The sequence below is a fragment of the Chionomys nivalis genome, chromosome 20 (assembly GCF_950005125.1).
Source record: "Chionomys nivalis chromosome 20, mChiNiv1.1, whole genome shotgun sequence".
Lineage (NCBI taxonomy): Eukaryota > Metazoa > Chordata > Mammalia > Rodentia > Cricetidae > Chionomys > Chionomys nivalis.
The window spans coordinates 35652296-35879698 of record NC_080105.1 but is presented as its reverse complement, the minus strand read 5'-3'; the positions used below and the strand labels follow the sequence as shown (position 1 = coordinate 35879698).

The window sequence follows — 227403 nt, the reverse complement described above, 5'->3', positions numbered from 1 at the left end:
ATCAAAAGGCAATAAGAAGTGATCTGTCTCACTGGGCAGGGCCTGAGCATATTATGAGACCTAAAAGCCCGCCTCCACAGTGACACACGTCCTCCAATAAGACCACACCTACTCCAACAAGGCCACACCTCCTAGTAGTGTCTCTTCACTTTGGGGACCATTTTCTTTCAGATCACCACAGCTGGATTCAAATTCCCTGACTCAAGCAGTTCTCTGACCTCAGCCTCCTGAGTTCTTGACATTAGGTGTGTGTCGCCACACCTGATCCCACTTCTGCTATCAGTAAGTAAACAGTTTTTTGGAGTGCAGTGCTTGTGTTCCCAAAGAATGTAAAGCTATGAATTGTGTACTATTCAGTAGATAAAATAAAAATCATAAGTAATAAAAGTATTTTTTCTTTTATGGACAGCAGTTTTACTTTCTTAGTAGCTTATAAAATAATGGCTTATTCTCCCATGTTATATTCTGTGAAATATCATCTTTGTAATCAATTGTCTTTATATTATAATAAATATTTTGACATCTTAAAATAAGAACATACCTATAATTGTAACATTATGTATGTAAATATGCAATGCATGTAGGACATAAAAAAGCTTACTATGAAATTCGTCTTGCAAGGAAAATTTTGTCCACTTTGTGAAAGACAAGAGGGACACATACTAATGAGAAATGGGGTACCTGGAAAAGGGACCTGAATAGGAAAAGATTTTTTAAAAAAAATTGGGACTAAAAGGAAAAGTAATTTTAAGCACATGCACATAAAGGTAAAATATGATATGTATTTTCGCGTGAGCTTCAGATGGCAAAGATGGTTTTGAAGAATGTGGTGCTCATGAGTATGTGGGGCAGTTTGGTGCCCTTTTCCAGTGCTGCTGAAGTTTTCTAAAGGAAGCAAAATTGTACCCCAAACTTTACCTCTGGACCACAGTGTCCCAGTGAATACACTTAAGTTTATAATTTTCTGTGTCTGCAAGTCTGTGGTCCCATTGACATGCATATCACAGAACAATAGGAAGTTCATTTATGGCGTTGACATGACACGATCTGCAAGATGCGTGCTATGCTTCTGTTGTGTTGAGCACACATTCTCATGACACAGCCGTGTGTTGCAGTGGTATTCATATGTCAGCCTGTGGGTCACTACCCTTGGGGGTTGAATGACCCTTTCACAGCGGTCACCCACGACCATCTGAAAACACAGATATTTACATTACGATTCCTGATAGCAGCAAAGTTGCAGTTATGAAGTAGCAATGAAAATAATTTTATGGTCAGGGGTCACCACAACATGAAGAACTGTATTAAGAGGTCACAGCGTTAGGAAGGTTGAGAACCGCTGGATTATATATATATTTTTTTAAAGCCAAAGAGCTATAAACTCTCATTCTTAGTCAAAATTAGTAACTATCTCCATTTCAGTTTACTAAAAATTTTATGTCCCTTATTTCCCTGTGACTAAGTCATTCAAGATTGAGTTCTAAAGCTGTGTGTACTGCTAATGAATTTGAGCACTTCTGGCAACGTGTAAGCCTTTATTATTCTGGAAATCCCCTCAGACAGGTTCCATCTCACTGGCCCACCTGGAGGGTGACCCACTCACCTGGTGCCAGAGCTGTTGCTCTGGGACCTCATCTCCAGGCCATGCTCTGCTTGCAGTCCCTGAGGAAAGTCGCATAGTAAGGAAATTTTTGTAGTTGCATGCCTTGAAAACACCTTTATTCCAGCTTCAAGTGTGGGCATCGTCTATCCAGAGATACCAGTCTAGAATGGCGTACCTCATCTCTCCCTCCGAATTGTAAAAGTATTGCCCCATTGGGTTCCAGCTTTCAGTGTTATTCTCAAGATGCCTGTCCTGTTTTCCTTCCCCCTTGGAAACTACAATCTTTGCTAATCCCGCTTCGTGTAGGCTCTCCTTGCTTTATCTGCTATCGGTGCTGGGCACAGCAGTGTTTCAGCTGTGAACTCACAGCACCAGCTTTGAACTGGATTTTCTGAAGTATTTTGAGAATGTCCTCTTCTCTCATCTTCTCTGCCTGTTTTTTCCTGAAATACCTGTTATTCAGACACCACACCTTCTGTCCTCACTCTGTCATCTTCTCCTCCCTACTAGCTGTCTGTCTCCTTGTGGTATCTTGTTGTCTTTATCCATTCTTTAATTCTACCATTTAAGTTCTATTTTTTGTCTTCTGTCTATGTTTCATATAGTACATTACTTATTTCTAATTGTCTAATTTTAATTTCTTTGACTTTTTCTCCTACTTTTGTTGCCTCTTTTTTGTGCATTTGTGTGTTAGGCCTCTCATATTACAGGTTTTTGATCTGTATCTAATAGATCTTTGCTGTATGCTTTTATTTTACAACACATTGGAATCTATGTGTGAATAGGATGAGGTTTAACGGATGGGTTTGCCTTTCTGTTCTTCTGGCCAGCCTGGGTGCCTATGATGCCCTTTATCATCAACACTGACAGGTCTTTTCTCTGGCTAGGAGTCTGCCAGCTATTTCAAAGCTTCACTTTGATTTTGTTAGAACTGAATACAAAAAAATAAAAAGAGAGAGAGAGATCTCGAACCCTGCTTTATTCCTCGGAGCTTTCCCATCTGTGTACATAATCCTTTGGAGGCTCTGAGGGGCTTTCTTCTGCTGTATGTTAGGGAGGAGAAGGAAGGAAAAGGCAGGGAGGACCCTGAAATCTAAATGGTTCCTAAACAGCATTTCGGCCAACCATGTATTATAATGCAAGCTTTGGTGATACCAAGATTCTTCACTTCAAGCTTCGGGGAACGGAACTGTGGGAATCTGCTCTCTCAGAGTTTGCTGCTATTATAATAGTGGCATTCTTTTTTATCTAATAGTCACTGTCCGTTCCTGAAATTAAAATTTAAAAAAAAAATCCTTTCCCTGTATTACCATTTCTAGTTTTCTTGTCCATGACAAGAAAACATTACTTTTAAAAAATCAGTTTTTATTCTTTTATTTTAGTATCATTTCAAGGAATGGCAGAAATGTGTGTCCAAAATGACATAGACAATTTAAACTCCATGTTCTGAATATATCTGGAAATATACATAAGAAACTTAAAATTGGTTGTCTTTGAAGATTTGAATTTTTGTTTTGTTTTTATAATTATTGAGCTACTGCTGAACTATTTTTGAATTTTCTTTTTTTTTTGTTGTTGTTGTTGTTGTTTTTCAAAACAGGGTTTCTCTGTAGCTTTGGAGCCTGTCCTGGAACTAGCTCTGTAGACCAGGCTGGTCTCGAGCTCACAGAGATCCGCCTGCCTCTGCCTCCTGAGTGCTGGGATTAAAGGCCTGTGCCACCACCCAGCTTCTATTTTTTAATATTTTTAACATGACTACATTTACTTTTTAAAGATTTATTATTTTTTATTGGGTATGTTTGATTGTTTACCTATATGTATGTATGTCACCACATGTGTGTCTGGTGCCCTGGAAGTCCAAGAACTGGTCAGGTTCCATGAACTGGAGGTCCACTTAGTTGTGCGTCTCCACGTGGATGTTGAGAGCCAAACCCGGGTCCTCTGCAAGAGCACCAACGGCTCGGAAACACTGAGCTCTACCGCTCCAGCCCCGTGTTTACTTCACGGGGAGTGAAGGTTTATTTTATGTGTGAGTATGCCTGAATGTGTGGGAGTACCCACAGGTTCCAGGAAAGGGTAGCCGATCCCCTAAAGCTGGAGCTACGGGTAGTTGTGAGCCATCCTACATGACCCTCGGCCCTCTGGGAGAGAGTCCATGAGCTCGCTCACATGGATACATCGAGACAAACATCGTCTTCAAAGCGTAGCATCTCAACTTGATGAATAGTTTTAATCACAGTTATCACAAGACACTAAACTTACCAGTGACTGTACTTCAGGATGGCACTTCTCTAAGACTGTCGCCAGACGGGCAGCCTGAAGCCGGCACGTAGAGGAAGCGGGTGGCTTAAAGGTAAACAGATTAATAGGAGAGCAGGTCTTAGAGCAGGTAAGATGAGAGTTGGGGTAGAGTGGGAGACAATGAAACTAGCCACTCGGTGCTGTATATCACTCTAGGTGTACTATGCCAGGTAAAAGTTCAAGCTGAAAACCGAAAAATAAATGCCATGAAATCTATACTTTTTTATGTCATTGCTCTTTGGTGCTGAGAAGTTCTCAAGAAAGCAGGTATCTTATGTACCGTTTGTGCCGTAATATTTAATTACAGCGAGTGTACAGAAGATTAGCTGTCTCAAAGATCCTTTTGAAATCAGATTGCACATCAAAACTGCATTGTGCCTGCTAAGCAAGTAAAATTAAGAAAGAGGAGAAGGTGATGTCAGGACTTATTGCAAAAGGAACAAATGAAAGAATAGGACTTGCTGGTTGTTCAGCCCATTAAAGCATAGCCAAGTGTCAGCCCCCATTTGTCACGCGTGTGTTTCTAAAATTTACAGCAGCTCAGTCCACGCAACGTGTTCAGCTTGTATTTGGACTGAAAAATAAGCTAGGAAACAAATGCTAAATAGGTTATGCTAACAACTCAGTTTCCGCTTCTGATACTCACTCTGCCAAGCAGAAAATGAACACATGTGGTTTTGCTCCCAGATACATGCAGTTCCAGAAGCGAAGCTGAGTTCCTCTCCATAGTATTTGGACTCCAAATGCATCATATGTTCTAATAGTTATAGTACACAGGGATATTTTCTCCATAAAAAAAGAAAAATTTTAAAAGTCTTGAGAGGTGAGCTTCAGGAAGTCACTGGTGGGAACCGGATAGCTCAAAACTCAACTTGCTCTGAGCAAGCAGGAACCAGAATGTACAGAAGAGGGGCCTCAGCCCAAGCAATGCCATTCAGTGGCAGTTGGAACTTGAAAAGTAGTGAGCCTGCCATCTGGGGAGGGGGGACAGTTTGCTTAAACCCACAGTTTTCTACTAATTGTATGGCTATAATGTGCTTGAAATAGCAAGAGATTTTTTCGTTGAGTTAGAAACCTTAAGGGATCCTGAGATAAGTATGAACAAGCATGTGTGTGTCTCATGCACAAACACAAGTGACTGAGCAAAAAAAAAAGAATCTTAGGAGTTTCTTATAGATTACAGATGCAATATATGCATGTACGTATGTTTGTGCATGTACGTGTGTGTGGGGGGGGCATGCTTGCCCATGTGTGATTGTTGTAGAGGCCATAGGTCAAAGTCAGATGTCTTCCTCCATCACCCCGTATGTACCCTGCACAGTGTGTCGCATTCCACACGACAGTAAATGTTCCTTTATTTCCTACAACAGAATGCTCACTGCCTTCTCAAAATGAGACACAAGGCCCAATAAAATGCATCACAATCTCTATATTAATTGTCCCTCAAAATCCATCATATTTTCAATAATTTTGGTCTGGGGAAGCTGGTGTCTTCTCTGTAGGCTTGCAGAGCTCACAAAACCTGATGGTTCAACCAAAGGCAGTCTTTTGGGGAGGATTCCCTCCCACTCAGAGACCAGCCTTTATGTTCTTTTCCAGAGTTCAAATGACTGGATGTGGCTAACCCATTCAGCAACTAATGCTTTACCCAGACCACTGATTTTAATGCGAATCTCATTGAAAAATACCCTCACAGAAACATCCAGAATAATGCTTAAGCAAACATCTGGCCACCAAATGTCATAAAGTGACACAACATTAAGTATCAGAATACCTTTATAATTGTATCCCATCATCTCAATTATTTATTCTGCTCTCATAGCACGGTTTGTGACTGTCACCACCCAAGACAGACTGCCTTCTCATAGAATCTGTAGTAGATCATAGATACTTACTAGGAAAGGGAATTTTGTTATTGACTTTTCAGCCTGACTGTTGCTGGTAGGTGGCAGAGAAATTTATATGCTCAGACATTCAACCAAACTCATGGTCATTCTGAATTTTTTTTTTTTTGGCTGATCCCCCCTCAGTTTTGTGACACTATAAGCAAATGATCTCTGTGAATGACATATCAGTTCCTTCACACTGCGCCTGCACAGGTTGGCTTCATGCAGTGTGACTCATGCTGTTGTACAAAGCTGCATCAAAAGACCAATAACACATGTCACTTTTATTTTCTGTGGCCACCCTCCTGGAATTCTTAATTATGGGTGTGTATGTATAACTGCATGTGGGTACATACATGTGGTTTGTAGGTATCTGTGGAAGCCAGGGGGCATCCGATCCTTTAGAGGTCCTTTGGAAGAGCAACAGGTGCTGAGTCATTGCTCCTGCCCTCCAAAATGCTTATTAAGTTGATTCTGGGTTTTGTCTGATTCTGTGTTGTCTTTGTCCGTGGGAGAAAAGAGCTCATGAAGTGGCTAACAGCCCCTTCTCCCTGCCCTTCTCACTTCCTCTGCTTCTGTATAAAATTGGTCCTTTGCCATCCTCTGCCTTGCCTGACCTGACCCTACCCTTTCCAGGCAATTTATGCCACCCTAAAGCCCCTAGCAGTGCCCTAGTACAGGAGCAGGTTGGGAAGAAATTGGGCATCTAGACTAAGCAAAGTCTTGAAATGGAGCCTGTTGAGGTCATCATGCCCTTCATTGCCGGCGCCATGTTGTATTAGCTGGTACCCAGAAAAAGACCAAACTGGTAAAGGTGAACCGTCTTCATCCCTAATCAATGTAGTTGGAACCTTGTAGCATGAAGCTTGCGGTACCCTCGAAGGTTGGGAAAATAAAGAAGATAAGGTTTGGGATCACAAGAACTTGAACAAGCTTTGTCTTTTGCCAAGCAAGCATGTTAAGAAATAGAGTATTTTATCTAGAATTTGTAAGGAGAGAACAGGACAGAATCAGTGGAAAGCTGATGAGGCAATGTTGTCAAAGAGAGCATAGGGCACCTCTGACACAGTTGCCCTGATAACCATAGCCCAGGGGTAAGAGTCGCGTTCCCAGAAACCACAAACTTAAGTCCTTTGAGGGCTTGGCCGCAGCCCCAGACTGGACCTTGCCAAGTCTGCCCCAGGGCAAAAACACAGAATTAATATTCCCTTTGTCCTTTCACTGGGGACTCTGAGAAAGCCTCGGCTTGGCCTGGCTCCCAAAAGGCACCAGAGGAAAACTGAAGGCAGCCTGTCCTAAGAAGAGGTACGAACAAGCTATGTCACGGGATAGGGTCCCAGCACATACATTCTATGTCATGGGATAGGGTCCCAGCACCTGTGATGACGTTTGCCTTGACAGTATCCTGTGTCAAGGGACTGTTTCCTCAGATAGTCACACACTGGTTAAACCCTCTCCTCTCAGCCTTCATGGGCCTGGCACATGTATGTGTTCTGAGCAATTGGATGCAATATCTGACACTGTGTCATGAGATATGAGTTATGTGATTTCAGTGAATCTACACAGCAGTTAAATATTCTGAAATGTTTCTAAAGTGACATTTTACAATATAATCAGTAAAAGTCATACTAATTATTTAACCTTTTTAAAAAATGAGGGTCTTTCTAGATAGCAATGAGTGACTGAGAACTTAGCATATAGATCAGGCTAGACTTCAACTTGTAACAATCCTCCTGCCTCAGGCTCCCAAGTATACTACCATGCCTGGCTACAATTACTTTACATTTTACAAATTTTATTGACATAGACTTTTAAATAGTGAGTCAAGAACATTAAACGTTGAGAGAAACATAGAAGGGAAAGTTTTATATAGTAATTTCATAACCACACTTTTTCCTTTCTTTTGTTTATTTTTTAATTGGTTCTACATTTTCATTTTGCTCTGTTCTCTCAAATTCATCTGCTTCTTTCCTGAGGTAAAGAATTTTAATGGTCTTTGTCTTCTGTGAAAAAAGAGGCTTCCTTGATTATGGGTGAGAGCTACACTTACCTGTTAGAGGAAAAAAATATTTGGGATTCACTTAAAAAATAAACTGGTTTAGGCCCACTGGCAGTGGTATGTTGTAGGAATTCATTCATCAAATAGCCTTTTAGATACCAGTCCATTAGGGCGTGGTCTGAGGAACTATAGGTACAGACAGGACGTCCCTCTTTTTCCTTTCACTTGGTTAGTGGTCAAAGTTTGCTTTGCAACCCCAGCACCCAGAGAGCAAAGGAACCCAGCGGCTGCTAGTGTGAGCGACCCCCAATAAACATTTGTTATTCTTTACTGCGGACTCTTATGGACTTCCTTTAAGTATGCAACAGTGATAGGCTCTTCTCTAGGCTCCGTGACCTCACCAAGTCATGGATGGTTGGCAAGGCTTACAGGGCCAGGCATAAATTCCCTTACTGAGAGGGTCTTATGTCCACTTAGATAACTGCTGGGTACCCCTAAAATATAAGTGCCATTATTATACCTTGGAGATGTCTTGTCGGGCTAGTATTGAAGTTCATGGGCTTTACAGTTAGGCAATACTATTGGTTGCTTTTCTCCCTTGGCAGCTTGCACAGCAGCCTCAGATACTAAGAAAACACTCCTCAGTGATGCTTTCGGATCAGTTCCAGCTTGATTCCGCAAAGTCCTACATCCAAAGTGTGTGATGTCTTCAACCACAGAGTCTTACCTTCACCTTCTGAGAGGCAACCAAAGGCTACAGCAATAACTTATAATTTGTTATCGTTTTTTTTGTTCTTTTTGGGTCTCTTGTACTGCCCTGAAAATAACTCAAAAGGAGATTCCCCATGTCTGGCATTAGGTTTTTTAATGAATCTTGGGGTCGGGGGGCTTTATCACCCTAAATGGCATGTTTACTCAAGCTATATACCTATATGTATGTATGCATATATATACATTTATAAAAACTATCTATGTATCTCTAAGTAAATATAAAATAATGTGATTACAGATGCCCAACATCAATGGATACGTCTACAGCTCAGACCCTATACCTAAGGCTCAGAGGACAGAGGGGGTGAAAGATTTTAAGAGTCAGAAACCATGGGCATTGCTGGAAAATGGTGATTTCTATACAGCACGGGAAAGCTGCAACTTATAAATGTCAGACATGCAATCACTTAAGCAAGATTTTCACAGTGACAACATCCATTGCCATGCCAACATGGATTAGGGCTCACGGGCTCTGCCCGACATGAAGAGCTAGAGGCAATTATTAATGGTTGCTAAGAGAGGACGAATCAGTCTTTTACAGGTTGAGCCCTGGGTAGAGCATCCAATCACGGCACTCTACCCTAGATGCAGATGCATACATGCAACACTAAAGGGACTAAGCAGGTAATGTGTGTGTGTGTCTCTCTCTGTCACTGTCTCTCTGTCTCTCTCTCTCTCTCTCTCTCTCTCACACACACACACACATACACCAATATTATGTAACAGTGAGAATTAAAGAAGAAGAGAGAGATCATGAATTTGGAGGTAAACAGAAGTAATGTAAATAAAGTATGCATCGTAGGAAATTCTGAAAACAAAAAAATTAAAATTAAAGATAATTTTTGTGTGAGTGGGAGTCTGAAGATATTTTGGAATTACTAAGAAGGAGATAAAGGAGAGGTTCATATTTTAGGCTTTTCAGACGTAGATATTGTATTTTTTGCAAGATGTAAATGTACAACTAGTAAATAATAGCTAGTTGGTGCGATTTTCTTTGCATGAGATACAGAGTATGAAAAGAAGCTTTCAGAAAATATCTCTCAACTGACAGCAGAACTGGGGGCTGTCGGCAAAAGACGGTATGCGATGAGCTGGGATAAAGCATAGGAGGAAGTGATGAGTGACAGCCTGGGAGAAAGGGGAAAAGAAGAGAAAACTGCAGGGACTAACGGATAATGGTGACAATTAGGCTGTATCCACATCATCATCTTCAAGTACAGTGAAAGAAATGTTCATTAGTGGTGGTGGCGATTCCCACAGCCCACGCCGCGCAGAGGAAGCACTGCCAGAGAGGAGCTCCACTCCAGATGAATCTGGAGCTAATTAACACTTCAAGAAAATTGAAGCTTCCTGCTACCGATTTGTCATTAAGATGATTCATGAAAATTTTGAATTAGGTTCCCGGTATTTTTTTTTAAAATGAATTTGGGTTTGTACCTTTCAACTAAACGAATGAGTCAGTATATCATTTAGACAGGTGTAAGTTTGCATAATTATACAGTTAAGTGATCCTGGGAGAGAACCGAGAAAGTAGGGCAAGTCTAAACTCCAACAGAAGTCGCTATTTCAAAGGAGGATTATTAGAACACACACTAATGAGTCTACTTTTGGCCCAGCCATCAAGAGCATGGTGAGTAAACATGGGTTTTCCGTGTCACTGTGCCTCTGTCACTGACCACCTCGGTAGGACTGAGACCCAATTCAAAGGTGAGGTAAGTGCCTGCCCAGCATGCCCAAGACCTGGGAGTTTGAGTCTCAGCATCAGAAAAGTAAAACCCCAAAATAAAGACAGGAATCACCATTGTAACCCAAACCCCGATATTTCAGCTCTAGTACCACAAGGAACCAATTGTTCCCTTAGTGAAGCAAGGTTCTCACAGTTTGCAGCCTTGTTTTTTTCACGTGCAGAGGTGATGGTAGCAGCCGTGCTCAAGATGCTGTGAGCAGGGCATGAGAAATTCCCGTAAGACAGCAACTTAGCACAGGCTAAACACTTCATAAATGTTGTTCATGATTCTGCAGTAAGACAGTTAACTTATCTATAACCAGTGCTAACTTGACCTTGAGGATTACAAGAAGATAAACAAGTCATGAGTTATTATAAATACAAAGTAGCACTCATTGTTGACATCGGATCGAATCAGTGAAAAGAAATGAACGATTTCATTGGCAAATATTGCTGCAACACTGTTCCTTGAAGAGGAAATGGTGAATTTTAATGGATTAGCCATTTTTATTTATTGGAGTCTCTTGACTTTTAGACCCTTGGGTTTATTGACGTTTTATGCTGTGCTTGTAAAATATGTAGTCCATGTATGCAGGGCTATTTCTATTTCTGTCTACTAGTTTTTCTTGTTCCTAAAAACAGAAATGAAGTATGCCTATGACAAAAAAAAAAAAGAAAAAGAAACAAGGAGAGAATGAGTTGTCTCCTGTCAGCTCTTTTCCATGAAATCCCTAAGATTTCAAATTATACAGTCACATCATTTGCATTTTCCCACTCTTTGTTTAAAAAAAGAAATTAAGTAATTAAGTCAAAAACTAAATTAAATCCTTTTTATGGGATAAAATTGATGTTACTATTCAAAGCTAACTTAAAATAATCAATGTTTGATCAATGGAAAACATAGAATATATTTGTATATATATCATGTATTTTTAATTTGGTTCAGACCCCTCATTAATGCTCCCACACTTACTTTGTAAATTTAATCTCAGAGTTTTCCTTTCAGAAGCAGAAATAAGGTTTTGTTCTTTCTGAAAACCACTATTTGGTTCTGTGCTTAAAAAGTAAATGGATTTAATGTAAGACAGAAAGGAAGGAAAGAGAGAAGGAGGGAGGGAGGAGAAAGGAAGGAAGAAATCAAGCCTTAAGGGCAAATACTATTTTACCCTGACTTTAAAACTCCTTCACACATTATAAACCTCATCTGTGTTCGACAATATAATTATAAATGCAGTTATTATTCTTGAGATTTTTATAGTAAAAACCATGTTCTAACTCAGGTGTTCCAGCTTTAAGGAGGCAATTTTTCTTCTATGACATTAAATACTGATATTTGCTAACACTGTATATATATAATATTATATATGTATTATAAACATAAGATTCTCAATGTATACGTATATACTATTATGGTAAATATTTTATATGCATATTATCAATATCCTCAACAATCTAATTGAGGCATAGATAGATTGGATATTATATTCCTTGTATTTGGAGTTTAAGGTAATCAAATAATTCCCCAAAGGTCATATATGAGTAAATATAAAACCAATACTCAGCCACACAGTAATGCTACACGCCTTTAGTCCCAGCACTCAAGAGGCAGAGGCAGGCAGATCTCTGTGAGTTTGAGACCAGCCTGATCTACAGAGTGAGTTCCAGGACAGCCAGGGCTGTTAAAACAAATTTGTCCCCAAGTTTGCCTACCTCCCAAGGCAGGCTCTTCATACTTGTGAGAGATTGCTATTATGGTGCAAGAACGTGGCAAAGTGAGTTGGAGTGAAGAGGCCCTGCTAAGAGGTCATGCTTGTGTGGGAAGTTGAGACAGCTGAGCCAGACCTCTGGCGCTGGGTTAGATTTGGTAGAGTCCTAGGAAAGATAAGGTACTAAGGCAGAAAACTCGGTTGCACGGAGCAGACAGCTAAATCGGTAAAGTGCTTACTTTGCAAGCATGGGGAGTTGACTTCAGTCCCCAGAACCTATATTTAAAAAGCTAGGCTGTAATCCTGCCATCAAGAAGGCGGAGAGGAGGATCCCTCCGGCTGGCTACCCAGACAGGTCTAGCCAAGTCAGTGGGCCACAGGTTCACTGAGAGGCCTCGTCTCAAAATAATACATTAAATAGCAACTGAGGAAGATACCAGTGATGACCTTGGCTTGCACATGTGTGCATGCGCCTGTGCCAGGGTTAAAAAAATGCCAAAGTAATGTCTGCATAATTTGTCATCCAAATGAAGTTACTTCTGAAAGTGAAAAGGGACACTTAAGATTATATCAGGATAATAACATAAATGAGAAGTATCCAGGGTCAACTAGAACATGGCCACCTTCCCCATGTTTCTTTCTTGCTAGTATTTGTTTTTATTCAATTTGTTTTTCTTTTTTTTCTTTTCTCTCCTTCATTTCCCTGTGTCTCTGGCTGGCTATATTCTAAGTATCCATCATTTGCTGATTGTTTTGAGTTGGGAACTTTGCTCAGTGCCTCATATTTGAAACCAATGCTATAAAGTACCAGGTCCTCTGCCACAGCAGCATCCTCTAAAGCTTTAAAAACTACCCCAGAAGGCAGTGGAAAACAAGCATCTCCCACAGGGTCTCAGTCAGGATCGGTTTAGCTTAGCTCATGAGATTGAACTCAGCGGTTTCTGAAAAACAGGCCCCAAACTACTTACTCAGTGAGCTATATAGGCTCCTGACATGGCTTCCAAGCTCTCAGGAATCCATCACTGAGACACAGAGAAGAAAGTCACAGTGGCTTTCCTTAGTCCAAAATTACATTCATTCCAGTTTACTCTGATAAACAGAGGTGAGACACTGACGGCTGCAGTAAATGTGTCAAATGCCTGTGCCTAAATCCTGGCCCCAGAGCCTAATGGTGGAGCCCTAAGGATGGTCAAGACCTTTTAGAAGGAAGCCAAAGAAAGCTTACTTGTCCTTTACACCCTCGGAGAACATAGCCAAAAGATGCCTTCTAGAACCAGAAAGCAGCCAACACTAGGCATCACATCACTGGCATCTGGGTTCTTGCTTAGATGTTTTTTTTTTCTTTGTTTTGTTTTGAGACAAAGTCTTGCTACAGGGCTCAGAGTAGCCTCCAGTTCCGTCTCTTGTCCTTGGCCTTTGCAGTGCTAGGAGTACAGGTGTGTGCACCATGCCTGATTAGCTTCTATAAATGAAGACTGCCAAAGAATCTGTGTGCATACGTTGTCCCTCAACTCTAACAAAATAAGCAAAAGAGACCAAATGGAAGCAAAGTTAATTTGCTAATTCTTGAAATACTGAGTTTTTCTGAATTTACTGCTGTACAGTTGTTGTGTTTTATTTCACAATGTAAAATCCTGTTGCTGGCTGGGCGGTGGTGGCGCACTCCTTTAATCCCAGCACTTGGGAGGCAGAGGCAGGTGAATCTCTGTGAGTTCGAGACCAGCCTGATCTACAAGAGCTAGTTCCAGGACAGGGTCCAAAGCCACAGAGAAACCCTGTCTCGAAAAACCAAAAAAAAAAAAAAAAAAAAAGACTAAAATCCTGTTGTTAATTCTTTTTCATTTTGAAATAAATAAAGATAATACAGCTTCAGTAGAAATCTAAATAAGGATTCAGTGGAAATCTATATATTTTTGTGTAGCAAAACATAGGCTGTGTAGATTTACAAACAGGCTCGGTGTGTTATATTAATAATGAAAGAATCACAAAAGAGATGGCACAATTAGAACTGACAATTGAGAAGAACTTAATTAACAAAAGCAAGCAAAGTGTGGACAAGTGGATTAGTGTGGTGGTAATGATATTTAATATTGATTGTCCAGTTGACAGGTTCAAGAATTACCTATGAGACCAACATCTAGGCACGTCTGTGAGGGGGTTTATAGATTGCCTTGAAGAGGAAAATCACACACTAAATGCGAGCAATACTGTTCCATGGACTGGGTCCCTGTCAGAATAGAAAGGAGAAGGTGAACTGAGCACGGCATTCATCTTTCTTTGCTTCCTGGCAGTGGATGGACTGTGAGCAGCAGTCATGCCTCCCCCACCATGATAGACTGGGACCCTACAATCAGAAACCAAAACGAGTCCTTCCCCCATTAAGTTTCTCTTTTCAGCTATATTATCACAACATCAAGAAAAGTGATATGGAGCCCGAGAGATGGCTCAGCGGTTAAGAGCACTGATTGCTCATGCAAAGGACCCGGGTTCAGTTCCAAACACCCACATGGTGGCTCACAGCTGTCTGTAACTCCTGTTCCAGGGGATTTGTGTTCTCTTCTGATCTCCACGAGCACCAAGGAGACATACAAGCAGGCAAAGTGTTCATACAATAAAAATAGATGACTTTTTAAAAAATATATTGAAAAGAAAAATAATACAGCAATTGACCTTTGTGCAAAGAGAGGCGGTGGTCGTTATCTCCCATGAGCTGTGGCTTTGTGTCAAGCTAACAGAGACAGAAGCAACACCGCTGAGTTATCTTTGGCCTTCTAACCTTCCTCCTAATGAGTATGCCAACTAGAATCCAGAATGCAAAGAAGTCCATTGACATGAATTGGAGATGACCTTCCTATAAACCAGGCCACAGAGTAGATCTGGAAGAGCAAATAGACGGACCCAACATGGAGAATTATTCAAGTGAGCTGGAGATCACTCCGCTTTGATGAAAAGATTCCAGAGCTATTGCATATAATTCACACCTTTGTACTCAGAATGGGCACCAGCAAGTTCTTAGAAATACATGTTGGCACCAAAATGTTCATAGAAATATGTCCAGATTTTGCATGAGTTATGGACAGTTTTATTTTCAGACACAACATGTCTATGTTTTAGGTCAAAGCAATTCAAAATGATTCTGAATCTTGGATATGCGTATTTTATATCAAGTTTTAGCTACATTTAGAAGTATACAAATAGGACATTTTTTAATGATAGATGCACACGTGACCATCCCTAAGTGACATAAACTGGGATGTTTCCTTTGCTGTACTGTTCCCTTCCCTACACCAAACCCCCGTTAGTCAATTTCCTCACAGCAATGGTTGGAGGGAAATCAAACTCTAATGCTGCTACTTTGGTTTATTTTAAATATCTAGGCTGAAATACAATGTTGCATTCTCTTCAATATCTCTGGAAACAGATTTTATGTTCTTCTAAAATGAGAACATCCCATTATATAATTGACACATTTTTTTCTATATGAAGGAACATTATGGTAAAAAAAAAATAATCGGACACACCACTGTCTACTTAAGATGGAACTTCTGTGGCATTCTTTAGTCTACCATTCGTTATCTTGAAGTTAATACTATCTTCCAAACCCTCCAAACCTTCCATCCCCACCCCAGCTGCTATAGGGTAAGTTTGTTTGTCATAAAACCTAAGAAAGTTTCAACCATTTAAATGTGTGCCAGGCATTGTGAGTGACCCCTGGTGCTCAGCCAGGTCCAAGAAGAAAAGTAATTATCTTACTGAAAATGCTACAGAATCTTGGCCCTCAGCTTTTCTCTTTTCTCCCTCTCTTCTTCTTTTCCTTCCTTCATTTTGTGTGTGTGTATTATACACATGTGTATACATGTGTATGTGTGTGTATGTGGGGGGGGCACGCTTGCTCATGTGTGATTGTTGTAGAGGCCATAGGTCAAAGTCAGATGTCTTCCTCCATCACCCCTCACCTTATTTTTGGAGCCTGGGTCTTCACTGAACCTTTACTATGCTATTGAACTTGAAAGAAAACCAAGGAGAATGAAAACTTACCCAAACATATATTTTGTTCAATTCATAAAATCCCAAATCTCTAAACATTTGAGTTCAACAGCTGTCCTGCATATTGGAAAAAGCCTTGAACCCATGTTCTCTCATATTCCATACACAAATGGTTTTGATTGTCCACTGGCAATGTAGTATTTTAGCATGACCTGTTATCAAAAAGTGGATGGAATATAAACAAACAGAAAGGCTCCATCAGTCAGTAAAATAATACAATGATACTCAGAATATAGAGTGTCGAAGTAATAGTTGTAAACAATTATAGAATCAAGAACTCCCAGCTGTAGGATGTAATTTACACCGGATAAGTTCTTGCTGGTGGGAGACTTCCTCACAACCATATATTTTTAACTACTAATCCAAGCATGCTTTTTTTGGTTAAATGTCATCATTGAATATTTATTCTTTAACTGGCCTTTTCAAAAGTTGGGGTGACGATGATAGAAGAGAAACTTCTGCTTTGTTTTTTTTCCAATTCCACAATTGTAAGCCGTATTAGGAGCTTTGTCGTCAAATTCCATCTAGGTCCTTGACAACACTTGGAAACAGCCACTCAACTAAAACATTATTTTCAAAGATAATAGAGGTAAATGTGGTTATTTTTCTTTTCTTTCCTTTTCTTTTTCCAGAAGAAATGTTCTTGAAGCGGAGTCCATTGGGTTTACACAGATCACTGGGTGTGACTTAGCAGTCCACAGCCTTCCACATCTGCCATAAAGAAACCTTGGTGTCACTAATCCAGCCTGCAACTCCACAGAGCCACTGAACTAAACCAGTATTTTTTCCGATGTTTCAGTGGCGACCTCACCAAGCAGCTAAACAGAAAGAATTCTGATGTCCCTGAATGAATGCAGATCATCCTGTGCCCCAAGGCTCCCCCTAGCCAAATTCTTCCAGCACTGTTGTGTAGAATCAAAACCCAATGTTTGCCTTTAAGAGTTTGTCTAGCTAGTTGATTCTTAGAAATTTCTTGAACACTTTGAAAGTAATCATGTGTACACAAGTTTGTTCACGACTATGTTATCTCAAGGATAATTCAGCTGGTCTTCAGTCTTCAGACTCATGTTCAGGTAAAAGACAGTCTCTAGTATGATAAACCTAAAAAATCAACTCTCTGTTACTCTGAATGTTTTGTTTCTGGATGACAGTAGAGTTAAGATTAGATGCAGGGGAGGGGTCCTTTCCTTTCTTACATGTATAAGTATTAATCTGGTCTGGTGAATATTCAGAGAAGATAAAAATGTCAAGCTCTGTCCAACTCTATTGCCTGCGGTGATGAAATTGTCTTACACCTGCGCTACCAAGAGAACTGCTGGCCACGTGAGGCCAGTGAGCATTGCGAGATGGCTTCCCCAGTCAAGGAACTGAGAGTTTTATCTTTTTTGAACTTAGGTTTTCATTTTATTTGAATAAGTACGTATGGCTGATGACTGCTTAGTGGGTAGCACAGATTTAAAGACTGTAACGTGATAGACTTGGTTCCTGTATTTCCTGTATCTCTCTTTCTCAGAGCACCTCAGCCTCTCGGCTGAATGGATCTGAAGCAGCCTGCAACCACAGTATATGTTATACACACCTTCATCTTCTACTGCTGTATGCAGAAGTCTTTTTTACCTGCATGTCCTACCCCCCCACACACACACACCTCGAAACAATTGTGCCTAGCAACCTCAGAACCCATTTTCAACACTGATCTGCATTGACTGTGCCCTTCAAATGAACTTCTTGCAAGAATGTACTAGTTACTATCTTATGTCTATGTATAATGGGCGATGCATAGAATTAAAATCAAATGCATTACAGGAAGGGACAGGTACATAGGAAAAGATGATATATAACCTAATCTGTCAAAATGGAGAACTACCCAAACTATGGCCTTTAGTAACCAGCCCTTCCTTTATTTACATTATATAAAAAGACTGCAGCCCAGGGCCAGGGCTCTTCACTCATATGGCTCCTTGTCAATGTTAAAAGTGTATCCCTATTTAAAAGATCTTTTAAACATATGTATTATATGTGAGGGGTTGTTCACACACCTGTGCATATCTTACAGTGTGTGTGTGTGGTGTGTAGGGCAGAGGACAACTTGAGGGAATCAGTTCCCTGCTTCTCCCATGTAGGTTCTGAGAACTGAACTTGGGTTTTCAGGTTTGTAGGCAAATGTTGTTACTCATTGAGCCATCTTACCAATCCTGTGTGCCACTTTAATCTGTCCTTTGCTTCGCGTGGGTTAATGTCATCTGGCTACATTTGCAAAACGATGTAAGCCTTTGTTTTCAGTTCTTTGGATTAAAAAGCCAAGAACCTAGAAAATATCCAGCCCAGATCTCAATTCTGGCAACAAATCCTTTAATAAATGCAATGCAGAATGAAGCTATAACTCTTACAGACCTGTAAACATAAATAAAATCGAATTGGTCACACACACAAACACACACACACAAATGTTTTCCTAGATATTTAGGTACCCTGCAGAATCAACCAGAAGACTGGATAGTCCATCTTGACTTGGAACAGAAGAAGCTGATACATGGCCAAGATGCTGGCACCAAAAAAAGTCTGCCTCGAATACTACTGCCATCCTTGGCATCATTGGGATATACTTGCTACCACACTGCAGGGTTCTGTTGCCTTGGTCAGTTTGCTGGCCTTTGAATGGTCACTCACAGATGGCAAATGCTTCCATGGAACTGTGCCATTGTCCCCCTGCCTTTAAAAGAAAGCAATTCTATTTTCTTTCATATTTGGAGTCTAAATTTGCATACACACGTATATGCATGCACATGCAGTTATGACAAAGGGGGGGTCTATCCGGGGGGGTAAATGGATCATAAATAGCGATGAGAAGGTGGGAAGCAAATGCGTGTGTGCACAAAGTATGGTATGTGTGTTGGGAAGATGCCATAGTGAAACTCACTATTTTGAACTCCAACTACTAAATTAACTTGAGAAATTAAATTATTTTTAAACTATCCATGCCAGAGATGCTGACCTGTGAAGGGGGACATTTGCCCACCTTTGGGGTAAACAAGCGAGCTCTACCCTTTTCCCATGACAGGTAAGAGAGAGGATCAGTTTAGTCAAGATTAATTATTTAAAATGAAAAATTCTTATTTTCAGATATTAGTCTTACTTCACATTACTCGAAGTGGAAGCAGAATTCTGGTGACTTCCTGTATTAAAAGATTATTTTTGCCTTTTTAATTTCTACTTAATGTTAATATTTTTATTCATTAGTCACTAAATTATAATGTGAAATTTTATAATTATAAGCTGTTATAATTATATGTAATTGATCATTAAGTCATAATTTATAATTGCTACGGTGAAGTTAATGTTTCGTGCTATTTAATCTATGAAGAAAAATGCCAAAGAGCAACACTTAGGATGCTCCTGCCATCTAGTGGTCAGACACATTAGCAAGTGCACAGACATTCTAGAGAGCTTGGTAGAGGATTGACCCATTTGCCCCCATTTAGTTTTCTCAGCGTTTTCACCCAATCAGCCACACCGCGAAGCATCCTTAGTCCTTGGAAGTGGTCTTCTATTCTCTGCAATCAATTCCAGAACAACTGAAAACCCAACCTTGGAAAGCCAAGGCGTTTTTCTGCATCCGCATCTAAGCATTGTTCCCATTCCTGTGTCCCCTACAACAAGATCCTTCTCTAAGACACTTTCCTTTTCCACGTGTCCAGGAACATCATGTTTGATGCATGCATCTTCTCTCTCACAATGAATATCTCTGTTCTCTTCCATCTATGGTCTCTTCTCACAACAAATATCTCTGCCACCGTCTTAGTTAGGCTTAGAATGTCTGTGATGAAACACCATGACCGAAAGCAAACTGGGGAGGAAAAGGCTTATTTATTTTGCTTACACGTCATCACTGACGGAAGTCAGGATGGGATCTCTAGCAGGGAAGGATCCTGGAAACAGGAGCTGATGAGCAGGTCATGGAGGAGTGCTGCTTACTGAATTGCTTTTCATGACTTGCTCAACTTGTTTTCTTCTAGAACTCAGGACCAGCAGCCCAGGGATGGCACCACCTACAATGGACTGGGCCCTCCCCCCATCAGTCACTAATTAAGACAATGTCCTCCAGGCTTGCCTACAGCCTGATCTTATGGAGGCATTTTTTTTTTTTTTTTTTTTTTTTTTTGGTTTTTCGAGACAGGGTTTCTCTGTGGTTTTGGAGCCTGTCCTGGAATTAGCTCTTGTAGACCAGTCTGGTCTCGAACTCACAGAGATCCGCCTGCCTCTGCCTCCCGAGTGCTGGGATTAAAGGCGAGCGCCACCACCGCCCGGCTTGGAGGCATTTTCTTAATTAAAGTTCCCTCCTCTCAGATAACTCTAGCTTGTGTCAAGTTGACATAATACCAGTCAACACAACTACTTATAAACAGCCACATAGCCTGGGACTCACCAATATCACACATTGCTGCTTCAGCTGCCCGCTCTCCAAACTAACATGCTTCATTTAAGAAAACAATAAACGGTAGTCTTTAAGCACCAGAAAAGTCATCAATAAATGAAAATAGACTACATCCCAGCTTCATTCCTTTTGATCATCACAGGAGTTGGGACTTGTTAAGTCCCATAACTTATAGATAACTATATAATCAAAAGTTATTTTTTACACATCTGAGAATCATAAAATTCAGAATAATACTTAAAAGATAATCTCCTACTGTAATGTTTATCTCCAAGAATATTTTCAAGAGGAAGTGATAACTATCAAGCAAGGGATCAGATTAAGCCAATAAAGGTGGGTGCATTGACTGAGCAGTGAGATTAGGCCATCGCGAGCATCAGTGAGGTTTGGTACTCTCTAGAGACACCAGGGTCTGTGGTTTCTGGGCTTGGCTGAAGTGTTGGTTTCTTGATACTTACTATTCGAGAGATTCGGTGAACATTTCAGTCTGGATCTGAGAGCAGAAGCAAGATTTGGAGTCTTAACGACAAGATGGGGTTGAGGTTTGGAGACTGAAGGGGGACTGGGATTCAGAGGTGATGATAAGCAAAAATTTTTAATAGAACCAAGGTCTGATTACAGGAATTCTGCAATTGAAAAAGAGAATGTCTTTAAAGTGTGTCAATTTCAGAAGCTTCAGAGTGGATGGAAGTACCAAGAGAGGCCTCGCTGGGATGGGGTCATGGCCATTTGAACCAGGGCGGACAGGCTCTTGATCCTTCTCACCTCCTGCCTGACTTAATTCACCCACATCTTGTAATTCTTTTTTTAAAGCTAACTAAAAATTAGAGTGGAAACTTACATACCTCTGTGAAGAGTAAGTTTCGGATACATTGTGTATAGGCTTCGAACTACTTCCCCATCCAAAGTGGGAATCAAAGGCTGTCTGGGCCTGAGAATAAAGGTTATCCTTCCAGCCCCATGAAAGCCTGGTGTCTAGCCCTAGCTACTCACCAAAGAGCTTGCATTTGTGCATGCGTGTTTATGCCTGTCAAATTAGAGGCCAGTCAGAGATGAATTCTGTCATTGTGCGGCTTCAGACATGAGTCTCCCTGTCTTCCTGCGATAGACATTTTCTGAGAGAGCAGTGAGCACCCACCAACTCTGTTAACAGTAGCAAAGGGTTGGAAGTACTTCGCAAATACAGATGTGAACACTGCATGTCCACAACCAGACCCTAAAAGATGATTGAAGATGGTACAGGTGTTACCGGATCTCTGAAGACACACAATGGTACTTTCTCCAGGGCTTCCAGGGGTGGGGTTGACCTCTTTTGAGTCTACAGTAATGTCCACTAACAGTCACCAGCCCCTAGCTCATCTTCATGGCATTATCTCAGTTCTGATATGGGAACTGCAATTCCTCTTGTTAGCCTCATTGTTCCATTTATTGGAGGCTGGTGGAACCCTACTAAACCCAGGACCTCAAACACACTAGGCATGCGCTCACTGTCCAAGGGAGCTATACCCTTAACTCTCTTACTCTATTCTGATTGACAATATAAAGTCGATTTCTATGGGAGGCGCTAAGGATAACAGTGTTTTCATTCTAGTCCACCCTACGGAATACCCCAAAAGAATCAAAACACTAACGGAAAATAAAGTGACTCACTGGGATAGAACATTTCAATGACTCAAAGTCCCACAGAAGCCTGGCTAGTATTCTCTATGCACTTTTGAATGCCCGTGAGATGAGATTTTGTCTGTATATTAATACAGCAGCAGTTTCGTGGAGATTGGCTATTTATTTTATATTATAATTAAAATGTTTACTTGTATTATATTTATTTATGTAGATTACATTTAATTTATATTATAAATAACAAATAGTTGTTATTTAACCCAGTCTCAGGAAGAAAAACAAGTCGCTTCTCATAGCAGTCCCGCAAATCAGGGCCAAGCCAGGCTTCATTTGGGATGAATTTCTATACTTCGGTATTCTTATCACCATTATGAAGTAATTGTATTCAATGTGGTTGTGTGGTATAAACATAGAGTATTCACTAACGTTATCTGGTGCCTCTTACACAAACTAATCATGTATAGAATAGGCGGGGCCCTCTCGGAAATATATATCTTTTTTCCATTCGCTAACAGTGAATAGTGGGATGTTTGTTTGAACAACTAATAGGATCCCTTCCAGTGGTTTTGGCAACTACTTTAAAATCTTCCTCTACGCTAAATTTAGAATTGCCACCATAAAACAATACATCGTCAAGCTGGATGGGAGGAGAAAGAGGGCAGAGAAAGAGTCACCTACTCTTGGGAGGGGTAGCGGTAAACTTACTCTTACAGTCACTAAATAATTTAACCCCAAAACAGAGAATCTTCTCCCAGCAAGGAACCGTCATGCCTAACTCTAGTCTGTACATTCACAATGCAGAATGCTCACTGCTCACTCCTGGCTCACTTTCTGGCTCCTTTCTGCCAGAAGGCAGCCTCTGGCAACTCCCTTTGGTGGTGTTCTGGGCACCTAGGTAGGCGTCCTTATGCCCAAACACCATTATTTCGCTGGTCTGTTCTGGAAACCGGCCGCCCTTTGGCCTCTCTCTGACAGTTTACCCGCACCGACAAGTTGTAGTGAGAATTTTCCAGACAGGACGCCTGGGCTTTGAGGACTTAGTGGCTCAAGTCCTTCCTGGGCCTGGCAGGTGAGGAGTGGGATTGCAGCTAGCCGGAGTCCCGGGGCTGCTCGTCCCCCAACCCTCGCACGCGCGCCTCTGCACAACTGTCCCCTCTGATCCGGGTCTGCGCCCTGGGAGTGGCTTGCGGCTGGGGAGGGTGACCCAAAGCGAGTGTCGCTTCTCTTAGCAATCCCACGATCCACGGCCAAGCGCAGGAGCTGGAGGGCCAAGGTGGGCACCGGGTCGCCACCTCGAGCGCACCTACGGTGGCCCGCGGCGAAGGAGCAAGAGTGGCCAAGCGCCTGGGGCACAGCGGGAGTCCGAACCCAGACCCCCCGCACCAGCCTGAGGGCGCAGCCCGCCGCGCAGTGGGAGGTGGCGAGGCGGGGACCGGGCGGGGACCAGGAGGGGGCGGAGCGGAGCTTCCCGCCTCCTTGTCGCCTTCATCCTCCCCCTCGGAGCCGCCGCCTCGGCCGAGCTGAGCAGCGGGAGTCCGAGGCGCCCGCTCGCAGCCGCGGGATGGGGAGCTAGCGCCACGGCGGCCGCAGTGGCCGCAGCGCAGCCGGCCGCCGCCCCCGGGCCTGTCCCGCCGGGTGATCCGGGAGCCCCAAGCCCGGCCCCGAGCCAGGCCCGCGGGCGGCGGCGGCGGAGGAGCTGGGCAGGTGTGTGTGGCTGGAAGATGGCGCCCTCGGGCCCGGGCGGTGTGCGGCGGCGGTGCCGGCGGGTGCTCTACTGGATCCCGGTGGTTTTCATCAGCCTGCTGCTGGGCTGGTCCTACTACGCCTACGCTATCCAGCTGTGCATAGGTGAGTGGGTGGCCGCGTCCCGAGCCCCGCACACAGCCCCCCGCCGTCCCGGGACTGTTGTCCCGCTCCGCGATTGCTTCCTCTTTGCGCATCCTCCAGGCTCCCCGGTACCCTGGGCGCTGTCCACTACCAGCATGTCTGCGGTGTCCGTCCCCCAGTCCCTCCACACACACAGCGGAGGTCAGCCAGCTCCTCAAAACCTCTTTTCACTCTGTTACTGCCCTGGCCTCCTCTGGCAGCTTTTGGGTTATCAGGTCACCTCCACCCCAGGACGCACGGCCCTAGGCACCCCTGCTGTCTTTCGCTCACCACCGGCACCCCAGCCACACCCCCTCGATGGGCAGGACAGAGAGCTCAGTGGTCTCCGCTTGTCTGCAACCTCAGCGAAGAGCTGAGGCCAGGGAAGCTGCTCTGAAGGCCAGAGGGTTGGTAGCTGGGCCAAGAATCAGAGCTGCGCCAGACCCACGCGGGGAAATGTTGGCCTTAGACTCAGGTGGCAGAGCTAGAATCTTTTCTGACGGCCGCAGCTCTACTTAAAAAAAAAAAATCGTGACAGTGCTCACTAGCGTTGTAACTGCCTTTTTGCTTTGAGGGTTGATAATTAGTTTCTAAGCCAAAAAAAAAAAAAAGGCGGAAGGGGTGAGCTACTAGAAAGTATTTTTTCGAAGACGTATGAGAACTACAGTACTGTAATTTAGATACTGGAGTAATAGACAGTAGAGCGGAGAACCCATCATCTGAGGTTCTTACAGAGAGCCAAGTGGCCCCTTTCCAAGATAAGGCTTCTGAATTGGTGGGTGGGGCACTCTCAACGCTGAAGATTTTTTTAGGTTGAGTATGCATAAGCAGGGAATACAGTTATGATGCCGAATGTAAACTTTCTGCCTTCGGAGGTTTCGTAAAAGCCTGGCGTATGTTATCAGCAAGACACGGTCCAACAGGGGATGACTTTTCTGCCAGTGTCTTGTGAATGTTTTGTCTGCTGTTTACCCACTGAACTTACTGTATGTTTGCTCTAACCCAGTACGAGCCTGGAGTGGAACCAGAAGGAGTGATTAGGGTCTGAAGCCATCATGTCTCCCAATGTTGGTCCTCTGAGAAATAGTGTCAAAATGAAACACCAGAATGATTTTGACATAATTTTCAAGATAATTGAGACTATCTTCCTATTTCATATCGTCTTGAAATTTGCTGCTATCACTCTCTTGGCTGGGTTCAGAAAGAACCTTTTAAGCCCAAATTAAGTGAATTTGTGATGATTTTTTTAATAAAAAAGATTGGTAAATATGACACAATGCATATAAAATGTAATATTTAATCATGTAGAATGTATAGGAAGAATGTTAAAGATATTATAGTTTCTGTATTAACAGTTAATCTGTAAATCATTTGTTTATTGTTATTCAGTGTGTATGATACATAGCTATTGGGAAACTTTGTTGTATTTCATTCCTCTACTTCTGAGAAAGAGTTAACAGTGTCATTTGTAGCAAAAGAAGAATGCCCTCGAAGGCCTTCAGTACCAGAACCGCCTGGTTGTTGGTTATTAGCACATTAAGCTAAGAAGCTTAGTCTGCCGTAAAGGCTCATTCATGTCCATGAAGAGGACGCATTTGTAGGCACAGTGTTTCTTCCATCACAGGTACCAGAGGCTCCGTAGGTAGTTTTATTTTATAGAGTAAGACGGTTGATCCATGATGATCAAGGAACCTATTATATCTGAACCATGTTGTTCGTGTGTGTGTGTGTGTGTGTGTGTGTGTGTGTGTGTGTGTGTGTGTGATTTCACCCACCCATTCTGGTGGGTATGGAAGCCAGAAATCAGTATCAAGTGTCTTCCTCAATTAGCCTCCAATTTCCCTTTTGAGACAGGGTTTCCCACTGAAACTGTAGCTCACCTTTCCCACCAGACTGGCAGGTTAGCAAGCCCCCAGGCTCAACCTGTCTCCCCCTCCCAGAACTGGGATTGCAGGCAGGTATCCATCCAGCTTTTCTGTGGGTTTGAGGGGGTCTGAACTTGGGAGCTTTGGCTTGTACAGCAAGCACTTTACCCATTGAGACAGCTCCCCAGCCCCTCGGCCATCTTTTTATTTTTTTCATAATTTCAAGATACGGTATCTGTGAAATCTGTGTCACCCTTTCTGTAAGTGACAATTTGACTGAGAAGGACAAATAAGGTGCCAATGACCTCTTATTGATATTTACCTGATAAAGTGTCCCACCACTCCTTGTCGCTGCTTACCTGTGGTGACCTACATGCTTCCCACGGCAAAAAGCCATCAGAAAATGGACTAACACAAAGAAATAAATGGTGCAGAAGTATACCCCCCAAGGTGCTAGAAAATAGTTCTAAATCTTTCGATTGTTGCAAAAACAAAGGACAGGGATGTTGTAAAAAGTCTAGATCCTAAATGCCAGAAGGCAAAATTCAAGACGAAGGTGAGTTTTATATTGGAGACCATGGCAGTTGGTCAGTGTTCAAGACGAAGGTGAGTTTTATATTGGAGACCGTGGCAGTTGGTCAGTGGTCGTCTCCAAAAGCCTTGCATTGCCTAACCACGGTTGGCTGAGAAGTTGAGGTTAACTGTAGGCACAGGGAGAGATGGCAACCAATGTGGTCGATGCGCCCAGCCAGCTATTACTGCTTTTCACAAAGAAAAACGAGAGTGCCGGCCCCCACCCGACTCTCACATTAATCACAAGTCTTCCTGCCCTGCCCTCTGGGGATTTTTCCCCCTCTTGGAAATTGTTATTTACAGTCATTTTCCTCAAATATCTCCTCTGAATATTGGCCAGGGTTGGGACTAAAGGATGGTGTCAGGGACTGAAAAGTGAAGTAGCAAACAGGCAGAATTAAGCAAGTGGGGTGATTTACCCTGGTCCTCCTTCCACATCTGCTGTCAGCCAGTGATGACCCTGAATATAAATTACTCTATGCCCTTTGCTGAATGAACCACCACTTAGGAGTAGTGCTTATCCTGGTATCCTTGGAAACTGAGGATAATGATTCTCATTACAGTTACTTTCTATATTTAACAGTGTGCATGGATGTGGCTCTCTAGGCACTTCCTCAGTGAGCATAATTTTTGCTTGGTGTTTGTATTTTACAAAAATAACTCATCGCTTTTGGAATGTGTGTATATCAGAAATACGTGGGATAGAGGTATTGTGTAAGTGTCAAGTATTTCGGGTAAAATGCTTCAATTCTGCCAATAAAAGGTCAAATAGGGCTTTTATACTGGTGATCATCTAGAATATGTTTATATGGTTTGCTAGTTAGTAAAACCCTTTCATCATATTCCGCCCCCATGCTTTCCTTTCTCTCACTTTCCTGCCCCTCATCAATCTGCTTCTCTCTTCCTTCCGCCCTTAACCCCATCCCTGGTTTCTGTTTTGTCTTATCCATCATCAATCCACTCAAATATTAACCATCTTGTTCTTGATATGCTAATACACATTCCAAGGGTTAAGAAGTATAAGGGATTGTACTGAGGATGCAGACTTAGAGGAGTAAGCATGTCTGCAGCCTTGGATTTGGTTTGAGGATATGCTGGACCCGGCGTGTTTTGAAGAATCACGATGACGATTAGTACGGAAACATTGCTTGTTGGAGGAGGCAATTAAACTTTTTCCTCTCGAGTGCTAACATTTCAAATGGATTTGCATGTTTTTAAACCTTTTGTCTTGTTATAATTCCAAATTTACTAAAAGCTCCTAAGATGAACACATACCTTTGGTAAATCAGTTTGGTCTCTTGTTTGTCTTGAACATGTCGCTGCTGTGGTTTCTCTCTAGGTAAGTGACACTGTTACCAACAGTACGGGCCTGGGCCAGGTTTTGTCTGGGTTTGGGGGGCTTTTGAATGAATTGAAAGCCCACACAGATCGCAAAGGCGTGTGCAAAATTTTATTCCAAGTGGAGTGTTCTGCAAGACAGCAAGCAGGCAGTATGAATGGAGATGCTGAAGGACCGTGGTTCTTTCCTGGGCTCTTTTCTATGAAGTAGAATGAAAGGAGGCTCTAGTTACAAAGGAGCACAATTTGGATGATTCTCTATTTCAACTGATTAATTAGGTTAAATAATCATTTTTTTTCTACTGCACGTGACCTTCCCATCACTGACTTTTCATACAACTGACTAAGTTGTATTTCTGCCCCTTTTATGCATAGGCAGAAAATTATAAACAGGATGTATTCTCTAAAGAGAACATAGTCTTGCTTTATTATTTATTTACCCCAAACCAGTTCTGCCTGAATTGGTCCTTCCAATCTTCTACTGGGTCAAAACGGGAGGGTGATTGAACAGAGTATGTCTTAACTGGAGAATTCTTAAGAGGAAGAAAAACTTACTCCATTTTGGGAGTGTACTATGCATGCAGCTTGATGTTGCATACACACTGCTAAGTTTCACACCAACAGCTTGAGGTTCTCACACTGTCCCAGGACAAATGGGGTCCCAGGTTTCTATACTACTTCCTGTGTTTTCCTGGCTATCTACCAATTAGTGTTAGATTTTATTTAAGTCGTTTCAAACAGTCAAGGCAGTCCCCAAATCTTAGAGGTAGTGTAGGCCAACCCTGTCCTCATTGTACAGGGGGAATTGAATGCTGCAGATCCTAAAAGTTATCTGGGCTTCCTGAAGTTCCCAGTGGAGATGTCACCTGTGGATTTTACCAATCTGATCCGGTGTCCCAACCTCTCCCTTCCCACCAAACGGCTCACCAAATGTCTTATCTCTTTGCAGTTGCTTACCAAGTCTGGAACATTCATGCTGCTGTTTTATGAGTTACCAGAATTCTGGGAGTCACCCTCGGCACAAGGCTTTCAGAGTCTTAGAAGACGTTATAAGAAAAAATGCTCTGTCTTTCCAAGCCGCGTGTTCTCTGTGGCAATTTCTCAGCTCCGCTATTGTAGTGACAAAATAGTCACAGACAATGACTGTTAAAACCTTATTATAAAAGCACAATCAGAAGGCCAGATACCTGACCTTTTGAGTATGTTAGACGCTAGACCATTAGAATGTACTGGGGCTGAGGGAGTCACTCAGCTGGTAACGTATTTGCTGTGCATGCATGGAGACATGAGTTTGACCCCCCACATCCATGTAAAAAGCTGGATGTGGTAGCACAGTGGTAATCTCAGTGCTGGGGAAATAGAGACAGGTGGTTCTCAGGAGGTCGTTGGCTAGCCTGCCTAGCCTAATTGGTGAACTCTAGGCCCTCAAGAGAGACCCTGCCTCAAAAACAAAGTAAAGAGCTAGGGAGGAGTGACTTCTGAATTTATTCTTTAGGCTCCATACACTAGCACACACGTGCACACACACACACTCATACACACACCCTTCAGCAATGATTGCAACCTTTTATATTTCATAGCATTAATGAAGATGCTTAAGAATTTGAAGACACCAAGTACGGTGGTACATACCTATCATCCCATCACTAAAGAGACAGAGACAGGAGAGCTGTGGGTTTGAGGCCAGCCTGGGATAGCCAGTTAACTCTCTAAACAAATAAGTACATGAATAAAACCAAATGAAAGCAAAATTGAGTGATATATCGGAATCAGTTTAAGAATATGCTGCCTTGCTTTCTGTTCCTTTAGAAACAAGCAAATATCCCCAACGATAAACTGTCTCAGCCCTCATTTTAGATTCTGTAAGTTCTGGTCTTTCATGAACCCAGGACCACTCCAGTCTCAAAAACAGAGACAGTATGGGCTCAGAATGACCTTCCAAAATGAAAATAGTTTGAGCCATGCAAAAAAAATTAAATTTATCCTTGTCATTGATAAACTTTCACTTTATAAACCATTTAGGGCACCACGTTGTCTGTGTTTTAAGATCAGAGAGACAGCTTAGTGATGCAGTTGCTGCTCTCCTGAAGTATGAGAACAGTTTAGAATGGAGTGGAGGACACATCTGTGGGAAACTGACACATAGGAAGCGTTTGATGCCGCTGTACTTTAAAATTCTTCATGTTAAAACAATACAAGGAGTTCTTTCTTGATATTGTTAAATATTTTGAAAGTTAAAATCTTAACAAGTCTTAATCCAAAAGTTTAAAATAGCTTTCAGATTCTGGATCAGCGCCACCATCTAAGTTTACTCTACATGGTTCTAGGCAGAGTAAGAAAGAGAAAGAAAACTACTGGCTTTGTCCTTGGCTCCATCAATGCATCCGAGTACTTCCGATTGGCAGGATAATGAGGTTAATCTTTCGCTAGAAATAGCACAAATAGGACAGTTGACATTCGTAACATTTAGAGGTGACCTGTAAGTGTTAAGTGAATCTAACACTTAACTAATCTATCTGTGGTTTTTATTTGACTTCCTGTTGTCTGATACAAGGACATCCAGCTAAAAAAGGCAAATAAACGTGAGAAGATGCTCCAGCCATCAGAACTCAACTTTAATTAAGTTGTAGAATGGTTTGCTTTTATACTCTCCTTGGGATTGGCATCCACATCATAACATTTTCACATTTTCACAAGTGTTGACCCATTGCCGGTTCCCTAAATGGAGGTAATCCTCTCTGGGGAAAGTTTGCGTATGCGTATACATGTACGTGTGTACATGCATGCATGTGTGTGTATGTCCACACACCCCAGATGAGCATGAAAAGATTAGTGTAGAGTCACCTCTGTCCAAAGCTGAGGGAGATTCAGCCACTGAACCCTGGTTACCTGTCAAGTGTTTTCCTCCTCAGAGATGATTCGCAGAACTTAATGGAGGTATTTTCTAAAAGCCAAGATGTGGACGATACTCAGATAGCCCTCTTTAACATGAGGAAGGGTGCTGCCTTTCTCTTGCCAGTCCCACAGCCAGGTGTTAGGGCGACGGAAATGGGACACTGCGCTGCCAGGAGGTTGTGAATGGATCATTGAGCCCACATGAAAGGGCAGCCAATAAAGGAGATGAGAAGCTGAATGAGAGCTCATCAGTCAGAATGCCTCCTCATTAGGAGGCTGACTACATCTGCATATCTCACAGCCAGATTATGCCCAGATGTTTTTGCTCCTGCTATGCTCTGCATGGTGGTTCTAGCTTCCTTGTTGCTAACAACAGGCATGGACCACTTTTACACCAACCTCATTTTGTCTGTGAAACTGAGCAGGGAGTTTAATGAATATCATTCATTGAACCTACAGAAAGACTGAAGAAGAATGCATCTTAGCAAATTCACAGAAGCCAAGAGAAGCTGGCTGAAGCAGAGTTGACAATATGCCAGAGGAATGTTCTTCGGAAGGAGTCACTGCCTTGGCAGCCAGCTCTCACACACTGGAGATGCCACTGTGCCCAGGACACACTTATAGTGAAGATGGTCTCAATGTTAAAGGCCTAAGCACAAATAGCAACAGCTGAGATTGCTGTTGGGCATTTTGATTTCCTCATTGTTTTGTTTTATTTTTTTGAGATAAGGTTTCTCTGTGTAACAGTCCTGGCTGTCCTGGAGCTCACTAGGTAGACCAGACTGACCTCGAACTCACTGAGATCTGCCTGCCTCTGCCTCCCTCCCAAGTGTTAGGATTAAAGGCATGAACCACCAACATTTAGTGGTGGGCATTTGATTTTTTTCTTTTACTTTTGTACTGAAATGTGGCACCACTAAGACACAAACAAATTTTAAAAGCAGATGGAATTGTTCAGATAAATTGTGTGTGCTATGTGTTAGGATGAGTTCTCAAAGAAATGTTTGTTATTGTTTTTTGTTTGTTTTATTTTATGGAAATCTTGCGATTTTTCTTCTCTGAAGGATAGATTGAGGGCTGGGGATGTGCTTAATGGTAGAGTATTTGCCTAGCTTATGCAAAGCCGAATTCAGTCCCCCCAACCCCACCCCCACAAAGAGACAGAGCGATAGACAGAGAGAGACACACACACAGATAGAGAACTATAAGTTACATTTTATAATTCTACTAACTCCATGTGTTTTGACGGTTGTATCACTTCTCCCAGCCTTCTGCTCTTTAGAAAGTGGTGAGCTCAGGGTCTCCCGAGATTGCAGCACAAGGTCCATGGTGACTGTAGAAATAACTGTCTTCCTTATCACACCCCACTGCTTTAATTTCTTAGGAGGCACATGATAACGGCAAACCAGCTACGATTCTTGACAATTCCCCTTTCAGGATTACAACCACATTTCTGACAGTTATGTGCCCTTTCTTGACTTTTCATCTAATGGTAACTCTTAAATTGAATTTAAAGTACTAGTTCTTATAAGTGCGACAAAAATCCAGGTTCAATTTTAACTGATTACTTGAAACTTTTCACACACATATACAGTATACCTTGATCCCATACATCCCCCACCCTGTCTCCCACTTCAGCCCCCAGCCAGGAGTCTCCTCTTCACATCTCCCTTCCAACGTCCATTTTTGCCTGAGAGACACTCTAGAGCAAGAATCGGCACGGGCTGCACTCGTCCTCCCTTCTCCGCACACTGGAAGGAAGTTCATTTTAGATATTCTGTTGATTACACTTAAGGATGCAAACCAAGTGTCTGTGGACATGGCTGGGCTGTGTTCCTTGCTCGTGTCCTGAGATGCTTTTCCATGAGGACTGCACAGTTGATGACCTGTTAATGACCACTATGTCCTTCTTTAGTCACCAAGAGAAGCAGGATGCCCTCAGGAAGTCTGTCAATAAAAGAACCCTAACCCACAGGCAAAAGCCCCTTGGTACAGGCCTTTTGAAACAAAATATTGAAGCACAAAATGGCTTTGAATCGGTTTTAAGTCTCCCGGATCATATCTGAATGAAGACTTCATGTAGGTCCAAGAAACTTTTATCTGTTGTGATTCAGGAAACCTTAGAAAATGAACATGTTTTCTGTTTTATTCTCCTGTGTGCAGCTAAAATTACATTTTTGTTTCTTGTGCATTTTGTAAAGAAGAAAAAAGTGGGTTTTCATTGCATTTGCCGTGTGTTTTGGGAATGACATGACTTAAAACCCAGACTGTGGACAAGTAGTTTAGCTCTGTGGTAGTACATGTGCTTTGCATGTCTGAGTCCTGGGGTTTTCCCCAACACTAAAACAAATGAAAACGTCCAGAGTGGATTGTGTCCCAAATCCCCTGGATTATGTCCCTAATTCCTTCCGGAAACCCATGGGTTATCTCAGTCTCCAAGACGTGGGTAGCCTCGTCTGCAGAGGGGCTTTTCACAGGGTTTTCAGAGATGGTATGCCAATGCTGTCTGTAAAGCACATAGAATTCATGTCTGCGGTACGTGAGTGGGAGAGGCAGCCTGCTGAAAACAGTTGGCTGAGCTGTAATGAGAGAAGCCTGATATCAATAATAGAGGAGAAAAAAAAACAATTTCACTTATGAGTCTCCAACTGATAGTCACAAGCTTGCTCTGAATTACAGGGCTAATGTGTGATCCGCTTTATCACTAAGTGGCAACCCCATGTGACAGGCATTAGGAAGAGAGGCTGTCAGGGATTTATGTACTTAACCCTGACTGCTAATTAGCCAGGCCTTCTCCCGGGAGGCCAGGGAACAAAAACCCATGAAGGGCAGAGACCAGAGGGACTTAATCAACGCTTTCATTATAACACGTTCTTCATGAAATACAATTAGTTTCAGAAATAAGTACATTTTCAAAACTAAGATACACAGAACCTTATGTTAGTCAGGGGAGGGAAAATGGTATCGACCCCACTACAGGTTCTCAGAAATTTATCCATTAATAAGCATCTTCAAAATCCAAGGACTGAATGCATTTCAAGCATCCATAAATTTTGAACAGTTTTAATATGTCCATTCAGAAAATACCTATTGATTGGTCTTTGTCTGACTTAGGGTCTATTGCTGTCGTAAAACATGATGACCAAACACAGCTCGGAGAGGAAAAGCTTTATTCCAATGTATACTTCCTGTGAACTGTCCATCACTGGTGGAAGTGAAGGGAGGGAGCTGGAGGCAGGAAAGGAAGCAGAGGGAACAGAGGAGTGTGCTTGCTGGCTTACTCCACTGGCTTTCTCAGCCACTACCTGCACAGGGATGGGGCCACCCACAGAGATCTTGGCCATTAACCATCAACCATTAATCAAGACCATACCTCCGCAGACTTGCATAAGGCCAACATAATGAAGGCATTCTCCTCTTCCTAGATATATCTAGGTTCATGTTAAACTGACAAACACTGAGCTCCCACTTCAGTTGGGGAGAGACAGCAATTGAATGATTATGGAATCTGTTAGAGCCTCATAGTGTCCTGACAAAACGTGAAAAGAAGGGCAGGAAGGATCGGATTCTGGCCATATCAGCATCCAGTAATCCCACCACCCGGGATTACAGTCAGGAAGATTGTAAGTTCAAGGCCAGGCTAGGCAATTTAGCAAGAGCCTATCCCAAACAACAGCAACAACACCCCCACAGTCCCTCACCCAAAATACTTAAACAACCACACAAATCAAGAATGTCAAGAACGTGAGGAGGAAAATCATTTCAGATGAGATGGAAGGGCAAGAGAGGGACTAAGGCCAGAAGATACGCATGTCAGGCAGAGGGAAAGATCTGAACAATGTTTCAAAGCAGGGTTGTTTGATTCTTAATATCCGGAAAAGAGACACAAAGGAACTTCATGGCAGTGGCCAGTCTGTCCCACAACTGCATAGTGGTGGTCCCCAATCCTGTGAGAAAAGCTAACACACAGTAATCCTTAGTCTATTAGCCTTCTGGAATGAATAAATTCATGGTGGGTACCCTCTGAGCTTGTTTAATTGAGCCTAGTGAGGAAGTAGACATTTAAAGCATAGAGTCCTTCATGAGATGATTAGCTTTTTATTATTTGACTATTTGTGTTCATAAACAAACTCACACTATTATTTATTCACACATATTTATACACTTATATTTTTAGGGTAGCAAATAGATAATCTTTTCCTTCTGCACTTTGAATATAATTATGTATAATAAAGAATTAGGTGAATCAGTTGTAGATGTGATTTGAGAATTCAAAGGACAGTACAATATAATAATAGCATTTAGTATAATAATAACTACAATTCAGATAGGGTAAATTATTTGAACCAATAGATCTATAAAAGTAATCACTAAAAAAAATAAATAAACTGAAATGGTTTTGTAGGAAGCACACTGGCTAAGCCAGCATTGTCCAGACACCCCCACGTTCATTTTGTAGTTCTCAGACAACTACATCTTCCCTTAAAAGTACTGAAATGGTTACTTGATTTAGATTTTGAGAATGACTTTTGAAAATATGTTGCAATTCCTCCCTCTCCTTGCCCCAACTCTTTGTAAGAATGTGCTGAACATAATTTGTTTCCTATTGACTGGAAAAGGTCATGGGGCGGGGAGAGGGAAAGGGGAGCCGCTTTGCCTGGGCATTGTTTTGGTCTCAGACCTTGAGAACCCAGGCAGATTCTTGAATGAGCCTCTTCACCAGTAGAGATGCCGGGCTGTGTTTTTCTGTTTATCACTCTGGGATTATTTCCCAGGGTAAGAGAGAAAACTGCAGTTAACATTAAATATGAACTTACTTTGTGGTTGCAAATAGACTCTGGAAGAGGCGGGTTTTGTTTTTACTGTGGTTAAGTATAAAGAACATAAAAATCCACTATATCAACCATTTGTGTTCTCTAAGTGTACAGTTCAGTGATATTCAGTACATTCGAATTTTTGTACCCATAACCATCATCCATCTCTAGAATAAACTCCCAAGTTGAATTTCTGCACCTATTAAACAATAATAGCCCCACCCTTCCCAGTCACCATTTAACTTTCCGGCTTCAATCTGACCATTCTAGGTGCTTCTTCTGAGGGGAAACACATGCTGTTTGACTTTCTGTTCCTGGCTTACTTCATCAGTGTGATGTCTTCATAGCTCGTTCATATTGGGGCATGTGGCAGAATTTCATTTTTAAAGACTGGATAATACGCCATTATGTGTAATTAACCCATTCTGTTTGTTAGTAGGCTAAGTTGTTTCTGCCTGTTTTAGCTATTATGAGTAATACTGCCTTCAACAGTGCGTACAAACACCTATTTGGATCCTTGGTTTAAGTTCCTTTGGGCTACCTAGGAATAGAATTCCTGAATAATATAGTCACTCGCTGCTGCTTTTTTGAGGGTCACTGTATGGTTTTCCAAAGAAAGTAATTTTAGTGGAAAATTATTTCAGAGGTGCTTATATTAGGTGTGCAAATGTAAAAGTCTCTAGGGGTGTTCATGAAAGGTGTCAGCATTTTCTTCTCTTGCCGCTTTATAGTTCATCAGCAAGTTCCTGGGCAGGGAATTGTGAACAGACACACCTCAACTACAAGGAAGCCTTCAGGACTGGGTGTGTGCCCTCACGAGAATGCTGGCCACCAGGTTTGAGGCAGAAAACTAAATTGCTGCCGGCTTACTGTGACAGTGGGTAAATATGAGTTGGTGGAGAAAAGTGTGGGCATCAGTGTGCTTTGAATTAATACTGTGGACGTCAATTATGACCTAGAGCCTGATCCACAGTTCAAGGACTGAACAGAATTCATGAATGAACAACAAACTTTCTGTATGCTTGCAGACGGAAGATCTGGGAACAGTTCTAGAAACCCAAAGTGAAGATATATTCCAGCAGGAAAAGTGAGATAGGCCCTCACAATGAGCAGCAGAAGAAAGTCAGTTCACATATTGCTGACTGCAACGAAATGAAGCAATTTCATAGCTTCCCATTTATATTAAGGAATCTATTCAGTTCATCATCTACGAGTTGTCTGGATGATGCAAGACCCGCTCTGGCTTCAAATGAATGTTCGTTGTTTACAGCAGTCCCTGCCAGGTAGATTGTGCTATGCTGTGGGACATGATTCGTAGAGGAAGGGATCTATCTGCTATAACTAAGAAGGGACAGACATTGTGTAGTGAAAGCTGGAACAAAAGAAAGATCATATAATGCAAGCTCCCCCCCCCACACACACACACAAGAAGGATGTGTAAGGACCACGTGACAGGGGTTTCCAAAGGCAATCACTATTCCTAGTGATCCCGAACTGACCATCAAGCTAGACTTCAACCAGATTCCCTCGAGGTTCTGCAGAAGCTGTGACTCAGTGACCACAGTGAGCCAGCGCTATACCTGTGGCAGTTCTGAGGGTGCCATGGTTGGCTCACACATCACTGTATCTCTTCAAGTGCAGCCTTGTAAATTCTGCTCCAGTGAGAACCGTGAACACAGCAGTTAGTATTCTAGCCTTGCATAGTTCCTTTCTCTGGGGTGCTGTGAAGTGCCGCCTCGTGTCAAAGAGCTTTTACGGACCTAGAAATATTGATGTAATTTTAAAGTAGGTTGTGTGCTTTCTTTGGTCATAAGATAAATGCTCTGCTTTTATTATAGTTTTAGGGAGTTGTGTGTTTCTTTAGAGAAGCATTGTTTGATCCTCTTAATGTATAAAATGCTGATGTTTGGTAGTGAGAAAGAAAAATAATATCTCTGTTCTCTGTGATAATTGTCGCCATACCAGATAATGAAAAATTGATGGGATGACATTAAGAAAATATATGACAAAAATTGTTTCTACCTGTTTATATATATTTCAAACGTGATAAAATCATTAAAATACAAGTAGCTTGTTAACAACATAAATGTGTGGTGGTTTAAATGAGAATGGACCCCACAGGCTCATAGATTTAACTACTTGGTCCCCAGTTGGTGGAACTGTTTAAGGAGGATTAGGGGCTGTGTCCTTGTTGGAGGAGTGTGGCCTTGTTGGAGGGGAGTGGCTTTGTTAGAGGGGTGTGGCTTTGTTGGAGAGGTGTGGCCTTGTTGGAGGGGTGTGGCCTTGTTGGAGGGGTGTGGCCTTGTTGGAGGGGGTGTGGCTTTGTTGGAGGAGGTTCATCACTGAGGGCTTTGAGGTTCCAAAAGCCCAGAGCCATTCCCAGTTGGTCTCTCTGCCTTGTGCATGTGTATAGGGATCTAAGCTCTCAGCTCCTGCTCAGCCCCATGCTTGATGGCCTGCTGCCACGCTCCCCACCATGGTGGTCACAGACTCACCCTCTGAAACTGTAACCCCCCCATAAACTCTTTTTTTCTATGAGTTGCCTGGATCATGGTATTTTCTGACAGCAAGAGAAAAGTAGCCAAGGCAACATCTACATGTAAACATGGATAAGAAGATGATGAGAAGTTACACTAGGCAACGCCAGTAGCATGGTGCTTCTTGTTATAAAGTTAGGTTCTAATGAAGGAAGCATCCTAGGCTATAGATTCCTCCCGACCTTCCCTTTGACGGTGAACAGTTCATCACAATGGGAACTAGTTAGACCTGGCAAGAGTCCAGAATCCACCACAGTCCATGGTTCAAAGAAATTTCTCATGGCCTCTCTGGTTTTTGCTTAAAGAAAAGCATTTGAAACTGAGAAGGAAGAGGGTTGGAACTGAAAAGGTTCCATGATTGTTTGAACTTGAAGTTGAGTTGTAGCTGCGTGTAGAAAATGGAGGGCCCCACCGGGGTGTAGAAAATGGAGGGCCCCACCGGGGTGTAAAAAATGGAGGGCCCCACTGGGGTATGCAGGATGAATAAGTTGCAGTCTCACCAAAGTCTGCCCAGCTTGCTGACACTGGGAATCTTTTTTTTGTACATATTACATCATTTCCTCACTGGGTTGGGTGTGCACACACATGTATGTGCGTGCGTCATCGTGTGTGGGTGTAGCTCACAGGTCAACTTTGGAGAGTTGCCCTTCCACGATGTGGGTCCAAGGGATCAAACTCAAGTGCTCAGCTCCTGATGCAAGTGCTTTCATGTACTAAGCCATCTTGCTGGCCCCTAATCTTGTCTGTTCTGAGATACAGATTACTGGATTCCACTGAGTAGAATGATCACTAACATCAAGGGACTAGGCCAGCGACCAGATTTCCCCATTTATCTCCACTGCTCATCAGCCAGTAATTGGGATTCATCTTTTTCTTTGCTAATCAAAAAGTGGCTGTGAACCATAAGATAGTCTTTGCTTTCCTCTCCGAACAGAGAAACGAAAAGACATAACCATTCTTAACAATTTAAGTACAGTCAAGAAATGTGTTTTTAGCGTTAATTTCGATCTTAATACCATCTGTGGAATGGAGCTATGTAAATATTTAGAGCAATCAAATGACTATCAAATTGCTGAAGCCCGCACGGTAAATCTGTCATGAGCAGTAGCATGGGTGACCTGGAGAACATTATGCTGAGAGTGATCAGCCAGTCACAGAAGGACTAATATTTATTCCACTGATTCTAGGGATGCGAAATAGTCAAACAGAGAAATGGGGAGCACAATGTTTAGTAGTTTCCAGAAACTGGAAGAAGAGGGGAATACCGTACTGCACTCGGCGGGAGTGAAGCTCCTCAGGCATACTGGATGCCTGGGCTCTAGGAATCTGTTGTCTGTTATCGCGCGTGTATTTAACACTGATGATTGTGCCATTAAAATGTTTAAAGGAGGCAGATCTCAAGCTGAGTCACTGCTATGATAAAATGTGGAGAAGTTTTCCTACCTTTGGGGCAGGGAAGAAACAGTTATTACATATTTTCCCAAATGTAAGAACTGGGAATTCTAAGTCAGGGTGGCCTCCTGCTCTGTACCCCTTATTAGCAGCTATCCAAGCAAGGATGAACCCCCAGAGTGTCCCAGGTGATATTACTCTTCCTCGGCATTGGTAGACTGAAAGTTAGGACGCCCCTGGTTTTTGTGTTTTGTCACCACTGACCAAACCAGCCTTTCCTTAACAAAACAGCTTATTCAGTTTTGAAGTGAGAAACTGGGAAGCGTAAATTCAAGCTTTACTCTTAAATATGGCCACTGGAGTATTTTAACTGGGGCCAAAGTTCATAGGTCTGTTCCTAGATACTTTAAGTAGGCTGTAAGAGGAGGGGTGGTAGAGGATTTTTTTTTTAACACTTTGCTTTCCCATGCCTCCTTCAGAAGTACCCACAGCAGCATGGATATCAAACGTTGACAGACTAGTTGAACAAAGGTCACTGAAGTTGGAAGCAATCAAAGAAGGGATCTACCCAGGACTGGGAAGCCTAGCAGGGTGCATGGTTAGGAGGCAACAGATGTCACAGGTCCTGGGAGGCCACGTGGCATTCTTGAGAGATTGTTTTTTGGTCAGATGGACCCATTGTTAGATCTCAATACCTTATCTTATAATTTGAATGACATTAAGAGTTATCCTATCTCTGGGAGAGAGACTCAGATTTTGAAACTAATATGTGGCCCGCCTCAGTGAGCTGAGCATTTAAAGATTTTAGCCCAGATTTTCTGCATATAGTAACCATTCAGCAAAAGTTCCTTATCCAGCCCTCTCTCCCTCTCACTAACCGAGATTCCATCTTGCCTCCATCCAGCCTTTGTTCTGCTCAAACCAACCTCAGATTTTGAAGGATATTATAAGCAATAATGTTTCCATTCAAGAGTCTTAGGTTATCATTTCAAACTGGAGGCCATCAAAATGTGACTGTATTCGGAGATACTGTCTTTTATTCAAGATTTGTTTATTTATTTTATGTATATAGTTACTCTGTCTGCGTGTTTGAAGGATGCCAGAAGATGGCATCAGATCTCACTATAGATGGTTGGGAGGCATCATGCTGTTTTGGGGAATTGAACTGAGGACCTCTGGAAGAGCGGCTGGTGCTTTTAACGACTGCTATTTCTCCAGCCTGGAGATATCATCTTTAAAGAGATTGAATTAAGCTAAAATGAGGTCACTGGAGTAGGGTCTAAACCATTATTGTGCTGTCCATATAAGAGAAGAAATTTGTGCCCAGCAGTAGTTGCATACGCCTTTAATCCCAGCCCTTAGGAGGCAGAGGCAGACAGATCTCTGAGAGCCTGAGGCCAGCCTGGTCTCCAGAGTGAGTTCCAGGACAGCAGGGCTACACAGGAAAGTTCTGTCTTGAAAAACAAACAAGCAAACAAACAAGGAGAGAGAGAGAGAGAGAGACAGACAGACAGACAGACAGACAGACAGACAGAAACAGAGAGAGACAGAGAGACAGAGAGACAGAGAGAGAGGAAATTTGAAAGCAGCGTGTAACAGAGAGAAGACATTGTGAAGACAGAGAGAGATGGTGGCCATTGTAACCCAAAGAGAGAGGCTTTAGTGGCCACCAACCTTGTCCACATGTTACTTTTGATTTTCTTTCCTCCTTTGTTTAAGGACCCCATTGTTTGCTACTTTGTGAGGACATCTCTGATAAAGGAATGGAGTGTGATTGTTGCAGATGAGGAAAGGAGGGTTAGGGTAAGAAATATGGGACAGCTCACCATGCTGAACATGTTGGCATCGTCCCATGACCTCAGCTACTCCGGGAAATGATTGAGAGGGCGGACACAGCGGGGCAGCACAGTGGGACATTCTCAGAAAAGCCCATCCAATCCCAGCTTAGCTTGTTCTGTATCGTTGCCCAAGGTGGAGTGTGATGTGATACATTTTCTTTTCAATTTCACCTAATCCTGGGGGCATGGTTTGGATAATTGCTAAAAGTCTTCTTGTAAAACACTAAACAAACAAACAAACACAAAAACGACATCATAATGACAGCTAAAGACAGGAAGGAAGCCCAAGTAGTGGGGGTAAACAGAAACTAGACCTGGACTCCGAACCCCTAACCTTGCAGTCCGATGGGGTCTAAGGTGCCATGGAGCACTTGGTTTCACTCTCCGTACACAGGGACAGTTTAGTAACTATGGTGATAATGTGTTGCTCCCTCTCTGCTTCTCTTCCTGCATCCCATCCATGCCAATAAAGGGCTGTGATTCCTGTAACACAATTAGCCAGGGGAGGGTTTTAAGTCCTGGAGGCATAACAGAAGAGTGGAAGTCTCTAGAGAAAGACAGATCATTGAAGGACATGGACCAGGAAGAAATTCTACTTATTTCAGACAAAGTTAGACAAATGCACTTTGAATATAGCCCACAGTGGTTGCTGTCGCATATGTCTTCATTGTTCCCAGAAGTATAAATAGAAAACATTTTAATGTAATAATAGAAGTGCTGTTATCCCTACCCCCAAACAAATTATATTTGTCTTATATGAGGAGAATGTAGGTATACTTGCCTTTGTTTCACAATAAAAACAAAAAGAGTTTGTGTTCATTAAGTTAAAGTGTTAGATCCAAAATAAACCTTCTCGCTTTCAGGAAGCATTCTCACAAGTATCATGCTAAGTGCCCCATCAAGGCTAAAGTGTGGTTTTGTCTCATTACCTGTGTTAAGGATCAGTACCATTTTGTCATTATTCAGTTTATTGTGTAAGTATCTGTAAGCCAATGCCCTCGTCTGGCCTCCACAGTTCTGCATGCGCATACACACATGCGCACGCACACACACACACACACACACACACACAAGAAAAAGTAAAATAAAAACTTTAATGAATTAAATAGTTGAGCGTATTTATAATACATCTTCCAGAGGTAACTATTCAGTTTTAATATGGCTTTTGAGTTTTAATGCAATAGTATTTAATTGTATTATTAACGTCACAAAGCACAGCCCAGCTGTGTACTGTGTCCTTAACTTCTATGCCATCTCTCCAGGCATACTGCTTAATTCTTATGTTGCTATAAGTAACCAAATTATACTCCTTTACCACTCATATTTTCAAAAATTAATTTATATTTCTCATATATTTTAGTTGCCTAATGCATATTATTAGAAAAGTATCCAAAGTCAAGGAGTGGCTTTTCTTAAATAGCTATTAAAATTAGCTATGGTTGAGCCGGGCGGTGGTGGCGCACGCCTTTAATCCCAGCACTCGGGAGGCAGAGGCAGGCGGATCTCTGTGAGTTTGAGGCCAGCCTGGTCTACAAGAGCTAGTTCCAGGACAGGAACCAAAAGCTATGGAGAAACCCTGTGTCGAAAATCCAAAAAAAAAAAAAAAATTAGCTATGGTTGAAAATAACTTATTTTACATATCCTTACACAGTGAGAAAAGACATTTTAAAATTTGATAGCTCTGACATTAATCAATATTTTCAAGATGAGGCACTAATTTAATAATTGGGAAAATACGCTGGAAAAGGCATTCATTTCTTTCATAAAAATAAATCAGTGTGTTCCTGATATGTGTGAGTAAGCTTTGTCTCTAGGTTGGGTACTGGTGTTTAACCAGTGGTGTAAGTTATGTCCCTAGGTTGAGTATGGTGTTTAACCAGTGGTGTGAGTTTGTTATGTCCCTAGTTTAGGTATTGGTGTTTAACCAGTGGTATGAGTTTGTTATGTCCCTAGTTTGGGTACTGGTGTTTAATCAGTGGTGTTTTCCCTTTGAAGCTGGTTATTCACAACTTTACTTGTAACATAAGGAAGACACGTATGAGATCACTTCTCAGAGCTTACTAAAGGGTCTCAATAAACAAATAATAAATAGGCCATTGACCATAAGAAAGTCACTATTCACTAAGAATAGATAAAGGAAATGCATGCTTATATTTTTATAATACTAATCCTCACCTGTAATAAGGGAAACCAGTACTAAAACACATTTTTGCTTTGTTTCCTCGTTTTTGGTGCTAGAGATTGAACCAGGACCTGTATACGCTAGTCACCTGCTCTATGTAGCAGTGAGCTGCCTCTAAGACACGGTTTCAGTACGCTGCCCAGACTAGCCTTGAACTGTCTAGCCTCCTGCCTCAGCCTCCTTTCTGCCGAGAGACCCAGTTTTAAGACAATAGTCGTCTTTCCTTTGACCTTTGATGTTGATTAAATTTAAAAAGATTCATGACTGTAAGAAATTTGATAGCTTTATAATATTAATGTAATTAAAAACGGCCTTTGGGGGCTGTTACATCTCATTGTATAAATGTCAGCAAATCTGCTGTAAGTGTGGCTTACATATAATTTGTTTGATTATAAAAGAGTATTTGTAGATTTTGAAGTACACTTTTTGTGAAGTAGAAGTCATGGATGGCAAAAAAAAATAGCTTTTAAAAAGATATAACTAAAACTCTGTCTGTGAAGCTAACAAATAATGTAATTAGTGATATTAGATTATCCATTTAATAGACTGCTGTTCCAGGACGGAGAGATTATCGGCTCACACAAGCTGTGCTTATTTTGCTGAATGTCTCTTTGTTTTACCATTTCCCGTTCTGAGCAGGGCAGTCACGTGTTAGCAAGTAGAACTCTTTATGACCCCAGTACCTCTGGAACGGTCATTAAGGTCACTCAGAGGTAGACTCAAACGTGGATCCAAATTGCTTTTGCGTGGCCTTGGTTTAGTTCCAAACGAGAACAGGAAAGGGTTACAATCAGTTTGGAGTCCTTGGGAAGGAGGGCAGGGAAGTAGGGGCCTAGGGAAAATGCCTGGCTTCCTGTGCTGATTAGACACAAAGAACAGTCTGGCCTTGCATCTTTCCTATGCTGTCAGACAAACTCCTCAGGGAGTCTAAGAAGATCAACAGCTGACTAGACTCTCATCTGTAAACAAACTCACATGGCAGGTTCGAGAACCTAGGAAGCTTGTTTCCATGCATGTGTGCATGTATGTACATGGGGTATGTGCATGAAATTTTAAATTCTTAGAGTCATTCAGTAATGTGGCAGGCTGTTCCCTAAAGCTGTGGGCTCTGCGGCTCTAAAAATACTTGGGAAAGTGGTGGGTCAGATCAGATACTCCTAAAACTCTGTCACATGATCCCAAGATTGCAGCATGTCTTAGGCAGTGACATTTCATTCTGGAGTAAGGAAAACTGAGTGGAAAAAAACAAAAAGATAAATAAGAAAAAATACATCCTTCTCTTGGTACAACTGAGAAATACCCGAACTCCAGAAGACATTATTACTAACATAGGAAAATCACATGAATAGCAAAATAGATTCAACCAGGGGTAAGCATGACTGACTGTGGCTGCCAGCCCCACCTCTCTACCCTCCATCAAAGCTGAACAAATATTTAAAGAATGTTGGTTTGAAGGGAAGCCAAGTTATCAGTCCATTTTAATGTCTTTTTTTGTCTTCAGGGCCTTCGGTTTACATGAACGTCACATAACCTATGACCTTTTTTTCTATTTCTAGTGTCCATGGAGAACATTGGTGAACAAGGTAAAATATTATGATGGTTGCAGAGATAATATCTTAAGAATAGTTTTAAAAACAAATTGTATTCATTATATTTGGTTGAGCTTAAAATTATTCCTTGACAATATGGTAATATGATAGAGTTAATGGCATATCATTTTTTAATTTCTCAAACTAAATTCTCTCACAAATACTGTGTAATGGCCATAATTGTTTCGAAGATCCTTAATGCTCCAAGATCCAAGGATATGAACGACCTCCTGTGCCAGCTTGAACTACTTCATAACTAAGCTTTCTACCTGCAGAGCTTATGAAATCTTGTCTCTGCTTGTGTTATGCTGATTTAAGTTCCATATTAAATAATCCAAATTGTAAATAAATCCACGGGTATAAATATCATAATTCTTTAGGAAAAATTGAAAATTTCTAGTGAAAATTTAAAACATAAAACATGTCATATTCTGCTTATTTATTTGTTTAGTTTTTGTAGAGGCCTGGTGCCATCTAGAAAAGAAGTCTACCACTGCTATGCAAGCCCAGCCCTCAGACATGTCTATATTCTGATATGGCACATTTTTCTGCAATTGTTTACTTCAGAACTGCACTGATGTATTATTCAGATGGAATTGTTTTCAGTAGGATGAAATTATGATTTTAAATTTGTGTAGTACTTCAAGCCTTTAAAAGAACATACAAAGTGTGTTTATATTATCAAACAAATATACTCAGGATGCTTTTCCTAACAGTTGTCCTGTGTACTAAATCAAGCATTAGAACCCCCACAGGCAGAAATCACTTCCTCCAGATGGTCCCTGTTTACATGTTGTCGTTATAACCAGGAGAGCCACCAGTGTCAACCAGAGCTAAGCAAACGGGCAAGCGGCTTCTCAGATGGGAACTGCTTTCTCTGCCTCTCAGTAAGCGAAGTTCATGAAGCCTGGAAGTCTGAACATTTGGTTAATGTTGGGTTTACTCTCATATAACTGCCCCACTTCTACAGCTTAGAAAAAATCTGATTAGCCAATTTGCAAAACGATGGGCCTATGGAGTGATGGTGAGGTTCTAGCCAGTGGATATAGATGTGATGATACATTTAAAGATGTTAAAAAATCTTGACTTCGGGTATTTATAATACTGTTTATAGTATGTCATTGCTAACTTAAATACCGTGATTGGAGTAAAATTTCGCATATTACAGTGATGATTATGCTTCTCTCGTTGTAGTTGTGTGCCTCATGGCTTATCATCTACTCTTTGCAATGTTTGTCTGGTCATACTGGAAAACCATTTTTACACTGCCCATGAATCCTTCAAAAGAAGTAAGTTAAAGCAATAGTAAAGTTATCTTGAAGATAGCAATCAGTAATGCTGACTTCTGAAAATGAATTGCCTTCTTTTCATCAGTTGTTACAAACTATTGAATATGGTGATATTTTTGGGTTTTAAAAAATCTGTATATGAATAAATAAACACTTGGGATTTTCACTAAGTACTTACTTTTGCATATGGTAGAGTTATTCAATCAAATCTTTTATGCATTCTTTTCTATGTTAGAGTGTGTGTCCAGATAGATCAATAAGAGATAGGTGAGACAGACAGACAGATAGATAGATAGATAGATAGATAGATAGATAGATAGATACATACATACATACATACATACATACATACATACATACATACAAGTTATTGTAATTCCATACTAATTATTATACTAAATACATATTAGTTGTCTGGCAATCACCAGGAATAGCAACAATTAATTGCTTAACTCATTTTCTCTGTATTCAACAAATCTGTAGCGTAGCTAGTCCACAACTTTTACACACACAGACTCCTTCTTTCTTACTGTTCTGTCTGTTTTGATTCCATGGACCACTACTTGGCTGAAGATGTAGCTCTAATTCCAGACATTATGAATACATCATAGCCGCAGGCCATAGACAGTAGGACAGAGGTGCCCTTTCCCTCAGTGACATTTTCTTCAAGGTATTGATTCCATTTCCACTTGCATTTAGATGACTTCATTATGGCACATCTCACATGGACGTCTGGGAATGTCATTCTCAATGATCACGTCAGCCACTGAAAACAGGAGTGGTTATTGGGAGAATACTAGCAATCTTTATTTGTTTTTAAATATTTATTCATTTATTTATTAATTATACAGTATTCTGTCTGCATGTATGCCTGAAGGCCAGAAGAGGGCACCAGACCTCATTACAGATGGTTGTGAGCCACCATGTGGTTGCTGGGAATTGAACTCAGGACCTTTGGAAGAGCAGGCAATGCTCTTAACCACTGAGCCATCTCTCCAGTCCACTAGCAATCTTTAATACAGAGGCTTTTAAGTAGTAGCATATGACTAAATTAAAATTGCATTTTTGAATATATCATGCTGTTCATTTCTGGGTCTCTCGTTTGGGTAAGAGCAAGGGATGGTATCTTCCACGCCCTTTGCTCTTGGCATTTGCTGCAGTATGTTTGTTGAATTTAAATAAACATTGTTGTTCATAGCATATTTTTAGTAGGCCAAGTTATATAGAAGCCACAGCACTGTAAATTGTTCCCTAAAGCAATCAGTTTGACTTGAACCTGTGACCATAAGAGGCCAATGCTTTCAGCCTGGAAAATGTGTTAAAACCAACCCACGTGTTTGCACAGAAATAATGGTATGTGTAGACTGTAGTGCTTCGTGGACCATCTTTTCTTTGTCTTTCGACTTCTTTCTCCTTTTCTATGTATTTTTCCTCCCTCATATAGTGTTTACTTCTTGCTCATAATCTCTCCCACATGTCTTGGCCTTTGTGTAGGTCTGAAAAAAAAATGCTGGCTTCTATCAGTCGGGTGAGTGATGTCATCCAGTCAGGTGGATACCAACCACCTCTCCCTTGATAACTCTCGCATCTTTTCCCAGTTCTGATTTCTTCTGAGAGCTTAAATGTATGTGTCGCTCTGCCAGACCTTCCGCTTTGAGTAGGCCAGTGACACTTCATATACAGAGAGCACTCCTCTGTCATTCCCTAAACCGTAGCATATCTGTTTCTTAAATGTAAGCGTCGTGCAGGCCTGGAGCCTGGGGTCTGTCTGTCTATGTCTCTATCTCTGTCTCTCACTCTTTCTATTTCTTCTTCACTCTTTCTGTCTCTGCATGTCTCTCTCTCTCTCTGTCTCTACCTCTGTGTGTGTGTCTTTGTTTTTTGTCTCTCTCTCTCTGTCTGTGACTCTCTCTTTCTTTGTGTCTCCTCAATTTCTCCCTACCCCCTACTTCTCTTACTTTATCCCTCCCTCTTACCATCTCAATCATCTCCATCATCAGACATGCTATACATCTTACTTACTTACACCCCCTTCCCAGAACACTGCAAAAATTTATCTTCCACCTTGAAGCTAGAGTGTTCCATCTAAAGAGAAATTTAACATTTTAGTCCTCTGCATGTGTCTGTTCTGTGACTGTATATACTCCCACATGGTAAAGTCTGGTCTCCCTTGCCTGGCAACAATAATCCTTGTCTGGGTCTCTGACTTCCTGTGTTATGTTCTTGTAACTCTTAACTCATGCAGCTTTCTGAATGTACCATTTCAGTATTTTTTTCTATAATATTATTTCCATTTTCTCATTTAAAAAAATTATTGTTTGTATTTGTACCAGCAACAATTATCTCTCTTGAAATTCTCAGGCATGGGATTATCCCAAAGTTCAATTTCTGGACCTCTTTTTCTATATATCTGCATTGGTGATCCTATTTAATTTTATAATTTCATATAGTCTGCCATTGGTATAACTCTCGTTAATACATTAGCCCAGACCTCTCTCCAGAACATCAGACACATCTAAAACTATCTCTCTGACATCTGACAAAAATTTCAAATTCAGCATATCTGAAAACATTTGGATCTCCTACTCACTTTTCTAATTATATTTTTAAAGCGGTTCCATTTCACAAATGGCAGTTACATCTTCCATTAAGCTTTAGAGTTATCCTTGACTCTTCTTCCTCCTCCATCCCAGACACAGTTAGTATCTTCAGGCTATAACTTTAGCAGATGCCTTCATTGTGAGCTCATGCCCTCTCCTGCTGCCACTCTGAGCCAAGAGGGTATAATCTCTCATTTACATATTTGCAGTATCACGTGGAGGGTTTCTCTAACTACACCATATAAAACAGCAACCCTCCTAGGACAAGTGTAGAAATGAATCACAATGAATTTAAAACTGGATGGGACTTTGCTGGGTAATTGTTATACACAAAACCGTGTGTGTGTGTGTGTGTGTGTGTTCATGTGTGCAGTTACCCTCAGAGGCCAGAAGAGGGTGTCATGAACTGGAGTTGGAGGTGCTTCTGAGCCAGTTGGCATGGGTGCTAAGAACAGAAAGTGCTCTTAACCACTGAGCCATCCCTCCAGCCCATATTGCTAATTTTCACGGCAGCATAATATCCCCCTTGAACTATGTAATGACTGATGTAAAGATACCCCAATTTTAAATTTAAATTATATGGCTGACCCCAGTCACATATTATATATGGTACAGATATTAGTGTGTATGTATGTAGAATTTTACCTATATTTTAAATTATTCCTTAATAAAAAATTTTTGGATGTAGAATTACTAGATCAAGGAAATTTCAGTTGCTTATCAAATTGCTACCCAGAAGGGACTGAAGTAATTTTCAATACTACCAATTATATCAGACTCTTGGCATTTTTATGAAAACTCTGTTAGCAACTTAGTGGACAAACTGATGTGTGTATGTGTGTGTGTGTGTGTGTGTGTGTGTGTGTGTTACACAAACTCTAATTGGTATTAGTAATAAGAAACCTAGAGTCAGATATAGGGGTTAATGCTGAAGATCAGAGTAGAGCGACCAGTCACTAAAGAGACCTCTGACCTGTACTGAATCTTCCTACTGAAGGGGCAATCCTGTCTCTATGAATACTCAGACTGCATACTCAGACTGCGTCCTCAGACTGCCTCAGACTGCTGCCTCAGAATGCAATGAGCTACCGTCTCCTCCTGCCTTAGATTCCTTTTTCCATTCTGCCATATCACTCCTGTCTGCACAGCTGTAGCATGAATTCTAGTTGATCTTAATAATAAAAACCAGGAGTCGGATATTAGGGGGTGAAAGCTGAGAGGTCAGAGAGGCAGAGTGACCAGCCACTAAGAGTTCTTATTTCTACCAATGTTCAGGCCCAAGGGGCAATCCAGCCTCAGACTGCCTCTTCAGACGGACGGTGTCAGACTGCACTGAGCCCCTGTCTCCTCCTGCCTTATATTCCTCGCTCTGCCCAGCTGTATTATGCCTGTCTCCACCTGCCTGGTGCTGGGATTAAAGGCATGTGATCCCAAGTGCTGGGAGTACCTTTGTGTGATCTCTTTTTCTCTTTAGACTGGCTCAATTTTGTGTAGCCTGGGATGGCTTTGAACTAACAAATATCCATCTGCCTCTATCTCGAGAGTCTTGGGAATAAAGTGGGTGCCACCACTGCCTGGCCTTCAGTGGCTTAGCTCTGCACTCTGATCTTCAGGCAAGCTTTATTATTTAAAACACAAATAAAATATCACCACATGTGCGTGTGTATCCCCTACATCAAACAGAACCAACAGACAGGAAAATGTATTTATGTGAGTTTTTAAGATGTAAATAATGATTTTTCTCTTTGTATTTATGGTTAAAATTGAACCCAATTTCAATCTGGAAATGACAGATGACCTCGGATCTTGGTTCCTAATACACTTACCACTAGGAAGAAGGCAGGCATCTTGGAGAAAAGATTTCTTTTAGGACTATGCAGGAATAATGAAGATCAGCCAAGGGCATCTTCTAGTGCCAGAAAACAAGGAAGTGCTCAGACAAAATACATGTGTCAGAGGAACACAAGGGCCAGTGAAAGAAATCCAAGTAGAAAAGTCAAATGATTTGAACATCAAAAGTCTCTGAGACCACTTAAATAAATGAGTAAAATGATAAATAAATAATAGAACAGAAGCATGATAGAAGACTTCTAGATAATTTCTGTAAATACTTCACCTTTTAGGGGTGGAGGCCTAAATCCCCATACCCTATATATGAACACGTTCTCTCCAAAGAGTACAGGGTAGGGAGAAGTACCGAGGAACTAGACACTAGAAACCCCTGATGGAAAGCTCCCTCGTGCTGGAGAGATGGTGGAATGGGGAGAAGCACTTGTTCTTCAAGAGGACCTGGGTTTAGTTTCCAGCACCCATCTGGCAACTTGCAAGCAACCATAACTCCAGTTCCATGGGGCTATGGTGCTATTCTCCAACCTCTGAGAGCACAGACAGACACATGCTACATGTGCGTGCCTGCAGGGGAAACACCCATCCACACAAACTAAACCTTAAACAAACAAACACAAATTTGTACCCTCCCTTAAATGTGATTGAGGCCAGCTTGATAGGTCCATCGATGCCAATATCAGTTTTCCGCCTAACAATCTATAACCCTCAGTTTTATCAGGAGACAGATATCAGAAACGTTGCAATTAAATGGCCCTCCACACAACACCAGTACTACTCACAACTGCATCGGAGTAAGAAGGAACAAGAAAAGGAAAACATGAACGATAAAGGAAAATCTGAGACACCCCCAAAGCTAAAACGAACCTGAGGGCATATGGTGATTGAAAATACTTTAGGATTTCCATAATCCCATTTTATGCAGATGTATGGAGTAGAAATACCAGAGTAGAAAAAGATATTCCAAAACAGAAAATCTGACTATTTATGCTGAACTTTATGTTAGGCACTTTAGTCAATAGTGTATCAATATTATTTTTATTAAAGTGCTAAAAGTGCCATGCTACTGTAAGATAGTAATATGGGAAACTTTGTGATGGGCTATATAGGAATGTTAGAAATTTTACAGTACTTTTTTTTTCTCAATTTGTTAAGTAAATCTACTGTATTCTTTAAAAACAAGATAAAATTAGTCTAACAGAAGCAAAACCAGGATTATGAAGAACTGTGACATCTGGAGGTTGGAGAATAGATCAGGAGTTATCAGCTCTGCTTTCCAAGTTGCTCAGTACCTTCAGATACATACAGATAGCATCTTCTAATCTGTGGACTGGCAGGACTTTGCATACCATAATGTTCTGGAAGAGGAAGTGTTGGAAGGGAGAATCATGTAGCTCTACCCTATTCCAAGGTAGAAACCTATTTTTGAACTCTATATTATGTAAGTAAGATTATGCATTTGATTTCTTGGAGCTGGTCCAGGATGTTCTGATTAATTTATTAATTTGAACATTAAATATGCTAGGGTCTTCCATATTCAACACACTCTAGAAGTTACCCATGAGGCGAAAAAGACCCAGAAACTCGGTGAAAGGCGTAAAATGTTGAAGATATCAATGTATATGACAGTTCTTAAAAGTCATTTAATAAGCCAGTTCACTGGCAATTTATAGCACCTGGTTTTAAATCAGTTTTAGAAATGGCAATAAGAAGAGCTAGGGAAATGGCTCAGATGAGGATGCTTGCTTGGGATGTAAGCATGAGGCCCTGAGTTCGAATATGAAGCATCTAAGTAGAAAGCCAGGTGTGGCTTTTATATTAATGGGCCTGCAAGTTTTGGATTAAGTCTAGCAAAAGATCACGCACACAAGAATATTATGCCAATGTAAAAGTTATCTACACTTGAAAGCTGAAGTTTGGTTTTGTTCTGTTTTTAGTTTATTTCTGGGAGGGCAAAGGCTTAGGCTAAGTGTCATGATCAAATTTTTATTGAATAATCTGTCATGACATAAATGACATTTGTGTCACCTTAATTTCTTTTTTAGAGACAGCAACTCTCTGGGTAGCCAAGGCTGATCTTGAACTCACAATCCTCCTGCCTCAGCCTCTTGAGTGCTACGATTACAGGGTTACAGAGCCATGCCCAACTCTGGGTTGTTTTTTTGTTAAGTATTTATTCTGTGAGAGTTTCATTCACAGTTCCTCTTGGAATACAGCTCAAAATTGAATCGAACTTCCCTTTCATATATGTTGGCCTAGGTTCAATCCCTGGTACTGACAAATAAAGTATAGATAATGTACAATTTAAAGAATAATCAAACGAAAATGCCCAAACATCCAGCCGATACATAGAATAGTCTTAAGTTTCCTATCTGCTATACACTTCACAGTTGCATGCCCCTGTACTTCCCAAGAAGAAACAACTGTTCTGTATTTTGTTTTAATTATTCCCCTTCTTTATAATTTTAACACATATGACTGCCCTTATTGGTAAGATAGATGCTGCTTAGCTTCTTGAAACTTTGTAGAGAATGTGTTCTCTAAGATAATTTGTGGTTGCTGTTTGCAGCAAGATACCAAGATAAGGTCCTTCTTTGATCAGTCATTGTAGTTCATGGTGAAGCACCAGGAGTGGGTTTAGATGTGTCTTGTCCTGATTCATTTACCCACTACCCTTTGATAGGTGTTGGATTGAGCACTGTGGCTGATCTGGCACACACCTTCTGAATCTATTTATAGGAATTCATACAGTACCAACTTTGGGACTTTTGTATGTATGTGTGATTATCTTATAGGAGCCAAAACTTATTTTTGTTTTTCTCAAATAAATATGGTCAATTGGTTGAGTCAAGATGTCAATATGAGCAACAAATGAATACTTAGATATTTAAGTACCAAATGAGATCCTCTGTGACAGTTATGCCTAAGTTCAAAAATGAGAATGTATATCTAATTGTTTTTCTTCTAATTCTGTTCCTGATTGTATCCAAGTGAAAAAAAAGTCTTGCATTTTTACTGTGCCATCTTATCAATTATATAACTAATATTTTGACAGAATTATTCATTTTATAAACTATTTCCTGCAGTCTGTTCCATTTAAGCTTAAAAAACATTTATGGAAATAGGTATAATTACTATTATTATCATCATATCCTTTTTCAATATTCATAAAGTAGTTATTTGAGAGGTTAAGAGACATGATTGGGAAACTCTATCAGCCTCTCTGAATATACTATATACTATTAATATTTTATAAGTACCTTTGAGTGTAATAGAGCAGACAAACGGGTTGTCATTCCTTTGGAAAATACTGATTAAAATTTAAATTTATTCCTCAGTTCCATCTCTCTTATGCAGAGAAAGAACTGCTGGAGAGAGAGCCAAGAGGAGAAGCCCATCAGGAAGTTCTGAGGCGAGCAGCCAAAGACCTTCCCATCTATACCCGGACCATGTCCGGAGGTAAGTGTTGGTAATGAGGAACAGCCCGCAAATGAGGAGTAATGGCTGTTGGAAAGCATACTCATATTCATAAGCCGTCAAGGGCTCGTTGGAGAGTGCTGTGCTCTTTCTTGGGTTGCTATTAAGTCTTCCTATTCAGTTCCATACAACAGAACAGAAACATGAGTCACACGGTGGCAGCGAGAGCTCAGAACTGACTCTGATTCCGTCCCTCCTACTTTGTCGTGACTTGGTGATGATGTAAGGACCGCTGAAGTCTTTATCTGTAGTAGAAAAAAATTGCTTTTAACGTTTTAATTATAAACCTTCCTATTTGTGTTTAAGGAAGCAGTGTCTACAATGGATGTAAAGCTAATAATTTTGCAAGTGTTTTTTTTAAATAAGACTAAAGTAGTAATTGTGTGAATTATGTAAAACATAATTAAGGTACTGCTATCTTTTTTATTTTAGATTTTATTTGCTCTTCTTTCATACAATATATCCTGACTGTAGCTACCCCTCCCTCCCTCTTCCCAGTTCCCCCATCCCCTTTCCTCTAGATCAACGCCTCCACCCGCTTCTTCCCCAGAGAAGAGCAGACCTCCCAGCGACATCAACAGAACACTGTACAACAAAATACAATAAGACCAGGCACACACCCTTATGTCAAGGGTGGGCAAGGCAGTCCAGTAGGAGGAAAATGCTCCCAAGAGCATTTAAAAGAGTCAAAGACACCCCCACTCCCACTATCAGGAGTTCCCCCAAACCAACAGTCATAATATATATATTATACACACACATAATATATATATATACACACACACTGAGGACCCATCACAGACCCATGCAAGCTCTGGATTGCTGCTCTGGTCTCTGTGAGGCCCCAGGAGCCTTGCTTAGTTGATTACCCAGCTGTGCTCACTCAGGGTTCACAGCCCCTTTGGCTTCCACAATTCATACTTCTCCTCTTCAGAGGGTTCCCCAAACTCTGAAGGGAGGGACTGATGTTGAGACCTCCAACCTGGGCTCTCTCTTTGCCTGAGGTTTGGCTGTGGATCTCTATCTGCTCCCATCAGTTGCTGGAGGAAACCTCTCTGATGATGACTGAACTAGGCATCAATTTGAGTATAGCAGAGTATCATCAGGAGTCATTTCATTGACTTATTTTTTTCTTTGCCAGTCATGTTTGGTTCTATGGAAACTGTGATATAAATAACTTAAATTAATAGGAAGCCTACTTCACTTACGTTTTAAAGTAATTTAACATCTAATTAAGTCACTGTCTTAAAAAACCAACAGGATACGGTGACTCACACCCTTAATTCCAGCTCTCTGGAGTCAGAGGCAGGCAGATCTTTGAGTTCAAAGCTAGCCTGGTCTACAAAGTGAGTTCTAGGATAGTCAGAGCTGTTACACAGAGAAATCCTGTCTCAGAAAAAAAAAAAAAACCCACCACCACCAACAACAACAGGAAAAAAACCAAAACAACAACAAAAAAAACCTACATGAACTATAGGTAATTACTGCCAAGACTTAACCCAGATATATTTTGTGGCTTTAAACTTCTGCTTACCATTATGGCCCATTAGCCCATTTGTCTGTTGAGTGCTTAAAATATGGCTAGACCAAGGTGAGAATTCTTAAATATAAGATACACAAATGCTTTAAAAAAATTTAGCATGCAAGAAATATAAAATGCCTCATTAATATTCCTATATAATTTTCATTTGCTTTGAGCTCACATTAGAATCGTATTAAATCTACTTCCAACACATTTTTCACTGTTTGCTGCAATCTAGCGCATCCTGTGAGGTGTGTGTAGAGAAACAGCCTCTCAAATTCAGCCATTCAGATAGATTATGCTCTCTGTACTATTGAAGAAAAGGTGCCATGGATATGTGCAAGAACCAAAATCCTGTATTGAAATGATTCTTATAGTACTTCCTTCTAACCTTGTATCAGAATCAACAGAGATGTGAGGCCTTTTCCAATTGATGGAACCTCCGTGGTGTGTTTGCACATTCTAGACGACATCTCTGTGCTGTGTTCCAGCTCAGTTATGCACAGCAATACATTGATTTAGCCGAGGAAGACTTTCTGTTGACCAGCAGAAATGAGCACACCTTTCCCCTTGAGAGCCATACTGTAACTTCTGATGACGGAGAACTAACTCCTAGAGAGATTTTCCAAGAGGTCTTTTGTTCTTGGACAGTCTCTCCAGGGAAGCCTGTCTCTAGGCAAGTGTTTGCATTCTCTGCCGTTAAACTGGGTTGAATATCATTTTTTAAGTCAAATTTAAATTCAGTATCCTTTTTAGAGTTTAAATCCTGAGTGAAGATAAAAAGTCATTTAGCTGTATTTTCTAATTTTCTTAGCTGTTAAGACTGAGACTAAGTGAACTTTCTGTTCCTAGCAATCCGGTATTGTGACAGATGCCAACTTATAAAACCTGACCGCTGCCATCACTGTTCTGTCTGTGATAAGTAAGGAAACCTTTGCTTCTCAAACGTCTACGTGCTTGGGGTTGTATTTTCAGTATTGCATTACTGCTTTCCTGATTATCACTACAGCTCATGGTCGTGCTGTTTAGGGCTTTGGATACACGAGTGGAGTTAGTCATTGCGTTAACTGCAGTGTAGCTTATGGCTGCAATTAATGCCGTTTCCCCCAGGCTCATGGTGACGTAACAGGCACATTTTTAGTAAGTCTTACGTGGCAAGCTCAACTTTAGCAAATGTTACTTCCGTGGGTGTTTTCCATCTTTAGAGAGACACCTTGATTGACTTCACAGACTTAGAAGTTGTTGTCTACTTAATATGTGACAGACAACAGAAAGACGTGTCCTAAAGATTGATACTAAAGAGCAAATTTTATATAAAGTTTGTGTAAATCCACGAATATTTTCCACATTGTAATGCAAAGTAGTCTCGTACCAATAACAGTCTTTAAAAAGAAATTGTATCTTAAGGAATGTACATTTTGGTGTTTCATTATTCTGTTACAACTAGAATCAGCTATAGTATCTGTTTTAGGTGAGAATGTCTGCTCTTACTGGTTTTTATTTTTAAACAAATAGTTTTGTAATATTTTACATATCACAACTGTTGGAAATGTTTTCGATTTTCTTTTTATAATGGACATCATAAGGTGTCGTATTTTATTTTTTGGATATTTTTAGATGTATTTTGAAGATGGATCATCATTGTCCATGGTGAGTATGAACTTGAAACAAGTTTGAATCAATTATTAACTTTAACTTAGCATAAACTGAATCACTTTTTACAAACCTTTACATTAGTCAGTCACCTAGTCCTAGAGGCACTTCCAGATTTAGTTCTAGTATTTACTTAACTTCAAGGAGTCTTCAATTGACAGCATTTCCATTAAGTAATTTTAAAACAAGTGCATTAATAACCTGAAAATTAATTTTACATGTTTTCCAGTACAAAGAGTATTCTTTTATGCACATATAAACACAGGTGCACTAAAATGCTTTCCAGAAATGTAAATATTTATACATTAATTATATTTATTACATTAATTAATAATTCCTCCATATATGTTTATAATAAACTTTTTAAATTTAATTTTTATTGAGTGCTACATTTTTCCCCGCCTCTCCTTTCCCTTCTACCCTCCTCCAAGGTCCCCATGCTCCCGATTCACTCAGGAGATCTTGTCTATTTCTACTTCCCATGTAGATTATATCTATGTATGTCTCTCTTAGTGTCCTCATTGTGGTCTAAGTTCTCTGGGATTGTGATTTGTGGGCTGATTTTCTTTGCTTTATGTTTTAAAACCACCTATGAGTGAGTACATGTGATAATTGTCTTTCTGGGTCTAGGTTACCTCACTCAAAATGATGTTTTCGAGCTTGTTTACTCACCCTGCCCAGGGTCTCCCAGTCTACCACCCCGAGTTATCCACTCTACCTCTTGAAAACAGCACAAGCAAGCAAAGGCAATATCCTGTGTTCTTTGAAGAGAGATCACATTAGAGGAAACCCGTACAGACTGTTTCCAATATTCTTTCTCGCCATTATTCCATCCCGGTGCCGTAAAAACCAATCTCAGAGATCTGTTCGCATCCTCACAGGGCCCTCCGAAGCCGCAGACATAACCGTTAACACGTAATATGTGATTTCACTTATTTACGAATTGCTTCTCATGAACAACACCTTTAAGTTCAAAATTACTAAATCTCCTGTTGTTTCCTTTACATTATGCTCTTTGAGGTACAGAATCATAGTTCATGACAGTACAGCTTTTTTAAAAAAAAATAGAAAAAATAGTAAAGAGTTCCGTTTCTTTATCAAGGTCAGTGGAAGAGGGGGTCAGGGAAGGAGACAAAGAAGGGCTCAAGAGGGGCCAAGAGCAGGACTGAGAAGAAGCGGTAGGCTCGTCATTCCACCTAACTGCCAGTTAACTCCAACACCTGTAGCTGCCGCTTTAGCCACGGAGGATCACGGAGTCACGTCCTGTTTTATGGGAAATAGGAAAATTGAGAAAGTGACTACAAAATAAAATGTACTCTGCTTTGTGTCGTCGATATTGTTGTGAGTCCACTCTCCCCCACCCATCCTATAATGATTTTAGAAAAGGATTCATGAATTTCCATATTTGGAACCATAGAGTGTAGGGCTGGATTTCAAAAATTACTGAGCACGCATTTTCCAGTAAAGAAGATGAAATTCTAATAGGCTACTTCATATACATATATATTTATATATATTATAATTATCAAGTGAGTGCTAAACTCTGTCTATCTAGCTCCCACTCCTTTTCTTAATTATTCCATTTAATACACTTTGATAATTTATTTGCCTCCATGATGGTATGCAATGAGGAGGGTCAAAGAGACCTGATCCAATTTGGGAAAACCTAAGAGACTAACTTATTTAATCCCAGTTGGAAATGGAATCGAGAGATACCTTAGTGAGTTCTCCAAATTTCCTTGTCTTTGTTGGGTCTGTCACAACGTCTCTGTCTTTAGGTGGGTGTTCTTTATGTGATTCATTGTATATGAGGCAGAGTGACATTAATTGTAATTTATTAAATCAATATTAAATATCATATGTTGATTATTTAAGCACAAAAATTCCTTTTAAATGTATTAGGAAGTGTAAAGCTCCTTATAAATCAAATGCTAATTAACTTTAATTGAACATAAACCAAAAACCATGCTATGCTTAAGTATATTTATCCCTAGACTGGATCTGTAACTCACTCAGACTTTTGCTTTGTTGGCAGGGTGAACAATTGCGTTGGATTTTCAAATTACAAATTCTTTCTCCTTTTCCTGGCGTATTCTCTGCTGTACTGCCTTTTCATTGCTGCTACAGATTTACAGTATTTTATCAGGTTTTGGACAGTAAGTCATGACTTTAGTGCCTTTCCTATACATAAATGTTCCACAGTGAGTTATTTCAGACCCTGACTTCCTAGGGTTAGTCTATGAACCGTCAGTCCTCATGATTTGCTTTCTGTGTTTGTGCACCCATCAGCTTCCCAGCCAATGTGCTCAGAGCTTTCTCGGTAGTCTCTAGACACATACAGATCTGCACAGTGCACATAGATATTGCTATTATATAAACAAGGCAGCGCTATGCCCTTTCCATCTCAGGGTCCAGTAAACAAGTTCTGGTCTCCCATGGTCTGTTTGCCTCCGTGCTTTTTTGTCTGTTTCTTATTTGTTTGCTTTGTTTTGTTTAACTTTTTGTTGATTTTGCAGTATAAAATGATCTTTAAACATCCTGATGAAACCTACTGTTTCTCAATGAGACTGATGTGTCTTGTGGAAAAAAAAAACATGCTTCATCCAGGCATTAATTATAGAACAAATAAGGGGCATTCGGGCAAAACCCCACATCTAATAAGGTTGTGAATTGGTCAGTGGCTGCCGAAGGCTTTATGAGAAGAGAAAATCAACCCCGTGTTTCCTCTAGATCCAGTTCTCATGGATCCATTGTTCAAGGCGATCTCGTGAACCATAACTACAGCGATAATGAGAACTGGCTACTTAAGCAGACTTTTTTCTCAGTATTTAAAAATTAAAGTGTTTCCTCCTTGGGTGCTAAGTGTCTTTAAAACTGTTATGTGGGCAATGTTCTGTATTTTTATTGCACATTCCATTAATAATCTTTAGGTAGTTCTTTTTATATATACTATATGTTCTAAAGCAAGACAAAACAAAACTATGGAGTGTACACGCTATCCAGAAATATTCCTGGCAAACACGAAATAATAGTTAAAAAGCATTTTACTCCTTGCCAGGATTTCTTTCACATAGAATTTTATTTGATTTTCATTAAATTATCTTTCATTATGGCAAGAATTTTTGAATTGCTAGGTAATTTATATGAGATTGAAACCAAATGTCATACGAAAGAGCTCCTGAATGCTCGCTGTGTGCTAGTCTTGTTGTTAGGAAGCAGAAAGACACATGTGGGTTCATCGCTTTCAAAGATACCTCCATTTCCATTTAACGACTAATCCCCGCTGAATGTCTTCCAGACTGTAATCTCAATGCTCTCCATCCCCATGGGTGGTTATCATTCCAAACCTCAAATATATCTAAACAAGAAAGACCAGAGTTCCTGTTCTTCAGGCTTTTACTGTCCAAAGCTGCCAGTTAAGGTCTTGTCTCTTCCATCAAGGGCGAGTGGGTAGGGAAGTGAAACACTGTGTTCATGTCAGAATGGGAGCCCCTGGCATCTCCAGTGCCTCTCTGAATGCCAGGCCCCCAGGCCTTCACTCTCAACCAGCCCATCTCTCTTGGATGTGCAGTGAGGGGCAAACAGGTTTTGCCGTGTTGGCTGCTTTCAGCCGGTGATTGAAATCGTTGTTTCAGACAGGTGTTGCAAATGTTATCATTTCTGTGATGCTATGAACAGAGCCTGAAGCATTATTTTCGGACATTAGGTTGATGCTGCTGTTTATAGCAATCTAAAGTATCAAAGAGACTAGGAACTAAATGTGCCAACTAGCCCTCATTTTTCTGGCATTATAATTAAAATCATTTAAACGTTTGTGAATATGAGGTATGCTAATACCACGTTCAGGCAGTAAATTTAAAACTCCATTTTATAGTTTCTTTTTAACTTATTTCCTACTGGTATAGTTTCTGCTGTCATGTTTGTTTGTTGTTTGTTTCTAGGATTTGATTTGGTTATGCGAGACAAAACAAATATTCCAACTTTAATCTTTTCTAAATATATATTCATACTTTAGAAAGCATTTAATTTAATATGAATTGATATTTACCTTTGATATTCACATTTGAATATGATATTTACTTTTCTCCTTAAATTTTAGTATGAAACTGTGTGTTGTCATTTTCCATTTCTAAGTTATTTTAAAAAAACAACCATACTAACTGATTCATAAATGTAGAGGAATATGCATTCATTCCTTTGACAAACGTTTTGTTTTCTGCCTTTCCTTGTAGAATGGTCTGCCTGATACTCAAGCCAAGTTCCATATTATGTTTTTATTCTTTGCTGCAGCTATGTTTTCTGTCAGCTTGTCTTCTCTGTTTGGTTATCATTGTTGGCTAGTCAGCAAAAATAAATCTACGTTAGGTGAGTATCCAATCACTATAGCAAAGAGAACGTTAAATACACATGCCATCATTCACTAAAAGTTGTCATATGAATAAATGTCATCAACCTGTCTTGAAATAGTCAAATAAAATCTTTCTTATTTCCCACATGTTTTGTAATGTCATATAGACACCAGTCCATTCTTTGCATGTATTAATTGACTATGCATGGTTTGAAAACAGTATTCATATCAAGTGGAGAGCAAAGGAAAGCAATTTCTTGAGGGGCACAAAGGCAAAAATTAAACATAATAATAACTATAAAATCAGAAGGATTTTGAAGGACACAAACAGGTCATGAAGTAATGGCTGGAGATGGTGGAAGGGAAGCCATTTTGAATGAGCTGTCAGGGACTGTCTCACCACACTAAGAAATACACACTCTGAAAAGTTAACCATAGAAAGATCCAGAACATTGTAGGCACAGACCAGAGTCTGTTCAAAAGCTCTACAGAGAAGAAGTGATGAGTAGTGTTCATTTTGTTAAACAAGATCTAGAATCATCAGGAAGATGGACCTCTGAACACGCCTATGGGGCTGGGGGAGATGATCTCGGTTACCTTCACGGAGGTGGGAAGACCCACCTACTGTGGGTGACAACATTCCCTGGCTGGGCTCCTGAACTGTATCAATGGAGAAAGGGACTGAGAAACTGCATGCGTTCATTGTTCTCTCCTCTCTCCTGCCAGTGCAACTTCCTGCCTTGAGGGTCAGTAGCCAGGGGCTGTGAGCCAAACAAGCTCTTTTTCCTTTAAATTGCTTTCATCAAAATATTTATCACAGTGCCAGGAAGAGAAGCTAAGACCCAAGGGATATAGCCACGCTCAGAGGGAAAGATGCAACTGCAGATGTTCATATTAAAAATGAATAAGGGTTTTAACCAATAACTGTGCAGTGTGATGAGCCAGAGGAGAGCCCAAAGCAAGCAGAAGGAAGGACCTAATGAGTGTGGGAGCTCATAGAAAGGAAGTTAAAGGAGAATAAATAAAACAGATAACTTATTTTTAATATAACAAATTTAACAAGGCTTATATGAGAAGAAAAAGTAAAAGAGTTATTACCAAAATTAGAAGTGACAGTAGCGTTATGACTGACTTCCCAGAGGTGAAGGGTTTTGAGAGGACTGTGAAATGCTGCCCATTGGCACAATGGGTGACCTAGGTATGATGGGAAATGATCAGAAACGAAGCACCAACCTGCCTGAGAAATAGCAAGGCTACATAGGGAAGCCCTTGTCTAATAAGGAAAGGCTTTTCGTTTTTGTTGTTGTTGATTGTGTTGCTTTTGGGGGCGGGGTGTCTTAAATCTGAACATCCTAGAGCGACAAAGGCCAAAGCTCTCATAACTTCCCGTTTCCCTTAGTATCTGACCCTGCCAGTTAGATTTTTGTCTCCAAAATGATGGACAAAATCTTTATGCTTTTGCCGGGAAGTGGTGGCACAGGCCTTTAATCCCAGCACTCAGCAGGCAGAGGCAGGAGGATCTTTGTGAGTTCGAGGCTAGCCTGGTCTACAAGAACAAGTTCCAGGACAGGCTCCAAAGCTACAGAGAAACCCTGTCTCGAAAAACAAAAACAAGCAAACAAACAAAAACAGAATCTTTATGGTTCTAAATGTGTTTCTATCCTAAAATGGAGATTTTAGAATTTGCTTTGCCCTGTCTCGAAAAACCAAAAAAAAAAAAAAAAAAAAAAAAAAAAAAAAAAAAAAAAAAAAAAAAAGAATTTGCTTTGCGGGGTTACCTAAGAGGAAACCGTGGAGCTGTAAAGAGATCGCTGATGACCTCACTACAGCCCCACATCTATATTCACTTGCTGTGGGACTGTGGGCAACTCTAAGGCCTTTTTGGACCACAGCTTTGATACACAAAAGGAGCATAGCTAGACATGACTGTTTGGGGATTAGAGTTGTGTTTGGACAAGCTGGCTACAAAGTACATTTTTGGGTCAACTGGAAAAATTATGATGAGTTTTTTTGTTTTGTTTTTTTTTTTTGGTTTTTTTTTTTTGGTTTTTTTTTTTTTTTTTTTGGTTTTTCGAGACAGGGTTTCTCTGTGGTTTTGGAGCCTGTCCTGGAACTAGCTCTGTAGACCAGGCTGGTCTCGAACTCACAGAGATCCGCCTGCCTCTGCCTCCCAAGTGCTGGGATTAAAGGCGTGCGCCACCACCGCCCGGCCTGTTTCGTTTTTTTGAAACAAAGTTTCTCTGTAGCTTTGGAGCCTGTTCTGGAACTAGCTCTTGTAGACCAAGCTGGCCTTGCACTCACAAATATCCGCCTGCCTCTGCCTTCCAGGGCTGGGATTAAAGGCCTGTGCCACCACCGTCCGGCTGAGATAAAAATTTTAATGATGTCTTTTTTTTTTTTTTTGACCAGAAGATCTAGAAGGTGGGGTATGTCAGTGGGGGGGGGGTGGGGACCACCCTCTCTATAAAGTTGTCCTCTGACCCCCGTATGCACACCATGGCTCATGTGTTCCCACCATGCCCACCTACACTCACACTAATGATAGGTAAAGCAAAGATCTGGGAGGTGTCGATTTTAATTTCTTGGCTCATTTGAATTTTCTAATTTTCTCTAGTTCACATGTTTTCTTATAAAAGTGAAAAATAAAATAGACCTATTCATTTCTCAATATTTTAAAACTGAATTGACAACCAGGTTGTCTATACGTAGACCTATGTGTAAGTCCATGAGGACTCTCAGGAGGCTACCGTCACTTCACTCGTTCCAGGGTTTGGGGTCGCTAGCGTATACATTCTGTACTCAGGGTACTGCTTCTCTGTTTCTTTTAGAGGCATTCAGAAATCCAGTATTTAGACATGGAACGGATAAGAATGGATTCAGCTTGGGTTTCAGTAAAAACATGCGACAAGTTTTCGGCGATGAGAAGAAGTACTGGCTGCTACCAATATTTTCAAGGTACTTTTTCTGAAAACTTTGTAGGTGAACTAACGAAAGTAAGCAAACAATGATGACCTTGAGTTAAACCTGTTGCTTTTCTGCGCAAATCAGCAATTCGCGGTTGCGAGTGGAAAGCCATTAGCTCACTGACCCACATCTTCTTACTGTCTTCTCACTGTTTTTCAATTACAGTCAAGGTGATGGCTGTTCTTTTCCAACTTGCCTTGTTAACCAGGATCCTGAACAACCGTCCACTCCCGCAGGACTAAATTCGACAGCGAAAAAGTAATGCTAATTTTTTTTTCTGTTTCATTTGCAAGTGATGTATTCTGTTGTATTTTTTGGTTATGTGTTTCTTGGAGGAGAAGATGTCAGAGACAATGGCCTCCACCTGCTGGGATGGAGGAAGACAGTGGCAACGTAGAGAGGATACATAGTTTCAATTACATTCTTAGAATTCTGTTTATAATGGCTGGAGTAAGGAAACAGGCTGGCTAGAGAGATGGCTCGGCAATTAAGAGCACTGACTGCTATTCTAGAGGTCCTGTCAATTCCCAGCACCCACATAAAGACTCACGTCATCTATAACTGTCATCTCATCACGTCATCTATAACTGTCATCTCATGAGATCCAATGCCCTCTGTGTGTAGATATACACGCAGACATAATACTCACATACATAAAATACAAAATAAATAAGGCTCTTTTAAAGAGAAAGCAAGAATTAATTCTCTAGTTGAATGAAATATATTACCATTTTTGTCTGTGAGCATAGCATTTAATGGCTGAGCTATCTCGCCAACCCAAAACATATTATGATTTTTGAAAGGTAGGATTTAAAAAATACTGTAAGTCAAAAATAGTTCCCCTCTGCTCCAGCTAGATGTCAAGGTAGGATTCCTGTATCCAACCTTGATATCTCTCCTCCACTGTAATGTTTATAAAGGTTAAAGAAAATTCCTTCAATTGGGCCTTTGGAGATCAAAAGGCCCTCCGGGCATTCATTTGATACAGAAGGATACAACTGTGTACCTTGTATCCTTCTGGCTTTGAAAGGTCTCTAAATCCTGCCCCAGTCACTGTGCCTGTGCAAGGGGTTTGAAAATTCACTGTATGCAGGCCTTTGCTGCAGCTTTAAATTTGTTTGAATTCTAGTCTATCGAATATTTGAGGATTGGAACATTAAGACAGAAGTTTAATTCTGGCTTTCTACTAACTGGATAAAGGCAAAAGTACAAAACCATTAAAGTTGCTATATGAGATTTTCTTTTTTTTTTTCTTTTTTTCTTTCTTTTTTCTTTTTTTTTTTTTTTTTGGTTTTTCGAGACAAGGTTTCTCTGTGGTTTTGGAGCCTGTCCTAGAACTAGCTCTGTAGACCAGGCTGGTCTCAAACTCACAGAGATCCGCCTGCCTCTGCCTCCCAAGTGCTGGGATTAAAGGCGTGCGCCACCACCGCCCGGCCTTATTTTTTTTTTTAAAGAAACAAGGCTATATCCTCTTTTTTTGTGGGGGGGGGAGAAGGATGCATATGCCTTACTGTGAAAATTTTAAGAGATTTATTTCTTTCATTTGTGTGCATGGTGTTCTGTCGGCATGTGTGTGTGTGCGCATCACATGCTGCCTTGTACCCCCAAGTCCCAAAAGGAAGTCAGATCCCCTGGAATTGGAGTCACAGACAGTTGTGAGCCACCTTGTGCATGCTGGGAACTGAATTCAGGTCCACTGCAAAAGCAGAAAGTGTTTTTGAGTTCTGAGTCATCTCTCCAACTCCCTATATAAATTTCCCACATGAAGAATTACTTTTTATATATTTATTTGAGTAGCAACATGCTCTAATTTTAAAGGAAAGTTGCTAACAAAAGTATAAGCATGATATTATTTAAAAAATTTTTAGAGGTTTTTTTCCATTGCTATAACTTCAGATGCAAATGGCCACTTAACCTGCAAATATTTCTTGATTACAGTGCTTTTTCCTATGAATTTTGGAGTGTTTCCAGAATTATTTTCAAGGCTGTGACCCTGGCAAACATTCCAAAATCACATTAAGTTTTTAAGAAGTATTTGTCTCTCGGTCTTTGGTGTGAGCTGTGTGCAGGCCAAACTTTACCCATTAGTGAGAAGGTAGTTCTGCTACATCTCACTGAGACACCAGTCATTTCCTGGGTCAAATTTTAAGCAGTTTTGGCTTGAAATTTATATAGGGTTAAACGTTATTGGATTTTCCTATACATCAATGTAAAATAACCGAGTTCTAATAAATTATTGAGAATATGTTTTTAAAGTTTTGCAAAATTTAATAGTAGATTACTTTGATATTATTGACCCCTGGAAAGTGGTTTTTAAGAATCAGGAGGTTTTAGATGCAGCATTTTTCTCTATCTTCTAGCTACTATAAGGTTGGGAGGGGAAATCTTACTTTTGACATATTTACTCAGCTAAGTGAACTTGAAGTTATGTGTCCTCAACATCCATTTCTTATCTTTCATTTAAATGTTGAGGTTCAATTTGGGCAACTAAGGGGGAATCTTGAGTTTAAGATCAGCTTGGGCTATAAAGAAAGTTCAGGACTAGACTGACTTTTGCTGCTTCAAAATCAAAAGCCAGAGATACAGTTCAGTGGTAGCACTTAGGTCTATTGTGTATGTACAAGGTCCTAGGTTTGATTCTTTTCACTGCAGAAATAATATATATTTAAATTTTTTCTATAATTTTTCTATATTTTTCCTAAATATTTCCCATAATTTTCCATAAGGTTTTCTTACCACTTGCAGTTACATGTGTACACACACATACTCACACACACACACACATATCCTTACCACTTCATGGCTGTTCTTAAGCTAGCACACTATTGATTGTCCCATAATGATTTCAAGAGGTTTCTTTCTATCTGGTCTTCCCAGGCCATCTTTCTCCCTTTGGATTGTGTCTTGCTCTAGTTCTCCAATGGTCTATTATGTATATCAAAACTAATGGATGTGCTTGCCTGGCCTACGAGACTGCCCTTGAAACCTCTTTGATGTCATTCCTCCTTACTTTCTCATCATTACCAATCCCTAGACACACTGTAGCTTTTTCTCTTAACTCTACCAAGCACACTTTGTATTTAATGCTTTGGGGCCTGCCAGCTCCCCTCTGCTCAAGAGCTACTGCCTTGAGAACCACTGCCTGGGGGTGTGGTAAGGGCGTCAGTTAGGGTATCATGTTACTATATAACTGATGATGACCTTAAACTCCTGATCCTCTTGGCTTCATTTCTCCACTGCTAGAATTATAGGTGTCTGTTACCTATCACTGTACGTGAGAGACCATGTTTAGTAACATTTGGACAACACAATTTTATTGCAAAGGGAAGCGCAGAAAGTCACTGAGTTTATTATCGCCTGATTATGTGTATATTATGCTTCCATATTTAATGATGACGTTTCCATGTGTATGAAGTCTTCATTCTTTGATATAAGAGACAGATAATTATCTTAGTTATGGTTTTCTATTACTGCGAGGTAACACCATGACCGAAGAGCAAGTTGGGGAGGAAAGTGTTTATTTGGTTTAAACTTCCGTATTTCCCTTAATTACTGAAAAAAATCAGGACAGGAACTTAAACAGGGCAGGATCCTGGAGGCAGGAGCTAATGCAGAGGCCTTGAAGGAGCTGTTCACTGGCTTGCTTTTCCTAGCTTCACCCCACCCTCTTATAGAACCCAGGACCAGCAGCCTAGGGATGGCCCTCTCCCATCGATTACTAAATGAAAAAATGACTTACAAAAAAAAAAATGACTTACAGTTGGATCTCTAGGAGGTATTTCCTCAACTGAGGTTCCTTCCTCTTGATGACTCTAACTTGTGTTAAGTTGATGGACAAAACCAGCCAGTACAATAAGACATCGCATACTAATTCACTGCTGGTTGAGATTTCATTACTGCTAATATGATTATAACAAATGACAAAGATCTACTCTTATAACAATATTTATTATTGTTATAATAATATATATAGTATATTGCATGTTATATATACTGTATACATTATATATACGGTGTATGTAATGTGAGCCATATATATGTGTATATATTGTATATATAGCTGTATAGTTATATATATATATGTGATATATATTGTTATATTATTATATAACCTGAATGGCCATGCTTTTTTAAAAGTTTGCTTCTTTTTAATAAATTTAATTTATTAATTTATTTCTGTTAAAGCCACACAAAAGGAATTGAAATACTCAGGAATTTTAGTTGTGAGGCAGTTATCATGTTGTAAAAGTTTATTCTTGTAGCCTTAAAATATAATTGTTATAACTGGCTGAAATGTGGGAAATTGTTCTTGGAAAGATTTTAAGAGGTTCTTTTGAGAAACAATGTTACAATTATTTGAGGGAGTCTCTATGCTAACACACATCCCCAAGTTAAGTAGTCGTTTATGTGCCATCAAATATGTTAGTCTGTAGCAGGTCTAACTAATTTTTAAACAAAGTTCTCCTTTCAAGCTTCTTTTACTTCCCAAATTATATACCAGGTTTCTGAGACCTGATAATATCAGATGTTTGAAAAGTTCCTGCAATATATGACTCAGTTTTGCTTATCGGACAAAAGGACAGTAGTTCCTTGTTCAAGCCAACTTAAGTCACTTGCCAAACACAAAGCCAATTTTTTTCTTTGACTTTTCTTCTTATCGTGTTCTTTATATTTCCTACACACACACACACACACACACATCACTTAATAAAGTCAATACATATTTTCTTATCTTGGTACTTAGTGTTATGTGTAGGTCTGTGTGGTGGCCTTGCATGTGTATATGCATGTCCACATGTATGTGGATACACATATATGTGTGTGTATTCATGGGTATGTATGCAGGAGTATGTGCACAAGCGTGTGGAGGCTCTAGTGACATCTGGAGTCTTCCTTGATCCCTTGCCATCTTATTCATTAGTACAAGGGATCTCAGTTGATTCCATAGCTCACCATTTTGGCTAGCCTAGCTAGCTTGTTTGCTCCAAGGAACCCCTTCCTCAGTTGCCACATTCCCCCAGCATTTACATGGGTCTATAGATCTGAACTCTGGTCCTCATGTTTGAAAAGCAAGTGCTATACCCACTAAATCATATCCATGGCCTTCAAGCTTACTTTACAAGCAAATTTTAGCCGGGTGGGATGCACGCCTTTAATCTCAGCACTTGGGAGTCAGAGGAAGATGGATCTCTGAGTTCGAGGCCACCCTGGTCTTGACATGGCAGCCAGAGCTACACAGAGAAACCCTTTCTTGAAAAACCAAAGAAATTGTTTGTCATAAGTGAGAAACTGGTATTATTTGGCATAAATAAAACAATAAATGGTCACCCAATAACTGCTATTACATACTAACAAAATTCTCTTACATGCTAAAGTTTGACTCTGAGAACATTTTCTGTATTCAAAGTGAAAATTTCCCAGAGTTGGGGACTGCATAATCGGGGATGCTAGAAGGCTAAAAAGAATGATTCTCTCGCGGAGAACCAGATTTACTCAGTCTGTCTCGCATCCCTCCTGCAAACAGCTTGCATTGCAAAAGGCCTGCATTTCATTTTGGGAACTATCCAACAATGTTGTTAAGAGTTAATTTGTGGGGGCTGGAGAGATGGCTCAGCGGTTAAGAGCACTGACTGCTCTTCCAGAGGACCCGGGTTCAATTCCCAGCACCCACATGGCAGCTCACAACTGTCTGAAAATGCAGTTCCACAAGATCTGATTCTTTCACATCAGTCCTTCACATCAATGCGCACAAAATGAAGTTAAATCGTTAAAAAAATATTAAAAAAAAAAGAGTTAATTTGTGATTGTGATTACTTCTTGTCAGTCCTGAAAACCATCAGTTTCCTGCAAAGCCATTGAGAGAGTCCCAGAGCCACCTCCTGACGGAGTCTCAGATCTGGACGGAGAGCAGCTCGAACCCTGGAAAAGGCAAAGCTGGTGAGGATGCATTTGCTTTGGTTTTGATAGCCTCTGTTCTCAAGAGGTAGAAGAGGAGGGAAAGTCCATTGCACGGAGATTTATATTTTATTTTTGAGTCAGACTCCCACCATACACGTCGGGTTATTGTCAAAGAATTTCTGCCTGTTCGCCACCAAATCTTTATTGCGGCATGTTGTAAAGATGGCAAGTGACTCACAGTATAAAGCATAGAAAATGAGATAATATAGCCAATTCAGAAACTTGAACAATATCTCCAGGAAAGGATCTTAAATTCCACAATTTTGTCTTTTACTTCAAAGATTCCATCTAGTTTCAGAGTATCAAAGTGATTACATAATCACTGTAACTTCAGCTGCTCTCGGTTTTTTCACATCTCCCGATTTCTCTCATTGCTGTTGGCTTTATTTTTATTTCAAAGAATAAGCAACCTGTTTTGAACTGTGTTTCACTGCCCCTGTTTTGAACTCAAACCTGATTACAAATCTCACTTTGGTGTGATTTTTAGGTCTCCTAATGGCATTTAGATTTTGTTTCTTTATATTCATAGTGTTATAGTGTTGGTGCTTGTAAGAGTTAAATGCAATAGTGTGGTCGTAATGCAGTGGTGTGTGTGTGTGTACATGTCTGCACACATGTTTGGTATCCCAACAAATGGTGTCCAGATCAATTTTAGTCAACCTCATGTAGACCTTTACTTATTTTTATCTTACACCCCTTTCATTTTCATGATTCACATGCTGGTTCATTGTACTTTAAAGTATTGAGTGATTTATTTAGAATCTCTTTGGTATTTAGTGATAGTCTGAACAAAACTAGATAGTCCTTGAGTAAAAGTTCTATTTATTATTTAACATCTAATCAGCCATATTCTCTTTAGTAAATCTTGTGGGTTTTTTTTTTTAAAAAATACATTTGTCCCATGATTTAAGTATTATAATTTGATCTCTCTCTTCTAGACAGAGTATTTCACTTCTCAGACTGTGGTAAGGATGAGGCATTACCTAGACAATAGTTGATGGTACTGATTTGGCTTCTGAACGCTAGTTTCCATAGAAACAAAACAGTGATGGAGGGGCAGTTGTCAGGCAGGCTCACTAATCTTTCTTCCAGAAGGATTTATATTTCATATTACAGTACACACTAACACACTGTTGATTTCTTGCTTTTTAATATGCAATTGATTATTTGGCAGTTAAATTAATTTTTTATGTTTCTTTGGTTGCTAAATTGAGAAGCTAAGGTTTAAACATGAGAAGGATGGGATGGCAAAAGAACTTCAAGGCTTCTTCCCTTGAAGGAGAGGGAGGGAGTCAGGAAATCAGGTGTGTGCGGTGCCTGCTACAGCTCATCTTTCTTTACTGTGATCCCTGCTTCCTCCTAAGTCCTGTCCTCCCTTCACTGCCCGTTTGCCTGCTCTCCTGCGCGTGCTCTCTTTCTCCCTCCCTCCCTTCCTCCCTCCCTCCCTCCCTCCCTCCCCATCCCTCCCTCCCTCCTTCTCTCTCTCTCTCTCTCTCTCTCTCTCTCTCTCTCTCTCTCTCTCTCTCTCTCTCTCTCTCCTCTGTTGTGTGTCTTTGATACTGGAGTGATTTAACTAGTGTTGTGTGGTGAGCGACACTATGTGTTTCTGTGAACCAAATATCAATACAATATACAAGACTCTTTTTTTTTTTTTTTTTTTTTTTGGTTTTTCAAGACAGGGTTTCTCTGTGGTTTTGGAGCCTGTCCTGGAACTAGCTCTTGTAGACCAGGCTGGTCTCGAACTCACAGAGATCCGCCTGCCTCTGCTTCCTGAGTGCTGGGATTAAAGGCGTGCGCCACCACCGCCCGGCCAATATACAAGACTCTTCTGTTAGTATTCTAGAAGGTGTCTTATAGGTAAATAGAGATATTTTTGCCATTTGTTCAAACCATTCAAAAGTCTTCGTTTATGTCTTTTAAGGTATGAGCAACCCTGCACTAACTATGGAGAATGAAACTTAACTCTACAATCGAACATGAAATCACTTTTATGAAGTAAGATGTTTCGCCTTTATTGTTACATTTTATATTTTTAACAGGTTTCCAGTTCTAAACAGTTCATAGTTTCCATGAACAATATTTATTTTGGATGACTCAGAAGAAATCTTACTTGACCTATTGAATTCCACGAATCATGATGGACGTGGAAATGGTCCTAGGTTCAGTGTGAGCCAGCATACAGGTTAACTTGACAAGTTGTAGAAATAACTCGATGGAAAGTTACTATTATAGTAATACATTAAGTCGTGGGGATGGATCATAAGACGAACATTATTTTTCAGGATCATAGAATTAAATTTTCCTCTCATTTAAAATTATTGTCACCGTATCTTTGATCATTCATCTATTAGCACACTCTTACTTGGTCTAAGTATTAGATGATTAAATCTTACCAGCACAGTCTCTGCATCGCCATTCTGGGTCACTCACAGTAGGACCTCATTATAGGTCATCTTTAGTAGCTATTCCCAATCATTTTCTTCTTTACATTATAATTAACACATACAACCTGTGTTTCCAAATTAGTCTACTTAAAAACTATGCCATTTATAAGCCTGTAGTTAGCACAAAGGTATAAGAAAGAGTGCCTCTGATAAACAAGCCAACTATACATGCAATATTAGAATAAATACAACATATACCACAGATGGCATTCAGGGATGTAATCCCAGTGCTCAGAAAACAAAAGCAGGGGCGCTACTGCAAGGGCAAAGCCAGCTTAGTCTATGTAAGGAATTCCAGGCCAACCAAGGCTACATGGAAAAAGCCTGTCTGAAAATCAAATAAACAGACACCTTGAAGTCTCTCATTCTCAATTATGAGTCTGCACTCATTGGTACCACTTTCTATTTTAAAAACTGCAATCTAAAATCTCCAATTGTAAGGGAAACAAGGAACTGCTGTCTCAAATAAAATCACTTATATTATCATGCATATTGAATTTTCAAATTTGCTTCGTTTGGTTTTGACGAATAACAATGTAATTAAGAACAAAACACAGTAGGATACAAAGGCATGTCCATTCAATCCCCAAATTCATGAGGGAGGGAGGGAGAGGGGGAAGGAAGGAGGATAAAATACAAATTATATTATAAATTGCTAATTGAGTAGTGTTTGACATTGGAAAGCCATGTGTCACCTCTGAATATATGACGGTACAGTAGGTCAGAGTGACTGCAGTTAGGGCTAAGAAGGTAAAAATGGAATATTCTGAATTTGGTTAAATACCAAGTAGACAATTTCTGGAAAAGATCCTGAGAATTGACCTATGAGTGCAAAACTATGAACCACGCGTTAATACTGCAAATAAAATATTTTATAGAAGTTGTGTTAAGACATAAGATGCACAGGATTTGTTTTCAGTATTTCAAATCATTGGTTATCATTACCATTATCAATGAGGTTATTATTAGTATTAATAGTTCACTTGTTTATATGGTAATACTGTGTCTAGCTCTCCTGGGCATTCTAACATTCTGATACTGACCAGCTTTGCATTTGGTGATAACTAACCCTGGCACCTTTTACAGAGACAGCAATCACAGGCTCTCAATGAATACATTGAGAGAATAGTGATTGAAAAATATGGAACTTAACCCACAGAAGCTTGATTTTATTACATTTGGACATATGTAATTTGTATTCATAACCAAATGGCACTAAATAAACTATACCTAATAAAAAATACCAAGTGATTTTCCTGAATACTTCTCATTTAAGTGACATAACTATCACCAGAAAAAAATAATTTTAAATTAAATTTCTTCAAATATAGTAGGAGAGAGTATACTGTTTGTTTTGAGCCAAGTCCTATCTGGCTGGCTTGGAACTCATTGTATAGACTAGGATGGCCTGAAACTTATAGAGATCTGCCCGCCACTGCCTCCCCGTGGTGGGATTAAAGGCATTCATCACCATGCTGAATATCATACTTTAAAAAAATAATGTTTTCTTGCATTTGTGTCTCATGTTTGCAAACCACTTAATATGCACTTTTATGAAACTCTGTCTAGAGGTCCTAGAGAGATGGCTCAGCAGTTTAGAGCACTGACTGTTCTTCCAGAGGACCTGGCTTCAATCCCCAGCTTCCACATGGCAGCTCACAACTGTCTCTAACTCCAGCTCCGGGGATCTGACACCCTCACACAGACACACACAAGCAGGCCAAACAGCAATGCACATAAAATTAACAAATTATTATAGGACCATGTCTAATGTTGCTGAATATAATTCAGATTACTAAATGGTATTTTCTGTTCTTGTCTTTCTGAACTACATTAGTAAATGTTCTGTGGCTTTGTGGGGAGATGCTAAAGACAGAACCCAGGGCTTGTGCATTCTAAATAAGCCCCATACCATACCATTCCATACCATACCACCATACCACACCATACCACACCACACCACACCACACCACACCATACCACCATACCACACCATACCACACCACACCACACCACACCACACCACACCATACCATACCACCATACCATACCATGTCATACCATGTTATACCATGCCATACCACAATACCACACCATACTACCATACCATACCATACCATACCATACCATACCATTGCATTAAGTCCCAAGCCTAACCTGTGATCTTTTTACAGCGTCTCTCAGTTCAGCATAATTTAGAGATAGTTATATTTTTCCTGAAATGCATTGTGATTCTAAAAACATTAGCTTTAGTGCACCCAAGCCTCCCTACTGTGCAACAAAACAAATAAAAGCACTGTGATATCATGCATCTTAGTTTTAATTTGCTTTAACATTTTAGCCATTCCTAATCTCCAACTGGCCTCAGGGAGGATGAACAACGGATGAATAACAGCAAGCACTGTCACTCAAATTGTGGACTTAACGTAGAAGGACGAGCATCTTCTGGGACTAGATAGTCATGCAGACCCTTGCTCGTTATCCTAGACCTACCCAATCAGAATCTACATTGATGGTCCACTTAGTAAGCTCTTACTATCTCTCGTGGGTTACGTTAGACCTGGAGATCTGTATTCAAGATCTACCAAGCCTTGCAGCGTAGGAAACAGTGTTGAACAGGGGCTGTGTGATAAATAGTGAATGAGTTGCTTAGTTTGTATGTTTAACATAGTTTCATGGTTTTTCTTTGCTTTTAAGGTTCCAAGGCTGTGGAAGGATGGAACAGGCTTCCCACAGGAAGGCACCATTGACCAATTATCCCTATGTCCCTTTGGCTAAATATGCAGTTTTCTTCATCCGTGATGGGGATCCAACCCAGCGGTATGAAAAATTTTGAGGAGTCATTACCAAACTGACACAGCAGAACACAGTTCAGTCCAATATATAAACGGCTATAACTAACAAAAATTCCTTTAAAAGCAACTAAAAAGGAACTATTTTCTGCTGAAAACTAAGAATAAGTTAATGGACCAGTTTTCATTCAGGGTTGTACAAGTTAACATATAATCCCATTAGTCATTTGATACTCTCTTTCAGAAAATGTAGATTAATCTTCAAATTTTAAATTTTTCAAGTCACGGTATAATGCTAAGTTGTATTCAGAAGTGGTAAGAAGTCTTCCTTCTTTGAGTTTCCCCCCTGATGTGAATCTGGCTTCAGACGTGGGAACTGAAGTGAGTATGAGTTCATTACGAAGGTCAAGTAGCCAATGGCTGAAGGACTCCATCCCTTTGTGGAAGGTTCAACTCTAATTCTAGACTTTGTCTCCCTTTGGAAAATAGGTATGAACACTGAAGCTTGGGTTCACTGTTCAAAGCGATTGGATAAAACCTTTTGTCACAGCTAATATAATGTTTTGACAAAGAACTTACATCAGAAATTTATTTTCATGTCTTTTAATTTGAAGTCAGAGGGAATTTATGCTAATTATTGTGAAGATTGCTTAGTAACACTATTATTGGTCTGGATGTTATAAAACTTGTTTTTTTTTTTTTTTTTTAACTGCTTGCCCTATCTTATGGTGACTTTACTGAGTTCTAAGCATTTCTGATGGATCAATGGATTATTTGTCTAATGCATCTCTATCATCTCTGCGTCCTTTCATCAAAACTATAATCATTGGGATATATTTTTCCTAAAAAAAATCAGGATTAAATTATGCAAGTTATTTAAAAATCATATACTTTTGGAAGTTTAGTTTACCATAAACTAAACAGTGTGCTCTTTGGAAATGTAGTTTAAGGTAAACTAAAATGTATTTAATGATGCCAAAATGTTTGGCCTCAGTAAATAAACTCAGACGCTTTTGTGCCTTGTATGCACTATTTACACAGAGAAAAAAATGTCTCATTAAATAAAAATCTTGGAAGTTTTATAAAATAGCCATTAGAATAGTAAACTGTGTGGTTTCTTTGGTACTAATTTTGAGGATTTCAAGTAGATTAGCTTTTAAAAAAACTAAGTAATTGATGTAAGCCAGAATTCACCATAAACAAAAGCCAAGGAGATAATAGTAAAATGAAAGATCCTTGCAATTCCTCCTCCTAGAGTTTTATGTTGAATGAGTTTAAGGAAGAATGAACATCACCCCAGTCCATCCATTCCTTGGTTCACGTGGGTGCCGTTTCCATGAACGAGAGTGATGGCTGCATACACGTAGTTCAAGCTAGAGAGTCGAATCTGACAATCCACTTTGAAAGTCTCAGAGGATAGGATACTCTTTCCCCATTGTCTTCAAGCATGTTTTGGTCACCTGTCATTACCTGAAGTGCCAGACTGGAGCCCGGAGCTCCTGGAAGCAGTCTTTTGGGCAGCAGCATGTGGTGTAATAGAACTATGCAGCAGGTTTTCCTCATAGCACAGTGCTTCTTTCTCCATTCCCCATGACAGGATTCTGTTAGGCATTTCCTTTTATCAAACTGGAAGCTGGTGGGGACGGGTGTGGGTTTACATTTCACCCTGCTAGTATACTGTTATGTCTCCTCTCTTTAGGTCATTTCTGTACTTGTTTAAATACCTGAGTCCATAAACCTTAGAGCCAAATTGGAAAAGAATTTGAAAAATAAAATTTTTTTCATTATGTTGTAATGATTACTTCTGTTTCCATCTAGTTATTTAACCTCTGAAGTTGGTTGGTCATTTTGTTCTTACTCACGGGATGAATGATTTGATTGACTGCATATATCATCGGAAGTACACTGCCATCTTGCTTGAGTGGGCAAGCTCGAATAAATACATCTATACTCTGTGCAATATCTTAAGCAGTTCTATTTAAAAGTTGTAATGGCTTAAGTTACATTGGTACAGACACATACGCCAACGATCCTCATCACGTCTAAACTGATAATTTCCATTTTACTTGTTTAAAGAGCTCTTCCCATGTTTTAGGAAATCTTCCCAAGATTTAGGAAATAGTTCTTTTAAAAATATTGAGTAAATGTTTTGTTTACCTGAAATCTATATAGAGAAGGTTTGTTCAAAGATAACACTTGCATCTGAATACACCAAGAAAGTCTTCCCAAGTTCGTGGGCTTTGCTCTGATAGTCTCTAAGGAATGAAGTATCTGTTCATCTTCATTTGCTGTCTAGATGAAATTACCTTGGCACTGTCAATACTATTGGCAGAATTGGTATCAACAATTTAGCTATAACATGCATCTCTGGAGGAGATGAGACAATGGAGAACTACTTGTTAATAGTTAGGTAATTCTGGGGACAATTGAAAAAAAAAAGAAGACTATAAAACTCAAGCACATTACAACCCGTAGGTATCTACTGAGAAATACAGCAAATGTTTAACAACAAACTGCCCTCTCCAAGGAAATCAGGTGCAAAGAACATATTAACCAAGTTTATCAAAGTAGCCTATCGTGTGATTTATGTTTTAAGAAAGTATGAAGAAAATGTTGTGCCATTATGTTACGAACTAGTGGTTTTTCCCACTTCTAAATACAATGGGTGCTTCTGTAGCCATGTATAAATATTTACTGATGAAAGTAGTGGTTTTGATGCCTCAGTGAGTTTTCTTAAGCACATAAGCGTACACACAGATCAGTAAGGCAACTTACATTGTAAACCCTGACAGTTTTCCCGGGGCCACCTCACGTTCTTCCCACTCAGATTGTATACTGATGTGTCAACATCTTGTACAAAGCGATGGGACTGGACAGCAATTCTACCACACACAGCCCATCCCCAAGTAATGTTTCTGTACATAAGATCCTCTTGTGGAATCGTATTCTTTCTCAACAGAGAACCAGTTGCCTCGATCTGACATTTTAGCAATCTGCCTTCCTTCCCCACATATTTTAGCTGATTCCTTAAGTATTTGAGTGGTAACCAGATACCACTAGACGGGTTTTAACCTTATCCTAGGAAAAGTCCATCTAACCTCAGGAGAGGACCGAATGAATGCCAACATTAGATAATTCTTATTTCAAAATGGAGTAATGTGTTCACCACCAGATTTCCTTTAAAACTTCTCAGCAAAAGCAAACTTACTTTGTTTTAGGTCACCAGAAACTTTTATAGTAGGTCAAATCGTGGGCCCTTTCTTTCCAGGCGGATGTGTTGTTATTTTATAGTAGTGTCCTGGCTTGTAAACCTTGGGTATCGCTGAAAGGATCAACTCGGGTGTTTCAGTGTCACTCCCGTGGATACAGATAACAATCAAGAAGCACTTCTCAGCAAAATGTCAGTGTAGCGGAAGGGTCTGGAATAGGAGTCTATACCATAAATTCTAATTGGTCTTACTAATGAAAACCCTGAGTCAGATATAGGGGTTAAAGATGAAAGATCAGAGAAGCAGAGCAGCCAGCCACTAGACAGTTATTACCTCTACCAACGCTCAGACCAAAGGGGGCAATCCAGTGTCTACAAATCCTGACTGCTGCTGTCTCTACGAAACCTCACACAGTCTATTAGACTGAATCAAGTGTGTGCCACCACTACCTTAACAGCAGAGTTTCTGCATACTCTCCATGATGAGTAATCAACCGAACACCTGCATGTTCTAAACACCTCATGCTTCAAAAAGCTTGCAAGTTTGGTCAATTAAACCAGTTTTTGCTTATCTTTCTCTTCTCCAGTGTCAAGCAGCTGTTAACCAAAGGTCTGGTCTTTCTCTGGACACTTCCACTTGAAGCATTCGAACATGACATTACTGATCATGGTAAATGGCTTCCTTTGGCTAACGGACTAACCGCTTGTAAAGACTCTTTGGTTGCAGGGTATTTTCATGAAATTATGCTGTGATGAGCTATCCCCTCTTAAAAATTTTAATTCTTCTATTGTTTTCCCCTAAGAGGAAACACTGTCAAGAGTTTATTCTGGAAATGTCATCATACTGCAGTTGCCAAATTAGTATCATAACATCATAATGAAAATGCATACCAGATAAGCTGATGAAGATAGCACTCTCCCTCACTTCCAGCTACATAGTGTAAATTCACGAGAAAGGCTTCCAGAGAGTTCTGAGGTACCCTGCTTGATTAGGATCACTTTAGGAAGCATTTACTAAGGTCCTCTCATCAAGCACTCACAAGGTCTTGAAAATATGGCCTAAGTGGACCCAGGAACTGCTTGAACAAGCACACATGAAGGAATGAACACTATTAAGGAAAATAAGCAGTTAAGAGTACTGGCTGCTCTTCTGGAGGAACTGGGTCTGACTACCAGCCCACACGATGTCTCACACCTATCTATAGTAACTCCAGTCCCAGGGGCCCTGATACAGTCTTTTCTGGCTTCCACAGGCATCAAGCCCACAAGCAGTGAACATACATACATGCAAGTAAAATACAAATAGTAAAAAAAAAAAACCCAAGCAAATAATGTACACCAGGACAACAGTGAAGTTGCCTTGAGAACATAGCAAGATTATGCTTAAAGAAAAATACACCAGAAAGTATATGTAAAGTGCATATTTCCTATTGATGTAACAGGCAGGTACTAGGAGAATACAATGGTATAGTACGGTAATGCATGTGGCACTCCAAATGCTGTTCAGTTATTACCTGAGTGTGATCCTGTCTGCCAAACAGACGTGCAATGCAGCACACCACAGGGAGCTTCTGAAGCAGCAACTCAGCTTCCTACTGTCCAGGGAAAATAGCCGTGAACAATCCATGAGTGATTAATATGGCTGAACTTCAATAAATCTTTCACTTACAGGCCAGAATGACGATGGCTCAGTAGTTAAGAGCACTGGTTGCTTTTCCAGATTTGGGTTTTATTTCTGGCACACATAGTGTCTCACAACCCCATGTATCCCCAGTGTCGGGGATCCAATGCCTTCTTCTGACCTCTCCCAGCACAAGGCAAGGACTTGGTGCATTCAGTTAAAACATTCATTTACATTTAATAAAATAAACCACAACTAACCCTTCATTATGGGTACTGAAATTAGAATTTCATATACTTCTCAAGTCAGGACATGTTCTGCTGTCCAACCGTTTAAAACTAAAAACCATTACCTGTCTGCAGGACACAGAAGTATACAGCAGACTGGCTTATAGACTAGCTTAACCTTTCTTCTGTAAAGAATGCTAAATCCAGATGAATGTATCCAAAGCTAAGATTCAGTAAGATTTTAACAGTCCTGTTGTTACTTCCAGGAAAAGAAAAACCTACACTGATACAAATCAGGAAACTCTGCGACAGAGGCTACTAAGCAGGCACACTAGCAGTCCAGTTTTCTGAGATCAAAAAGAAACCAAATAGAACACTGCTTCATCTTGAGTTTTCAAAATAGATTGTGCTAAATATTATTAGTTTTTAAGTCTTAGAAAAGCCAAAGATGGAAAGATCCCTTTCTATCCTTCCTGGAGGTTACAGAAACGGAAGCCAGGGTTTACTGCGTTTATCAAACACACAATCCTCCCACTATTTCCCAGTTGCCAGGTGTTGCTAAAATTCCTTCTGAGTGTCCCAAGGACAAACCAAGGCATGATTTCTGCCTATGTTCATTCTGAGGAACAATGAGTTTTTGAGTTTCCTTACAGAGCATACGTGAGCATTACAGTGTATAGGTATGAGAGGGGGGTAGAAGGGAGTGGGGGGAACAGAAGGGAAGAAGAGACTTCCCTCTCTCTCCTCTCCTCTCCTCCATGCAGCAGTTCTAACTAGACAGCCTTTACAAAGCAGGGATGAGGGCCTCCCCTAATCTTCCAGGCCTATGTTATCTAGCCTCTCCCAGAACATGTGCAATTAAGGAAGGCCACAGTACAGCAGGTGGTAAAGAGTGGCTGGACCCTCCCCACCCTTCCAAGATGGGATGAAATCAAAAGGCCCAGTTGGAAAAATCCTTTTGCAAGGAGGTGCAGTTGAACTCCCCAAGACAATGCCTACCTGACTCAGAGTCACTCACAACAGAAGGATCACAGGCATGAGCTACACAGAAATTCACTTCAGTATTATAAAGGGCAAGAAGAAGACAACACAGTTGATGCAAAGGATGCTGGAGAGTTAGCTTATGGACCAGCTGGCCTTCCCGGAACTTTGAACATTAATAAAAAACCAAACCAGTATTTTGCAAAACACAAAAGACACCTACAGATAGGAGCATGACCTAAGTGCTATTGCCCAAAGAAAATGGCTCAAGAATTAAACACTTCAAGTGCTTCAAAACAAAACCACCGGTCACCAATATATAAGAAAACATTTCTGGAGCCTTTATTTACAAAAGCTTTAAAAACAAATAATACCCTCTGTTTTGCAAATAATGTTTAGTTTAAAAAGGACCGCCCAGTTACAGCATTTTAGTATCATGAATGTCCAAGGGAAACGAACTATGCTGCTAACATTTGGAGACTTGCTGATATTGATTGAAGTGTAGATAACACACATTACAATTTGTAGTCCATCACTTCAGAATACAGTTAATGATCACCAAAATCTTCCAACACATGCTCTGGTCTGGTCACATAGTCTGCATGGCTAAATATTTCACAGTCTCTTGTCAATATATATAAAATAGATTGCAAAGATATACACAAAAAAATAAACAAGCATTACACTCCTCAGGGAATTTTATTAGCTATATACGTGTGTGTGCATTTATACATATATTTTGCATTTTGTTGTTTTGCACCAAATCTCTCTATTACTTATTTTGTAGCATGTATGAAATCACATTTTTTTGCTTTTTAAATTTGATATAAAATGTACCTAAAGACTTATCATCTTTGGACTTTAATGAAATTGATTTGTGTAGTCAACAAATCAAGAACATCATAAATATGCCTATAAAATAAAACAGTAAGGGTAAAAGTGATGGAGTAAAAGGAAGCCGATCAAGAGAAGCACTGCTGTCATGAAGTACGACTGTAGCTCCAACATCTTGAACGGCAGTTTTCTGGCAAATAGTAAAGTCCAATCACAGGGCTTCTTCCTGAAGGGTGTAAAGCCGGTCTCAAAGTCTTCAGTCACAGAGCAGCCTATGCAGTCAATTCAAAACCAAGAGACCCGAGTTGTGCTTGGAAGGTTAAACACCACACAGAAACAGTAGTTCCCAGGCTCCTCAGTAGTTCCTTGTCTTTTTGTTAGTCCTGTTGAATCAACAACTCGCACAATACATGTGCTGTACTCTGAATGTCAAAAACAAGCAAATACTGTAAAAAGGTGGCAGATGGTCATTTTTCCAGCTAAGAGCGAGAAAACCCACAATTTCTGATAAAATAAGAGGATTGGAATCACTCTCTAAAGTGCAAACTTGATGGTCCACAATCTTAAACACCTATAAGTACTGCAGAATAGGAGAGGCATGAAACAGGGAAATAAATTACAGTCAATGCTAGTTAATTTATGAAAAGGGAAAACAAAACCAAGCTCAAGTAGGCAAAGTTTATCAAATTATTCAGTAATGTAGCTTTGTCACACAAGCTTGATAAGAAGTGTATTAAATTAAGGCCAGATTTAACCTGAATGTACTTTTATTTATTAAGATCACAGCTAGGAAAGGCCATACTTAGTACTGAAAGCAGAAAATAAGGGCTACAAAAGGAGGGGGGAGGTATTGCCTATCATTTAAGGGTTTTAACCAGAGATAAAACCTATGTACAAGCATGTGTGTAACTCGTATAAAATAAAAATAAAAAGACTATTTTATGTCATGACTGCTTGTTGGCTTCCTCTTCATATGCATTCCCTGTGCCGTTCTGTACATAGGATGAACCAGAACCAAGGCCATATAAATGACCACAGTATTTGGCATCATCAATATGATCTTCAAAGAACATCTAAAAAGGAATGTAAAAAGAAAAAGATCATTTTAACCAAAAGATACCACTTGTAATTCATATCTCAACACTGTAATTGCTATTCGTTAGGTATAACAATGCTGTTCTGTGAAGTTCCTTTGAGAACTGTCCATTTAAATAATAAGACTGATGCCCGTTACTACAGGCCTAACTGAAACTTCTTAAAACGCATATATTTTTCCTTCTCATTAACATTTATACCATTTTATAGAGAATTTATGACCATGGAAACACGGAAACAAACATTTTTATTTCATTAATATAACCAACTCAACAGAATGAAAGAAATAATGGCAGAAAGGGAGGGGAGGGTATACCATTTTAAGTTGTCTTAAGTCTATGTGCAATGCTGAATTAAGTAAAACTAACCAAATCTTAAACATGTTATAGGCAGTAAACACCTGAACATTCTCACTGTATTACTGCCCTTGAAGAAAGCAAAGAAAATAAAGATAACAAATTGGTGCCAGAAATCCACCATTAACTAACCATTAAGCCATTTTAAAATGAAAATCCAAAAGGTGGTTCTATATTGAAAGTAAACAAAGTATCTATATATCATGAGTGGACAATCCAAATAACTTCGTAATCAATACTACCTGGAAAAACATCAAATGTGTTCTATCACTAGCACGCTTCTACCAAAAGAACATACTCAAAATAATTCCACAGCAAATACTTTGCAAAGAGAAAAATGTTTTTGTAGGCAAAAAAATTCATCCTATTATGGTTTGGTACAACCAAAAAAAGTTTTCTTTTTTTATTATTGCCATCAATGAGTAACAGCACCTATCACCCCTAAAACAGTTTTGTTAAACATCACCTTTCCATCCCTAACAATTTTATACTTGAAGTACTTAATGAGGGAATTCCTGATACAGCTTTTCTTTCTTCAAGACACGGTTTCTCTGTTAAACAGTCCTGGCTGTCTTGAAACTTGTTCTGTAGACCAGGCCAGGCTGGCCTCAAACTCACAGAACTCCACCTGCCTCTGCTTCCCAAGTGTTTGAATTAAAGGCGTGCGCCACCACTGCCCAGCCTGATACAATTTTTGATTCAACTATGCATCAGACTTCAGAGTTATTAAACATCTTATAATTCAAAACTCCATTTAAGACTTAGCAAAAACTGTAAGTTCTACTTTACAAACTCTTCGACGCAATGAAGAATGACATGAGCAAATACACTTCACCAGCAATCTCAAGGAAGAGAAGCGCCAACTACGGAGACTCTACACAGATGCCAGACTCAGAAGGGGCACATAGAGGATTCAAGAAAGCCCTCTAGAGTTCGCTCCCTAGTAACCTAGAGTGTAGATAGTCACCAGCCTCCTTCTGCTCTCCTGAGAAAACATGATCGCATGAACACAAAAACATGGACATGATTTCCACAATCGCACCATCTTTTATTCTATAAGTAACATCTTTCATGTACAATAAATGGAATGTTATTTACTTGATAAAAAGAATTTATTCTCGTATTTCCTTTTGAATTACATTTCAGGAAGACTTATTCAACACTTTCACTAAGTGTGGTGGATGCAACTTATAAAATACCTCTATTTATATCTTCACTTAGTAGGTTCTTAATGCCCAAAACTTTTGTCATCAGATTTTTAATGTTCTCTACCTAACAACCAAGAAAAAGGCACTGATGTCTTCATACTTCTCTCATTTTGAAAAAGGCCATTCCTGTAAGCAGTGAATCAGATCCCGCTTGGTGTTGAGGTCCTATCCGTTCCAGCTCTAACTGTTCAGCAACTTCCTGCAATCCACCCTACAAGGAAGAAAAGTTGCTTGTCAAATAGAGAAAAAGACTTTGGTACCTAAATTCACAATCATAAATTTAGACACGAAAAATATGAATACATTTTTAATATGTAAAGACTAACCTTGTAAAGACGACAAGGGTGTTAATAAAATGAATTCCAAGCATATTTGTGGAATTTAAAAGCCTTTTATCAAAAAATGAAATTCTAATAGGAAAGTTTATCTTCATTCTAAGGCATTTTAAGGCATGTGACAGACAAACCATTTCCCAAAGACAGGAGAAAACAGTTCATATTCAGCTTAACAATAGTCAAGTGCACCCAGTGTACTGAGCCATCAAACATTAAAAAACTCAGTAATGAGTACAGGCAGTTCAAAATTATCTACCTATTCACTAAATTGTTTAAAACTAAATAAAGCAAAGGCATCATGAGTATTTAGATCATTGTCAATGTGCTACACAACTTTAGTTTTATTGACAGCCGAAAATTTTACAAATATAAAACATTTTGAAATAGTTTGGTATGATCTGCTTACAGCTATATAGCTAGGACTGAGAAAAATTAAAGAAAAAATAGTGTGAAAGGAAAACTGAGAATAAAAGAAATAGAATCTAATTCTGAAATTCTTCCTGTAAATTATAAAGCTTTTACTAACAAACCATACCTTCACATCCTCGCTTTTGATAGTACTTTGCATAGAACTGCTTCTGTGCTAAAAGCAGCATGTGCATTATGTATCATTAGCAGTGCTTGGAACCGGAGTAGAAGAGAAATGAATGTATGGAACCTTGTCACTAACCTCAACTTTTTAACATAAACAGTCCACATAGCTCACAATAAAAAATATTTGGCATCTTTAGGCATTTTTGAATAAAGAGGAGTAAAAATTTATTACGTCTGAAAACTACTATTATACAAAGGTGTCTGCCCTGCACTGCACCCCCGTGTCTGCGCTCTGTGCGTTGGCACCCAGTTCGCAAGCTTCGGGCAAGGGGCTGGAGGTTAAAATACACAGACACACACAGACAGAGAGACAGCGACACGGGTCATCCTTGAATTCCCCAAGAATGCCCCTCTTTAACACCATGTAGACTTAAATACACTGCAGTTAATGGTCAAATGATCCTCTGATCCTCTAACTAGGCACAGCTTCTAGAAACTTATATTAGAAGGTTCTAGGAGGGAAAAGCAACTGAAGGCCAGGACTCATTAATCCCAACAGGTGTCAACTACAGATAAATAAACAGATAGATAGATAGACAGACAGACAGACAGACAGACAGATAAAATTCCAGAGCCAGACCAAAACACCGAAGCCTTGATTCTCAACATGCCATCCATTTGTGTAAGTAGTCAGACATTCTGCTGGAAGTTCACTTATGAGAAGGCTCCTCGGATTACATAGAATACAGCCATGAGACAGACAGTCTTTTTAAAAACTTTTCCTAGTTATATGCCACCATACCTACATCAGACGCAAACAACCTGTGTTTGTTCTATAATTCTCAGTTCATTTGTTGAAATTAAAGCTTCCACATTCAATTCCTCTATTCCTGCTAAGGAAAAACGCTTAAAGTCCTCACTGTCTTCTAAAACCCTAATTGTACTTTTCTGAAGCCTAGTTAAGAGAAAACTTGATCAACTTTGGTTTTACTGAAGAAAGGGACAATACTGACTATAACACAACCATAGTACTAAATTTGTTTCCTAGGTTATAACTTAAAAATTACATTAAAACCTAGCTACTAAAACCCCACTAACTGTATTGCCAGGGATCTGTGCCAACGCAGGTGAATTTGCTCTTAAGTCGAAGAAATGCTTATCTTTAGCCAGGAAATGTTTGTTTTAATAACTTAATGTTCAAAGGTTAAAAAATAAATGGTTACATGTTCAGTAGTATCAGGATAAGCTGCTGCTTAGGTAGAACCTACCCATTTACTAGAGTACTTACACCAAACCAGTTCTAGCTATCTAATTAAATTATAAAGACATCACACCTCAACAGCAAAGAACAATGTCTGTAATCTGGACAATGTGAAGGAAAACTCATTAGCACACGACTGGCTGTCTCTGCCTGCCTCTCTCTGACACTGTGGGCTGGGACAGGAGCACATCTCTAACGGATCCACTACTCTGCTACTCCTCACAATTTTCTTTCAGTTCATGATTCTCAATCTGGTGGCAATAACAAAAATATGACCTTTAGCTTGACCTTTGTTAAAAGTTTATTCTGGGGCTGGAGTTGGTCCAGCAGCTAAGAGCACTTAACTGCTGTTGTGGAAGACACAGGTCCAGTTCCCAGCACCAACTGGGTAACTCACAATTGTCCATAACTCCAGTTCCAGAGGGTCTGACACCCTCGTCTCGCTACTCCCAGCTCTAGCTATTCACTTACACAGGAACAGATACATAAATTCTAAAAGGAAAAAAAAAGCAACCTTATTCTGGGCTGGAAAGATGGCTCAGCAGTTAAGAGCCTTTGTTGTTCTGACAGAGGACCCAGGTTCAGTTCCCAGCACTCAGATGGTGGTTCCAACCATCCATAATTACAATTCTAAGGGATTAAATGCGCTCTTCAGACTTCCTCAGGAAGCAGGCACACACACATTTGGTACACATATGCAGGCAAAATACATATAAGATAAATAAGTCTAAAACAAAACAAAAAAACCAACCAAACAAAAAACAAACCCAAACCAACACCTACCCTACCAACATAAATACAACTTTGAAAAGGGAGTATCTATACATTATTATTTCTGTTAAGAAAAACAGGATCAGAAAATTAAACTGCATTTAACACAACTTTGAAAGCATGGCTTAACACATTAGGCCTAAAGCATTATGCTAATTACTTGAGCTAACTCACTGGTTCCCGACCTTTCTAGTGCTGTGACCTGTAATACAGTTCCTCATGTTAGGGTGATCCCCAACTATAAAATATTTTCATTGGTACGTCACAACTGTAATTTTGCTACTGTTAGGAATTCTAATGTAAATTTCTGTGTTTTCTGATGATCTTAGGTGACCCCCTGTGAAAGGGCTGTTTGACCCCACGACACACAGGGAAACACTGCTAACTAAAGTGCTGTTCCAGATAAAGTCACCAGAAGCCTTACTTTGAGATTTTTGCAGCTCTTCATGAGGTACTTCACATCATAAATGACAGGAAAAAATAATCGAAGGATCTCAAAGAAATCAAGTTCTTCTTCAGGCAAGTTAGAGTTGGTCAGGATTTTGATTAAATAGCCAAAGTCATAACCACTAATAAAAAGATTGAAAGAATACAAAAAAAAATCCCATCAATAACAATAAAAGAAATTTGTTTTTTAGATACAAAGTTAAACAAATCATGCTATAGGCAAAAGGAATAGAAACAAAAATGTGCACATAGGAACAAAAGAAACATTTATAACTGCAATGCAGAATTGCTGTAAACAGATGTATTATACAAACTAAAAGAATTAAGTTATTTTTTATCTTTACAAGTAAGAACATAGAGAAAAGCTGGTATATGAGAATTCTTACTTTCAGTACTTACAACTTAGAACTCACTATATAAGACCACATCAAAGGCTACTTCAGGAATCATGCAACACTACAATCATTCCACGTGGAAGATTCTTATTGAAAAAAAAATCGTGTGAAGGCTATCAAGAATAAGAGCTCTAAGACCTGAGTACACTTCTGAGATTTTATTTTGTTTTTTGTTGTAGTTTTATTTTTGTTTGGTTTTGGTTTTGTTTAAAATTGAGGAAGGGTCTGATTGTGCAGCTCTGACTGGCCTAGAACTTAATATATAGATCAGACTGCCTTTAATTCACAGAGATCCTCCTGCCTCTTCTGAGTGCTGGAGTTAAAGACGTGTGTCACTATGTCCAGCAACACAGTACATATTTTTAAAACCTAAGAATACTGTCAGACTAACTAATTAAAAAACAACACCCTGTGTACCATCACTTTTGTTCTCAGAAATGACAAATCAGCTGATTTTCAAAGGAGAACGTTTTGTCACAACTAAAAGTAAATTAACTTTTATAAAAGTGAATTAACTTCCATGTAGAAACCTTCCTTAACTATCCAGTTTTATTTTTATAATAATAAAGAATTAAAAGTCATTCACAGAAAGAATATATAAAATACTAGATACTTTAAATAGGTTGTAAGTGGCTGGGTGTTGGTGGTGCACATCTTTAATCCCAGCACTTAGAGGAGGCAGAGGCAGGAGGATCTCTGTGAGTTTGAGGTCAGCCTGGTCTACAGGATGAATTCCAGGACAGGCTCCAAAGGTACAGAGAAACCCTGTCTTGAAACCCCCTCTCCACACACACAAAAGGTTGTAAATGACCATTGAGAAAAATGTGCAAGACATTTTCCCCCTTAAGGATAGCCTTCCCAGCCACATCATCTAAAAAAAGAAAAGATTAAAGCCGGGCGGTGGTGGCGTACGTCTTTAATCCCAGCACTCGGGAGGCAGAGGCAGGGGGATCTCTGTGAGTTCGAGGCCAGCCTGGTCTACAAGAGCTAGTTCCGGGACAGGCACCAAAGCTACAGAGAAACCCTGTCTCGAAAAACCAACCATAAAAAAAAAAAAAAAAATTAAAAATCGCCTCATATCCATTCTTGGCATTCTCTGTTGATTAGTTATCTTCACAGCATGCATTACTATGTAACAAACCACATTAGAAATAAGGTTTAAAAAAAAGTGTTGATTTACCTTCAGCAGAAAGGAAACTACAAAGGGAAGAAAATTCTAGTCTGTTTTGCTAAGTTTTAGAATCTTAGCACAGTGGCTAACCTGATGTTAAAGTACCACTACGCTTTTTTAAAAAAACGAATGCTTTCTATAGCATAAAAACTAAGAGTTAAAAATAGTTAAGAACCGTGGGTGATACAAATCCTCAAAGGTTTGTTCTAGCTTACACTTTCTGGTAAGCAACATTACCTCTCACAGGCTGAAACTAAGCTTGTTAAGAGGTAAAGCAGGCAACACTACTCTCAAGTGAGGTATACGGCAGCCTCTCATGGTAAATTCTTTCTAGAACTAAGCATAGAATTTTTGATATAGCCAAGCAAGTGTAAGGAAGAGATAGGATGGAAGCACATTGCAATCTTTTTTAAAATTTATTTTTACCTATGAAATGATAACCATTTGACCCCTTCACAAAGAACCACTCCTGAAGTCATAAGCAGCTCTGCAAAGTATTGGGTCTCAATTCCTTCCTCCTCGTGTTTTTTAAACTGGATACCAGATGTTGTTAGTAGCTCTATAGAGTCCTGAGCATACATGTCCTCCCTGGCAGGAGAAAGAGAAAAACGATGTTCAAGACTACCATTACTAAACAGCTGTTCTCCAACTCACACCTTCAACTATAGTGCAGAAACAAGACAGGACGATTGGCTTGTGTCCAACTGAGAGCTTCATAACTCTCAAGAAAAACAAAAAAAGTAAATAATCATACATAACAGTCCAATGGTGAGCTTTTAACCCTTACCATCAACTCAATTTCAATAGCTTCTACACATTATAGACATTTCACTGGGCTTAAAAAGGGTCTTTTACTCAAGAAAGGCTACCACAGACACGCCCTGTTTGGGTGTTCTCAGTCTCTGCAGCCATTTCAGTGCTGCCAGATGGAGCTGTAGCCACAGCTACGAGGGGCTATGCACACCTCTCATGCTCTCAGCAGGACCAGGAAGGAGACACTAAGAAGTAAACATCTCAGTGGCTGAGTTAAACTACATCCCAAAGGAGATGCCTCCTCTCACAAATGAGGAGCCGTTCAGTGGTTCTAGTAAGCAGTGAACTGTTCAGAATTACGGACTCAGTTATGACGGCAGTTTCTTCCTCCAGCAACCACATACCTACACTAGAGGCGAACACAATCTAGACTACTTCTAAAACCAAGCCAAAAACCTACCTATAAGCCAGCCCTTCAAATTTTTACTTAAATCAGAAAAAAAGGTACCTCTAATTCCCAAGCACAAATATGTTAAGTATCCAAAACACTGTATTAGAACCATGGATTTATGAAAAAGTATTTTTGTGGATTTACCATCAATTTTATATATTTCTTTAACTTAACACTGGTTTCCTTTTTTTAAATTGTTTTTTATTGAGCTATACATTTTTCTCTGCTCCCTTCCCTTCCTCCCCTCTCCCGTTCTACCCTCTTGCTTGAGCCCACGCTCCCAATTTACTTAGGAGATTTTGTTTCTTCTTCTATTAGCAAAAGAAAACTTCTATAAAAGACTTTAATAAAACTAACAAAACCAAAATAAATGCTTGACTTTGATTAAAAGTATTTTTGTAGTTTACTGTCTGGAAATTAATTTCTCACACAACATCAAAAATCACTTTTAGTTCCTAGACTGTCAGGAAGTAAATAACGAGGTTAAGAACTGAATCATTTAAAACAGAGAGGAGCCACAACATCACATTACATCATCATTTCTCCTGGAAAACCCTTTAAGAAAAATAAAATAAATACAATGCAGATTTTTCTTCCACTTAAGTAACCAATACTTTGTTAGACTAAAACTATGTCCCTTCCATGAGACTTTCACCACCAGGTCCTTGGGTTCACATGAAGCATGTTTGTACATGTGCAGCCAAGAGTACAGCAGATTGCTCTACAGGCTCACATCACTCTTAGTCACATGCTCAACTTATTATGCAAATAATATACGAATGGTCAGTGAATTTTGTGATATTTAAGTCACCATTTCCCAAACTTGTCCAATAATAACAATCACCAGAGGGACTTACCAAAATATGGACTGCAGTACCCAGATGAGGGACCTGGAGGAGTACCTCAGGTATTTTATAATAAAGGAAGATTGGCAAACAAGACATAGGCACTACAGTCCCTTTCTCTGTCTCTTTTGCAGAGTGTGCATAGCTTGGTCTAAGCTTTGCAGAAACAAGTCTTTCATAATAAAGTTTGGTACAGATCTCATGCTTTATGATACCCAACTCATAACCGTATGGGTAAGGTTAATCTCTAGACAGGAGGAAGGAAATTTTCCATAGTAAGCTAATGAGTCACACTTCCAAATCAATTCACTGTCCTTTTCTGATGATACGAAGTTGAAAAGTTCTGCATTCTTCCTCCTTTACTCTTAAATATTCTAGCAATAAAGAGGAAAAATACTAAAACTACCTTAAAAAGTAACTATAACAATGTTTAGTCAAAATGTAAGAATTTCTGCTGGTGTTGGATACTGCCTATTAGATCTATTGTTCAGAATTATGAATAGTATTAAAGATTAATCAACTACTGATGTTTAAAATAGCAAAATATCTAGTTATGACTGAACATAAGTAAAAACCATGTAAAAATTTGCACAGATTTCCCAGAGGTAGACGTATATAGCTATCTTACATTAATATCCTAAAGATTCGCTATCCTACTAACTCAACTATGTAAAAGTATCAAATTTACTATTTTTATAACATGAACAAACCCTATTATAAAAACTCACATTTCTAAACATGTGATCTCATTAACATTAAACTACTTCTGGATCACCTCTCAGATAACCACCACAGGGCGGACACAGTACCTTACTTCCATACACAGACTTTCTTTCAAGTCAAAATTGTTTTCATAAAAATAGAAAACTCCAATATAAAACAATTTATCATCATGTTAAAATACTAATAAGCTGGAAAGTCATAAGATGGTTAGCCACCTTTAGTTTTTAATAAACTCAAATAAATTAGTAACACAAAAATAACCCTAAAACTACAAGGGCTATGAATGAAAAAAGAAAATTCCCACAAGTCAAATTAGCAAGCTATTCAAAAATACAATAATATTTACTAATTTGATGAATGAAGCAGGGTAGGACTTTCAACTTGCAAGTGACCACAACTTCCAAAATACAGTAGCAAGCCCACCTGCCTGTTTCTCAGTAAGTGCATATGTTCCTAGTTAAAACTAACTTAACATACCTTAACTATTCATTCTGTGAATGAATAAATGAAGTTTAGCAATGTTTTTACTTTTGGATTTAGATCTCTACTTCCAATAAAATAACCACAAAGTTTGCTAAAGATATACAGATACTCCATGATTGATGTTATGTCCTGATTAACTCATTAGGACTTAGAAAAACACAGTAACGAAAGGTGGAAGCATTATTACACTACCTACGAAACCAAGCATCGCCACTTGGCAACAGAGTATAATGCAAAATACCATTGTTCATATACAAGAGAGTGGCTGATAGGAGATGGTGCTTGCCACTGTTACTCAGCACTTTGCAAGAGTATCCATTGCTGCCCAAGAAAAAGGTTAAAATTCTAAATTTAAATGTCTCATTTAAATTGAACACATACTGCTTCTGTACCATTATAAAGTCAAAAATGGGTTAAAGAAGAACCTGAAATACAGTCTAATCATCCAACCATAGCAAATTGTTAGAGATACTACAGTACATTAAGAAAAAGGTCAAATAAATGACTACTGAGAACTCTGAATAGCAATATCACACACAAATGACCTTAATATATACCCAAACTATAGTAAAATAGTTACAAACCAATTAGAAGGAAGTGTTGGGAAACTGCTAATAGTTGTTTCAATGTTTCAAACACTAGCCTGTTTCAAAAAGCATGTTATTCTTTCTAAACAAGCCAAAAAATATCAGTAAATATCCTTTATAAGTCAGTCTCACCTTGTTATAGTTAGGTTTTCTTTCTTTCCGTCAAAAACAAATATACTTTAAAGTTAAGAGCCAGCCCTTACCAAATGGGAGGAAAAGCCAGATGGTGGTGACACATGCCTTTAATCCCAGCACTGAGAGAGAGAGAGGCAGGCGGAGCTCTCATTTTGATGCCAGCCTGGTCTACAGCGTGAGTCTTAGGACAGCCAAGGTTACACAGAGAAACCCTATCTCAAAAACAACCAAACCAAACCAAACCAAAAAAAAAAAAAAAACCCCATCCACCCCTCATATTGGTAAATCCACACTGGGCAGACGTGCTTACCTCACCAATCACCTTTCACACCCAAAGAGATAATGATACAGCGAGAAAATATGACTAAAACAAAACCAACAGTTTTTAGGCTATAATTGCAGTCGTGGCCACAACTTCAGTTCACTCCATAACACTGAAGCTTAGCTCTAATTTAGGATGGCAGAACAGTCACTGTGCTCCTTAACTAAGGCGGTGACACACTGTACTGTTAGAAAAGCATCAAGCATTGTAAAAAGGAAGCAAACCACCATAGCTTTAGAACAAACAGTAGTAAAGATATACTTGCTTTCAAGTCCACACCAAAATAAGCATAGTAACTACAGTGATAAAAATACCAAGATGTCTAAAGCAGTCATTTTTACATAATGAATATTATCTGTTCCTAAATGTTTGTTACATAATACTGATTTAGATATTACGAATCACATTGCAAAGATTCAGAGAATGCAAACATATAACTAAAACTTGAAATGAGTGCAAGTATTTCTTATATGTATGTTACTCTGAAAGCATCTATTCAAATCTACTAAAAGTATCTATTAACGTGACACACTGTAGCCATAAATATCTTTCCATATCCTAAATCTTCATATTTACACCTGATAACTAATAATACTCCCTTGATATTAATGGTAAAACCTGAAGAACACTGGCAAACCTAGAGCCAATGTGGAAATAAAAGACAAGAACAATCACAAGTACAGACAACAGGCAGAGAGAAGGGAAGTCATGACATAACTTTGAGCAATGGTCCTCATTGTTCTGTAGAGCCCCGCACATGGACACATTCCTTCTAGGCTTTCAACAAGGTCAATTTCACCATTCTTCAACATGTTCAAGATGCTATCCTGACATTTTCCACATTAGGCAGTACTTCTATCTTTGCAATGGCTTTTGCTCTGCTTAATATTTTTCACTTAGTCTTCTTAAATTTTTTAAACTTCATTTTTCATTTATTTATTGCGTGTGTGTGTGTGTGTCTATTCATGTCCATCATGGACACACGTGAGGGTCAGAGCATAACTGTAGTCAGTCAGTTCTCTCCTATCATGTGAGCTCTGAGCATCATCCTTAGAAAGCATGGCAGCAGGCACCTATGCACTGAGCGTTCCCACAAGCCTTTATACTCTTTCCTTTACCATTTCCCATGACATTATCATTAGTATAAAGAGCAGCAAAACTTGGCAGTGAAACTAGTTTCCTCTGAATAAGGAAAAACACTGCTCAGAGACTAAATGAAAAGCCATTGCTACAAAAATTACTACCTAGCAAAAACTACCAACTTCACCATCCAACACTTTGATATATTAGCTATTTGTCACAAACTAAGTATCTTATATAAAGAAACAAAAACAAAAAAACAAGCAAAAAACAAGACAAAACAAAATAACGCTGATGATTAGTTTGGGGGAAAAAGGAATCTTTTTTTTTTTTTTTTTTTTTTGGTTTTTTGAGACAGGGTTTCTCTGTGGTTTTGGAGCCTGTCCTGGAACTAGCTCTTGTAGACCAGGCTGGTCTCGAACTCACAGAGATCCGCCTGCCTCTGCCTCCCAAGTGCTGGGATTAAAGGCGTGCGCCACCACCGCCTGGCTCGGAAAAAGGAATCTTGAAGAAACAAAATGGCAAAAAGCTAATGAAAAAAGTCTTCATTTGAGAAAAGGATGAAGTCAATTTTCACTTTGTTCCAGATCTGCAGTACTGAAGAAGTGTTGTAAAGTTACAGTGGCGATGAGCACACCTTCAGCTAGTACAGGTTCTAGAGAGACCACTGTACAGATATTAAATATTTAATATTTATAATACTGTACAGATATTAAATTACTATCAGTATTATTTATATTTAACACAGTATATTCTAAAGATACACAGCTACACCCCTAAAACCATCAGTCCTGCTATTCATTAGTCTTACATGTTAAACTATACATCTTCAACAAAGATGAGAATCATAGAAGTCTTACAATGGCACTAGCATTAATTTTCCTATTGTTTTTGTTGCTATTTTTCAAATGAGATGCTTGATCATATTGTACAGATACAGGCTACCAAACATAAAAGCACTAAAATATTGCTATATAGTGCAGAGTATACTGTATATTTTATTACCTTACCTTAACAGAAATAATATACCCCTTCCCCTACGAGGAACTTACAACCTGCAGTTCAGAAGTCACATGGGCTCCACAATAGCTATGAATGTGTTCCAACACAAAACTGTAAATTTTGTTAAAAATTTGTGATTTTCATTGTTAAAAACTCCACTGCATGGATCTTGAGCATGAACTTTGCAAATTCAGAAACAAAAATTCAAAAACATCGTGTCATAATGTCAAAAGGAGGGATTCAACTTCACGTAGCCCCTCCGTTATCAAGACTACAGTATATAATGTACAACTATTTAAATGAAGAAAATGGAATTTAGATCCAAGATATGAGTTAGCCATCAGATTCTTGTATACCAAAGGTTTAAGAATACTATTAATTATATTTCTTGTATGTAGATGAAGAAGTTTTGTGGGTTATCTGGGAATAGTCATAAAAGCACACAGATCTGAAAAGAAAATATACCTAACTTTCCAATAAGCAACTTATTGCATGATATAAGTACCTACTTAAGATGCAAAGGATGAGTGTAATAAAAAAATATCATTGCAGGACAATCTTAACAAATCTAAAGTGGATTGTAAGCTGAATGGTACCTGCTTGCTTAGTCAACAAAAGTGCCTCCCCAATTATATGAATTTCAGTGTGAGTGTGGTGACACACGCCTTTAATCCTAGCACTTGGGAGACAGAAGCAGATGGATCTTTAGGAGTCTGAGGCCAGAATTGTCTACATAGAAAACTTCTAGGCCAGTCTGGGTTATGTAGTGAGACCTTGTCTCAAAGGAGCAACACAACAACAAAATGCAATAGTAAAATCAATATCCTTTAGGACCCCAGGTTTAATCTGCAGCACCTTAAATAACTGTGAACAACAGAAAACAAAGTTTTACAACTTTCCAGAAAAGCAGCAGTTATATTTTAAAAATAACAACTCTATAATTAAACAGTTTTTGAAATTAGAAGTCTTTATTATCTCAGTTCTTTTTGCCTAATAAGAAGCCCAAGTTTTTGGAATTTTTGGAATTTAATAAATTTCCAGAGAAACTATAGCAAATTAACGTAAAATTTCACTACATTCAAACTCAATTTCTAAAATTAAGCTAGAAACAAAAAGGGTGGGGTTATATATTTACTTCCCACTTACGTCAAATTAAATTTAAAATTAAACTGCCAAGTTGAAGTTCCTGGAGGGTATTCTCCTTGCTCATTCATAAATGTCAGTCCTAGCTGAATTATCTTTAACAAGTCTACATTACATCGCAATAGTTGGTATTGATAGTCAGCATTGCTCCTGAATTCTCCAATGGGCCTTGCAACAACACCTGGAAACTCGGTGTCCTGTAAAATAATTTTAAGATGCATTATTTACTAAATGGTTATAAATAGAATTCATATTCTCAGGATAATTTTTGATGCAAGTCAGAGAATTCTATTACAATGGTATTTAATACAATAATGATATAATACAATAATTGAGTATGTTCACACTCAATTATTAGGTATTCTTCAAGAATGAAGAGTATTACTTTTTAGATCCTCAAATTCTATAAACTTAACTACTTTCTCTCAGCTTAAATTTGTCAATAAATTACTACCATGTACAGATAACTCACAATAAACTCAAGCTAATATTTGCTTCATTTCCAACAAGAAGAAAATTCACAGAAAGCACGTTAAGATTCCCACTTTCTTTAATAGGCTTCTGTACTGAAGCCATTCCTTATCATCCGAGAAATAAATGACAACTAGGAATCTCTACTGCCTATAAAATATTCCCCCCAGCCAAACAGAAAGTTTCAGCTATAATTATGGATAAGTACACCTGTATTACATGGAGTGTCTATGCAAAGATATTTCTCTTTTAAGCAAGCATCCTGTTCATTCTCAGAGAAGCACTTTTTTTTAATTTGTGATACTAAGAAAATTATGTTTTAGTTTAGCATGAGAATTCAAATTAAGGCTAGTTAAAAACAAATATGAAACAGTCAATCAATATGAAGCAGTAAAGAGATCATAACTTATTGAATTTAGTACAACCAACAGCCAATTATTAGATTCTGTAATGACTGTACTAGACTTGAGGGGGGTTGTGGATAGATGTGTAAGACACTAAAGAACTTCTTTCTACAGCTAATAATCAAGGGGACCTAGAAAATAAAAAATAAGCTGTAACAAATACACACAGTGCAGCAGCAAAGCAGAAAAACAGCTGTGCCGTCTAGGCAGACTGAATACCTTTCTGACAACCTATGGTGTTTTTGCAGCTTTAACAATGCTTTCCTAAGAGATCTGAATGGGTTTTTGTTTGTTTGAAAAAGATACCCAGGAACTCACTGACTTCTGAAACCTTATCTGATACTATAGTAGCAGGGCCTTGGACTGGTTAGAACTAGCTGACATTCTTAGTGAGGATCTAGACTTCTGTTGAATGCAATCAGTTACACAAAATGTAAACATCAGTTAAGTACAAAGACCAAAAAAAAAAAAAAAAGATGCAATTTCTCAATCTAGCTAATGCCCTCTGCAGTCTTATATCACCCTTGTCTTCTCAGCAGCTGAGAAGCCCAGGAAGACCAGCTTCCTGAGAATATCCAATCCATGGTATAGCCTGTCTCCGGTAAGCCCTTAAAACCACCTGACACAAGCCCAAATCCTAAAGTGCTTCTAACACTTTTATTACAATGCCCATGACTCCTAATCTCTTGTTGATTAATTCTAGCAGTAACAAACTCAACCTGTCAAATACAGGTTTATTTCTGATGGCTTTTGCTGGAGAAACTAGGCATTTTTTTTTAATGATTAAGTTAATCCCTTGATATCAATGAAAAGCGTTTAAATCAAGATTTTTAAAATTCCACTTCAGGGCCTGGAGGGACAGCTCACTTGGTGAAGTGCTCTGCATGCAAGCAAGAGGACTGGATATCAATCCCTAAAATCTATGTTCTTAAAAGTGCATAGTCCATGTGCTTGTAATTTAAGTGCTTGGAAAGAGGAGGCAGGTGAATCCCCGGGGCTTCCTGGCCAGGCAACCTTGTTTAATCAGCAAGACCCAGGGCAGCGAAAGAACAAGTCACACTCATATATACTCAGGCAGACACAAAATTCCCACTCTGAGCTCACAAAAGGCATTTTAAAGGTTTGGTCGTGTCCATACCATAGCAACATAATTATATTTTCGGATAACTTGACGAATTTTCTTCATCTCTTCATCCAGGTTACAAGCCCAAACTTCACAAATTCTTTGGCTATGATCTACAGTTGCTGCTGGCATGGTGACAGCACAAGGAGCCTAGATGCCAAGCATCAAACGTTACACTTGATTGAAGATGTGTTTCATAAAAATATTCTACCCTTTACTTGTGCACCTGTTGAAATAAAAACCACCTATATCATAAATGTGAATCACAAGACAGGGCTGGTATAAACTTAAGGCTGCTTATTTCAAGTTCAAGGTTCGTAACAAAATCAAATTTGAGGGGGTTACTTTCCTGAAGGTACACAGCCAGCTAACAAAGAACCAAAACATCCATTTTCCAGTTGAATACAAGTTTCATTAATTAAAATCTGCTCCCAGTTCAATTAACTCCACACAAAACTATGATCCGTTTTATGATTTACAAAACAAACTGAAATTACAAGAGAGAAAAATATCTCTGTAACAAAAGCAGTCTTTTAGTCTTAACAAAACATTTTATCAAGTCTTACTTGATTAAAAAAACCTCTGCATTATTGTTGCTGGTATTCATTCAAACCAAATCAGAGGAAACAAAAAAACTAAAAGTCTGAGAACGCATCAGGCAATCTCAGAAACCAGTGTTCATAGGGCGGGAGGGAGAAAGAAAGAAGACAGTAAAGTATGGGCATCTAAAACAAAAACAAAAACCCGACCATTTTCCCCTGGTTACCAAAGAGGGACCTCAGGTTTCTGGTCCATAGACACAAGATTCACGTTACACAATGAAGTAATAGAGACACACTGAAGACTTGACTCTTTGGCGAGAAAATACCAAATGTTAGAAGGAAAAACGAAACAAAAGACCACAAACAAACAAACAAACAAAAACCGAGTAAAAGAGGATGATGGCCTTGCGTCCTCAACTCGTGCATCGGAAGCTTGGAGTAATCTCAGAAACCCAAGGTGCTACTGGGCACGCCTTCTTTCTTCCTCTGCTCCCTGCTCCCACCGGCGCACGCACACACCACGGAAACACTGCAGTTTAACCCTGCTTTCCTCCTCCCCTCTCCCGACTGCGGGTCTCTGGGGCCCTGCAGTGGCACCCCAGGCCTTCTCATTACTGAGGTCGCATGTCCTCCGTGGGCTCCCGGCGCGACGTGAAGAAAGCACAGCCGCGTTCATGTCACTGATAAACCTCTTCGCTGGCAGACGGCCAGGGGGAAGGTGCCGAGAGCATTGACTAGAGCCAGATTGCCTCGCCACCGCTGCGAGGGCGAGCTAGCTCCCCGTTCCCAAGTAGGCCACCGCCCTCCACTCTCAATTTCCTCCCCCACAACGGAGTCCCAGGTACAAAGCGGTGGCGTCATCACCGCGCGCCGCACTCCTGACAGGCCCCCCGGCCCGTTACCCCCTTCCCAGGCGGCCAGCTCCGGGGCCGCCACAGCCGCGCTTCAGCGGGCGCCATCGCGCGCCCTCTCAGCTCCCCACACCCCCAGGCTCGCCCGGAACCCCCGCCGGATCTACTTGTGTCTCTGAGCTCGCGCTCCTCCTCTTCCTCCTCGCCATAGAGATAGCACCCGGCGGCGGCGGCGGCAGCGGCGGTGGCGGGACCGACGGCGGCAGCGGGCGCCCCATAGACACCTCTCGCCCTGGAAAGGGGAAAGGGGAGCTGCAGCTGCGCTGCCCAGCGCGCCGCCGTCGCACCTCGCACGTCCCGGCGAGGGCGCGGCATGATGACGCAGGCGCCGAGGGGGCGGAGCGATCTGGAGGGCGGGGCGGGCAGGTGACGGACGGACGCCGGGCCGCAGAGCTCCGGGAAGGCGGCGGGTTTCGCTCACACCGGCTGGCTTGGTGTTGGACGCGAGCGAACCGGGGACCCGTCCTCCAGGCGAGTCGTCCTTTCCCAGCCGCCCGCCGTGGAAGCTCGTCCCGCCGGGGCCAGGGACTCGGCGAGTTCGGCGTCGGGGAGAAGGCGCGGCTCCCCTCAGCGTGCCGGCCGTGCTCGGTCGCCCCGGAAAGGCTAGGCTGAGCGAGGAGGAGCAGGCCCGAAGCTTCTAGGGCTTCGGGCCGGGACTCGAGGAGGATGAGCTGGCTCTTTCCCCTGGCTAAGAGCGCGTCATCCTCCGCGGCCGGGTCCCCCGCCGGCCTCACCAGTCTCCAGCAGCAGAAGCAGCGGCTGATCGAGTCGCTCCGGAACTCTCACTCCAGGTGACTTGGTGGCTTTGACCCAGGGAAAAGTAGGGCGGGAGGGCGGGCTGCCAGCAGACACCCGTGCTGATCCGCAGGCCGCCCCGGCAGCTGCCTCCTGTTGATAGTCCTTCCCGTGGGTTACACACGCTTGTTCCCTGAGTGTGCCTGTCGTGCCCTCCCCCCCTCCCACCCACCGCGCAGCTTGTCTCCTGACTTGCTCATCTCCACGGACACAATGAAATCATCTCTCCTAGTCTGTGTTTCCTATCCCTAGCTTTTCACGCTAATATTTCCTTGGATTCACCTAATTGTAGTATTGCTTTTGAATTGTTAACATGCTAACACTTGACTAGAGACAGTTGGGAAGGCTGATCCCCAAGTTTCAAAGTGAAAAATTAAACTGTTGCAACACAGTGTTTTGATCAGTTAACTCTGTCTGGATGATAATCCTTTTGAGTTTGTAATTAAAGTTCAACCTGTTCTAATAACTTCTGCCCTGCAACTGTTACAGAGTCTGCTCCCCTCTCACTTTCTTGACTTGGGCTGCACATTTAGTAGTTGACATACATTATCTGGATTATCCGTTGTCTTTTGAGTTTGCTTATCTTATCGTCGTCAAACTAGAAATACAGGAATTCAGGTTATTTTGACTTTTTTTTTTTTCCTGTAAAATCGTTTGCTACAGCCTTTTCTGTTTACGTATGGGCCGGGCGGTGGTGGCGCACGCCTTTAATCCCAGCACTTGGGAGGCAGAGGCAGGTGAATCTCTGTGAGTTCGAGACCAGCCTGGTCTACAAGAGCTAGTTCCAGGACAGGCTCCAAAGCCACAGAGAAACCCTATCTCGAAAAACCAAAAAAAAAAAAAAAAAGAAAAAAAGAAAAAAAAAAGAATTTTCTGTTTACGTATGTCCGTGACTGCTTACGGTTTTCAGGTATCAAAATTACTTTATAACATAGGAGTTTTACAATTAATTAATGGCGCCACAGCCTATTTTATGTATAAAGGCTAACGTGGTTAAACTCTAACCTTTTAAAAAACCTTGTCACATAATGCAATTATAATATGAAATATGATTTTTAATGTGTTGTATAATATATAGATACACATCCATGAGATAGTAACAATGAGTTTGAACACACCATCAGGGGCTATTTTTCTGTTACCCATCAATTTTTTCTCAAGCAAGTAAACTATCATTCTTAAACTTGCTCTGTAGGCCAGGCTGACTTTGAACTCAGAGATCTGCTTGCCTTTGCTTCCCAAGTGATGTCATTACAGCTGTGTGCTACCATGCTGTGCCTATCTTCCTGTTCTCATGTCTACCTCTGTGTAGCGTTCCTTCTACCCTGTTAAAAGGACAGAATCCCTCTAGAAAGAGTATTTTCTAAGGAAGGAGTGGCCTTTCCAGGCAGCAAGTTTCTTTTATCATCCTGGAGGAAAAAGAATTCTTGTTTCTGTGACTAGAAGAATCGATGGGACAAGAGATAAGAAAACAGAATTTGCCTCTGGAAGTCTTCAAGTCTTCCTTAGTTCAAGGTTCTCAACATGCCCAAGTGCTGTACTTAGGATTATGATTTCTAAACCCCAACACAAGTCAGTCTTTCTCTAAATGCTTTATTTTTTCTAACCATCGAGAGCCACACTTTCAAGATACTATAAAATAAGCTAAGTTTTGGAAACCTGCAGAATGTCTGTATTACTACTGCAGAAATACTGATGGAATCATTTGTTGGCCTTTCTTTTCTCTTCATAAGGCTGCTGATAGTTTGTTCTTGGAGCTGAGATGGAGCTTTTGAGTCACAAGTCTCTTACTGATAAGACTAGTACATGAGGAAAGTGATCTGAAGTTTGTACTTTGGTCCCAAATAGAAGTAATAAAACAATAATTGTTCATTGAAGGACATCTGGAGTTGCTTTAGGAGGATCAGTTAGTATCCTTAATGGATGCAGAAATTATTTTGTGTGCTAATATTTGAGCTAGAAATTTTTGACATGTAACATTATCTGTACATCATTTAAGTTCTTGAGATTTTATTTAGTTGAAATATTTCAAACTTACAAATTAGATATAATTGTGAATATTCAAGAATCTTTTAAACACTTTATCAAATTCTTAGCTATCCCAAAAGGTTAGGTGAATTTTATGACTATTTTCTTTTACCTTGTTCCTGCAGAAAGAGGTGGAAAACTGTCATAGAAAACTAACAGTATTTAACCAAAGCACAATGAATATTATGAAAATGAAAAGTGGAAGTCATATTGACTGGACTCAAAAACTAATCTTTTAAAAGATAATAATCACACTAATCAGTTTACCACTAAAACTTATGAATTCATATGTAGAAGAACTAATTCTTCAACTCCTTGAAGTTTACTTCAGAAGATATTGTTGATTTCCTGTTCAGATCCCATTTCCTCTGACTTCTTCAAAGAACACCTGTTTTTTTTTTTTTTTTTTTCTCTTTTGTTTATAATCTGTAGAACACAGACTTAGTGGAGGTGCTTTCAGCCCCAGGAGATGTAAATAATCAGTGATGATGGGCTCACCTGACACCGTCACCTCACACCGTCATGTCTGTCAGGAAGAGGAGGACTCCTTTTTCCATCTTTTCTTTTTTTTGGGGGGGGGGGGGCCTTGAACTCACAGAAGCCGTCTACTTATGCTTCCACAGTGCTGGGTTAAGGCACATATTACCATGCCAGATACAAGCAGGACTCCTGACTTCAACCTGATAAACAGTGGTTGGAGGGAAAGTCCAGGTTTCCTCAATAATACAAAGAGCTTTGTATTATTGTTTTGGGAAGAAAAACAAATTGGGAGGAAAGTGCTTCTTCTTTAGATATGATTGTGTTCATTTGGGTTATGATTGAAGGCTGGCAATGTGGTAAAAATAGTTCACTGCTAAATTAATGAACTCTGTAGTTAACGTCATTTCATCTATGGCATGTAGTGTTAAGCTTTAAGATAAATAACTCCTCACTGGTGAAATGACTTTCACCCTGTTTTTCAGTAACTTGTGTTTGTGATAATCCTCGCTAACCATGCTAATCCTTACTCTCCAGAGGGGAAGCTGTTTCGTAGACTGTTTCTGTGCTGCGCCCACAGTTAGGAAATACAGTTAGATGGATAATGGTGATGGAGTGCTGTTTTGTTTGTATATTCAACAAGGGTCTTAAGTTGGTTGTGATGGCATACATCAGAATTGTGTTTCTTTTGTATTGTTGTACAGCTACTAGACTTCCAAGAAAGAATCTCTGAGCCAAAAAGGTAGGAGGTACAGATGGGTCACTAATGGCCCATTCGAGTTTGGCTGGCCTGTCATCTTTATATGCCTTATGGCCACAGAACTGAAAGAATTGACTGCCTGATCTCTTTCTGCTCTACTCAGTCAAGAAAGTCAGTTGATTCCTCAAGCCCCTCAATGCAATGACATTCAATGTGTGTGTGTGTGTATATGTATGTATGTATGTGTGCGTGTGTGTGTGTGTGTGTGTGTGTATATATATATATATAGAGAGAGAGAGAGAGAGAGAGAGCGAGAGAGCGCGAGCTCTTCATTTTTCTCGGTTCCCCTCCCTGCCCCTCCCCTCCCCCTTCCCCCTTCAACCCTCCCCCAAGGTCCCCATGCTCTCAATTTACTCAGGAGGTCTTGTCTTTTTCTACTTTCTACTTCCCATGTAGATCTATGTAAGTCTCTCTTAGTGTCCTCATTGTTGTCTAAGTTCTGGGATTGTGGTTAGTAGGCTGGCTTTCTTTGCTTTATGTTTAAAAACCACCTGTGACATGTGATAATTGTCTTTCTGTGTCTGGGTTACCTCACTCAAAATAAATGTTTTCTAGCTCCATCCATTTTCCTGCAAAATTCAAGCTGTCATTATTTTTTTTTCCGCTGTTTACTACTCCATTGTGTAAATTTACCACATTTTTCTTATCCATTCTTCAGTCGAGGGGCATTTAGGTTGTTTCCAGGTTCTGGCTATGACAAACAAAACAGCTGTGAACATAGTTGAGCACATGTCCTTGTGGAACGATTGAACAACCTTTGGATATACACCCAAAAGTGGTATTACTGGGTCTTGAGGAAGGTTGTTTCCTAATTTTCTGAGAAATCGCCATACTGACATCCAAAGGGGTTGTAGCAGCTTGTATTCCCACCAGCAATGCAGAAGTGTTCCCATTTCCCCACAATCTCTCCAGCATAAGTTGTCATCAATGTTTTTTATCTTGACCATTCTTACAGGTGAAAGATGGAATCTCAGAGTTGTTTTGATTAGCATTTCTCTGATGACTAAGGATGTTGACCATTTCCTTGTCTTTCAGCCATTTTAGATTCCTCTGTTGAGAGTTCTCTATTTAGGTCTGTACTCCATTTTTTTTATTGGATTATGTGATCTTTTGGTGTCCAATTTTTTTGAGTTCTTTGTATATTTTGGAGATTAGACCTCTGTCTGATGTGGAGTTAGTGAAGATCTTTTCCAATTCTGTAGGCTGTCATTTTGTCTTGTTGACCATGTTCTTTGCTTTACAGAAGCTTTTTAGTTTCAAGAGGTCCCATTTATTAGTTGTTTCTCTCAGTGTCTGTGCTGCTGGAGTTCTATTTAGGAAGTGGTTCCCTGTGCCAATGCGTTCAAGTGTAATTCCCACTTTCTCTTCTATGAGGTTCAGTGTGGCTGGCTTTATGTTGAGATCTTTGATCCATTTGGACTTGAGTTTTGTGCATGATGATAGATATGGGTCTATTTTCATTCTTCTACATGTTGATATCCAGTTATTCCAGTACTGATGGAGGAAGGTCATTGGTTAAATAATAAAGAAACTGCTTGGCCCTCATAGGTTAGAACATAGGTGGGTGGAGTAAACAGAACAGAATGCTGGGAGGAAGAGGAAGTGAGCTTAGATGCCATGCAGCTGCTCCCCAGGGCAGATGCGATGAAGCTCCGACCCAGGATGGACATAGGCTAGAATCTTCCCGGTAAGCGCACCTTGGGGTGCTACACAGATTATTAGAAATGGGCTAAATTAATACGTGAGAATTAGCCAAGAAGAGGCTAGATATAATGGACCAAGCAGTGTTTAAAAGAATACAGTTTGTGTGTTGTTATTTTGGGGCATAAGCTAGCCAGGCGACCAGGAGCTGGGGCGGCAGGAACACAGCCTACAGCTCCTACTACACAGTACCGCTTGTTAAATATGCTTTCTTTTTTCCATATTTTGCTTCTTTATCAAAGATCAGGTGTTTGATGATGTATGGATTGATACCTGGGTCTTCTATTTCGTTTCATTGGTCCTCCTGTCTGTTCTTATGCCAATACGAGGCTGTTTTCAGTACTGCAGCTCTGTAGTAGAGTTTGAAGTCAGGGATTGTGATGCCTCCAGAAGTTCCTTTTATTATACAGGATTGTTTTGTGTTGAAAGAAGAGTAGCGTGGGCTGCGTCTCCGGCACCCGGCTGCCCGCACTGGCTAGCTTATGTCCCCAAATAATTACACGGAAACTGTATTTTTTTAATCACTGCCTGGCCCATTAGTTCCAGCCTCTTATCGGCTAGCTCTTACATATTGATCTAACCCATTTTTAATATTCTGTGTAGCACCACGATCTGGTGGCTTACCAGGGAGATCTTAACCTGTGTCTGTGTCTGGTGGGCGAATCATGGCGACTCCTGACTCGGCTTCTTTCTCCCAGCATTTTGTTCTGTCTACTCCACCTACCTAATTTTTTGTCCTATTAAAGGGGCCAAGGCAGTTTCTTTATTACTTAACCAATGAAACAACAGATAGAAAGATGACCCACCTTTTTTGTTTAAACAGAAAAAGGGGAAATGATGGAGGTGGGTCATCTTTCTATCTGTTGTTTCATTGGTTAAGTAATAAAGAAACTGCCTTGGCCCCTTTAATAGGACAAAAAATTAGGTAGGCGGAGTAGACAGAACAAAATGCTGGAAGAAAGAAGCCGAGTGAGTGAGTCGCCATGATTCTCCCACTCCAGACAGACGCAGGTTAAGATCTTTCCTGGTAAGCCAGCTCATGGTGCTACACAGAATATTAGAAATGGGTTAGATCAATATGTAAGAGCTAGCCAATAAGAGGCCGGAACTAATGGGCTAGGCAATGTTCAAAAGAATACAGTTTCCGTGTAATTATTTCGGGGCATAAGCTAGCCATGTGGGCGGCTGGGTGCCGGGGACGCAGCCCCGCCGCTCCTATTACAACAGTTTTGGCTATCCTGGATATTTTGCTTTTCCATATGAAATTGAGTACCATTCTTTTGAGGTCTTTGAAGAATTTTGCTGGGCATTGCATTGAATCTGTAGATTGCTTTGCAATGACATTCTTAAAGGCAGAAAACAAAGTGCATATGAGCATTGTAGACCTGTGGGGGAGCACAGAGGAATAGAAGCTTGGTAATGAAACTGTCTTGGATTCCGGTTCTGGTCCTAACACATGCTAGCTGCACAGTCTCTTGATAAAGCATTCAGTTCCTCCAATTTCTCATTTTCTGCCTATAAAGCTAAGAATTATGATTCTTTTGTAAAATCTGATGAGGAGGTCCTGGAGAAGCCAGAGCCTTGATCATGTGAGCCAGTGCTCTACCAGTGAGTTACATCCCTAGCTCTCTGTCATACAGGATTTTTGATATTTGAATAGTAGAAACATTAACTGGTTCATAAGTAGGCATATAACAAATTACACTCCTTTTTGTGGTCTTCTAAAATCAGTATACCTAAAACCATCGCTTCTTAATCTATAGCAGTGGTTCTCAACCTTGTGCAATTCCTTAATACAGTTCCTCATGTGTGGTGATTCCCCCAACCATAAAAGTATTTTTGCAGATACTTCATAACTGCAATTTTGCTACTGTGATGACTTGTATTTTGGGAAGTAGAGATTAGCCAAAGGGGTCGTGACTACAGGTTGATAACTGCTGATCTAAATGCTTCTGTCTGACTTACTGTTTATGCATCTTTCACAATCCTACCTACAACTCACTTGTCTTTGGTTCACAATCCTACCTACAACTCACTTGTCTTTGGCAGGCCTCTGTCTGACTTTTCATTTAGAAAAGTAGTCTATTTAGGAGAGCTAGCTGAGTCATAAGTGAAGTGTCCTATTTAGAAGGGCTTAGTAAAGTGCAAGGAGGCTACAGAGTCGGCAGTATTGTTTAACACACAATAAATACTCTGTAAATGGTCGTTGTTATTGTATCCTTAGTCTTAAAAACAATAGCGTCAAAAAATTGATCATAAAAATAATTATCCAATAAAAAAATGGGATACAGACCTAAACAGAGAACTTTCAACAGAAGAATCTAAAATGGCCGAAAGACACCTAGGAAATGCTCAACATTCTTAGCTATCAGAGAAATACAAATCAAAACAACTCTGAGATTCCATCTTACACCTGTCAGAATGGCCAAGACTGAAAATACTGATGCCAACTTATGCTGGAGAGGATGTGGGGTAAAGGGGACACTCCTATTGCTGATGGGAGTGCAAACTGGTATAGCCACTTTGGAAATCAGTATGGCAGTTTCTCAGAAAATTTCTCAGAAAACATCATATTCAGTGAGGTAACCCAGACCCAGAAAGACAAATATAATATGTACTCACTTGTAAGTAGCTTTTAGACATAAAGCAAAGAAAAACTAGCTTAGAAATCCCAGAGAACCTAGACAACAAAGAGGACCTTAAGAGAGACATACATAGATCTAATCTACCTGGGAAGTAGAAAAAGACAAGATCTCCTGAATAAATTGGGAGCATGGGGATCATGGGAGAGCGGGAGGAAGGAAGGAGGTGGAGAAAATATATAGCTCAATAAAAAAAATTAAAAATTAAGTTTCTTTAGAAAAAAATAGTGTCTGTGTAAGTTAGCCTTCCATCACTGAGAAAACACCTCAGATAAACAGACCTATAAAGAGGAAAGGTGTGTAGGAGGTAGCTCAGTTGTAAATGGACTTGAGTTCAATCTCTGGGAGCCCTATACAAAGGCTGGGTACAGTGATTCCTACATGTAAATCCCCTTAGGGTGTGGCATCAGGAGGATTACTGTGCTTTAACTGGCTTGTCAGCTTAACCTCTTCAGGGAGCTCCTTTGGAAAGAGGCCCTGTCCCCAAAACCAAGGTCCACTGCTGTCCTGAGAAGCAGTATCAGAGGTTCACCTTCATATACATGTGCATACTGAATCCAAACACACGAAAAGAGGGAGGACTTACTTGATTTAAAAAATTCAGAGGCTTAAGCAGTGGTTGGCCCTCTTGCTGAGCTTTCCAGCTTTGACTTGTCAATACATGGTGATAGTAATACATGGCAGGAGAAGTTACTTCTGCTCTGCAGCCAGGAGGCTGAGAGAGATGGATACTGAGCCCAAATATCTCCTTCTGGTAGGCCCTCCTAAAGGCTCTCTCACTTCCCAAGTCCCACAAGCTATGATCCAAGCGTTCACCTCATGGGCCTTTGCAAACATTCAAGATCTAAACCTGTAGCAGAATTATAGCATAGTCTTTAAAACATCCTTTGGTACTGTTTTGCTACCATTCCATGGATCACAGAGTTCTTTTTGATTATTCAAATCTTTACCCATATAGCTTCCCTGGAGCATGAGTTTTTGAGTACTTACTTGACTTACAGTTTTTAGATCTGTTCTTTATAGCTGGGTGGTGGTGGTGCATGCCTTTAATTCCAGCACTGTGGGATAGTTGACCCACCAGAGGCCATCACCAAGCAGAACCCTGGTTGTAGTACATCTTTCTGGAGACTTATGGGAAGCTGAGCTTATATCTGATAGAGTGGCAGGAAATTTGATGCAGAAAATTTCAAGATAGCTCAGTATTCAGGCATCAGCATGGATGCTATTGAGAGCAAATAATATTGGAAGACAGATATGATAAATTTTGAGACTAGCCAGAAAAGGAGCATGTTTAAAGGTGTAACCAAAAGCTGCCACATATGGTGGTAGTCCCAGCTCTTGCAGGCAGAGGCAGAAACATAAGTTTTAGGTTAGCGTAGACTATATAGTTGAAAGCCTGCCTAGAAAACATGATCAAACCTTTTTTTCAGAAGTACAGACAAAAACTTGTAGTAAGCCTTGGTTATTAAAGAGATTAGCCACATTTAAAAAGTAAATCCAGTTGCTGTTCACCAGGACAGTAGAAGGTTTCCGTCTCTGGTTCGCCCTGTGGTGAGGCAGCATGTCATGGCAGCAGCGTGATACAAACCTGTTCACTGGACAGCGAGGTTAAAAATAAAAGACTCTGGTTCTATAATCCTCTTTAAGGTGCCTGCTTCTAGGAACCTATTCCCACACTTACTGGGCCACCTTGTAAGCTTCACTGCTTTCCAGCAGTACCAACGTGGGAACCAAGCATTTGTCATGCAGGCCTTTGGAGAACATTTCAGGCTGAAACTGTAGTAGGTACCCTGTTTTATTTTGTACCAAAGCTTTGTCAAGAGTATGGTCTCGCCGGGCGGTGGTGGCGCACGCCTTTAATCCCAGCACTTGGGAGGCAGAGGCAGGTGGATCTCTGTGAGTTCGAGACCAGCCTGGTCTACAAGAGCTAGTTCCAGGACAGGCTCCAAAACTACAGAAAAACCGTCTTGAAAAACCAAAAAAAAAGAGTATGGTCTCAGATTTCAGATTCCCTTTTCCTAGTTGCTAAGTCTTAGTTGACTTTGAAATATACTTCAGATTTCGTTTCCCCCTCTGTTCTCCACCAGGTTTCTTTTCTATTTCTATAGCTCTTCCCATTTCCTCGGTCATTATCCTATCTGGTCTTTGGAACTCTGCTGATAAGATATTAAATAAGTGGTACATGTCACACAGCTCTTTGAAACAAATAAAATCAAGCAGTTTACATTAGAATTTCTTACATCAGCATTCTCCAACAGACTGATTTGTGCTAAAGTGTTTTCCAAATAGCACAGACTGTTTATTTGAGCTATTTAAAATTTTCAGTGTGTTGTTTTTTCATTTTCATATCAACTACATATATATGCAGATACCTGTGCATGCTTATTAATTTGTTCTTCTGAAGATATTATTCATACAAATTTGAAATCTTCTGTTTGCTGTTTCTTTGAGGGTTTTTCTTTTTTTCCTCCTGGTTTTGTTGCATTGGGAGCCTGCACCGATATGGGTATTTTGCCACGCTGGCCTTGTTGTGGTTCCCAAGTGTGACAGCGGTGCAGGACTACTGATTGCTTCCCTCCCTTGGCAGCTTGCATTTTAATATGTTTCCTGGGATTTTTTTTTTCTAATAAAAATTCTGGCAGTGACTGAAAAATCTTCGTTAAAATTTTATTACCACTAATCTGAGAAGGTACAACTTAGGTAAATTTTCTAAAAGCTTAAATTTAACATCTAACACATTGAGCAGTTATTTGTCTTGTAATCTCCTGAAGCCTTTACATATATGATCTTGCTTAATCAGACAACATCACAAGACAGATGGATGCTTTTAATATAACCATCTCTCATTAGAAAAAAAAAGTTCAGGAACTTGTATTTGATCCAATTCCAAGTGTTTTAGTCACTGTTTATTGCTGTGAAGAGACACTATGACCAAGGCAACTCTTACAAAAGAAAATATTTAATTGGAAGCTTGCTTACAGTTTCAGAGGTTTAGTCCATTTATCATCATGGAAGCATGCATTGTGCTGAAACAGTAGCTGAAAGCTATGTCCTGATCCACACAGGTCAGGTGAGAAAATGGGACCTAGCATGGATTTTTGAAACCTCAGATCCCACCCCCAGTGACATACTTTCTCCAACAAGGCCACACCTACTCAGATAATACTTTTCTAATCCTTCTCAAAGAGTTCTACTCTCAATAACTAAACATTCAAATATATGAGCCCATGGGGGCCATTCTTATTCAAACTATCACACCAAGTAAAATGGTATATGTGGGATTTGAACTCAAGGAATCTGTCTTTAATAAGCCTTGCTTTGAGTCACTAAGATGCTCTACTTGAACTGGTAGAAGATTCTTTCACTATTAATTCCTTGTGCAGTGACATCTTGGTAATGTAGAGGAATAAAGAAAATAGGACTTTGTTTTAATAACATTTAATTATGTGGCATTCATATAGTGGAGGATGGTATCAGCCTAAACCCTGTCCCCAGGGAGAAGCTTTCATGAAGATCATGTAAATCCTGATACTGATTATCTGTTTGAATCTAGCTTAGCTGTTTCTTAGCTGTTCCTATTTTAGTACTTGAGAGTTCCATACAGTGTATTTCGATCATGCTTATTTTCTCCATACTTGCAGGTCTATTCCCCTTCTCTACCCACTCAACTTTGTGCTTTTTTTTTTTTCAAATTTCCACATTAAATCGAATTTGTGCTATCTGCATATCCCCTCAGATGTGTGGCCTTCCACCAGAGCATAGTTGACCAAGAGGTGACAGTTGCCAGTAGTTCCTCAAGGAGGGGCAGGGCTTGGTGTCCACCTCCCCTCTTCATGCTCGTATTTGGTCTGATTTAAACTTACATGTGGTTTGTGCATTTGTCACAATTACTTTGAGTTCATATGTACAGCTGCCTTTCCATGTCTGGAGGATATTGCTTCCTTGTATTTATTAACCACCTCTGACTCTTAACAGTGTTTCTTACTTCTCTTAAACAATGATCTCTGAACCTTGAGAGGATTTGATACAGATGTTCCATTTAGGGTTGAACATTCCTTAGTCTCTCACTCTCTGTACCTTGGTCAGTTGTTGGTCTCTTTGTTAATCACTATGTATTGTAAATAGAAGTTTTCCTGATGAAGCTTGAGAGATGCATCAATCTATGCATATGTAACCCGCCCAGCGGGTCAGTTATTCCAGGGTCCCGAAAAGGCGCTATCTGAAAAAGACATGGGCGGGAAAGAAGAACGAGGCCAAGCAAAATTCTCTTGTCAAAGCCTCCCTTTATTAGTAAAATGGTTGTGACTTATATAGCCCTTGAATGAGGAATTTGGCTTGGGATGGGGGCAGGGGCATGGCAAAGGCAGAAAGGGATCTTGCCGGGGCAGCAATGGTCACGAGTGACACTTGGTCACCAGTTGGTCGCGAGTTGACACACCTAGCGTTCTCTATGCAAGTGGAATAGTTCCTTTTGTGATTCCAACCAGAAACAATTCTCTAGATAGTTGGGATGTGGGGCGGGTTCCGCTAACAGATAGCCCTCAAGATAGTTGGGTGTGGGGTGGGCTCTGCCAACAAACAGTTCTCAATACAGTTGGGGTGTGGGGCTCTCCACAAACATCCCCAGGACAACGGTCCCTGCTATAGTCTTTGGGAAAATGGCTCCTGACATGCATATAATACTAAGTCATTAGGATTTTACTTCTGTGTCACTTAACTGTTCTCCCCTAGATCTGTGACCTGTTTAGCTGCAGATTCTCATCTCTGTAGTGGTCCTCTGTATGGGTATTGTGTTGTGGAGAGTGCTGTAAACTCATTCAGGAAGTAGTGGGTTTTCCCATTATGTTTGTGCCACTGTTGCAGCAGTGCACAAACTGACCAGCCAGTCATTATTTTAGCATGCAGCGTTCACAGATGGACAGGATTGATGATTGCTTTTCTAACCATAATAGATGGTAAGGACCTATGAGCCTGAACCGGCAGCCTGTTCATCAGTGACAAGTCTGTGACCTGGTGGTCCTGGGATGAAAAATAAAGAAGACAAGAAAGTTGGGGTCAGGAGGCCTTGCATAAGCTGATGCCTTATGCAAGAAGTACAGCATCTTATATACAGTTTGCAGGGGGAAATGGGTCAGAATCAGCAGAAAGCTATCATACAGTGGGAGGAAGTCAGCAGGAAGCTAATCAAGGAATGTAGTTTAAAAAGGAATTCAGGATATCTCAAGTGTGCACAGACTGAGCACACAGTGGCCTGAGGATTGATAACTTTAGCTCTTTTGGGGGAGGATTTAAGTTCCCAGGATCAGAAGTTACTGTCCCCCCAAGGCCCTGGCTTCAGGCCATTACTAGCCTTGCCAAGCATATTCCTGGTTTTAGACAAGGAACTACATTTCTTCTCCACGTATCAGGGCATTAGGAAAAGCATTGGATCACCCTGGTTCCCAGTCCCTGTTGCTTAAGACACTGTATACTTGAGTCATAGAGCAAGGAAAAATCAAGTTGACTATGACCTGGAAGCTTCATCCTTTATGTTAGCTTTCATACTGTCAGCTCATCAGCTAAAGCTAATGCCTGCCTGCTACTGTACTCCCTGCCATGTTGACAAGGGCCAGCCCACTGAAACTGTGAACAAGACCACATTTAAATGCTTTCTTTTATAAATTGACTTAGTCATGCTGGTGCTTTACAACTGAGACACCAACACTTAGGAACATTTCAAAATACATAAGATTTGTATATTTGAGAGGCTAGGTTTTTATTGATGGCTAGAAAATACACTAGTCCAAAAATGAGGAAAATAAAGAAACTTTGTAAAACTATTAGTTTGAAATAACTAAAAGGAATAAAATAACAGAAATATATATTTGCTAGACCTTTCAAAGACTAATGAATACTAAATGGCCTCTATTATATCAACTAATGAGGACTACTTTGCATGTTCCCCTTAGAACCATTATGAATGTTAACATTTCGAGTGAGCTCCCAGAGGCTCCATAGTTGATTTAGTTTATAGGATGTCAGATTATAACGGCTTTATTTTGGGACTCTGCTCTGATAGCATTAACAAAGACTCCCAAAGTAGTAGCTCAAACAAGACAAAAGTTTATTTTGAAATTTAAGCCATGGTGACTCTTGTCTTTAATCCCAGTATTTAGAGCAGAGGCAAATGGACTTCTCTAAGGTCAAGACCAGCCTAGGCTACATTGGGAGTTCCAGGTCAGTCAAGGTTACTTATAATAAGACTTATCTCAAAGAAGACAAAACAAACAAGCAAACAAAAACCAAAAGTGATTTCATACTTATCAAAGACCCTAGCTAGTTACTTCATTGCTTTGTAGTGCCTTCTACTCACTAATAGGATGCCTCAAAGTGGCTGTTACTATGCAAGCCTGGCGTCCAGACAGGAAGTAGGAAGAAGGCAAGAAAGGCAGAAAGAGCTAGTAGTTGGGATTCCACTGTAAGCGGCTTCCCTGGAAATCCACCCCACTACTAACCTATGTTTTCATTGGCTGGGACATAAAGTCTTTAACAACAGCTAGTAATAAGAAAGAGTATGGCTATAGCATATGGCTACCCAGAATAAAATCAGGCTCCTTTGGGGAAGAAGAGGAAAGGTGGAAAGCAGTGAGGAGCCATTATGTCACCATTTAAAGAGACACTCATTGGGACTGCTCCGTTTAAGTTCTTCAGATCCAGTCATCCCCAGCTACCTGTAAAGCTGGATAGTGGCACAGTTACCAGAACTCAGCTACTTGTTGACATAGATTACCCAGAAGGCTTCTAGTTGCTTCTACTAATGATGAGTTGGATAAAATTATATTAAATCAATCTGAGATTGTTCTGAGTTTTCCTTATATGTTTTCCTTAGCATCCTTCCCTTACCCTTTGGATAATAATAACAATAATAATAATCTGGATATTTCAGAATATTATTGCCTGCATATTTGATAAGTCTTTCCAACTATAGTAATTCTCTCTCTAGATACAACTTATATCAGCTATCCAAATGCTGTGATTAGAATTTAAAAAATTGTAGACTATAGCATTTAACATTTGGTTTTTATAGTAACAGTTTTTTATAGCATTGATCTCTTTTTATATCTTTTCTACTTTTCCTTTTACAGTATAGCTGAAATACAAAAAGATGTAGAATACAGATTGCCATTCACAGTAAACAACCTAACAATTAACATTAATATGTAAGTAAAATTCTTTTCTATTTTTGTGTACTAGGTTTTAATTTTATGTCTTAGTAGCTAGACAATAATATTGTGTGAACAGAGTTGTAATCTATATTTCATGTAATAGGAGCTAACTTTTTTGTCTTGACTCTTAATATCAGATATAAGCTGTTTAAATGAACTTATTCATAGTAACTATAACATAAAATAGTGCTCAGCTTAGTGAAATAAAAACTTTGTGGTTTATTGCTTAACACATGGACATAGGAGGCCTTATAAAATACTTGTTCTCTGAACAAATCTAAGGATAAACATGTATCTCTGGCAAGAATTAAAATACATTAACTTGACAAGTATGAGCTTTGTGAATCTATATAGAAGCCTTACAAATTAGGATATATTACAGAGTCATAATAAATAATGTAACGTGAACTCATGGGTTCCAAAGGCCACTTATTGCCTCTTTTTAAAAAAATTAAAAATCTTGACCTATAAAAACAAAAACAAATAACAAAAATGAACTTTAACTATATAAATGAATTAATTTCCCATCCAGTGCCTAGGTAGATGTAGGGAGGAGAGTCCAACAAAATCCAATTTTGATAATGTTGTCAAGAAGTACTTTCCTTAACCAGTATATAAGCAGAAAAGCCTAAAGGGAAACATTCTGAATTTTCAAAATTTAAGAAACAAAGTTTTGGATTTAACACACTTCTATTTAAAATATTTCATAAACTAATCTTAATTTTGTAGTACTTAAAAAAGATTACATTTTTGGCTTTTGAATTAAGAGCTTTTTAGTCTTAAGCCCACATGATTTACACCAGTGTGAGGAGAGGCGTTAGCGCAGCGCTTAGGACTCAGATGAGCGAAGCTTGGTGACAAGCACAGTAGTGTAGTCCTAGTACTTGCTCCTCACCCTTTCCTCTGTAGTGTAGTGTGTGCATGCCCAGGCTGCTGCAGGCAGGATTTCACACACACACGTGCACGCACACATGCACATGAACACATGGCCAGAGCCATAATCCACTAAATAGTCAGGCAGGGTTTTGCATGATTTGCTGTACAGGTGTACAATCTATGTTTTAGCTGAGATTTTTATTCAGCAAGTTATATTAGCTTTGAAATCAATTCATTGACATGCTAAAAAGACTTTTCTGTAATGCATGGAGCCCATATTCCATGGTAAACAGAATCTCTTGTATTCAATTACTGTGTTATTGCCAGAATATAGCCTTTCATATATCTTCAGTTTGCTCAATATTTATAATAAAGCATGTGTTACTAAAAATTAATCCATATAAGACAATGTGAAAATTTAATTTGCTTTTAAATAACTTTGTTTTAGGATTATGGTTACATGTTGTAATTTTTCATTTGTGTGTGTTTTGTGTGTCTAGATTGCTTCCTCCACAATTTCCTCAGGAAAAACCAGTGATTAGTGTTTATCCACCAATAAGACATCACTTAATGGATAATCAAGGATTGTATGTTACCTCTCCATTAGTAAGCAATGTATGTATATGCTATAGTTTATATCAGATTAACCTACCCATTTATTACATTTTTATTGCTCTAGAAATCTGAAGTGTAATAAAATTTTTATTTTGAAATTGGTTTCCTTAGACAATACTGCTTACTTAAGCCTATGACTTGAAGTTCTGGATACAATGTGGTTGATAATGTGACACGTTGCAGCTTAAATTCCCTGAGTATTTACCTCTGACAATCAAGTTACTAGAAAGTGTGAAGTGTGGGAAGCTTCATTATTGATTGAATAGACTTTTAACCTGATTTTTTAATTACCAAATATTTATAGTATTGATTCTATAGGAAACTGTTGTAAATCATTATTGTTAGTATGTTGACACACTGTTCTTTGCTTCTTTATTTTTTCCTTATTTTAATTTTATGTGTATTAATGTTGTGCCTACATGTAAGTGCACCACATGTATACAGTGCCCACAGAGTCAGAGGAGAGTGTCACATCATCTAGATCTGGGGTTACATAGGTTGTGAGTTGCCTTGTAGGTACTAGGAACTGAACCTGGGTTGTCTGCAAAACATTACCCACTGAGCCATCGACTCCAGCCCTCTTTCCTAGTTATTCTTAGCTGCAGACATTGGTTAAGATTTCAAATGACATTTATTCCCATGAAATTTTGTGTTTTGAGAGGGTTTTTATCATTATGTAATACTGTTACTTTCAGTTTACAATGCATTCAGATCTTGGAAAAATTATTCAAAGTCTTTTGGATGAGTTCTGGAAGAATCCTCCAGTTTTAGCTCCTACTTCAACAGCATTTCCATAGTAAGTATATTTATAGTATGTAACTTTAACATGTTTTCATTTATCATAATTAAAATATAGTTTAAGGGAATTGATGTTCAAAACAAAGACAGTCTTCTGATTGCCACACACTCACCTTCATGCCCATAAGGCCAAAGTTTTCAGAGGGGGCTGTGTATTTCTCATGTAGTTGATTATTTACCCACCGTCTTTTAACAATAGGCTCATGGGACTGTTCTTGAATTTCATTTTGGCTATTACCTATTGACCTCTTACTGTAATAGATGAGGGTTTTATCTGCCACAAAATTTCCATTCTCCTCTTATTATATCATGATTGCTACATAAGTCTATTTGGTATGTTTGTCACATGACTCTTAAATATTAGCAATTGCTGAGCCAAGTATTTTTTTTTTAGCTCACTTTTGTTCATGTCTATCAGGCAGGTAATCTCTAGGTTCTGTGTTTAGTTGGTTGTTTTTGTTTGTTTGTGCCCCCCCCACTGTTTTCCTTGTTTGTTACACCCCATCTCTGTCACACAGATCTCATTCAGTAGCTTCCCCCTGTTTTGTTCTCCAAGCTTTCCTTTGTTGTTTTCATATATTAGGTTATTTGTTTCTTGAGTTTTATTTCTCTTTTTAAAAAAGGTTGTCTCCTAGTTTCTTCATCTACTGTCTTCCAATAATTTCCTGAATAGAGCATTAACATGAACAACAAATCATACTAGAACTTGTCCTTAAAATAGTAAAGTGTACAGCACTCGGGAGGCAGAGGCAGGCGGATCTCTGGGAATTCGAGGCCAGCCTGGTCTACAAGAGCTAGTTCCAGGACGGGCACCAAAGCTACAGAGAAACCCTGTCTCGAAAAACCAAAAAAAAAAAAAAGTAAAGTGTGTGTCTTTAGGGATTTGAGGCCTGAACCTGTGGCCTTGAACATGTCAAGCAGGGCCACAGAAAGCCATCCCCAGCATATTTTAATCTTAAATTTTAAAACAGGGTCACACTCTATTTCCTAGACTTTCTTGGAACTTGCAATGTGACCAGCAGAGCTTAAAGTTGTCATCTCTGTCTTGGTTTCCTGGGTAGCTAGAATTATAGGCCTATTCCACCATGCTTAGACATTTTTCTATATGAACCTATAGTTCAGTTAGGTGTTAGTGGCAACTATTCTACTTTTTCCATTAGTTGACTTGGCTTTAAGAAGTATAATTGAGGCCGGGTGGTAGTGGTACACACTTTAGTTCCAGCACTCAGGAGGCATAGACAAATGGATCTCTGAGTTTGAGGCCAGCCGGGTCTACAGAGTGAGTTTCAGGACAGCCAGGGCTACACAGAGAAACCATATCTCAATAGATAGATAGATAGATAGATAGATAGATAGATAGATAGATAGATAGATAGATAGATAGATAGATAGATAGATAGAAGAGAAGGAGGAGGAGGAGGGAGAAGAAGAAGAAGAAGAAGAAGAAGAAGAAGAAGAAGAAGAAGAAGAAGAAGAAGAAGAAGAAGAAGAAGAAGAAGAAGAAGAAGAAGAAAGTGCAATTGAATAATATGAAAACTCATTTAATTCTCTTGTCTGGCAGTTTTTGTTAGCCAGCTACCAAGACTGTAGTGGAGGCTATGAGCTATTACCATTTAAGGCAGTCTGAGTTTTCTCACAGCATGCCACATGGAGAGAGGTTGGACCAGCCAAATAGAAGATGTACTTCCTGTTTAGATATAGCTGTGAGTATTGCACATCATCATTTCTGCTGCATTTTAAGTACATTCAGGCTGAAGAAAAAAAAAAGAAGAAGAAATAGACTCCATCTCTCACTAGTGTGGCAGAATTTAAGAAACCATATGTTTGTGGGAAGTGTGCTCTGGAAATCTTGCAGATTTGTAGCTATTTTAAAAATATATAGTCTGACACATCTCTGATCACAAAAATTCACCTGTATCCTATATGCAGTGTCTCACACAAGAACTCCCACAGTTTATTTTATAAGAGGCTCACACTCATATAGAGGTATAGAGGAGGGTTTTCAGCTGTGTTCCTTAAGAACATCTTTTAAACGGAAGAAGGGTAGATTAAAATGACAAGGTTGTTACCTCACGTATATCTAGCATGCAATGGTAGACCACTGTAGACTACTCTACCCATAATGAGGGAAAACAGGGATTCTAAAATCCAACTGGGCTCACTGCTTTGATAGAGCCGTTGTTTTGCTTTGTGGACTGACCATGGAATAAAATTTGGTAATTGATTTTGCTTTTGGATCATCCTTCTATTGGATGCATACCATGATCTAGTGATTCAGCCAAATATAGTTTTGTCATGGATATATGAGGCTCTAGATTCAATTGGAAAGGTGAGAGAAGGGTGATAGGAAGGAAGGAGAAAAGTGTGAGATGAAATTAATACATTAACTTACTAAAATGAAAACGCAGAGGCCCATAAAATAATTACCATATTATAAAAGACCAGTAATAAGATGCATTTGTATGAAGGTTCAGAGTGACATAGATTAAATTTAGAAGTTGTAAAAGATTAGAAATTAAAATGGCACTAGATATATATTTTTTAGTTTGTATGCATGTGTACATGCAAGTACTTGAGGATATATATGTGGGGGCAAGAGGTTGATATCATATGTCTTCTATTCAGATCTCTTCCTTGACTGCTCATCTTATTTTTTTGCTACGAAGTTTCTCGCTTAACCTTGAGCTCATCAATTGGCTAGGCAGGCTGGCCAGTGACTTCCAGGGATCTTCTTGTCTCTATCTCCTACCCATCCTTCATACTGGGGTTGCAGATGTGTGTTTCTATGCCCAGCTCTTAAATGGGTGCTAGGAGTGTCAGCATAAGTTGTCATGCTATCCATCAGATACAGTAAATGAGATCGGAATCTAATGCTCTTGGAGAGTCTAGAATACATAGAATACAGATTACACAACCTAAAATTTGAATTTGAAATGTACTAATTATCTACTGTGAGGGCATATTAAAACTTTATCAATTTTTAAGTCTCAAAATTTATCTTCCAATATAAATCTTGAATCTCTGAAACTGTCTTAACTTTTTCTAACTGTTATTTTTTGTCATAACTCATGAAGTATTTTCTGGGAGGGTATGGCACCGAGACTCAAACTATGAACCAAGCTAGCCAGGCTAAGGGTTGAATTCCTAGCTTCTACCTGTTTTTAAATTTTGAGACAGTGACACACTGTTACTCAGGCTAGTCTTCAACTCACAGTTCTTCCTGTTTCAACCTCTGGGTAAGTAGGATTATAAGCCTTTAACACCAGCCTAGTTATTTTAGTTCATAAGTTTTACAATCTGTAGCCAATAGAGCTTTTGGGGGAGAGCACCTGGAAATGAAATTCTTACTCCCCCTGCCCCCAGAAAAGAAAATCTGAAGTATGGGGGAGAGTTTGAGCCAAGCAGCAGTGAAAACGAGAAGTGCTCTCATGAACAAGTGAAAGACTGAAAGCACAAAGAGACAGTTGGCTGGTGCCTGGTGGACTTTTGAATGTGATCATCCGAAGGGAGCTTCATATGTTTGGAAAGTTAACCATTGTTTCTTGCAAGAGAAACTACACCCAGAGAATTAGATGATCTGTATGAAACTTTCTGTACAGTGTTGAAGGTACTTCCTGGCTTTGCTGACTGTAATTCATGTGACAGGACAGAGATGAATTAAAGACCTGCTAAATGTACCAGAGACAACACTTCCTGTGGTTTAAAATCCTGTCTCCTATTCTTTTTTCCCTAAGTCTTAAGAAAAGCAAAATTCAAGCTCCTTTGAGAGTTGTTAACAGTGGTTTTCAGAAGCGGGCAGGCAGTGCTTTAGCAACTGTCCAGTAAGGAAAACAACTTCTAAAAATGTTAAAAGCATTGTCTCTCAGCAACCTTACTGGAAGCAACACACACAAACACACACAAACAAAATGCTCATTTATCTATCTCCATTTCAGGTATGGCATATTGTCACAATAGATCATTGCCCATTTTGTAAGCATAAAAAAAGTTTTTAAAATTTATTTTGTTATTCAACAGCTAAATTGAGCATCACTTCCTATTTTTAAGATGCTTAATTTTATGTCATCCACTTGCCGTAAAGTTGTTAGAAATTTGTTATGTATTAGAGAAATTGCCCTTCAGTGTGTGATATGACTTTCAACTGATTTGACTTTTGCTTTGATTTATGTTAGTTAGCTTGTTGGTGGTGCTGGGGATAGCAAGCCCAGAACTTTGGGCTTGCTGGGATATATTCAACCACTGACCTTTTTTGTATTGTATTGGGCCTGTTGTTTTGGTTTGGTTCGCTTTGGTTTTGGTTTTTCGAGACAGGATTTCTCTGTGTAACAGCCCTAGCTGGCCTGGAACTCACTCTGTAGACCAGGCTGGTCTTCTTGAACTCACAGAGATCTGCCTGCCTCTGCCACCCAAGTGCTGGGGTTAGAGGTGTGCACCATCATCGCCCAGCTTGTTTTGTTTTTGTTAGTGTAAAATTTGTCATTATTTTTTCTTTATAACTTTTGAATTTAGAATTACAGAATCCTTTTATACTTTTCCCACTTCAAGGTTGAAACATTCCAAAGATTTCTTTTAGTTCGAGATTTTAAAAACTGTATCTAATTCTTGATCTATTAGTTTCTATCTTATTATAAATGTGAGCTCTTGACTTTTTTTTTTTTGTTTTTGCCAAATGTGACCACACACTGTTTTTCAACTTTGTTTCTACTTCAAGCCTTAATAACTTTTTCGGCATTTTGTATTTATTTCAAAATCTTTCTAGCCATTCACCAGTGCTGTGCTTTAATTTTTAATTAATAATTAAGGTTCTGTAATTCATTTTTGCTGTGTGAAAGAAGTAATATCTCTTTGTTTTCAGATTATTTTCTTTCTATTCTTGCAAATTTTTCATTAGAGAATACTTCAAAATTCGTAAAGGATGTTTTCTTCTAATAAAATGTCCAACTCAGGTTAATTTCTATCATTAAATGAAATTATAGTAGTCCTACAAAAATATACCAATATAAAGTATAAAGTTTTAGTAGTTAGTATTTAGTATCATCTCCAGAATATTCCCATCAATCTCTTTTCTTTCATAAGAGAATGACTGATTGATTGACTTACTATTAGCTCAGATGTTTGCATTTTTCAGTGTTTATTTATGCCTGCAGTACTCCTGACTCTTTTATAATTTGATTTCTTCTCAATTTATTGTTTGTTTTGAGATAAGATCTCCCTATGTAGCCCTGTAGTCTAGAACTCTTTGCAGACAGGATGGTCTTGGACTCATAGAAATTTGCTTGCTTCTACCTCCCTAGTGCTGGGATTACAGGTGTGGGCCATTGAAGCTGGCCAGCCTCTTCTCACATTTATGGGAGGAAAGATGTTCATTTTAAAACATTTTGCTAAAACAAATATTAACTGAATTACTTTCTGATTAAGTTCCAAGTAAATAATGACTTGTTACTCTTTAAAATATACATTTGTGTTTACATATGAATCCGTTTGTAATGTTTCTAATATTTTAGTAGCTCATGTATATATTTAATTTTTATTTCAAGATCTCTAGCAAAAGTCTAACTTTAAGGTAGATTTTGCCCAAAACCAAAAGCTACTTAGCAACACCCACTTGTATAAATATTCTGGATAAAATGCTCTGAATAAAGAAACAAAACTAAATTATATCATTGGAGTATGAAAACTCAATAATGCTATATGTGACTTTTACAGAGAGCAAATGGATTGTTTGCTTTCTAGAGCATTCTTCCTCCTTTTCATAGGAACCATACTTTATTTTTGAGGTGCTTATAGTTTATAATTTATATAATTTAATTATAAAACCACTTGCCCGGGGCTGGAGAGATGGGTCAGAGGTTAAGAGCATTGCCTGTTCTTCCAAAGGTCCTGAGTTCAGTTTCCAGCAACCACATGGTGGCTCACAACCATCTGTAATGAGGTCTGGTGCCCTCTTCTGGCCTGCAGGCATACGCACAGAATATTGTATACATAATAAGTAAATAAATATTAAAAAAATAAATAAAATCACTTGCCCAAGGAAATTTCCTTATGTGGAAATGCATGACCCTTGTTATTTAGGGCAATTTAGTGATAGTTTTACTCTACCTAATGATCTTCTCTTTCTTTCTTCAGCCTGTATAGTAATCCAGGTGGAATGCCTCCTTACCCTGCTCAAGGTTTTCCATTTCTTCCTCCATATCCTCCACAAGAAGCTAATAGGAATATCGCATCTTTGTCTGTAGCTGACACTGTTTCTTCTTCAACCACAAGTTATACCGCAGCCAAGCCAGTGGCTCCTTCATTTGGCATCCTTTCAAGTCTGCCATTACCTGTTCCCACGACAGAATCTTCAGCACCGGTTGGTATCTTTAGGAGTCTGTATTTTGTGCCTGTGAAATAGGTGTTCAGTCAGCTAGCATGTGTTATGTCCATTTACTGAGAAAGGTATGAAATAAAAGATTAAATCATACTTTTTCATCCCAAGTAAAGAACTCAAAAAGGTAACCAATAAAGAATTGCAAATATAGAGATTCTATAGATCGTGTAGGGTTATGGGAGACAACTGAGGTCATTTCCCCCAGAAACCAAGTAGAAATAGTAGGGAAATAATATCATTCCAGCTTTTTACTTTATTCCCAGTGCTTCAGACTATGCACATGGTAGATGCTCTGTGAAAATGAGGCAGATAATGGATGAGTCAGTTTGTGTTTGAGGCCAGATTTCTAAAGATAGTTATAAAATCTTGAGGATAACAAGAGGGTCCATAAAGCACTTGGTGATTGGAAACATTGGCAGAGAGAGGCCTTGCACTATATGCCAGGGAGCATGTTAGCAAAGTTGCCTATAATAGATCTCTCTAGCTGTTATGTATGAACAAGGCATACAATGTGATTATATAGGAGAAGCAAGTATCAAATCAAAGAGGGTCTCTTGGAGCATGCTGAAGGTTTACAGCATTTTATTGGCTTTAAAATTGTATGTTCATAAGTGAAACTGGTATCTGTTGTCATGTAAGATATGGAAGAAAAAAGATTCCAATATGTGCATACAGTATATCTGTAGATTTGGAGGCTGGCATAATGGTCAGGCATTAAAGGCCTGTGCAATCACAAGGAACTGAGTTCAGATCCTCAGAACCTACCGTAAAAAATCCAGGCGTGGTAATCCATTCCTGTAATACCAATACTGGGGAATTAGACACAGTATTTCCTGGGGTTTGTTAGTCATCCAGAGTAGCCAAATAATGAGTTCCTGGTTGAGTGAGAAAACCCTGTTGTCATCCTCCCGCTGTCCAACTGAGAAAGATACCCAGTGTTGATCTCTGGCCTCACCTCAACACACACCTATACCTGTACTTACATATACACACACAAAACACAAATACATAAGTATGTGTATGCATATACATTATAGTCAACATTACTGATTTTTACAGTTTAGAATTATTAAAAAATAGACCTGAACAGATTTTGTTTTTCCAAAATTTTTCATTATTGTGTCAATAATGATTATGAACACATTATCGGTTATTTTGTTTTTTTGAGACAGGGTCTTAGTAGGTAGCTCTTGCTTTCCTGGACCTCACTGTGTAGGTCAGGCTAGCCTTGAACTCAATGAGATCTTCCTATCTCTGCCTCCTGAGTGCTAGTATTAAAGACATGTGCCACCATACCTGGCAACAAACTATAATTAATATTTAAAATATTTTAAGGAAAAATTTGGGATATTCTAATACATAAACATTCAAATTGGTACTATGTTCTTCATCTACCCTATTATTTAACTTAAATATGTAAGTACTCAGAGTGCTAGCAATTTACTAATTTATGCTTGGTGTTTTTTCTTAAAAGAAGTATATTCATTTACATCTATGAAATCCACAGATGATTCTTTATACCTGTTGTAGGTGCTCTCAAGAAATTTATTTTATAATCATACACTTCTACACAGGCTAAAACAGGCTCTTCTAAGGCCCATATCCAATCCCCATCACGAAAGGTATACTCAAATGTATAACAGTACATTGAGAATGGATTCCCCAGGAGGCAGAGTTGCAGTTCAGCCTGAACTAGTTAGTGAGTTCAAGGTCAGGCTGAGCTACACACTAATACCCTGTTTGAATAAATGAAATAAAACAAGTAAAAGTTCATTGAGAAACAGACTGATGCAAAGGAAATATATATACATGTGAAGTGCAAAGATGAAGTTGCGATAGTGAAAGCACTAATAGATGCAGTACTTTAAAGTTTATATCAGATAAATGGGACCAATCAAAAGTATAGCTGAGGTTTAATATTCTTCAAAACTCTTCTTTAGATTAACCAAAATGGTTTTGGTTATAAGATGCCGGATATCCCTGATGCATTTCCAGAACTTTCAGAACTAAGGTAAAAAACTTGAAGAGTAAAGATAGTTTTGTCTATTTTATTTATAGTTTCATATTCAAATTAAGTTAAATGATTTAAACTTTTTTCACTGTTCCTTCACTGTGGCTAAATGATGTAAATCACCTTTTGTATGATAAATTATAACGTGACTTGTCTATATCTAGGGATTGCTCTAGATGCCAAGAATGATGGAATGATTACCAGGGCAACAGAAGTTCTCTTCCCTCACGTAGCTCGCAGTCTTTGAGAATTATTTGGGAATATATTAGATTCTGATAATTGCAACATAGATCTTTCATTATTTCTTTAGTAATGTTAATGTTGTATATAGATAAGTAGATTAAAGTTAACAATATATTGGCAAACTAGTTTTAGATTCATTTTTTATTCAAATTTATAGCAGATAAGATGGCAGGATTCAAGCTTAAGGTACTACTTTTCATATAACGTAAGATGTGCCACAAATAAAGTATTTGCTGCTCCCTGCATTTAGTGGAGTGTCCCATGTACCACACTAAGGATTTATATTATCCATGAGGCTATTACTAAGACCATTGAGTGCAATTAAGAAGTCTTTGTAATTTTATGTCTACAGAATATATTCTACCAGGAGTGTACAGATTAAAGCCTGTGTGCAAAACTGTAATTTTAAAAAAGAAAGTTTGACATTATTTGATTCAGTATTTTAATTCATGGGTAAACATCAGAAATAATTTTTGAAGAATGCAAGTCCCACAACAGAAAAGATGTATTACACATATTTTATGGCTTCAATATGCTATATAATGCTCAACTGCCAAGAAATAAGACTTATCTATTTTATAAATACTATCTTTCTTTTCTCCTTTTTAAAAGTTGACCTACTATAAAATTTTGTGAAACATCAACACTATGGAAAGAGAAATAAAATAGTGTGATCAGCCTCCATATTTTTAATCCTCCCCATGATTCTCACTCTCTTGTTCCTCATGTTCTTCTGTCCAACTATGTGGATAACTGTGGATACACATCAGGCTTGCTCTATATGACTTCTTCAGTTTCTTTTTTTTTTTTTTCTTTTTTTTCTTTTTTAGTGCTGCAGTGGGCTAGGCCATTCCACATCAATCACTAATTTTAAAAATGCCCTACAGATTTACATGCATAGTAAGCTTAGAGAGGCATTTTCCCAATTGAAGTTTTCTCCTCTTAGATAACCCTAGCTTGTGTCACATAAAACTAGCCATCACACAGGTCATGTTGAAAAATTGAACATTTTTCATCATGGAGAAAAACTAGATGATTGATACTAACAGTTTGCTTTTTCTCTTGTGTCTATAGTGTGTCACAGCTCACAGACATGAATGAACAGGAGGATGTGTTACTAGAACAGTTCCTGACATTGCCGCAACTAAAGCAAATTATTACTGACAAGGAAGACCTAGTAAAAAGTATCGAGGAATTAGCAAGTATGTTTCCCTTTGCTTAAATTCATAAGTTCTGAGAAAAATGTGATCTGTGCTGGGAAATAATCCAGAGATTGATTTATCTTACAGGAAAAAATCTTCTTTTGGAGCATAGCTTGGAAACCAAAAGGCAGACCGTTTTAGATAAGGTGAGTTACTTACTGGTGGTCACTTTTAACATATTGTTTTTACAGTTTAAAAATCAAATTAAACAGAATTTTGTTTTCTTTTAGTATGAATTACTTATACAAATGAAATCTACCTTTGAAAAGAAGATGCAAAGACAACATGAACTCAGTGAGGTATGACTGACTGGTTCTTTCTGGTCCTCATGGGAGCTGCTACTCTGCAGTTCCTTGTTCACTGCCCTTGATTTAATCCCCAAATTTCCAGAGTAGAATAGTGATTTATCAGTTTCTCATTTAATAGTTTACAGCTCATGATTTAGTTTCTTTTGTGTTTGGCATCTCTACTTGCTAATTTTATGTCAGCTTGACACAGCTATAGTTATCAGAGAGGAGGGTGCCCCAGTTGAGAAAATGCATCCGTAAGACTGGGCTCTACTCAAACCTGTAGTACATTTTCTTAATTAATGATTGATGCGAGAGGGCCCAGCCCAATGTGGGTGCTGGCTTCAGTGGGCTGGTGGTCCTGGGTGCTATAAGAAAATAGGCTGAGCAAGCCACGAGGAACAAGCCAGTAAGCAGTATTCCTCCATGGCCTCTGCATCAGTTCTTGCCTCAAGGTTCCTAACCTCCCACCCTGCTTGAGTTCTGTCCTGAATTTCTCCAGTGATGAATAGTAATGTGGAAGTGTAAGCTAAATAAACATTTTCCTCCCCAATTCCTTTTTTTTTTTTGTCACGGTGTTCCATCATAGCTATAGAAACCCCGAGATGTTGTCTATCCAAGTATTCAATGTGAAGATTGCTTTCCATAGCTCTGCCTCATTTTCCTTCTCTGTAATTGATATGAGAATTATGGACTAATGCAATGCTTGGTTTTTGTTTTTTCACAGAGTTGTAGTGCAAGTGCCCTCCAGGCGAGATTGAAAGTAGCTGCACATGAAGCTGAGGAAGAGTCGGATAACATTGCCGAGGAGTTCTTGGAGGGAAAAACTGAAATAGATGATTTTCTCAGTAGCTTCAAGGAAAAGAGAACAGTATGTAATACTCCTCAGTTGAGAATGAGTGACAACATAATAACAAATTTAAGTGTGGTCATGAGTAAAGATCATTAGTGCAGACCAAGCTGGAGTTTTGAGTACTGAGCGGACTCTGAAAAACCTCTGTCATTCTAACCCTCTTAGTTCTGCACACACAACCAGGGGATCTAATGAGAGTTCTCTTGCAGAAGTGGTAGTATCTGTATCATTGGGTCAGAGCTGGTAAATCAGCTTAGTTTAATCTTAATAGCTATAATATTCTCCTGAAAAACCACCTTTTTTATAAGTTGCTTAATTACAAAATAACCAATAGAGATTAAAAATACTATAAATAATAAAAAAATAGAACAATCTGCTTAACAATTTCAAAAAAAAAAAAAACTGCCGGGCGGTGGTGGCACGCCTTTAATCCCAGCAGAGGCAGGCGGATCTCTGTGAGTTCGAGGCCAGCCTGGTCTACAAGAGCTAGTTCCAGGACAGGAACCAAAAGCTACGGAGAAACCCTGTCTCGAAAAATTAAAAAAAAAAAAAAAAAAAATTTCATATTGGTTAATATAGGCCTAAATATTTACCCAATCTCTGAAGTCATACTTGTTATTTGGTAAGTTTTATGAAATGTTTGTGTGGGGGGTGTTTGTGTGAGGACATATTTGTGGGGGACCCTTTAAAGCAGACAGGGCAAAGTTTACTCAGTTGTCTCTATTTTTCATGAGGGACAATTGAAATTCAGAGATGGTTAGTAACTTATCTGTGTTTATAATATTAGCAAGAAATTGGTTTCTGACCCATTCTATTCTGTATGGCTACACTGAAGTTTGTATTTGTTAGTCTTCCATGATTAACAAGAGTATGCTTTACTTCTGTGTTTTTAAAGCACAGGCATTTGAATTAGATCAGGGAAGTTTGTAGTCAAAGATTGTTTTCAAATGGAGCTCAGTGTTTTTCTGACTAATTATTAGCTACCTTAAATGTTAAAAACTTAAAAGAATGTTAACTAATTAAAATATTCTTACTTGGAATTCTGTCATAATATAGGAAGTAGTTGGAAAACTGGCTGGTATTTTAAATAATTTGTCTTCCAGATTTGCCACTGTAGAAGAGCTAAAGAAGAGAAGCTCCACCAGGTGATTGCAATGCACAGCCAATTTCATGCTCCTCTATAGGTAAATCGCATTTCAGCTAGTATCTCAAGGCTATTACCAAGTATTCTTTAACTGAATAGTTATTAACAGAGCCTGTTCACAGTGTCATTATAGTTGTTATATGTAACACAATACTGATAATTATATATTTTAAACACACCATTGTATAAGTAAGCCTACAGTTAGTAGAAGCCTTTTAGTGTTTTCTCAGTGTGAGGGTGTCCTTAAGGAAAAGTGCATTTTCCCCCAAGGTTAGCTTACCTGTAGTGTTCTTCTTTCTACTGCCATCTTCTCAGCCTTCAAGCTCTGTCATCCCTCCTCTACTTGTTTTAGGGATGTTTTCCTTACAGAAGAATATCTTGCCCTGTATTAGTTCTATTGGTGTGATAAAATATCGTGACCAAGACAAGTTTAAATGGAAGAGTTTGTGTTTATGATTCCTGAGGGAGAGTCCATAATGATGAGGGAGGCATAGCATCAGGCAGCTGGAGCAGGAAGCTAAGAGACCATATCATCAACCACAAACACAAAGAGTACAGGGAGACTACAAATTCTCAAAGCCCACCCACAGTGATATACTAGCAAGGCAGCACCACCTCCCAAAACAGTACCAGGTATGTGTTCAGATACCCAAGACTGTGGGGGACATTTCTCATTCTAACCACCACATACTCAGCAACCTTAATATAATTATTCATGTTGAAGGAAAATACAAAGTTACCTGAGAACCAAAATGAAAAAGGTAACAGCCCAGTTACTGAGAGTGGAAACACTGGAAGCCACTCAGGAACCAAAACAACTCTTTTTTTCCTCAGGCTGGCAGTTTCTCATTTCTCAGTCTGATTTTTGTGTGTGGATTGCTGGGTCAGACCCATTGCTTCCCATGTGTTCAACAAGCTACAACGGACCTACATTAGCATCCCTCTTTTCTTAGTAACCCAGCAACCATTACTGCTCGCAGCAGCTGGTTAGAGGACCAAGAGTCTCGAGTTGGAGTACAAATCCCTAGGAGAGAAGGGTGCTTTCCCTCCCCTAATCACATGGCTAGAGATGGGGACCACGTGGTTATGCACTCAGCCATCTGGGTTGAAGGAGTAGACTTTATGGGGGCACGTGGGGGATTCTTTGAAAAGAGAAAAGGTGGTAGGTGTTTCTGTTTAGTTCAGATTGTACTGATTACTACCAACTCTGAACTGTTTTGATCTAATTTCTAAATTGAGCTCATTTTTATACTTTTTGTGTTTACCCAAGCTCAAGAAGTAGAAATAAATTATTATATAGGACCATACTTAATAGTTTCTTTACCTAGTTCCCTCCCAGTCATGTTGCAGTGAATCTAAACCAGAAGTATAAAGGAATGAGAGTTTATCATCTTAAATTAAATCTTAAATCTAAAATTTTTTCCATTCCAGATTTTCCTGAAAACATGAATCAAGAAAGAAATGGGACACAAAACTAAGCACATTGTTTGATATTTATGACTTAAGAATTGGCATTTCATGACCATGGCTGACATCCAGATGCACTCTAGATTGTATACATGACTGAGACTGATTTTGTATAGATTAGAATGACTGCTATATTTGTTTTGAGAAATATTTCTGCACTATTTGCACTAAAAATGTTTATTGTTGACAAATCCTGTATTTAAGTTCCTCTGCTATTCCTAATTAAACGTCTGTGCATGTGATTCCAGCTAGTTTTATATTTTATAAAGCTGACCAACATTTGTAGTTTTAACTTGGAGTTCCTCATTTCTTTATCAAGAATGGTTATTACTTAGATTCTCTTCCTGTCAACCATGGAAAAGACGCCCCACCCCTGACACACACACACACACACACTCTTTCTTAGATAAAACTGTCTAGTGCACCCTGCAGTGCCTGCAATAAAGGAGAGTAGAGAAGCTGCTCTCTTAGTTTCATTTTCACATAAAGATACATTTGGGAAGCGGTAGAGGTTAATGTACTTGTTTGGTTTTGTTCTGGAACAGGCTTTCCTGTGTAGCCCAGGCTAACCTCAAACTTGGGATCTTCTTACCTGTTTTACTTTAAAAAATTGCCTTTTCACTTAAACCAGTCCAATATAGACTTTCATGCTAATTAAAAAAAAAACTGTCTATGGGTTTTTTAGTTAAAGTTATTTTTTATATTTCAAGTGTTAAAGACATCCTTTTGTTAAAAGGTGGTAAATCTAGACATTAAAAAGTCTGTGAAATTTTAATACTGTAATTTAATCTTTTCTTAAAATTAATTTTTCTAAGAAAAAGGCTTTGTAATAAGTAATATTCAGTCTTAATTTTATGAATTTAATTTTCTAATTTGTACTTGTATTCAACAATTTGTGTCTATAGTGTCTCAGAATGAACTTATTAAAGTACATAAAGGTGAAAGTACATACCTGAGGTTTAGTAAGGCAGTATCTAAATCACTAAATACCCTAATGTTTATTTGCTCAATTGTCATTCCAAAGCCTGCATGCATTATAATTTGTCTTGTTTTCTTTCTTCTTATTCTACATGGCTTTTGTAATATAATTTTTCTGTTGAAAAATATTTCATGTTTTTCAGAGACATTCACATGGACTGTAGAGATCCAACATTAGCTATACACTGTTTTAATACCTGTCTTCCTGGCACTGTTGCTAAGGGCATGCTATTTAATTCTCAGAATGGCCAGATGAAGGGAAAATTTGTTATTCTTGTTAAGGATATGTAGGTGAGATATTGATGTAGTAGTATTTCAACTTTGGGGCATTCAGAGACGTCTCCTTACTGCACTGGTGCTGGAGTTTAGCATTCCCAGCAGTCACTGTAGTTGGTAGGAAATTTATCAGTCACAGTCTGCTTGCTTTTGTAAACCGGGCATGCATATTCTAGAACAAAAGACAGCAGACTAGGCTTTGGAGAACACTGATTGAGCTACTAAACACCACCAGCATTGTAGAACAGCTACCCAGAGATAGATAACCCAAGTGTGATCTCTGGCGTCTCGGTGCTTCTCTCTGCTGCCCCCTCCCCCCCACATGCTTACCCAGAACATGCTGTTTATACAGCCACAGTAGTAAGCCTGTGGCATTTTTCTTTAAGCTTGTATTACCCACATTTCCTTGTTTTTCAGTTAAGGAAGCATAATTTATCCATAATTCAGAGACCTTCTTTAGAATCCAAACATTAAACAGACCTCTGACCAGTTACTTGCATTTAAGAAGTTGACAGATTTGTTCAGATGGTTATATTTCTTCTTTGTAAAAACTGGCTACAGATAGGGATACTAAAAAATGAACTTTTTTTTACTTTAGTGTAAAAATAGAAGACTGTAAAGGCCTAGGAATTAAGACTACCTCCGGTAGAATTTGTCATGGATAGTATTACTAAGTCAATGAGGGAATAATAAAGGCATCTATTTCAATATTGGGTCAATTTTCAGAATAAATTAACACTAGGGAATTAATTTCAGAATTCAGAACAGAGATTGTTTGACTACAGTTTGCATAGTAGAAGACAGCTAAGATTGTGAAGTAAACCAAATGTGTTTTTTTGTTTGTTTTTGTTTAAAGCAGGGTCTTTAGCCCAGATTCCCCTCTAACTTGCTGTGTAGCTGAGGTTAACCTCTACACTCTTATCTTCCACCTACTGAGTACTAGGCTCATGTATCAGTAAGCCCAGTTCATGTAGTGCTTCGGTTGAACTTAGGGTGGCTTCAATCATGTGAGGCAGGCACTCTACCACCTGAGCTCTCTTCAGGAATGAAAATTTGTACTGGGTAAGGGACTCAGTGCTAACCTATTTGTCATGAAAGCATGAAGACCTGAGTTCAAATCCTCAGAACCTATATAAGACCAGATGCACGGTAGAACATGCCTGTAATTCCATTACTCTGAGAGAATCACTCCAGGAAGCTCTGCCTACCAGTTTGTGTGGTGGACAGAATAGCAGCAAACAAGACCCTGCCGCACACAAGGTGCAGGGCAAAGACTGACACCTCTTCTCACTTCAGCACTGGAGCAGAGACATGCACACACATGTGCACACATGCAGATTTAATTTTAAAAAATCATTTGAAGGTTTATTTCTTCTTTTTTATTTAAATTTGTCATTGACCTGTTCAAACATGACCAAAATTCTTTCCTTTTTCATATAAAGTTGACTTTAGTGTTACTAAAAGAAACAAATCACTTGCGCTGTAACGATGACTGGCTGGGAAGTCCTGTGTCTTGCATCAGTTATAGACGTAGTCCCTGGAACTCTACCTTAAATAAGAAAATGCCTTATGACTGACGCCTGATTTAAATGAACCTGAAGTTCTAGAGATTTTAGTCTTGTTGAATTGACCGTGGTTTGTCCATGCTCTCTGGAAACACAGGCAGTAAATTTGTATGTAGTTTCACTGTGAGGTTAGCTTGTAAAAAAGACTCAGTGACTACATGTTTACATTATGTCTTGTAAAAGGATGAGGGGAACAAAAAGTGGGTGGCTCTGATGTCGAAGGTGTCACATTAATGTATATGTATATATATATATATACACACACACACACATTTTTTTCAAATATGTCATCCAGTTTGACATAGATGCTGCTTTTTCTTTCTTTCCTTTTATTTATTTATTTATTTTAGGCTTACCATCTGCTTTAAGAAATTAGGCAACAGTGTTTCTAAGAGTGGATACTAAATAATGATAGGAAGAAAGCCAGGAATGATGGCACACACCTGTAATCTCCGCACTCAACAGGCAAAAGCATAAAGATCTCGAGTCTGAGGCCAGGGCTGCATAATCAGATGCTGTCTTAAAAAGAGAAAACACGAAAGAGGAGTCTTGTTATAAAGCTATAAAGCCAGTCTCACTATGTCACATGTGTTTATTAGCTATTAGACTATTAAATAAGACTATAAAAATGAGTAAATATTCCTTATGTGTGATTGGGGAACTTCTCAACAGAAAATGCTCAGATTTAACATCTAAAAGCATTATACTTACTTTATTTTTATATTAACAATATTTTATATTACAGGCCTTTAGTATATTAAAATCATCTTTAAATGTGAACACTATTATCCTGTATTACATTATGTGATGTGTGTATAACTCAGACTAGAGGTTTTCGCAGTCTCTTGTCCTTTCTTATTAATGTACTTCTATTTCCACAAAGTTGAATACAGTATCTGATATAAATTTTCACATTGTAAAATACTGTTATAAAAACTAAGATTAAATTTATCTCTTTATTAGAATGTACTAATATTGCAAAATCATACAATAACATTTCAGTGTCTTCAAACACAGCAACATTTCTCCATTCCTATCAAAAGTTCAATTCAAATCCTGTTTTTAAATATGAGATGGGAATGATTCTGTTCTAAATGTGCATTTTAACAGAAACTTCAGAAATGGCATTCATCAGTCAACAGTCATACGATATTGCTAATGTTACTGGAAACATTAATGTGCCATGTCATTTGTAAAGTGACCAGCACTATAACTATAACCTTTACTCCATGGACATGATGTAGGGGGTTGAAGAATGGCCCCAGAGGCTTATATTTGAATGGTCAGTTCCCAGTTGGTGGAACTGTTTGGGAAGGATTAGGAGGTGTGGCCTTGTTGGGAGTATGTCACTGTGAGCTGGCTTTATATTTTGCAAAGCCCACCCCATTTCCAGTTGGCTCTCACTGCCTCTGGGTTGTTTCAGGATGTGAACTGTCAGCTACGGCTCCAGTGCCATACCTGCTTGCCTGTGCTGTGTCCCTCCGCCATGATGGTCATGGATTCTCAACCCCTCAAACTGTAAGCCCGAAATAAATTCTTTCTTCTAGTTGCCTTGGTTGTGGCGTCTTATCACAGAGAAAAGTAACTAAGATACGCAATTCCCTAGTTCCTCAGAGTTTCCCTTGCTGATGTATGACTGCCTACCAAGTTCACAGTGTTGTCATTTAGAATCAGGTTGGTGGTGGCCCACAGTTTTGGCAGGCACAGTCTCCGAAATAATAAAAGGTTGCTAGAGTTGCTGAGAGCTGATATCTGGATTCATATCCAGAAGTGAGTGAGACTTCTGCTTTATTAGATACTACATCCATGTTTAAAAAGAAAACATACATGTTAGCACTTCTAAGTGATAAAGAAAAGCAGAAGATACTCCAGAGGGAGAAATAGGATTTAAAATAGTATCTAATTAGATGTTAAATTATCCTACCTGAAAGATTAATTCCACAGCTATTTAGGAATATATTTATTAACAAAAAAGACTTTTCAATGCTTATTTTTCAAAATATTGGTAAAGGCAGAGGAAATGTCAAATGTTTCAGAAAACAAACTGAATCTGGAAGTGAAATAATTCTAAACCATTAACAGGTGGAGAGAAAGTAGAGGAGGGCTTTCTGAGTAGATACATGCTATGCCAGGGAAAACGTGTATGGACCACCTCTGGTAATGATGGTATGTTTTTTCATAGTGACTATAATTTTCATAGTCTAACATGAGCCTCAGGAATGGTGAACACTCTTCTGATTTGATAAAAGAACTGGCTATTGAGAGACTATATATTTTTTTATTTTCATAGCTTACTTTATGGTTCTTAATGGAACGTGCCATTTCTTGAGATTTTTTTTTTATTATGAATTGCACTGTCCCCTTAATTTGGAAGTGTTTCTTTGTCTTTTACTTTGGAACTCCAAAGGGAAACTTCAGGCAGTGAGAAACACAGCTTCGTCAGAGTCCCGGTCCTTGCCACTGTCTTCGCTGGGTGCATGCTCACCACCACTTGGAGATCGGCAGCTCAAATCCTCCACCCCAGACTCTTGGTCGCTATTCACTGACAGATCAGGATCTGAACTTTTCAAATTGTCTTGGGTTAGGATCAGAGCAGAATCTTCATCACCCTGGGAAGGGCTCCTGGATGGGAAGGACTTCATGTTTCCACTGTAATCCTGAGGAGTGTTGGCTGTGCTGTTGTCTGAGGTAGAAAATCCCGAGGGTTTGCTGGGTTCACTCTGCTTACCCTTCACTTTGGTGCCATTGAAGTGAACTTCCTGAATCTTTTCCAGCCTCTAAAAAATGAATAACAACTTTGAGGAAAGTCATAAACAGCTTATTCTTATATAAGCATGCCTTATTTTAGTCATTGCCTTCCAGTGGAAGATAATGTTAAGGACAAGAGTCTTATGTCAGGTGAAAACCAATGTCTTGAACTCGAATAAGATTAACTCAGAGATTTCTTCATCTCTAATGTCGGATGGTAGTAACTGCCTTGACGGATTCGCTATAATGTGAACAATGTAATATGGAGGCTGAAGTGCCTGGATGTAAGTTGTCTATACAGTTTGCCATAGTTTTTTCCATCCTGTTAACTGTAAACATGTGAGGTTTTTTTAATTTTTAAAACATTTATTTTATGCATATGGATGTTTGTATATATGTATGTACACCATGTATGTGCCTGGTACCTGTGGAGATCAAATGAGGCTGCTGGTTCCCTTGGAACTAGTAACAGACAATTGTAAGCTGTCACTTGAGTGCTAGGAATTAAACCTGGGTCCTATGAATCCAGACACAAATATAGCATCCCCTGGAATGTTGTCACTTGGGAAGATAAGCTGGTTGGTTTTACAGGAAAGAGCAAAAAGCAGTGTAAAAGAGCAGAGCTTGGATCTTGCTGTAGCTAGAAAGTCACAAACGCAGGAAGCAGAACATGTACTGTAAATGGGCATTTAACTAGAATTTAAAGGAATTTATGGGAAAATATCAAATATTAAGTAATTTTAGCTACTATAAGAAACAAATAGACATTTTATGATTGAGGTACTTTTGATTCTACATTATTTTATGTCTATATTTTACAGTTTTTCAACCCAAAGAATGCTATAATGAGTAGGACCCCAAGAGTCAGAAAGCTGGATACCTTTATGAAAAATTAAATTAAATTGGCCCAACAAGAGGGGACTTTGGCAAAAGAGCTAAGATGCCTCCAAAACTGTAAACTTGATCTGTGGCTCATTTCAGTTATCTGTGCACTACACGCATCCAAAGCCTGTGACAATTAGAGCCATCAGACCCCCTGAACTGTGCTTACCTGTGGCTGTGAACCACCACTGGGTGTTGAGAAGAGCAGTACTAACCTAAGCCACCTCCAGCCCATAGTATTCTATTTAAGACACTGATTCTCACTTGAACATGCCGGTTCCAAACAACAGGAATTTATTGCCAACTTTTGAGCAGATGAATGGTAGTTTTAGGATGAGCGAATCAGAATTGATAGTATTCACTGAAGATGCAAGTAGGAAACACACAAACACACACCACAATGTCTGCCCAATAATGGAAATTACATATGCACACATTATACCAAGTACAGTCAATCTAAGCTATTTACATATCAATGCAGTATCAAAGGAATTTTTTTTTTTTTTTTTTTTTTTTGGATTTTCGAGACAGGGTTTCTCCATAGCTTTTGGTTCCTGTCCTGGAACTAGCTCTTGTAGACCAGGCTGGCCTTGAACTCCCAGAGATCCGCCTGCCTCTGCCTCCCGAGTGCTGGGATTAAAGGCGTGCGCCACCACCGCCGGGCTCAAGTGAAATTCTTAAAAGTTTAGCAATATCAGTTGAACATATCCAATTTTGCTTTTTCTCATTTTCATGTCCTCCTGCCTTTTAAAAGAAAACTTAAGTACTCTCAAATAACAGTGATGGGAAAAATAAAATGTACTGACCAGTAAATATTTCAACAAACTGAAATGAGCCAAAACTAACACATATGACTAAATAGAATTCAGTTTGGGCTTTTATCTGGGTATTCATCCAAATGAGACTATTTTTGTCTTATCCACTGCCTAAAAAGAAATAGCTGCTGCTATATTTATGTTGTAGACCTTGAGGGTCTTCCTCAAGGTAATGCTCAGCAAACAGGCACAGAAAATGGTATAAGCAATAGAAGACTCACTCCTTGTAGGGCCTCCAGTTCTTCCTCCAGCTGCTGGGACTCCTCCTTCACGGCCATGAGGTAATCTGTAACAGACTGGCGAGGCTGCAACCCCTTTTCAAAGCGGTTATACATTCCACTCCAAAACCTGGGGAGGAAGGAGACCACAGCCCAGGCTGGAAACTCACGATCTCAAGCCTTGTCCTCAGGATCACAGCCCAACAACACTAAAAACCACCACCAAGTTATGGGCTTGGAAAAGCAACTACTCAGGTTGGTATTTTTTTCTAGGGTAGCTGACTTCTTTTAGAAAGAGTAAGTTCATAGAATACTGAATTAAAACAAAAGTTTTTCCTATAATAGACCAAATTAGTGTATTTTTTTAATCACTGGAACTTTGAGAATTTGTGATTATAGATTTAGAATTTCCACTGCAAAGGAAAGCTGGCTTTTAGACTTGGAACAGCTTTCACTTTAGTATAACCACCAGAAACTACGTTTTCAATAAATCTACCCAAGACAGGAAGCATTCTACAATGCAAATGGAACAGATGTCATGGGGTTATCCCTAGGCCTATAAAATATTAAAGCACCGTGAGGGCAAGAGCTCTCACTATCTGCAGCACATAGAACAGTGCCTGAGCCTCAGGAAAACACTATTAGTTATGAGTTAGTAATAAGTTGCAGTACAAATAACTGTAGCGTGTCTTGATTAGTTTTAAAAATTGCTATTTTGCACAAACCATGCAGGCATTTTTGATATAGAATTAATATTTGACTATGTTGTCAGAAATAATACCAATGTAACTAGGACTAAAACCATCTTTAGGAATAGGACCCACAGTGTGTGTCAAACTGTGTTTGTTTGCCATTTTCTGGCCTGATAGGAATCATTTTATCATGAAAAGAGACTGAGAGCATGCAGCACACATCCAATATACCTGCTCTCCATTCTCCCTACCCCAATACCATCTTAAAATCAATGGTTTCCACAGGCAAATATTTCTGCCAAACTCGTGCCTTCAATTCTACTTCTACAGGACTTTATTTTCCTTCCTTTCTCCCTCTTCAAACAATTACCATGGTGAAAACTTTTATTTTTAAGGACCTTATTATAAAGCATCAATTTCTAAAGGGAAATTCACACGTAAAGCGGTGGACCAAGAGAAACTGCACTGCCAGCAACAGCACCATCCGAGAGCCAGTTATCCTCTCTGGTGGGTTTATGTCCAGTAAAGCCTTGAAGCTCGGCATTTACACTTTGACCTCTGAATGTTAAGTCACGCCAGTTGCAAAGCACATGGGGCAAATTTCTAAAGTCGGACTTACTTATATGTGAAGTTGCATGGAGCTGTAGGCAGATGAAGGCTCCCCTGCATCTGACTGTGGTCAGCTCTAAACAGAGGATTGAGGTAGTCAGCCCGATTCTTCCATAGGTGTGACCACAAAGAGTAGGTTCTTTCTTGAATCCTGTTATTAAAAAAAAAAAAGAGAAATGACTCAGCTTGGTTCTTCTAAATAACAAGTATATTCAAGCTGGAAAAGAACTAGTAATTGTTATCTGAGGCGTTCTTAATATATAGCAGTGACATTACCATCTGCCAGTGGCTTCTTGGCATGGTACAAAAGTGTTCTTAGGATACTCCTTACTCCATTACTGTTTGTACCAGCCTTGACAAAATGTTTGCGTATTCTGAGTATTTAAAGAAATATCAGTTACATAGTTTCATTCAGTTTTTATCCTCAATCAGTTACTGGCTTAACTTTCCAAGCACTATGCTAAATGCTTCAGCTTTCTTTCATTTAACCCACAATTCCTGTATATGTCCCATTTTCCGAATGAAGAGACAAATGAATGGGTCTCCCCAAATCCCATACTTAGTAGAAAAGCCAGTATTGAAAGCCAAGCAGATACCATTAGGATTAGCTATCCTAGCATAGCAGACCACAAACTATCAAGAAAACCAAGTGAGACCAAAGGATAATCTCTGCTATGTGCACATTAATCATGTACCCTGTGGTTGCAGACAGAGGCCGGCGTTCACCCTCAGGAGTCCTTCAGAAACTGAACCCCCCCCCTTTTCCATTCCCACTATATGGGGGGAGGGAGGAGGTTGTATGCATGCATGCATGTATGAGGGCAGATGTCAAAATCATCCTTAACTGTTCTACCTTACTCTTTCAGGCAGGCCCACTTATTCAAACCCCCAACTCAGCCTCACTAGACAGCTGCTCCAGGGTTCCCTCGTCAGCCTCCAGAGGCTGGAATTGTACACTAACTCCAGTCCTCATGTTTGTGGGCAAACATAAGCCACTGAGCCATCTCTCAAATGCCACTTGTTTTCTCACTGATCCTAGAGATCTAAAAGGATCTGCCAGTCTCTAATCCCCCAGCACTGGGACTATAAAGCACACCACCAGGCTGGAGAGATGGCTCAGCAGTTCTTTCAGGACCCAGGTCTGCTTCCTAGCACCCACATGGTGGCTTTCAACCATCCTTAACTTTAGTCTCAGGGGATCACACATGCACGCAGTGCACATTCTCACATGCAGGCAAAACGTAATATACCTAAAATAAAAGTTCTCTTCTAAAAGCATGCCACTACACCCAGTGGTTTTTTGTTTATTTTTAAATGTGAGTTCTGGGGATTGAGCTTAGGCCCCTATGCTTGCGTAGGAACCACTTCTACCAACAAGCCTGTACTCTGCTCTTAAATAATCTCCATTTATCAGAAACCACACTTTAAGGTCCATGGAGAGAACAAATCAGCATTTACTAGAAAAAGTAACTTTTATTCCACTCCAAATTTTATGTTATTTGTACCTCAAAAGTTCTGTTTGGACTTCTTAAATCACCTAAATCTTCAATGGTATTTAAAATTCAAAGTATTACTAGCCTTGGCTAATGAATTTAACCCAGATGGAGTTGTTCTCAAGTAGGTGCAAAGATCATGAGTTCCAGAACACCCTGGGCTGTATTGTGACACTCCATCTCAAAAAGTAAAGAAGAAAAGGGCCTAAGGAAAGGGTAAAAAGTCACCATCTGGGATCTACTTGAATGAAAATATCTTTATATTGGAACTCATCAAACTGCTATGTGCAATGACTATAACCCCCCAAAACAAAACTAAAACCCTAATGGTTTCAGTTTCAAATATGCTTTTCCAGTTAATCTGAAGTTTTTATTATGTCAATCAAATAATGTCTAACATTTTTAAGGCAAACATAAATTTCTTTAGTTCCAGAAGTTTCCTTTAAATATTAGTGTTAAGTCTTCCGACCTGTCTGATTCAGGCAGAATCACAGGGAGAAGTGACTTTGATAACATTTAAACAATTTATGAAATGGTGTCAGGAATGGGAAAAGAACGTAGAATAGTTCTGTAACTCAAGTAGTTTTCAAAACTATGAAAGTCTGTATGAAATCTCAGCTGCCAAAATCACTAACAACTGGACACCAAAACTTACTTGAGTTCTCGTCTCTCCTTCTGGCTATTGCAGAGGAAGTTTCCGAACTGACAGGAGTAGACATGGTGCTGAATGTGAATCAGAAACCGCTCGTTGAACTCAAAGGCGCACGGGAACTGCTCCATCAACTGCCAGACACACTCAATGAACTGGTCGATTACCGGAGAGATTTCTTTTGGGTCACCATCTAAATTTCCATATCTATAAAACATAGTATTTTAGACTTTATACCTAAGAGGTAGGATTTTTTATTAGAAATCTATAAATGCAAAGATAATCATAAAGCAACTTCAATTCCTAAATATTACAAACTTTGGATGAAGTAGAAAAATAAATTTTAAGATTCCAATTGGAAGGCGGGCGGTGGTGGCACACGCCTTTAATCCCAGCACTTGGGAGGCAGAGGCAGGCGGATCTCTGTGAGTTCGAGACCAGCCTGGTCTACAGAGCTAGTTCCAGGACAGGCTCCAAAACCGCAGAGAAACCCTGTCTCGAAAAACCAAAAAAAAAAAAAAAAAAAAAAGATTCCAATTGGAAAATAAACTTTGTAATGAAGTATGAATAGAGAAGAGAATATGTCTGACAGAAAACTTTTTATGGACAAAGAATATTTTTTAATTTAAACTTTGCTTTTGAACTTAGATTAATAATACAGAAGCAATTTTAAGCAACTTCTAGGTTCTTCACATTTGCCTTAGCTGTAAAGACCATTTCTCCAGCAGTTACAGCTGCCCACAGATTCTACATGGCAGTGTTCCCACTCAGCTCCATTAAGACTGCCAGTGCTTTACACTAGTTTGTGATTTTTAGAAATAACCCAGAGCCTCATCCTAAGCCCTGCATCAGCCTCCTAAAGGTACCTCTTTCCCCACCCTACTTCATTTCCCTGAAGACTTAGCTGAACCCCGCTTTCCTCCTCCCCGGGGACCTTCTCTACCCTCCCTTCTAGCCAATTCCAATCCTTGTGTCGTCCCGATGCCTGGAGGCACTCTCTGCCTGGAAACACCACCACCAACGCCAAGTGGCTACTCCAGACCCGGACTCAGCTAGGCAGTTTTCACTCTTGTTCCTACACTATTACAACAACCTATCCGCATTCCCTGGGAACCAGGCCAGACCTTGATGTGGACCCTTTCAGCCTTCCCTCCTAGACCATTCCCGTTCTTTACGCCAGCCCCCAATTCCCAGAAACATTCTCTGGAACCCTCAGTGGACACACCTGGAAAGGGTCTCTGGTAAGTCATTCACACTCTCATCCTCCACGAGGACCTCCTTACAGGTCCCCCTTCTCCCATCTGAACCCCATTCACTGGAGACTCCAACCCTTGGTTCTGACCCAGAGTACCTCAGCCCTTTTATTCCTCAATGGAGATTTTAAAGCCAGAACAGATGTTCTACAAACGCTAAGAGACCATAGATGCCAGCCCAGACTGTAATGGTTTAAGTAAAATGCTGTGCTTCTCCGAGGGGCACAGCAGAATAAATGCTGCAGGTCCCCAAGTGGCGGCAGTGGGAGTGAGGGCCATAAGGGCCAGCGGACCCTAGGCCAGGAGCCACATGGTGGGTGATAGACTGAGATGGAGCAGCCAGTCCCATGAGGAGCCACAGCTGTGGCAGTGAGAGACAGACAGGCACACCATGCAAAGTGAGGTTGGAATTTTATTTAGTGGGTTATGGAGGGGTAAGGGGAGAAGAGCAGAGAGAGAAACAGGAGGAAGAGAAGAAGTGGGGAGAAGGAAGTGAGGCAGAAGCTGCCTCTTGGGGGAGAGATAGAAAGGAACAGATTCCGGCTGCAAGCAGGAAGGAAGATCTGCCTGTCTTAGCAGACTGGGTGAGTGGGTGGGGCTTGTCTCTTAAAGGGACAGGACAGACCATTACACAGACAACTATATCTAGCAAAACTTTCAGTCAGGTGGAGAAAAAAGGCATTCTATGATAAAAAACCAAACTTAAGCAGTATCTGTCTTTAAACCCAGTCCAACTGAAGGCACTAGGAAGAAAACTTCCATCTAAAGAAGAAAACCATACCCAAGAAAACACAAGAAACAAGTAATTTCAGAACAGCAAATCGATATATCACAACAAAGTAAGTGGAGTCAACAAACACCGCCCACTGACATCTCTCAACATCAGTGGTCTCAATTCCCCAATAAAAAGATACAGACTAACACAATGAATGCAAAAACAGGATCCATCCTGATGTTGTATCCAAGAATCACAACACCAAGGATAGACATCACGTCAGGGTAAAAGGATGGAAAAAATATATCCCAAGCAAATGGACCTATGAGCAAGCAGATGTGGCCATTTTAATGCCTTGCAAAATAGACTGGTGCCTACATAGAACTTTAACCCCTATGTCTAAGGGACTTTAGTACAGGAAGGTACTCTGTATACTATCAAGGAAAAACATAAAAACCAACCCTGGTACAAACACTGTGATCTAACAATGATGTCCTACCTGTAAGACTGTGGGAGTAACTAACCAATATGTGATGTGACTTCAGGCCCACTCCATGAAATGGAACCTACAGTCAACACTGCTTGGATGACCAAGGAACCTGAGACTAGAGAGTCCAGGGCCCTAGAGTAAAACCAAATACTATTCTTTTACTAAAAGAACTTGGCAATAAAATGATGCCTGATGATATTCTGCTACACATAGTTCAGTGCTCGCTTAGTCACCAGAGAAGCTCTCTTGCAGCAGAGATGGCAACAAATGCAAAGACCCGCAGCCAGACAATATGCAGAAAGTGAGAGACCTTTAAACACTCAGCCCTAATGGGATGTCTCCCTGCAGAAAGGGAGGCAGAAAGAGTCTATGATCAGAGGGGATGGAGGGAGGCCACCAAGAAAACAAGGTCCTCTAAATCAACATGGTGCACATAAAAATGCACAGGGACTGAGGCAGCCTGTACCAGATAGAGCCCTGCAGCTGAAAGAAGTGGACACATGCGCCACCACCGCCACCCCCTGTCCCCCAACCCAACACTATCGCCAATTGATCACCACTTACCACTTTACGAATGAAAACTTAGTTTCACCCAAGGGAGTCTCATTAGGTAAACAAACTACTCTTAAGGGCAGGCTGATGCTCCGCAGTAGATGTCCAACAGAGAACAAACTCAGCAGCCCTTTGGAGGTTCCTTGTCTCTCTCAATGCCATGTCAGGGCTTTTTATTTCTTTCCTTTTCTCTTTTAAAAATTTTATCTTTTCATAAATTTGTATCCTTTTGCTTTTACCCTATAGGTCTTAATGTATATATTACGGCTTCTGGTTTGGGGGGTTCTTTTTTGAGAGGGGGATTACTGAGGGCAAACAAGTGGGCCTCTGAGTCTGTATCTGTTTCTTGTGCCTTTTCTTAGGTTCTTTTCCTTTTGTTTGTTTTGTCCCATTCCAGCATGTTTGCTTTCATTTTGTCTTATATTTTATTATCCCTTAGATGCCTATTTGCTTTCTAAGGATAGAAAGGAAGTGGTGGATACAGATGGGAGGGAATGTGAGGAGGACCTGGGAGAAGCAGAGGAAAGGAAATGGTAATCAGGATAAAGTTACAAAAAAAAAAAAAAAACTATTTTCAATAAAAGAAAAACTATGTTGCTTACCTATGATTAAATTTATGTCCAAAGGCAATCCAGTCCTTTTCAATTAATACCTAAACATATACACACACAAAAAGAATATAAATATCCTGGAAGCTTCTGAGGGAAACATAGAAAACCATACTAATACTAAAGTACTCATTTACTGGAGCTTAAGAAACCCTAAGTGATAGAATATGTTGTCAGACAGAGAGAGGGCTCATTAGTTTAAGAAAACTTAATGCTCTTCAGAGAACCCAGTCCCAGGCCCCAGCATCCATATGACAACTGTGTAACTCCAGTTACACGCACACGGTGCACAGACACACTCGCAGGGAAACCTTTATATAAAACAGTAAGGAATCAATCTCAAAAGAACCATGATATCTAGAATTACTTAAAAGGGGCAAAGTTGAAGGCCTTGTACATGGAAATTAAACTTAAATATGCGTGAAACTGCAGCAACTCTACCCGGAGTTCTCTCTTATGTGCCAGGCACTGTGTTTATGGCTTCACATGTCATTGCGTTTGCCTGACAGCCATTATTATCCATCATTTTAGAGAAAGAGAAGCTAAAGACAGATGAAATAGTCTCCAAAGACATGAACTTAGGAAGTACGTTATATCCTAGGTCTCCCTATTCCTCACCTTATTTGTTAACCAACATATAAAATGTTCTTTGCCTACAATGTAAAATCCCTCCCTGCCAACAAAAAGTAAAGGATACTTTCTTGTATCCTGTATTTGAAAGTCTAAAATTATGGGGTTAAGAACTATGTTTGAAATTTCAGCCTTGCTTTGAAATTAGGGCTACCATGAGTTTACTATCTGAAATAGTGTAGATTAAAAAAAATTTTTAACCATGGTCTGGAGAGTGTGTACAGCTCTTGCAGAAGACCTGAGTTAGGTCCCAATCCTCACTCAAGCAGATTGCAGTCCCATGCGCACATGGGCAATGGCATAAGCCATCAATATCTCTTTAGAAATACATGGATGAGCTGAAGTTGGCCCTTGACAACTCTAAATGCATTACATATGTTTAATGGCTTAATGTGGAAAGATTCCTAGAGTATGTAGCTAGGAAACCCTACATTCTCCAGCTAAACAAAGGAACCTAGCCTGCTCAAAAAAAAACATTGAGGCAGAGGCGCACCTCAAATGTCTGAAGTAGCATGTTCTCAACAAGTAGCCTGCCTGTTCTGCCTTGTCCCCAGGGTAACAGTTGACATAACTCACTAACAAAGGTCCAGTGATACAGACGATTTTGTGGAGCTCCTGTTAGCTTCTGTCTCAAGCAGATTCAAGACCCACCAAGGCACTTTCTGTCAAATTATGGTTCAAGAGCAGACATTAGGTCAGCCAGTCACCGGAAAGCCCTCCAGTCATTTGAAAGACTTTTACCAACCCAGCCACAACCTCACACCCAGGCAACTGCAGCTGGAGTCAAATTGTGATGCACACTCAAAAGGTTCCAGCTCTCAAAGTACTCCTGACTCCAGCGAAAAGGGAGAACACTTAGAAATTCAGTATGTCATCCAGTGCTATCAAGGGCCATTATAAAACAGACTTAGGGATGAATGCCGCTGTTTGTTGTTGCTGTTGTTCCCCCAGGTGCTATTTGCACACGCAGAAACAGATACGATGCAGAAATCTTTTCCAAATATTTTTGCTCATTTTTTCTGTTATACATTCATACACTGCCCCAACTTGAGATATCTGTAAACAAACTATGTATAAAAATCATTAGTTTCCAAACTTCTAAATATATTTTATATTGCTCCTGAATTCACATACAGCATTGACCTACACTAGTCTCAACATCCTCAAAATAAATCTATTTCAATTCTGTTTCAGTTTCTCCCCTTTAATTAACCTTGCTGATCGATTAAGAGAAGAATAATGTTGATTGGAAAGAAAAACAAAGTCACAAGATTCCCAAAATGAAGTGCACTGTTGGTCAAGGCTCTCTCTCAGGAAGGTTGCCACCAGACTCACCATGAAGCCCTTCACAGTCCGATAGTAAGGGTCCAGCAGCAGGCTTGCCACCGAGCACACCTGGGCAGTCCTGTCCCAGCCATCAGAACAGTGGACAAGGACACTTGCCCCTTCCTCTGAAACTGCCTGAAATGGCAAAGGGTTAGAGTGACTATTAGGTTTGGCTATAGCTAACAGAACTACTAGAGTTAGCACTTAGGCCCAACCTTCTCAGAGCCAGTGACCAAAGCTTTTCTGTCCCTTCTCATTACATTCAACAGCCAACATTCAATTCTCCACAAGTTAACAAGTGGACCGAATACACATATGCACACTACGTAACACACTTTTAAATCTTACTGAAATGTTGGGGTTAAGTCTTACTGAAATGTACAGGCCTTTTCTAAAAGGGAAAGGTATGGAAATCTAATTTATCAAATTGTGAAGTTACAGATAAAAGGAGAAGGGCCAAGGAATACATCCAGAGGAAGGACAGGCAAAGACCATAGCAGAAAATGCTAGGAAAGAATCCTATCTGCTGCCGAATATATGCACACATCTTTAGCTATCTTGGCAGAAAACACAAACTGGAAAATGTGGCAATTATGTAACATTTGTCAGTAACTGGAGTTATACATTTACATGCGTACGTGTGTGCGTGTCACTTCCGTAAGAGACTTGATTTGATCCTGCTTACTGCTGCATGACTTACTCACATGCTTAAATATAACTGAAAAGCAGGATCTACTGGATGGAAGCCAAACCCCCATCACTGAGGTGACTCCCAGGAGTTGTATGGTCTCCTACAGAAAACTCTTTCCTTCATCCAGGATTAAATCTAACAACAGAAGAGAGAATATCTGCAAATATTCTAACGTTTGACCACTGTGATAACTCACAGTTCATTGGCCACCGTACTTTCTCACAGGATATTTCCAGCACACGGAGCCTGCAAACCTTGCTACCCACGCAGTGGGCACAGGAGAGCAAATAAGAAGGGGACAGGCTGTGCTTTGAGGTTATACTCATTTCAGGTCTACCCCTTAACCTTTTCCTCGGTGCCCTCACAAACCTTTGCAATGAAGATTCCTGCATCCATGATGGCTTTGATGTGCCGTAGCCAGCCTGAGTTCTCTAGCCCCCACAGGAAATCACTCATAGAGGGAGACTTAAGTTCACACACTGCAAGAAAAACATGTTATAAAAGTGAAATTAAGGCGATGTCTCATTCTACATGATCACATTTTAGAATGTGTTGGCTTTAGCAGATATTATCTAGCTAATCAGTAAATATCCAAATATATAAAGTTAGAGTCTATTTAATCACTATAAATAAATATTTTTAAGAAATGTTTTCTCTGATCACAGGAGATACTGAATCTACCTGCAAGAATCCCAATATTAATGCAAATCACTGTTGCCATTGCAAAAGCCCAGCACAGACCATCCATCCATGGACCTCTCTGGCAAAGGTATTAAACTTTTGCAGCTACGGAGAACTTAAGAACAGTATAAAGGAAAATCATCACAATGGTGATGTCAGCAGTTATTTCAATTAGAATACTCCAACACCTCAGTGCTTAATATTAGGACCGTTACAAGAACACAAAATAGAATTCCTTACGCGGAAAGGATATAGCTCCTTTTGCCAGCAGTTTACTAAATGCGAGTGAAACCTGTGTGCAGGAAACTGGGTTCTGTACCTCTGATCCCAGTTCCGTGCATCAGACCAGGGATTTCCCCTTTGACTTAATGAAAATCTAGGATCCCAATGATATCCATATTTATACATCCAAAGCAGGTATGCAGGTATTTCTAAAGCATTATCAACAAGAAACAGTGATCTCAAGAACTCATCTTGTATTTAATGTAAGGAATGAAAAGCCTTAAGGCTAATGTTTTATGGATCTCCAACACAACATTCCAAACCTTTTGATTAAGAAAACCTTTCAAGTATTATAGATCAACCAGGAAAATTAAATAGTGATCTAGAGTACTATTTAGGCCTAAGAGTATTCTACGGTGCGCACTCATGCAGTAAACACGTACAGAAAGTAGGGAACTCTGCTTCCTTCCCCTAACTGTCAGTAAGTGCTATGTAATCATCTTAGAGTTGTTATTCAATCCACTGAGCCTCATGTCTTCATTTTTTTCAGGTTATAATTTAATTAATTTAATTACATTTTCCCTGCCCTTCCCTCCCTCCACACCTTCCCATATGCCCTTGCCCACTCCCCTTCAAATTCATGACCTATTTTTTCAATAATTGCTTTTTGCATGCATATATGTATGTATGTATGTATATATATATATATATGTATGTATGTATACCTAAGCATAACCTGTTGAGCTCATCCAATGTTGCCTGTATGCATGTTTTTAGGGCTGACTATTTAGCACTGAATAGCCAATTGCTACGCTTTTCCCTGGGAAAGACCACCAGTCCTACCCCCGGCTTTCTTCAGCTGCCTATAATTCTTTGTGTTCAGCTGAGGCCCTGTGGACTCTTGCTTGTCCAGTTTGGCATGCTCATAAGTGTTATCCTTGTTCTGTTCATGTTTGGGCATCCATGTTGGTCAGACGTTATAGGTATAGCGTCTAATGTTGCTAGGAGATGTAATCTCAGAGCAAACTCCCTGATCCTGTGGCTCTTACAATCTTTCTGGTCTTTCTTCTACAAGGTTTCTGTGCCTTACGTGTGTGAGTGTTAAAACAAAGATATGTATTCAAAGCTAAACCCTCACATTCAAGTTTTAAGTCCTTGCAGGTACTGTGCATACGGAAGCACATGGAAATTATGACGGGCAGCATTTAATTCAGCAGATGCTTCCTGCTGTGTACTATGTTTTCTGCCACACAGAAAAACCGTCAGCAGTTGAACTCCAATTCACACAGAGATAATGATGAAGGAAACAAACTGACACTTCCCAGCACAAACATTCATTAATAAAAGTTATTTTAGGGCCAGCGGTGGTGGCGCATGTCTTTAATTCCAGCACTCAGGAGGCAGAGGCAGGTGAATCTTTGTGAGTTCGAGCCCAGTCTGGTGTACAAGAGCTAGTTCCAGGACAGGCTCCAAAGCTACAGAGAAATCCTGTCTCAAACCAAAAAGAAAAAGAAAAAGAAAACTAAAAAAGACATCTATTTTATTTTACATGGTGGTGTATGTCTGTTACCTGGTACTCCAGGGAGAGGGAAGAGCGGGAGGATTCCTGGAACTTACTGGCCAGCTAGTCTAGTCACCTGGTAAGCCTGGATCCAGTGAGAGACCCTGTCTCAGAAGAATAAAGTGAAGCGCACTAGAGGAAGACAGTCAGTGTTGACCTCTGAGCTCCAAACATGTACACACACTACACGCAGACACACACAGAGACACGACATGCATACATACATACATAAAAATAAAAATAAATTAGCAACTGAATCATGAAAAGATAAGGAGTAACCTCAAATGCGTGTAACTACATGAAAGAATCCAATGTAAAAGAGGTTCCTCCTCATTTAGGAAAAGACAAAACCATGGAGAAAGCAAAGGTCAGTGGTTTCCAGGGGTCAGGTCAGACAGCGGAAGGCTCATCAGGACACAAACACTTTGTGAGCAAAAAAGCGACCCTATATAATGGTGGATACATATTATTAAAGGCTTAAACACAGAGAACACAAATGGAAACTTTGGGCTTACGTGGTAATAATGTGTCCGTGTAAGAATACAGACTGTAACAAATGTGTCTCCCAGTCAGGAATGTATCAGTGTAGGCATATAGATTGTAACAAATATGCCACTCTGGGAGGGGACTTTTCCTAAAACCCTGGTATTGAAGCTATACATGCAGGAATGTTATGAATGTGAGCAAGATATACATACACATGGGGAAGATATGCGGATGGGAAGTCTATACATATGATAAGTCTATGCATGTTGAAATCTATGCCTGTAAGTGGCTACACATGTGCAAAGACTGCATATGGGGAGCTATGCATGTGGAGAGCTCTGTGGGAAGTGGTATGCATGGGGGGTTCATGTGAGAGGCTTATGTGTAGGGGCTACGCATGTGAGGCTACACATGTAGGTGTAAGGAATATAAGGAGATCTCTGTATCTACTGCTTAGTTTTGCTGTGAACCTACAAGTGGTAAAAAACAAAACAACAACAACAACAAAACTAACTTTAAAAAATACTGAGCAGATACCTCAATTGGCCACAAATGCTTCAAATCTCTCTTAGAGAAAGAAACGGTTCACCCCACCCAATTCTTCCCTCTATAATTCACTATGAGCCCCAAATGTGTTGTTACTTACAGAGTAGCTTGTGAGTTTGGACCTGTTACTTCTCCTCTCAATTTTCTCAAGGGAAACATGAGGACAACAACCACCGCTGGAAAGGCTTAGTCTTTATGCCCAGGACACTGCAGCTCCATCTGGCCCAGCTTCAGTTTCAGAGACCTCTGCCAACTTCATCTGAGTTCAGACTTCAAAGCCACTAAACCCCGCCCACCTGCTTTCCACTGTCATGTTCCATGTTGCTGCCTCTACTTCTTTGCTCTGATATTCTTGTAGTTTTGCCTTTTTCTTTAAAACTCTTTCATGATCACTTTAGTGGGGAACCAGGAGGAAGTAGGAAAGTATGTTGTTTTCAACTGGAATAGAAATAGGAGATTAAGCCGTGCCAGTGTGGATTAATAGCTTGGAGCAAGTCTCTGGGCATCAAACTGAGTCACTAAATAAACAAAAATCTATTCATGCATCCAGGGTGGTGACTAGAAAGCCAGCGTCTGATTGGACTCCAGTCTACCTGGGTGGGATGCTGAAATGCTGGTCTGAACTCATCTTTCTGCTCTACAATTCAAATTCTCATCCTCTGCACACAGAAGCCTGCTGCTGAGATACAACTACACCAGGCGAGAAGTCTGACAGAAGCAAGCCCAAACCAGCACAGGAGCAGGCTGGCGTCCACAGCTCTGTGGAGTCCAGAGCAGCACCACTGAAGAGATGTTTACAAAAGAACAGCTGGAGCACAGCCAGTAAGTAAAGAAAGAGAAGCACAGGGAACACAAAGCAACAGAACAATGAGCCACAACAGGATTTAACAGCTCTAAACTGGAGCAGGCAAAGGGAACAAGACACCATCACTTTTCTGATGAGCAGATTCACACTCTAGCGGCATAGGAAAGGACCAGATTTCCCCTGCCTCTTTGGTCACTCATGGCAAGACTTCATAGTCCTACCGGTGTCTTCCTGATGGCAGGGGAGTGATTTCTGGTGGGTTTGGCTGGGGTGTGGCTATCAGTTAAGGATCCCTATATAAGCTGCCCTGGAACACAATAAAGGGGGAATTCTTGGTTCAAAGATGACCCGTGTCTGGTGTCTCTGTGCGTATGTGTTTAAATCTCCAGCCCTTTCCTGGCTTGCAAATGGTCCTTAGTGCAGGCAGTAGGCTACAGGCGTAGTACCGTAGTCCACATAGTACAGGCTCTACAGGACCGTAGTACACATAGTACAGGGATAAGATGTTAAACTGCACAATAGGAGCGGGATTTTTTTTAAAGTGTGTACCCTTGGGGGACACTGGTATCTTCCTGCTTTCTTTTTGTAACTTGGGACAAATTCATCTCCATTTAGTTCATTCAGTGAATGTGCTCAACAGGTTTTAGCACGTGCTGTGTAACTGAAACTCTGATGATTGCCAGGCGACCTCAGAGCTGTGTTTCATAGCCATGTTCCGTAGCCCCAGGAGGTCTCAGGTCTACTTCCCATCTCTCTACGTGACTGATTTCAGGCATGTCGCACGCCACAAACTGAGCCAGACGGCGTATGTCATGCATGTCATGACCGACTTCTTTCACTCAGCATGTGGCCAGGTTTCATTCCCATCACTGCATCCTTATCTCAACCCTTCTAAAACCACGTTTAAACAGATCTACTAGGCAACCGATGCACACTTGGGTCACTTCCTACTTCTCTGTATTCCGAAGAAGGCTGTTGTGTATGTTCATGCACAAGCCTTTTGTAAACACACTTTCAGCTTTCTTGGATTCCACCTAGGAATCGAAGTTCTGGATCACAGGATAACTTTATTTTCAATCCTGTGAGGAGCAGCAAGAACGTTTCATGGAAACTGCAGCCCTTGGCACCCCACCAGCAGCTAGGAAGGCCGACTTCTCTGCTTCCTTCCCAGCAAGCTGTCTCGTGTCTTGATCACAGCTTTTCCCCAGGACGGAAACTGGATCTCACTACGTGTGATACTGAGTCTTCTCCCAAGTTAAGTTGCGCCTAAACTTAAGCACCTATCAGCCCCATTATTTCTCACTGCAAATGTCTTCATCTGGAAGCGTCTCACATCAGTTTGGTCTTAGAGCTGTGTTCTATGCTCTCTAAACCATCAGCTCACCTGTGCTCTCCAGGTCTCCCTGCCTTACTCTGTGGCCAAGCCTGGCCGCTTTAGATGGAAAAGGAGGAAAATGTACTTTCCTCAAATGCTGTGACGATAACACAAGGTAATGCATGCAGTGTGCCAGCATTGTGCTTCCCCAGAAGTCAAAAGACAAGTTATCATGGAAGAAGGCTCTTACAAACGAGTGTTAAGTGTGGGAAGCAAGGCAAAGGGCTGAACGTGGTCCACACTACCGGGTGAGATGGCACAAGAGGCTGGACAGTGTCTGGCTCAGACTACATGGTCTTCATCTCTGCCTCTCAATCTCAGGTGCTTCAGAATTCAAATGTGAGCCCACAGAAGTTCTCCTAAGGATCACATGTCTGCCTTGAGGTACTGCCCCCCACTTCTGCCATGATTCCGCCTCACTGCCTGACACACTGATCAATGGAATAGAACTGAAGACATATTTTAAAGCCCACACTCTCATTGACACCCAGTTTTGACAAAAAGGCCAGCAATACACACTAGTGCTGGTCAAACTGAAATGCTACATAAAGAAGAACGAATTTACATCTTCATCTCTCACCCATCAAACCAAAATGAATTAAAGGCTTCAACAGAATATGAGAAGCCTAGCACATGTTAGAGGACAAAGATGGAAATATGCTTCGACTTACAGGCATGGAAAAGGACTTCCTGAACAAAACCCCAGCAGCGCAGGCATTAAGATCAATAATTGAAAAATGGGACTATGAAACTAAAAAACCTGCCAAACAGCAGAGAACATCATCATTCAAGTAGAGAGGCAGCCTACAGAATGGGAAAAACCTTTGCCAGTCATATAGCAGTGGGAGGGTTAATTGTTGCTCAACCCTCGTTAGAGGATTGATGTAGATGGTAATTAACACAGAATATAAGATACTGTGGAGTGCTCAACCCTAAATGAGACATCACACACAGACACACACACAGACACACACACAGACACACACACACACACATACACCTCGCCTATCCTCTAGGGCCCAGGGATTATCACAGGGAAGACTGCAAGAACCAATGGCAGTGGATGGCTAGAATGAAAGTGTTTCCCGAACCAACAGGGCAGCAGTGCACGTGAACTCTCAGTGTACCCAAGACCTGAGCAGGCCCAAGAATGGCAAATTCCAGCATGGATGAGGGAGTTCATCTAAGTCCCATACTTAGCTGAGGAGCTATCAGCAGGGATGGTTGCCAGGAAAGAGGAAAAAACAGCCTTCTTCAAGGATAGGGTCCCCCAAGGCCAGTGGCTAACCCCCATCTACACACCACCATCATTAAGAGGACTCATTGGTTTTTAACATAAAACATGAACATGTGAAATTAGAGGGAACAGTGTGGTGGTGACGAAGCAGAATTTAGAGAGACGGGAATGGGTGATGGTCTCCTTCAAACATATCATAAGTATGGAGGAAATTCTCCTACAATAAAGATATTAGTTCACACTTTATTATCTTTAGAACCTAACCAGCAGAAAGCTTAAAATAACACACACTGCCTACAGCAGTGGCTTGTATTATAGTTCTGTGGACAGTGGTGATTTAGAGTGCTCGGGGACTTTAGCTGGACATACATACCGGTAAAATAAATTGAAAAAGAAAACCACATAAGTAAATCATCCACATCCCTCACATACCCTGGGTCATACTTCTAGATGCAACTGGAAGTATGGAAAGAAAAGATTCCTCCTGTGCAATGGGAATTCTTCACTTAGAAAGGGCGTTTGGGAGAAAGCTGGCTTAGGAAATGGCATAGAAAAGTTGATGCTCTAAAGACTCCCAGGACACATTGCAGCCACAGTACACCGCAGAAACTTTCCTGAACTCAGAGAACAATGTCATTAGTGGACAGTGGGAGCTGATGCAAAGGTCAAATGTCAGCCCCTAGTTGCCTCTAGACAAAGCGTGGCCTGATAGAGGTTCAACAGGCCCTTCATGGCAGGCTCCACTCTGCCTGTGCACATTGTCCAAACCCAGCCCAGCAGGAAGTGAGGCAAAGTCTAGCTCCCTCCCTGAATGCCTGCTGCTTAGAACATCCAGCCTCAGGCCATGACCCAAGGTATTAAACTTAATCCTAAAATACACACATTCCAAGGAGGGAGTCATCAGACTCATCTGGTTCCATTAAATCTTCCATGGAAAGCATTGTCTTCAAGTTATTTCACACAAGGACAATGCTCAGCTTGGTACTGTACAGATGGGGGGGTGATTAGCACACATATTTATTTTAAAAAACCTAGCAGATTAAGGACTATCTTGGTATTCAAAATGTGTAGTCCAGCCTAGAAGACGGGGTCCTGTTTATCCTCTCTCCCCACAGAGTGCAGAAATGACAGCAAGTTGAAAGCTAACGTCACCAGGGCCCTGTGGCTCACCTGGAGATGGCCTGTGTGGACAGTGAGAGGGAGAGACATCACAGAACAAGGAGAGAGAAAGAGAGAGAGAGAGAGAGAGCCAGCGCCTGTAGTTCACGCGGAATGGGAGGGTGGGCTCTGGGTTCCTGTTACGTCAGCTCATTTCTTCCACACTAAGAAGAGCTCTTGTGTAACAAGTCTGCTTTCAGGAACACTGAAAGTGCACACGCTTGGGAAAATAATCTCGCCAGCACTTCAGGCGAGGTGACAGCTGAGAAGGTGTTTTCCCTAATGGCCAGTGGCCATGTTCAAAGCACACAGCTCTGTGGATGATTAACACACACGACAGATGGGGCTACACTGGAAACTGAAACAACCCGTTCCTGGGCTTTTAAAAACGAAGCTCTTGTGTTTGTTTGGATAAACTCAGGATAAGGCAGAGAGACTGATTTGTTCACTCTTGTTGCCAAACCTGAACTAATATTTACAAACCATTTTGCTGAGCAAAGTTCATGTCAGCTGACATCAGGAGCGTATGCCACAAACTGCAGAGAACTGTACCAGCCTGGAGCTGGATGCTAGGTCTAGTCACACTGTATGTGTAACAGGGTACATCTGTGGGATAAGCATACAAAGTGCTGTAAAAAAATTAAAATCCAACGTAAGATGTATTATTTTAGAACTCAAGAAATATGAAAGCTACTCAGAAGAAAGGCAGCCCTCCTTGGTCTTCCCAGCACACTTACTGAACTGCTTTCTTTTTCCTGTGCAGATGCTGGCAAGGTGAGGGAGGACACAAAAAAGGGGCACAGGGCTGATGTTTCCCACACTCCCTAGGATCCAAAGCAGCAGCGAGCATATTCTTTCCCTAGTAGGCATCCTGAAGTATGCCTAAGTGCTGCTGATGTTGGTTTTATCAATTTTCTTTCTGCAGTTGAGAAGCCAAGGCCATGCAGACAGTCCTCAGAGAGCTGGTCTCCCTGCAGTGACCAGCATAGGAAGTGCTACCATTCGAGAAGGACGTGAGTGGAGTCTGAAGAAGGGAAATGTTCTGTCAAGTCAGCTTTGTCCTTCTGAACTGTACCTAATATAATAATGTCAACAATAAAGCCCTCCTTAGCCTCATCAGCAACACAGGCCATTTATAGAGAGGTTTCACCACAAGACTGAAGACTATTCTTCAAAACATTTCTACTTTTTTTCAAGACAGTATTGTCTGTAATCTCTACATAATACTACCATCTTTTGAATAGCCTTGTTTTCCTTAAAAGAGTATACATTAAATGATCCAGTGCAGTTAAACATAAATTCTGTGTTAGCACTGCTTGAGCTAGTAGCATAGCAAACACATGCACATGTGCATACAGATAATACCATGCATATATATCTACACAAACACGCTCCAGAATACTAACCGCTAACCTGAAAAGAACAGCAGGCACACACGAGGGCTGCCCAGTAGCTTTGATTAGCTTCACCAGTGAATTTTGTATGAAAAGACAAGTTACAGACTTACAAGGCACAACGGTAACCTACACTACACCTAACAGTTGCCATACAAATCAAGCCACCGTGAATAGGAACGGATGGCAGGATTTAAAAGATGAGAATGTCTAAGCAGGAAATTTTCAAAGCAAGAGGAAACAGAAGTCGAGACTAGGAATAGGCTCTGGGATCGTGCTGGAGGATCACTGGCTGAGAAAGTGATGTAAGCTGCAGAGGACGCTGGGGATCCCACACTCCCGCTCTACTACAAAGGCTCCTGGAACCACACACTCTGCAAATCTGAGATCATACTGTCATGGGCAAACAAACGCCAGCTGACAAGCCCCAGGACAGTCTTACGGAAACAGCTCACCATGCCGGCCTTTAAATCCACATTAAGAACCTTTCTTCTTTGTTTACTCTGCTTAGGAATGTCCTAGTCACTCTAAATCTTGCTGTCACAACACAATAAGAAATGATAAAAAAAAAAAAGTGGCAAGGTATTGGGGGTTGTGGCTTGCTAAAACTCTAAATCCTCACAGGCTGCCACAGAGAAAGAACACATATTCTCGAACCACTATATTCCCTTGAAAAAGAAGTGAGCATTTGAAAATGTCTTACTTAAAACTTTATATAATAGAGTTCTAGACTGTAATCTACAGATTCTGGAACTGGAGAGAAACACCTGCAGTTGACTTGAAGGAGCAAACATATAGCAACTGTAGCAGCCACAGGACTGGAAAGTCACAGGTCCCTAAGATTCTCGAGAAGAGCCGCTAGATCCCCGGCTGCACACAAACATGGTTAGAATTCTAAACCATGAAAACTGTGAGATAAGAGTATTGTTAAACATGTATGTAAGCCAACCATGACATGAACTTTGTCAATACAGATGGGCAAGAACATCACCCACCATGATCCTGAACTAATTCGGCAATCACTTCTGAATTCTCCCTCACCTCTCTTTATACACAGCACTCACTGGATCATAAAAATAGGCATACAATTTTAAAAATTTAATGCTTTACTTATTTTGCCAACATTTTCTATTAAGAATGTGGAAAAAAATTATTAATTAGTTCACTGTTGTTGTACATGAATCTAGCTTCCAAAGTTCTACCACTGCAAGTGAAACGCTATCATCAGTGTAGGCGTGTGTAAAGTCACATTGTGAATTAGTCCAGGAGAGGAGGCAATCTGGTAAACTATATATTTCTAAGTAAGGGTACTCCCTCTCTCTCTAAGCCAAATTCAATGACAGAACATTCAAAGCACCGATTTTACCACCTTCTTTGCAGTGTTATTTTTTTAAGCTGAGAAATGATTCTTTGAAATTCATCCGAACAAATTTAAATATTTCTTTGAGTTTTTCAACTTAATTTTATCTTCAACTGTCGACCTCTAAGATGACCACTATTTATATAGAGCAGACTATGCATTATAGAACATTGATATGAAAATAAAACACAATTATTTACATGAAAACACTGTTATGACTGTGATCCCAGCACCCAGAAGGCGGAAGTATAAGGATATCTAGTTTGAGGCCTGGGTTGCATAGTGAGACCCTATTTCCAAAAAAATAAAAGGAAGAAAAGGAGGAAGGAAGAGGGGAAGGAGGAAGAGGGGAAATGGAAGAGGAGATGGTGGAGGAAGAGGAAGAAGAGGAGGAAGATCACCCCAGTGCCCCAGCCCCAGCACAAGCACCCCAGTGCCCTAGCACAAGAACCTCACCACCAGTACCCCAGCACCAGCACGCCAGCACCAGCACCCCAGCACCAGCACTAGCACCCCAGCACCAGCACCCCAGCACCCCAGCATCAGCACCAGCACCCCAGCATCAGTACCCCAGCACCAGCACCCCAGCATCAGCACCAGTACCCCAGCACCAGCACCCCAGCATCAGCACCAGCATCCCAGCATCAGCACCCCAGCACCAGCACCCCATCATCAGCATCAGCACCAGTACCCCAGCACCAGCACCCCAGCATCAGCACCCCAGCATCAGCACCTGCACCCCAGCACCAGCACCCTGGCATCAGCACCAGCATCAGCACCAGCACCCCAGCATCAGCACCAGCCTGACATCTACCAGTTGCTCATCATTTTATTTAAATGACTGAGTGGGAAGTTACACAGACACAGAACAGCCAGCAATACAACATCTGTGTGGGATGCATGGAATAGAACTCCCTGAGAGGGAGGAAGGGAGGGAGGGAGGAAGGGAGGAAAGTAGGGAGGGAGGAAGGGAGGGAAATAGGGAGGGAAGGAGGGGGGAGTTCTAGGCAATATTCAAAAGATGGCACATTGGTCATGAAAAGCAAATCTGCCCTGCCATGTCTTTTCCCAAAGCCCTTGATTGAGGACAATCTGCACAAAGAGGGCTCAGGCTGTTGCGCCGACTCACCAAGCTGTGACATTAACTGCTTCTGTGTGCATTACATGCTTTGCTCCTCGTGCAAAATGTAGATGATCTTTTCTCCAAACCAGGGATGTGAGCAAGACATAAGCTCCACTGCTCAAGAGAACAGGCTCACAAAGAGCCCACTCCACACGCTAGCCACCATTCCTTTGTTTTGTTTTTATTTTTTCAAAACAGGATTTCTCTGTGTAATAGTCCTGGCTGTCCTGGAACTCACTCTGTAGACCAGGCTGGCCTCAAACTCAGAGACCCACCTACCTCTGCCTCCCAAGTGCTGGGTGGGATTAAAGACACACTCCACCACTGCCTGGCTCTAAACACCAATCCTTTTCTTTTTCTTCTTTTTCTTTTACAAAACTTATAGTTTTATTGTATGACATCTTTCTCAATATTGTTCTAGATTCCATTTGCTAGCTTCAAATTTCAAGTATTATTATTCTTTATTGATTTTTATTGAGCTTTACATTTTTCTCTGCTCCCCTCCCTGCCTCTCCCCTTCCCCAAGGTCCCCATGCTCCCAATTTACTCAGGAGATCTTGTCTTTTTCTACTTTCTACTTCCCATGTAGATTAGATCTATGTAAATCTCTCTCAGTATCCTCATTGTTGTCTAAGTTCTCTGAGATTGTGGCTTGTAGGCTGTACCTATGAATGAGTACATGTGATAATTGTCTTTCTGCGTCTGGGTACCTCACTCAAAAGAATGTTTTCTAGCTCCATCCATTTTCCTGCAAAGTTCAAGATGTCGTTATTTTTTTCTGCTGTGTAGTACTCCATTGTGTAAATGTACCACATTTTCCTTATCCATTCTTCAGTGGAGGGGCATTTAGGTTGTTTCCACGTTCTGGCTATTACAAATAATACTGCTATGAACATAGTTGAGCACATGTCCTTGTGATACGATTGAGCATCCTCTGGATATATACCCAAAAGTGGTATTACTGGGTCTTGAGGAAGGTTGTTTCCTAATTTTCTGAGAAATCGCCACACTGACATCCAAAGAAGTTGTACCAGCTTGCATTCCCATCAGCAATGCATAAGTGTTCCCTTTACCCCACAACCTCTCCAGCATAAGTTGTCATCAGTGTCTTTGATCTTGGCCATTCCTACAGGTGTAAGAGGGAATCTCAAGAGTTGTTTTGATGTGTATTTCTCTGATGATTAAGCAAAGAAAAGCCAGTGCTACTTTATTCTTTGAGAAGAAAGCAATTATCTGGGTGAGGGAATGGAACTACTGTGAACAATTACCTTACAAAATTGCTACAAACCAAAAACTTACCCTTCATCTACTAGGTAAGTGGGGCGAAAACAGTTTGGTTTACAACTTGTAAGTTTAAGTTGACTTATATTGATCCCAATGAGAGGACCTATAAAGGGGGTGAATTTGATTCTAAACTTCTGTTTCTGATAAACTATCCTGGGGCTCTTCTGATAGTCTCTTCTTCTGATACTATCTCAAACCATGGTTTAGCAAAGCTGAAGAAAATAAGAGTCAAGAGGGAAACAACTCCATTAGCTTCTCCCCAGCCCGTGACGCCAAAGGCTCCTGTCTGAAGTAGAAGCCTCAGGAAGGCGGGTCTTCCTGCATCACATCATCAGCTGAGCCTCCAGCAGTGGTTTATAATTTACTCAGGAAAAACAGGTAGTCAAACATTGGTCAAGACCCCTGAAAGGCATCCAGAAAACTGCTTGCTCACTCCACACAGCCCGAGGGTTATGCGGAAGCACCATGATCCCTTGTGAAAGGGAGCTGCCCTCCCAAACTCAGTTTGCTTGTCCTTTGGGAAAAGCAGTGAGACAGACCAGGGGGACAAGGGTTGAAAAACCAAATACAGGGTAATGTAGAAACCAAAGTCAAAGGCCTATGGTACAAATACTCCCAGGAGCAGCTTTCTGTACAGAAGAAAATTTATGGTCTTGAACATTTGAAACCGCTGAATATAAATTATAAAGTGTGCCAATGTGAAGTTTTCCTGGTGAATACAACACTTCTCACACTGAAAAGTGTCTTCTCAACAACAGTGCCAGGCTAGCCCACATTAAGGAGTGTCTTCTCAACAACAGTGCCAGGCTAGCCCACACTAAGGAGTGTCTTCTCAACAACAGTGCCAGGCTAGCCCACACTAAGGAGTGTCTTCTCAACAACAGTGCCAGGCTAGCCCACACTAAGGAGTGTCTTCTCAACAACAGTGCCAGGCTAGCCCACACTAAGGAGTGTCTTCTCAACAACAGTGCCAGGCTAGCCCACACTAAGGAGTGTCTTCTCAACAACAGTGCCAGGCTAGCCCAGTTTTCTTCTACAGGCAAAGCACTATAAAACAGGGGCAAAATGAAAGACTCTAGATGCTTAAGAAACTCAAATACTCACACCTAGAATGTTGAAACTTTGACCTAAGAGACAAACTGACAAGAATATGACCAACATAGGGCTGGGAGCTATGTGTTGTTGTTTTAGATGTAGGAATTGCCTTCTAATTATTTAATTGCTCATTTAGCCCAGTGCTGAGAACTGAACCCAAGGCCTACTGAGCTAGACCCACATCCCATCCCTCCACACTCTCGTCAGAGGCGCCTTGGTGGCCACAGGCAAGGCATGGCTCTGTGGCTTCGGCATCTTCTGCTTTTTCAGTTGCCTCTGGAGGCAGCAGGGTTCCTCCCCAGGACTTCCGGATCAGGAAGAGCAAAAGCAGCCAAGAAGCAAGTCTTGCATGAAGTGCAGACTTTCTGCTAATGAGCACACAGACACAGGAGCAATTCCTCCACATCATAGGACCCATCCTCCATTTCCTCCCCACATGAATATGTAAGTCTTTGCGTGTCCTCACAGGGCTCACTGCTCTGTTAGGATAGGGTGTGTGTGTGTGTGTGTGTGTGTGTGTTTGTATGTGTGTGTGCATGTGTGCTCTGGCAGCTCCTGGCATTTAGAAATGAGGATCCAGAACTCCAGCATCCTTCCATCTAACAGTCACTCAGCAATGTGCGACAGTTTATGAACCCGATTTCCCCATGAACACTGGGCTAGTGCTTTAAAGGTAGGGCTGCTGTCTTTCCAAATGTCCTTGGAGGAAGGCAGGAAGGGCAGGCGGGAGGGAGGGAGAGAGGAAAAAAGGGAGGGATATAGGCAGGCAGGCAGGCAGGCAGGCAGACAGGCAAGAAGGAAGGAAGGAAGGAAGGAAGGAAGGAAGGAAGGAAGGAAGGAAGGAAGGAAGGAAGGAAGGAAGGAAGGAAGGAAAAGAGGAAATCAGGCAGGCAGGCTGGCTCTCTTCCTCTGTACTTTAATCTTGAATATTAAAGAGCCCATGTAGAGCCCTGGTCACTAACTGCCAAATGATAAATCACTTGCTACAACCACTGAATGAAATGAGAAGGCACTTACATGTGTAAAGAGTCACTTCAACATAATTATTTTTTCAACAACAACATATTTTCCAAGTTACAACGTGTTTAACAGTATCATTGGAAAAAAAATAAATCAAGACTATCTTATTCCATTCTGGCATCAAAATACTTAACTATTCTTTTACTGCTGTGCATAACAAAATGGTTTACCTTCCAGCATTTTCTGAAGACTGTTCCTCATGACATGGATGTTCTCTATCCCGATAAACTGAAACTTGATATTGGAATAATTGTCTTCATTCTCATAGCCTTTCCCTGCAGCACGATTGGCCATTGCATTAAGCTGCAATGGTCAGCAAAACAAAACAGGCATCAATTACATTCAGGACATGGAACAAGCAACACATTCCCTGGACACTTATAAAAACATTGCAAGGATGTATAGACACACAATGCAGTTTAAATCTCTGGAACACAGCGCTGAGCTCTCATAGCTGCAAGCACAAAGGCTGAGCTATGGTCAATAGCACTCATGTGCTGGTCTGGGTAACATTTCCTTAGTTGGGAAGTATTCGCTAAGTCCTCATGGAGATGCCTCTGCCAGTTCTGATGCCAGTGCTGGCCTGATATGGAAGTCTGTGGCGGAGCCAACTCAACACTATACATCAGAACTTGCCGACAGGCAGAAGAATATCCACAGAGATGGCTATCAATATCCAGCTATGCAAGTTAAATCATCTGCCAGAACCATATCACCAACAAACACGTCATCAGGGAGGAATGTTACTTCTAATTTATCCAGTTGATCCTTCAGCAGGAATCTGATAAACCGAAGGGAGAACACTGACAGCCAGGCTGAAGGGACGGACGCTTCTTCCACCTGGTTTCTTCAAATCTCTATGGCTAATGGAGGGGGTTTTGTCACTTTCAGAACTGTAATTTTGTAGATAAGACATTGGAATTTCAGTGTAAACTGGGTTCAATGCTAATGGACTCTGAAGAAACTGAAAAAGCCCAAACTACTCTAACCCTGTGCAGTATAATCAAGCAGATGAGTCCTGCCCTAGGTGGGAAACAGATTTCTCATGGGAATATAAGACTGGGAATGCTCTTCTCTTGCAGCTTGACTGAGCAAGCTGTCACTTACAGAGAACAGTGTTCACTGACCATTCTCTTCTTTGGGCCACAAAGGTTAGGGAATAGGGGTGGCAGTGGGGAAGACCTGCTTTTAAGAATACAGCACAAAGTAGTACTGTATGGTTCAGTTCAAAAAACTAAGTTAAAATACCCTGGCCCAGATCTTCTAGTTACAAGATTAAAGGTCCCAGTATATACAGATGAAGAATGTCTGCCATGATGTTTTTGTAAACACGGAAGCTGCGCACCTATGAGTATCTCATCAGAGTGGTAGCTGGATAAACCAAGCATACACATGGAATACAGCCAGGCATCAAAGACATGGACCCCGATCTATCTCCCCACTTTCTCTCTCACACATCACACATCTACATGTACAGATGTGTAGGCTAAAGAGTGTTCATGCAACCACCCACTGTTAATAAACTTATTGATTGATTTATTCACTTTCATTATGAAGAATTAAAATCACAGGTGAGAACTTCACCAGAAAGAGATGGCAATCTACAGGGGAACACTATCAACACTGCTTCGGATGCTCTTGTAGCCTTCCATTGTTACAGGAAGCATATATTAAGTCTGGACCATAAGTCATAGAAATGAGGTGATAAGGAAGGAAACAGAATACAGCTGACAGCAAGCCCCTGCCACGGGAGTCCCTGCTTCAAGAGCAAGTCGGGCTCCCGCTCTCTCAGCTCAGCTCCTCTGTCATCTGTGGGGCCTGTCAGCTCTTCAGACAGCTGATTCCAATCTGCAGAAGCAGGCCACCAGTCCTAAGAGCACAGGCTTTAGCCTCAACCAGGAAAACCTTAAATCTTAAGAGATACTGTATGTTCTAATATCTCAGGGGACATTTCTTCTTCTAGAAATTACACACATGCTGCTCTCATGGAATTATGTACTATAAAAAAATGACTGCTTTATGTAATTATTTCCAGGGCTGTTGGCTAAAACTTTGCAATAAGTTTCATAAAATGCAACAGATTAACAGGATCCATACAAGAAGCTTTATGTTCGTACACTTATTCTGCATCTGAATTCAAGTCAAGTCTTCTCACCACATACCCTCTCTTCTAAAAAACAACAACATGCAACAAGCAAAAATATTACTACTAGTTATTACACATACAACGTATGCTCAGACTTTAAAATAATTAAGAGCTACAAAGGAAGAACCGACTGGCAGTCTTCCTGACTGGCACACAGGAGGAAGCACTTTGAAAGCCAATGTGTACTTCACACAACAGACAGAAGGTGGCAATATTTAATCTATCATACAGACAATTTTTTTTCAGGAGCAGCACTTATTTTCAGCAAAAGCTAAACTCTCAAAGCAGAAACATAGTTTTATCCAAAAAGCTACTTTAGAATGAGATAGAGGATGGATGGATGGATGGATGGATGGATGGATGGATGGATGGATAGATAGATAGATAGATAGATAGATAGATAGATAGATATAGGGTAGAGTATGCTTTACACCAAGAAATCTCTATTAGCAGGTCTAATGTGGCTCTTTTGAGAACTACATTTTATAATTAAGTAAACAGCTATTGGCTTCAGATCCTAAGAATTCCCAAGTAGAATTGGGAATTACTCCACGGTGTCTTAAATGCATCCCAATTTCTGTATCTGCTTGAGAAGCAGGAGTGGGAAAATCTACCCAGTTCACAGGAAAACCCTTTGCTATCTAGCATTAGCATTTCTGGTGCAGAAATACCCATAGAAAAAATAAAGAGTCAAAAAGATGCACATGAAGTTGTTCTTGTTGCCTTAAGCAAGTACCTGAAGACGGAAGGGAAAGCACATGGTACCAGTGGCAAATGGTAGCATAAAATCCCAACCAGGCTTTACAGGGAACAAATGGGTTTAGGACTAGTAAGAGCAGAAACCTGGGCAACCCTGCCAGGTAAAAACAGTTAATCTGGGGTTTACTGGGGAGGATGGAGAGACTGTTCTGGATAAAGAAGTAAAGGAAATGTAGAACCAAGAGGGGCTCAAAGCATTTAGGGTCCTCTACAGATAGCCTCAGTTGAGGAATTTAAATTCTGTCGTGGTGAACAACTGTTGAGTCATTTTGAGTATCTTTAATGAAAAAGTAGAAATTAATTTAGAGCTGATGACAAAGAAGGTCCACCACACGGGAGCAGCATGGCAAGTGGTGGGCATTTAAAAACTCAGCAGTGAGCCAGGCCTGGTGGCCCAAGCCTGTACTCCCTGCTATTCTGTGGGCTGAGTCAGGGACAATGAACAATAAATAGCCTTGACAACTTAGCAAGACCCAGTCCCCAAAATAAAGTAAGCAGAGACTGAGGATGTAGCTCAGTAGCAAAGTACTTGAAGTCACAGGTTCAATCCCCAGCACTGAAAAAGGAAAAAAAAGAAAGAATCAGAGTGAGAAGTGGAGAGAGTATGTGCTGCCCAGGAGCCCCGTCAGTTACAGACACATGACTGCACCTCACTTATGGCCACACTCTACACGCAGTTTACAAAGGAGAGTAATGATTGGCTGACCAACTATGAGGTAAGAGGTGATCAAGCCAAAACTAGAAAGAAACACAATCAGGTTCTGTACCAACCCATGAATCACATCCATGAATCCCCAGTGAGTGCTGGTCTGGAGAGCCAGCTGAAGGAAGGCCTGGTCCCCACCCTAGCCTTGGAGTCCAGGACCATACCAGTTACATTGTATGCCCGAATCATTGCAAAGTCTGAGCTCAGAGTTGAACAGGAAACCATAGTGAAGCTGACTTTAGCAGAAGAACTGGGCCAAAGCCTGACACAGGTTGTCAAAGGATGGTCCTCTCCTCCCCTCATCTTACTATGACCTACTAACTTTAACTGTGGCATACTCATGGAAATACTAGATGATTCTATTGCCTACAAATACTGTCAACTTCTTCCCCTCCCCATCTAGAGGCGGCTTGTGCATATTTAAGAGTATCAGGATTATATTCAAGCAGAAATCTTGATTCAGGTTAATTTACATTTCAACCCACATATGATGTGAAACGGTCTTTTTCCGTATCTACAGGCTATGTGGACTGACGAACGCTTTTCTCCAGGACTCTTCCCCTCCTGTGCTTTCTGCCAGGTTCACCTTTCCTGTGTAGTTGGTAGAAGGGGCCCCATGGAATGAAAGCGCTTAGATAAATAGCTCTTTGCAAAGCTAGGTAATTACAATTGTCTTATTGCTTAACAGTGCTTCTCTGGTGAATACTTATTGACCATCTCTCTCTTCTACTAGCATGGGTATCCAAAGGGTGACTTTCTGAAAGCACACATGTAGGCTTCCATTCCACGCACACGGAAGATGCACTATGGCATGAGCCCATTCCTGCAGCCCTACCAGCACACTTGCCCAGAGCCCCTCACTGGGGACCTTCAGTGCAGGTAAGTCTCAGCAAGGTTTGCTCAGGTCTGACCTAAGCCAAAGGACACTGCTCCATCCATTCATGGACAAAGGAGTGATGACTGTCCTCGCCTGCCACAAAACACAATGGTACTCGCCCATTCTCCGACATCTGTCACTGGCCCTGCAAGGCTGAGGCATATATGACCAGGAAATATGGTCCCACGTGTTAGACACCCCTAATCTTCACAGTTGTGTCTTGAAGATGCCACCTGCATGGAACCCAGTAAACAGACACTACCTCATCTCCAGAGAAAGAGAAACACCCCATGACTCTGTTACACAATACAATAACCACAGATGCCATAACCGCAAAGCAGTGTTTGGAGCCGGAGCGTGACACAGGCTGATCTCAACCTCACCCCGGCCTTCAGGACTCACTTGCTCCACAGCTGCTAGGTGGACAGGGCACAGTTCAAAGTCCTTCCTGCTCCTTTGGCCTTGAAGTGATTTTGGCTAAGCTTGGGGCTGGCTCTTCAGCTGTGTCTCTGGTTCCACTGGGTGTGTGGCCAACTGAGGTGGCAACCCTCTATAGTATCCTGAAGTGGAGACATCGTCCACTAGAGAGGATTTTAGTAAACAGAAGAGACACTGTCTTTGGAGCCAAATAAGCCTGTATTTGACTGAATGTGGTCTCAGCCCTAAACTGTGCAATATTGGTGAATTATTTAACCTCTTTAAAGCTAAGCCCTTACCCAGGGAAAGAAAGGAGGTCTGCTAATCTGCAGGATTCTTACAAGAATTAAATTAAAAAGCACTTGCCGGGCGGTGGTGGCGCATGCCTTTAATCCCAGCATTCGGGAGACAGAGGCAGGCGGATCTCTGGGAGTTCGAGGCCAGCCTGGTCTACAAGAGCTAGTTCCAGGACAGGCTCCAAAGCTACAGAGAAACCCTGTCTCAAAAAACCAAAAAAAAAATAAATAATAAAAATAAAAAGCACTTAACACTTTTGCAAGCTCATTGAAATCTGATAAATTTTGAAATCCGAACATCTGATACAGTCAAAGACAAGGCTGCAATGTGATGGAACACTCCTTGTTTGAGACCTCAGCAAATACTGTTCTGACACATTTAGATTTCAATGCACCCATCTCTAGCAGAAGCAAGTGCCCTGAGGCGACTCTGGACAATACATACTTGAGGATGTCACGGCCTCTGCTGCCCATCACTCTCACAGCAGCGAGCAGTTCAGAAGGCTTTCATCTGAGTGGGTGGCTTGGGAAACTCTTGTGTGGATTTAGCCTTGCTCAAAGGCCAAGGATCAGGATCCTCTGAGCAGCCTCCTGAGCCTTTCTCTGTATACTAGGGAGTAAATCTGAGTGCAGGAGCCAGGACCTAGGGAATGCTTGCACGTCAGCACGCAAACCTTTCATGGCTACCTAGGATGCCTAACACACTGGGGGGGGGGGGGGGGGGATCAACCAGCATAGTCATGGTCCTTAAAACAAAAAAAGGAAGAAGAAAGAAAGCTTAAAGCAAATGGTTTAAAAACCATGTGTGTGTGCGTGTGCCTGGATTATATGAGAAGATACCTAACTTTATTTAATGAATGAGAGTCAAACTTCTTATCACTAGAATAAACAGAGTGAGTACTAAATATACTCTCCACATCAAATCCTGAGGATTAATTGGCTTTAAATATGGACTAGGCCTGGCCCTGCAGCTACCACACTCTGGGGAAGGTTTACGGCACACAGCCAACTGGATCACTGGCTCCTCAGTTAGCAGGTCTGTTTATCTCTGTGTAAAGCTGGAAAGGCAGGGTAGGAGATGGATTTCCAGTTCACTCAGTAAAGCCCCAGCTTCCCTCCCCATCCTGAGCCTGGCTGCAGAATATCGTCTAAGAGGTACAAACTCTCAGAGAATGCAGAAGACACAGGGAGGAGGCAGGAGGGTGGTCAGGGTCAGAGGAAGGGGTCCAAGTCTGATTCGGACAGAAAGGCACAAACTGAAAGGCAACAATAGAAGTTAAAGACCTTTTCACATCCTCCAAGTACACACCTTCTAGCATCTTCTTCCCTGGTCTGGAGATTCTGTCTGTGTTGTGCAGTGAAAGTTTACTAGAAAGGCAGAGGCCTGGTACATATGGTGTGGCAAGATGTGAAGACTATGTCTATAAATACCTACGACTTCGTCACGAAGCGCCTACTCATAATGGCTCAACTTTTAAACTGACTGGAGCTATTATCTCTTTCCTATGTCAAGCTTTTATTCCCTTGTGTTTGTTTTAAAATAGCATTGCTGACATTTAATTCACATGTCATACAACTTACCCATTCAGGGAGGCAACCTGTAAAACTAAACTGCACCCATTTACTGTGTGATAGAGAAATGCACTCAACACAGCCCCTTCAGGAGCTGATATACGAACAGGGCAGCCCCCTGGTATCCCACGGTCTGACCATGCCAAGAACAACACTTTGAAGATGAAGCAACCGGAGCCAGGAACTGTTGTAGAATATTATTTTAAGGTGTGTTACTTTTGTTTACGCTCTGGAACATGTTTAATGATGCCAAGATGCATTTAATTAAATAAAATTCACCTGTGGTCAAGAGGCTGCATCAGCAACTAGCTGACAGGAGGTGGCACGGAGGAGCCAGGTGGAGAAGGGTTTTTACAAAGGGGCGAGGAGCAGCACAAGAATTTTGGGGAGACACAGGAGGTGAGCTGCTTAAAGTCTCTCTGAGGAGCAGAACTGCACCTCAAACCTTGAATCTTGAGTTCTTTAGAGGGACAGAGATTTAGTTAAGTTCCCTTCTTAGCTTTGAAAGAGTCAGTACCTGAGGGAACAGAATTATCTTAGGCTGTGGCTTAACCGCTGCTGATAGCAGGGGGTAATTACAGTTGCTGATTTGGACAGCCATGGATTAAAAGGCAACAACAATTTTAAAAATGACAGCAAGGGATGGTATCAGTTAAGCTTTGGTTCGGTCCAGCCTTGGGACTCAGGGCTGCAGAGACAGACATGCATGAAAATATTGACACTTACTTTGGGTCGCGTGTCCACAACATAAATGAAGTCACTTCCGGGATTGGCTTTCCTGATGGCTTGGAGCATCTGCTCGTCCTCCAGACACCGAGCACTGAAGCCAGAAAGGGGCTGGCTGCTCCTGCAGATGGAGGCCTGCAGGAAGAGGCCACAGCAACACAGTGACATCAGAGAAGACCACCCCAGAACAAGGAATCCTTGGTTAGCCTGCACCCCACACCAATGTTGGAAATAGGATTAGACTTTGTGGAAATATGAATCAAAGTCGAAGAACCCTCTACATGGGCAAGCTTTCTGTGTAAGACCTTAGGAATGTGTGAAGATATTTAGATGGGATTCAAATCATGAAACCTAAAGCTATTTAAGCAACCTATTTTCCTTTTCAATAATATTGTTTCTTTTCACTGCTGAAAGTAGAGTAACTACTCTCCTGAAACTTACAAGACACTATTAATGGCAAGACTGAGGAAAATTTTTACTGCTTTTTATCATTTTCTATCCTAGTCTATTTAAAAGATCATAAGCACCCAAAATCAATTCTAAGGGTCACATTTTCCCAGTAATGAAAGCCCACGTCACTATCAGGTTTGCTCAGTAACAGTGTTTAGAAACAAGAAGTTTCTTCAGACTCCTCTTAGCATGTCCTGACATTTCCCTGACCTTCCATTCCAACATCATACAACCATCCTTCCATTTCCCAGGTCCTGCACTAGTGGGTTTAACCAGCTGTGGCTTTAAACAACCGTGGATCAAAAGTATTCAAATAAAAAGTACTGAACCATATTGAATACACTTAGACTTTTTTGTCATCTATCCATAAACAGTCCATCGTAGCAAGTATTTACTTCGGGTACTATTTTAAGCAACCCAAAGCCAATGCAGAGAGGGTGAGCAGTGTACACGCAAACACTAGTGCTGTAGAATATTATTTTAAGCTGCGTTACTTTTGTTTATGCTCTGGGACATTAGTTTAATGATACAAAGATGTTTTTGAACAAATAAAATTCACCTGTGGCCAGGAGGCTGAGTCAGAAACTAGCTGACAGGAAGTTAGAGGGAGCAGTCAGGTGGAGAAGGTTATAAGTAGGGGTGAGAAAAAACACATGGACTTCTTGGTGCTAAGTCATTTATGAGTTTTGTTCCCTAAAAATTTATGCTGTGAATTTAGGAGACCATATTGTATATAACTTAAAGCAAAATAACTCTTAAAAACACTAACATAACTCTCAACAACAAACATACTCAGAATGCGGCTCATAAGTAAGTCTCTAACCATGACCTGCAAAGCTGATTGATTTCAAAGAGAGTCTGTGTGATGGTGAGCTCCGCAAGGCCCATGTACAGAAACAGGATTAAAATTAATGTCATGGGGTGCCTTGATATTTGGCAAAACCAAGAAACCCTAATGCAAGTTCTCTCCACACACTGCTCCTACTGATAAGGACCCTGTCACATAAGTCTCCTGACGTAACAGCCTGTGGCAGCTCGTGGTCACTGAAGTATGGAGTTTCAGTTTTCCTCCAGCCTAAGGTATGGACAAATCAGTTAAACCTCCAGTAGGAACAGGGACAGCCTCCCTGTCACAATACTGCAAGGCCTGACCCCCCCACAGCACCCCATTTTCACACCTCCCTGTGCAACCGCAACATGACCCTTATTCAATGGCTAGGTTATAACAATCAAAAAGAGCATGGAAAGCCACACAGTCACAGAAATCCATGGTCAGCAATGGGACTTCGTAAGGACAAGCCCTCACCCAGAAGCTCTTATATACTTAAACATGATACTGGAATCCAAATGTTGTTTCAGAACACACATGACTATTTTTCCTCCTGCAATTCAGATTTTAGTGTGTACAGAGATGTGAGAACGGGAGCTCAAGGGCCTGCATGGGCAGTGTTTTCCCAGAGTAACCACATCATGAAGGGATGCTCGGAAACAAGTCTATCCGAAGCCTTTGCTGGAACAGCTAAATCCAATGCAGAGGATCCCCGACTTCAATGATAGTCTTAGCTGCTGGAAACACAGGGCAGAAGCAGGCACGGAGGGCATTAGACTAAGCTGGCCTCTGAGATACCTTCTGAGGATCTGATCCTATCTGAGGCACACTGTACCTTTACCCTGTGATATCACACTGACCCAAGAAAGGTTCACTTTTCTCAGAAAAGGGAGCAGAATAGACCTGAACTCACTGTTTAAATACTCTGTCTATACTGCTGCTGGAAGAAAGAACAATCAATTCTATCCCTCACCTAAATTCCTGTCCTCTCTCACCTCATCATAAAATGTCAACGATACCAGCATCTCAATTTAAAGTATAACACCACAAAACCTCACAACTTTCTGTTTTTAAGAAAGAGGAGTCACAACATCCTTTGCCTCTAAACACTGTTCCACTCCTGTGTGGGTTGAAACATATGAGGAGCTAAATAATACAGGCAAGTGTGACGTTTCTCCAGGCCCCATTTCATGGCTGGGGAAAGAGTGGAGGATGCACAGGCACCCTTTCCATGAAGAGAACCCACTGCTAAACAAGTATGGTCTTTTGGAGAAGGCAACCCAGAAGGCTGTTTCCTTATTCTGGTGGAGATGCCTTGCTCAAAATATTTTTTGGAAACTTCCTTTTATCACCGGACAGCTGTTGATCCACCTTGACTGTAGGTAAATTTACATTCACTTATATACAATCACATATATGTACACATATGTGGACACACACGTGTGCACACGCACACAGAGAGTATTGCTTGGTTTTAAATATAAAACTATATTAACCACGAAAATCAAACCTTTTTGCCTGACTTGAGCCAAGTATGTTTTATAGCTGATGGCACAGAATACTGTTACTCCTCCAAGTTTGTTTTTCTGTCTCCCATGGAAACAGAGCTTTAAATTGTAGTTTCTTGCATGGTTACCCAAAGACTGCATTTTCCTGCCTTCTCTGCACAGTTCTGGTGGACAGGATGTGAGCAGAAATGTCACACTTGCTTTTTGGACCTTCCTTTTAAAAGTGAGAGCCTGCTGAGAGCCTCCTCATCCACTGCGTGGAGTGAGGAACTGATGGCTGATACTAAAGCCCTCTTCATCTAAGGGTCAGAAAGACAGGCATAGCACCTCCAGAGGACAGCTTCATTCGGGCAGCTGAACACACTTAGGTAATGTCTGAGTCTGCCATTGTTTTATTGCCAAATAGACATGGAAGGTAAGTTTCTACATGAAACTAGATTGCCTCACACCATCCACAGGATACCCATGTACCACTGAGAATTCAAATAAATACACACTGAGAAAAAGAGACAGAGAGGAGAGACAGAGAAAGCTAGAAAAATTCTCATCCAGGATAAAAACCTAAAAGCCAACTGAAACAAAGGCCTGTTTTGAGACGTACATGGCTTTCTTTACAGTAGTAGGAGAGGGCAGGAAATCGCCGTCTGCTCCGGAACTTGGAACTGCCCACGATGATGTGTGCTGTGGCTGATTTGGGAACGTACAGTTCCGTGGGGTAAGAGTCACAAACCTGTCACCAGAAAACAGAACGGTATGTTGAGGCAATCAAGCATTACACTGTAAATGGACCCCAGAATCCCGTTTCGACATGCCTGAAGGCTACAAATCTTCGCTTTCCTAATCAAGTTACAGAGGGGGCTGTTTCGAGGAAACCTGAAGTCACTTTGAGAAGTGAAGTGCTGCCGAGTCTGTGACAAATCCTGAGGGAACGCAGAATAACTGGACGGCGTCACTGTGCAATGTCCTTCTCTCCAAAGGCTCTTTACATGGGGAAGACAATTTTTCATCAAAAAGGAACAAACTGCAACTCTGCATCCTAATGGCTGAAGAAACATTAGCCCCCTATGTTTGACTGGCAGCCTGTGTGGGGACAATTTCCGAAAATGTAGTCACAGCAGTTACATCCTCAGGTCACCTCTGTGTCCCTGGCACACTGTGTACTTCTTTAGCCTTCTCTGAACACTCCTGTCCCTGGTCTTCTCAGGTTCCTTCCATGCTTCTCCCAGCCTATCCAGTCCCACCTTCTTTCAGGAAGTCTCCTCCCGGGTCCTCCCCTAAGAAGATTTGTAGATAGTGCACCTCCCATTACCACACAATGTACCAGCTTCATCTGTGTTTCAAGTGTGTTGATTTTATAATAGTAAACGTTTGCTCCCCATGGGACCTGGTGCCTTCGAGGATCATAGGACTGAGAGTCAGAAATCAGCTGCCTGGTACATGGTCTGGCATCTGTGACTCTGCAACCTTCAAGAGCCAAACTACACCGGATGCTTTGGTTCTCTGATCTCCAAAGGTGATAGTTTAGTAATGAAATTTTAGGGGTGGACAGAAGAAACAATCAGATAACAGCCATGACAGAGCACTTTATAAACCACTGGAGCCAAAAGAAATGCCAGCACTTGGCAATGGTGTGTGCTGCTGGCTGTCGGTGTTTGGTTTTCCCATCAGTCAATCCATCAGATGGCAGTTTCCTGGGCTTCATCAAGCAACTGTTTTTTGTTTTTTGTTTTTTTTTTTTCCTGGAAGTCAAGCATCTTTGGAGTCATAGCAACAGAATCCACATGGGTGCAGCAACAGAGTAATACTTTAACTACGGATCCTTTAGCCAACACCACCCACTCTTACCACACTACAAGTCGCCACTGAAGGGAATGAGAAACCAAATGAGAGTTCTCAGCCTCCTGTCAAGACTCCGTCTATCCCTGCCTGCCTTCACTAACTCTCTTAACCAGACAGCTCAAAATCATGGAGCAAAAGGCCATAAAAGGAATGACCACAGGTCCAAAGCATCATTTCAATCTCAGGTGGGCTCGCACTCTCAAGGAAAGCCCTGCTCCAGAAGTGGAGAGCCCAGCCTACTAGTACCCAGACAGCAAGAATGGGGCCACAGAACATTGCACTTCCTTCCTGATTCCAGCCTAGTGTCTGACTCTGTCTCAAGCAAGCAAGCTCTAGAATATTAATACAAACCACTCCTGCTGGCCCACAGGTCAAACATGTGATCACCCAGCAGACTGTCATATGCTGAAAATGACCAGTTTTGAAAGGAAGTAGGTTTTCAGTAAACTGAGGATTACCTAGCCTCTTCCTAATAACAACACGAAGAAACTGAAAGGTTTAATGCCTAAGTGGAATAACAATCTGTACTAGGGAAGACTTTTCAAAATACTGCACATAGTTTCTGGAGATCAAGAGGAAAGTGAAGGACCCTGCAGCTCCTGAAGTTCTCCCAAGGCCAGAAAATATCTAGTGTAGTCCAGGCCACACCACTGTGTACCCCATGGCTGAAATGATACTAGGGAAAGACAGAGCCCAGTCCAAAACTCCGAGGCTGTCCTGCTGTCTCTGCATTAGCGACTGCACAAGACAGACACTACCTTCTAGAACAGCAGAGCCATTACTCTCAGAGGAGACCGTGGACCTTCATGTCGGCCGATGCAAAGGTCAAAGCTCCCCTATCCGGGCCCAGTCAACAATTTCCAAGCTTGCAAATTGGCTAGCACAACTTCGTCTCTTGAACACAGCTCTATTAAATCTTGTTTCTTCAGAGCACTGAGCCCTAGTCTATGAGCCAAGTAATTGGCATTCTGATGCATTTTCTAGTAGGATCTCCAAGACGCTAAAGCAACTGCTAAATCAATTAATGATGATAACACCCTCAGGCTTCCAGTGCCATTTACTTGAGTTCTAATCACCATTTTTACATAGCTGAAAAGAATGAGATATATTCTTTTAAAGCAGGTATCACTCTCAAGTGAAAACTGAGAGTCCTATCCTGAAAGCTACAAATACTTATAAAGAAACTGAAGACACAAATGGAATGATACTTGAATTCCTATATCAGAAGGCCCAATATGGCTACAATGTCCCTACCCAAAGCAACCTACAGACTAGAGGCAATCCTATCAAAGTCTAATGACCATTTTTGCAAAAACACAAAAATTTATCCTAAAACTAATATGCATTCTAAAGAGACTCCATATAATCAAAACATTTTTTTTTAAGAACAAAGTTGGGGATTCCTACATCATAATTTGAAGACAGGTTAGGCAGCCACAGATATCCGAGGAATATGAAACTATCATAAAGACAAACAGAGCAACAGAATGGAGGGCTCGTGAATAAACATCACACAGCTGCGGACCCTAACAAGGGACCAAAGCTGTTCTTGGAAAAAAATGGCTTCTTATCTGGTTACTGGAAAAACTAGAAATGTACACCCGAAGTGAAAAGGTGAGCCCTTAACCCTTACAAAAATGAACTCAGTATGGATTAAAGATGTAATTGCAGGACGCAAAAAACTACGAGGAATCGCTTCACGTTAAGATCTAGTTTTCATTTCCTATGGATTATGTTAAAAGTGTAATCAGTGGCGAAAAAAGAAAAAACAAAACTACATTGCACATTAACTTTTATGCATCTAAGGAGCAACCAAAAGAATGCAAAGGCAACCAAACAAATCACGGGTTTACTCTCCAGAATACACAAAGAAATCCATGTCAACAAATCAAATGCCTTGGCTAAAAACAGGCAGGAGACTTAACACCCTCAAGATGTTCACAGTCAGCACACACAGGAAAGGACAGTCAGAAGCACTAACTACCCTGGCAGGGAAACAAGTATCCTCTACACTGAGAAAATGCCACACAACTGTCAGGCTGGCCACTGCTAAGACAAAGCCAAAAACAATTGTTGGCAAAGAAGGAGAGAAACTAGAACCTTGTACATGCTGCTGGGACTCTAAAGCAATGCAAGCACAAGAAACAGTAGGAAAGTCTTTGCAGCTTTTAAAATGCAATCATTACATGAGGCAGAAACCTCACTCTGGTAAATAAGCGTATGAGTAGGGAGACTGCAAAGGTGTGTTCACACGGCCCTGCTAGAAGCAGCACTGCTGCTGGGGGCCAAGAGACAAACACAGTTCCCAAATCCATCAGCGGAAGGATGAACAAATGCTTCCTGTTCACCTCAGACTACCGTCCATCCTAAATGGAAGTAAATGCTGCCATATAAGCCAATAGAATCACATGAGAGAGAACGCTGCATGATTCTTTTTCATGTGCAGTATCTAAAGGAGTCTAATTCATTAAAATGGGAAGTAGAAACCTAAACACAGGCCGAGCAGAGAGGGGAGAGGGGAGAATTACTGTGTAAGGTGAGCTCTGGAGTTCAGTGCACGCCTGAAAATGATGAAGGTGGCAAATTTGGAAAGAAATTCTGTCAATCTTAGAAATCTCATGGCTGTCACTTTTACAACTAGTTCACAGAGTTGTAATCAAAATCCCGGTAACGACAAATGCGTCACACAATATAATTTATGCTACTGCATTTTAAAATTTCTCAGGAATCACCCGACATTTCTGTCTGGTTTTGAAAATCAAAAGGAAAAATTCAGAGAAAAATGGGAAAAGTTCACAAGACTGAAGCATGTTTTTCTCTTGCTTTTTACTTCTGACTTGACTTTGTTAATGAAACAAGTTGGGCTATTGTTTATGAATAAGAAAACATTTTTTTTTTTGTCCTCACTAAATAAATTAGCCTGCATTTCTCACTAAATTAGCCTGCCTTAAAGGCCCATGTGTATCAGTGGGGTCTTGCCCTAAGGAATCTTTTTAGGTAACTCCTGCGTTCAATCATTAAGCTGCTACCACGTCCTTACTTTATTATGGGAATTACTGTTAGACCCAGGCAGAAATGAGTAACAGAGAGATGGGCCGTGAAGATGTCACATTCTCAGAACTGGTCCCTACTGCCCTGGGTACCTTCCAGTAAATGTATTTACCTATACAGATGATATCCACTCAAGATGCTATCCATCCACGCTATCCAAGGTGTCTGAGTCAGATGCGAATGGGCAGCTTCTTGTCGGGAACTGAGGTACATCTACACAGAAACACTGGCCTTATAACTTACTTCGAGGAATTTATGACAAAGAGTATGAGCAACATAAAGTAATTTATAAATAAAAGATAAGATTTAGCTTTAGGGAACTGGAGTAAACAAGTCTGATTAAACAGATGGTTTAGATCATATTTTAAGTTATATTACAAGGAAGATTGAAAACTATTTCCCCATTTCCAGGAACAGAATTTAGGCCCTCTGAACGCAGGTCAAGTGCTTTACCACAGAGCTCATCCTCAGCCTGACTAAAATACTAACCACGTAATAGACACCAATTACTTTACCTGAATAAAGGTAATCTCAGGGTTGTATATAAAACAAAGAATGTACTTAGGGAGTTAGACTGCCACGAGCAAGTGTTGCACGTATCCTGGCTCATGTGGCGTTGACATCAGAGTTGACAGTAACTAACCTGCCCAAGACCACACAATCAGAGCATAGCAGAACTCTTCTGACATCACCTCCATCACTGGCAAGTTCCTCTCGGCCACCCACTTAAAAGGACTTGTGCCAAGTATAAAATAACTCATAAAGCAAGAGGGGAAATACATATTTTTCTTAATCATAAGGTCATGAAGTGGATTAAGATGGAATTTTCCTCAATGGATGGCTAGCCAGAACTTACTATGTAGACAATCTCTGTTCTATCAGGCGGGCAATAGATAAAGTCAAGTCTGTTGTATTTCTCAAGTCAGAAAATCCCGCGGTTTCCACCTTTTCTGTATAACACTCTGTAAATGGCCGGCCTTGTTTTTGCTGTGTGTTACTCTGGAAAAGAAACGCTGTGTGACACATGGTTTTCAGTCTGTGTAGAACAGGACTCCGGTTACTATGCATGAGTCACATTGGGGATGTTAGCTCTGAGGGGTAAGTCACCAAAAGAAAATACAATTCACTGGCTGCAGCTCGCAGTATTTTCTTCGTTGATCAAGAAGAGTCACACAGTCGCTTTAGAAATAAAGACATCCATCGACTTCCTTTGCTTTAGAGCTGGGTTTCCCTTCACTTTCATCTTAAGGCTAAATAAAACATTTGGTGTAAAAGTTGAGTTTAACAAGAGGACAACTTGGTCTAATTATATTAACCTGACGCCTTCACAAAGATTAAGTAAGGTATCAATTATTGAATTTAAGCATAATTACAAAGAAGATTCAATATCAGGAGTAACCATCTGCATCTCAAACAATCTGTATCTCCGAGATATTCTGGAGAATAGTGAAGAACCATCCGATTTTAGGATAAGATGTAGTCTCAAACTATAACAATCGTAATTAGTGAAATGCTAATTGCAGATTTTATACAGTGTCACACTTAGACAAAGAGTAGCAATATACAAAAGTATAAATCATGATTAAAGCAATGATTAGAGCTGGGATGCAGCTCAGATGCTCTGGGTTCAGTCTCTAGCACTCCATAAGTCAGCTATGAGAAACATATCTACACCTTAGCACTTGACATACAAAGGCAGGAGGATCAGGAGTTGAAGGCCATCCTTGGCTACATGGTGAGTTTGAGTTCAGCCTGGGCTGCCTGAGACTGTCAAAAAACAAAAACAAAAAAAAACAAATCAGAAGTTCTGAAGATCAGAAAACATGCTTGAATGTATCCTTAATAGCTCCATGAATGGTAACAATTACCTAAAGCAAAACAGTACCTACAATATACTGAGATAATCTTCTAGGATAAGGGAGCAAGAATGTGAACAGGCAATTCAGAGAGTCACTATGAGTGTTCAATAAACACAGGCACTATTTAAATAAATATTAAATTATGTAACTATGAACAAAGGAAAAAAAGTAATACAGAAGAGGGGGCTTGAAGTATATCTTAGTGGTATGGTACAGCATTTGCCAGGCATGCTCAGAACCCTGGGCTTGAGCCTCAGCAAACAAACCCACAAGCACACAACAGTTAAACCATGATATTATCATTCATATTTTCTATCTCTTTCGCCCTCCCTCTTTCTCGGCCGCCCCTCCACACCTCTATCTCCCTTCCCTTGCTAACTCCCTAGAGCACTAGGAATCAATACTGAAGCTAATACTGACATGTGAGTTTATCACTGGAGAGAACAAGGGCTATCTTGGCACTCCTCCCCTTTCTCCATATTCCTCCCTGTGAGTATAGGCACATTTTTTTCCACATCTCTCTAGGGAGCCTCTTGGTGACCTTATGTACCAATTGAGAATCCAGTAAGCGTATCAAGAGGCTGGTGCCAAACTGCCATTGGAGTCCCTCTGACTTCCCCTCTAATCGTCCCCTGTGCTATAAAAAGATGTGATGGGAGAATGAGGTTCCAGCCAGCTCTCCCATCAACTGGCTGCCCACAGAGTCTCCACTCGGCCTTCCTGAGTTTCCACATGCTCACCCCCTTAAGAAGAGAAGTATGCAGGGATGGTCTTGAGGGACTAATTCTAGGTACAATTGGGCCGCCAGGCATACAGCTCCGTGGCAGATCATTTGTGCAGCATGCATAAGACCCTGGGTTAAATCCCCAGTAGTGGAGGGGGCTGGGTACCAGCAAAAAGAGAAAGACTTGGGGACCCTCAGACTTCATCTATAAAGAGCAGCGGAATCTAGAGAAGATACAAGTTATCCCACGCTAACTGCCATTGTTGATTCATGCGGATTAAGTGTTTGGATCCCACTAAGATGGTGCCACTCACTCTGTAGTCTCTATTCACATCGCTGAGCTGCCAATAGTTATCAGGGAGACCCATTCTCTTGTATTCTTCACTAAGATCAATCAGCAACCAGCCCTGTTCTCTTTCTTCCTTATCCAGCTTGGGATTGAAGGAAAAGCAGTATAACTCCTCGTATTTCACTGCAAGAAAAAGAGAGTAGAAGCCAAATCAAGCTAAGTCAAAGCCAGAAACTGCCCCAAAAACATTCTGTCCTAGCTGGAGTTCACCGTCCCAGCCTCCCACCCCTGGCAAGGGAACAAGGGCACCCTGCTGCTATGGACAGGAGCACATGAACCCCTCCCAGCAATGACAAGACGACCTTGAGGCATCTGGATGCAACTCTGCAAGAGCTTCTTTCTCTGTAGAAAGCAGGGCCTTTCCTCCTTGCGGACAGAGTCATTTTAACTGCTTCAAAAGTGACTATATTTTCCAAAACACATAAAATACGGAGCATGATAATAATTAAGAATGTAGGAATTCATCAGACATCTATTCTGTTTGGCTCTGGAATGGGTCCTAAGAGGGACACAGTTTGATGCTCACAAAATTAAAAAATCAGAAACAAAATAGTTAGAAAAGCTGTGGATTATGTAACAAAACGTGTATTTTAACAACTACCCATAATATAATCGTGTCACTCTTAAGGTCTTTATAGGAGCCATTAATAAAATCAGTCTATAAAGCACCACAGCCTGCACATGGAGTACAAACTGAGGGATTCATCATGGAAACCTTCCTTCAATTCGGCCAGATATTTTTCTCCCTCAGGCTTGTGAGGCCAAGCCCAAGAGTCTTACTTCCTCCCTTTTCCCAATAAAATCTAGCATTTGTTTTTTTTTTTTTTTTTTTTTGCTCTGGTCTTGCCATATAAGGGAAGTATACAGTTCACCATATTACCACATTACCATTACCAAAGTCCCTGTTGCCACATTAAAAAAATAAAAGGAAGCAGTGAAATTAATTTAGTAATATTTTAACCTAATATAGCTAATATAGTTACTTTAACATGTATATAATACAAAATATAGTACAAGGCCACATTTTGTTTCATTTTGGGGACTCCATGTATAGTTTGTATCACTACAGCTTGGTTCAGGAACAGACACATGATGAAGGAGAGTCATACTTTCATTGGTTAATAAAGAAACTGCTTGGCCTGATAGGTCAGAACATAGGTGGGTGGAGTAAACAGAACAGAATTCTGGGAGAAAGAAAGCTGAGTCAAGCAGACGTCATGGAGCCAGCCACCAGGTCAGACATGCTGAATCTTTCCTGGTAAGCCACCACCTTGTGGTGCTACACAGGTTATTAGAAATGGGTTAATCAAGACATGAGAGTTAGCCAAGAAGAGACTAGATATAATGGGCCAAGCACTGTTTAAAAGAACACAGTTTGTGTGTTGTTATTTCGGGTAAAGCTATCCGTGTGGGAGCTGGGCAGGATGAAAAGCAGGCCTGCTCGCCTTATCACTACAGACACATTAAAAAATGCTGGGTGGGCATCTGTGGCTTGGAAGTTCGAGACCTAAGAATTCCTGACCATGATGAGTCTTTGTTTGGTTCTAGGTTCTGTTCTAAGAAACCGATCAATCCAGCTGGTAGGCACTAGTGCTGACCCTCACTTCAAAGACGAGAAAAGTGAGGCAAAGGAGGCTGAGGAAGAGCACCCTACAGGTCATCTGTGCTCCATGTTCCCGCAGAAGTTCTCAGCTCTTCCCTTATTCCCCTTCTCCACCCTCATAAACCTCCTTTCTCTCTCTAATGTGGGCCTATAGCCTCAATTTTACCAGGCCCTTCCATTTCGTGCTCAGCTGGCTGACAGCACTCTGAGCGGACAATTTAATGCTCCTATGTGTGACCGAAGGTCCTATAAAGGATCTGGCCACCAACAGGAGGCCAAGCCAAACTCAGTCGTAAGGTTGTTTTGACTGCTATTAACATGACTCACCCACAGAAAAGAAGAAAGACAAGGGTCATATTTTGAAGGAAGATAAGGGCATTTTCAAGGAGTACATCTTTTTCATTAGACGTCTAAAGAGGCACAACTAGATAAATTATGTTCCACTTCAGTCTTTCCTGACATCACCATTCTAAACATCAAAGCAGAACACTGGCTGTGCATCAGAGAAGAACGGTGTACAGGCAGGCGCGTACATACACACACACACACACCCCAGGCACGATCAGTAAAAACAGTTTCTGGCCTATGAGCTAATGGGGAAAAGCAGAGAAGATTGAGATCCTGTTCTGGGAAGAGCTGGCTCAACACTGACCCATCTTTTCCGTTACTGAGTACCATTTTCATGACTCAGACATCTGCTACCATAATGCTAACTGCAAAAGAAGTTTGTTGAAGATGCCAAAAGGATCTCTTGAGAAATCCTCAGCTCCCTGGGGGTCATAATGGAAGTGAAGTTTCCTTTTGTTAAGTGTTTACAAATAGGTTTCAAGGTCGAAGAGGAAAAACATCCCATGACTGACAGTTCTCTGTAAGTGGGCTGAGAGTAAACAGTCAAAGTGTACAAAACCAACACTGGGCAGGAAGATCCTGCAGTTGGAAGATATCAGACTAGGTTTACATTGAAATTATAAGATGTTTTCTTTTGGACACTTTTATAGAAAGGGATGATAAACAAATCTTCAGCCCCAATCTTAAGTAAAATTCCATATGAGGGCAAGAAAGCCTCCATTTTATTTTTGTTGTTGTTGGCCAAACCTGGATCTTGTTTCTGTACTGTGGACAAGCCTCTTACTCAGAAGCCAGCCTACACTGTACACTGGGGACTGTGTAATCTGAGAAATGAAAAAGTACCCAGCGCAGACGCAAATTCTACAGACTAGTTCCCACTTCACTACTGTTCTGTTCCTCCCACCCCAATGCGCATCACAAAATACGGCAAAATTTTAACAGTCATCGGGGAAGTAAGATTAAAACAATTTTTTGGACTAAAGAAATGTTTAGTGGTATTCTGTTTGCAGGTATGTTTTTTAAATTTGTATACTGACAAATTCTAGGTGCACACACACAGATGTACACATATGGTTCAATGTGATATTGAGATTCCCACTATCATTATTATTATCTGTGTGTGTATGCGTGCCATGCACAGGTGCGGTGGTCTGACAAGAATCATCAGGGTTTGTTCTCTCCTTCTACACGTTGGTCATCCAGCTTGTACAGTGAGCAATCCTAACTGCTGAATCATTTCCCAAGTCCTGTTAAGATTTTTAAATACAGCATGGAGTAGTAAATCAAACTAACGAACTTCAAATAACAAATAGGTTTGTGATGAGAATGTCTTGAATCTACCTTCTTAGCGGTATTGAAATGTATAATATTCATTAATAGCACATGTATAGTGAATAGTTTTCTTTCCATTCATCAGCTGATGGGCACAGGTTGCTAACTGTGAGGGTGAGGCTGCTAAAATGAACACGGAAGGAGACAATGTAATGATTTCAAGTCTGTAGGTGCATCAGACGGCAGCTCTATGTTTGGTTTCTGAGGAGTGCCCACACTGTTCTCGATAATGGATATACTCATTTATATCCCCACAGTAGACAAGAGCTCTCTTTTCTTATCCTTCCTGATCGCAAAGAGTATTTTCACATTAGACACTCTCATGGGTGTGAAGCAGCATCTCAATGTGGTTTTCATTTTTATCTGCCAAATGATTAGTGACGCCAAGTTTTTCCACTTGTTACCCATTCGGATAATTTTAGAAATGTCTAGTTAAATCCCTTGTAATTCTTACTTGGATTATGTGTTTTCTTCTCACGGAGTTTAAGTTTCTTACATAGTTTGGATATCAATCCCGTATCAGATGTATGTCGTACAGCACAGCTGTCTCTTTCTATGAACTATTATTCTCTTTATAGTAATCTTTAACTATGAACAAGAGTGTTGGGACCATTTGGAGTCCTGGCCTCCAGCTGCTCTTCCCTGCTAGAGATCTTTACTTTCCTTCTGATTTGAGTTACTGAAAGCTGTGTCAAAGTTGTTTACCAGCTCTGCTTCACGAGCACGTGTTGCCTTGCTTTGAGGATCAGAGGATAAGGTTTTCACCTGTTGGCCCACCTGACTGTGTTGGGTATATAAGCCTCTGTGGTGCTACTGAATAAAGGGCTTCTTACTAGTGACTAGAGGTCTGTCTCTGTCTTTCAACCTCCAGCCCCTTTCCCGAAGCTCGCAAACTGTATGGTAGCGCATAGAGTGCAGACAGGCATTGTGCGTGGCACAAGAGAAAATTATTTGTCCATCTAAGCAAGGCCATCTCCCTCAGCTGATCTACCCCTCTTAAAACAGACATGATAAACAATGTTCAGACTTCGTATTTCCAGGTCTGTGCCATCACATCCCTCAGAACAGCTTCTGCTGCAGGGACCGGCTGGGAAGTGGGGGGATGGGGTGTTGTCCTAGGGTTCTTATTAGAAGGGCACACTGGACCTCTTCCTATGAAAAGCTAAAGCAAACCAAAACAAGAAGAAACGAAGCTTCTGAACTATAGGAGTAATCTAAAGCACACCTTTAATTTTAAAAATTGCTTTTTGCTTTTTAAATCAAAGTTTTTCTAAAGAAAACTAATCCTACATCATTGCATACTGTCTACCAAGACAATTAGCTCAACAAAGACAAACTTAAATGTATTTCTACCCAGAAAAGCAAAGTGACAATTCTTAAAATATAAAGTTAATTAAGCATGAATATTTCTGGAAAGCTTGGTTGGTATTTCAGTCAAATGCATAATGAAAAATGAGCACAGAGATATGCACTTTTACTGTTTTACACTACTGCTCACTGTGTCCCCTCACTCTGGGAAGTCTGTGAGCTGTCACTGTGTTACACTATTGCTCACTGGGCTCTGGGAAGCAAGTCTCTCTCCACTCCAGCTGAACCCCCTTCTCTTACCATCATCTCAGTCAAATTTCCTGCTTCCTACAGGAAACACAACTTCAAGTGTAAACTCCCAACTTGGAACCTGTCATTGACCCTTTGCTCCTTTTCTCACATATAAAAGGTGTGGAGAGAGGTGCAGAAAAGGCATGTCAGGGAAGGAGGAGAGGAGCTTTGCAGCTATCCGCAGAAAAAGTTATTAGAAAAGGATATTTAGAAAAAAATGGGAAGCAATGTTATCTCCCTATAGAATAACTTGGAAAAAATAGAGGAAATTTTAATGCTAAATGGACTTTAAAAACTCAAAGATAAACAAAAAAGAAGAACGGCTGCCAGCTACCATCAGTATGCAGAACTGTGGGTTTTTTAGGACCAGAAGTATTGAAAGCCTTAGACAATCCACTGAATTAAGCCAACTCATAATAAATACCATGGAAGACCCATCAGAGAACAGTAAGAAGATAACAGAGGCTGTTACTGGATTTTGCACCCCTAAAATAAAATAGTAAGGGTGCCTCATCTTCACTGTGTATTTTAAATAAGTCCAAGTTTAAATTATACATTAGGGCTGTAGAAGCTAATGTCATGGAAGAAGACTACCAGACTCAGATCAATATGGTCAATAAAAAAAGAAATTAGCAGGGTGGGGAAATAGAAGAATCAGTAAAGCAGCTGCCCTGTAACCACGAGGACCCAAGATTAACTGACTGGCATTAAATACATCAGGCGTGGTGGCTCACACTTGTAATCTCATCACTGGGGAAGCAGACAGGCAGAACTCCGGGCTCATCTGCCTATCAGCCTAGCCTACTTGTTATGATCCAGGTCAATAAGAGAGCTTTCAGAACACATGGTGGCTTCCAGAGGGATGTCCCAATGGTTAAAGGGGCCGGCTGCCCCGCTAGAGAACCCAGAATTCATCCTGAGCACCACATGTAGCTCTTAATTCCAGCCCCAGGTGATCCGATGTTCTCTTCTGGCCTCCTCAGGCACTGCACACATGTGGTACATACATGAATACTCATACACATAAAATAATGTTCATACACATAAAATAATAAAAACTAAAATAAAAAATAACAAAAAAACCAAGGTGGAACAGCTCTTGAAGTTGTCCTCCAACTCCTACACACATGACTGTATACACCTACACAGATGAAAATAAAATGCCACTGCAAATTTGCTCAAGCATCAATGACTTAGACAATACAAAAGATTCAAATTAAGATAAACCCAATCATGACATTTTTGAAAACCATAGCAAATATACAGAACTGTGGCTGTAGCTGAGCGTGGCTGTGGCTGAGTGTGGCTGTGGCTGAGCGTGGCTGTGGCTGCAGCTGAGCATTGCTGCAGCTGAGCAGTACAGTAAGCACTTTTCATGTGTGAGGCCCTAGGTCCAATTCCCACCACCAAAAGAAGGGAAGATATGCAGAAGAATTGGGAATTAAGATGAACTTTTTAAAAAAGGCTATAATTTGGTAAAAAGTAAACATAAGAAATTATTTAAGTATTGAAGGGTACACAAACACTAAAGAAGGCAAGAAAATTGATACAAAAATAAACAGCAGGAGGAAAATTAGAAGGGGGACTAAAGACTGCATGCACATGGGAAAGCAGAGCCCTCTGAGAAATAGGCTTCTTTTAATCAGAGAATTTCATAGCCTTATTAGTAAGTCAGACCCACCAGACTAACATATTTTCTCATCTGGGTCCAATCTTTCTTTTAACTAAATTATCTTACACTGCTATTTTTTAATAATCCATGACCAAATGTCTACCCATCTTTATTTATATAAAATGAAAACCAGTTAAATCTCTTCTAATGTTTTAGTTGTCCAGAAATCCAAAGGACCTATATAGCTTGGAGAAGGCCTCCTTCGTAAGTCTTGAATTAGATGAACTCCCAAACATTTTTTTGTAAAAAAAAAAAAACATAAAAAAGTCTTCTGTAGCAGTCTGCAATCAGCTATAGCCACAAGAGATCCACGTTTATGACCAGAATAAGCACTGAGCGGATGTAGAACCCTGCACTCTGCCCCACCTAACTCCCTTCCTCTTCTGTCTCTCCTCCCGATCCTCTCCTCCTTACTGACATGCCTATCAGGGGAATAAGGTGATCTGTGATGAGCTGTGCTTGCCCCCAGTAGAGAGCTGCTGCTTTGTATATGAGCCCCTACCCCTCTCTCATCTCCTTCCCGATTCGAGTCCCGCCTCCGAGACTACAGCTAGTAACAGCACTGCATTCAGCAGCTCGGGAACTGCCTGGGCTGTGTCCCATCTTCCCACACTTATTAAAACACTGTGTTACATAACCTGACGTTTCTAATACCAGTGTTTCAAAATGCTAGAGTCATTTTAAATCCGCTCAGGTGACAGTTTTAATTCAATGAATTACTATGTTTTAATTTATGGAAAAGGCAGCCAATCAGGTCTTTGGCTCCATCTAATATCTAATGACCAAAATGTCACCTCTGAAGAAAAAGCATGCGTTTTTAGAAGCAAAGGGACCCTCACAGAAAGTGCTAGCACGTCCTGCTCCCACCACGTCCTCTGCCACTCTTAGAGCTGCTCTTCCAGCTCTATTTAGCCCTGCCCCGTTCTCCAGCTATCTCTAAATCCCATTAATCCGGTCATAGCACATTTATTACCCTGCACATCCATTAATCAGTGACACAGAAATTGCTGGCACATAACTCTTCTTGCAAGCTCTGCTGCATGCAGCCTAGCCTACATCTTCCCAGAACCACTGTTCCAATTATAGAGCACCCTCCAGAAAGTTCAACTGATTTTCTGGCTTACTCTGCAGTTATTCTTAACACACTTGGAGGTGGGGAAAGTCTCAACCAACTGCCTTGAAAGAAAAAAGCAAAGTCAAAATGACCAGATTGTGACAACTCCCAGGGATCACTTCCAATAAGTAACAAAATTGGATCTAAACTATCTACAAATGGAGGAAGTCAGAACCCAGCCCAATGCCTTTTGGAGGTCACAAATGTCTCATCCTGAACCAGGATGCACTTGGTAAAGGAACTACATACACATATCCTATTTCCCCTATTGACACCTTCCACGTAACGCTGAGGTTCTAGCTAGATGATATGTTTTTCACAAGCAACCAGGAAGCATATTTCCTCTAAGCAAGCTCACACAAACCTTGCAGAGAGTCAAGAACACTTCTCCAGATGTATATTGTAAGCTCTCCAGCTAAAGCCCCAGCCTCTACATGAGCTAGAAGAAGACAGCTACACAGACTACCCGTTTTCCATCTTCAAACATTCTCCCCACTGTATGTGTGGGAGTGTTCTGTTTGGAAGACCCAAAAGGTTCTCCCAACAGTCACTGAAAGTAACAAAAGCCTAGTTGTTGTTACTAATGATCAAAGCAAATATATATATCCTCTCAAAATCCAGAACTCTGACCTTTAGATCAGTCAAGGCTACATAGTGAGACCCTGTCTCAAAGAAACAAAAGAAAAATAAACAAGAAACTAGACCATTCTGGGAAAGGAAGAACACTCTAGATGTTTTAGGTAACAATGTTTTCAACTCTTTTAATGCTCTAGATGTTTTACATAACAATGTTTTCAACTCTTGTAACAAATTGTAAGTGCTGTCCTAGGTCCATACCAAGTGACTCAATTACCAAAGTTGTGTAATTTTTTAAAGTAACTTCAGAATGAAAGAAAACCACATTATAACCACAATATAAGAGAATACAAAGGCTATCAAATGAAGCCAACGTAGCAAATAACTCATGAGAATACAAAGGCTATCAAATGAAGCCAACGTAGCAAATAACTCATGGGAGACCTCAAAAGACAAGATTAATGTACCAAGTGATCATTAGGGCAAAGACAGCAAGCAAGCCCTAAAACACTGCTATTCCTAAGCGTAATACAAACTCTTCACCATGACCTGTGCCTTTCTTCAGAAGTCACATATGAGATGCCGAGTTCCTTTGCCTACCTGGCCGTGCAAGGCGCATCAGAGAGATGTAGACGTCATGGCAGTCTCTCTCCTGTGGTATGACAAGTTGTACAATCTGAAAGTTCTTGCAGCGAATAAGCAGAGGACAGCCAGTAGCCGTCGTTGCCTGCTTTTCAATGGTGGAGATCTGACTGTGCAGAATCTAGGACCAAAAGTTAATATGAGTATGGTAAGCATGAATAAGAAACAAAATGACAAGGACAAAGAGGTCTCTGAGCCACAGACAAGAAACATCCCTCAACATTTGCCTCACTCAACACCTGTACTCTGTTTATAAGAACTGGGAGATTCGAAGGAAGAATCAGCTATAGACGACCATAGCTTTAGTTTTCAGTTCCAGACTGTCTAACAGTCGCATTTATTATTTTGAAGAGAAATATTCAGCATTTAAATTTGCACAGCTCCAGGTAGGGAACATTTTGAAAGTCAAATGCTGACTGCATTTAATAGCTAAAATTAAATAAGGTCATGGGAAGTTAGTAAAATAAACTTTTGCGATCAACAAAAGTTAGAGATGGCCCCACTGGGAAGTGCCACCATGCTCCTTAATTCCACATGGGATGCTCAAGTTCAATGGCTACTTGGTCTCTAAGCTGTTGGTGGTCAGGCGGGCTACAAATAAAAATACTTCACTTTCTCACAGTTTGTTATTTTCAGTGGACAGATCATAGCACAGTGCTATTCTAATATATATATATACACAAAAAATGATTAAATCAACATATATATACATACATACATACATACATACACACATCTGTGTGTGTGCATCAACTTCCTGAGCTATGATTTTTGTGGTGATACATTTGAAATTTAGTCAAGATACTTTGAAATATATAATACATCATGATTTACTATAAACCCTGGTATATAATGCAATCAACCTCAAAACCTTGTCCTCCTAGCTATCTAAAACTTTGAACCCTCTGATCAGTAACTCCACATTCCTTACTTTCTTACCTCATCTAGAGCCTCTGCAATCATCATTCCATTAAGAAACAAACTGATAAGAAAATAAACCATTCTGGACTGTGACTCCCTAGCTTTTGAAGAGATCTATGTTCTGTCTTTAAGGGCAGGTCTCCATGAAGTTCCTGTCCATTGTGTGGTTCTGGCTACCTTCCACTAACTGTAGTCCTGTCCGTGGAGTATGGAAATGGAATCTACAAGTCAAGATTTGGCTGTAGTTTATAAAGTCACATTTGTGGTGCTATATAATGTTTAATGTTTTGATGATTAAACACAAATATACCTAGTGACAGGATGAGTCTCCAGCTTTCCTTTTCTTTTTGAAATTATGAGAGAAGTAAAATCAATAAATAAGAGAACAGATAATCTATAAGATTGTGCATGGGGGAGGGGCCCCTGAGGCCCCACCCTCATTGGAGGAACCACTGGCAACTGATAGCTGTTGATAAGGGAGAGTCACTCTCCTCTCGGGTCAAGGCCGCAGTGGTTAGCAATATAACCACGTGCTTACGGACAGTCCTGGCTGAACTAGGGCATTAACAACCATAAGAGGAGGAAATGGAGTTGAGAGGGAGACAGGATGAGGACACTAAGGGAGTGGAGGGAAGCACACACTGGTCAGTACACACTGTATGAAAGTATGAAACTTTCAAAAACTACCAAGTATTCTAAAGCACCCTGCAAAACACTAGCTACAGCAAATCAGATATGGACATGCTACAACCATGACTGAAGCTCTTCTCCACGGCTATGGCATAAAGTTCTGGCAGCTCCAGGCCACTGCTAGGTCTAGCTTTGATGATGCCTAAATAGTTAATGTTTAAGATACCTAGATGCACCAGGTAGCTATGACCATGATTTCAGAAGGACATCCCTTTTCTAATATACCCCAGAAATCACCTCCAAATGCCCAAAATACTCCATGCTCTCTACTCTGAAACAAATGAAAAACATGTAAGACCAGAGATGTGGACAGCGTACCCAGGTTTCTTTCCTCGTGTCGGGTGAATTTTCCACGAATATGACATGAGTAGCCGTCAAATATAAAGTCCCCAGCGCTGCTTTTTTACAAGACACTCGATCTACCAAGCGGACATTTTCAACCTAGAGAAGTTTGAGGAAAATCAAAAGATCCAATCACAAAATATTCATTAACCTTATATTTACTCTGAAATTTACATCTGAGGATGTTTCCAATAATTAAAATATTCCCCTTCATTCAGTGGCAGACTATGATCATGTATATCAAATCATAAAATACCAGTTGTGGAAATGTGACTCTAAATGTCTCACAAAACATTAACAAGCTGTACTCTTTCCTTGAGAGTTAAAAAGATCAGAGGTTTTATTTTATTGTAGTTATATAAAATCTCAAATTTAAGTCAACACACACATGCATTAAAGCTCTGCATTTACATAATGACTGTATGAATACAAGCTACGTTCTATAGGAAAGAAAACAGCATGCTTTTCTATGTGTTTGTAAAGTTGTAGACATGGTGTATGAATATCTGCCTTCACATAAACTACTATAGTAGGGAATACAAAGATACATATGGGAGAAACCTATCAGAGAAAAGTATATAAACACTAAAGATTGAGATCTGCGTTGATTTGCTGGAAATTAAACTTTCTAATGATTCTAATGATTTTAATGAATGGAATTCTTCAACTGTCGGGTGTACAGAAGTGCTTTGCATCAAGCACATGTGTGTTTTTATGCAGAGCAATTTCAAGGTTATTGCAGTGGGACTAACACATGACAAACCAGAGGACCAGGGAGGACAAGACACCCCGCACCTGGTGTGTGAAAACTGGAACACAATGACTTCTTTAGTGAAACAGCCCCCTTTGACTTTAAGGTTGACTTTGTTTTCAGTTATGCTGGGTTTGTGCACGTGAGTGCAGGTGCCTGAGCAGGCAAGAAGGCAGCACTGGATATCCTGGAGCGGGGGTGGAGGGGACTGTGAGCCACTGACCCGTAAGTGCCAAGCCATCTCTTTAGCTCCATGGAACGCAGTTCCTTTACTCACTCTGAATCAAGTCCAATATTGCAGGCTTTACCTCGTCTTCGATCCAAGACTACTTTAAGGTGCTTTTATTTTTCAGTTCCCACATGGTTGTGTAATTTTATTTACCAAACATTCTATTTTGAACCAACTTTAAGAAAGATATTACGAAAGAGCTATGGAAGGAGAAAACTAGGAAGATACATTTTTCGAGACAGGGTTTCTCTGTAGCTTTGGAGCCTGTCCTGGAACTAGCTCTTATAGACCAGGTTAGCCTTGAACTCACAGAGATCAGCCTGCCTCTGCCTCTCGAGTGCTGGGATTAAAGGCTTGAGCCACTACTGCCCTTTATGGCATTTCTTGGGGGAAAATTATTTGGCTGTTTAGAGGTATGTAGAGTTTGTATACTAATTAACAATATGCAAAAATGAAACATAAATAATGCTTTTCTGCTTTTAGGACTAGTGAAACTGAACGTTATTCAATATACTAAACATAAGGTAATAATATAAGGTAATAATTTAAGGTAAAAATATCAAGTATGAAATCTTCTCCCTACAGAAATGAAAGTGCTTATACCACTTAAATTATTTTTAGAAAGGCCAGTAGAACAACGTGAGGGACACAGATGTTGGCAGATGGGGAGACTTAATGGAATTATTCCCATGTCTTTTTGTTAACTTTGGATGCTGCTGCAGGAAAATTAAATCTCAAAGTCTGGCAATCATTCTCACAGGTCCCAGAGCTGTCAAAAGCAATTTTGAAGCTATAGAAGAAAAAAAATAAATGGAGGAAAAATAAATGAAAGAAAAATACCAAAATGATCTGACAGTGTGTGCACCAATACAAGAAATGGGTAATGAATATAACAATTCCATCACTGGACGAAAGGTGTAAAGACAGAGCAATGTTCAGGGGCCACCTCACAGCATGCTAAGGTAGCTGGGACAACCTTAAGTGAAACAAATTCCCGTATTCTGGCACCATCCTTAAGACCTACCAGTTTAGCTATGCTTCACTGTTGGGTTGTCTCAGATCTATTTCATCTACACAGCAGCAATGCTTCTCATAGCTGAAGATGAGACTTGGAAAACTTGTCATTTCTTGGACAGAGTTATTGCAACTCTTTGCCGGACCCTGGGAAGACGACTTATAGCAGGAGCTCATGCTCTGAAAATGGCATTTAATACACGCTAAGGAAATCACATTCAGATTCTGGGCTGTGCATTTACCACTAAGCTGACACTTTTGAAATGAAATCCATCTATATGATTAACAGGGTTGCATATCACTATGCTATTTATATCACTGCTCTTTTCTTCCTTCCTGGCACGTAACATTGTGATGCTTCTTTCTACTGGTGCCTCAGCTTTGCTCCAATGCAGTAAAGTTATAGACTCTGTCATGATATGAAATGTTGAAGTCATGGCCGGAAGAGGTAACCTTGGAGAGCATGACAACTAGGGAGAGAAGACACCCACGGACGTCCAATGTTTAAAGTTCTCAGGGAGAGGGGTGTGCAAAGCATTCACAGGAACAGTCAGGGAGGATGGCGTAAGTAGCAGACTGTACTGGGGGGGGGGGCAGAGAGAACGGCTGTGTCAGCTGCTGCGGAGACGTGGTGGAGCAAGGCAGCACTGGAGTCGGGAACAGAGTAGACACTGGTCCTGCAGCAAGAGGAGGCCTGGGAACACCAAGAAGTCACGCAGAGCCACCAGAGGACACGTAAGTGCTAAGGATGGAAGTGAGGGTGTGACAGGACAGGAAGCAATCCTGATCATTCAGACATACAAAGCCAAAGACAGTTCAAAAAGCCAATGGAGTCGTGCATGCAGAATTCTTAGTGCTTGTGAGAAAACGCCAAGAAAACAAGAGTCTTCAAAAACACAGAATTGTTCTTGGAACCTGTTTTCATGCTCCTCCAAGGTGAAGTGGACAAGCGGGAGGTCACTTCAGCTGCTGTTGTTCATACGTCTCTAAGGGAAACATGTTTTTGCCACATGTGGCTGTCCTTAACCCTCAGGGTACAAACCATCTGATGCTCTGAATAAAGTTGGCTATCGCATGAGACTCTAGCCCACCTCACTCTTAGGCCTCTCCCAGTCTGTGCCGCCGCCTAGAGCAGTTGCCCACACAGCACCTGTGCTGTGACACAGACATTGACCAGTGATTAGGAGGTGCGTCAGAGAGACTGTTACGTCTACACTTTAAAGGATGAGAAAGGGTCCCTTTCCAAAGGATCAGAGGGATCAATAAGAACAAGAACTTACTTACGCTACTTGTGCTAAATTCTTCCCCGACCCTATAAAGTTTCTCAGCTTTTAAGACTGAGCTATTTTTTTTCTAACTGTAGGACAAATGCTAGTTTAAGTTTAAAGATCCTGTAATATAAAAGGAAAAAGCATAATCCCAACCTGAGCACTGTCCATCTGTTAGTATACTGTGGAAAACATCTATGTCTCATTGTAGGTGGTCTGGATGAGGCACAGCAGTGGTAGGGGACACAATTCCTAGTTAGGCATGTTGGAATCTAACCTGTGTGCTTTTCTGTGCCATCAATCCTGCCTTAGCCAAAATCATCCGGACATACCAGCCTTGATATTTGGAGACTGAAGTGTGATTAAGGAAGAGGCAGGGTCTGCATCAGGGAGATAAATAACAAATGCTAAAACAACTGGGAATAAGAGGTGCCAAGAGGAGAAAGAAAACACAAGCCGCCATGGAAGCTGTCAGGCATTCTCAAGACAGCTTTGGACTTCCAAGGGACAAGAGGCAGAGGTATTCAAAACAGAGGGCAAGGCGATGATGGCGCACGCCTTTAATCCCAGCACTAAGGAGGCAGAGACAGGCGGATCTCTGTGAGTTCGAGGCCAGCCTGGTCTACAGAGTGAGTTCCAGGACAGCCAGGGTGCTGTCATGGTCCATATAAAAATACCACCGGTAATAAATAAAAGAAATCCCAAACCTTCTAGGTGTGTTCTTACACTGTACCATGAGTTATCTTATCTATCACTTTGGACATCTGACCTCACTTAAACCACACAATACACTCATGAGTCAGGTTCTTGGTAATTTCCATTTCTAAATTCCGTCAGATATTTGCTCAACGTCCTCAGATGGAGGTGACTAACTCGAAAACCTAGGCTTGTCATTCATCATGACTGTGGACACCTACAGATGCTTCTGAGGCTATTCTAGTACTGCTATTTAAAAAATAACATGAAGATAACAAATTCACAATTACTTCAAGCAATTTTATACATAAAACTTGAGTCTTGAAACCAGGGTGATTTATTTAGGTACAATTAACACTGGAAAACTATATTCACAAACACTATCAAGACATTCTTTGAGACAAATGCAAAGACAGAAGCTTGGAAATTGGAAACAAGAGCCCAAACACTGGTACAGACTGACTTTCAGGATTCCTAGAACTAATATGAGCTCAAACAGTAAACGTCATTGCCCTCAACAAGATGCTGATGGACTGGGGTACTGAGGGCAAACAAAATGACATGACAGCCACTGTTGGCTTCTTACAGGTCAGTGGGAAGCACTGTGATAGTTTAACATCCCCTCTCTTCCCCTTCCTCCTCTGTCAGGTCTGTGCTGAGGGAAATAAAGGTTTTTTGAGCCTTTCTAGGACAAGGCTGAAAAGCTTCAGGATGCACCCACCCACTGTGACAGTGGAACTGATTTATTGGGAGCCCACCAAGGCCAGCTGGTCTGGGACTGAATAAGCATGGGTTGATTCCGGACTCTCTGAGCATGGCGGTCAATGAAGACTGATGAGAAGCCAAGGACAATGGCACTAGGTTTCGATCCTAATACATGAACTGGCTTTGTGGGAGCTTAGCCTGTTTGGACGCTCACCTTTCTGAACGTAGATAGAAGGACCTTGGTCTTCCCGCAGGGCAGGGAATTTGGACTGCTCTTCAGTAACGAGAGGGAGGGGGAATGGAGTGGGGGGAGGAGAAGAGGAGTGGGGATAGGGGGAGGGAAGTGGGGGGAGGGCAATATTTGGGAGGAGGGGAGGGAAATGGGAAATGGGGAGCAGGTGGAAATTTTAATTAAAAAAGAATAAAAATAAATAAATAAGTAAAAAAAAAAAAAAAAAAAAAAAGACACAGGGCTCCATCTCCCTCCGCCAGGTCTGCAAGCAGACACCCTGGCTGCAGAACAGCCACCTTCCTCTTCCCTTTTCTGCCTGAAGTCAGGAGCGGGATCTTATAAATCACCAACAGACAGGACCTCTCTCCAGCAACTCTCACCATGCCACCTGCTAACCCCACCAGAACAGGATATTGCTTTCCACCCTGCAGGTCAGATATGGGACCGGTGAACACTCTGGGTTGCAGAATCGTCTGAGACTACCTGGGTAAGGAGAGCTGCCCTGCAGGACAAGCAGTTCACAGGCAGGGTTACCGTTCACTGAAAAGGATGGGAGAAGGACCAATGGCAGTTCCACAAAATGTTCTCAGGCCAAATACCAAGTCCTCAGAGCCACGTAAATTAGGCTGAAGGTCACTGTCAATCATTTGGGGGAAGAGGTCCAGAGACTGCTGGACAGAGAGAAATCAAAATGTCTGTAGCAGCCAAAACCAAAGACAAGTTTATGTTCTAACCTAAGAAAAGCAGCTAGATAAATAGTTCGCCATGCTAAATTTGGTATCGTGACATTTTCTGACTCTACCAACATGAAAAGGAAAGTATTCAAGAGGCGTGGGCTCTGGATGAGATTCTGAAACGGGACTGGTTAGGCAGAGGCAACTGAGTTCTCTGCTTTTGACCTGCAGGAAGAAACTAAGGATCTCCAGCATCTCCCTCAATTCCAGGATGCTGTAGCTCTGTCTCAATGATATTTCAGAGACCATCCAGAACACAACACAGCCATGGTGGAAATGTACATGGTAGTGATTGGGGATTAAAAGAAACCCAGCCATGTGGGAAGGTGGGTGATCAACAGGAAACTCTTGCAGCTTTCTAAGGAAAGGAAGGCCCAACCCCTGCAACAGCAGTATCTGAACCAGACCAAGGCTGCAGTGCTCAACACTGCTCTGCACACCAAGTGAAGCCATGAACAGCCACAGGCATGCACACCTTCCTGGTCACTGGAGGTATTCAGGCTGAGCTCGTTGGTCTTACAAAACTCTCACTTTTCCTTTTAAGTTAGGAAAAAAACTAGCTGCATGCTAGAATCTGAAAAGTTTCTTGAGTTATTTCCACATTGTAATTATTCCATAATTATAATTTGGTTTTAAGTCTGAAAGGCTTCTTGAGTTATTTCCACTTGCCATAATTATAATTTGGTTTTAAGTCTGAACTGATAGTCTTAGAAGCAAAGCCCTTTGGTTGACTTAACAGAATCAACATCATACTGAATCTCTACTTTGGCATTACATACAATGTAACTCCATTAAAAATTTTTAAGTTTAAATAAAAGAAAGCCTTTCTGGGCTAGCAAGATGGCTCAGTCAGTAGAGAAGACCTGAGTTCAATCCCAGAACCCTAATATTGTAAAACCAGAAAAGAGTCATGGATCAAAACTCCAACCTCCAATTTCCCCAAAACGCCAATCAGAATCTTTATGGGTACAAGTGAAAATGTGTGTTGAAGCTAGAGAAGGGACAAGCAGGTTGGCTAGCCATCTAAGCACCATCTCTACTCTTGATGGTGCAAACCCCATGTCCGACCTGAATAGCTCAGTTTCCTGACTGTTCCACGGTGTCTGGCAATGCCTTGAGATCTGCAAAAGTAGCTATCCCATCGGAAGCTGTAAGACCTTCTGCAACTAGGGAGAAATGCTTGATGAGCCAAGTCTTCTCGGTAGTGCCTTCGTGTCTTTTCCTGTTAGGATGGTGGGGATACTCTGACAAAACCAACTCAAAGGAAAGGCTCACAGTTCAGGTTATGGTCCATGACAGCAGGGGATGTACCGCATCAAGAGCCTCATGGAGTAGGTCACACTGCCATGTAGAGTTGAGAAATGGGAAGGGATAAATGCAGACTCAGTTTACTTTCGCCCACTGCACACAATCCAGAATCCCCTGCTTAGGAAACGGTTCTGCCCACAATCAGGATGGGTCTTCCTGGGACTGCAAAATTGGCTCCAGAGGTCTGGGGTTCAACTCCAGCACCCACATGCAAGTTCACAACCATCACTAATTAGTTCCAGAAGATCCAACACCTCTGGCCTCTATGGACACCAAGCACATATATGGTACACTGATATACATACAGGCAAAACACCTATACACATAAAAATGGTTTTTTGTAACTAAAATGATGGATCTCAACACATCAGCTAACAAATTAAGATTGCCCTCCCATGCATGCTCAGAGACCTATCTCCAAGTGATTCTAGATTCTGTCAAGTATACAATTAACAATAACCATCCATTAGTCATGCAATATTTGCTCATATATATTTGGAAATTCCAAAGTGGTTTTGTTTATGGAAGATGTCACTATCTGCATAACAATTGATATGATGTTTCAAGATGTTCCAAAGCTCCTGAACTATCAATGGTCCCACTCAGAGTAAAAGAGAGACAGATAGAGAGACCGAGGCAGAGAGAGAATGAACGTATGTATGGTGGTGGTGTTGTACGTCTCAGTGGTTCTTAACAAAAGTAATTATCATTAAGTTAATCCATAACAGAGACCCAAGTCTGCCGTCTTCCTCCCACTGAATACTCACATCTAAAGCACAATTCCCTTATGTTAATGTAGTGGTAACCAGAGATGTATTCAATTATAGCTGCCAAAGCACTCTGATACACAAGAAGAAAAACTGAAGCAAAAACAAATTCTTCAGACCATTCAGAACTGCTATAATCTTATAATTAGGGGGTGGTGACGGTGGTAAATTTTCTAATTTGAAAAGGAAGCACGTTCTTTTTTCTTCTTATATAAGATTGCCTAATCAAATAAAGAGTAGTATTTGTGGAGTATCAAGGGTTTTCCAGTCAAGCCTTTTGGTAGAAAAAATCATGAACACCAATCCTTTCCCCAAAAGGCAGATTTAAACTGTTCAAAACTATAAAACCAATGAAAGTTGTTTCCCAGGACCATTTCATTCAAAGGTCAGAGACAGAAGAACAAGTACGGGAAGGGAAAAAAATACAGAGCACAACCCAAGGAAATGCATGCCATGAAACCAAAAGCAACTTTCCGCCTTTGGGGACCCTTAGGGCCTTCAGTACAACTCATGAAAAGATACATTGCTGTGCAACCAAATTAATTCACAAACATAGGTAGCAAGCAAGGCACCTGCAGATTAACCCATTGACAATTAGACAGCTCAGCCCTATCACTTTAAGTTCTGCAACTTAATAAATTTATTATTTAATTATGTTCATTTGCTGAATGCCTTTTGTGTGCCAGGGACCCAGACAATTTATCAAAGGTTCCCAATGAGTAACAAGGCAGATTATTGGACTCCGTCCATGTGTTACAAACCTTCTAGGAGAAAGAGAAATCTGAGTCTCACATGGCTCAGGCCAGAGATGTTACTAAATCATATGTCAACAAAGGTCAATGGTAACACTTGCTTCAGACTGGCAGGAACTCAGAACACCCAGTTCCTCATACACTGACTCCCGACCACACCCTCCTGCATGCTCAGGGCTCTGCATGCTCCAGGCTGCTCCAGCAGCCCCAGCCTTACCATCCACTGCATCTATGGACAGAAAAGTATCAGATGGCCCACCAGCACTGCATCTCCCTGGGTCACATGCTCATCCAGAAAGCCACATAATGATGCAATCTGAGAGCCAGGACTGCTAGTACAGGACGCACAGCCTGCACACAGACCGCGCAAACATCTTCAGGGCCAAGGAGTCTGACAATGAGTCGGCACACATGGAACAGACAATCTTCCCCGAGTTCTGCGGGGACAGTCGTCCTTCTTCATGGCATGTCACTTTATCCACAGCTGCAGCAGCTCCCCTCCGCTGTGGCTGCGGTCCTTCCACAGCTGGCTCAGCAGCTCATCCTTTCATTCCCCACACAGGAGAGACCTTGCTGACTACCCTTCAGAGACAGAGAGGCACATCAAGATTTATAGTCACAGCTCAACCTTCACCTTCCTTATTTCTCCAGCAACAGCTATTTAGCCCACATTTTCGATTTTACCCACTTCAGCACAAACTTTTCTCTGGACAGGGCTGGATTCATCCAGCTTAACTGAAGTAGGAGGGTTTCGATAGGGAAAATCCACATCCCAGTCTGAAGCAGACTTACAACCCAATGGGTTTAGACAGATCCACATTAGTCGAGAACTCCATCCCTGTATAATCATGATGCAGTTTTGAAAACTCCCTGGAGAACAGGAAGGTATAGCCTAACTAAATTTAAAGGGGGGGGGGTAAAATCTTGGAATCCCATGCATATTAGGAGGATTTGTTTTCAGTGTACCAGATTTCAAAGTAAATAAGCAATACATTTCCCAATTTTCTGGGAATGTTTAAGTCCTTCTACCACATGGGAAAAAGGAGTCCTGGATGCACATCCTTCTAAAGACTTGTGAGCCACATACACAGTCTCAAGTTATTCCTATATAGTTACAGTCCATCTGTGAAAACAAACGATTTGAGAATTTTTCTTTTAAAATGAGAAATCATTTCCTGTATTTAGGTTCTTTAAACTGACTTAGGTCAAGGCAAGGAAACTAGCCTGACAATTCTGAATAGACGCTAGAATGGTTACACAAAAGCAGGTTGCTGTTCTAGCCGTGTAGCTCATTGCTGAGAGAGCGGGGCCGATAGACATTGAACTATTTGCGGTAGAGCATGGAGTTAACATGACACAGAGCAATGTTACTGACAGAACAAGAGTGCTGGGAACCCCTGGGAAAGGCCAGAGAAGGGCGCGCCTGTGGCTCGGGGGCAACTGCAAACATCATGCCACAAGTCGGCTCTCAAAAGTGGCCAGACACTTGAGAGTTTGCAAGGGGCCGAAGGATTTATTTCGGTAGGGTGACCCTGGATGCGTAGCCTCAAAGGAACATGTGCTGCTGAACAAAAGGACAGTCCCAGGATTTATTTCAGCACCACCTTAAAATAACCTCAACCAAAAATACTATTTTCTGCAAGCATAAATTAAGAGAAAGGGATTGAAAAAATGTTTAAAAAAATAAATTAAGAACAGATGTTAGGCCTGATATAATTCAAATATGAAGTGTATGGAGTAATCTATTAATGATAGATATATTAAATAAAGTCATTTTTAAAAAGTTAACTAGTATTGAGAGAAAAAGACCAATTCAGAATGCTAGAGGCTTTATTTTTTGTGATAAAGATACATTTCTCAAAACAAAATTCTAAATTTCTAAAATTCTTCTGAATTTGACATATTTCTAACAAAAGCATTAGCTGATAAAAGACTAAATAAACCCTTTACTTACAAAGCTCTCCGAAAGCTACGGGAAAATATTTTTTCAAGGCCAAGCTGTGCCAAGTAGAACTTACTTTGGTCCAATGAGAAGAGACACCTCGGGCAGTCAGGGAGGTAAGCCTCTCCCACCAAACCTGACAGGGCCTGAGGATGGAAGAGTGGAGGCTATCCATCCAGGGGCAAGCCGGGCCCATCCAGGCTCATCCAGGGACAAGCCGGGCCCATTAAGGGGCAAGCCGGGCTCATCCAGGGGCAAGCCAAGCTGCATCATGTCTACACATCCCCAGACTGTACTCTTGAACACCAAAGCCCTGAAAGACAGACTACACAACCATACCACATGCTCTTCCTCCTCTTACTATAGAGCCCTTAAGAGACCATTATTCCCTCTCTACAAAATGCGTGCAAAGTAAATGTCTCACAGATACAAAAACAGGAGGCCTCTTGTGAGTTCTGAAAGGAAACGCTGCACGACTGCCCTGCCACGGGGAAGCGACATGCTCAGCTCATCCTAACACTCAGGCCTACCCATTAATACCTCCTTGCTCAACCACCCCATGCAATGGTCATTCTCTATCCTCTAAGTTGCTATGATGCCTCTGGTAGTTAACACTCATTTTACACTTACCAAGTACTGCCTGAATGCATGCTATTCCTACAGCACTGCTTAGAATCCAATCTCAAGGAAGGCACTAGTTATTCTGTATTTGATCCTGCAGCCCCAAGAACAATGTCGGCACCCACTTTTAAAGCTATTCCATGGCTTACTGGATTCCAGAAGCAACAAACCCTAACAATTGCAGATCAACACTCCTCAACTGTAGGATCCTTAGGGATGGGCATCACAATTGTTTTATCTTTGTAGGCTAATGCCTAGCATATGTGCTAAAATATTTGTCCAACAAAGGAAAATTAATAATGTTTTGGTTAAAAACAAAGCATATGAGAATTTACAGGTAGAACTGGGTATGATTAAACAGGAAGGTACTCTTAGTAAATTTGAATTTTCAGATGAGATAAAGAGGAATAGTCTATTATGGAGTACATTAAAAGCCAAAGACCAGGAATAATAAAGGAAAAGAGAACTTATGTTCTATAACTAAAATGATACAATCTTGAAGGATAATAAGAAAAAAGGGTAATGAAGGTCTTGAGTCTTGGACCCAGGGTCACATTAAACCATATTCTCTCTTCATTCATTGGACAGTGTAAGGATTCCTTCCCTTGTAGCAGACACTGGCCTGGATGCTGGGGATACATAAATAGCTGAGTTAAAGTCCCACCTGCATTCTACTTGGGGATGTGTGGGCAAGAAACAGACAATACACCAGATGGAAAAATAAAGTAAAATTTGTGTGCATGCATCTGTTTATGCTAGAGGACCAAAGATCTGAGGGAAGAAATTAAAGCAGATAAACATATCTGACAGTGGTCTGACAGGAAGGGCTTCTCTAATAAAATGGCGAGCATGTTCAAGAGAGAGCCAACTGAGTCAGCCATGTGGAAGTGAGGAAAGAACATTCCAAGAAGAGGGGAGAAAATACAAAGGCAGGAGCAGTCATGGATGCTCAGATGGTAGGGAGGGCTGATCAGAAGTGTCGGGGTGGTGAGGAATGAACCAGCTGGCACAGGTTACAGAGATGAATCTTGGAGGGTCTTCTGAACCACGATATGAGCTCAACTTTGATGCTGAAGATGGTGGGAAGCCACTGGAAAGTGTGGAGAAAGGGAATGGGGCTTGAGAAAAACACATGCTCTAGAAATGAAATGGTTTTCCATATAGAGATTACAAATACACTGTATAAAATAATTACAATATGCTTAATTCCAAACGACGATGTCAGTTCCGTGAAACTAGGTGCGACCATGATGTTAACCATCAGAGAGCCAGGCCTTTACACAACACTGACCATATGAGAAGTATGCAAGTTAGCAAACAAAGGCACGGACAGGCTTTCAGGCTATCTACTCAGTCCAAAAGGCAGCATCCCCCCTGCTAAAACTGTCTGAATTGTACCTTGAACATTCTAAGTAACTTGTGCTTTGCCACATGCCCAGAGGAATCAAATTTTCTTTCAGAGCTTGGCAATACATTCATTTCTTCGGGAATCTGTGATAAGCAGTGTTTTAATAAGGAAAAAAAAGAGAAAAGTAAATACACAATTTTTATAAAGTTGTCATGGCCTGCCACAAAGCTTTAAGTGGAAGCTATTTTTAAACTATTTCAAATGGCTGTGGGAGGAAGGGTTGGGTCCATGTCCTGGGAAGGACTCTTACTCCCAAAGGCTTCAACTAGCTGTCCACCGGGGGAAAGGGCACTAGAAAAAATAGTTTAAACTGTTCCTGGCCTAAGAAATATGATACAAAATGAGCTACTTGCAGGCCCTCTGAGCACTGAGCGAGAATACAAAGCTGAGCCTTTACACGCACAGTCACGGAATTTTGGCTATCTGGTCATACATACTGTCACCGCTTGTCCTGTTCAAAGTGGAAGAAGTAACAATAAAAACAAGTCACAAGTCAGGGTGAGAAAACCTTGTGTAACTGTCCTCTGTGAAAAGCACCTCAGACAGTGTTGAGTCTGCAGAGATGAGACAGAACCGAGAGAGTCCACCGAGGAAATGCTAAAAACTTACCAAGAAGGGAACAATGGCCAAGATGGCCACACACAAGTGCTCAATGTCTCCATTACTCCAGCATGCAAATGTTTCTAGGTGCACAGCAAATGCTCTAACTGCCTCCTTTTTCAGTAGGACTGGTACTTCCCTCTACAACAGAGTTGTGTGTCTTGTCCTCCCCACTACCCCTCCCCATCCCAATACCCCCCACCTCACCTTCTCCACACATCCACTCCAAAAAGAGCCTCCCTCAGGAATCCAGGCAATTCCTCACAGGCTGCCTTCAGTGTCTCCCTGAGCAAAACTGGATAGTTTCCTAAAATCCATGAGCTTACAGAAATTAATGTTTTTATTAAAGAAAAATACACTCTGAAAGCAAGGGTGTGAACGAGAGTTGGGTTACACAAAGTTACTCTTTGTAGATTGCCTCCAGGGGAGTAAAATATTTGAACCCATTGTGAAGTATGGAAGTGAGTAAGTAGGTCAAATGAAATGTTTGGATTGAGAAAATTCTTTTTATTCTCATATTGCATGGAAGTTTTCTCAGAACACAAACCTGGCGTCATCTCCTTTTGCAATCAGAGTAATAATAATAATAATAATAAAGTGCTAAGAAATACCATGAACCTCATTGTTAACTATTGCAAATACACTCTCCGTCTGGTCTGTAAACGTCAAAGATGAGAGTTCTCAGGAACTCATGGAGACCATATACCTAGTTGTAGTCAGAACTGTGGTACTGACCACAGATGGACACAAAGATTAAAGGAACAAAACTGAGCCGAAAAAGCCCACACATCTGTGCTGAACTGATTCTTAGCATGTGTGCCGAGACAAGGAGCTGGATCAAGCAGGGTCTTAATAATAAATAGCTCTGGAGCAAGTGGTATTCCACAAGCAAAAGGACTACTGCCCTATACCTCACACAACAACCAAAACTTCATTCCAAGATAAAAAAATCTAAACTCTAAAACTTTGGGACCTTGGGTTGGGCAATGAATTATAAAAACCAAAGCACCAAGGAAAGCACTAACAGCTTAAACTGGACTGGACTCCAACCAGAACTAAAAGCTTTAATGTTTCAAAGGTCAACACCAAGAAAGAGAAAAGACATCCCGTGGAATAAAAGAAGATAACCATGAGTCATATATGCACTCGTGAGCAGAATCTATGAAGAACATTTACAGTTCAAAAACTAAAGGCCCAGCTAAATTACACTTCAAAAACTAAGACAGTCCATCTAAAAACAAGCAAAACGACATAAACAGATCTGTATCCAAGTAAGATATCATCAACACACACAAAAAAAGTAGTCAGAATAATTATTTCTCAAGGGGCGCAAAACACCCCCAGTAGGGCCCACACACCCCACCACTTAGAGAATAACTGTAACCTTGAAAGTAGACAGTAAATGCTGGTGAGGAGGTGATGAAACTGGAAAATGCTCGTTCATCTTTATAGGGAATATAAAATGGTGCAACATCTCAGGAAACCTGCTATGAACCGAGAGACTCCCGATTATACACCTGAGAGAACTGCAAAACATGGGTTCCCCCAAAACACCTGGACATGAGTGTTTAAGGATGCACTACTTGTCACAAATGAACCATCCAGAAATAACCCAAATACCAACTAATAAATATCAACGAATAAATGAGTAAACAATCTTGAACACATCCACAGTAGAGTATTAACTAGCAATAGCTGGGATATAGCTCAGGCCATGGGTTCTAGCCTCACATTGGAACTGCTACTGGAACTAGGTAACTATATGTGGTGGGATGAGCCTGTGACCCCAGTAGTTCAAGATCATTCTCTGAACTGGTATAAGCAACAGAAACCTTGTCTCAAAACAAATAAAAATATTATTTAGCAATATATTCTAAAAACTATATGAGCCCTAAAACATTACACTAACTGAAAGAAGTTAGGCACAAAGAATAACATATTATATAATGCCATTTATAGAAAATGAAAGGGCAAATATGTAAAGAAAGCAGATTAGTGAGTAGCCATAGTACGAGGAGATACAAAGGAGAAATAACTGCTAACATACACGGGGTTTCATTTTAGAACATTTCTTAGGTTTAGAACTGTCTGAAAATTACGTTTCTGTACAAAAGCCATTTTACCTGGAATACTTATCATGTATAAGAACAGCCCTAACTCACTCCCAGCCATCTGTCTTCTCAAAGTTCTGCATTTTCTCCATAACATTTTCTCCCACAACACGCACACACAGGCCATGAATATCATACAGTCTTCATCCAGCTACCTAAAGGGTATTGGCAGCGAGCAGCATTTCTACACTACATGCATGAATAAAACTGCAATTCAAGTATGATGAATTCTTTAGTTCAACGGCAGACTGTGTGCCCTAAATACCAAAGGCTGACTCAGGACAGGAAGACTTCATCCAAATATTGTTAAACCTATTAAAGGAGAGGATTTCAAGAAATATGGATGCCTATCTCTATCATCTATCGCTCTCTCCCTTACTCTCTAGAGACGGGGTCTATCAGTGAACTGGGCATTTGAGCTTGAGGGCTCCACTGGTGGCCAGCATGCCCTGGTGACCCTGCTGTCTCAGGATCCCTGCTTGTAGCCAATCCCTGTTCTTCACCTAGGATGGCATTTAGGTCCTCATGTTTGAGGTACCAAACACCCACTGAGCCATCTTTCCAGCACTAAGTATGGATGATTTTTGAGGCAGGCTTAACACAATTTCTGAGAGGATTTGGGTTTCTGAAAACGGAAGATGTAACTGCCACAGCTATACTTTAAAGTGGAACAGTTCAGACTAACAAAGGGGGCCACCTTATCTCTTGAGTGTGAGAGACCATATGTGACTGACTACACAGATCGTCTCCTCCGCAATTGTGGAAAAGTATTGGACCTTTCTAGATGAACACACAATGCTGCTCCTGGTTCTTACAGTAAAATCAAATTACGGTATCAAGAAAAGCAAGCAGAACGCGGGTAACACAAACGCAAACTGTTAACCTGGAGCTAAAGATACAAGCAGGCAGCTGAAGGCCTGGACTAGGAGCATCCAGCTCCCAGCTGCCCTTCCACTTCATTCTCAAAAGTGCAACGGAAAAACGATGGACTTGTAGGAGTCACACGGTGCAATTCTGAATCTCGGTCGCCCCTCGGGCTGGAAAGCCCGTTCAGCCTCAGTTTCCTCAGCTTTGAAGCACGGCTAACAATGGTACTCACCTGCAGATGGGACTGAGAAATACACAGAAAGCTACAGAGCAGTGCCGAGTACAATGGCTCCAGTGCTCTATCTATAAGAGTGGCTTTGATCAGCCATCCTGAGTGTTGTTGTAAATAGCTACAAGGTAAGCTCAACTTGACAGGTGAACAAAGACACATAAATCAACAAATCATATATCATCATCAAGAATAAATTATTTAAAAAATTCTGCTACAATAGTATCATGCAAAATTCTGGAAGAAAATGCTAAAGAGTCATCAAATAAATCTTTAAAATGTGTGTTGAAATGGAACCAAAAAATAAGAAGGAAGGCAATACAGAGTTCCGCATAGTGGTTTAAATACACTGTTACAGTGACAAGATGGGGATAAGTTAAATATCAAAGAAATTAAATGCTTATCTTAAAAACAATGAAGTAACTAAGGCTTTTGACTGTTTCCCAGAATTCCGTATAGATGTAAGACTTCTGGGTGAGAAACAGAAGATGTTGTTCACTACAAACCAAGAGTTCAAGCTTCCTGTTCACACGAGCTCCGCACCCTGCCTCCTCACTATGTCCAAGAAGAATATGGAGCAGTCTACATGGACAACCAAACCTGAAGAGCCTCTGCCTCCAATGAAGACAATTATAATGGAGGGGGGAGGGCAGATCAAGTCACTCTACGCTACTTAGATAGAAATACCTGAGAGAGAAAGAGAGACTGTATCTAAGCTGTTCGCTATTCACCATCCTTCAGACAGAACAGAACCAAAGCATGGACGTGCAAATCATCTACGAGAACTGTGGGGTTGGTCTACACTAACTTATGCATGGTCTAACCACAGACTATAATTATAGTATCTGAGGTTATTAAAAGTCACCTTTCAGAAAAGTAGTTAATAAAAAAAGAACACTAAAGAGACAGAATACGGACCAGACTTTGTTTTAAATTCCATTTGTACTCATTCGCAAAAAAAAGGACTAGCATGACATAGAGAAGTAGGTTTTTCTGGGTGGTGAGGTTATTCATGATTTGTTTTCATTCTCCTTTTCTAACAAAATGTCTTCATTACCTTGGTACTCAGAAACAACTTTAAGAAAATACAGACATGCCACCAAAACCAGGAGTACCTCCCCTACGACATAAGAAAACAAGCTATGAACACTTGGGTTAATAAAATTAAACTTATGTTTCAAACGGCACAAAGGGTGGGGATACTGCACTGACTTGGTCTGGCAACGCAAGAAGTCGTGAGTTGGATCCCTATGACCAGCATCCCTTAAAACAGGCATGTCGGCACATGTCTACTGTGGGACAATGGTCTTGTCACTTGTATTGGTTTAATAAAATGCTGACTGGCCAGTAGCCAGGCAGGAAGTATAGGTGGGGTGACCAGAACAGAACAGAATTCTGGGAAGAGGCTCAGTCTGCTGTCATCAACCAGACACAGAGGAAGCAAGATGAGAACGCCTCACTGATAAAAGGTACCGAGTCACATGGCTAACACAGAATTACGGGTTAATTTAAGATGTAAGAGTTAGTTAATAAGAAGCCTGAGCTAATAGGTCAACCAGTTTATAATTAATATAAGTCTCTGTGTGTTTCTTTGGGACTGAATGGCTGTAGGACTGGGTGAGAAAGAAACCTCTGTCAACACATATCCACCATCTTATCAACTGGAAGAACTGGAAGGTGGAGGCAGATTGGATCAGATGTTTAACGTCATCCTCAGCTACAGAGTCAGTTCAAGGTAAGCATGGGATATACAAGATTTCTCAAAGCCAAAAATGAAAAAAAACAAAAAACACTTATCAGAACAGTGAAAGGAAAACCTACAGAATAGGAGAAAACACTGAGAACTCAGAAATATGACTAGAGACTTACACCCAGAGCTCTCACAATTCGATAACTAAAAAGACAAGGGGGATGGGAGAAGGGAGACTGAAAGAGGCTATCTGGGAAAGCGAGCATGACCACAGCAGGACACATGTGCCCACAGAAACTTAACAGTGATATCCATTAGTATGTATAATTAATATGCATTGGTGACTTTAAAAAATAATTTCTTCAAAGAATCTGGAAGAAATTAAAATTCAGTTTCAAAATAAATGTGGGTAAATTCAGAATTCGGTATTGGCTGAGTTGCCCCCCTATTACTATCCTGAGTCTCTGTGATTCTTATCTGTCCCTCTGCACGCTACTACCCTGGAACATAAAAACCCACCGTGGCTAGGATTGTAGCAGAAGTCACCCCAAAAAGGTGGCTCATGACATTAAAAAAAAAAACATATTATTGGTTGTTAGAGTAAAGAGAAAGGGAAACGGGAAGTAACCACTAATGTGTATTGTGATTGCTGTGGGAGTAAGAAAATGTTCAGAGCTGGGCAGGGTGGTACACACCTGCATACACTCTCTACTCTATTTATCATCTGCAAATTATTTGCTAAATAAAAGAAAAAGCCCTAGTGGCAATGGTATAGCAATGATGACTGGCAAAGAAAGAAAATCTCGTCTTACTGTCAGAGAGCTCACAAATGAGATCACTATTCCCAAATGGAAGAAACAGTCAAATTGGTCAGTTTGACATTAATTCGAGACCAGATTCTAAAATTAGTTACTTAATGGAACTTTGTAGCAACCTAAAACGGGAAACCATCAGCCATCAGGAACATCAAGATTCACTCAGTCATCATTTCAAAAGGCTGTACTTCCTTTCGCTCAGATGAACTGTTTGGAGGAGTGACGAAGGATGGCTAAGAGACCTAGTAAAGTTACCAAGGATAAAGTCCTAAGAAATGGGGCAAAGGGCATCAGCTGCTAAGAATGTGCACACCATAGTTTCTCTTGGGTAAGATGAGGAACGAGGCAATACCACAACGTATAGTGCCTGGTACCGAACTGAGAGGACAGGTATGAAGATCCAAAACAAGACTGAGCAACAGTCTAAACCCAAGGGAAAACAAGCAAGCAAGCAACAAAAACAAAAAACAAACAAACAGCCGGGCGGTGGTGGCACACGCCTTTAATCCCAGCACTCGGGAGGCAGAGGCAGGTGGATCTCTGGAAGTTCGAGGCCAGCCTGGTCTACAAGAGCTAGTTCCGGGACAGGCACCAAAGCTACAGAGAAACCCTGTCTCAAAAAACCAATAACAATAATAATAATAATAATAATAATAATAATAATAATAAACAAACAAACAAAAAGCCTAACTCATGTAAGTTTAAGACATTGTAAATCAAAGCTAAACAATGATTTCTTTGGGTGTGAAAAAGTATTCTAGAACTGGATAGTGATGATGGGTGCACAACACCACATGCATACTAAAGCCAATGGGCTGCACATTAAATATAAATGTAATCATTACTGTAGTGTATGTGTGTGTGTGTGTGTGTGTGTGTATGGTATGTATGGTATGTAAGAGGGCTCACAATACAATCAAGTTACAGATACAAGGCATATAAAACCTAGATTGCTAATATGCCTATTTTAAAAACTGAAGTACTAAATGGAGAACACTGTTCATTCTTTCAAGCATTATTTAATACATGCTTACTTGGTACTAAGCACTGTATGAGGAGCTATAGATGCAGGAATGAATACATCCACATTTTTCTGGGATCCCCAGTTAAGAAAGGAAACTCAACAGTCAACAAATACCACCAAAATGAATAACCAAAACGAGGAACATAAAAAAAGAACAAAATGGTTCCATACAAAAAACAAATAGGCAAGTCTAATTTAGATGAAGGTAGAGGCAATATCTCCTCTGAGATTACATATATTAGATTTATTTTGTGTGTGTTTTGTCTGTATTTATATATGTGCACTACATGAGGATTGGTACTTGTGGAGGTCAGAAGAGGGCACTGGATCCCCTGGAATTGGACTTACAGATGGTTGTGAATTACCATGTGGGTGGTGGGAATTGAACCTAGGTCCTTTGCAAGATGAACAAGTGCTCTTAACCACTAAGTCATCTCTCTAGTCCCTGAAAACACATTTTATTTGAAACTTTGACTATGAGAAATTTAGCCTGGTAAAGAAAAGATCAGAGTGTGCCATCTCCCATTCCTCCTGCAAAGGAATGACAGTGCATAAGTCCTACGCTAATAAAAGAAACCATGACACTTGATAAACCTTCAAAGGGCATTGCCCTGGTCAAGAAATGGTCACTAAATAAAGCTGGGGAATTAGGACAAGTCAGTCACACAAAGTCCTAGAATCCTTTGACTCATTTCAACTGTCAGCTTTATTGGATTAAAAAATAATAATAATAATAATAAAAACAAAAATAGGGCATTAATGAGGCACATGAATGTGGGGAGCACCATCTCAAGAGTTGGGGTCCCAGATGACAGAAAAAGGGGGAAATAACTAAGCAGTGTCATTCCCTTTCCCTACTGTGAACCTAGGGTCAAGCCATTCTACTATCATGGCCTCTCCAACCATGATGGGCTGTAAACCCTCCAACTGTGAGCCAGCGTAAACTCTTCCCGCTGTAAGTTGCTTTCTGCTGGGTGTCTGGTGGCTGCTATAAGAAAATTAATATAAGTAATGTGTGATCATATCTTGCCATAATAGAATTACCCAGCAAAGAAGAAAACAGAAAATGGGGAGACTCTTCAGTGAGGGTCCAGACTAAGGAGTGGGATTTAGAAGAAGGGGAAGCATGCCAAGGTCTGTACCAGAGAGGGTCACAAAGTCCATTAATAACTCAAAGTTACAAATGTGAAGGAAATGCCTTGCAGAAGATTACAACAGCAGAGCAAAGACTCCACTTCCTACCGTGAACAGTATAGGTAACACGAAGCGCCTCACTCCCACCCAACTGCAAAGCAACTTGTTCTTGGAGTAGTTTTTCCCTGCACGGGACTCTTAAGGTAGAAACGCATCCTGTTTAGCCTATGTTCTATAAAGAGCTTTACTGAAGTGTACACACAGGCACACAAAGAGAGAAATACGTACAAGGCACTCCTAATAATTCAAATGTATCTTCTTAAACTGCACTCCAGAGCACACGCTGTGACAGCTATTCGTTTTCACCGAACAAATCAATAACTTATATTGTCAATGGAAAAGGAATTATACATCATGCATGCATTTAATTTCCTCAAAAAAAAAAACCCCTTTGCATCCTGGTAAATACAGCATCAGATAAACAGTGGATCAGCTAAGCAAGTTTTGCATACATAAGCCCAAAATAAAAAACTGTAAAATCATGGAAAAACTCCCCATTCAGTACCCAGAGACTATAACAGAAACATGAAGTGTATGAATATGACTTTCAACAACTACACATTTCAAGTATGCTTTGAAAGTAACTATACACTTTTCCTTCATGCATATGCAGTGGTTAATGTTTAAAATTCATGTGTCTGCTGTATGCACCCATAGCAGCCAGAGTTTGATACTGGACACCGCCTTCTGTTTTTCTACCACGTTCTGCCTCATTTTTGAGGCAGGGTCTCTCTTGCTGAAATGGGAGCTTGCTGCTTTGACTAGACTGGCCGGCCAGTGAGCTCTGGCAATCCTCACTGCCAGCCACCACTCAGTGCTGAGGTTACAGGTGTGTGCCAAAACACACCCCGCTTTTATATGCACGCTGGGGATGCTAACTCAGATCCTCATACTTGTGTAACATGGACTTTACTGAGTCATCTTCGGAGCCCAGCATCCTAACCTTTTGCTGTTGCTGTATATGACTTTGTTCTCTATGGTGTTACCAGCTGAGTACCATGCAATTGAGTTTTGTTTGTTTGCTCTCATACTGTCTTAAGTTTCCTGTTTTGCATTGGCTTGCATTCACAGCTACCCTTGAAGTACTACACTGCCTACAGGGTGGTGATGAAAACCAATCTTTAAAAATACTTCTTGTTGCTCAGGTATAAATGGCTTTGTCTGAGACAAAACAGAATTAGGACCAGAAAATGACTTTACTCTCCCAAGTTCATACTGAGAGAATGCCACCCAGCACCACGATAGAGAAGCTGTCATCCTTGCTGTTGACATCCACACAAGACACCACCTGTACAAAGGGCCTCTTCATCATGAAAGAATGCCCTTGGTGAGAGACAAAGGAAATGCAGGGGTTAAATTCATCATTATCAAATAAATTATTTAGTACCACTTAAGCCCTGAAAGCCTTGGGCCACCTATCCTGTGGTTTATGGAACTGCCTTCTAAGTTTACAATTTCCTGATTGTAAAGCAATTTAATTCCACAGTGTAACACCAATGCAATTTATATTTGCCAGTGGAGCTGACATTCTTCAGCAAGCTAGAAGAACGATTCTTCCACGAACATAATATTTAAAGAGGTTTTTTTTTTTTTTAACTAAGAGGTATCGGCCACCATTTCAGAATGTAGGAATAAATTCTTCTTGATGGGTAGAGAGCAAAGTAATTACATTTACCTTTTCATGAGATAATAATACCGCTGGGGCCACATGAGTTCTGTTCACTCAGATACAGCTTTGGCCTAAGTCTATCAGGGGCCTAGATTTTAAACATAAGACGTTTCTGGAAGGACTGTGTGGTGGCAACAAGAGACAGAAAACAGAATTTTTAAAAGTATTCCTTCCCGTCTTTTTTTTTTTTTAATCTGACAGGAATTTCTATCATTTCATTATTTTCATTCTAAATTGTATTTCAACAAAGAATGGCAAGATTCAGAGGCTTCCAGGCTTACTTAACTGGATAATCGGAAACCAGTCATTTTTGTTAGGTGGCAAACGTTGGTGTGTTTAACACACCCACGGATGAATCTATGCGCAGCATCTTTCTTCCCTGAGAAGCAAGCAAACTGGAAATAGAGGGATACGCCATCATTCAGTTATAGCAAGTATGGATCCTAAGCTCAGAGGAAGGCCCCCTAACAGCTCCCGCCATGCGATGGGAAAGGATGCATCTGGTGAGTCTTAAGTCTTAGCTTCCACAAGCTTCCAAGTTCATTCAAGCCATCTGTTTATAATGCGCTTTCCTTGCACCTGCTATTCAAGGGCTTGCTTCCCTTTCAACTGCTCAGAGCTACAGGCACCTTTCAAAAATGATTTTTTTTTTTTTTTGGAAGCCTAGAACCAAACAAGTAGAAAAACCTTGTTACTCAAGAGACAATTAGGGTTCGTTCCCTCCTGCCCACCCCTGCGTCCACAGCGCATCCCACAAACCGCCCTCCCTCCCCCAAGGACAAGAGGTTAGCTCCGGCTAGGCCTGTGAGCCAGCAAGAGAAAGGCCGGCCCCGCAGCGCTCAGGGAGATGCTAGGGAGCTGCCAGCTCCTCCCTCGCTCGCGGTCCAGCTCCCCGCAGGGCAGCCCCGTGCGCTCGGGCTCAGCATCCCTCCGACTCTCCCTCCTCCGCCCAGGCCACCAACCTTGGGCGTGCGGATGTGCTCCATGGCGGGCCCGCGACTGCAGGGTCCCCGGCGGGCGCGGTCTCACGCACCTGCGCGCGCGTACGGCGCTATGGGAAGGGAGGGGAGGGGGCTTCGGCCGGAGCGGGCGTGGGCGGGCCGCCGGCCTGGCTCCGCCTCCAGGTGCGCGGGATGTGCGGGAGCCTTTGGGCGCCTGCGCGGGCCCGGGAGCTCGGCTCTGCGCCTGCTCGCACCTGTGGGTCTCACGCCCCCTTTGGACTTCGCCCTCCTCGGTTTCGCCTCTCTGGCTGAGGATCTTACTGCCCAAGCTGCTCGATCACCCCCCCCTCCGCGAGATGGGCATCCTCAAGTCGGTCATGGAAGCGCTTGCCTGAATGTCCCAGCCACTCAGGAGGCTGAGGCAGGAGAATCATTTGGGTCCAGCAGCTTGGAAACCACAAGAGAGACGTAAAGACATCCCCGTATTTTAAAAACAGAAGGAAAAAATCAAAGGCGGTCAGCTTTCGTAATACGGTAATACTGTGGCACTACTGTCTCCTGAGGTACAAAGAGGGCCTTGTGTTGGGTGTGGCTTCTTGGAGAGATGCGAATAAATATGTGTAGCTTTACACCCTCATTGGCTGCCCTCCAGACCATCCCAGGATAGGTGAGATTTCAGAGTGGGCTAGGAAACAAAATGACTACAAATGTACCCTGATGCGGTACGCATAGTCTAGTGGACTCTGGCTTTATTTTGGCCCAGGCTCAGCCATCCGAGTATTTGGGATGAAAATGAGATTAATACCAACATTGTTTGAGCCCTATTAAGTTTGCCACCTAGTCAGACATCTCACGTCACCGTGCGACTTCGCTGTCAGAACTCTTGATAGAGATGGGAAAACCCTTGGCCCTGTGCTAGGAACACATTGGCCATCTTTACCTAGTTCTAACTAAACAGAAGCTAGAGGCACAAAACCATCCTTTTTGAGGTTCCATGAAGTCACTGGGGAATGCTAGAGAATGAAAACGGCAGCTCTAAGTGAACACGCTACGCCATAATGAAATTTCGTAGAATAATAATTGGAGTTGTATTTATTTCGTTGCTTTCCTGGCCTTTATTTATGACAGTTTTGTACACTCTTTGACCGTACATACTGAGTATTTGCTTGTTTTTAATCTTCTTTTGTTCGATGTCTGGTAGGCATCTTGTAGTCTTCCAAATATTTATTCTATACGTTTTAAAATCGTCGCATCCCCTTCGCAGGCTCACTATCTATAGTACTTTGAATACAACTGTATATCCCTCAGGCTCACTGTCTCTAGTACTTAGAATGCTACCATATACCCTTCAGGCTCCCTGCTTTCACTACTCACCACCAAGTAGAAGGGAAGATATTGTAGGGTTTTGTTTTACAGACGGGATCTTAGAGTTGTCAGGTGAGGGAATGATATATGTTATTGAAACATATATCTATATAATTTCAATATGTCTATATTCTGGGAATGCTTAAATTCACCCTAGGTAGATGACAAAGCCGAATAATCATTTATTGAAGAGACACTGTCATTATTTAAGCAATTCATGCTCAGAGTATCACAGCAGATGCCAAGAAACTGATGGGTGATACAGATGAGGGTACTAAGTTATAAACGTGGTACAGCCCACACGTTAGCAAATGAAGCTAAGCCAACTAAGATGCTCACAAAATGCCTAATGAAACCAACCTCTCAATGATGATTTGTGCCTTGAACTTTTTTGCTATTGCTTAGATGAAGCCCAATAGGATCAGATACTTAGTTCTTAAAGTTCAATGTTTCTAGAGGAATTTTTAAATAAAAAACTTGCTACAAACTGGGGACTTTTCCAATACTCTGTGATCTTCAGTGGCCTGAAGATACTTGGAAATGTGCCAAACACTTACAATCTTTCTGGAATACTTTGATTTCTCCCAAGACAGCTCGAATTTTGGATCTGGCAATGACGCCAAAATGTGTTTCCTTGGGGATTCGTGTGGCTAATGATTGCATGTTGGCTACAACCCTGGTCAGGACTATTAAACCCTAATGGTTCATGCTGCATGCAGAAGATTGCACACATCTCCAAACAAGCCTAGCCTCTGATAGAAAATGTGATGAGACATCTGTGTGAGAAGATCAGAGGTGTATGTGAGGCCTTGCCTTGTAGGAAAAAAACTGACATCTGACCCCCTCAGGGTTTAAATAAAGTTGATAGTGTGGGATATCATGTCGTCTTTGGCTTTTTCCTGGTATCAAAGACGTAGAGAAAAAAAAAAAAACTAAGTGGATTATAGACAGCTCTGCCCTTTTTCCAGAAACCAGAAAAGAAACATCAGGGCAGCCGAAAAGAGCACTTAACTCGGTGAGCAGGCAGTGTTTTTAAATAGTCTCCTTTATTTTGTTCTCTCTCCAGGAAGACTTGGGGCTCAAGCCAAGTCTGTGTCCTTAGGCCACTTGCATTGCTTATTCGTTTTCATCCCCATGCCTTCAAGCACTGCTTTAATACATGTGCTTCTCATCTCGGCATCTCCAGTCCTGAATTCTCTCCTTAAATATGGTAGTTCCATTTTCATCCTCAGTGTAGCCCTTAGACGGCCTTCGCAGGCTGGAGACATAGCTCAGTTGGTTAGGTGCTTGCCACATTCGCATGAGGACCCGAGTTTGGATTACGTAGACTCTAAGTATGGTGGAAGAAATGCCTGCTATCCCACTACTGGGAAAGCAGAGAGAAGTGGCTGATGCAAGGACTCGCTGATCCAGACAGCCTAATCTAATCAGGCAAGCCACAGATCACACGTAGTAAGAGACCCTGTCTCGAAACACAGGGTAGATGGCTTCTTGGTAATGACAGCTGAGGTTGATCTCTGGTTTACATGCAAACACACACATAAACACACACACACACACATACAGCTCATGCACACACATAAATGCACAATCATACACATGCAATAATAACCCACTTGTCACAAACCAGGTATGGTTAAGAACTGGGGCACTGAAAGGATACAGGCTTTTATTCCCATCACAACTCTGTAAGCTTGACTGGGTTATTTAGCCACTCCCAGTTTTAGGCCTCTTGTGTATAAAATGTGTATGGCGATGGTGCAATGGTCTAAATGCTTGTGCTACTTCTAAATGTATGCATCTAGACGTGAACCCCCAGGCTGTGGTATTAGAAGTCGAGAATCTGGGGCGACAGATCCTTTAGGATTCACTAATGACCGTTATGAATAGGGTTAGGTGCCATTACGAAACCCCTCATGTCTCGCATGAGAAAGTTGTGCTGGAGAGATAGCCATCTATGAACCAGAAGTGAGTCTTCACCAGACAAAAATGAGCTGGTATCTTTTTGTTTGGTTGGTTGTTTTGATTTGGTTTTTGTTTTGATTTTGTTTTTTGAGTCAGGGTTTCGCTGTAGCTTTGGAGCATGTCCTAGAACTAGCTGTTGTAAACTATCCTGGCCTCGAACTCACAGAGATCCACCTGCCTCTGCTGCCCAAGTGCTGGGATTAAAGGCGTGCGCCGCCACCACCTGGCTCATGCGCTGGTATCTTTATTTTGAACTTCCTAACATCTATAATGGTGAGAAACAGATGTCTATTCTTCATAAGCCACCCAGTTTATAGTATTTTTGCATACTGAAGCCAAACCAGACTAAGACAGATGTCAGTTGTGCCGAGCAGATGGATAATGTGTGTGGTATATTCATTATATTCTCTATTTTTATGTGCATGAGGTTGGTCAAAATGTAAAAGGTAATTAATATGACAATATGGCTTACTCGTACCTCCCTTAGGACAATTATGTAAATTCCATGAGATCAAACATAATATATTTTGCAACAATGCCATTATTGAGGGCTCATTTTATAACAACTATGGTATGAATAAGAGTAACCAAAGTCCCTGCCTCCAAGGTCTAATATTATTAGATCTTATTATATTTATATAATATCACATATTATATATTTTTATTTATATCTTATTGTAATATATTAATTCTAAATTATATAGTTAATGATAATTATTTACCTCAACTTTCTGTGTTGAATAATTAATTCCAGATAGTGGCACTATCTGGGGGATGCCAAGAAGCCTCAGGAGGTGGGGACCAAACTGGAGGAAGTGGCTCACTGGGGAGCATGCCTTTGAAGGTTAGACTCAGTCTCTCTCTGTCACTGTGCCCGGGCAATCTTGAGAAGAAAAACATCTTCCGCACATCCTTCTGACATAATCCACATGAAGCTAACAACCATGTGTGCAAACCATGTTCGAAGTATTTCTCTCCTTCTGCTTGTTTATGGCAGGTCTCTGTCAAGGCAATGTGAAAACCTAGCTAATACATTCACCTAATGCCTCCTAACTGTATTGTATGTCTTGTTTATTTTAGACGTGCAGTGGGCTTGGAGATGTTCTTGGCTTTGTCTCTTACTGGCTCTACATCAAGACATTTCTTCCCTGCATCCTTTTCCTTTTCCACTGTCGTTGTTACTCAACTTCATATCCTCATTGTTTCTCCCTGGCTGGGACATTGCTTTCTGCTGCCAGATTCATCTCCATAAAATGCAGCTCCCATCATTATTACTCTGCAGCTTAAAACCTGCAAGTGGTTTGCTGTCTGGACCATTTCCTTATTCTGTTGTGTAAGGCTCAGATGCATCTTCTGCTGTCTCTTAAGAACTCAGCCAAATCAGTTATTGGATTCCATAAAGATTCCTATCAATTATCAACCAACCCCTTTCTGTCGCCTGCGTTTGCTTATCTCTACACGTTTATGTCTCTAATTCTCTACCAAAGCCTTGGAGATTCATTTCAAATTCACACTAACATCTCTACCCGATGCAGCTCTGCCAGAGTGACTCATGTTTGTCCATTGTATTAGTTCAAGGCCATCAAAACCAGTTTATTTCCTTCCAGAAATGTAATTTATTGCCTCTCTGTCACAGACTTATCCACAAGACCTTAATCAGCATTGTGTCAAAAATTCCAAGGTCTACTACATTGATAACAATAATAATCAATTTTTCTCATTGTATCAGGTGAACAGAAATTAGGAGAGGCCCAGGTAAGCACACATGAATCTCAGAATGAAGGCTAAATTCCAGGATCACATGAGTTCCTAACAACTCAATGAATTTCTAGGGTGTGGGGAAAGTTTCCTCATAGGAAAGGCAAGTTGATTTACATTTTGCTCTTAGCACTCTCTCAGGTGATCTATACTAACCTCTTCCATGGGGCTCTGCATGGGGCCCAGAGCAATAAAAGGCTCTTGGGCATCCTTAGGTTGTAGTAGATACAGATCAAGCACAATAGACTTTTGTCCTGAACTGACTCACATACATTCAAGTTATTTGAGACAATAGGGTATGGAACCCTAGCAAGCCCCAGCTAGAAATGCAATAGATTATGGGCATGGCCCACCACAATTTGTTATGCCTTTGTGTTTAATTTATCTTATTTTTGTAAAGTTATGATGAAAATAGCATAAAATTTACCTTTTACCCATGTTAAGGGTCCAGTCCAGTGATATTAAGTATATTCACAATGTTATACAAACAAAGGTTGGGGGAGGGGTGATCCTCCTAGTGGGCAAAGCCCTGTAATTTTCTGGAAATTTCGAAGGATGAATGACCAGATGTACAAACTGATGCCAATTTGGGGTGAGTGACCTCATTTTGTTCAAATGTCAGGAACTTGGAACAAGATTGACTGATGTTAATGAAAGCTAATAAAAATATTTCAGGGTTGGTGTCTCAAAAGGAGACCACGGTGTGAAGTTAGTTTGTGTCCTTTGGAAACAGTCATTGCAGAGTGGCCACTTCAGTGGAAGTGAGGCTTTTAGCGATCCTAATGCCATGTGCAGCCACCCTGACACCACTTTGCAGTGGCATTTCAATGGTATTTTAATAAATAAGGACTGTCTGAAGATCTGAGAGTAAAACAGTCCCACTGGTCAGCCTTACAGATCAGATTATGTTAACATGCACCTTTAATCTCAGTAGCCACCCTAATTGCCATAGAAATCAGGTGGTGCACGCCCTTAATCCCAGTGGTGCACGTCTTTGATCCCAGCCCTAGAGAGGAATATAAAATGGGGCGAGACAGCTCTCAAACACAGTCTCCTTCTGAGATTCCAGAAGACAGCATCGCCATTTCAGACTGAGGTCGAGTAAGAGCCAGTGGTTGACTTTTTTTTTTTCCGATTTTCAGACTGAGCCCCAGTTTCTCTCTCTGAGCTTTTATTAACTCTGCATCACCACTTACCAAACCTTCATTCTTCTTTCTCTTCTTCCCTTTCTCCTAATTTTTTAAGCCCTTTGCATTAAATTCTGTTGGTTTCAAGTACTATCGTGTACTGAATATTTGGGTCCCCAAGAAACCCTCTGTTGAAGTCCTAACCCCAAATATCTGAAGACAGGGCCTGCTAGCAGGTGATAAAGGTTAAATGTAAAGTCGAGTTCCTAACCAATACAGCTAGTGCCCCACACTTGAGAAGGAACAAAAGCTCCCCTTTCTCTTCTCCCTTCTCTCTCTTTCTCCCTTCTGCCCTCCCTTCTCTCTCCCATCTCTCATTTCACAGAGAGAAGGTAGATGTCAGTAGCCCTAGAGAAAGCCCTTTAAAAACAACTAAACTCTACCAGATCTTGATCTTAAACACACAGACTCCAAAATTCAGTGTTTGGTATTTTGTTATGTCAGCCCAAGCTGACTAGTATAAATATTTAGTGGTTTTGGGTCTTTGTATCAATCCCAATCTCATTGAGTTATTATAATAATACACCTTATGAAATCTAAATATTTCAATATTTCTAAACTTATGAGTCCAAAGGCATTCATGTGACTATTAATACCCCAACCTCGTATCCCTAAATCTCTGTTTTTCTAGAGATTCTTCCCCTGAAAGAAGCATGTAAGCACCCACCAGCATGCCTAGGTAGTGGATATAGACTCAGATGCAAGAAGGTTCAGTAAGACGAAATGTGCACCTCCAGTTTCACAGCCACATGACTGCAGGGCATGTGTAGCACGTGATGCCCTGGAGTTGGAATCCAGTTCAGGTTCTGATGAAAAAGCCAAACATGCACACAGTTTAAAGGGTTTCCCAGTCCAACAATGTCAACCTCTGACATTATAAAAGTGTGTTTTATTTTAATTTCCCACGACAGTGATGAAATCGGAGCCCACAGTGGCTTCATTCAGTGACTATCCTACTAGATCTTATCCTTTAACATGGTTAATCATTGCCATTGCTAACAACATTGAGATTTCATCTCACCCCAGTCAGAATGGCTAAGATCAGCAAAACCACTGACAACAAACGCTGGAAAAGACAGGAAGAAACAGAACCCTCATTCACGGTTGGTGGGATTGCAAACTGTTCCAGCCACTCTGTAAATTCTTGTGGATAGTCCTCAAAAAACTAAAACACAAATTTACCTCATGACCCAGATATATCACTCCTTGGCATACGTTCACAGGATTCCTACCCTAGCCCACCAAATACTTACTCAACCATGTTCATTGCCACTCTATTCAGGATAGCTAGGAAATGGAAGCATTTCATGTGTCCTCCAACTGGTGAATAAATCATGAAAATGTGTGTGTACACATATGGAATACCATTCAGCTATAAAGAAAATCATGAAATTTCCAGGTGAATACATGGAACTTGTAAGGGTTGTACAGAGGGAATTCAATATAGGAAAGAGAGAAAGGAGATAAAATAACACTAAGGATGTTTGATAAGGCCTCAAGTATTCATATTAGTTTATATTTACCTACAATTATATATATATAAATATATTACATATAAGCGTATATACATATGTATGTGTATGTGTATATATTAAGTGAACTTATGAAACTTGGGCTGACCATGTTCATAAAAGCCATAGACTAACAAAAAACAGTTAAAGACATGAGAAACCTCCATTTGAGTTGTTCAGGGTAATTAAGTTACTATAAAACAGTATAAGCTATTGCTGTTTTCCTGGGTTGCCTCTTAGAGGTGAGTTCTAACCTGAAAACCCTCTTCTAGCTTTTATAGTACCAAAAAGTGCTGCCAAGGGAAGAAAGCCTTTAATAGTCCTGTCCAGTTGTGATACCTATGAACTGCAACAATGACCTGGATGGCAATAGATCCCAAAAGGTACAATAGTGGTGCTTATTTATATCTTAATGGTAACCGGTAGTTAAGATCTGCTCAACAGGAGGGAAACTCATGCCTGGTACTGGAAACTTACCAACTGTCTGAGCCCAGTGAGATCATAAATCTTTAAGAAGAACCTACTACTACCACTTTATAGACCAGCATAATTTCTGTGTTCTAAATATTCATCTTTATACCCACAGATAAGTATATCTCTCACCTCTCGTCAAATAAAACTTCTTGTTATAGCAAATGGAAACAATTACAGAAAACCGCAACTGGTCATAAAGCAGAGATCATGGGAGTCCAGCCCTAGCTAATACATCTATCACACAACACCAATACCTAAGGCTCAGGCAACATCACAGAAGAGGGCGTGGAAAGATTTTAAGAGCCAGAAGGCCAGGAAGACCACTGAGATTGTGTCTTCCAGAAATCAAAGGGAAGCTACACACATGATACCGCAATAATATGGCTGCCTATGTAAACAATGACAATCCCGTAACCACACTAGTGAAGAAGGGAGAGATCTCTAGGGTTCCACCCCTAGAAAAGAACTACAGATGTCTAATGGCTGCTTAAAGAGGGAGAATTACTCTCTCTCAGGAATGAACCCCTAATTGGATATCAAATACCAAGTGGTCAGCCCTGAACTCATATACACGCAAGCAACATTAAACAGACCCAACAGGCTATATTGGCATGTTTATGCACTATATATAAACATATATTTATGCACACACATATAAAAAAGGTCATCAATTTGAGAGGGAGTAGGGGATATGGGAGGGGTTGGAGGGGAAAAGGAAGGAGGAAAATTATGCAATTACATTTTAATTATTTTTTAAAGAAACAAATATATAAGTACTGTTTTTAAAAAAACACCAATTTAATTAATTAATAATGTAATATGTACATGAGAGTGGGGACAGCCACTGGATAGTGGTTAACCTACCAGGGGTCACATTCCTAAAGAAAACTGACTTTGGATTCCCCATCTATAGTCAGCTATCAATAACTACTTAGCTAGGGGTAAGCTTCATGTACCCTCCTTCTATGCTACAATGGGGACTGAACATGAATTTTACAAATTTTCAAATAATATCATAGTTAGCAATCGTGTCATAGTATCATAAATCCAAACAAACACTTTTGTGAAAATTAAAAAAAAAAAAGCAAAACTTGAGCTGGAAACTGAGTAGTTGAAAGAGCATTCGTTTACTTACCAAAATTTCAACTCAAAGATAACATTTTTGAAAACTGGTCATTTTTCAAGAATAAAATCAGTCATATGATCCATAAGGAAACAATAAATTCAAATATTCCCAACACATAACAATAACTGGAAAAAGAAAAGGACTGCTTCTCCTCTCCCATTGTCATAATCTTGACATAAAATCATAACCATGATTTTT

The 227403-nt window shown here is 40.6% G+C and overlaps 4 protein-coding genes across 8 annotated transcripts; 2 read left to right on the top strand and 2 right to left on the bottom strand.

Annotated features, from left to right (window-relative positions):
• The first annotated feature begins 23582 nt into the window (after window positions 1-23582).
• Zdhhc2 (zinc finger DHHC-type palmitoyltransferase 2) lies at window positions 23583-77662 on the top strand. 2 transcript variants are annotated; one of them, XM_057752850.1, is made up of 13 exons: window positions 23583-23942; window positions 44951-44977; window positions 46178-46272; window positions 54056-54176; window positions 56569-56638; window positions 57334-57366; window positions 59405-59525; window positions 61602-61734; window positions 64546-64672; window positions 64847-64939; window positions 70506-70618; window positions 72561-72634; window positions 75781-77662. In XM_057752850.1, the coding sequence occupies exons 1-12, from the start codon at window positions 23816-23818 to the stop codon at window positions 72599-72601; spliced, it is 1101 nt and encodes a 366-aa protein (XP_057608833.1). In that variant the 5' UTR covers window positions 23583-23815; the 3' UTR covers window positions 72602-72634; window positions 75781-77662. The 2 variants fall into 2 exon arrangements, with proteins under 2 accessions (XP_057608833.1, XP_057608834.1); XM_057752851.1 differs by lacking the exon at window positions 23583-23942 and having other exon boundaries at window positions 44963-44977; window positions 54075-54176.
• Window positions 77663-82230: 4568 nt separating this feature from the next.
• Cnot7 (CCR4-NOT transcription complex subunit 7) lies at window positions 82231-101540 on the bottom strand. Of its 2 annotated transcripts, none has more exons than XM_057752460.1 (7): window positions 101402-101540; window positions 99857-100067; window positions 97847-98040; window positions 90746-90907; window positions 88731-88875; window positions 85506-85616; window positions 82231-83819 (listed from the first exon to the last, which is right to left on the bottom strand). In XM_057752460.1, exons 2-7 carry the CDS (start codon window positions 99971-99973, stop codon window positions 83691-83693), a joined length of 858 nt encoding a protein of 285 aa, XP_057608443.1. In that variant the 5' UTR covers window positions 99974-100067; window positions 101402-101540; the 3' UTR covers window positions 82231-83690. The 2 variants fall into 2 exon arrangements, with proteins under 2 accessions (XP_057608443.1, XP_057608444.1); XM_057752461.1 differs by lacking the exon at window positions 101402-101540 and adding an exon at window positions 100999-101347.
• A 116-nt stretch (window positions 101541-101656) lies between these two features.
• Vps37a (VPS37A subunit of ESCRT-I) lies at window positions 101657-133060 on the top strand. Of its 3 annotated transcripts, none has more exons than XM_057752458.1 (12): window positions 101657-102085; window positions 116822-116896; window positions 118279-118393; window positions 119089-119189; window positions 125318-125543; window positions 127502-127572; window positions 128890-129017; window positions 129105-129163; window positions 129248-129316; window positions 130032-130175; window positions 131261-131302; window positions 132733-133060. In XM_057752458.1, exons 1-12 carry the CDS (start codon window positions 101961-101963, stop codon window positions 132748-132750), a joined length of 1173 nt encoding a protein of 390 aa, XP_057608441.1. In that variant the 5' UTR covers window positions 101657-101960; the 3' UTR covers window positions 132751-133060. The 3 variants fall into 3 exon arrangements, with proteins under 3 accessions (XP_057608441.1, XP_057608442.1, XP_057608440.1); XM_057752457.1 differs by having other exon boundaries at window positions 101659-102085; window positions 131261-131341; XM_057752459.1 differs by lacking the exons at window positions 118279-118393; window positions 119089-119189 and having other exon boundaries at window positions 101658-102085; window positions 131261-131341.
• Window positions 133061-137444: 4384 nt separating this feature from the next.
• Window positions 137445-217973, bottom strand: Mtmr7 (myotubularin related protein 7). The gene is made up of 14 exons (XM_057752456.1): window positions 217841-217973; window positions 194229-194351; window positions 192258-192420; window positions 183379-183536; window positions 176193-176321; window positions 172805-172939; window positions 165476-165608; window positions 150328-150437; window positions 149277-149402; window positions 147306-147355; window positions 143700-143900; window positions 141562-141702; window positions 140254-140380; window positions 137445-138364 (listed from the first exon to the last, which is right to left on the bottom strand). The coding sequence occupies exons 1-14, from the start codon at window positions 217862-217864 to the stop codon at window positions 138002-138004; spliced, it is 1983 nt and encodes a 660-aa protein (XP_057608439.1). The 5' UTR covers window positions 217865-217973; the 3' UTR covers window positions 137445-138001.
• Window positions 217974-227403: the final 9430 nt, after the last annotated feature.

Coding starts and splice junctions, on each gene's coding strand:
- Zdhhc2 (XM_057752850.1), top strand. CDS start 23,816: ATGGCGCCCTCGGGCCCGGGCGGTGTGCGGCGGCGGTGCCGGCGGGTG. Junction 64,673..64,846: donor CTGCTACCAATATTTTCAAG/GTACTTTTTCTG, acceptor TTTCAATTACAG/TCAAGGTGATGGCTGTTCTT. Junction 70,619..72,560: donor CCCTGGAAAAGGCAAAGCTG/GTGAGGATGCAT, acceptor ATGTCTTTTAAG/GTATGAGCAACCCTGCACTA.
- Cnot7 (XM_057752460.1), bottom strand. CDS start 99,973: ATGCCAGCAGCAACTGTAGATCATAGCCAAAGAATTTGTGAAGTTTGG. Junction 88,876..90,745: donor AAATGGTTATCATTTCATAG/GTAAAAATAAAT, acceptor TCTTTTTATTAG/TGGTTATGACTTTGGCTATT. Junction 85,617..88,730: donor AGAGCTGCAAAAATCTCAAA/GTAAGGCTTCTG, acceptor TCTTCCTTGTAG/GGTGGATTGCAGGAAGTTGC.
- Vps37a (XM_057752457.1), top strand. CDS start 101,961: ATGAGCTGGCTCTTTCCCCTGGCTAAGAGCGCGTCATCCTCCGCGGCC. Junction 118,394..119,088: donor CCTCTCCATTAGTAAGCAAT/GTATGTATATGC, acceptor TGTTACTTTCAG/TTTACAATGCATTCAGATCT. Junction 129,018..129,104: donor AAGTATCGAGGAATTAGCAA/GTATGTTTCCCT, acceptor TTTATCTTACAG/GAAAAAATCTTCTTTTGGAG.
- Mtmr7 (XM_057752456.1), bottom strand. CDS start 217,864: ATGGAGCACATCCGCACGCCCAAG. Junction 183,537..192,257: donor GATGCGCCTTGCACGGCCAG/GTAGGCAAAGGA, acceptor TTTTTCTTGCAG/TGAAATACGAGGAGTTATAC. Junction 149,403..150,327: donor CAGGAATCTTCATTGCAAAG/GTTTGTGAGGGC, acceptor TTGCCATTTCAG/GCAGTTTCAGAGGAAGGGGC.